Here is a 241,363-nt window from a genome sequence, read left to right as displayed (position 1 = left end):
GAGCAAGTAATTTGACATATTCAGAAATTCACAAAAAAAAATTTGTTGTTTTGATTTTTTTTTTTTTTAATTTAAAATTTTTGAATTTTGTTTTGAAAAAATTAAACTTAGCAAACTTATGGTTTCTAAAATTTATAAACAATTATTATTGCTAGTTGTTTTCTTCTCAAAGACATTTTCAAAAATTAACTTGCTAAACGCCTACGTCATAATAGCAAGTAATTTGACATTTCGAAAAACTAATTGACAATTAATATTATACAAACTTGCTTGCAAGTAACTTGTATGTGTAAATGCTGGGTAATTTGAAATAATAAAATGTTTTATTGCTATTATTTGCGTAGAGAGGCGAAAACATAGAACAACCATATTACCTCGAACTACTAATACATATTGCGTAGATGATCTGTTCAGTTACGTTATTTTTTTTCTGATAGATGGTTCGTGTGTTTTCCACAAAAGTTATTTTGGAATTTGAATTATTATATTTGAAATGTTTGTTTTTTTTTATTAAATTGAAACACATGAGCTAAAATAAAAAAAGCTACATGAATAATAATGGTTATACCCCAAAATATTATAGATATGTTTTAAATTAACAAACTACATATTATAAGCTTACGAGTACATTGAACATGTTAATGGAAGGCAAATATTATGTATTTAAATTTGGAGCACAATTTATTGTTTTTTTTACTGTAATTCTTCAAAAATATTTTCGTTCAGGAATAATAATGACCATAATAATGTGCAAAGACTTGAATAAAGTTTTCATATTAAAATAATAAATTTTTATAAACAAATATGTTTTATTCTGTGCAATAAATGTCAATTTTTATAAAAGTGATTAATATTAGAAAAATTTTAGTTAAAACATGAATAGTTTGTCTGAAATTGTTTTTTGTTAAAAGAGATTTTAACTTTTTTTAAATTGTTCATTATTGTTCTGATATAATAAACATTTTTGAAACCTTAACCTAAAAATAAAAACTAAAATAGCTTAACTTAAAAAGGGAAAACGTACGTTAAATTTTATCAATTGGCAACATTAATATTTATAGGAATTTTGTGTTTGCTATTTTATTTAAAATATGTCAAAAATATCTTTGTGACACATGTGGAAAAAATGTCAAAGTACATTCAAAAACAAAAAATAAATAAAGAAAACAAAATGTAAATGTTCATAGTAATTTCAAGTTTAAATTTATACAAAATTTTTAAAAAACAGGGGGAATTATTAAAATTTAAAAAAATAAAAAAAGAAACTTATATTTTAAAATGGCTTCAAAAATTAGAGTACAAGTCGATGATGATATTAAAATATGGAAATTTCTTATAGAACCAGAATGGACAAAAATTAAACATTTAGGAAAATATCTGAAAGGAATCTTTAATTTAGAAAAAATTTTTATTTTGGATGATGATGGCTTTTTGCATCCAAACAGTAATATTAGTTATTTACATTGTATGGCTAAAAATAACGAAATATTGTAAGTAAATTTGGTTAAACAACATATGATTTGATACATTTAACCGGCAAAAGGCCGGTAAATTAATAAATGAACCTGCATTTTAAAATACATATTCCATTTGTTCCATATATTTCAGAACAATTAAAAGTTCCCTTAATTTGAAAAATGAATCTTTCGTTAGAGAAAATTCTCCAAAAAGAAAGAAACCCAAACCATTTAAGTGTCAACAAAACGAAAATAGTGATTTAATTTCTGATACTACACCAATTCTGAAACCTGAACCTGAGAAAATAAAACAAAATGGTTTAAATAAATTGACAGATCGAATGGCAAATTTTTCTCAAATTTTGAATTCGTTTTCAACTGAAGGTGTGTTAAATGGAGACCACCCAAAAAAGACTAATATCTTTAATCATGCAAATGAAATTGGTGAAGCAATGTTCGAAATTCCAAGAAAGCGGAGAGTACGGAAGAAAAAAGAAAGAAAACTTCTTTCACCTGAGAAATCAGAAACTTTAAGATTTCAGAAAACGCCAACACAAATTTTACAGACAAAAAATATAACGAAATCGGAAAATGAAAAAAAACTAAATAATGTTAATCAATCTAAAGAACATGATAAAACACATATTCGTTTTGATGATTCTGGAGAAGCTGTAACTAAGAAATCGGTTGCTAGCATAATTTTTGTTGATTATCTGGACAACCCAGATCTTAAAAAGCCTAGAGATATCAGACCTATTAAAGGTAAGAATTACTCAATAGCTTTTTAACAAGTTGTATTAATATACAATCTTAATATTTTAGTTAATGTAAATAATGATAACTGTGCTGGAAAAGTCCTCGATACCGATACTAATATTTCTCAAGAAACAGAATATAATTCTAATAATTCTGATAATAAAGAATCAACGACTGAAACTATTGAATCAAAAATTTCTGCAGAATTTTTAAATCATAAACTTGAAAAATGGGATGATTTCCCAAATTATGATGCTAATTGTAATTCGGATGCTCTTCAACAAGAAATAGATTCAAACAATCAAGAAAAACCAAAAGTAGTAGTGATTTCTAATGAAATTATTACTAATGGAGTGAATTAGATTGTTTTTCTAATCAGAATAAAAAATTTTGCATTTTTGTTATTAAACTTTTTGAAAAACGGACGCATATGTGAAGAGCTTAATAATTGATTATATTATATTACATATTTATATTTGTTAAAATGTTAAGCGTAAAAACGTTAATAAATAAATTTGTAAATTATGTACGCATATATGTAAAACTAATCAAAATAAGAAAACAATGTCTTGTTCATTCTATATATTAATTTTTCATGTTATAACGCGAGGTATTTTAAGAATTATGTATAACTAAAATTTAACACGATTGATAAAGACTTATTCATAATAAATTTGTATTGATTGAAAACAATGGAATATGCCGATCTAATTGAAATTTCTTAAGGTGTATTTTTTGATTGTAGCAATGGAAAGAAAATTAAATTATCAATCCTTTTTGTATATTGAATATCTTATTTCATATATATAAGACGAATTGCTTAGGCCAAGCATCAATTATAGTGCAAATAAAACCATCACTTAAAATCGTCATGATTTTGGCAAAATCGTCATAATTTGATGAAAAAGGACATGATGGAGATTTAGTAAGGGATAGAGTTTATTATTATGAGAGACACTGAACATTTTTGGATTAAGTTTTACGGAAGAACAAAAGAAATAGCAAAAACAAAAAAGAATTGAGCTACAATACTACAGATATTTAACAAATAGTTAAGCATAATTCAAATCCCTGGAAAGTATAGACCTCAGAACACTTTTATCAGCTCATTCTACCATAATCCGTACTGTGATGGCAATCATCAAAAGCTTCTACCAAAAAGACACCCACTTCAACAAAAAACGGTGAAACAACGTTCCCCAAAATAAATTGATGAACAAAAAACTTGTCAGCGATTATCCTACGAGAATGCAACGTCTGCAAGTATAACAATAATACCCTTAGAGAATTGGACCTTCCTCGAACGGTACCTTTCTATCAGGTTTATCTATTCTTATTTTTGAATTTAAATTAATTAATTTTGTTAACTTTAGTCAACTTTAAATTTATTTTAGTCCCTTTTCTATCAATTTTAATTATCGATTTTAAATCGATATCAATTAATCGATTTAATTAAATTTTCTCCATCATCGCAACATATGATACGTTATTGTTTATTTTTGTGTTTTGAAGTTCAGTAAACTACCGAACAGATGTAATTTGATGTAAACATGAAATTAATCGCAATTTTCAATATTTGATTTTCATTGGAATTTGTAAAACAATTGTTCCACATAATATTAAAATGATAAAATAAAATTAATGATGTCTTCCTACAATGATTTGCCACTGGAGGTAAAATTTGCTTTTTTAAAATAAAATTTATAAAATGAAAATTGTATTCTTATTTACATATGTATGTAGGTACGTATTTAACCTAGGACCTAGGTATTTGTCTGTGTGCAGAAGTTTAATATTTTTCTATGAAAGCAATTTAATTTAATATGAATCAAGTAGAAGGACAGGCTCCCAACTTAATAATTTTACAAGAGTTTGTAAAATGGAAATAACAAAGGCGTATTATGCACCCACTAATAATATGAATTTTTAATATATTTTTCTTATTTTCATTTGTTGGGGCATTTACGTACTAGTTATATTAATACACTATATTTTTATTATTTTTAGGTAATCGCAAATATTTATAAATATTTGGATGTTATCGATATAAAATCAGCTCAACTAACGTGTTCTCAATGGCTATGTGCTTCACTTTTATTGGATGTAGAAAATCGTACAGTTTTAAAGTTAACTTCTGCAAATGCTGAAAATCAACAATTATTCTCAAATAGTTTTAGAAAATTTTCTAATATTCATTTAGTATATAATGAAAACAACAGTGATAAAACTATATTAAATGAAGAAAACTTGTTGAAATTCTTCGAAATTGAAAATATAAATGGTGATATAAAAAACTTAGTTCTAGAAAAATTAGGAAATACGATTTCATTTGAAGGTTTATGTGAAATATTAAAATTATTACCAAAGTTAGAAGAATTAAAATGCATTAAAACTTATTTTAATTTTTCTGAAGAAAATTTATTACAACAATCTCAACTTATTTCAAATATTATTTCGACAAAAATAAAATCTATTATTTTATCTGGCGATTATTATACTCATAGAAATTCAAAAGTATTTTCTCAAGTAAAAAATTTGGAAAAGTTTGGTGTAGAAACATTCGTTTATAAAGATGATTCTAATTTGGATATATTTCATATAATTAAAAATAATGAAAATTGTTTAAAATGTTTAATTTTAGAGTATGATGCTGTAAATGCATTACTAGATTCTCAACAGCTTTTATGTAATTTAAAATTAAGAGAAGTATCATTAAAATTAAATCATGAATATCCGCAGTTTGCTGATTTTATTAAATCTCAAAATTTAATTACAAATTTAAGTTTAATAAATTGCTTTGAGTTAACTGATTGGGAAATGATAACAATTTTAGAAAATTTACCACTTTTGGAAAGAATAAATATTAATCAAAATATTTTATTGACGGATATAACAATGTTTGAAATTTCCAAGTTAAAAAATCTAAAATATTTGAATATAAATGAATGCTGGGAAATAGGAAGGGATGGAATTATAAATGGATTAGCTAAAAATATGAATAATAAACTAATTGAATTAAAATGCGTTGAAATTAATTTGCCAAATGATGCATTTTTGGAGATATCAAATAAATTATCGAATCTTCAGGTACTGCATTGTGGTGGTTTCAGAAAGACAATAAATGATACTGGAATTCAATATATAATAAAAAATTTAAGAAATCTTATTGATTTAAGTATATATTCCTCAGAGGTGATTCTAATTTTTCGTTTTTTTTTTTAATTCGAATATAAAATAAATATTTTTATTGTAGGTAACCGATTACGGTATTACTGGTGTTGATTTACAAACAAAACACAAAACAGGATCATGTTTATCAGAACTTCGTCATTTAAATCATTTAAATTTACAATGTGAAATAACTGATCAAACATTACTTCATGGAATCAAATTCAAAAATTTAAAAACATTGCATTTAAGATTGCATTATCCATTTTCCATATATGATTCAGCATTTGTACTCAATGTATTTACACAAAATTCGCCTTCAATAGAAGAATTATCTTTAGATGGAATACTTTATAATGAAAATGTTCATTTTGATGAAGCTATTGAAATATTAATAACAAACTTAACAAAATTAAAAAGAATATATATTAAAGGACACTGTGAAAAAGATTGTACATCAACGGATTGGACTAGAATAAATATATTTTTAATTAAATTTCGGAAAGATTTATCAACAGTTGAGATTGACTGTGATTGTAAAATATGTATAAATTTAAAATATATATGTGAAAAATTTACCCGAAAATAGTTTCTTTAAATTATTAAAGTTATTAAAAAATGTATATTTTTAAAAAAAAATTAAAGATTTTAAAAAATATGTTGCTTATATTGTTTATACACATATTATATTTCTATTAAAAAAAAATATTGCTAGTTGTAGAAATTATTGTATACACCTACAGAAATTATTAAATTTGTACATTGTATATAATAAAATATACATACTTACATTAAAAACTCATTGTAATTACCATTTATTTTTATTAAACATGTTTTCTGACTAAAGTAGTGGATATAAAGCGATACTAAGTTTTTTTCATGTTCACCAGGAACTCACAGAAATCCCCAATATCTGACAATAAGCCGTAACCAAAAAATTTTTGGAGATGTTTGAATTTCCAAAGTTGCTCTTACACCAACAGTCAAAACTCTAATGAGCAAACTTATAAAATTAACGTACTTCTTTAAAAAGTAAAAGCAAAAGTAATATATTCAGATAGCTGCCATATTTTGCAAATATAAACTAGCCAAAAAATGTTTCCTTTTAATTTTTTTAAAATTATGTTCTCTTTTTAATTAAATTTGAGTCAATAAAGACGTTTTAATTAAAAATGAGCTATAGCCATTTTTGGAAAATATAAAAAAAAATGATTAAATATTGATAAACGATACATACACAATTATGAACAATTGCCAACACTAAAATAAAATTCACAATATTATTTTCTTCATTACGATAAAAAAACACCAGATGGTGTTATGATTTTCTGTTGGTAAAAGTCAGTTGTTCTTGTACGACGTACAATAATAAATTTATTAATATTTTAAAGACGAAGCAGTGAGGGTGGAAATTTGTGCAATTTTAATTTATAAAAAAAAATAATAAGCATATAAAAATAAAGAATATATTTAATTAGTAAATAAACAGGTCAAAAATATAATATTAATTAAAAAGAAAATTATTCACGTAAATATTGAAAATGTTGCGAATCGGTTGTAATGCACTTGTGAAAACTACGAAAAATTTTTCTAAAAATGAAACTGAATTTTATAGGTAAGTTATTGGAATTAGAAATTTTTTGTAATGAATTTCTTTAAAAATTTAAATTCGAAAATTTCGTATTACAAAATTAGGTTTTATAAGTTTGGACTTTGAGCCTAAAAATGAAAAATAAATTTCATTTTATCAATGAACGTCACAATAAAATAAAAAATAGAAAGTCTAAAAATAAAATAAATTTAACATTGATATCTTTGGAAGGCCTTGTGTGTTGGTAAATAATTATATATTAAAATATACACACATCTTTTGGCCTATAATTTTATATTTTAAAATTTAAAATTAGCACGGTTTTCACAATTCAGAAATTTTATTTTCATATTCATAAATGGCTTTGTACTTATTGTTTTGTAGGGTAAGAAAAAACAAAAACTTCATACGTCTGATGAACTAGGGCAAAGTCCAAATGAGCAATATAGGGAAAACATATTTGAATGAATATATACAAGTACCTGTCTATAATTAAGTATGTATAACAAATACTTACCTACATGTTTACAAATTCAAATATAAAAATTTACATTTAATCGCAATTTATAAAAAAAAAAAAACAAAACAAATTGTCATCATGTCTATGCATTTAATATGTGTGTATGCATTCAAGGCCACTAAATAAAATAAACTTGAAAACAAGTAGGTACATAGGTATGGGTTCGTGTTTACTTAGATAGGTCTACACAAATTTGGTATAAAAATAAACACAAATTTAAATGAGAAAAAAAGTGATTTTGAATAAAATGCTGAGCAAAATATTTAAATAAACTTTTCTAAAAGTTCATTGAACTCAAATTTCATTCAATCGCCAAAAATTTTATAAAAAAGAATCTTAACAAATTGTTGGAATTTTAAAAAATTTTTAGGAATGAATTCTAGATCCAATTTTGAAATTGATTATAAATTGATTTTCATATTTCTAATATAATAGATAACATGGGTGCAAAAGTTCACCATAATTCAAACAATTTTCAAGTGATGTAACAAAAATTGATAATAATTAAAATATAATTTAATATTAAATTCAAAAATAACAACTAATGCCTAGAATCTCAATTGAATTTATAATATTTATTAATAATTCATTTCCTTTGTTTTTTTTTTTTTTTTTTTTTAGGTGTCTATCTTCTGCAGTTGCACAACCAAAAGAAGCTGCAAGCAAACCGAAACCATCAACACCTGAAAAGAAAAAAGGGCCAAATATGTCATTTATGGCAAATATATTTCGTGGAGAAATTCAATCAGCACAAATATTTCCATATCCGGATATTTTAAGTGACGAAGAAAAACAATATACATTAAGTATTGTGGATACTTTTGAAAGATTCTTTACTGTAAATAAAATATAAAAAAATTGATTCAATAAAATGATTAATTTAAAATTTCTTTAATATTTTTTTTTTAGGAAACAAATAATGCAGCGAAAAATGATGAAAATGCTGAAGTAGATCCATCAACTTTAGATACTGCTTGGGAGCATGGAGCTTTTGGTTTACAAGTACCTCCAGATTATGGTGGCTTAGGTTTAACGAATACACAATATGGTCGTATGGGAGAGATTATTGGTAAACACGATTTAGGTTTTGGTATTGTTATTGGTGCCCATCAAAGTATTGGATTCAAAGGGATTCTATTATTTGGGACACCAGAGCAAAAAGAAAAATATTTACCAAAAGTATCGACAGAAAAAGTTTATGCTGCATTTTGTTTGACAGAACCAAGTTCTGGTTCAGATGCAGCATCAATTCGTACTCGTGCAGTTAAATCTCCTGACGGAAAACATTACATACTGAATGGTTCAAAAATTTGGATATCTAATGGTGGTATAGCAAATGTAATGACTGTTTTTGCAAAGACTGAAGTTACTGACCCAAAAACTGGAGAAAAAAAAGATAAAGTTACAGCATTTATAGTAGAACGAGAATTTGGTGGTGTCAGCAGTGGTCCACCGGAAAAAAAAATGGGCATCAAATGTTCAAATACAGCTGAAGTATATTATGATAATGTAAAAGTACCAATTGAAAATGTATTAGGTGGTGAAGGTAATGGTTTTAAAGTAGCTATGGAAATTTTAAATAATGGACGTTTTGGTATGGGAGCTACCCTATCTGGAACAATGAAAGAATGTATAAAAAAAGCAACTGAACATGCAAATCAAAGATTACAATTTGGAAAAAAGATCAAAGAATTTGGAACAATTCAAGAAAAGTTAGCTAGAATGTCAATGCTTCAATACATCACAGAATCTATGGCTTTACAGGTACATATGAAATATTCATTATAGTTTTCTTTTTTTAATTAATAAGTTTTCAGATTGCACAAAATATGGATTCTGGCAGTCAAGATTATCATTTAGAAGCTGCAATTTCTAAAGTTTTTGCTTCAGAATCAGCATGGTATGTATGTGATGAAGCTATACAAATTTTGGGTGGTATGGGTTTCATGAAAGAGCCTGGTCTAGAACGTGTAATGCGAGATCTTAGAATTTTCAGAATTTTTGAAGGAACAAATGATATTTTAAGATTATTTGTTGCATTAACTGGTATTCAATATGCTGGATCCCATCTTAAGGAATTGCAAAGTGCATTTAAAAATCCGGCTGCTAACTTAGGACTTATATTCTCAGAAGCATCAAAAAGAGTTGGTCAAAAAATCGGTTTCGGTGGAGTTGATTTAAGTTCTTTTGTTTATCCAGAATTACAGCCATATGCTAAAAGAACTGCAGAATGTATTGATGTTTTTGGGAATACTGTTGAAACTCTATTAATAAAATATGGAAAAAATATTGTACATGAACAATTTATTTTAAATAGATTAGCAGATGCAGCTATTGATATATATGCTATGGCAATAGTATTATCAAGAGCGACAAGAGCCGCTTCTTTAAATTTACCAACAGCTGAACATGAATTATGTTTAGCGAAAGCATGGTGTTTAGAGGTATGTATATCAAAATTTTGGACATAATTTTAGTCAAATATTAAAATTTAATATTTTATATTGAAGGCTTCTGATCGTACACAAAAAAGTTTACGTAAAACAACAAGTTCAACTCATCTTGAAGCATATCGCAAAATGTCTGAAATTGCAAAGACAGTATGTGAAAATGAAGGAGTTAGTACAACACCAATCTTTTCAACAAACTAAAAAGCCAAATCAATTAAGCAGACTAACTTTTTTATATATTTTTTTGTATTGTTGAATCGTAAAAACAAAGCACCTCATATTTGATAGTTATTGCTGTCTATTTTATAAAGATTTAACGAAAAAATATTAAAAAGAATTTTAATAAGATTAAAAGTATGTAGTTGCAGTTTTTATTCGCAATTACAATATGCCGTAATTATATAAAATTTTTAATTTTAATTATCCTAATTTTTAATAGATTAATTTGTATTTTGTCTATTTTTTTTTTTTTCTTAATGAATCAATATTTTCATAAATTGTTTAAAAAAAAGAAATCAAATTCTATTAAAAAAATATATTTTCAAGTGATATTAATTTAAATTTGCCTTTTTATTTTTATTTTATGCAGAATATACGCGAATTGAACCGAAAGCGAAAAAAAACCATGTTATTTTTCTATTAAATTTATAAATTTTTTTATTCAACAGCATTGATATTGCGTTTTATAATTTCGAAAAATGTTTGAATTATAGCTAAAAACATGAATTTTACGATTTTTTCATCTTAACTAGAATCTCTCAAAAATCTCTCAATATCTTTTTCACTAAGGCCAGCATTTACACGTAATAAATCACGGTATTTATTACTGACCTCAAAACCTTTACCGTGACCTGGTATAATGTAATCAACCATTTCAGCTATTTTTGCTCTGTTTTCTCTTTGCATATCTGGTGATTCACTTCCACCGTCATCTAACCAAATTTTTTGATCGATTATATCTTCTTCTTTTTCAAATAAATCACCACATACAGCCACGAGCGGTGCTAAATTTGTATTTTCAACTAACACTGTTACACATGTTAATGTATGACCAGGAGTGGGCATTATTGATATATCATCAGTTAAATGAAAATTACCTAAAAATTAAATGCTACTTGTACATAGTCAAAGAAAAATTTATGATTATATTACATACCGATTCTAAAATCATGTTTCAAATATTTATCTTTACATGATATACATTCTCCAACAATATGATATTCAGCATTTGTAAATAAGTTATTGTTACCACAATGATCTGAATGCCCATGCGTGCTCACAACAATTTTTATATCTTCTGGCTTTATATTATGTTCTGACAAAGCTTTAATTGTTTAAAAATTAATTTCAATGAAAATCAATAAATAGTTTTTAAGATTTAAACCTTGTAAAATTTTATCTTTATCCCATGGAGTCATTGTATCCACAATAATATTATAGTTATTTCTGCCTTTAATTAAAGTACAAGTACAATTAGCTCTTACTGAATTTACTGAATCTTGGGGATCTATATAAGAATATCCTAAAACAAAATTTTCAATCAAACATAAATATTAGCAATTTTAATATTTTAAATATAAATGTAATTTACCTTCATATAAAACATATATTTCATTTACATCTAGAGCAGCAGCTTCATCATCCATATTGTTAACTTGAAGAAAAAGAAATGTCAAAAAAGCCGGAATAATTAGAAACCAAACGTAATTTAAAATTCAAGTGAAAGTAAAAAAAAATAAGAATGCCAATATATTTATGTAAAAACGCGAAATCAGCTGATTTTGACATTTAGTGGTTTAATCGATTCGATTGTCAAAACAAAAGTTTTGTACATAAAATATAATTTCCCTTTATAATTTTCAACATAGCTATTCACAATTTATATATCAAATTTTGTATCGCAGACACATTAATTCACAATGTTTGAAAATAAGATATTCAAAATTACAAAAATAAATATCCTGAAAATATTCTGTTTCCAGAATAAATTCCAAAACAACTTTCTGATTCCAAATTATTTGTTATATTTTTTGACGAATATTTATCTAATGTTATATTATACATACTAAATTACCTAGATGAATTGTTTGACTTGGTTCTTAAAAACTGTATTTTACATAATCTTTTAATGGGTATTTCTATGCTTCGCTGCTCGTTATTGGATCAGTAATATAAATTGTTATATTATACTTTAATAAATTAGCTTGTTGATCGCGATCATAGAAAAATTGACAAGCACTGAGACTTCATTTTATTTCGACGAAAATTTCCCAAATTACCTGTTTGACGTTTCAATATTTATGTACAGGTATTTCATTTTGGTAATTCGTTTCGGTACACTAAATTTTGTAAACTTCGCAAAAAAAAACAATTTTTTCTAAAACTTTTAATTTTGTGATACTTAGTTGTAGAATAAATTGGAGATGTAAAACTCAATTAAAAAAAAACCAGCTCAAATTAGTTTTTAAGATTATAATAACAAATTGAGTTAAAAGATAAAACAACTCAATAAAATTTCAGGTTTCTTTAAATTCCAAAGCACATACATAGAAATATCAGGTATTATTTAAATTAAATTTATAATGTTTATCTAAAAGAACAAATTAAATTAGGAAAATATTAATTAAAATAAAATTTATTTTAAAACGCAGCTGGTTGACCATGGATGGTCTTTTAATTTTTGACGCTTCAAGTGATTTAGTATATAGAAAACTCAATGATGAGCTTAAGAAAAAATTTCAGGAACTAAGCCCAGATCCAAATGATAGTGATACAAATGAAATAGATGATAATGCAATACTACAAATTTTCAGTCCAATAATTAATTCACAAAAAATTATGTTCTGCCAATTCGATAATACATATTCTTCATTTAAGTGTGAATATGGTAATTTTGTATTTGGTGAATATCTAGGATTCATGTTCATAAAAATTGGACAACAAACACTTGAATATATGAATAGATGTGTTTTGGTTTCGATATCATTTGCTAAACGTTTATGTGGAACAAATTTAATAAGTTTAAAGCAAGAAGAAAATAAAAGAGATTTGTTTACAGATCTTATAGATATGTGGGAGAAACTATATCAAGAGGAACAAAGTTTTTTGCTTGATGGAATCGATCGTCTCATCATTAATGCAGATGTAACAAATGTTATTAATCAAACACTTCAAAATGTTATTGAGAAATTACAGCAAGATCCTCATTCACAAAGATGTCATGCTTTTTTGTTTGTTGACAAAAAATTAGCTGGTATTCATTCAAGTCGTTCAGCTCAGAAAACCAATACATCTGATATTATATTTTTATTTATAATAAATAAAGTTTTACAATCTAAATTGGAATCAAAAGCTATCAACATTCAATCACATTTATTTTTTTTAAATGGAAAATATAATAGTAATCAGTCCGGTGGTTCTGGAGGATGTATACCACATATCGTTCATACATCTCTACTCGATAAAATGTCATTAACATTAATTATTGAATATGGTAATTTAAATGTTTCTAATAACATATATGAAACATTTTTTGCTTTACAAAAAATACAAACTCTACAAATGCAAGGAGATTTAGAACATTTAAAAACAGCATTTGATAATTTGGAAAGCTGTTTTAAACAATGTATTGATGCAATTAGAAAAGCAAAATTTAATAGTGTCGAAATTGATAATGCTTTAAAAAAATTTTCGTCTAGATGGGACGTATTACGTAAAAAATATCAAGAATATTTCAAAAATTTTGATAAATCTGTTGTTTTGCAAATTGAATCAAATATGCCAATATTTTTAGAAGAACTGAAAGAACTTTTTAAAACAACTTGTTCAGATTGTGCAATATTAGATCATGGATTTGAAAGAGTTTTAGAAATTTCAACAATGGTCGAAGAAAAACTTTTAGAATTTTCAGAATTTTTAAGTGTTAAAGCTCAAAGGAATTTATCAATTGGTTCATATTTAGAAGATTTTCCAGGTTTAGTTCATTTTATTTTTGTCGATCGTACAAATGGAAGTATTTTTGCACCAGATTTTGTAACAGAAACTTATATAGCAAAAGAAAAAATTTGGAGTATGGTCGAATTATGTAGATATTATTTAGTTAAAGGACATACATCAATTATGTGGAAAGATACATCATATAATTATTCATATTTTTTATGGTTTGAAGATCAAAATGGTATAACAATAAAACCAAAAGATTTAGAAAATAGTTTTAATAATGTTAATTCATTGAAACCTCGATACGAACCTGGAATTTTAGGTGGGAATTTTTTTCAACGTTTATCTGAAGTTTGTTTTCCAAAAATGACAATGTCGAAAATTCGTTGTTATGAATTATTTTGTATTCATTTGGGTCTAGTGACAGCAACATGCGCTTTAGATCATTCAAGAAGATTAATTGCAACTATAAGTGATGTAACAGGACCCTCTGTATTTGATATCTAAAAGAATTTATATATCATATTATATGTGTATAAATTTTATTTTAATGTTATATATTAATTACTAACAATAATTGTCTATGTAATAAGTATTACATGTAATTTAAAAAAAAAAAATAAACTCATTCTAGTCAAAATATGAAAATATAAAAATTTAGAACAAATTTTTTTTTTTTTTACTAACAATATTAAATTTAGTTAAAAGAAAAATAGATAAAATTTAAGTTAAAAAATATGTACCTTTTGTGGCAATTTTAAAATTAATTATGTATTTGTAAATTTGTTCGAAAATTTTTTTATTAAAGAAAATCATATTTTTAGAAAACTTTTTTTAAAGTTCAAATTGTATTATTCTATTTCAATATTTTATGCTATTAAAATTTATTTTTTAAATTTATATTGTAATTCTCTTTTTTTTGGTAGGTATGGCTAATTTTAATGCACGTTTTTAATTAAAAAGAAATTTTTAAAATGATTTTTTAAATAATGAAAATAAATGATGAAAATGAATTTAGAAATTTATTTTAAGCTAAAAATTAAAAAAAAAATCAATAATATTTTAATATAAGCTTATTATTTTATATGTTTTACTATATTTGATTATGTTATTTTTTTTCTTGCTTTATAAATAAATACAAATTTTAAATCGATTTTAATTTTAATATTTTTATTAAAATTATTGTTATTAATTTACTAGCACATTCCTATTGTACTTATTAAGTTTTAATTGTTCATTACTTTAAAAAACAGAAATTTATATTAAACATATTGAAATTATATTTAAATACGATTTATATGTATGAGTATGTATAAAAAAAAAATAAGTTTAAAATAAGATTTTTAACTCAAATAAAATTATTTAAAAAAAAACAAAAGCATATTTCAAATTAATCAATAAATAAAATAATATTGAAAATTAATGTATGTATGTAGTTTTTATAATTTTTATAAAATATTCACGTTAAGAAGACTCTCATGATTACCTTATTGAATGATGAACCTTACGAATGATAAACTTTCAGAAAGTTGATTTGTACTCATTTTCAGTGATTATTCATAATCTAAACAAATTGATCAAAATAAGGCGGTTTTCGCTTATTCATTTCTAGAATAGTTCTAGTTTGTAGCACGCTCGAAAATCGTCACGCTACATACACTAAAAATATAGATCGTTCAGAAATTACTGGCTGTAATAAAATGCGTTCGAAAATTCAATCTTTAATAAATAAATGTTAGAAATTTAGCGCAGACATCTAGTTTAAATTTTGTCGCTGCCTCGTGAAGCTTTTTTTTTTTATGTTCAAATTTAAAATTCGAATCGAAAATTCAAAATGAATTTTAAATTTCAAAACGGCAAATTCAAATATTGATGGATTATTAAAGTAAGTTTTCTTTAAGTTTTCAAATCTTGTTAAAATTTCCATATTTTGCAGTGATTTGGAGGGCGAAAAGTATTGCAGTACTATTTCATAAACAATGTCATTTCTGTTATTTTCGAACGGACTGATTATTTTTATTAGATAAGTTTCAGAATTTGTAGACTGCGTAAACTAAAAAAAACTTAGCTGAAGTTTTTTCATACTGCTTAACACTGCGGCTTAGAAATTTTAGTTCTTTTAATGTAGAACTTTCAGCGTAGCGTGCATAAACGAAAACTCCCTTATTAATTAAAGAAACCAGTATAAGACAAATTTTTCAATCACTATTAAATAATTAGTTAAATAAATTTTGTAATCCGAATTTTTATTATAAATTTTAATAAGAATTTATATATATATGTGATCTGTTGTGAAGAATCGTTTATACTATATACAGGAATTTAGGTAATTAACAGTAACAGTCTTAGTACAACATGGTAGGTGATGTTAGTTTTAGTAAGATATCATTATTATTTTGACTGATCTCTTGCTTTTAAATTTTATATATAAAAAAATAAAACAATAAAATTTTTAAATAATATTTTTATATTATGTATATATACTATATTTATGTATATATATATATATGTATATATAGATTTTATTCATAATTTAAAATTTTCATTACAATTTTTCAAATTAAAACAAATATAAATTTTTTAATTTTATTGCAAATAAAAAGTTAATTTTTATATTTTTTATTCTATATTTTCCTAGAATAATTTTTTAAGTGGGTTTTTATTATAATTATTTACTATATATATTAAATAATATTATTTAATTTGCTTTTTTATTTTTTATTTTTATTTTTTCTAAATTAAAATTAACTAATATTTATATTTTAACAAGTTCAATATACTTAATATTGTAAATCTATTTTTATCAATTAAATTATATTTATATTTAAATAAAATTATAAAATAAAATTTTGATTTAATTTACAATTATTTTAAAATTAAAATTTTTTGTTTATTGTACATTATTATAGGAAAAATTTATATAATATATAAATTTTAATAAGAACAATTTCTAGTTATTTCATACTATGGTCGCCCGCCTACAAAAATGCAGATCTAATGTCAAATCGATTTATTCAGTAATTAAAACAGTATAGCTAAATAAGTCAAATTGGCATAAGATCTGCATTTTGGTAGACGGCCTACGAATTATATTAAATGTTTTTTGTCAATAATCTTCCAAAAATTTTCTGGTCATTGCAAGTTTTTAAAAAATCACTTAAAATTTTCAAAAGCCTCTCGCCCCTGTAATTTATGATAAAATTAGGGAAATATTAAATTACATTTAAAGTGTGATTTTTTTTTTTTAAGTAGCTGCTGCATATTTTTTTTTTTTGTTTTTAGTGTTTTTTATTGCTTTAATTAAAAAAATTCTTTCTTGTAAGCTAAAAACAGAAATTTTTTTATAAAAATGATCGTAATATTTTTTTTTTATATACTTTTATAATTTTTTTTTTAAATTTTATGTAAAGCGGAAGGCATCCTTTTAAACATACATATAGATTTATTTATATTTACAAACATAATATAAACATTTTTTATATTGAATTAAATGGCATGTACCAAAATGCAGATTTAACGTCCAAACTAATTTATTCAATAATTAAAAATGTATTGTTGAATATGTCAAATTAACGTTAGATTTGCATTTTTGTAAACGCCCAAATTATTACAATATTTGATGAATTAAATTTTGTTAAAATGCAGTTTTTTAAGATTTAATTAGTTTTTTTATGTTTTTTTATGTTTTTCATTTTCGAGCAAAGCAACGCTTTAAAATTTTTTGTTAATATTTAAGATATGTATGTAAAATTTAATATACAAATATGTATTAATATAAATTTAGTCATGTTTAACTATAAAATTACAGTAACACGGTATTAATATAAAATTCAGCTGATGCATTGTTATTGCTGAATTTTGTATTATATGTTCATTTAATATATATATATATAATTGAATGTAATATTAAATTTGAAAATGAAAGTAAAATGAGAGATATTTGCTTAAAATTACCATGATAACTGTATTGCTAAATAATTCAGCACATATAAATCGTAAGCTTACATAATTCAGCTTATGAGATATAATTGCTGAATTATACAGGAATACAGTTATTAACCGTTTTACTGCAATTATAAAATCAGAATGCGTTTTCTTAACACGATACACGGTAACACTGATCTTATATACGATTTATTAAAAATTTAAAAAAATTCTTATATAATTTTCAATTAAATGAATTACGTTTTGAAAAAGTATTTGCGTATACGAATTGAGTATGTTATTAAATTTTGTTTATTAAATTAAGCATTCCTTGATTTCAAAATTGCTGTAAAACGATATTACTACACAATTCAGCTTATGAGTTGTATTTGCTGAATTGTGTAGTAATACAACAGTTGTGTAGTAAGACAACAGTTGTCTAGTAAGTAGTGGTGTATTACTTCAATTCTGAAATCATTCAAATAAATCAAGGATTTAGGTATCAAAGTATAATAAAAAATTAACAAAATAATTACAATATAAAATTTTCTATGCAAATACAACAATTTCTTTTATTTATATTTTTTTTATATTTTATCTAATTTACTATATTAAATTTTCTAATAATTTTTTAATTTACAATAAATTTTAGTTAACACACACATTTATATTTCTTTTTGATTTAAATTCATTTCAATCATAATAGGAGTGTAATATTTTTTTTTTATTTATTTTGAAATTAATTTCTTATTTTATAATTAATTAATTTTACTCTTAATATATTAGAAGTGTTTATTTTTATATCCTATATTATGGAATCGTAATGGTGCATTTTATAAAATTTTTCTATTAAAATTTCAAATTTTCAAGTAAAATATTTTTGTGCTTTTTATTATTTTTGAAAAAAAAAAAAGAGAATTTATGACGCGTGGGTGGTTTTATTGAATTGTCATTCTTTTGATTTTTCTGAATTAACATTATAGTTATTTATGGTTTATCTTTTAATATATTAGTAAATTTATTATACTATATGTACAAATATTCTATAATTTTTAAAATATATGCATGTATTTAAAAAAATGTTTGAAATTTAAATGAAAAAAAATTCAAAGTGTAATGCTCATTATTGATCAAATCGGATCATTATCATTTTTGACCAGCATATGTATAACACATGTATAAGCTACTGTTTATTTCTGAAAGTGTTGACATAAAGTTTTTTGTATAATTTTCATTCATTATTTTTGTGGATTGTAATTTATTCCATTTGAAGTGTTTAGTTTATAACAAATACAGTCACAATTAATATTTTTTCGTAACTAAGTACCTACATATACTCTTAAAGTTCCTTATTTCTTTTTATTTTATTTTATTTTCATGGAAAACTTTAAATTGTTATACATTATTTTAAAATATTGTATATTCCTGTGGTTATAGTCCTTTGAAACCGAATTTTTTAAAATGTAATTTTCAAAATAAAAAAATAAAACATATACTTACATATAATATAAACACGGCAACACGCTATTGTTATTAGAAAGTTGACAAAAAAAAAAATTAAAACTAATTTGCTTGTCAAACAAAACTGAGTTTTATTTGTAAAACGAAATAAGGCCCGATCGAAAAGAAAGTTTAAAATAAAGTTAGAGTATGATTTGAAGGAGATCAAATAGGCGATATTAATTAAAATTTAGTATATACTAGAACTATATTAGCTTTCTATTATAAATATCACTAAATTATAGAAAAAATCATAAATGCGTTTATATACAAACAAATATGAGTAAGGGCATTTTCGGTATTTCAGTTTTTAGTTAGTTTTGACATGCAGTATGTTTTCTAACTAAAGAACTATAAATTTGTATTGTTCGATTTTGAAGTATTAAATTGCAGCATTTTCTGTAGCTCATTCTGCAAGTAAATTTTTTAAAAAAGTTTTAGCATATGAGCAGTTTGAAAAAATTTCATTAGAAGTGATTTTTAATATTAAATATGTCGAACATTGAAAATTTACTAAAATAAATTGTTTAAATTTTTAAGTTAATTTTAAAATTACCTTTTTTTGTTATTTATGTCCTGAAATAAATTGCGTTTTCAATAAATTTGAAATAAATTCTCGCTTCAATTTTTAATTCTTTATTTGAAATTGATTAATTTAAAGAACAGCTGATTTTAATTCTGACATATTTGCACATCACACAAAAACTTTCAGATTGCAGTGTTGCAAAGTTGGTATAGTGCTTTTAATTAATTTTTATATTTTTTAGTCATAAAATTTTCGATTTTTTTTCTCGTTAATCTGCATAAACTATAATAGAGTTCATTAATTTTTGAGACAAGTTGTCAAACATTAAAATCATATGCGAATGTCAAAACAGATGATAAAATAAAATTTATTGGTAAAATATTGATTGTAATATTTTTCTATTATTCTTTCAAAATATTGTAAACCTTGATTTATTACGATTTAATGTTTTCTTCATGTGCTTAGAAACCTTTTTTTTTTAAATTATTAAAGATGAATTTTTTTACGTGCATTTCTAATATTCTTTTTTCTTATACAATTATAATAATTTTTTAATAGAATTTTATTGTACGAAAATTAATACTTGTCAGAAAATGTTATACCAATTTTTTTATTTTATTTTTATTTTATTACATGTACATATATATATTTATTTTTTTTTAATTAATTAATTATCTACTACATAATATTATTTAACATTGTGATATTTCTTTTTTTTATAATATAAAATTTCGTATTTGTATGTGAAATAACTCAAATTACAGTAACGGTGCATAAGTTTGTTATAGATTAAGTGTGTTTTTAAATCGTTATGGTTCACCTGCTTATAGGTAATTATGTAATATGCATGTAAGTATTTTTAATAAATTATAATTTTATATAAACTACTATACAATATTATAATATATTTTTTAACTACATAATAGTATATTGTTTCAACTAATTTAATACTATTTTATTATACTAAGTATAATAATGAGTATGTATATATGTATATAGGTGTATCTCTTTTATACATATTCATATGTAATTGTAATATAATATCCGTAACTTCAAAATTGCAATAGTACTGTATTAATGCACAATTCAGCTTATAAGCTGTAATTGCTGAATTGTGTATTAATAATGATTGTTTGTGAAAATACAATTCTTAAGATTAGAACTGCAAAGCTTTAAAAGCTCTACATTTAATTTGTTCATGAAACTTTAAAAGCTTTGCAGTTCTAGTCTTAACTATTGCACTTTCAAAAACCGCCACTATATTGTTGCTTTTTGAAATTCACGGCATTTTATTAAACAATTTAAGTATAGTTAAAATATCTAACTTGAAAAATGCAATAATATGGTATTAATTTATAATTCAGCTTATAAGTTGTAATTGCTGAATTGTGTATTAATATTGTATTGTTGCAATTTTAAAGTGAGAAATAAAAATTCTCATCATTTCCCTCAAAATAAATCATTAACTTTTTTTCATTTTCATTTCTTATATACTTTTCCGATTATGATGTTCTTTTTTAATTACCCCTTACTTAATATGTAATTAAAGTAAGCGAAAATAATTTTTTATTTTATTTTAAAGTTTTTAGTTTAAATTATCACATTTATTTTCATGCTCTTATAATATAATTATGTATTTCTTCTTAAAATAATATTAAATATTTTTTTTTATAAGATAAATAATAAAATCTGAAATTATGAATTAAAAATTTAAAACAAAAAAAAAAATTTAATAAAATAATTAAAATATAAGACAATTATGCTAAGTTAAGCAACTCATACAATGTGTAAAATAAGCACGACATTAAAAAAATATTTAAAATACTGCCAATATTATTAAGTTTTTTTCATTTCCCTTTAAAAAGGGAAATTATTATGATGGCGTAATATAATAAGTCAGTCTTTATTATTTTTTTTAAATATTTAAAGTATAATGCATATTTTCATAATTGTAATAATTCCTGAAATCGGAATTACAATAATACTGTATTAATACAGCGAATTCAGCTTATAAATGTCAACTGCTGAATTGTGTATTAATACGGTATTACTATAATTCTGATGTCAGGGAATATTATAATACTAAACACATACAATTTAGTAATTACTGCTCTTAACAATGTAATTGTATATTGATAGCATATAGCTGAAATTTTGAAGTCAAAAATGCTATTTATTAATATTGAATAAAAAGCATCGAATTAATATTCTAATAAATTTTTTGAGTGAAAATATGAGAAGTCTACTAAAATTTACAGATCTAATGTAAATTTGATTTATTTAGCAATTAAAATAAGCATTGCTGAATAAGTCAATTTGACATTAGATTTGCATTTTGGTAGACGTCCTTGTTGATTTTGACATTTTCTAATTTATCAAATATTTATTTACGTTTTGAACATTTGAGTAAGTCTCATTAGTAATTAATTAGGAAAAATATATTTTCAATAATTAAAAGCATATGCTTGAATTAATTTAATTACCATTTTCAATATTAATTAATTTAATTTAAATTTACAATATTAATAAAAATATCAAATTAATATTAAGAATTTTACCTGTAAACTTAAACATCTAATGCTGCATGAGTAGAATTATTTGTGTTTTTAGTAGTGCTTCAATCGTATTATGTATGTGTGTATATTAAAATTGGTCTTAAATAATGGAAAACAATAATTTGTGCCTTCGTTTTGTCGTACCTTTTGTAATATCTGTTCTTTATCTTAATATTTTTATAAAAATTAAGTTTTAATTATAAACATTTCGATATTAGTTTTCGTAACCATGATGTTGATCTATGATATTAGATTTCGGATTCTACAGTTTTGTTGTTACTCTATAATCTTAGGGATTATTGGAATCAAGTTATAGATATAATCACATAAGAATTATTAATCTTACAGAATATTTAAGGAAATTTTAATTGTAAACATAAAGGAGATTTTTATTGATTTTATTGATTGCTGACTTGAATACTACCCATTTCTTTAAAATTGTCCCTCAAAGGTAGTTGTATCTAGATACATGTTAAGCTCCCAAATGTCCTCTGCAATCAATATAATAATAATTTTTTTTTGTACATTTTGCACCGAATTTAATTCTAATTGAATTCAATTATAAGTGCCCAAATCATCAATAAATTTTATTTATTTCTAATTAAAAATCAAATTTTAAAATTAAAAATTTAATATGAATGAAATATGATTTCCTGTTACATAATTTTAGTCATTTTGGTCCGTCTCTATAAATATTTTTTTTTTATATATAATTAATTCTGTTTTTCTTTTTATAAAATTTTTTACATAATTAACAAAATTCTATAAAATATGAAAATATTTAAGTGAATGTTTTTTTTTCATAAATTTATTTTGTTTTGTATAAAAAAAATTTATAATTTATTGTCAAAATTAAATAGTCGTGTAAATTTTTTAAAATAATCGTGTAAAAAATAATTAAATTTTTATATAAAATATAGTGAAATATGCAAATAATATGCAAATAATATGCATATTTGATATTAATTTACAAAAACAATAATTTATACAAAGTATAATTTTTTAAGAATAAATATAGAATAAAATTGTTGATTTCGAAATTATAAAAATAAAGGAAACCGTGACTACAATAATGCTTTATAAAAAGTTTAAGTATAGTAGTAATACGATTGTACTACCGCCTCAAAGCTTTCAATACCTTTACATTGTAAAAAAAAAAACTGCTAAATCTTTTGATACATTTTACAATACAATTTTTACAACATTAATACATACTTATTTGAAAATTTCAATTTAATGTTCTGTGCAAATGTTAATTTTTAACAATGTTACCACATCATTATAAATATAATACTTTTATTCTGCATTTTAGGAATAAAACTTAATAACTAGCACTTTATTAGTGAAAATATATACTAGTTTATTTGGTTGATTATTTCTGGAAACGTTTGTATGACATGTAATAGAAAAGCGTGCTCGATTTTTTCGGTAACCGATTTACTTTTATTTTACGTGTCTATTGCATATAGAAAGCACTTTAGAAAAGTGTACAATGTCAAGAGCTTTCAGTAAACTTAGCGCATTATTGAAGTCACGAAAAATAAAGAATGATCACTTTTATAAAAATAAATTTATAAATATATTCACTTTTATAAATATTAATAATAATAAAATAAAACAAAAACAACATAATAAAACTTAGTAAAAATTATATATTTATTTAATAATAGTTTTGTTTTTTTTTTCAGTGTAATTAAATTAAAAAAAAAAAAAAGAAAAAAAAAATGCTATACAATTTAAGTCCCTCATTTTTTTTTTTTTTTTCATTTATTTAATTATTAATTTTTTTAAATTTTTGTTTTCATGTAAATAATTACTTAAGTACAATGCATTTTATACAATATAATTTTTTCTTTTATTATTAATATTATTTAAATAATATTTTTACACATTCTTAATACATTCTTCTTATTACATTCGGGTTTCAATTTTTTTTTTCTATAATTTCTAAAATTTTCATTATTAAATTAATATAATATTATAATTATGTACATGTATTATTATATTATATATTTTGTTTATAGAAAAAAAAAAGCTTCATATATACAGAACACACATTTTTTAATATGATTTTAGCTATAAATTTTCATTCTACAATAGTGTTTTTTTATACATCAAAATTTTTAATTTCTTAATTTAAATTCTATTTTATTTTTATTTTTTTTTTCACTTTTTTTTATTAGCAATAATAATAATAATAGTAAATTGCCATTTTAATTTTTATTTTTTTCTATGTTTTTAATATAATCTTAAAAATAGTCAAAAATCGGCTTATTTTTTTGTTTATTTAGTAATAATAATAATAATAATAAGATTTTGGAATAATTTGTATATTTAATTTAATAATTAAGTTCTCTTTTTTTTTATCTATTTAATATTAATAATAATGGTATATAGAGTGTATGAATATGAGGGGGGGGCTATTCTCTATATAAAAGATATATTTTCTATTATCTTACATAATTACAACAATGTTAAATGGAAATAAAAAATTAGTGGTTTAAAAAATATAAAAATTAGATAAATGGAGACTTTCTTTTTTCAAAAACTAATAATTTATTATTATAATATTTGTAAATTAGAGTAGAAAATATGAATAAAATACTATTGTTTTTATTTTTTATGATTTGTTTTAAATATCTATTAAATATCTATTAAGTATTCATATTATAAGTAAATTTATAATGTTATAATTCAATATATTGTTAGAAAAATTTTCATATTTTTTTTAATTATTACAATATAATTTCATATTAATTATTTATATTATGTACAATAATATTAAAATATAAAATTTGTTTTAATAAAACTATACAAAACTATTATTAATAATTACACAGAATGTTGTATATACAAATGGGCCTAATAAATTGGAAAATACATACTGAGATATAATGGGTTAAAGAATGGATAACAAATGTGTGCGCGAATTTTTTTATATAAAATTAATATACATAAAAAATGTTTTTGAATAATAATATAATTAGTTATTGATTAAAGATATTATATTGTACAATTTATTACTTTATTAATTTATCACAATTATAAATTTAAGAATTAAAAATATGCGGTTTTGCCCAAAAATTATAAATATTTTCAATGTTATTTGAAATAAATAAGTGTTGAGGACAAAAAATTTAAATAACAAAATCAAAGAATTCATAATTTTAACTCAAAATTAAATCAAAATTAAATTATTTATTTTGGATAAAGGTAAAATTTTGTAAATTTTTTAATTGAAAATCTAATTGCAAAATTGTAAAAGAAAAATCTAATTTATATTTAATTACCAAAAATATTTGCTATATGCTTCAATTTAATAAATAAATATTCAATTTAAATGTATTTTACATGTAAAGAACATACAAAATAAATATTAAATGTATTTCTGTTTGCATTCAATTTTCATAATTATATTAATTAATTATTTTAATATAATTAATTAATATAAACAAGCTGCCCGTAAAATCGCAATTAATAAATTTTCTTTTATCATGCTGATTCAATATTCAAAAAAAAATATGTTGAAATACATTGAAATACATTGAAATTAAAATATAAAAATTTTAAATATTTTTCATTCTAATTTTTTACTTAGCTTTTTATTTTTTACAATACATAAATATTTTTAAAAACGACATAAAATGTATTTAATTTAATTAAATCGAATTCAATATTATTAATATTTTTAAAATAATTAAATTATGAAAGTATTTAGTTTTTTTTGTTTTTATTTAATTAAAACGCGAGTATTATTGTATTTATATATTATCAATTTTTTTAGAATATTTTGTTTTTCAATAGTTTTTCAATAGATTTTAAATTTTAATTTTATAAACACTATAATTTTTTTGAAAGCAGTTTTGTTTATGTATAGTAAAAATGCTAAAAATTTAAAATTTAATATAAGTATATGAAATATAAATGCAAAATTAATTTGTAAATAAATATTTTTAATTATTGAAATTTATGCAGAAAAAATATTGTACAAAATAGCTATATTTAATTTGCATGTAAATGAGTGGGCTACTATCAAAATGCAAATTGATAGTAACACAATGTTATAGATTTAATATAAATTTAAAATGAATAATATTCAATAATTGAATTGATATTGAATATTTTATAAAATTAAGCAAAAAAAAAAAATTATGTAAGTTGTTCTTGAATTTTCCATTACATGATTTACTTAAATATAAATGAGTTTTTTCATATAAAAATTGTTTTTATTATTTTACTTATAATTTATAATTTACAAAAGTGTACAAAAAGAAGTTTTGTATATATAAAAAAAAAAAAAACATTTTAGTACAAAACAAACCAAAAAAAAAATTGTTATTAAGTAATTAATTGGAATTTTTACAACATTAAGTCCCCAATGTTAACATTAATCTAATAGTTTTATATAATTGTATATTATATACATGTATTTTTTCCATTTGAAAAATAAATAGTGTAAATGGAACCCCCAAAAAATTTAGAGAATCAAAAAATTGTTTGTTTTTTATTATTTAAATTTTTGAATTTTTGTTTCCATAATTATTATTAATATTAATAAAGTTTTTTTTTTAATATAATTAATAGTTGTAGTTTTTAATTTATATAAATATTTTAAATTTATAATTAATTATTTTACAACATTATTATTTTTTATATATTTATAATTTTTATTCTACAAAAAGAGATTTTATTTATAAATTTCTTATAAAAAATAAAAAATAATAGAAAAGATTTAAATACATTTATATATATAAACAGAAAAGAAAAAAAAATTAAATATATTAAATAATAAAATAATATAATACAAGAAAGAAAAAAAAATTAAAAAAAAAAACAATTATTGGAATTAATTGAAAAATTTCAATTTTTTACTTTTTTTTTTTTTTTACTTTCCCTGAAAGTTTCATCACAAATTTTTTGTTTAATTTTTATTTAATTTCATACTTTTTATTTTTATATTTATTTAATTTTGAAAATTTCAACATTCCATTTTTTAACAATTTTATTTCTTTTGTTTTAAATATTGTAATAATTTTTGTTTTTTAATGAAATTTATTAGTTTTCATTTTCAATATTTATTTTAAATAATATTCTGTGTTGTTATTTTGTTCTGTAAATTTTTTTTTTACTTATTATTAATTACTTATTAATTTTATTTTTAAATAATTAAAAAATAGATTACTTAATATTGTTGTGAAATTTTAATTATTTAAAATTACAATTGAACTTGAAATGTTTGAGCCGGTGGTTTTGGTGGAGATATAAATGGATTAGTACTACGTATTTCAGATGTAATTGGTTGTTTATTATTTGTAACATCACCTACCCATTCAGCATCAAATGGATCTGTTGTTGACATTGTTGTTGCACTTATTGTTTTAGCACGACCAGTCATGCCTAAAATAAAAAAAATTTATATAAAATTAAAAATTGTTTAGATAAAATTATGTAAATAGTATAAAAATGAAAATTTTACCTATATTAGGTGCACGTTTTATTGGTGGAGCAGGAGATGTACTTTTAACAACTTGACCAAGCCATTGATCTGGATTAGGTAACGGTGCAACAACTTCTATAGGAACAACTTTAGGCTCTTGTTGTGCATTAATAATAGTCGTTGTAGCAGCTGTACTTGTTTTTGTTATATTATGTATTGGTGACATATTTGAAATTTGTGTATTAGTTGTAATTGTAGTTGTTTGCTGTTGTTGTGTAACATTTGAAATAACACCAACCGGCGGTGAAATATTCATTATTCTAGCTTGTGGAGATATTTGTGCTGTTGGTGGTGTTGTTATAATACGTTCACCAATAATATTTGTACCAGGTGTTGTTATTGTTGATGGAGTTGGAGTAATATTACCACCTAGTATACCACCTAATATACCATTTGGAGAAATTGGTGTTATAGGTGAATATGGACTTGTTGTTGTACCAATTTTATTATTAATAAATGTATTTGATGTTATATTTTGATTAATGCTCAATGCGTTATTAAAATTTAAATCATCATCATCATCATCGTTATGCGTTAATAATGATAAACCTTGACTTAATTCTTGGCATAATTGACTAACTGTATCAATTTGATTTTTTTGTGGTGATACTTCTGGTATAGGTGATACGCTACGTAATGGTGTTGTTAATGTACCACCACCGGCATCTAAAAATGCTTTTTGTCTTTCAGCATTGGACGGAAGATCATTAATACGTAATGACATTTGTCTTTTAAATGGTGATTGACTACCAATTGTGCCTAATACACGAAATGATCCTTGTCGTTCTAACATTGATGGTGTTGCATGCGGACGTTCAATTGCAAATGGATTATATGGTTTTGGTTGTGGTGGTACAGTTGCTGTTTGTATACCATTATTTGGTAATATATCAATACCACGTTCATTTGATGCTAAACGTTCTGTCATCGTTTGTTGACGGAATGAACCACTACGTGTAAATGTTGAATTTTTCATATCGAATGTCATTGTAACACCACATTCTTTATCACGTCGCTGTTTACGTTCTAAACAAACAGCGAATGCACAGCCAACTGCATGAGATAAACGTTCACCAGAATCTTTTATTGCTAAAAATCCATGGCACATCCATCTTCTTGTTGTACCATCACGGCATATATAACTAAAACCGCGTTCATGATTACGATCTGGTGCACAAAAGCTGACTTTTTCAATTGTTTGATCGACTATTAAACCTTTTGTATCATCATCGACAACACGAAGACCATCACCACTGACATGTAGTAGACCGCGAATTGGTCGCCGTCTTGAATTCTAAAAAATAAATAAAAAAAGAAATGAAAATACAAGAAATAAGTTTAATTTTAAATTTCGTATTTATTTCGCTTGTCATCTGATTGTTATTGAATAAGAGTATTAATAAATTTTAGAAAAAACTTCATGCAGTAATCCTTTAATCTATTTAAAAACAAAAAAAATAAATAAATATTTTCGCATTTGTTATTCAAATTTTTTATTTTAAATTCAATATCCTATTTAAAATTCTCATTTTTTGTTAAATGATTCAAAATGGAATTTAAAAAATTTATCAAATACAAATTCTTATAATCCTTTTAACCTATTTAAGCATTTCATATCTCATCTCCTTAATATATGTCGGGTAGTCGAGGTGATATATGTTTGCAAAATCATAAAGAAGCAAAAAACATGTAGAAAAACAATTTAAAAATAAATCGACTGATACCTCAAAGTGCGGATTACTGAAGCTTATCTTAATTTTCTCAGAAAATAGAATCGATATTTTGGTTTTTATCTCATATTGATATAAATGACAATAGCATTGAATACATAATTACCTTGAGAAAGGATAACAATTTTTATGAAAGTCAATAATAAAAAAAATGAGCAAAAAAAAAAAATTTCTTTTATTCTTTATTGTATTCCAAAGTTGACGCACGTGGAAAATTTTATCTGAATATTATTCAGAAAATTCTATGTAAAAGATTTTCAGATTTTAATAATTTGAAAGTAGAATTATTTTATAAATTAAAATTATAATTTATTGTACAATATTGTACAATTCGAAATTTAAAATGAATGTTGCTTTCAAGCCCATAGCATTAATGTCTAACTAAATTCAAACTCAATATGTCAAGTAAATTTAATTAAGAATACAATTTTAGATGACGCTCAGTATTTTGGATGTTAAGGTTCAGTATAAAAACTAAATTTCAATAATATTATGATTTTATATAATATAAACTTACTCGTAATACTTTAAGAGCTTCTTCACATACTTGCATACCCCTAGATTCAAATACCTCAACACATCCTAAATATTTAACTTGAAATGAACATGTTGCAGAACGTACTGCTTGTTCATCAGATTGCCATTGATGTGGTTTCGATGATTCTGGTACATGTTCCTTTCTTCGACGAAATGAATCACGAAATGAACGTCTTAATCGATCCATTTTCTTTGGTGAACGTTTTCCAAATCTAAATGATGCCGCTTTCTAAAATTATATAATATTTAAATAATTTATTAATTAAATTATTTATTAATTAAATTAAAATATATAATTTAATAAAATATTTAATATTTTATTAATAGAAACCATAATCTTTTATTTATTAAATTTGACAAAAAATTCATAGATTGTAAAAAATTTTACTTAAAATTTTAGTTGTCAATTATATTGAGTGAGAATTTTTTTCATATTTAAGTATAATTGAGTGAAAATTATATTAAATTTGCCAAAAATATTAAAATTTTTTTTCTTGTGTTTAATTGAAAAAGTGTAAAATAAATTTGAAATCATATTATTTTTATTATGGCTTCTTATTCTTCGATTATTCCGAATGTAATAATAAAGTCAATGAACTAGAAAATGAAAAAGAAATTATTCAACCAGAACAAAATAAAGGTAAGAAATCATGAAAAAAAAATTTTAAGATTAAAAATTATCAAAACTTTTAAGTAAATACAAAAACAAAATTAACTTTTATTAAATAATTAATTATAAAATAATACCTAAGGTTATGGTTTCAATTAAAAATTCTTTAAAAATAAAGGTATACAAGTATGTATGTATATTTCATATAAGAAAGTAAATATTTTAATAAAATTTTTATTACAACTTAATCATTAAAAAACTCTCTCACACTAATTATATAATTTTAGGCATTAATTATATTTTAATGTGTTTGTTAATTGATTTCTTTTATTATATTTTAATTGCATTTAAAATAGGGTTTTGTCACTCTATATAATTAGTTTTCATTTTCTCATTCTTTAATAGTAGATTGATGATTGGGCCAAAACAAGGCTTGGCTTATTATTATAAACTTTCGGCTAATAATAATAATAGTTCCCGATATTCCATTGAAATGTTGTTGTTCGTATAGAAATTTTAAGAAAATCAAATTCAGAACCATAAAATTTATCATATAAGAAGCAGGAAATACGTTTACGTGATCAAAATATAAACAGAGCTGCGAAGCCAATTATAAATTTTTACAATTTCAAGTCAAAAATTCAAGTAAATAGTACATTTGTTTTTTAATTTAAATTCATTTCCCATATACTCGAGTTCTTATCCCATTCGCGACTTGAGTTTCAAATCTAGTTCCAGTCATTTATGAAATTCCGAATTCGACTCCTAAATTAGGCTCCGATTCCTCGATTATGTCTTCTTAATTCTATACTATGATGTTTTGTCCAGGGTTCTTATTAGCAACTACGTGGCAACAACTTCTTTACTTCTCTCCGATTCCGTGGCTCTTTGTATTAAGCCATATATAATTTTAACCATTTCCGATGATAATCATCTAACTATATACCATATAATAAGCTACTGTGGGGCATAACTAACACGAAATTTATAATAAGTAAATAATTTTCATTACAATTTTAAATTATTTTCCATTTTCAATTTTCTTATTTATAATTTGCAATTAATTGATATTATTTTATATTTAAATATTTAATTTATTAAGTAATTTTACGTTATATAAGCATCCATTATCTACTCTATTTACCTTATATATACGATATGCTTACATTTAAAATGTAAACAAATAAAAATAAAAAAAAAAAAAAAAGAAATACCTACCGGATTTTTAACATCTCCAAATTTTCCACGTGTAAAACCTCTATCAAGAGGTTCATGTGTATGAGACGATGAATTCCCCATTTTTTTATGTTATATTTTTTTTTCGATATTTACTGATTATTAAATAAAATAAGAGTCAAATCCAAAATTTTCCGAAATTTTTTTTGATTTTCCGAATTTTTTTTTTTTTCAATATTGCAATTTTTGGTATTAGAACAAATTGCAATATTCGGAGGAAAGTAGAATTTATTCCTGTTTTTTCTCTTCTTTTATTTTTTATTGATTTAAAAAATATTCCAATATTAAATGAAATTTAATTAAATTAATTTTTCCTTATTTTTTTTTATAATTTACTACTATAGCTCCTACTATCCTATGATTGGATTATAAATGAATGAATTTTTAATGATTCTAGTTTGCTATTTTTTTTTTTTGTTTGGTAAGTGGAAATTTTTCTTTCTTAATCCTTGAATTTTTGTTTTATTTTTTTTATTATAACTATTATTTCTTTATATTTTGTGTTGAATATTATGTGTTTTTTTTTTTTTTGATATGGTAGTACTGCTGCCTCTATATTTCCAATTAATCTAATTGGAAGTATAAGTTTTATATTATGAATATATTATATTTGTTATATACTATAAAAATGTTATAGTACCTAAGTACATATATGTATATACTTATATTATAAGTTCATATTGTGTATAATTTTAAATTAAAAAGGGTTTTGAGGAAATTCCCATGAATTCCCATGTGACAAAATAAATAAACACTTTGATTTTTATTTCTTACTCTTTCTATTGCTCTATATATAGTTTTATTGTAAATTGTGTTGTAAATTTTAAGTAACTTTTAAATGTGTTATATGTGTAAGTATAATTTTATTAATTGTTATAATTTAAATTATATGTATGTATATTGTATATCACTTTTCTATATTTCTTTTTTTTTCTATTAATATTTAATAAATGAGTTTAAATTAATTAAAATATTATATATTGGTTGTTTCGGAATGATTTAATATTTAAATACTATATACAATTTATAAACACAAATATAATTGTTATATAGATATATAAGGAAAGTATTTAAAACTGTTATAAAAAAATTATAAATTGTTAATTAAGCAAGTATATCATAAGAATATTTTTAAAATGGACGGGCGAGAGAGAGGGAAGGAAATATTCTCAATTAATATTTATTATTGATGCTTTTTGTTTTGTTTTTTCTCGTTAAATTAAATTATTAAATAAATTGTATAATGAAACAAAAAAATCACTGTATTTTTATTGTTTATTATTTATAATATAATATTTAGAATTTGATATACTACAATTTTTATTATTGTTATTATTTTAAATTAATTTTTGATATTTTCCCTTTTAATATAACAATATAAGGTAAGTGTAGCTAATACTGACAGTGGCGGTAATACTGACATATATGAGGTTTTTTATAATTATTAAGAGATTTTCTCTATACAACATATATATATATATTTATTTCTAGATTAATTCAAATTATCGCAATACTTCCTTTTATTTAGTTTTGAAATAACTCCAAAATATTGAACATAAATCAGTTTTGTTTCCATAGACATAGCAATGGTGGGTTGAATTGGAGAATTTCTTATACTTTTTGCTTAATTTTTCCGATTTTGTTTTTATTGCTTTTTGACTTATTTGAGGGTTAAAAATATATGTATTTATATTAAATTAAATATTTTGATTATTCTTTATCTTATTTTATAAGTAATTCGGATTAAAAACGTTAAATAAATAAGAATTTTAACAAATAATTTCTGTCAGTATTAGAAACATCTAAAATTCGACCATGCTTCTATTACTGACATATGTGTCAGTAATACGTCAAAAATCCGTATTTTTATAAATTACGTCATTTTTAAAATATTTAAATTTTTATTTTCGTATTTATTTAATTAAAATCGAATTTGAATTTTCTTTCTAATGTCCGAATTCTGACACTAAGAATTTACTACAGGTTCGGAGTATTTTACCTTTAAAAACTGGTGTCAGTAATACGATCTAAAGAGGGTCAATATTTTGTACAAAATTATGTCAGTATAAAGTTTTAATTTTGATATTCATTTTAATTAATTAAAATAATTTCTTTATACTTTAAAATTGTTTAAACTATTTCAGTCAAATGAAAATCGATTACATTTGTGAAAACCTATATCTGACTACGACCTTTTTACCTTTTTAATAGTGATATTCGTCCAATAAATTGTGTATCAATATTGTATACAATACTGTCAATAAAACAGTACAATTCGGTTTCTAAAAAAATGCTTTAAAATTACTGTAAACGTTAACGTCATAACAAATATCACAACGGAAATGGTTCTCTTTAAATAAGAAAAGTAGCCCTTTTTAATAACCCAAAATGTTGTTCTAAAAATTGAGAATGGGTTGCTTTCGTTACGTACTTAATACATAAATAGTCTTTGTTAAAGCAAAAAGCAGCTTTAGAATAGGCTTATTAGCAGCTTTAGAATATATTGATCTGATTTCTTATAATTTCGTGTGATATGGTACATCATATTTTAGGTATTATTTATAAGAATACATTTGTAGCAAAACTTATAATACTTTATAAAACATTATGTAATTTCGAATTAGATTTTCATAAATATCTTTTAAAAATTTTTATTTATTCATTGTTACATATTAAGACTACTAGCAAAAGTACATTCTACAGTAATAATAAATTCAAATCAGCTGAATTTCACATATTTTTACCTTTAATTCAATAAAAAATATGTTTTTATTTTTTGTTTGAATTATATTTTGATTCATTTTTAATTTCTTTTTTAAATAAGATGAAATATCCGTAGAAATCTAAATTATTCCATTTTTATTGAATATTATCACTTTAACCATTTGAACCATTATTCATATATAGAATATAGATACAGCATATGAAATTACATTGTCAGTATTAGGAACACAAACTGTCAGTAATAGACACAAACATTTGCGGTTATGTCAATATTAGGAACATTTTTGCTTTTCATTTTTAATCGAAAAATTATGAATTAAAAAATATTTTGATTAAATAATTTTATAAAAAACATTATTCTCAATTATCCAAATTATTCAAAAAATTGGAAACACGATCATTTATTGTGTCCCACATATAAAATATCTCACGCCAAAGTTGAATTTGTTGCGAAGTATGTCAGTAATAGGGACACTTACCTTATCTAAAAATATATGAGAATATTGCTCCTTTTTAATTCTCTTGTTATATTTTTATGATATACAATTATTGAATGGGAACTCCAGTTGAATATAATATTTTTATATTGTTATACAATTGTATTGTATATTTTATATATTATGACGATCAATAATAAAATAACGTCATTGCGGTATGTGGTAGCGGAATTTACTTGGAATTTACTTCTTTCTAATATTTAAATATTACTGTATTGTACTATTAATTATAATTGATTGATTGATTGATTAAAACACTAGTTATTTTTTTTTATTTTGTTCATTATTTTAATTTTTTTTTTGTTTTTATTATTGCTACTGTTTGTTAATTATTTATGATTAAATTGTGAATTGATTGAAATTGAATAAAAATTTTTTTTTTACTGTTGCTATTTTTGTAATATTCTTGTTAAAGAGTTTTGTTATAATTTTTATTGACTGTTTATGTATAAACGTATAACATAATGTACACACATATATAAAAAAGCATTTATATTTTAACTAGATTGTATGTGTGTACATATTTTGTATATAAAAATGTTCATTTCCTTAATAAATTTGATTCAAACACAGACTGTAAATTTTAAAATAGAAAAAAAAATTTATTTGATTTTTTTTTTTTGTTTTTATATTTTTTATTATTGCTAATAATATAATTATAATTGAATTTGGTTTATTGATATTGTAGTTAATTTGCATTCCATTTTATTTTCATATTGAAGGTGAATATTTCTGAGTGTGGTGAAAATTACTATTATTGTATTATCATTATTATTATTGTACTTTGTAATTGCATTATAATACATACAAGATATACATACATAAATGTTTGACAGTTTGACAGTAATTGAAATTATGCATATGGCATGCATATACATATATACATATATATACATAGATAGCAGAGAATAATTTAATTATTTTTATTAATTAATAATAAATAGATTATTTATACTAGGTATTCGAATATATTTAATAATAATAGCATGAATTTTGTGTCTACTCAATTTTATTATTATATAAATTGTTAATTATTTAATTAGCAACATTGATATATTAATATTTCCGGTAATAGAAACTTCTGTTTTATATACATATATATTTAATACCTATATGTTTACGCATTTATATGAATTTTAATTTTTTAACCACAAGAATTTAATTTATGTATGTATATGCATTTGTATTCATTTTAAGACACGGGTATTAACTTGTAAATAATTAATTGTGTTATACAAACAAATTAGATATTAATATTGAACACAAAAATGATTGAAATAAAATTATTGTAGAATTTTTTAAATTGTATAATAGTTTGTAATACTTATAATATATTACAGTAAATATGCATGCATACATACATAGGTACATATTTTATAAATATATTTCAAGCATGTCATAATAATGTTGCCAAAAAAAATGCAATATTTCAAAATTTTGTTAATTTCCAAATACAACGTTACAAAATCTCTTTAATACCATGAGAACTTTAATGATATCATAATGATTTGAATTTTATAATTTTATAATAAAATTAGAAACTATAACTGTGAACAATAAGAAACTGTGAATTCGTCTTAGCAAGTTATTTCTAATGACAACAGAGGGCAGAATACTTTTTCATTCATTGTTTATGGCATTCACAATAAAAATGTGTGAAATTTATTACGTATTCATTTTAAACGCATAAATCAACATTAAAAATAAACTTTTTTATTAGAAGTTTTTAATTGTCAAAATATTTACTTAATATATTCTCGAAATACTGTCAAAATATTTTGGTAGTTGCACAACGTCTTTTTAAAGATTTTAAATTTTGGTTTTTAAATTAATTTAGCCCAATTTCTTAACTATTATAACTGCACACCTGATGTACAGTTCTATTATAATAATTTTATAAATATTTTTATATAAATAATAATATACAATTTAATTTTCATATTAAATATGTACATATACGTATATATATACAAATATTTTATAACATTTATAAATTAAAAAATCATTTTCTGTATACATACTTAATGCAGATGTGAAATGTAAATAAACTGGCATAATATAACAAGTATAATTATTTACTGTTATAACATTGACTTTAAAATGTAGGTGTACATATATGTATGTACATTATACTGTTGCATATCATTATTATTATTAAAAAAAATGAAGTAAAGAAAAACTTTCCATTTATAATTATAAAGTGCATAAATTAATGAATAGCAGCCACTTTTTTTTTAAATATAAAATTAAAATTTTAAATCACTGTTATTATACGAGTATTAGTATGCACATACATACATATATATGTAATATATTGTATGTATGAAAAGCGAAAGCAATTTAAAAAAAAAATATTTATTAATAAAAACAAGAAGAAGAGAAAATTTTAACGCCTAATCGTTATAGTTACTTAACAAAATATGTAAATGATTACTTTGTATAACAATTTACATAATAAAAATATAACCATATTTTTACATTATTGTGTATAAGATGATTTTCTTTAACATATATACATATATACATATGTATATATATATGTATTAATTATCATTTCGTCTGTTAAGTTTTAATTAAATAAGTAGCAGATAAAATTTTTGAACCAATTTTTTTTTACTATTTTTTATTATACTTATATTTACATATATGTAAGTTTTAGATTACAACATGTCTTATTTACGAGATCTAGGTTACATTTTATTTACTTTCGTTATTCGGCAATTATCCTAAATGTTATAAATATAAGAATACTTAATTTTGAAAAAGATTGTACAAGCATTTTAATCGAGTATTAAGCGCATCTGGCAGCATTGAAGTCAATTAGTAATACAATGAAAGTGTTATACAATTTATTAGTAAGAGAGAACAAATAAGCAATTTATTACTCTCAACTGCTTCAAAGTTTTATAGGTAAGTATACCCTTAAAAAGCTTATAAATAAATAAACTTAAGATTTAAATCGAATATTAAGCACATCTGGCAGCACTGAAGTTCACTACCAATCGAATGAAACTGTTATACTATATAATAGTAATGAAGAACAAATAAATAATTTTAATAAGAATAATTAACAACACCTACTGTGACAACACCTAAAAAATTAATTTATAATTGAAATTTCTAATATAACAATTTTTGTTATATATATTATGTTTTTTATTTTGAAAGAACAAATTTTTTTAAAATTATTAAACTCTTATATTTTCCTGTGGTTTTAATTATAACAATAATGAATTCAATATAATATTGTTTACAATTCGCTATAATTTAATGATGATCAAAAATTTTTTGATATTTTCATTTTCCTATATTATTATATCTGTATAACAGTTAATATAACAATGTGTATAATAAATTAAATTACATTTAAAAAAAGTTTTCTTATTTATAAACCAAAAAATTTATTCTGATTTATATTAAGCTATTCATTTTTCTGTTATAAATTAAAAATATATTTAAAAAAATCAACTGAAAAATAAATGTGTTATACTTATATGGAATTATTGAACGGAAATTATAAATGAGTGTTAATTTAATTCTTGTATGTGTATTATACAATTGTATTTAAGAGGCGTATAAAAGTTAAACATAAATATGAGCATTCTTATAAAATAATTTATTATTAAACATAATTAGATATTTTTATAAAGAGAAAGTTAAAATTATATTAAGTAAGTTTAATTTATTTATAGCAGATTACTTATTTGAGATTGCCTATGTTATTCTTTAACAAAACTTATAAGTAATATTTCAATATTCGTTAATTTTTTTTTTATATTAGACTTTATCAGACAAATTCAATTCATGTTAAAATTTTAAGAAAACTAAAATTATTTATCCATTTAATTGTTATACACATACATAACAATATTGTATAAGAGTAATTATAATTATTTTTTTTTTATTTTAATGTGAAATAAATATTTTCAAGATTTTGATAATTAATTATAATAAATATTATATGAATATATGAGTAATGAGAATTCATTAACTGTTATACAAAATGAAAGAATTAAGTGACTATACATATATAAGTGCTAAGATAATCGTTTTCAAAAATAATTTTTTAGTATTATTAAATTTTTAATCAAAACTTGTGAATTTATAAATGTTCGTCATACAAAATTCATGTTTATACACATATATAACTGTATAACACTTTCTATACTTTATTGAACTTAAGAAATATCAAAAAAATTATTTAAAAATTACATAATTTTAAAATGGTATGCCAGCTATCATTTAAATGTTTAAAAATGTGTAAAAGGGAAAATGTACTTTTCTCATTCATTAATTTGCAATTCTTAAAATTCTTACATACAGAGATTTCAAAAGAAAACAAAAGAATAACACAAAATCTTCTAAAGACTTTTCTCATAGAAGAGTTAAAAAATGTTTTTAAAAATATTTTAGGACAATTTAATTTTTAATATATTTGAATAAGGTCGAAAAAAAGGAGTTGAAAAAAAAGTGTTATACGTACACACGTCATATGTACATGTAGGTTTCACATCCTTACCTGCATATGTGAAATTAGGATTTCTAATTTTCTCAGTACCTTTTGTTTTTTCAAAAATAAATACCAAATATAATTTAACAACTAAAACTTATACATAAATAAAATTTAACGCGAATTTTTCAATATTTACTTCCGCATACATTTTTAATAACCTATATAAAATTAAATATTACTTGTTATATTTGTATAACAATTTATGCATATTTTTTATTTAAAACCCTTTTTCTTCATTAAAATATTGAAATTTCTGCATAAAAATCTGTTATAACCTTTTTTAACCCTCTTAATTATTTTTTTTTTTCAAATAAGTACCTATACCAACATTATAAATATGGGAGATTAATTTTAAAAAAATAAGATAAAAATAAGATTTTGTCCTTTTTTGTAACAAACAAAACATATACGTACATATATGTGAATATTAAAATAAGAAGGACGAGATTTTTCTTATTTTTTTTTTTTTCTTGCTTGAGAACTTTAAAATTTATTTCATCCCAGATTGAGATTTTCCAAATTAAAATAATGAATATCAAAGCATATAATATGCCTATGTGTGTGTATGTACTTACACATGGAAATTAGGAAAATTAAACCGGTATGAAATACGGAACTGAAAAATAAATAAATGAGAAAAGAAAAGGATATTAAATTTTAATTGTTTTTATTCTTTTTCACATTTTTGTCACATCTTCTTTTGTATTGTCCATTTTGATTTCGATCTACCTTTTCGACTCCATAAAATCTTTAAAAAGATTTGGTATCAGATTAATAAAAAGGTCTTATAAGGAAGGTATTTGGGAAACAAAAAGTTCTTAAGAAAAAAAAAAAAATTCATTTAAAAAGAGAAAAGTATAAAAATATTTTCCTTACAAAGGGTATAAAATTAAAAAGTATAACATTTATTTATATCAAAAAAAAACCTCTCTCTCTTTTACTTATATAACAGATTTTACATTCCATTATTCTATTCACTTTATTTTACATGGTCTTTTTTTTTTTGGGTTTACACATTATTACAACAAAATCGCCAATCATATCACACAACAAGCACAACACAAAATATTACAATACTCGTATTATCGAATAAATTGATGCAAGTAAAAAGAGACGCTTATTTTTAATTGAAATTTGAGATTTTAGGAATGAAGAGAAAAAATGAACTAGAGTTGAAGTTTACATGGTCTTTTTTTTTGGTTTACACATCATCACAACAAAATCGGCAATCACATTACATCATAAGCACAGCATAACACAAAACACCATGATATTATTAAAAGATTTAATGCAAGTGCAAAGAGACAAACCAAGCCAATAAGAGAAGCCAATTTTCAATTGAAATTTGAGATTTTAGACTTGAAAAGAGAAAATGTACTAGAGTTGAAGTTGAATCGAGTTTTGTTAAGTTGAATTAAATTGAGTTTGAGCCAAGTTAAGTATTACTGTTATGTCTTATGTGTTATATTTGTATTAAAATTTTATTTTCGGTTCATTTTATTTTCCGAACTGGCAAAATTCGTTTCAAATGGTTAGAAATTCTATAAAAATATAAAAGAATTTCTAATAAACAATTAAAATAATTCTTCTCATCTTAAAAATAAAATAAAAGTTTAGAAAAGAAAATGACAAGAAAATAAATAAAAAAAAAATGTGATCCTTTTTTATTTTGAAAGGAGCAAAGAGATCCTTTTTTTAAATTCTATTTTATTGTATCTTTTATTTTTTTTTTCTTTCATTTTTATATTTTCTTTTGAATATTGAATGAGAGAAAAGTTAAAATAAAAAATTCACACGAAATTCTTATACTTAATACTCGCAATACTTTTAAATTCTTTTACTACTGGTTGAGAATGTTTTCAAAAATTTCAACTCTGCATATACATACATATATAAATACACAAATGTACATAAGATAATATACATAATATGGACGGTACCTTTTAATATTATTATTTGGTTTGTTTTGTTTGTTGTTGTTGTTGTTTGTGCAAAAATATCCTTTCTCAATTAAAATTTTATTATAAAATGAGAAGAAAAGAAAAGAAAAAAGAAATGAAAATTTTTATAGGGAATTAAGTATTTTTATGTATATAGATTAGTGTTGCCATTCACGAAAAATTTCTTATATCATTTCATAGAAAAAATAATTCAAATCGAGTAAGTAATTCATTGTTAAAGCGGTAAACCTTGGGGTTCCTTCATTTATAAAACAACAATTTATAGTCACAGCATCTTATAATCAAAAATTAATCTTATAATACAAAATGAGCATAATATAGACAGTTACGAGCAAAATATTTGACATTTTAATTGTCAATAAACAAAAAACACCATTTTTTTTTGAAAAAGTACTAAAAATTATAGAAGTTCACAATCGTTAATTTTTGCGTCCTGAAAGTAAAAGAAAAACCGTTTGTGAATTATATAAATGTCATATGCTACAGTTTTGAAAGAAATATTCCAAAAACGGCAACTCTGGTATAGTATATGTATTTATTTTGTGTTGGTATTTCTTTAATTTCTTTTTATGTATAAAGGTTTGTATAACAATTTTTATTTTATTATCAAATAAAATTTAAAAACAACACAAACAAACTTACAACTTCTTAAAATAAAATGTTCTACGTGCATTATAATAATATTATATTACATATATGTTTGTATGTATGTATATTTTAATTATTTTATATATATATTATTTTATAAATGTAATAAGAAATTACATTTGTATTATAAATAAATGCGAATTTTTCTTCCTCTTGTTGTTTTTGTAACATTGTATTTTTAGCGAATATAAAAATTTTTATTCCCCATGACCAAGATTTTTTTTGAAGGTTTTCTCTTTTTTTTTTGTTTATTATAGTTAGGGTATTTTGTTTTTATTATTTATGTATGCGACATTTTTATTCCTTATACCTTAATCATACACGTTCATACATATTACATTCTTGTATATTAATGTTAATAGAAGATGAAGTTGGAAGAGGGGAGAAAAATATTTCCTTTTTTTTTTTATTGTCAAGTTTTATTCTTCCGAAATATTGTGTGTAATTATATTGTCAACTTCCTATTTACACGCTATATTGGGTACAAGTAAAAAAAATTTTGTATGTAAGTAAGTACATATGTATATATAAATGTGTATAATTTCAGATATTTACTGCATGTAAATATGTAAATACATGCGATTTAAGTTAATACAAATGTATGTGTATGTATAAAACGGAAATTATATAAAAATATTCAAAATTTCTGAAGTACCTATAATGAAAATTTCAATGCTCATACATAAGCACATGGACATAAACTGTAAGCTTAAAAAGAATTGCCAAATATTGTGAGCTTATGAGAGTTTTAATTTTTTTTTGGGTTTAATTAACGAGTTATTTTTAGTTTTGTTCATTTATGACAGAAAAGTGTTTTCGGAAAAAGGGCGTTCGTGTACGAAAATATTTTATTGAACTTTATTAAAGCAAAAATTATGAACACCGGCTCTTTTTTTTTGCACTGCTGTTTTGCTGCATTTCTAACTGAATCTTTGAAACTTTCAGCATTTGCTTACATTTTACTGCAAATGAGAGAGAATTTCTCATGAATTAAGAATTCTTTGTTTGAATTGTGTTGCAAAGAGAGTAAATAAAATACAGTTGCTCTGTTTCGTCACAAGGCTTTTGATATTGAGTAAATTTGACATAATAAGTACAATAAAGAGAACAATGAAAAGTCCAATTTATTCAAAATACACACAGTACAAAAATTATTTTTTTATATGCAAAATTTGATCAAATTCAATTTTTTCTCAATGAAGAATTCTCAGCAAAGAATTTTCTTACTAATGTAAAATTACGCTCATTAACTAAAACCGGTTTTGCTTGAAATTAAAATTAATTTTTTATGCACCTGATTCAAAAAAAGCATAGCAAAATTGTTCATAATTATGGCAACTCTATAAAATAATTTTTGTTTTGAAAATAATATGTATTATAATAATATTCTTGAGGATATTTTTAACGGTGATGTAAATTAGAGAGAAAATATGAACCAACAAAAAAAAAAGAAGAAAAAAAACAAAAATTCCTTCATTCGTGTTATTTAAATTGTGAATTTTAAAAGTAATTTTGCTCTTGATCCTCTTTTGTTTCTTATGCATTTTAATTCTACAATATTACTCGCAGAATTAAAATGCTTTCATACCATATACATTACATATGTACACACGTTTTAACTTAAAACTATGTGCATCCTTTAAATATAATAATTTTTGTAATTTTTTGTGCAAAAAATTACAATCAAACTCGCATATATACATATGTATGTATGTATGTATATAACATCTACTATATGTACGAATATTAATAAGCACAAGGAAAATATATGTACATATATGAATAGTGTTAAATAAAATTCTGGTAGGGGTATGTAATCTTTATTGTTGATGATTTTATAAAAAGAAAAAAAAATATTTTACGTATAAGGGGGAAAAATTTAAATTTTAACAATTGATCCCTAATTGCTTTGTACGTATATATGTATGTACGTACATTTAACAGTGTATATATGAATAAATAATGTGTGATATATGTTGCATCTAGACATGGGAAAAAAATATATGAAATCGAATATAATACTTGCTACAAAATATACAAGATCCAAAGGCTGGTCAATTTTTGCATTTTCATAAATGTAGTCCAAAAAACGAGAATATTTAATTAAATTTTACTAAATTTTTTTAATTAAGCTTGGTCAGATTATATTTCTTTAAAATATGCCATTGTAATTTTAGATATTGAGGGAAAAATTTACGAACTTCAACTAGAAATTGTGAATTTTAAAATTTTTCTTACCCGTTTGAGCAATTTGAATGGTAATTTTTACATCACATATTATGCTCTCAAAATATCTATATACCTATACTTAAAAAATTGATATCACCCATTTTCTATAATATATTAATATAACAGTAAATAAATTTCAAACATTTTCTCATATTAATCATAATTCTTGCCTAATAGTTTAATAAATAGCTTGAGAAATGATGTTCTCTATAATATTAAGTAAAATACTCAATGCAAAATTTGCAAACTACAAATACACGCATTCACAATTTCATTCAATCAATTTTTTCTCTCTCCGCAAACGAAACATGAAATACTCATTCGGGGAGTAACAACAAACACACTCATAATCTTTATGACTTTTCATTTGTTCAATTGATTAATACTAAATAATTTATTAAAAATATTTGAATCCCTTCAAATTCATAAAACTTCTTTAACATCCCTTAAATATGAAATTAAGTATATGTATGTACATATATGCGTTTTGTATAACAATAAATACCCATGTAATTATAAAGGTATATAAGTAAAGTATAAAATGCAATTTCATTAAACAGAATAAGAAAGGTGATACAATATGAATTTCTCAATTTTAATTAAATAAAAGAAATTTTAAATACACACATATACATACGTGCATATACAATATTTTAGTATGTAACAAGTAGGCACATATTAAGTCTATATATATATATACTTTCGTTCTGCAAATGCACATTTAAGTATGCATAAAAATCTATGTGAAAAATTTGATGAGTTTCTTTTTAAATTTTTTTTTTCTCATAATATGCTTTCCCTAAATACGATTACAAGGAATCAAATTTATTACAGCAACAACAAATTATTGTTTTGAGTGATGGAACCTTTACGAAATTCACCTTTATATACATATATAAAAAATTACAATAAAAACATGTTCACAAGGAAAAGGATCATAATGTAAAATAATAAAAAAAATTTAATTTAATTCGGCATAATTTATTAGAAAAATTCCTTTAAATAAGGAAGTATGTAAGTATAAGGCAAGGTAATTGTACCATCAAAAGAGGACAATATGGAAATTTTTATGTGCGTTTCCCTAAATTTTTTATTATTTTGTGTTTTGAAGTCCCCTCAATTTTCTTGGAAACAAAAAATGTATTATAAACTTTTTAATGTCCTTACTTTTTCCTGGTAACATTTTATTATTCTTATATATTTTTTAACAGTAGAAATAAGTACCTATACGAGTATATAGTGGGCGATTTAAGAAATAGGAAAGGAATTGTTAAAAATTTAAAAAGTGGAAAGAAAGAAAGGAAGAAAAAAATTCCCAGGATAAATTAACTATAAAATTCCGATATACATCCATAATGTAAATGTAAAAAAATTATATTTTTTAAAGGGGTCATTTTAAGGATCAATATACAGGATATCATTTATAAACCATATTGTACAATTGAAATGAAATTAATTATACATGCATTCATTTCAGAAATATTAAATATTCTTTTGTTGTAATACATTAAGTATGTATGTAAGTGTACGTGTAATTTATAACAAAACAAACAAAATTTCATCCTTGCGTTAAAAAAAAAAAAACAAATAAGTAAGTAATAAAAAAATGAAAAAGAAATTGGTTATCAATACGATTATGCGATTAATAAAATTTTGTTTTGTGTTTTGTAAGAAAAATTACTTATGCTTATTTATGAGAAAAATTAACGTGAGAAAATAAAAAAATTTACAAATTTGCAAAATTTCAACTAAAAAATTTTTATGCTATATGGCTACAAATTTTTTTTATTACAAATAGAAAAGGGTAATTCCTACATAACGTGTGTATTGTTCCTTTTTGAATTTTAAAAGAAATTGAGGAAATTTTCAGGAGAATTTCAGTAGAATTTCAAAAAATTTGTAATTTGAGTTTTTAATGTGATTTCTTAGCCTTAGTGATTACTTCTTCTGATTACTAATTTTAATATAAGTAGTAATTACTTCTTAAACTAGGTTTGGTTCGATTCCTTATCCCAAAAATTATCTTAAAAAATTCTAAAAATCTTTCTGATTCACAATAAATTGTATATGTAAAGAGTATAAATTCTATTCGAAAGTTCTTTCTTATTTTTATGGAACTCCGGAGCTAGTCTGGAGAATGGTATAATTTCGAATCAAATTCTGGCTCAAACTTTAATAAATTCGTGCTCTGACTCGAATTGTGTTTTGTTCTCGGAATTAAGGGTCGGACTCATATTTATATTTAAGCTCGTAATCGAACTTGAATTCAAATTCACATTTGTATAGTCGAACTAGAAATTTGACTTTCCACTCATAACATAATACAAATTATATACGAATTCCATTTTATATCCGAAACTTGACATAAAAACATTTTGCTTTTTAAGCTATCTTTTTCGAGTTATAAAACTTCAAAGTTTGCAAACCGTTTATTTTTATATAAAATATATATAACAAATATATACTCGTATAACAAATATATAAAAGTATATATATAACAAACCGAATCAAATCGAATTTTTAGCAATTCTATTGATTTTCTTTTTGAAAATTTCACCTTTATTCACGAAAAAAACTTGATTATTAAAACGGAAATAAAAGAAAATTTTCGTTCTCTATAATTATTTCATTCCATTTTTGACTTCCTTAATGGCGTGGAGAGAGGGTGAAGGGGGTTTTCCCGAAAACTCTGTACTTATATATTAAAATAATGGTTGGGCAAACGGAAATGCATGCAAAAATTTTGTATAAATTAAAATTGAACGAATTTTTGACATATAGAACAACAAATATAACCTTATAAATACCGACTTTAAATAGCAAAAGGTGAAATTATTTTTGTTATATCCAATCAAGAACTATAAAACCATTAAAACTGTATTCAAATGAGAACCATTTATTACTTACTTACGTACTTAAAAATGGGTATTTAATATCAAAAAGAGCTTTTTCCTGGCATGATTTTTTTTGTGTTCTTCTTTATTTTTATTGTAAGTCCTTTTACGTGATTTCAACCAAAAACTAAATCTGCTTATATACCTACATAATATATATAGTAAGTAAGTCTGTATAATATAGAATTCTGAATAAATGTTAAAGTTGAATTTTTGAAAATCAATATTTTTTGTATTTAAGTAAGTATAATAGGTTGCTTTTCATGTATATAAAACCGAACCATATATAAGATTTTTTTTATACTTATACAAATTGGCTTTTTGTTTATGCCTTTCGTTTATCCAATTTTTTTGTTATCCTTTTATATAAATGCTTAAATGTTATTGCTATACCATCATATACAAGACTTTCTGTTCTGAATCAGTGGTTTATTTTTAAAAAGAAAAAATAACATTGTTAACATTGTGTATGATTGTTAAAATACATTGTGTATAACACATTCTGTATAACACATTATGTACAATGTTGTGTAATGCGAACACGACATAAATGCAACTGAACTTCATTAAAATTTTGGGAAAAGCATTTTACTTCTATGTAAAAATATTTAATTTTTAAAATAATCTTAACAAATTAAAATTATAATTCAAAATTTTTCGAACAGTTTTGGATTAAAGTATACTGTGTGTACGTTTATTGATACTCATATGGTTGTTAATATGGTAGTTAATTACAATATGGTTGTTTGAAAATATGGAAAGATTTAAATGGCGAACAACGGCCTTGTATGTTCATCGAATGTATGTAGTTATACTCAATATATACTGTTATACTGTTATACTCAATATTATGTACAATGTATTACTCTTAAAATTACCATTATGTAAAAACTGAATACATTACATGTATAGATGTGCAATTTAAGAAAACATGAATTATTTGCAAAAAAAAATATATAACAAAAACAAACAAAATACGAGGCGAAAAACAAAAATTTATACAAATGGAACTTTTTCGAATTTCATTTTAATTAAATTTTACACATTGAATTCGTAAGCTTTAATTAATTAAAAAGAGCGTTCAAATGCACGTTTTCAATAATATACTCAACTGTTGTTAATATAACAAATTACGTAACACATGTATATAAGTATAACAACATGTATATATTTAGGGCAGTATAGGATATCCTCTATAGATGGCCCTGTATATATACATAAATATATTGTTTACTTATAAAACAAGAGAATTTAAAACGGCAAATTAATGTCACTTTGACAATTATATATATTAATAATTGTTATACAAGTATTTATTGCATTACATGCATAGTAATTAAATTTTGTGTAACATATTATAACAGATTCTCAATTAATGTAAGTCCAATCTTTCAATAAACTTTAATATAAGCAGTATATTTATTAATTTTAAAATGAAAAATTGAGCCCAATACTCTTATAATTTTCGATTTTATACTTAAAAAAAAAGGAAATTAAATTTATTTTAATCATGTTATACATGCTACATGTATGTATATGTTATACGTTGTTTTACCGAAAATTTAATTAAAAAATTCAATGAAAATATTGCAAATATTTATTTAACTAAAAGTATACTCTTGAAGTTTATAAGTGCTAAGGAAATTAAATATTTTTGTATGTAAATTTATATTGTAAGTTTACATTTTAATAGTAAATTAGAAATTTTGTTTACATGCCATAAGACACTACCGACTGCACATACACACAATTATTCTAAACAAGTATGGTAAATAATAGTTTTTTTTAATATATAACTGTTATACATATATCTGTTATAGCATATTTTTACAATCTTAAAGAATTTCTATTATAAAGATTTAGTCTTTTAATATATGTATAACAGTTTGTATATTGTTTTTATTATGCTTATATGTAAAAACAACAAAATTTTATGTAAGTATTATCATTGAGAAAAGTTTTATAAATAATAAAGTTTGTTACATAATTCCAAACAACATTACCATATTGATACTATTATATAACATCTACTATCGTATACTAGTTATATATATATACATACTTTACACTGTATACTATACTAGAGACACTATATATATACACTATAATAGATATATACACTATATTAGATAAAATATGTATAATAGAATTACAAGAGTTTAATGTAATATCAAATTGTTATACTCAAAAATATATATGATAATAGAACAAGTATAATACTTAAGTATAGCATATTTTCCTGTGTAATTGTATATAATAGAAGTTATACAAGTAGAAAACAAAAATGGAGAAATTGAGACAAGTTTTTTTTCCGTATATCTGGATATATAATAATCCTTTTTACATTTTTACAAAATCATATAAAAGTTTTAATGGTTTTGCCTCTTATATTAACCAACCTAACCTATGTAAGTATAAAAGTATAATAAAAAGAATGAAATTACTTACTTTTTAATTAATATTTTGGTCATTTATTTTAATATTAATGGGGATAGAATATTTGTAAAAAAAAAATAATGTATAATTTATTATGTTATTAATATTCGCTAACATATATATGTATAACAGTATAGATACCTATACTGTTATACATAATATAAATGTCAAATAAAATGAAAATGATATTATTTAAAGGATTTTCATTTCTCTGCTTTTCTAGAGTAAATTTGAGGATTCTGAATTCCGTTTACCACAGTCATTTATTTAGATTTACGTATTTTTCAGAATTAAGAGAAATTATAGTAAGAGTTATACATAATTTATATTTTCATTTAAATAAGAATATAAAAATTTGTAAAAATTTTAACTTAGATCGAATTTAATCAATTTTTTTCTTTATAAATTAGAAATTCATGAACTACAACACCATTGGCAATAAGGGAAGGCAGTAATGACAATAATTGATTTGTCACTTTGATTAGCAATGTCATGAGTATTTCAAAATTGAAAATCTCGTGTTGGAATTTGTAATCAAGTAAATTTGGTTCAATACTGCCACGGTAGTATTATATTACATGGTACAATAGTAAGAAAAAAAAAATAAAAATTATTTTTCACTGAAAATTACCAGGTCATTAAAAACCCATCTTAAAATTTTACATTCGTAGTATACGAGTGGCTTACTAACTACGGAGTGGAATACAGAGTGACAAGCAAATGTTGCACAAATACATATCTACCTACATATGTATAAAATACACATTTTTATTTATTTAATTAAAAAAAAAATTTTCACTACTCTCATAAGTAATCCGATATATTACGCGCTTAAATGGTTGTACAAAAAAAATTTTTTTTTCATCATAAACGCATTCACTTGCGTTGTGAACATATTGTGTGCATAACCTTGAGTAATAAAAATAAATGAAAAAGTTTCTTCTACTGTGGGTTAATGGAATAAAAGTTTTGTGAATATTAAGAAAAATGGGATGAAGGGCGATGGCGGAGCTGGAGAATGCATGCAAAATAAACGCATTATAAAATTCACTTTTTTTTATACTTAATTCTTTTGTTTTTAAAATCATAAAAATATTATGTTGAAATTTTTACTTAGCTCTAGTACCAGTATAACTTTACCACTCGTATAATAAAAAGTTTAAATAGCTAGTATAAATTTTATAAAAAAAAAAAAAAACTTTTTTAAAAAATTTTCAAACATTAATAATTGCATTCCATGGAACGAAAACTTTAAAAATGATTTTAGAGAAGAAAAAATGACTTTGTTTTACTGGCAATGTAGAGAATTAAATTTTTTAATATTAAAAATTTTTATATTTAATACTACTCATTAAACAGTATATTTAATACTTTTATAATAGTTATGACATTTCTGACAATATGGTAAAAATGAGTAGATGATGGTAATTTTGTGAACTTAGATCAGGAATGGTGAGCTCTTTAATTGCCCGAACTATTTTTCAAAATTTTAAAATTTTTTGAGTTATTTATGAGTTATTTAGAGTTATTTTTGAATATTTTATGTAATAAATTTTTAGAGTAAATTAAATTTATGCATTTAAAATAATTAGTCGTAAAATGATTGTCAATTTAAGAAATTATCAGTGACTTCAACATACAAGTAAAAATACATTAAGTATACATGCATTTCGTATTGACATAAAAATTCAATATTCCTTTTTGTACTAAATTTTGAGAGAAACAAAAAAAATAAATAAATTCACGATCACAAACTACTGAAAATTGCACAGTTATTAATAACACAAAATGATTTTCGTGTTCTCTTTTAGTTAGTAACGCAAACAACATTCCATTCCAGTATGGTAGAAATTAAAAATGAAAAGCTCATATATTCCCAATTAATTTAATAAACTTTTAACATTAATTAATTTAATAGTTTAAAAAAATAAATAAAAAAAAAATTTAATTCTTAACAAAAGAGAATGGGGTGTGGATCACATGATAAAATCCAAATTTTTATTCTCTGATTTTTTTTTTGATTCATTCAACTTTCATGGCATTAAAATGACATTTTAATGTACGCGAGTATTAAATATGCACCATCAGATATTTGTTTATAATATAAGCACACATTCATAAAGGTTCTTCACATTATAAAGATTATAATATCATAACATAGACGTATACACAAACAGTATTGTTATAACAGTATTGCAATAATAATATGTTTTTAGTTTTTATGTGAGTATGAAAATTCTTTATGTTGTTTAACTTAAAAATCTTTTCACTTTGTTTTACGATTATTTTTGTCATCAGAGAGAGAGAGAGAAAAAAAAATAAACATTGCACTCTTAAATTTTGTTTTTTTTTTTTTTATTATTTTTGCAAAAATTAATAAAAATATTCACAACAGTATTTTATTTATTCTTCGAAAACATTAAAGATGTTTGAAAATCCTCCGCAATTGTTCACAATTTTTATTCACAATATGAAAAATTCATTAAACAAATTATTTTTTTTTTTAAATCCCACACATTTTTGTCAAAACTTTTAATAAGTTTGATTTTTTTTTTGTTTTATGAATAAATTTTATTTAAATTTCAAATTTTTAAAAGAAAGTTTTTAAATTTTTTGAATAATAAAAACAGAAAATAAGAAATAAAAGAAGAAAACACATGCAAGTGACGCAAAATTTTTCAGATTTCTTTGAAATTTTGCTTTTTTATATGGCCAAAATATAAAATGACCTTTTGGTACCAGATTTCAATTGGATAGTAAAGTTTTTTTTTCGTTTTGCTTTTATTATTATTTTGTGTTTTTGGTAATTTATTTTTGAAAAGTAATTTTTATAACCAAATTCTTTTTTTACTCTTTAATTGTGAATTGAAATATTCATTTAATCTTTTGTTTTTTTTTTTTTTTGTTGGTTTTCAGGATGAACAGTTCAATGAAGATTTCATCAATTCTTTTCTTGGTAAGGAATTTTTTAATTTTAAATAATTTTTATTATTTATTTTTAATTTTAAATGTTTATCAGTCTAAAAGAAATATTTTGTGTTAATGACAAATTCTTAATGGATAAATGAAAATTTTAATTTTAATATTCAAATACGAGTGGATAAAATATAAACTTAACTAAGTACGAGTATATAATATTTTCAGCAATTTAATGCAGTAAATTGGAATTTGTAAGTATTACACACTTTGTAAATCATGAATCTTAAATTTAAGTATTTTTGACACTTTTCATTCTATTTGATTGTGAATTTCAAATTGTTCTCAATTTTTTTTACTAATTACATTCTTCTCTTTTATAGTTAATCTTCTTCTGTCTTCCCTGGTTGCTACTCCACAATTAAATCTCTAAAATAGTAAGTAACTACTAGTTTAGTTTTCATTATTTTACTTCGGCTTTTTTCAATAACCGGAATGGAAATTTAAATAATGGCCAGTCAAATGAGTTCTTGTCTTTTATTCATTAAGTACCATAAAATCTAGAGTAATCTAAAAACTTAATCAAAATAAATTTTAAACCAAAGAGAAAAAAAAATATCATTCCGAAAGAAACATTTTTTTATATTTTGATTAATAGTTTTCTATAATAAACCTAAATACCTACTACGAAATTGAAAATTTGATAGATGATTCAAAATATTTCTTTGCAATTTTACATTTAATTGAAATTTATATACCAAAAATTTTAATGGGATTGAGTTTAAGATCTTTTGAGATTATCCATGCATGAGGATAACATCAATTGTAACATTCATTTTATACGTACGCCTATCTATTCAATGTGTGTTTACACTCACTGAAAAAATCTACAGAATTCTAAAAAAAATTTAATTTGTTCAAGTGATTGATAACCTCAATTTAAAAATAAGTAACCATTATAAAATTTTCATTTATTCTAAAAAGTGTATGAAGGCTTCCATTATAATTATAAAAATTATAATTATAATGCCTAGGCTCCTGTTCATAATATTAATCGAGTCCCTATATTAGCAAGGATTTGTAGCACATTAAATAATTTTTTTAAATTATTGTGATTTTTTTCTTTAAGCCGGTATTGACGGGAAATAAGATATTGGGAAGTACCTACAATTTATATGTAAGTATGTATACAATATAACAGTACAATATTTTATACATTTATATGTATTTTAAATAAGTTTTGTGTACATGTATAAAAAATATATTAGTATATACATACGTATTTTTCACATTTATTTTTTATAATTTCCTTCCATTAAAATTGCTCATACGTGCATTCAATGTAAATTTATGTATACGTATATACTTACATATGTATGTGAAAAATACCGTGAGGCGCGAAAAAATTAGTGTATGAATAGAGACTTTTCGTCACTTCTGATCTCGACCCATATGCATGGAAGTTATGTATGTTTAAGTCTAAAAAGATTTTAATATATTGCATTTACACTAAGTCACGAATTTTGACGGCTCAATTTTATTTTAGTAGCTAATACGGCTCAATAAATATTCTACCGTTCGGTCATCCTCTAAATAAGAATTCTAGACGGAGGTTACAAATTCCGTCCTCCACCATGACACATTGAATACAACAATTTGTTATCTGTAATTAAAACAAGCGACCTAATTTAATTAATATTTTCACCGTCATTTTGGAAGGATGCTAATTATAAAGCTTCGGATGCGGTTTGAATTTTAATTAATATAACTGGTATTATTCAGAAAAGCTGCGATATATGACAATAGCTGTTGAGATTGATACATACTTAAAAGTTGGTAAAGTGCGAACATAACAATAAAATGACATTTTGACATCTGTCACATCATTTGGAATAATGTTGACATTAAGTATTCATAAATTTTTTCCTATATAAACAATCTTGAATTTTATTTTATTGCAGTTGTATTTGCAAAATTGAATCTAGGACTCAAAACTTCACTCAATGGAACTCAAAAGAACCATATAGGAACACTTGGACATTGAAGGGCTTATCACGCATTCTAAGTATCTTAAAATTTATTTTCCACTACTGTATTAAAAGTATAAAAAAATTTAACTTGAAATTTCATCTGTTCTTTAGATCAAGATAGATGAATGTTATGATTCAAGAATTATAAAAACAGAATAAAAAAATAAAAATATTTAAACCAGATATATACAAAAAACAACGTACAAACAATGAAGTCTACCTTTAGGTTACCAATTTCAAAAAGGAAGAAATATAAAAAAAAAAAACATCTGCTCTTTTCTATTCCATTCCATATATTAAAGATTATTCATTGATGTGAATGGCATGAGGACAAAAACATTAAAAAAAAATTGGAAGGAAGCCGATTTCATCTCCTCTATATATGTTTGTACGCATGTTACTATTGTACATTAATAATATATAGGACACAAATTTCAAATTATATTAAAAGTAAAGTAAGTATTAAAGTAATATGGCAGTGGCATGATAAATTGTGGTAAGCAAAAAGAAAATGAAGCTACAAACAAGAAGCCAAAAAAAAAAAAAAACATTAAGCTGTGAAAGGAAGTAAAAGAAAACTATTTTCTGTTTTTCATTATATTTTTAATGCCACTTGGATCATACAATTTTTTTTTCATCATTCCATTTTATAAACAAATAAACAAGATAACAACTCAACTTTGCTGGCGCTGTTTAATTTCAAAAATGTAAGTAGGTGTTCTTTTATTTATCATATTGAATGTCAATGGAAATGATAGAAAATGAGGGCGAAAAATATTGGCTGGGAAAGTGCATAACTAGAAATGAGTGAAAACGTTCTCGAATCAAAATTTGTCTGAATTGCGTTTTTAACTTTTAATTTGATGAGTGAGTGCCTGCCCGCTGTAGCTATTTAAATAATTTATTTATGCATGTAAGATTGAAGATTAGTTCATTTTTTCCACATGATGTCATTTATTACGGTTCTGCCCAACCGAATGCCCCATCTGACGGTAATTTATACATATTCTTGATAATTTACAAGTAAGTTTAAATTTGACATTGTGTATATGTAATTAACAGTTGCTGATATTCATTGATTATTTTTTTTAGGGTAATTTTTTTACCAGCCAGGTCGTGACTATTTTCAAAATCTTATTGCGATGTCCAAAACTACATTTAAAGCAATTCAACTATATTTTACAGTATCATTAACTGCATTGTTAATGGGATTATAATTCATACACAAATCACAGCAAAATATCCGACCACCAAATTAATTTGATTGAAAATTTTAAATAATTGTAACGAAATCAAGCAGGAATTCGGAAATAATTAAATTTTTAAAATTCTCCTATCTATAAACTTACTCAATATAATGTTATCTAGTCACGTACACCTTGTATTGGATCATATCAAAACATATCAAAACGTCACATACTATTATAAAGGCATCTGTTTATAAAACTTACGATATAAGTATTTTAAAGAACTTACGATATAAGTATTTTTTTTATTTTCTTTAGTTTAAAAACTCTTGTTTATTACTTTTAGTTAATTCTTTTGAATACATTGAAGAAAAATAAGAATTGCTTACTATTTTATTAGAAAATATTTTGATACAAGTATATACGGAATCGGAAAAGGATATTTTCTTAAAATTTATGACATTGGTATGCGTTTACATTATCAATTTCTATATATTTATATGCCAGAAGCAAGCATTTTAATTTAAGTTCTCTTCTTAAAATTCTCTGTTTAAATCCTTGAAAAAAAATTGTTTAAATTTTTATTAAAAAAAAATGTGAAACATGAAATGTTAAAAAAAATTTTTTTTTTTGAAAAAGACAAATGATTTGTTGTCAGAGTTCTAATTCGAAAAATATCTCATATGGGAAACATACTTTTTTTTATTCCATCCTCCTATCCTCCTAGATAAGAAATATGATTGTAATAAATCCTTTGTAATTTTTTATATTCCTACGTTTTGCAGATACAATAAATTTTTTTTTTGTTAATTTAATTAGGTAATAATGATTATAGAAAGAGATAAAGTAATCTTCATAAGTGAAGTAATAATTCTTTTTCACTCGTGTTATAAACGAGTGCATTTATAATATAAACTGACGCTTTGATTTTTTCAAGTGGAAACAGCAAATTTTAAATTATTTTTAAAAATTTATAAAATTTTAAAAAAAAAATTCATTTAAATTAAGACCTACTTATCACAAATCCCACTTTTAATGTTATGCCGAATGAATTATTTTAAATGAGTGAATTTTTTTCTAATCGCAAATTTCATCCTTCCTACGTTGAGAAAGTTTGCCTTGATAAGTACTTTAAATGTCAAAAAAAAAATTAAACATAGAAAGAAATAGCTGGTTTGCTGGATACACGTGTAAACAAACTTAAAAGTAGCAAGAATTTTTCATAATTACTTCACCTTTTTTCGTAATTACGAATTGACCTTACGAATTTAAGATAAAATTTTTATTCATTTTATTCATTTATTTAACTATGCGTGCATATTTTCTAATAAAATATCTAATTTTTAATTTATATGAGTGATTTTGGGATCTTTTCATAAGAGCACGTGGATAATTTTAAACATAATATTAGAAAATTAATTCATTCTTTTATTCTCATTATTGGGAGAATGAACACCTGAATATAAAATACATATGTAGTACTACTTAGTGTGTCTGAATGAAACACATTTACATACATGAATGTATACGGATATGATTGTATAGTAAAAAAAATTCATTTATACAATTTACAACCACTCATAATGCTTCTATTCATAAAACCAACTGCTTCAACACATCTTTAATTTTTTTTTTGTTCTTAAAAAGCAAACAACATCCTTCAAATTACTTATATATGGTTCTTGTTTTATTAAAATGCTTGACATCTAAAAACAGCAAATTTTCGTACACATATGCTTAAAATTAAAACTAAAATAAAATTTTTTGTTTTTATTTTTTTTTTTTATTTTTCGGAAAGACACACTTGAACTTTTAGTAGTATGTATGTACTTTTTGTTGAAAAGTATCATATCATTCATATTGAAATACTCATATATCCTTTTCTATATACGTACGTACATGTGGCATAACACATACAACATGTTGTCTGCGTTGTATGACATGTTTTTAATGTGTAGTATGAAAATGTCCAAGTATAACAAACTGAATATTGTATGTCTTTTATTATAAATTTTAACATGGCATGTTTTTACAAAAAAACATATGCTACAAATGCAATATTTTCGTAAAGAATTAAATTGAAGACTCTCGAATGGAAGATAGTTTTTATGATATAAATGTAAAATTTTGAGTAAATTAAGATCAAAGTAGAAATAAACAATGAAAATACAACTTTCATGCAACTGCTGCAGAACAGATGAATGACGAAGCCGAAGGAACGAATCAAGGCAAAAAATTTAAAAAAATTCTCTCCTCGAACTGAAGTCGAACTAGGTAAACTCTCTATCAATCGAACTCCAGAGACATGAAGAAATCATCGGCAAATTGTTTCCAACCTTGCTTTCTACAGTAATTGTTATGATTACACGTGTTGTTTACATGCACTGTTTTCGAATCAATTGATCGTCTTTAAAACAAAAATAGAGAATCATCGTGTAGTACGGGTTCATTCCCCTGTTTTTTGAGAAAAGATATACTACCCAACGTGGTGTCCTGGAAACTGTTCTGATTGTTAAAAATCGGATATTTGACACAAAGAAGAACTGGATAGAAGTGAAAAACTCGATTTTGTCATAATGTAACATAATACATATTCTCATTTGAGCCTTTAATTATATTTGGTGTATGATATTATGGTATTATTAATTTTGAAAACACTATATGCCAAAAAAGGACTTTTTCATACCCATACTTAATATGTGTATGTGAAAAGTGAATCTTGTATTTAGAAAATAAAAAAAAAAAATTAAATCAAATTCCATCTGTTTCAGGTGCGTTGCCTTTGAAAATTGAATTCCTTTTTGAAATTTTGAGGTCCTTTTTTGTTTCAAAAAACGAAAAAAAATAAAAATATATTGTAGAGAGTCGGAATTTTTATATTTATTTTTTCAACTACAAACTCATACATTTTAAAGTTGTATATTATGCAATACAATTGTTAAAATGTATAAGTATATAGATACGATATTAAATCATTTTAAAATTATATAAATGAAAGAGCAGCTGTATAATATCACAAAAATTTTTAATGCTCAATTCTAAACAGATGGATGAAAAAGGACGTAAGTATGGCAATTTAAGGAGAAAAAAGTTTATTAATTTTTTTTTTTTTTTTTACTTTCAGTGTATAATTTTTTTAATAATGAAAATTTATTTTCTAAATAGAAGTATATGAACGCAGTTGGCACCCCAAATTATACTTGAATTATGTGTGAAACAAAAGGTATATAATTTTATTATATAAGAATATTATAAAAGTGCCAAATAAATATGATTTAATTAAATAAGTTTTAGAGAACAATGTAAGTTATGTAAATTTTTACAATAAAAACGTTCTTGTAACTATACGTTTTTTATGTAAATGAGAGAATTAATTCAAAAATGTCATATTCTTTTTACTCTTATATTCTCTCATTTTTCTCTTGTAAAATAATTTATGGTTTAATTTGTGTATACAATCAGACCCGTGTATAAGCAACTCCAATAAAAGCAAGAACTCTTTGTTAGCAAAACAAAATTTATTTTATATATTCTACTTTTTGTTCGTAATTTACACGCTCATATAAGAACGTCGGTTACAAGCAAAAGCCTTTTATAATTAATTTTTTGTGTTTACCCCTTTTTTCTTTTCATTGATATTTAAACTAAAATAAACTTTGAGCACAAATTTTTTTTTAGTTATAACTAAAACTCAATTCTGACATTATAGCTGACATATAATAACGTATAATTCTATAAGCAATATTACCTAATCGAAATGTCAGTTCGTTTATATCGGATTTAACTGTATAACAATTTGCATACACATCAAATAATTTTAAATTCAAATTACTCACAACTTTTATGATAAATCACGCAATTTATTTGATAAATTAATAAATTTTAAAAAATTGACAAATTAATTTTAAAATTTTATTAACTTATTCTTGAGATTTTCTTTTCACTTCACTATACCATTTTAAATATACATACATTGTGTATATATGTGCATCTAGTAAATAATGAACTTTCTATTACTCTTTAAACTTCAAAGTTGACATGAATAACTCAATAACTCAATAGTGACAGTAATTAATTCTTAAAACTGTGAAATCTAATAATTTTCTTTTTTTTTTTATTTTGAAAGCAATTTTTCAAAAAGTTCAATTTGCAGTGATCCATTAAAAAAAATAATAAATTTTTTTTTATTTTATAAATCCTATTACTCATCAATTATAATTTAATAATTTAACATACGTATATACATTAAATGTGCATAGGCGTATAATTTATAACAGTAGTGTATTGCATCTGCAATGCAAAATTTTAAGTAATTCAAAGTAAGTCTGCAATTTTTATATTGTTTACATATTTACGAGTATAAATTTGAGTAAAACACATTGCTTTATAACGTAAACTTATAATAATTTTAATATAGTTACAAATTTCGATAATCTAAAAAGTAGTAAATTTAAGAATCGATTAATTAAGTAATTTATTGTAATACTAATTTCTAATCGAAAATTCTATTGAAAAAGTACTACTTATTTAGCTCGTCCACTAATTTCTCCAAAAAATTATATTTAATATACCAAAAACTCTGATTGTCAAAGTAGGATTTTAGAAATTTGGTAATAATGTGTTAACGCTCTCTCTCTCACTCTCTTAAAAAACATAATTGTTTTTCATTCGAAAATAAAGTAATTACTTAAGTACTAAAGAACATTTTAAATACACATAATTATTAAAAAAGCTTTACATATAAGTAATTGAAAATAAAAATTTTTATTTTCATTATAAACTTCGAACAAAATCAATTAAACAGAAACTATTATAATGTGCACTTTTAAAATTTCCTGCCGCTACTGATGTATTCAACTCGTAAAATCGTAAATAGTATGTTATCATTTGAGAAAATTGAGATCACAAGTCTATTTAACCTCAAATTAATTTTAATTGAAAATAACAATAAAATTAATAAAAAATTAATAATTAATAATTATTATCACAATTTATATTTGTTAATAGTAATAGATGTATATAAACGTATGCCGTATAGTCGTCATACAAACAAATACTATTTGTATACATACGTTAATAACAGTAATATAATTACAAACACACATAAATATGTACATATGTATATTGAGCCGGAATTGAATAATATTTAATTGATTTAATTGTAGTTTTATAAATTAAAAAATCGACATTTTTTCTTTCAAATTACAAGATAACAATAGAAACTTATATACGATTACGAAATCAAAATATTTTTATGCATATGTACGTATGTAGTTTTGAATTTTATTTATTATTGAAATAATAAAATTTATAAAAATCAATTATGTACAGTATATTGTATTTATGTATATGTATATATGTATATTGATTATTTGTGTAGAATAAAAAGACATAAAGTCTAGTACCTAATAAAAATATGCAATATTACGATTTACGTTTACGTGTAGAATAATAGACGTGTACGCGTATTACAAAATGAATAAGAGATAAAAATTTCTCTTACGAGTATAACAAATTTTAGAATAGAATAAAATGGGAATATGAATAAAATAAAATGAATGGGCGTATGATAAATAAATATTATAAAATTTTGTATTCATAATATCACGATTATATTATACAAAAAATTATTTTAAAAACAATATTAAAGGCGTATGAGTGAGTTGTTTTTATACACAATTATCTCTTTTTACTTATACAATGTATCTCTATATCAAATTATCAATATAAAATATTATAATTATTTTGAAGCAATAATATTCCGGGCCATCTGCTTATTTTATAAATATAGAAAAATATTTTATAATACATAATTATTATTGATTAATAAATGATTCATAGAAAATTTTGACATCTGTTTTTCTCTCAAAATATATAAATTCGATTTAGTATAAAGACTTTATTCTCTATATGCATATAAAACCTTACGATATTGCTATATATTTATTTCACTAAAATAGTGTCCGATACGATAACAATAAGTTCATAAATCTTTTATTGTTCATATAAGGTTGAAATTGCAGATTCAAATATTGTAAATTTTGTTTCTATAAATTCAATATCTGTTCGTTGACGTCAAACATTGATACAGAAGTCGTTGTCTGAACACAACTTATTCATATAATTATAAATTTATTATGATTGGATTGAATTTGGGTTTGAAAGCAGTGTGGACGTTATGTTGTTAGACTTAAATCTGGTTTTGATGCAATTACATAATGCTCTGATGCCTCTTAATGTCGATAATTCAGTATTATTAAATATTCCAGGTCATAAACAATAATTGCTGGATTGAAATTAAAACTTACAAAGAAAACATTAATTTAGCAATACTTTGTTTCTGCAATTTATCAATGCTAAAGTAAAATTATGGATTGACATGTCTTTGTTAATACTATATTATATAAATTGTACCACTTTACAAACTTTGAGATTTGAGACGTAGGTGTATTAAACAAAATTGCTTCTACAAAATAATCTTTGAAAATATGTATTGCTATTTAAAATTCATTTATCGTAAATTCAAGGGAAATTATTTTGTAATAAGTACATAATATAATAATATAAATGTATGACAAACTAAGAATATATCGTGCAAACTATGTACTTATGTAAGCATACACAATGCACAATATAAATTTTTGTTAATATGCGTGTGTAAATAATTAAATGTATTTGTGTATCCTCCAATTATCGATTGTTTTTTCTTGATTAATCTTTAAAATACAGAGAATAATAAAAGAAAATATATAATTAAATTACATATTACTTGAGTGTGTATGCATGTGTACACGTTTTGAAATTTTGTTTTTCAGAAAAATCCTCTTGAAATATTGCAAAATTTGTTGAAAATGACGTAAAATAATCTTTTTGTTGGGGAAAATTTTCTTTTATTGTGTTTCACAATTTAAATACCATATTTTACTTATATAATATTCTATTTATAATTTATATTAATAATGTATCACATTTTTTTTTTTGAATTGAAATTCAAGTTTTATTTTGGTTTTTACGTCATGCACTTTAATTGTTTTAATTTTTATTCAAAATTTTTTAAATTTAATACACGTTCCATTAAATCTTTTGTATAATTATTTATGGTTATCTGATATTGAAATTCCAGAATTCATTTAACAATTATCAATAATATGGTTAATATTTTTTTTAAATTTAATATTGAAAATTTTAATTTTGCTTTTTTGGAAAATGAGGTTAGTTGTTTTGTGATATTTCCGTCAAATAAATGTCTTATTGCCTATACTAAACTTTATTCACCACATGGAAGCAAATTTCATTAATTGGAAAAAAAATGTAATTTTTAATATCTTACATTCCTTTCTCTCAATAAATTCAATTCAGCTTTGACATAAAAAATTCCAGAAAAATTTTTGAATTGAATTCAAAACAACTTACCTATAACCTACTTGATTTTAAATTAATTAACATATAAATTAATTAACTCTCTTTAACATATACTACATATTCCAAAATTAGCTCCGTTTTGTTTAGAAAAGTTGCTATAGATATGTTGCTACACAAGCATATTATAAGTACAATGTATACAAACTTTAAATTAATAAAATTGTACAAAAAAAATTGTTTTAATTATCAAAGTTTAAATAAAACTCGATATTTTCTAAGATTACAAACGTACATATGTACATATATATTTATACCATTTGAAGAAATTCAAAAATTTTCCATTTTTATAAAAACTAAGGTACTAAATAATTTAAAAACAAAAAAAAATTTAATTTCAAATATGATTACAAACTTTAAAACTTCAACTCAAGCACACTGACAACTTTTTATAAAAATTTCTAAAAATGTGTCAGAAATGTGCTTTTTACTCCAAATTTTGTTTTTTTTTTGTCTATATAAAAAAATAAATAAACACCTGACACTTTGCGTCGTCATACTTAAAAGTTGACAAGATTACGCATTTGTCATAATAATTTTATATGGCTAATCTTATCCCTCTCTTCATTTCAATGTTTTTGTTTTTTTGTTCTCTTTCAGTTAGGTCAATAGTAAATATGTCAAAAATTTTAAATGACATTTTAATTTTATTTTGTAGGTACAAGAAAAAAAATAATAATAAAAAATTTTGTAAGCACTATTTTAATAAATTATATTTTAAGAAGGTTTTAATCAAAATTAATTAAATTTATAATTATTATTATTTTATAAATTAACTGTTATACTCATTAAAATATAATATATGAATTTAAAGAGTTTTCAAATAAGTGAATACAAGATAAATATTTGCGCATTAAGATAATCGTTTTATGCAAAATTATAACCTAAAAAATGTAAGCAAACAAGTTGGGATAATAAATTAATGAAAGTCTACTTATGTACATATGAGATGCGTGGAGGCTTCTAATGAATGTACATAAAGTAACCAGGTACATATGTAATTTAAGTGATGTAAATATATATTATGTATTCATAATACAAATTCTATAACATATTTTATAGACTGTGCAGAAAATCGAGACAAATCTTTGGATGCGTGTACATTTAATTACATAATATGGCTCCAATATTTTAACAAATATTTACCAGGTTTGTTTTTCTCTAATCCTATATACTTATTTAACTATTGTGGATTCGTAAATGAGAAAATAATGACCTTAAAAAGTCATAATCAATGGAATTATTTAAAAAAAAAGGTAAAATTTAATTTAATTACAATTATAATTAAGTATTTAGAGGCTAAAATATAAAATTTATGAATTTTTTATGCAATTAAACTAATTATATTTTTAGAGTTATGAGAATGTTACAATGAAATATTAAATGTTGTACATAAAGCAAATACGTATGTTGGTTTTTGAACAACAAAAAGCACCTATCTAACAACTATTCAAACAAAAAAATGGTATTATCCAATGTGATTGTAAACAGGGTAACTTTTATGCAGTATTTTTTTTTCAAAATCATTATTAAAGTTAACCCAATGAATCAGAATACGTATTCCCATTGAATCACAATACTATACAACAATAGCACCTAAAAATAATTGTATTTATTGATAGATTTAGAATTTCAGGTATATTTAAAAAAGAATTTCGTATTCATTCCCTTTAATGTACCTATCTACATAACCCTGGATCAATTTAAGAATTCTTTATCTCTCATGATAAATATGCTAGCAATTTGAATAATTATAAGAAATAAAATGTTAATTTTTAACAAACTTTTTATGTATTAACACGATGTTAAAATAATATACAAAACTGTTCCCTTAATTAATAATTCATATTTCTATTAGTACGTACATATTATATACCTTAATGTTTAACATAGAAATAAGTATGTATATATATACATATAAATAGATGTTATAAAAGATTAATATGTTATTCTTTTGAAATTCAAGAAATAATTTCATTCATCTCACTTTTATATTTAAGAAGTTTAAAGATATTTTTTCTTTATGAATTTATTTTTTTTATAATTATAACGTGAAAAGATTCTGGGTCTAATATACTTTTTCTATACAAGTATTTTATAAAAATTCTTTCAATAGGGAAATGGGAAAAGAATTTTAAAATTTACGTTTATATGGGTTTTATTTTACTGTTTCACATCGTTTACCACTTTATAAAGATGAAAATAGAGAAATTCTTTTTTCTCACAAAACGATTTCATTGGAATCTATAAAATAATATTATAAAAATGAGTAAAATCAAGAAAAGAAGAAAGAAGAATTATAAATAAATTTAAGGTAAGCCAAAAGCAAGAAATTTTTCTTCAGGAATTCCCTTTTTAACCATTTTTATACCATGTGGTGTGGTAGCAAAAACAATGTTTTAGATGTACAAATTAAGAGGAGAATGAGTTTTATTTTCAACCTTAAATTATATACGTACACTTTAAGTTATGGTTTGTCTTCCAATCTCAAAAGAAAAATTTAATTATTTTATGTACTTTAGATCGGCAATATTTTCTAACCTAACGTGCCTTGTTTGTGATTTCTCATATTCTATTTATGTTTTTGGTTTCTGTACAGCTTTTTCAAGTTTTTAGATTTCTATTTTCATCCCATTTTGCAACCTTTACTTGTATTTGACATGTACGTTATACTTATAGTAAATTATTCTCTTACACAGAAAAAATCTTCAAATTAAACTTGAGAATATTATTTCGAAATCTTACTATATTTAAAAATCTAAATTTAAAAAAAAATTTAATTTGAATCCATTTATAAAGCTTGAATTAAATACAAAGTTATATAATTATTCTTTTATAATTTTAGACACTATTTCTGACGAATGCATCACAATTTGAATTAAGAAAATTCATGCTTTTAAGAAACCGAAAATAAATTTGTACTACATTTATAAATAAATAGCTTCCAAATCACTTGCTGTGAATAAAGACAGCCATTTGTCATCTAAGAGTCGTTAATTATCAGAAAAGTACTTATATGGGCAATAATAGTAATGTGAAAAGATGTCAATCGATGTTTTTCAAATGAAAAAGCTATATGAACCATTTTGACTTATTTCAAAAGCTGATTCGTATCCATGTTTTGATGTTTTTCAGTAGTAAATTATACTTTTACTTGTAAATACTTATATATATAACAAACTTAAATATACTTATTACAGATTTGATGCAATTTGAAGAAAGAAAAAAAAAAGAAAAATCGTAACAATCCAAAAATGTTGCAGAGACAAACAAAATTCTACCTTTATTGATTGTCTTCTTATTCTTCTCTGTTGTTACCTTGTAAATTTAACCAAAATAAGTACCTATATACATATTTTCAAGTCTTTTTAATAAAAACAAGAAAACCAATTTAATATGAATTTCTATTGAAAGCCTGATTTTCATTGGAATAAGAAATTTAATATTAAAAGAATATACAAGTTATGTATAAGAAACTGAAAATATTTTTTTACACAATATTTATATTGAATTTTTACATTTCAGTTCTTTATTTCGGAAGATAGAGCAAAGAAGTATGTACGTGCATAAGTATATGTACATATGGGATAGAGCGATATAGAAAAAAATCAGTTGAAACAACAAGTATGTATATCAAATATGTAACACAGTTAAGAAGACACAGTTAAAATAACTATAAATAATTCGTATAGAAGTATAAACAGTTGTAAGGAAAAAGCTTTTCCAGCTCTTTTTTTTTTTAATATAAAAAATTCGAACAGCTATATTATATTGTTTGTATTTGTAGTTTCTCATACTTGCTTACATACAACATGTACAAGATACCAGATGTAAAAATAAATAGTTAAATGTATCCAGAGTTCTATATAACATTTAAGTTTGTGTGCAAAAATTCACAACATGAGATAAACAAAATATAATTTATGAACCTACATATATGATTCAATAGTATATTTACTTTATATACAAACTAGATACTTATATCTAGATACTAATATTCTGTTACAGTCAGAATTTTATTTATATGAGAAAACAAGTAAAAGTAAACAGGTAAAATAAAAATAAAAATTTTATATTAAGAACCTGTTTTATTTTGTAGATACGTATATACTAAAATTTAATATTTATTATTTTCACTATTTCAATGGAAAAAAACAAGAATAATATTATATATACACTTAAAAATAGCATCAAAATAATGTTGTTACATTTATTTGATTGAATTTTTATTTTAACAAAAAAAAAAAGTACTTGCTCATTCAAAATATAAAATAAGGTTATTTATTAATACTATAAATTATTTATTTGCATTAATTAATTAAATTTTAATTTATAAACAAAATTAATTTGTATTAAATGATTACGTTTTTTCAATTTTCAATAAATTTGTGCATAAAAATATATTTTTAGATTCAATTTGTTCTATATTTAGTCAAAAATGTAATCAGTTAAAGTAATCGCATTTTCAAATACATCTTAAAATCAATTACACTTAACAAATAATTGATTGTTTATGTAGGTACTAAAAAAAGATTTTGAAATAGATAGATTTTAATGAAATTTTTCTTATAAGTATTAATAAGATATTGTAATTGTAATCATCTAAAATTTATTCTTTCATATTTGTACAATTTCATAATTACTTATTTGTGATAATTTAAAGTTCCTGTAATACAAGAAATTAAATTAGGTATTTACTTAAGGAAATATTTATCGAGTACATTTAATTATATTTCCTCTTTTAAATAATTATTTTTTATAATTAAATAATTAGTTTTATGTACATAAGTTCTAATTACATTTACTTTTTAAATAAATAAAATGTAAAAATTAATTATATTGTAAATATTTTTAATGATTCTTTTGTTTAAAACTACAAATTAATTGAAGAAATTTGTAATTAATTGTTATTTGATTTTTATTTTCTTGAAAAAATATTATTACTTTGTACCTACATAAACAATTACAAAAGTATTAAATACATAATTCATTGAAATGTACAATAATTATTTTAAAATAACCTCAATTATACTTAAGTACAATAGTTTTTTTTATAATTACTATGTTTTGGAAAAATTTTATGGTGACAATATTTACAAGAACTTTTTATAATCATTTATTTGTTAATGATATTTTAATTATATTTTTATTTAGAAAATTAAATTAAGGAAATAAAAGACATTTTAATTGTACTCGTGTATAAGATTTTAATTTCCAAGTACTTGTAAATAACTATAATTAAAAAGATTTGTATGATATAAAAAAAATAAATGCCAAGATTTTGTGTATTTATATTTAATTTGTGTTTAAATACAAAATTTTGTATTTTATTCTTAAATAATTGATTTCTTAAATAATTGAATGAAAAACATATAAGTAAATAGATAAAAACGATTTATCTTGCAGAGTGTACTTGTAATAACCGGAAAGATAATCTTTTAGTTCATTCTTGAATCACTAAGGTTTCTAAAGAAATGAATATGTATTATTAAATTGGTTAAATATTTTTTAAAAGACAGAAGTAATTAATAAATTTTTATAAAAAATACAAAAAAATAAGCATTTTTGAGTAATAGTCCTTTAAACAGATACTTCTAGCTAAAGATATTAGAGAAAATTTGTAATATTTAGTAATTTTGTAGTATTTAGTATTTTTATGGTATATTTAGTAATTCTGTAGTATATAGTAATTCTGAAGTACATATATTTATGAAAAGTTATCAATATTTATTGAATTATAAAAATTTCTTAAATCATTTAAATTTTTTAATATTATGCAACCTCGCAATATTCACTCTTTTTTTGAATAATTCAATTGAGTACTTAATTTTTTAAGTTGCATAACAAAACTATTATGCCACTTATTAGCACTTATACTTAGTGTGAAAATCAACTATTACAAACACTTTAAACACTATTTAAAATTAAAAACGAAAACAAAATTATGCTTCCATAATAAATAAAAAAAAAAAAAATAAATTCAATTTTTTTTTATTAACGATATTCGGTTTTTCAATGACATCAACCTAAAATTTAATGTGCACTTTAGACATTGTTAAACATTTAAAGTGATTAAAAAGGTGAGTCTGTATATAGGCATACAGGGTGTCTATGACTTCATAGACTTCTTAATCAAGTTAGTAAATTAGACTCAGACGAGCAAAAAACCGGTTCTTTTTAACTTTCTTATTGAGTAATCAAAGTAAATCTTACTGAAAATCATAGGTTTTTTTATATTTAAACTTAGGAAAAGTGCATTTTTAAACGAAATAGCACTGATATTAATATATTTTTTTTTTACCAAATATTTAAATAAGAGTAAATTAAAAAATTTTAAAATACTTTAATTATTGTTAGAGAAAAGAGCTATTAACATTATATCATTATTCAAATAATTATTCCAAGATTTCCGAAATGTTAATGGGACACCTTTTATACAAGAATGAATTAATATTATATTATAGCGGTGTCTTTTTCATTAAAGAATGTAAAAATAACAATACAATTTCTTTATTTTTCTTTGTGTTAAAAGAAAACAAATAATAATAACTGATTTTCCAGAATTATTTACTTATGTAGAAAAGTAATTATTAAAAAGCAAAAACATAACATTACCATATTTAATAATACAATAAAGTGAATGTACTATAAAAAAAATTATTTTTTCTAATAAATATGTATGTGTAGGCACTTCTATAGTGTACAATACATAATATCGAAATTGTTGAATGAAATTTGACTCTAAAAGAAAAAAATAAAATTATTAGAATTCCTCTGTTTATAATGTATAATATTCATATTATATTTCCATTCATTTAATACAATATAAATAATTATATTTATTATAATAAATAATTATAAAATTACAATATACCAACCAGTCAGAATATATGGTATTAAAAACTAGTTATGCGGAAACATTCTTTACATAGTTACACATAAGTATTAATTTTACTATTAATTATAAGTTTTTTTTGTTTTATGGGTGGGTTAAAATATTAGACTATAATATTATGCTCATAGGTTAAATGTCAGTATAATATATGTATATACAATTGATTAAACACAAATATATTTCTGTCAGCCATATAGATTCACAATATTTTTGTTGTCAAGATGTAAAACTCATATCTAACATATGTATGTACACATATATTATGAATTTCGATAATATTGTAGTAATTCAAATTCATACTGATGTTACTTAAACTTATAATGGTAATGCTATGGCAATAATAACAAATAAAATTACTTACATACATATGTACGTATACGTATATGTATAATATTATTTTATCACGTTATTTGTGTTATGTAAATAGCTACAATTTCGTAAATGAAATTAAGTGTTCAGAATAAACTTGTAAATCATTTTGATTTACTGTGATAAAATTTGAAATCCAGAAGTGTTTTTTTTTTAATAGCACATTTTTGTGTTTATGGCAATATTGACGGTTTCACCTTTGTACCTATGCTTGTAAGTATACAAACAAGTAAGTTGTGTTGTAATTCATTCCATTCATTAAAATCGATTTATTTGTATTAAACTACTTTGTGTCACGAATAAAATTTAATTTAATATAGGCAACACTTACTATGTCATATTCAATTAATACTTTGCTTTAATATATTTAACTTAGTTATTGTTTTACTTATACATAAGTTTCCGAAATTTACTAACTGGGAAGTATAATTATATCTTATTGTATCTTCTAACAGGGAAGTATCTAAATTTTGAAATTCAAAAATTATTTTAAGGTTCCTTTGTTATTTAAAATTGAATAACCTAAAAATTTAATAATTCGAATTAATCGTCCTTTGTTTTACTCGGAAAATTGTGACCTACTTAAATATAATTAAAAATATTTTGTAATTACCAATGTCTCCAAAATATTTACAAAATCCATATATGACATTTTATACTCATTATTGATAAATTCATCCAATTATAAATGGGACACGAATTTTATTTAATTAATTTATTCTTAATACATAAACTTTATTTGAAAAAAAAAAAAATTACAAAATAGCTACATAATGTGAATTTTCTAAATGGTGCTTTGTAAAATTCAATAAATAATTGAAATTTTTAAAAGAACTTGATAACCAAATTATATTTTGTGATATGAGAACAGTCACGGCAAACTTTCATATTTCCTAATATCAACATTTATGTACTAAAAAAAAATTTACATAAAATAGATAAATAAAACGTGAATTTTACATAATACTCGTGGTATGAATGCAGAATTCTGACCGCGTGCCTAAAAACTTTATACCATTAAATTTTAAAACAATTAAGCACGATCTGGATTATACTAATTTATGAAAAAAAAAACAAAAAATCAAATAAATAAATTATAATTATAATTCAGATTAAAATTTGAACTTTTCATCATGTCTGCTGAACTCAAGAATCATAAAACAATAGAGCAACATTTTACAAAATCAACCTACGAAGAAAAAATTTCTGTTGATTGATCCCTTAATATTTTATTAAAAGAAAATATTTTTTAAAATTTTCTAATTTTTTTTTTTTAATTTTTAAAAGAGACAACCCCCCTCTCTCTCTCCTGGTCCCTACGTCTTCTGTTTCCTTTCAAAATTTTGAACAAAATTCATATTTAAGAATTTAATTGGCTTGATCACGTTTCCAACAAATATTTTAATAAACTTTCTCGAGAGGAAGAAAACACCAAAAAAAAAGTCGAAATACTCGTATTAACAAAAATTTTTGTTCTTTTTTCCGAAATTTTTCTCTGAGTGAATGTTTTTGTAAGCGGAACGGAACGAAATTTTATTCTTGTTCTTTTTCATTTTAGCCTAAATTAAATTTCATTTTTTATTTTTTTTTTATTTTTCTTCTTCAATTATTGAATTTTGAAATAATAGAAAGAAATATTTAATTAATTGGTATGTAAGTTTGTACTTTGACCTCCATAATAATTTTTTTATGAAATAATGAGAAACTTTAATAGAAACATAAAAAGCATAATAAAAATTTTCTCTAAAAAACAAAGAACAAAGAATGTTTAAAGTTTTCCGATAAGTAATAAATTTTTTTTTCTACTTTTGAGTTTATTAAAAAGTTATTAAATTTGAAACAGGTGTAAAGAAAAATTTAAATTTAAGGGAAGGCATCATAAGTACAAAGTAAAATAAAAATTTTATTAAGCAAAACTGTAGGATACTTAATATTTATGGCGTTTAAGGAAATTTAGATTTTGTTGAAAATTGACAAATTGGAGAGATGATAACAGTCAATATTTAAAATGAATTTGTAAGAATGTGCTTGAAAAAATATAAGTTTGTCATCAACTGGAAAAAATGTAAAAAACTACACCTCTTAACTTCATGTTTGAATTTACATAATTGGGATCTTCAGCATGACAGATTCGTTATGACAGGCTTCATAGCCTTATTGAAGGTAAACAACATTTTATGAACGTTAACAACGTAAAATTTGAGTAACAGTTTAAATTCTTTTTTCATTTATTAAAAAAAAAATGACACGTGAGATATAATGCAAATCGATCGTACATATTTGTGTTTTACCAAACGTAATGCTCTCTCGTTCAACTCATAGATTACATTACAAACGAAAAGGAACATAATATTTTGGGAAGGAAAATTTTATTAACATTAAAATGAAATTTATATTACAGCGAAAAATCAGGTGTTTTTCCAATACATACATACATATACACATTATACATATATATGTATTTAAGCGCTAACTGACTAGAGGTAGAATTTTTGCTCAATAACTTTCCTAGTACTTACTTTGTTCATACACACATGCAATTATTTCAATACTTTAATTCCTTAATATTGTAATTATAGTGTACGAGTACATGTGCATAAGTAAGTAGCGTACATATTTATGTATGGACATAAAAAAAGTAAAAAAACATAATTTCTATCGCTTTTCCTTTTCTTAATATTTATTTGCCAACATTATTAAAATCACTTGCGATACCTTTAAGATTTTTTTTTCACTTATTCTTCGTCACCATATTATTATATTTGGTATAGATTGGCACAGAGAAAATTATTGTATGTTGTACTTACATATATGTATGTATGTATAAAAAGAAAAAGAAAAAATAATTGTACTAAACGATAAATAGCACGTAAAAAAAAGGTTATTGAACGCTTTCCACAAGTTTACACAAGTTTCTTATGCTTTAAGATTTAAGAAGAGGAAAAAACAAAGGCGAGCGACTAAGTAAATCTATTTTCAATTAAAAACTATTGATTTGTATCCGTTTTCTTTATTCTATATTTGTACTTATTTTTTACGTATATTAGTTACATTTTGACAGACATAAGTACTAAGATTTTATACTTATGTAGTTACAATGAAAAGAAAAGAAAGTTCCACAACACTATTAAATTTTATTATTATTAACTTTTTTATGTTTTTTTTTTTTCTTAAATTTTTAGTTTTTAAATGATATTTTAAGAAATAAAATACAATTACACACTTACATATTTTAAATATAACGAGTACATACACCTGTGATTTAGTTCAGGTTATTTAATAAATCATAGAAAATAAAAAAAAAACTAAATCGAATGTAACTATACAGAATTCAAAAGCAATTGAAGAATTTTTTTTTGTTTCCCAACATTTTTTACAGTATCTAGTACTTAGGTAGCTTGTAATTCCAATTTCCGAAAGTAGAATGTAAAAAACATATTTTCCAATTTTGATTACTTTGTTGTCATGGCATAGTAAGTGTTGAGTATATGGCAATGCACTGTCAAATTACGTGTCAAATTTAATTAAGATATTTTTTGGTCTACGATTCTATTATGTGAATCGAAAATCAAGCTGAACACTTTTTGACAAAATTATTATAATATACACACGTACACATATGCTTATATAATATGTATATCACAACTCAAAATCTCTTTTATTCATAACTATGTTTGTTTTTTATTTCAAATTCAATGAATATGACTACATATTTACAAAATTAAGAAAAATTCAAGTTAAATCTGTGACACATTCGAGTATCTATGTAATATATACATAAATATGTATAACTATAATATGTCAACATACTAGCACAATGTACTAAACACAAAAAAGAAAATAATTTCATTTCATTAATAATTAATTCATATTTCATTCTACCGCCTACAAAGAATAATGATACAATTTTATTATTTTTTATTTTTACTGCATATTTGAATTACTAAACGACAATATTTCTTCCCCTCTTTCTCTATCTCGTATAAATATGATGGATTTCTTATGATTCTCATTCCCACTGTTCGTATGAGTTATTTATTTATTAGGAAAAACAAAAAATAAAAGCAAAAAGAAATTTATTTATAATAATTAGATCCTCACGATCTGTTGACCATCATGTTAAACATAATATTTACCGACACTCAATGAGGAGTAAATAAAAATAGTAATAATATATATACATATGTATATGCATGTGTACTAACGTACTGAATCATAAAGGAAAATCGTCTAGAAATGTGATTTTCCACGTTATAATGAAAAGAGGAAAAAAACACTGATGAAATAATGTGTGTATAATGTGTACGATATTGTACATTATTGAGTATGCATATTTAAAAGTGTTGCCATATTTTGATCTTTTTTATATAATTTTCAAGTAAATATTAAAGGACATAAATAAGTATTGGTGCCAAATAAAATCAAAAAATACTCTTATGTGAACGACCTAGTATGAAACTTAATTTACAAAAAAAAAAATGACTGTAATGTTGACAAGTTTAACTAAATATCAAGTTGTTATTAATATGAAAGAAATGTCAAAACCAATTTATAAATGTATGAACGAGCAAGTATTTTAATTAATCACTAGATCGATTATATTCTAGTCTAGGAAATAATGTTTATTCATTTTATACATGAAACAACAACAGTAACTGTCAATAATTTGCAAAAATAACCTGATTCTCTGACCCTAAACTAATTTACACTGTAACGTAAAGATCATTATTAAATTAAAAATCTAAGAACTGTTGAGACCTAAGAATCATAGAATTTTAGAAAGTAATTATCAAAGCGGCAACTCTAGACACATACGTCAAATACAATATTCCAATATTTTTATGATAGAGTTGATAAACATAGTTACGAATATTGTACAAGTAGGTAGGTAGGTAAGTAATTGATTTTTATATTCCTTTTATTTTCAATCATTTACATACATATGTTATATTATGAAATACACATACTTTAATATGTATAACTATGAAATTTGTTGCCATTTAGTTTTTACATTTCTTTTGTAATTAAATTTGATGGTAAGAATTTATGAAGAGTTGCATTCAAACAATTATTATGAACAAACATAAATACATATTTTGTATTTACACAATGTATATATGTAAACATACATATACATATATATTTAAATACTACTTTTATTATACTGTATAAAACATTTTTTTTTATATTGCATATGTCATTATTTATTTCTGACGAAAGTAACAACATTATGCTTTGTCTCTTTGAATTCTCGTTAAAAAAAAAATTTCATACGTACATATATATGTACATATATGTATGAATGTACATACTGTGTAATGACATTTAATTATTTGCTGTCATATAGTTCACCTGGCGTTTCCGAATTAAGAAAAAAATATAATAAACAAAAAAAAAACAAGTTTTTATTTTTCATTTTTCAACAAAATATTTTAAACGTGTTTAAAATACATATTGACGATAATTTTGAAAAGGGAGCTAATAAAATTAATTGCATTATGTTATGTAAGAGCAATTGTATGTATATATGCGTTTCAATACAATAAACATAAGATTTTCTAACAGAACATACTATTGTAGTTGATAGGGTTTATGTATAACAAAATGGTATGTATGATTACTTGAAATGCTCTCATACAATCAGAGGTAGCAAAGTAATGTAGTATAGGAATTAGAAATAGGAATATGAAATTAATATTTTTGTTGCATTTTTTATACTCTCTTCTTACTTGTACTGCACTATATGCTCATTGACGTATGAATAATGACATTTGTTTTTTTTTTTTGGAGAATTACACGCTTAATTTATATGTAGTACTAGTACGTATCAAATTCTAATAGATTTATACTTCAGCTTGGGCTATTTTAGTCTCTTTGAGTCTCTTTAAATATTACCATTTATTATGCATATGAACATTGTTTATATGTTTGCATATAAGTATATGACATTTTTATTTTAACACTGAGAAAATATTTATGTATGTATATCATAATTTTTTTCCTTCATATTATTAATATTATGTATTGATATTTCCATAAAATGAAATTGAAAGGTAAATATAAGTGTACAAGATTTAGTAAACAAATATGTGTGTATACCGGATTTATTATTTGAAAAAAAATAACATTATATTATATTAAACTTAAGTATGTATACAAACAATATATATGTATGTAAATAATGAATGTTATAATAAGGAAGAATGAACGATAGTGTTATACTTAGTTCATTTACCTATAATAATCATTATTTTGTTCCCCTGTTCTATATAGCATACAATATCCACATATCTTTCATAGACACATGTGTACACACATGTGTGAATTCTTACTAGGAAAATAGTAATTTTTGTAATTTATGAGAAAATCAACATGCTCGTACATATACATATGTAAATAAATATGTGGGCAATAGTTTTCAATAATGTTTTTTAATGTTAGAAATTAAAGATTTATGGGTTCATATTTATTTAGTTTTTATATACAAACCTACTTTGATACATACATAATATGAATATAATACTTAGAAATAAAAAAAATAAAATAAATAAATCAAGGAAATTATAAAGTAAGTGGCTTGATGATATCACCTTAAGAATTATTCTCACCTACTTGTATAAGTACATGTACATATGAAGAAATTGTTAATTAACATTTTATCAATAAGTTAATAATATAAAATAATAAAGTAGAATGATGATTTGTGGTGTAGAATAATATGGAAACTGTAACTATATTAAGACTACATACTTATTTCTCGTAAATTAAATTTTAGGCTCTTTGTATACTTGTGTAAAGTACGTAAAATCATAATAAAACTGAAAAAAATTAGTGGTCATTATTAAATCAATCTGTCAGACACCGCGTAATATAAAATTCCATTGAAATTTATGATAAAAAAATATGACAATTATAGGTAAAATTGTTATGCACGGATATGAAAAATAAAAATTAATTGATGTTTTTGTGAATAAAGAAAGTAATTTTCTATATAATTTTTGTTGTCACCATTGTCTGTACATAAAACTATAATTAAGTTTGTATATATATACAAGTATGTATTAAGCTTTTGAAGTAAATACAATGTACATAGTTGTGTACATACTTATTTGTTCTACGTGTATTAAAATATTTCGATAAATTTACGTACAACATTAATTTTTAAAGTCTTTTCTGTACTTACCTACTTATTGTATGAAAGTGTGAACACTTGATTTGTTTTGTATTGAACACTTTTATATACAAAAAGTAGAATCACGTCATCGAAAATCAATTCATTTAATTAGCAATATAATAATAAAAAAATTAATTTCATAAAAGTGGTGAGTTTCTTTCTATAAATTTAAAAACAGATTTTATTTGACTGATTTACGTTAATTACATTTTTTTTAATTAAATAAATATACTTATGTGAAATTGTAAATACACATTAATTACCTATATTTGTTATATTATTATTATTTAAAATTTAAAAAACTCTTTAAACTTAAATTCTAATAATGATATTATTCAACATTAAATGGTGAGAATAGGCAAAAATTTGACATTGTGCTAAATATGCCATATTCATACAGCAAACTGTTTTTTTGCTGAGTTAAGTGGTAAATGACATACATATTTAATAACATTTAACTTTATTATAGAAAGTATATGGCGTTTACTACATACTTGAATTCAACAGTTTGGACTTATTGTTTTTCGAGTATATTGACCATAACATACTAAAGTCACTTACTTATCTTTTTAGCACTTTTCCAAAAAATTTTTGAAAAAAAGTGCTTATTAGTTTCACTCTGTCCGTTCGTCCGTCCGTCCGTCCGTCCGTCCGTCCGTCCGTCCGTCCGTCCGTCCGTCCGTCCGTCTGTCCGTGTGTCTGTTTACAAAACTTCTACACCCTTGAAGATAGAAAGCTGAAATTTTGTATGTATATAGATCTTTACTAGAAACTTATTTCCGTAGAACAAAATTTTTACCTATCTCACCCCCTTTAAAAGTTATACCCCCCCAAAACCTTAAAAATGGCCTTTTTTAACTATTTGCTGCAATGAAACCATAAGCATTTTTGAAATTTTGCAAACGCATAAAGGCAGCGGCTTGCTTCCCCTAGCGCGATATACTATAGTGAAACTTTAGAAAAACAAAATGGCCGTTCAAATTTACCGTTATCTAAAGTCTTTTTTTTTTCCAAATTTTTGATTTCGTTTTTCTTCTAGACCCCAGCCTGTAGAAGCTTGAAATTTTAGGGGCTTATAGACATTAATAAATAGTTCATTTCGTTAGAAGAAATTTTTTTTCCATCTCCGCCCCCTCTCAAGTTATCGCCTCTTGAAATTTGTAAAATTTGAATTTTTGGCGCCTTATATTTCCAAAACCGCAAACGCTTTCAAATTTCTATAAACATAAAAAGTTAGCGGTAAATTCCGTGACATTAAAAAATATAATTATTGTTCTTAACTCACACAATTAACCCTTAAAATCGAGCATTATGTTAACTCCTCTTTATATTAATTTTTGCTTTATTTCAAAGACTGCATGAATGCATCATCCTAAATATATGCAATCCTAGAAATAGTTAAATATGAATGAAAATAATTTTAATAGCGTGATAGGTATGCATAGACTGTATTTAAAAGCAGAATTTTCACTTGTTGAAGGGAAAAGTGCTACAATACAAACCATTGGTTTGACCCAACTTTATTTTTTGTACATATACTTAAGTAATATAATTAATTTCAAATACTTATATTGTAATATTTTTAAAATTTATACTTATATTATAAATAAAACTTAATTAAAATTCCTTCAGTTAATTGATTTAATGATATATTATAATATAACAGAAGACTGTAAATATGAAATGTTTATATTTTTCATTCATTAATTTGCTTTTTAATTAAATTAGACAAAGCTTTTAATTAAAAAAGTTTTGATTATTTAATTAAGAGAATTTTTTATTTCAACGCTCTTCTGCCATCTAGTATATAAATATTTGAGAATTTAATATCCCATAAGTGTCACAACACAACATGTGTTCATACACATAAGTAACAGCTTTAAATGTTTTAAGATTTTTTAAATAATCAAAATATGAAATCATCACTTTTCAAAGAAAAATTTTTAAAATCACAACATTTCTTTTTTCTTTAAATAAGTAAGTATGTATACAAGAAAAATCAAGAAAAGCAGTAGGGGGGAGTAGAGAACAAAATCAAAAAACAAACTAAAATGAAAGTAAATACTTAAGTAATTCAAAAAAAAAAAACCTACGATACAACAAATCCACCACCTCAAAATGCAATCCAAAGTGTTATAAAAAAAAAAGAGAAGACAATTTTATAATATGAAATGCCGGTGTCATTTAAATATTTTATTTAACGAAAAAAAAATTCCCCTGTAATAAAAAAAAAAATCATGATTTCAAGTTTCTTTTTTATACTCGTCGTGTAGAACGTCACCAACGCAGAAATAAAATACTTATTTTTTTAATGTTGTTGTGGTTTTTAATAATGACCAGTAAATGAAGCTTGAATTAAAGTTGAAATAAAAAAAACATGTTATTTTTTTTCCTTTTTTATATTAATTTCATTAAAAAACGTAGAAACCAAAAAAAAAAAGAGATGATAATTTTTTTCTTGAGAGAAAAAATGGAAATTCCATTTAGATTACTCATCAACAATTCAAGCTTGCAATTCAGGCTTCTATACATAATCTAGACCGGACTTTAGAAAATCTTAATTCAACTGGATAATATTTTAAGATATAAAATTCGAAGAAATGAAAATTTGAAGATGAAAATTTGTAAGATTCTTGGTATTTTATTCCTACAAAATTGTGTTTTTAAAAGGTTCTTCTGTTTAAGTCTGCTGTGGGTAGACCATACATGATATATGGCATACACGAAGATATTTTAAAATTATTAAATTAATTTTATTTAATCTCATTGATTTGTTAAAAAAACACTAAATTTTTAAATTTATCGGAAATGCATGATGTCATCATGATGCTATTCTTTTTTTTGTCTTTGAATTTTTGAATTTTAAAACAAAAACTTTTAATAATTTTTAATATTAAAATTAATTCTGAATCGTGATCAAGTGAAAAAATTTTAGTTTGCTTTTAAATATAATAGGCGTTCAATATAAATCACCTTAGTTAGAATAGAGATCAAAAGGAAATTTTTGAGAAAAAGAAACAAATGAATCATATGAGATCAGGAAGTAATAAATTTTATGATTGTACATAAGTAAGTTGAAAATGTCGGTGTAAACATTGTCTTATATAAATTTCTTCTTTAATAAAATTAAACAAAAAATATTCTTGCCTACATTGAACTAGATAGTTAAGTTAATTTACTCAAAAATGTAGGAGCTTAAATCTAAATTTATTGATTTATAAAAATTTTTTTTATCATACATATAAAATATTGTTTTTGATATTATTAATGATTTTAGTAGTGTTGTAGGTAACTCATAAGTAGACGGCGCTACTCTAAACAAATGGAGTATTTGTAACATACTAGTACCACACACGTTGTTGTATCAAGTCAATTAACATTTTAATTTTTAAATAAATACGATTATTGTTAGTCACATCACTAAAAATATAAATAAGAAAGAAATGAGTAAAAAAAATAATAAATTAATGAGATTAGATTTATGAGTGAGAGTAGATTTTGAGACATAGTAACTTAATATTGCAAATTATATTTAATAAATCAATTCAAGTTTTCACTAAGCATTTAATTCATTTAACTCAGTGTTACCATTGTTTGAAAGATAGCACCGCAAAAAATTTCTTTTGTATGCTGTATTCAACTTGAACTGGAAAATTGCTAAATTTTAGAATCATTTATGCATTAAAGTTGATTAAACCACACACTTGTTAATATTTCAAATGCTTATATTTATACACTTTAATCATTAATACTTTCTTAATGGAAGTAATATTAGACATTATTATTAAATGACATTTGATGTTAAAACAATTCTAATTTTAAAGGTAAAAGTTATACAAACTATGCAATTTTGAAAAATGTAAAATATCAGATTTTTATTTAGCTTAAACTTTATGAATCTTTTTTAAACATATTGAAATTTTTTTATAAAAATGTTGTTTCTGAATGAAATTTGATTATAACCATTAAATGTATTTAAACAACGACTTTTGCATCAACCAAGCTTTGGACCTTTAAACTTCTATTAAGAAATCACTAATTTTAAAATATTTTATGTAGATTTTATAGTTTTGTATTGTAATTATTATCTTCTTTACAGATTAAGACATTACTAAATTTTTTTTAATTCAAATATTTTAATCTTATACATTATGTAATATGTATGTGTATGTAAGTAAATATACACTTAAGTCACAATTCGCTTTAGTTAGGTATTGAAAGTGTTACAATCGTGAACAAAATTATAATGTTAACCTTTACTAAAATATAAAAATTTTTGTAATACAAAAAAAAATGTTGACAATGAAAATCTTACATAATTTTTTTTATTTAAAAACAAAAATTAAATAAAAAATTAGTATGATTACAATATATATATATATATATTTTTTTCTTATATTGTTTAATGTTCAGTGATTACGAAAACAAAAAAGATGAACATGTAAATTAATGATTTTAACATCATCTAGCATGATTCTTATATTAAATTTATTCATAATGCCAAGTATTATAAACAATATTTTACACGATTTTCTTTTTTGTTTTCTTAATTTACACAATACTAGCTTTATAATTTAATTATATACAAGTATATTACCTACATCTTATTATTGTATATAATACACACGGAGTATACTCGGATCAATTAAGATTTTGAAATATCACTTCAATGATTTGAAAAGTGGAAAATACTATAATGAATAACTTAAAAGTTTTATATAAGTGTCTATTATAAAAAATTTTTTTTAGAAACCTCTTATATTGTTAAAATTTTTAAAATTATTTTTTTTCTCTTTCATAAAAATTAAAAATAAAAAAATTTAAAGACTAAATTAATCGATAATTTTTTTCAGATATTTGGTAATTCTTGATGGTATAAACCTATTTCATATATAATTCTATGGTAAGTAAGAAAAAAACTTGTCAATCAAATTGAATTCAGAGTTTACGTTTAATTTTTAAAGTTTATGATGACATTTTGACTTTTCGGAAATAATTTAAATGTATAAACGAGCTTGTCCCTAATAAATACATATGTGTAAATACAGCCAAATACATAATAAGTATGGAGATTTAAAATTTAAAATAAACGTAATTGGCGAGAATTTATTAAGCGATTTTCCATTGCAATTACATAATTAGTTCCAAAACGCTAAATTTAGGTTACATAACTACAATAATAGAAAAAAATTTTTAAATCTCTTCTAAAATAAAAAAAATTTTAATGAAGTTTCCTTATTCCCTAAAATCTATTTTAAGAGTGTGACAATGATTTATTTAATATCTGACATAGCCACCAGTGAAAACATTTTATGAATTCGTGATTAATAATAATCTTAATAATTTATTGACAATATTGCCCCTTCTCGTTAAAAATAGGTAATAAAACATTCAACGAACTAATTTTATATTCCCAATTCACAATATTGCATAAAATGTGCGTAATATTACATTTGAATTTTGCTTTTATATACTACTTGATCTCTAGATTCTGAAACTCTTTTAAATTCAAAATTATTTTATATAAACTAGGAATCAAGGAAAATTTCATTGATGCACAGAAAATCTTCTTTATCTTATAGTCATTACTAACTAATTTATTTCAGTTCCCATTTCGAAAGAATTAAAGTGGTTTTCTTTATTCCCTACTTTAATGTACTTAATGTTTAAATACCAATTTTTTTTAATTGATTTTAATTTTAACGTTAATTTTTGTTTTCTTAATTGAATTTCTGTAGATTAATAAGTTAAAATATTCTACAAAAAAAAAATTCTGAAGATTATTGCAATTCTCATCTTTTGATTTTTCATTTCGAAACCATTTTTTCAACATCCAATTATGAAAATGCAACTATAAGTAATGAAAACCCTTTTGCAATAAAACTCAAATCTTATGATTATTATCTTAAATTATAACAACTTTACTCTTGCATTTCAAAAACAAATATTGGACTAGGTATTTACTACAATTTTTAATTATACAATTGAATAATTTTTGTAATAAAAACTATTTTCAATTTTATTGTATCCTTTGGCCCTTAAAATATAAATTTAATTACACATATGAATTTAATAATCAACGTAACTCGACAACAATTTACGATAAAATTTTTTTTACTTATCAAGTACTTAGATACCTACATATTTTCTATTTTAATTACTTTTCAAGATAAAGTGGTAAAATACCTGTACAAAATACTCGGAGAATGGAAAAAAAATTTTAGCATCATTCTTGAAAATATAATTAAAAGCAACTTAATAATAAGTATGATATATGTGTATATATGTATATGTGTATTGAGCAAACAAATTCAATCTTTCGTATACTTATTTATTACTTATCGTTTTAGAAAGTGAAAAATTGAATTTCATTAGATACATGTATCTATGTACATAGTCATAATGATAAAGATATTCCAAGTTTTGTTTAATAATCTCGTAAAATTTTATTGTTATATTGAATAAAATTTAATTAATACAATTATGAATTAAATTTTATAATTGTAAAAATGATTTTATATTAATGACCGTAGATTATATGTTCAAGCACCAAGTATACATAAATATATGAGTCCAAGAAATTGAAAAGCTATCGGAAATTTAAAGAAAACACGTCAAGTAATTTAATTTTTTTGGTCACCCATATTCTGTTAGTCGGATTACTTGGTATGATGGGCTGTTTTTCAATACAGCATTTCGAATATCGAAATTTATTTTCGTTCAGATAATTACCAGATTTTTGATTAACAATCCGTTGAGTTATTTGCGTTAAGAGAATATGGATGAGTATGTTCGAAAATTCGAATTTCGATTTTTTACTGTAAACTGAGATTTCAATAAAATTGTATACATATGTATTAAACGTAAGTTTTGCAAATAAATTTCTTTGATCAACTTATTTGCAATTGGCGCCACCTAGTAAAAATATATTGAAATTCTTTAATGCTCGCTATTTACAATTTTATTCTATACAAATTAAAAGATTTTTGACGTTTTTCCTTTCACTAATTTAATTGTTCATTCACAATATTTTGACTTCAAGCAAATTTTATATATGTAGGTGAGTTGAAAATAATAAAATTTTGCTTACTTATTTGTTTTTTAAATAAAAATAAAATTTACGTAAGTTTTTTTTCTTTAAAATTTACATTTTTTCCATTTTGATTTTATAGAAAATTACATAACGTATATTTTTTTAATTTATTCTTAACTAATTTGCTCAAGGTGTACAGATTTACATACATGTATACATATATATACCAGATTTATACTTATAAATTATAAGTAAATAATGATAATTAAGTACTTTTTTTTTAATTAGAATGTAATCATGAATTATTAATTATTTGACTTGTTTATTGAATTTTTAAAACTTTAAATGGAAAAATTTCATTATTTATACATATAAATACTCGTATATGTGTGATTTAGTATGTTCATATATTGATATATTGTGAAAATTTATTTAAGTAGGAATAACATCTAGGAATAATTTTCTATTTGCAAAATCTGAGTTTTGCCACATACATATGTATATCATTTCAATATACATATATTACATGTGTGCATGTGTAGATTATTGACTTAGGAGTAATGAAAAAAAAAATAAGTTTTCAATTTTAAATTTCATATATTTTTTTTTCAAGCAGATATATTTTTATGCAAAAATATTTATGTAGTAATATCAGGGAACATATACAACGTTTAAAACTGTATAAAAAATTATTTAAAATTCTTAATTAAGATTTAGTATAAATACTAATTACTCAATTACAATTTGTACTGATTTCAGTATAAGAAGTACATTTTGCGTTTACTACAAACAATAATAATATATACGCAAATAATAAAATATGAAAGTGGTACAATCATAAATGACATTCGAGACACCTACCTATTATAATTTTTATTATTTACTATTGTGAATTTGAAATTAATGTCATTTGGTACCACATATTTCAAAATAAAATTCAAGTTTTAAAATACCAGCATTATAAAAAATTTATTAAAATAAAATTTAAATAATTCTTTTCTTTTGTAATATAAACTGAATTTATAAAATTCTAATAAATTATAAAATACTTAAAATTCATTTTGAATATTTAAATTTATTCTTTTTTTTTGTTTTAGCTTTTTTCACCTACTGCCGCCAGCCGATTACCAAATCAACTGGGATTGCAAATTTTTGGAATTTTAAACAGTAACTTTTGTTTTCTTTTATGGTGATCTTTTAATTTAAATGTGTAAAAAATAAATTCTTGCTTCTGTTATAAACATACATATTTAATTTCGGAAATAGATAAAAAAAATTAAAAACCTGTTATATATCCGTCATCATCACTTTTATCATTGTTAACCTATGAAGATTAAGCGGTTGATAAGTATATAATCATTTTATCGTAAATTTTCTTTTATATCTGTATAATATATTTAATAATATATATTTTTAGATTTTCCTGATATGACAACAAGAAACTATCAAATTTTTTAACAGACAGTTTTATAATACATGATAAAAATGTACATAAATATCTATGTATAAGAGTAATTTATGAATTATTGTGATATATGATTTGCTGTTATATAACCAACTCATGCAGATACAGTACCTAAAATATGTATACTTACATATACTCATAATATTTATTTTAGAATAAGAATATCAAAAAATAGGTAAATATAGTTTTTGGTATTCCAATAATTACTTAATTAGGTACCATATTCATATATTAGGAAGCATTTTATATAAGTAGATAATTATTAACATTGAATATAAGATGAAACTATACACAAGATTTAAAAATTTTTTGAACTTTGAACCAAAAATTTATGGAAAATTACATGTAAAGAAAATTAATTTAATATTCCTTACAATTTGGAATATTGAACAAAATTTCTTATATTAAGACACACATATTTCATTAATCTCATAATTGGAAAATATCAATTACACTGAAATCTGAAACTTAAAATATAAGTATAATATTGTAATATTTTACTTGTAAAATAAATTAGTTCCTATTTAAACACCTGCACTAGCAACAAAATTGTAATTTATTTTCTGTTCTTATGAAAAATTTTTTATGTTCTTGATCTTTGATTATATTGTAATATAATCAAATTTATGATAAGAGAATATTTAATATGCAATTTAAATTTTAAATTGTTATATTTGAATTAGAAATTATTATTTAACATACTTATGTCCATGTATAATATATTAACAAAATTGTGACAGAGTGTAAAATAAAATATGAACAATCTAAATTTAACAAATTTTTATTACCAGGTACTTATTACCAGGTAGTATTACCAGTATTGTTCTGATAAGTAAAAAATATAAATTTTTCTTTTGCTCGTGCACTTTACATACAATTTGTAAAAGCCATTTTTTAAATTTATTTTTTAAATGTGTTAAACAATAATAAAAAAAATTTATATGCACTTGTAATGCATCTCAAAATTTTAGAAGAACTTGTAAAGGATCTCAAACTTTTAGAAGATATAAGAACTTTATATATAAGTAGTATAATAGTTTTTATATTTATTGCAAAAAAAATATTTGTAGAAAATTGTCATGAGATGTCATTGAACCAAAACTATACATATACGTACATACATACAAACATCTATGCTTTTATTGAAAGGATTGTTGATATAGATTTAAATAAATAAAATTTATCGGTGCATAACTTTTATATTCTTAGTACAATTTTGAGTACTTTTAAAATTAAAAAACAAAAACTTTTCTAAAAAAATAAACTTTTTTTTTCCCATTTTCATTCGAAAATTTTAAAATTTAAATAAGAATAATAGAAGTTTTTTTTTTAATTTTAAATTTTAAAACTTAATTATTAGTTTTATAAATTCACATTGTTACTATAATATAGTGTGAACTACTTATAAATCATAATGAAGAAAACAACAATTGGTTCTTAAAGAAACAAAGAACTCATTCGTTTTAATATTAAAATTTTTTTCAAAAAAAACTTTTCGATAGCAATAAAATTTATAGAGAATCTAGTAGTTAGTTCTATACCAAGTTCTCAATACTCGTAAAAAAACATACCATTATAGAATGCAAAAAAAAAAAACAAAGAATTAAAAATACCTTCTTCTACCTTTTTATTAAGTAGGTACACCGAGATTTTCTTTTCAAATGGTTTTTAAATCGTTTGCACCTTAAAACAAAGAATAAAAATTAATACAGCAAAAACATAAAGAATCTTTTATTTAATTTTTTTTCTCATGAAACGATTTCACTGGAATCTATAAAAATTATAAATGGGCAAAAAATAAAAAAACGAGAGACAACAAAAGCTATGGAAACAAGAAATTGAAACAAGAAGACAAGCCAAGAGCAACAAATTTTCAAGAATTTTTCCTCTTTTTTTTCCATTTTTATACCATGTGGTAGCAAAAATAAATTTTTATTCCAACTCCAAGCTAAAATTATAAAATGATTTTTTTTTTTCAGAAGAATATTTTTATGTACATATATGTATGTATGAATATATACCTGATCTAAAATTCTTTTAACCTTGTAAGTCTTGTGAGATTTTTCTATTTTTTATTCAATTCTTTTATAGCTTTTTTGAACTAAATTTTTGTTTTCATTCTATTTAGGAGGAGATGCAAAAATGGCACAAACATAATTATATGTACGTATATAATATGTATATACATATGTGTGTGAAAATTATATGAAAAATATGTATGTTTGTATCTGTGTATTAATTTATATAATAAAGCAAGTTAAAGTTTTGACCTCGAGATCTTGGCATTTATAACATAAATAATTTTAAGTTATATGGCAATATTCTTACCACAGCAACATTGCAATAATATATGTACATACATATATATGTATGTATAGAAAAACTAACTTTGAAAATTATATATGTATGGATGTACGTATATGTATATATTTTAGGAATTTTAAGAAAAAGAAAATTTTGAAAAATTTGTTACATTTTTATTTTTAATAAAAAATACTCGTAAAAATGTTCGATACTCAAATAGGAAAACAAATTGTTAAAGTTTTTGTTCCTTGAAAAAGTTCCTAAATTCCTGTTTTTATACCGAATTAAAATATATGTATGTATGTGTATATTATGTAGTTATATAGTCGAAATTTGAATCATAATTTAAGGATCTATTATCATAATCCACAAACTTTATAGCTAAACAAATCGAATAACTTAGCGACGAATTCAGGAATATTTCAACAAATCATGACCAATACCAGATTTTATCGCCAATTACATTTTCGCAAGCCAAATTTCTTTTTATTTTTATTCACTCACTTAATTTATCACAGAATTTTTATTTAGCAGTTTCGACTTCCGATTATTTATTCGCCTGAAAAATTTAGGCGAATTCGCCGAACATAGTATATACATGGTATATATATATGGTATATATATGGTATATATACATGGTATAGTATATACATAGTATATGCTAAAAATTCATATTCGCCATAGATGTAATATTCGCCTCTCTTATGATAAGAAGTACATAACACATAATTTAGTAATATTAAGGCATAGGTAGCCAATGTGTACCTAACTACATATATGCATAATTAAAACTAAAAAGAATTAAATATATATATCAGATTCTATTAGCTATTCGACTAGCTCTTTTTAAATAATGTAATATTTTTGTATATGTATATATAAGTAGGTATGCAATCATGTTATAAATAAAAGCTTTAAAATTTACAGAACAGTAATACAAAAATTATTTAAGTTTAACATACATACATATACGTATGTACACTAGATATAAGTAGGACTGGTTCAATAGTTTTAATCATAATGAAAAATACATAATATATTATATGTACATACTTATATACATAATAATAGAGAGGTATTTCTTTATAACCTAAAAATGCAATAGTATCAGCAACTTACTAACTATGCATAATGTACTATGAAAACGTATATAATATTCAAGAAATCTTATTATGACTCAATAGAATACATTCATATGTACATATGTATGTATGTATGTAAAAAACAAGTCTGATTTTTGCCATTTTTATTATCTACATTTATATACTTTTATAATTCTTTCTTTAAAAAATAAGCACATATTATTTATTTGAGAAAAGAAACAGGTAACAAAAATCCATTAAGAACCTGTTTTATATTTTAATGTGAAAGAAGCAAAAAAAAATAAATTTTTTAATTCTTCTACTTCTTTTTAGCGGGAATCAATATACCATTATATTTATATTGCTGTATAGAGCTACTTACACATACAAGTCTGAAGTCATAATAATATACAAAAAGAAAAGTTATGATGTGATTAAGAGAGAAAAAAATTTTTGCAAAGCGGTTATAAATTTTTATTTTGTTATTAATTTTACAACAAATGAACAAAATATCAAATTTCCTTTCCTTATAATTTATTTAATTATTATTTTTGTATTAAAAAAATAAAATTAATTTAACTTATGATCAAGTATAAATATTAAAAAAATTATGAATAATCTTCTTTAAGCTTGCAAAATACTCGTACTTAAATTATTATAATTTTATGAAAATTTCCCAAGAAAATTTAAGTAATGAAAATTTCTTTTGAAATATTATTAGACATATTATTGTGAATAGTTTTTTGAATTAAAACTTCAATTAAAACAGAGAGCGTTATTAAAACAAAAATCATCTCTTGTCTAATACTAATGTCTCTCTGTCGCAGAAATGGAATCATGTGGTACATTATACATATGCAAGTACAACATGAATGTGTGATCATGCAATATTTGACAGTTATAGTATTACATTCATCTTAAAATTTCAATTGAATGAGTAACAAAAAATACATACCTATAAGTAAATAAAAAACCATCAACTTTTTTTTTTGAGAATATTTATGAATAATGAGAAAATTTAATAGAAAATAATTATATGATTGTTTTTAAATGTTGGAAAACAAAATCTCTAAATTATTTGAACTTGCATATGTTTGCATGCATGTGAAAGGAAAAATGATTTTTTTTTTTCGCCGGATAAATTAATCTTGACATATTACTTATTGTAAATTAAAAAAAAAAATTTGATGTTCGACAGTAAAATCCGGAAAATAATAATTTGAGCTATAATGATGCATAAATAGAGGAAATAATTTGAAGTTTAAATTGAATTTTCTTTTTCTTGTATAAAACAGTTTTGTTTGAATGTTGCATGGATACATTCACGGCATTAAATATTTATCAAACAGTGTTGACTTTCTTTTATTAAAAATCAATAAGTACTTCAACAGTTATAATTAGTACTATATACAATAGTAAAATAAAATATTATGAAATATGACGTGCTGTCATAAAGCATATTATGTACTCAATTTGAAATCTAAATTACTTTTTAAATGTTTATTAAGTACACATTATAATTAACGTAAACATTTTCCCTACGAATATATTTCGTGTTGTCGCATTTGTATTGTAATGCACCATTTTAAGTTAACACGAAATTTTTAAAACAGAATAAAACATAAAAACTTTAAATTAAAACATAGTTACATACTAATTATTTTATTTAATTATTATTTAATTGCAATATATTAAAAAAATTGCTGTATGTCAACATAATAATTATTAAAATTGTAAAATTTAAGTTTTAAATCTATTTTTAAAAATAGATTTCAATGGAAAAATTTATGTATTTTTAGATGGAAAAATTTTATTAATTATCAATTCCGTTTTAATAAACTTTTCGATTTACTCATACATAGAACAATAATTAGTGTTTTGTATGAAGTATGTACGAGTACAACATGTTCGAAAGGTATTTCCGTATGAATCGTTCAATTAACTCATTTTAATAATATTAGTTGAGTTGAATGTGAGTTATTTATTGATTTATTTTTAGAATTAAAAAAAAAAATATTATTTTCTATCTTTTTAAATATAGAAATAAATTTAAACACGAAATTATTATTTTTACGCACGCTAACAATAATAGTATCGTAAAAAAATTTATAATTTTATACAACAGCTAGTTACACTAGAAAGCAGTTTGGGTTTTGAGCATATTTCGGGAATTATTCAAAAAATACCTAAAAATAGTTAAGATTTTTTAAAATTACCTCACTTTTTCATTATTTCTACAACCACTAATACTACAATTACTAATTAAAATTATTTGAGGAGAAAATTTATCAGTTACTTTACTACTCCTATTAAGCAAGTACTATAAAGTAAAGTTGCCATTCGGTTTAAGTTTTTACATAAGAAAATCTTGGCGGTGAAAATGTGTAGAATATCGCTATGAGGTTTATTAAATATTTTTTATTAAACTACCCCCCATGGTTAAAATTTTTGTTATAAACTATGGCGTATCTTACGATTGTAAGCAAAAAAAAAAATTATTTTTCTACATTATTATTATGTGATTGTTAAGTCACTGAAAAACATTTGTCTATTAATTTCACCTATACATATACATAAGTTTTTAATTCAAATCCGAATTGAAATTTAGCAATATAAAATATCTTATAATAATTAATTTTTTAAAATAATTATAAAAATTGGCAATAAAAATCCCATATGAGATTATTTTTGATTTGCTAGATATAAACACAAAATGTACTGCAATTTAGTAATGATAAATTTATCAGAAATAATTTTTTCAATGTTAATATTATTGTTAATGAAACCCGACTTTCTATATACTTTTTATTTATTTAATGAAAAATTAAAAAATAATTATAAAAAGGAATTAAATTTTCTTATATGATTTCAAATATAATTGATTATGGAAATTTTAATTAAAAGTGATTATGTAACTTTGCTATTGGAGTAAAAGTAATTATTAATATACAGGATTTAGTTTTACTTACATGTATTTTAAAGCAGTGATCGTGGAATGAACGCACTTTATGAGTATGCCGCATATTTATAAAGGTACTTTGCTTAAATTATTGTTAAAATATTATATACTGCAATATATAAAATTAAACAATAATAAATTTTCACAAATTACTCATTTAAATTTCATTTTGTAATTTTGTAATCCAATTACACATATAAATATTTTACTTATCCAAGAGAAAACATTTTTGCTGATGAAAGAAACTGCAATGCGTTTAACCTAAATTTTAATGACATATTACATACATCTACTTATGACAATATACATACACTTATACGTCATATTTTCATTTCATTTTTAAAATTTTACAATAATGTCCTTGCTAAATATATGCAAAATAGTGGCAACCCTGATTTATAAACGTCAGAAACACATCAAAAAAAAAAATCTGTCTCTCACCTTTTTATTATTCATTTTTTCTATATAAAATATTTAAATGGGTAACTATACTGTATGCGGTATAAACTTATTATGTAAATTATTATTATTTAGAGATTATAAATAAAAATAAGAATGAGACCACGCAACGTAAATAATAATAATAATAATAATAATAATAATAATAATAAAAAAAAAATTAATTTAATATTTATTAAAAATTGTTCGTTTGCTACAACAGTGGCATATCTCAAAAATATTCGATTTCTGAGTTTTTTATACAAAAATAAGTTCTTAAAAGATTTCTTTTTTTGCAAAAAAAAAAACTTTGCTCTAGTTTGATAATTGCCGTTTATACTACATTATAAAATAATGCTAAGTATAGTAAGAAGAATATATTAACCACAGAACTTTAAAATTCGGTTTTCTCAAATATACAAATTTTGAGTTATGTCAGAGTTGCAGCAAACAAGCGAAATGTGTATGCCTACTACCTCTTATGTCCCAATACATAACTACATATTATGCTTGTAAATAACTTGTCGTATAGTCGTGTAGTATAAGAGTCCTTGTGTTATAAGTTTTTTTTTCAAAATCAAGGTGTTAGAAAATAACTTAATGTTATACTTATTGTAGGAGCAAAATTAAAATCTTTCCAAAATGAATACAATATAAAAATTTTATATAAATTATATTTATGTACAAGTATATATATATTATGTACATATATGCCATATACAAAGTTGAAATATATAAATTTTTATTATAAAAAAAGCTAATACAATACAATAAAAATACAATAAATAAGAATATTGTTCAAATAATATTAAATTGGGAAAGTGTATGTGTGTTGTATTTGTAAAATATAAACATGAAGTTTTATAAAAAAAAAACTAAAATAAAAGGAAAAAAACAGAGAATAATAATATTTTAATCTAAAAATAAAAAAAATGTACAGGTGAGAGAGAGGTAAACTTATAAACTAAAAAAAAAAATAAAAACGATTTTCAATCAAAAATAAAACCCACACAAATTTAATATTATTATAATTTATAATGTCCGGATATTTAATTAAAATGTTTCTCAATCTTTAGGTTACCATTTAATGCAGTACTGAGTCGTACTATGCATGTATGTTTATTGTTTAATGACATAATAAGTATGACATTCACTTAGCCTTTGAATGAAATATGCGACATTTGTTAAATCTATCTAATTCACATTCCACTCACTTGCATGCGCATGACAGCATACCAGCATTAATTTACTAAAATTTAAAAAAAAAATACCAGTGAGCTAGAGAAAATAACAGCATATTAGAATATTTTCATTTTTTGCATTAGAATAGATTCTGATCTGTCAAAAAATTAGTTTCATGTTCGTTTTTTAGCTCAGAATCTTTTTGACGATATTGAATTCTCAATTTATTTTATGACGATCTCGGAAATATCCACAGGGTTAAAATAAACTACAATCCGATTTCAAAAAAAAGTTATCATGTATGGATTACCACACTTATAGAAGGGCCTAATATGTGACATATAGTAAGTTAACCTTACTTTGGATTATCTTATCTCTTAATTTCATAATAATTAATATTGATTTTTAAATCTTGGATAATTATCATTTAGTTAGTAGCTTTTTTACCAATACTTTTAGAATCGTCAAAAATAATAATGACGTAAGTACAATACATACAAGACAATAATATTATTGACGAACAAAACTATAAGATAGTATCTTTCCCATACAATCGTATAAATTTTTATTTGATGCCAATAACTTTTAAAAATTATACATAGAAATTTTATTTATATACAGCGTACCTATTTTACAATATTACGTTCATAATCTACATTGTCATTTTTTTAACTGATGTCGTTCTAATGTCAAAATAAATTTTTCATAAAATCAAAATATGACTGATATTTTTAAGTAAGTATTTTATGTAGAATTTTTCCACTATTTTAACATTTTAATGGCTATGTATTTCGTTTATAAATATATTTATATAAATTATGTACATAAGCGAATATTTGTTACTCGTATGTAAATACATAAGCACACGATACAGAATATAATTACCAATAAATTAAAAAAAAATTAAGCAAAAAAACTCAAATGTTTTTTTGCTGTAATGTAGAGTGAATGTTAGGATTAACCCGAGTTTTTTTGCTTCTCTTTGTTGAATTTTTTTTTTTTTTTAAATATCTTTAGCATGACCGATTTCATTATAACTACTATTGTACTTAACCCATCTATGTATGTATGTATAATGTTTGTACTTGTTCATAAAAGTATTAATGTCAAATTTAATATTTTGTATATTAAATTAGTTGTAAAATGAGATGTAGTAATTATAATGTTTATATTAACTAATATTCAAATATTGTATAAGCATGTACATATATATGTGGATCCGTAAACAATATACGGAATTTGTTATTTATTCCAATTTAGTATTAATAATTTAATTTAACATGCGATAAAAATTTTTACAGGTAAGGTAATAATTAATTTTATTTTTAATAAAATTTTTAAATAGAGATTATAGGAAATGATTGAATGAACATTTTTTTTTTTTTAATTCTTCTTGTTAAGTGCATATTCGTCTGAGCGTATGTTCAACTATTTATACGGATTTAATAGAGATGACACGATCCTATATTCGATTAATGGAATAAATCATATTATAAAAGAAATTGTAATTTTTACTCTACAATTACAATATAACTCTCAACTCGAAATACCGTATCTCGAGAACTTGCGCATAGTAAATTAGTGTAAGAGTATATAATTATAACAGAGTTATTTTTTTTGTTAATTGTTCTTGGTAATATTTTGGATGAAAGTTATTTAAACAATGAAATATACTTATACAATGTAATTCAAATTTAATTTTCATGTTATTGTTGGTCTTATAACAAATTGTTCGAAACTCTATAAGTGAATGTAGCATTATGATTGAAAACAGGTCTGTCCAAATGAATCATATATATATTATGTAAATTTAATTATATTCGACTCAGGTCCAGCTTATATACGTTCAATACTTAATTTGTTGACAGAGGATTTCAGTTTTAGAATATAAGTATACATTAATAATCAATATGATTTATAGAAACGGCAGCTTTCAATTGAAAAACACAAAACTATAAAATATAAATAATTAAACAATATAATTAAATAGAATTTTTTGATTAATAATTTATTTTAATAATCCAAATAAATTGTATACATATATATATATTTAATATTTATTTTGGTTTTAATATTTGTTCTATATTATTCTTTTTATAATATTTAAAGCATAAAAGAAATGCAGTTACTAGTGCGTCAAAATATTTTCATCTTAATTCTTCATTATCATGTCATTAATTATTATTATTTTTAATACTTTTATTTCTATTTATTATTAAATAGAAAATGACTGACTGAATATTTTTAATATTCTATATTCTACAACTGGGTTTTAAATCTGCTCTTTTTGTTTTACAAGAACAAATTATAATAATAATTGCCTTTCATATACAAAAGTATATATAATATAAATTATTTAGATGATAAGATATAATTATTTCTTTTTTTTATTAAATAAATTTATGTGCAAAATTATAAAGCTAATACACTTATTAATTAATTATTAGTATATGAATATCAATTTTGTTTTAAAATATTGCATTTAAAATTATTTTAGAGCTTTCAGAAATACTTTTAAATTATCAATATTAAATTAATCACACCATATTCTCTAAGACGTCAAATTTGAAGTACCATAAACATATACCAAATAATATTCAAAAAATTCCTGATTTTCATATTGTAAAAATTGCGTTAACTTAGGCAAGTTTAAGAGTTTCTGAAAAATAGAAAATTTTTGAATAATATTGAAAATTTAGGATCACTTCAAGTGATGCGCCTAAGAGAACATGTTTGATTGCTCCTTTTTTCTTCTAAATTATTATGAATTCAATATGAAATTTTTAACTTAAAAAACTAAAAATAAAAAAAAATAATCACATTTAATGAAAAATTTTATACTTTAAATGAAAATACTAATTATTGTATAATAATAATAAAAAAAATAGTTTTTGAGTTCTTTAATTGCATATTTGGCAGCGAATATAACAAAAAAAAACGGCAAAGAATATAATAATTAATTGAAACTAAAAAAAAGATAATAATTATAAAACAGAAAGTTTTTCATTAGTTAACTATGTTATAAATCTAATTTTACTGACTTTAATTAATTTTTTTTCTTAAAAATATAATAATAATTTCATAAAATAATTGTTCTTTTAAAAACTTATAATTAATTGAAAATTATATAGTGTCCATTAAATATTCAACACATTTTTCTTTTGTCATAATATTTAAAATAGTTTTTTGAACCTTTTTGTAAAAAAAATACAAAAATTTATTTCATAATTCAAATTTTTTATATTACAAGAAAAGCACAAAAAATAAAATTGTTATAATTATTGCATTATTATAAAATAAATTTAAATATAAGTAATATGAAATATAAGAGTTTAAATTTTAATTAATATATAAATTTAACCCTCTTTTTCGCCCATAATGTACCATTTTAATTATGCAAGATTTTATGGATGCATCAAATAAATTTACACTTTAAATATCAATTTAAAAAATAATTTTACAATAAAGGTGTATATCCAGTATACACAGGTACACAGGGGGAAAAATGAGTTGATTAAGAAAATAAATTTTGTAATTTTTGATTTTTAAATAAGTTTTGATTAATAAACTAGATTGCTACAAATTGCACACCATTATAATTATGATTAAACCTATATTTTTTGTTTTGAATAATTTTATAATATGAATTATGTATGTATTTCTTGTCGAGTATTACATTAAGAATATAAATTCTAATTCTAAATACGAAATCGGCTAATTTTCAAAAGTAACTTTTTTCTATGTTTGTTACATTACCTATTGATTTATCATTTAGTTAACAGGCCAAAATTCATTGTGAAAATCTAAAATTTCCAATTTTATTATTAACTATTAAAGTTACTTAAATAGTAAACCATAATTTGTTAATCGCATCACTTTAAGTGATTAATTGTTATTCAGAAAATTTGACTTAAATTCTATACTGAAAATTAAAATACTTTTCAATAAGATTCAATACACAATATCAAATTTAAATTTAAACTGATTTTAAAGTTTAAAGGTTTACAACATACTCGATTACACACTACAATTACTTATATATTAATATAAGCCTGAAATTTTGATAATATTATACAAAATTGCATCTAAATTTTTATACTAAGTTGTACATACATAAATTATTGTGAATATTTTATATAGCACATCAAATTTTAATTTTTATGCAAAATTTTTTCAAATTTTTAAATTTAATTTTTCTGCCTAATTTGCAGTTTATTTTAATTTCAAATTAATTCTTTTCATTTTATTGCAATTTCCAATTACATACTTTTCTTTTTCATTCTTATATAATAATGATATAATTTATTTTTTAACTAAACCACGTGATTTTGGATAAGCTGAAACTGGTTTTTTAATATTATTATTTGATCTGCCTTCTGGTGTTGATGAATTAATATTACGTGAATTAATTGTATTACTATTATTACCATATTGTTGGGAATTTGTATTTAAAATACGATCAAGTTTTGTTTGATTACCACCAGATGCATCAATAATATCAATATCATCATCTGTTTGCATTGCTTCAGCTAATACAGCTTGTAATGATGCAGAAATTTTTGGTCTACGATATTCATATGTTGTTCGGCATGGCATATCTAATTCATAATTAACTATATTTTCACCAAGATGACGATATGAATTTGAATTACTGCGTTTTGATTCTTGTAAACTATATTCGGACATTGGACGACGACGTGTTGAACATGATATTGGTCTTTTTAATGTAATATCATTTAATATTGTTGGTGAAATTTTCCATTCTTCTTCTTCTTCATCATATCTGGCTTGTGTGTATAAACGACTTTTAATTTCAACTGGTACAAAATTATCAATAATTAATAATAAACGTTTTAATTCTTTAACTAATTCATTTTGTGTTACTTCTAATTCTCTTAAATCATAATTATGTTCATTTTTGGTATCATTTAATTCTTGTTGTAATGCCAAATATTTAGCATAACATTTTGATAATTTTTTTGTTTTAATATCAACTTCTTGTTCTAATGTTGTTACAGTATCACGTATTTCTAATGTTGTTTCTTCTTGTAATTCAAGCTGTTGTTGTATTTCAACTTCACGTTTCTTACGTTCAGCAATTTCAACTAATTTCTTTTCTAATTCAATTTGACGTTCAGTATATGTATCCAATATATTTTTACCACCTTTAACTAATTGACTTTCTAATTCTTGTAATTGTACAGCCAATTGTGATGTTATATCACGTTCACGTTCTAATGCTTCAGTATCAATTGAAACAGTATTTTCAATATTATTATCATCTGGTTCAATATTTTCACAATTTTCAATTTCAATTTCATTTTTAACTTTATTACTTTTAACACGTTTAATACTATAGGTTTTTTCAGTTTTTTGTCTTTCAGATATTAATTTTCTTAAACGTTCAATCTCTTCCTGATATTCACGTAATTGAGCATCTTGTGGATCTTCATTTTTAATTGGTTTATTTTGTATGGTTTTAGCTCTTGATGCATAACGTAATGTTGTTAATGTTTCATTATAATTAAAACTTGATGGTCCAATATTTGCAATCATTATTGTTTTTGAATTACCACCCAATGAATCTTGTAATAGACGTGTTAATTTTGAATCACGATATGGTATGTGTGGTGAATTCTCACTTAATGCTGATATTACATTACCCAATGATGATAATGCTAAATTAATTTTTGATGCTTCCTTTAAACGTTCAGCTGTTGCACCAGTTTTATGTTGTCTTTCACTACCAGCCAAATCAATTAAATTTAATTTACCAACTTTAATTGTATTCGATTCTTCTTCACACATTTCAATTTTAATCATAAAGATTGCATGTGAACGTGAACTATGTTCATTCATATTTGTATAACCGACAGTACGATTTTTATTACCTTGATTCATAACATTTTTCATATCTTCAACACTTTGACATGAAACTGAATGTAAATTTGGTACATAGATTCCACCTTTTTCCTTTTCTCTTAATTCTAAATTTTTTTTCTTTGGTCTTAACAAATCTCTTAATTCTTCCATATAAATTTCTAAATATGATACAGCAACCAAAAAATTAGTATTTTGTGTACGATTTATATGTGACCAGATTTGTTCAAATGTTCTTGGTATTATACCAATATTTTCTGAACTATTAGCAATACCTTCCATTGTATGAGTTTTACCTGTACCAGTTTGACCATATGCAAATATACAACAATTAAAACCTTCCAAAACACTTGATACCAATGGTAACACAACTTCATCATAAATTTGTTTTTGTGTCGAATTAATGTCATAGACAGCATCATATGTAAATAATTTACGATTCTCTTTATTTGGATCAGTATTTATATTTGTTAGTTCAACAGCGCCACGCATCGGATATACACTAACAACATTATGATTTTCAATTTTTTCCTTTTCGTTCATAGGCCGACATCTTACAACCACCTGAACGCATTCGTTTGGTGTTTTTTGTAAACGATTTTTTGAAGGTTTTTCCATATTCGAATTTTTATGAACAACAGCTTTGGGATTCATTCCTAGAAAAACGTAAATAAAAATACGTTATCAAAAAAATTTTGCTTTCATTTCAAAACTAAAAATTTTAGAATTGTAAAAAAAAGATACAAGAGAAAAAAAAACCAAAATGCAACGCTTTTTTTTAATAAAAAACCAAAAAATAATGGAAAAATGTAAAAGAAATAAATTATTAAAATTAAATAGAAAATTAAATGAATAAAATGATAAATTTTAATTTTTTTTCTTTAAAATCAATTTTAATAATAAGCGTTTATTTAAATATACAATTTGTCCATAAAAAATTAGGTTTACTACCATTTTTTTAAAAAAATTTTCTTTTTAAAAATATTTAAGGAAATAAAAGCAAAATTTTTCATTTAACCAACACAATTTCTGTCTATGTTTAATTAACAGCATTTTATTTACGTATTCTTTTAAATTAATTTTAATAATTAAATTAAATCTTAACTATTGCAATAATGAATGTTTCCCATATAAGTATGATCAGCGCAAACTGCCCGATTTCTATTGTAAGTATGTAATATGCAATTATAGTGATTGTGCCAGATATTCAGCCGCCTTTAACGTTTTAAAATCAGTTTTTGTATTTAAGCTTTAATTATTTTATTGTATGTACATATTATATTTGTTATTATTGTATATCCTGTTTAAAAATTAATTTAAAATTAAAACTATTTCTGTATTTCTTATGTTTGTGTAAATATTTATGCTTTTCTTGTAATTAAGATTAAAAAAATTATTTAAGGACACATTTTTTTTTATACTGGACCATAGTATATTTAAATATACAATTATTTTATATAATTATTATTATTAATGTGAAATTATTTAGTTAATTTTGATAAAAATATATAAATACATTATATATATAAAATGAGTAAGTAAGTATTAGGTATATCTTTATTTTAAATATTGACATTCCAAAAAAAACAACACTCTTCAATCACTCTTCATCATTGTCACTGAGTAATCATTCAATCATTGTCACTGTGTGAAAAATGAGTTTGTTTGAAGTTCCGATTTACAATTGTTGCGATATTTCTCACAAAATAAACTAAATTTCTCAAAACAATTTAAAAATTCCTAAAATTATTCTCATTTTCAATAAACGTCAAAAACATACAACAAAATTCAGCAATTAGCGAATATTTTGTACTATTTCTAAACATACAGGAGTATTTAATTGGTATCGTTCACCTATTCTACTTTTGTTTACTAATTTATTGCCAAATCAATTTTAAATAAAAATACGGCATGTGCCTCCCATTACATACTTAGTAATTACAATTTTACAAATTTAACTGAAATTTTCAAATTCTTTAAAAAAAAAAATACCTGAATAAAATATCAAAATACCAATAAAAAATTTCAAACTTAAATACTATAAGATCCTTCAAAATTTTTTTAAATAACTTATTTTTAAATAAATTGCTTAATCTCTATATATATAAATTTTGGACTAAGCAGCATCTCTATATTTAAATTTAAATATCATAGCGTATTTTACGTCTATAATTTCGCAGAGAATTGTCACTTATACATATTGTAAATTGACAATGAAAGAAAATTCTCAGTTTAAGTGTGATAATTAAAATGTTAATTTGTTAGCGTTTCTGTCATGGTCATTGTGTACAAATTCAATAATCATGTTGAATTTTAAATAATAAAGTATATAAAAATATTTACAAATAAGCAGATTATATGAGAAAAATCAGAAAATTTCAAATAAAGGTGTAATAAAAAAAATACAGATACTTATATGGATTTGCAAATATGGCAGAAATTAATGAGAAAAATTGATTAAATAGAAATACTCTGCGAAATTTATTTATTTTTTAAAAAAATAATTCTATTTATGTATACTTGTATAATATTAACTGAAGATTATTAATTTGTGTTTACATCCTTTGTTTATTGTTAAATTAATAATATTCTTAGACATTAATTGTCAAAAACCATTTAAATGCAATGCAGTTTCTCAAACTGTTTTTGACAAGTGTTCGAGAATTTTAGTGTGGCAAATTCAAAAGATTTATTACGAGATTTATTTTGATATTATTAACTCATTAAAATCTTTCGCTATGTCTTTGCGTTTACTTGTAAGAAAGATGACACATTTGAAACAGTCTAATGTAGCACGACGTACTAAAATCAATTTTAAAAACAAAATGTATGAAATAGCACGTTTATTAAACAATCTTAAAAAAGAAGAAATCTTCAACAAAAAAAAAATACACTATAATACCATAAAAATTTAATTATGTCATAAAGATACAAAAATGACTCAATATTCTGTTAAATCATTCTAATAAAACAAAATTTATTTTAACATACAAAATTCTTAATAAATTAAGTACAAGTGTTTAATTTATAAAATCAAGAGAGCAATCACATATGATATCATTTTCTAATAAGTCAAATTCAATACTCATTGAATTCTGTTATCATTCAATGTCGTTATCGTAATTCTCTTTATATGAACATGAAAAGAAAATATTGCTAATAAACGTATCTATAATAATTTAAAAGGTAAAGAAACTCGTATTTTAAGCTTTATATTGTAACGTAATACTAAAAAAAACAATATTATCAAGGTAAGTTTATTAGTATATCTAACGTACAATTTGAGTGTATGTACACTATCATTTGTTAATAAGTTGTCTGTCAAAATTTAAGAGATAATTATTTACTTCTGATAAAGTATGGTAACACTTATTTATATTCATAAATTCTAGTAAACATACAGTTAATTCCTAAAATTAGGGAATTTAATTGTGACATTTAATAATATGTATTGATTATTTTGCAAATCATATTCATATTTGTGTTAAGTAGGGACGCATGAAAATTTTCATGTCGGACTTTCAATATAAGCACTTATCAGACTTTTAATTTGTGCATAATTATTCTATCTACTACATATAACTATTTTACATAACAGCCTTCAAATTTTCTGCTCTTTCTATTTATATTTTGCTGCTCTCTTTAGTCTTAAATTTTAATTCTACTCTCGTTTTTAATTAAATCTGGAATTAAATATTTTTCATTTACAATAAAAAAAAAAACAGAAACCAAATATTTTAAATTCATAATTAAAAATAGAAATTTTGTTTGTTCAAAAATAAAATTAACTGGTCTGGTATGTAAGTGAAAAGAAAACCGGTTAAATCTCACCAGTTACCACTGTGTATACCAGCTGAGTTCACCACTGCAAGCAAATTTTAATTTTTTTTTTTTGGCGATATAAGTGATCACTTATATTTATATGTATGCATATCTTTATATATGACATGTATAAAAATTATTGTTATATTAAATTAAAATTCCCATACACTTAACATTTACATATATTTTTTCATTTTTATAATATAAAAATATGCAGAATAAAGTAATTTTTACAAAATTTATAAAAAATAACAAAAACACACAAAGATTTGAAGCTGAACAGTAACAAAAAAAAAAAAATTAAACCTGATATTACTTATTATAAGTAGACATGAACGTTTGTATATACTTATACTGTTATACTATGTAAAAATGTACGAGTAATTAAGTCAGTCATACATACATAATATATGTATGTATGCATATATGTTTTTGCTATATTTTAACAACAGGTAATCACACTATGTGTAATTTATTTATTATAATTATGTATGGCAAAAGTAAGGTATATCGTATACGATATTGTGTTTATAATATGTATATATATATAATTTTGTTTTTGTATATTTTTATTTCATTATCTCATATTATGTATGTACATTTATTCCTTTATATATGTATGTTATACATATTGACATACAATATAACTATATTTATGCTGATTTTAAAAATCTTTGTAAAATGAGAAAACGTGAAAATAAAGTTTTTGTGTAAAAAAAAAAAGACCAAACGAGAAAAAAAAAATATTTTATATACACAGAAGAAATATAACCTTGATGGAATGCAAATTAAATATCAAACTTTAATTAATTATTATTATATTATTATAATATAATATTACATATTTATTTATATGTATGTAATATTATAAATATTCATACATATATTTTATTTCACATTACCTATACTCGTATATTTTATTTCAGATTTTCTTGAAAAATTATAATAAAAATGTCTTGAATATTTTAACTGCTTTTTCGTCACAATATTAGTAATTATGATTATTATAATATTATGTATTAGGTATAAGTATATAATAAATATGTATATAAGTATTTATTACACTTTTATATATATTAAAATACGTATTATTATTTTAGATTTGATTTTATAAATAACACGAATGAATTTATTAAGTTCAATTTTATTTAGAAAATTGTGAATTGTAATTATTTTGAATTGTGATTAATTTTATTTAATTTCAATTAATTTTAATTATTAATTTTATTTTACTTTCTCAATTTTATTAATTTTTAAAAATTTAATTTATTTTATTGATTTTATAAATTTCTTTTAATTTATATTAAACAATAATTTGTAATCCCGCGAATTTGTATTTTGGTATTTTTTATTCAATATTTATGAAATTATTATTTAAAAATTTTCGATTATTTATTTTTTTGAAATATTTAAGTAAAGATTTTATTTGTTTCTTTTTTTTTTTTTAAATTTTAAAAATTATTGGATAAGTAATTTCGATATTAATTAATGTTATAAATATTTAACTATTACGAGTACTTGTGTTACATTACATATTGTGAATGGTTTTGATGTGGTAATTTATTTATTTACATATTTTGTAATTAGCTAATACTCAATTTATTTTATTTATTTTGTGCTAAAATAAAAATTTTATTTAATTTATATTTAATGATTTTAGAAAAAATTCCACTAGAATTTGGTAAAACGTGTTTTATTTTTATGACAAATTTTTATTTTAAATTTTGCGATTTAGATTTATGGTAAGTGTAGAAAAGCAAAAAAACAAAATTATTTATTTTATTTAAATTATGCAAAAAACTTAAGTATAAATAAAATTTTTACATACTTATAGTTACTTATATATGTATGTATGTGTATAACAAGTAATCTAACTACATATATTTAAATTATTAATATTTTCCACCCACTTTTTTTTTTTAATTCATAGATCACTTCTTATGAATTTCAGATTTGAAATTTTTTTCTCAATAAAAATTTATAAAAGAAAAAAAAAACACAGAGAAAAAAAATTGAACTGATTTTTACGCATACGACAACGGAATTTTTTTTTATAACCAAAAAATTATTCGTCTGTCAAAATTTGATCGAATTTTTTTTTTTACTAAATTTGTACGTATATACACGTATTTCTATTCCATACAAATATATGTATATTTGTATGCCTGAATAAGTAGTACAATTTAGAATTAAAATCGCGATTTTATCCCGTTAAAAAAATATTTTTAAATTTTTTAGTAATAAAGTGTCAATATTATTTTCCCTTAATAAAATTTAGAAATTGTGATTTTTTTTTCAATAAAAAAAACGGACGGACAACGCACGGTTATATTTTATTTTTAAGTCACTTTCATTAAATAAACGAACGGTATACACGAGATATACGAAAAAAAAAAAACACTTTAATTACTTCTTGACGACGACAAAAAAAAAATTTTTAATTCCCTTTATAAAAAGCGACGACTCTTAAAACACGTATGACGCGAAAGTAACATTTCAACGTCTCAAACTACTCTAATCAAATTTCAATTGTCTTATAATAAAGCAACCTTATAGTAAAAAATTTTTTTTTCTTTTACATACATATATCGTAAGAGTGTATAATAAATGAATAAAATTATATAAAAATAGCATGGGGAAATTAACGACTACTCATACTATTCTACCTCTTTTTTTTTTTTAATAACACCTCAAACCTCACACAAATAAATATTTTTTACTTAAAATATATTTAGGGTTATGTTGTAAAGTATATATATAATATCGTTCTTAAAATATAATGTATTCATATAAATAAAAGAAAATTATATTTTTGTTTGTTCATATGCGATATATTTCCAAGATATTTTTACCACATATGCACTGATATTTATTGGAATGGATATATGAATAGGAAAATATACAAGAACAAAAAAAAAAAACTAATACACTAAAAATCAAAGAAAACATAAAAAAAAACAAGAATAATAAACATAATAAATTTAAAATTTTATACAGTTATATTGGCTATTTTATATTGTTGTATGACCCATACATATACACTTAATAATAATGCATAAAATATTGAAGATTTGGTAACCTTTAAACTATATTTCTTATAAATGAATATTTTAATTTGTTTTATGGCTTCCTTCTGTATGCATACATACATACAAACGTGTTTTACAATACTATTTAAATTGTCTTTTCTTCATACTACATTTTTTTCTTTTCATAAAAATTATTTTAAGAAAAGTAAATATATAAATAAATGAAATGAAATGAAACAAATAATTTATTATTTTGTTAAACGTCAATGAAATTCTCTGTTGTATGTCAAAATTTTTTTTTTTTTTGGTACAATTTACACATTTTTGTATGAGTAGAGTACTAAAAACAAGAAGCGTATTTTATATTTTTAGTTTATTCTTGTTTTTCTCTTTCTTTTAGCTTTTGATCGAGTTGGTATTTATTATTTCGTGTGTTCGTTTTTCACTCTCTATTTTGATTATGAAAAAAATTATATTAATTGCCTGAATATTGTGAGGTATATTTCTAAAAATATCTTTTGTAGTTAATCAATGTAACTATGTATGTACGTATACATGTTTATTAATATTTTATGATTGTGTATAAAAATACAAGATACATTTTATAAAAATATTAAAAATGTTAATAATTATTTAGTAAAAACATAAAAGAAAACAAAAAAAAATATATTAAGACAACAAAATAACATGCAATCATTATGTATAAAATAATTTTTTTCATGAAATAACATTAAAAGGTTGTCAAATGTTCAAAAATTTAACATTCAAAATTTGTAATTATGTATACAAACAAACTAGTGTCGCTAGTGAAATAATAAGTTTTTGTTTATACCAGCCGTCGGAAAGGCGTAGTTTGCGGTATACCCATCATTCTGCTTGCTAATATTCAATTGTGACTATTAAAATTTGAAAAATTTTTTTAAAAAAAAATTTTTAAGAACTCTATAATAGGTACACAAAATTCCATAGAAATTTTTTATTTGTCAAAACAAAACCATTAATAATGTCAGTTAAAAATATCATTTCTTCTTGTAAGTAGGTAATGTAAGAAATTCGAATGGTCCATACTCATACTTACATAGTATATATTTGCCCATAACCCACAAAAATTTGATGACGGTTAAATTTTATATAATAACGCCACTCAAAATAAGTACTTTGTTTGTATGATTACAAAAATTGTCTTCTGTATAAATATTACACTTTAAACTATTATATACTAAATGATATCACTGATCAATTTCGAGCACTGTTGAATAACGGTACTAAGTTTTTATTATTATCTAAATAAAAATTGTTATGAATATGGTAACCCTAAATTTTTTTTATCGGTTCTATATCAATTTCATTTTTTGTTTTTCTTATATTTTTTATATTTTATTTTCGATTGTACAAAATTTAACACTTCACAAACACACACAGTTTGATAGTTCTTTAATAATTTAAATTGTTCGAAGTAAAAATGAAAATAAAATTAAAAAAAAAAATTAGAAATTGGAAATAAAAAGAAAAACAAAAAAAAAACAAATGATATTTTTATCATTTTATTAATTGGACTCATTCAATAATGGTGAATGGGTGAATAGTGATATGTGGCATGGGAATTTTTGTCTCTTCAATATTATTTTGTTCTATTATTATGATAAACCACCGCCATGAAAGTCACTTAAAAATTTAAACATTTTTATTTACAAATGTATACAATGTTTATGCGCTCGAATTAATAAAGTATTCAATGATATCACAAATTTGGTTTTATTTGATCGCAAAGTATTTTATTATTTAAAATGAATATCACAGTATTGTTCTATCAAGTATGAGCCTACTATATTTTTAATAATTAATGAAATTGCTTCAAAAATTACATATGGAAGTGCTTTTTTCTACACACGAGAGTCCACATACATACGTATGTATGTAAATAAATATAATGTTTTTCGACCTATTAGGTAGTGGAGTGTTATTTAAATATTTATGTGTGAAATAGGTTCATACAAGAATTATGGGTACTCTATGCACGGCGTACAGCACGTATTTTAATACAATTCCCTTATTATTATTATTGTTATTATTTATTTATTGTGAATGAAATTTTTAACATGAAGGTGTGTGATAATTTTTTACTTTAAAATATAATGGACAATTCTTAAATTGGGTTAACAATAATTATAAATTGAATAAAATATAATAATAATAATTAAAAACAATAGATGATTTTTATAACCCAGTTACTTTTTGAAATAATGACAATTTTATTTAGAAAAATTTTATACCTAATAAAATAATAATAAAAAAAAATTAATAATTATTTTTGTTATGAGTATAACAGTTAACAGCTTTCTCATTAGGAATGTGTTATATACATAATTAATTTATAAGCTATTTTTTTAAAATACTCAAATACGGGGTCAAAATATTTATGAAAAAGAGAGATAGGGGGTGAAAGTGAAAGACAATATTTTACAAAACTGTATTTCTTTTTCTTCTCTCATTGCAACAAGACTTTTGATATTGAATTAGAAAAAAAAGCAATACATTTTGTTTATTAAAGTAAAATTTATATGTAGGTACTGAATGGAACATCTAAAGCGCCAAAGAGCTAAATTGAGAAAATCTGAGATCTAATGTAGTGAACTTGTTCAATAGAATGAATATTCCGTGTTTTAATTGTGTTCACTGGAGCAGATTTCTACTGTATACATATGTATATATTAACATAAATATTTGCTAGTTTGACACAAAAGCTTAAGATTTTTTAAATTTTCTAAAAGTTTCTCACGGTGATTGAATTCAAAACCAATTCGGCATTATATCACAATGATTAATCTAAATTACAGATGATATTTAGTTATTTACTTAGTTTTTATCAAATTTCTTTGACAAACATACATGCATGCACAATATTTTCATATCAATATTAAATAAAGAATGTACTGCAGTTTGGTATGTTTGACGATTGATTAACAATATTATTTTAATTTTAAAATTCTTTAAAAAACTTAAAATGAATTCTTCACTGTATGTGTAATTCGAGGTTTAAATGTAGAATTTTAATTTTTGATGCTTTTAGACATACTTTAGTAAATTTTGGAATTTTTAAGCTTTTCTGTTCTTGATTTCAATTGAAAAAATTGTGTTTCAATTAAAGAGATTATATAGAATAGTTCATGGTCGTTCAATTACTTTTAATTATTTCAAATTTAGAAATTTAGAATACACAACAATAATGTAATTAATTAAAATTTTAATTTTATTTAGTTATAGATAACCTAATTTAAAATAAAAAAAAAAATATTAGAAAAAAATTTGATTAAGTATGGAATGTGTATTAAGAAAATATGCTGTTGTTAATCACCTGAAAATTTTGTGAATCAATTTAAAATTTGTCATTTTTACAGATGTATATACATACATTTTATGTATGTATTAGTTAATATATATAGTCATAATTTACAATTCCAAGCATTCGTACGTAGAAAATAGAATTTTTTTACTCGTATAGGTCAAGAACTATTTTCGAAATATGTAGTATATGGAACCGAATCTGCTTCTTCTCATAAATAATTTACGTTAATATACTTATATGAAAGTAACATGACAGTATTCCTGTTTTAAACACAAATAAAATGTTTTTTGAAAAGAAAAGTTACTCCACCGAAAATTCTAAATACATATGTATGTATGTTCCAAAAAGAATAATTTGACAGTTTGCATTATTTGACAGTGACATAAGATTACCTCATTGGAGGTTACTGTCAAACATTGCAAACTATTTTATGCAAAACTGTGTATTCTACATTTTATTTCAAACATACTCTACATGCATGCGTACACAAGTATTTGCGACTTTACGTTACTAAACATTTTTTTTGCAGGAATTTACACTCTCCTCTCTTTATTTTTAATATTTTACGCATACAAGGCGTAAACATTCATTACCATATGCACATATTATGTATGAATAATTTTATTTCAAAAAAGTGATATTTTTCTTTTGTTTTATTTTTTAAATTGATATTGCAGTAAAATTGCTTAACTATTTGACATACTTACATACATATTACATTAACCTACATAAAGCATGTACATATTATGTTGTATATACATGCGTAAATATGTACATAAGTACATGTACGCATGTGCTTCAGTTTAACTTTAGTTGCCTAACAAATAGGCAAATGCGTGTATGTAAAGTATGTATCTATGGCCGTAAAAATATATGTACATATGTACACATAATTGTAATTTTTTCCTAAAAATCTATTAAAATTTCATGAATGACACATTTACAATATTTGTTTTTTCGTATTCTCATATTTTTTTAATTAAAAACATTTTATCTTGTTAAAACAAACATACATACATTTGAATAAACGAGTACTCGAATAAACCTACATATGTATGTACATATATACAAAATCAAATCATAAAATAAATTTTCACCTTTTAAACAATCGTCATATTTTTCGATAAGTATAATTTAAAATCGTTTAAATACCGCTATGCAGTTGTTATTTCAAAAATATACATATGTACAAAATTAGCACGAGACAATTACATTTTCAATGTATATGTAAGTGAAAAAGACAACATCAGGGGGCATAATACCAAAAAAATTACTCAGGTATGGCAAGTATCATAGCTATACTCACACATATACACAATAATGTAAACATGGAATTTAAATAATGTAAAAATATAAAATTTACTGGTAAAATTTTCAAAAATTTTTTAAGCATTTTTACGCACACGTAAACATGTTGTATTTTTAAAAGTTGACACAAATGCAAAGTAAAATAGATCAATGGCAATTTATGAGAATTTTACATTTTTACTGGTGTTTACATGAGTATAGAAAATAATTTTCAATGTAGTGAAATGGAAGATCGCAATTTTATATACAATCATACATGTGTTTACTGTAAAAATTTTTTGTATGGGTAAATTATTTGCTAAAAGAGGGTATGTGTGTGTAAAACAAAATCCAATCCAGCTTATAATGGAAAGAAAATAGAATAAATGAGTGTTGCCAGATCAATTTTATTTTTATTATAAATTTTATAATATTTAAAGATATGAAAATTTTTCATGTTAATTATTTAAAAAAAAAACAAACCAAAATGAATGCAACCGAACAACCGAATTTGCTTGTTTGCATAGACTAGTAGCTATAGTTTTAGCCACGTTTATTTACTTATTGAAAAAAATTAAGCAAAAATTAAATATTTTCTAATATAAATGCAGATAAATTACTAATTTAATCCTAATCTTAAAATTTTAAATTGAGAAATCGTCAAATATATTTGATTAAAATTATACATAATTCTTATTGTGTCTCATTTGCAAATAATTAATAGCATTATCGTTAGTCTGATATATTCCGAAAAAAATAGAATAAGCCATCAATAATCTCATTATTTTGACAAAACAAAAAAATAGCTATATATAAAATCTAAATAAATTAAAATATTTTAAAGAATAACTTTTAACAATACTATAAAGAACGTGATAATTTTGAATTACAAATTTTCATATTCTTCTATAATTCCTTTTATATACTGTTATTTATATATATATATATTTATATTTGTAACATAAAATATATCAAAATTAATTAAACCTCATCCTCAATTTTCCATGACATCGAAAAAATATTTTCTCAAAATTAGAACATTTTCAAAAATTATTTGGTTGAATACAAAAAAAAAAAAATGGAAAAATAAGGATATTGTCACTCATTTTCAATTACCGTTTCTTTAAAAGTATTTTTTGTTCTTTATTCTGCTATTTCGTCTTTTTTTACGTTTCTATTATAAAAATATCGGGTATATCACTATAAATGTATTTAAATAAAGATATAATAATAAAATAAAAGGAAATTGCTTTTATTTTAACAATTTTTTGCTTTTATATTTTTAATATTTTCCGAAAACATTATTATTTCATTTTCCATTTTCTTCACTATAAACAAAAAAAAAAAAATTTTATTTATTTAATGATGTTTTTGCTTTTTCCTCTTCTCAAACCCTGATTATCCTAGATTTTCCTTATTTTTTCATTATTATTTATACTTACATTTCATTTGAAATTCACGCACATTTCATATATACTTCAATAGTAGAATAAAATTACACTAGATATATATATAATTTTACAAAGATGGTAGGTAAGATGTATCAAGGAATTCTCTATTTATATAAGGTGATTGAATTTACAAAGTGTCAGAGAGAAAATTGAATCAAATAAAAAATTTCTGAGAGCGAAGTGATTGTAACAACTCGCTTTATAAAACATTTGCCTGCCTACAAGGATAGAAAGTGGAATATCGATATTCCATAAATTCAATTCGAAGAGTTTAATTGGTAGATTTTTTAAGTTTCGGACAACTCACGCCTGTGGCGGCTTTTATTTTAATTATTCTGTAGCTTAATATTCTTTTTAATACAATCAATCCATTTGTTCTGCGGTTGATATATGACTTAGTTAGTCTTAGTTGTTACGAGTATAATAAATAAGTGTGCACAACTGATATTAAATTAATTTGTTAGGAAACAAAGATATGACAAGATTAGTGATGTCCGCCGTAATATTGTACAAAGATCTTTGGCTATTTCAAGATTTAACTTTCAATATGGAAATGGATGGCATGTCCTGTAAGCTTTACATACATATATACCTTTTAACACTAATATCAAATATGATATAATAATTTTTTTTTGTTTTTTAAATTTTAATTTTAACTTACAAAATATCCTGAAGAATTTCTCTTAATATATATACGAGTATATAACGGGAACAGATGTGATTTCTTTAAAAGAATTTCGTCTTATGATGTCTCGTTCCTAAAAGTATAGAGAAAAGAGAGGAAAAAAATTAGAAGAATTTTAAAATAAAAAAAAAATTAAATTATAAAAATTTTTTTTCCTCTTTTTTTTTCATTTTATAGAAGAAAAATGTAGAAAATAAAGAAAAATGATGCTGAAAAATATTTTTTACTAAGTTTGAAGTTTTATGAAAAAAATCTATAAATATTTTTTATGAAATTATTTTCATCCTTAGATTTTTAATGTTCCCACACTTTCAAAAAATAAAAAAATTTTGTGTGATTTTTTTTTCATTAAAAAAGTTCTTAATTTTTATTGCTTTCTCTTACCTATTATATTGTAATTTATATTTATGCAGTAGTGGGAGAGAGAGTGTGGGTTGGGGGGGGGGGGGGGGACCGGTATAGGTTCGGCATAATGTAAATACAAAAAATTTTTTTAATTAACTTCAAACAATTAAAATGAATTTATTTGTACAACTAACACAGCATTTAAGAATTTTTTAGAAAATTTTCTATAAATGTTTGCTATTTTATCAAGCATTTGTCGAATGACGTATCCGTGAATTTTACGTAAGTGTTTTGTGAGTTGTGATATTTAATGCAAATAAAATATCGAAAGAGCATCTATGAAAGATATAAATAAGAATAGTTGTAGAGAAAAATTTATTATAAAAGTAGAGAGAAATTTATTATAATTAATTTAGTGCTTCCATATCGACAGTTTAAATGTTGCGTTGCGACAAATCCATCAGAATAGCAAAAATATCGCAGTCATTGAGAAAATGCAGGACTCAGGAAATTACTGCTGGATTAAGGATTTATATAGCTTTCAAGTCTACTTCTCCTATTACAATTAATTGTCATAATTTATTAGGTTAGATTATCGAATTTGACGTTTAAATGATAATTATGTGATATTATTTGAAAATTTGAAAATTTCATAATTTCATAATTAAACAAAATTTTTTGGAAAATCATTTTAATAATTTTTAGTTTTTCAAGTCAAAATTTAAAATGAAAAGAACTCTGGCATCACTTTTCAAATAATTTTCATTGGAAAATTGCTCAAATAAAATGCAAAACACATGCATACATACACAAAATACAATACAAAAAAAAAAAATTGAATCAAATTCTTCCAATATTTCAATTTTATTGATAAAAATTACTAACACTATTACACTTCTTACCCCTCATTTTCATAATAATGTCAATAAACTGAATTAATCAGCTGATTTTGACATTTTGTATGATTCCATCGGGAAATGTCAGAATGCATATGTAAACAAAAAAAAATTTCCGTTACAATGCCATTCAACTAAACAAAAAATTCAAAATTAATTTGGTTTAAAAAGTATAACAGAAACGAAAAGAAAGAAAAAAAAATTAATGAAAAGAACAAAATTTATTTTACACCAAAGTTATTTTGTAACCGTAATTCCCACAGTCACTGACTGCATGTGAATTTTTTTTTCTATTTTAACCATTTTTCTTCTGCTTCTTGCTTTTTCCAGTGTGCATACGAGTATACGACGATTTTTCAATTGTTTTCGGTTACCAATTTTTATGATCCTTTTAAGAATGGAAGCGTTTTAACGCTGTTGATTGAGTTTTTTTTTTGTTCTTTAAATAAAATTATGTATGTAGCAACTATATACAAGAAGACCAGAAAAAAATAAGGGGGTTTTCGAAAAAATGTGAATAGAAAATTTAAAAGAGAGAAAAAACAAAAGAAGAAAAATTAAAAAAATGTTTTTATTAATGATTTGATCTGATACCGAAATTAAGAGAGGAAGGAAGGAAGGATTGTTTTTTTTTTTTTAAATAAAAGTGTTATACAGTTTATAGTGTGTTTGTTTGAATGTTTTATATAAATTAAATATTAAACTCATGCTCTTTTTAAAAACGCAGACCAAAAATATTTCATTAGTTCGTGTCTATAATTTTGTATAATTATTATTGTACTCAGGAAATTTAGTCAACCACGAAATCTTCTTGCATTTTACTTGTGTTTCTTTTACTCTACTCTAAAATTTATTCATTTGGTTTCTTTAAAACAGTTACATTGTGTTAATTATATTTGGCTTTCCATGTTAAGTTGGTATGTATGTATATATAGGGATATTGAAGGGTTAACATAAAAAGATTCAAAAAAATTTTTTTAGATTCAAGAGATATACCAATAATATAATTAAAATGCAATGTTCTGTGGCTTGTTCTATTTATTTTGTTTTTAATTGTTATATTGTATATAAAAACATATTTTTCTTTTGGAAAATTTCACTTTTATTCATATGAAGAAACAGATTGTGCATCATTTGATGCTAAGTGAGCATAAATGAGATTTTGTTTTTTTTTCAAATTAAATGGATCAATAAATTTAGAATGAATTGAGCTGTATATAAATTTTTTAACCCTGAATATATATGAAGGTCATTTATAATGTGATATTTATTTTAGATTTTAGTTTATTTTAGTATGGTTGTACTCTTAATTTTTACTTTTGATATTTTCTATTTATAATTGCATATTTGTATGTACGTATTGATGCGGTTCTGTTTTATAAAAAAAAATATTCGATTGGAGCGAATTATTTGAAGTATAAATTATAAGGTAATAAGATATAGGAAATTTAAATAAACCCGAACCAGACAAGTTTGCAATTTTTACTCGGAACTTTTTGAAGAAAGCTTATTTAGAAAATGTACTTTTCGTTTTATGAAAAATCTATAAGCACGATTTGATTTAATAAAAATTTTTTCCATAGGAGACAGAGGATGTTTTGTGATTCCCATCCCTACCCACATTAGCAATACATCTAGGCCTCTGACAAATTGCAGTATAGTAGTGAAATTTCCATTAGGATCTCAAAGCCCCACAGTAGTAGGCGAGTCTCCGCCTTGCATTTTCATACAATAAGTGTTCCACTATTTCGTCCTTTTCCAAGCAGAGACGGCAGATTTCGCCTTCCGCCTTGCTCATTCTTTTCGAATAAACAATTGAAAATCAGTTTCCAGTGAGTATACACACTAATAGCCAAAATGAACATAATTTTATATGAATAAAAAAAAAATACTGGAAATCGAATATGAAGGCTGACATTATGAAAACAGGAGAAATTATTTATGCAATACAATCGTGGGTATATAAAAATTTTTAATTTATAGTACAAACATATGTATATGTATATATATATATATATGTATACATATTTATTTAGACCTCTAATTAACAAACTAATCATAATTATATTTTATATCTTTCGATTATTTTTAGAACTCCGATTCAAAGGTGAAAAAATTAGACCTATTATGTTAGAAAAATATAATTTTTTTACTAAATTATTAATAGCTCTTAAATCTTTTAGAACAAATGAATTTTACAATAAAAATTTTAATTGAAATGGAAATTTATATATATATATATACATATATATATATATAATAATTACGACATAAAATTTTTATTTGAATAAAGTCGTCAACAATATTGTGTTATACTAAAATAAATTTTTTTGCATTATGCAGAAAAAAAAATTATATGAAAGTTTTACCTTGCCTTCCATTTTTTTTAACTAGAATTTATTTATTGATATCTTTTATATTAAAATTCTCAGAATATTATTATTATCTTTTATACTATGTATGTACATTAAATATAGATAAAAATAAAAAATAATTATAAATCATTTTTGGTTATAATTTTATTGCTCTACCGATTACGTCACACACAGTACTTACACGTTATTTAATATTTAATTAAGATAATAAAATAATTTTTTTAATTAAATTTTTTATATTTTTTTCTAAGTGGATGAATTCTGCATTCTATTATAATTGTTCGCAAATTGATTTTGATTTTTTACACTAAGAATATTAAAATTTTAATAAAAATCAATTTCGTACCCAAAATTACTTTTCAGGGAAATGTGATACTATTGTACCAAATTTGACGTTTTCAAAAGCACATTGGTGTGGTGATACAACTTAAATGTGATACTTCCTCCTTGTGTAAATTCATTATATAAAAATATTCTTTTTATAAGGAATAAAATCCAAAATCCTTCTTGCATTATGTGGAATGAAAAAAAAAATTATTTTTTTTTTGTCAACTTTGCTACTATTATTTTATCGAACACGTAAACCAACTACATATTTTTGTTTGAAATTAATACGCTGTGTCTTTTACTACCTAAAAGTCAGAGTTTCTTTTTTTTGTTTATGACTTCAGAACAATTCGCTAAAGGAGGTTTGCACATATTTGAATTTTGAAAATACGTATAAATTTTTTTTAATTGGTTAGATTACAAGTCTCCAGTTGGGATGTTGCTAGTTTTTAAAAATTGATAATTTTACCATAACCTAAAATCCAAATCATAAAAAAATATTAAAGGTATGGTACAAAATGCTACATTAGATTATAAGAGAGCTGATGCTAGATGACATCGTAAATTGTGCCCAAAAAACATCCAGCAATCTTAAGAAGTTATAAGAAGCTTAATGTAAGTAGTATTCCGGTTGATGGCAACGTTTATCAGATTGATAAAAAGGTACTCTCAGTTCTGATCTGCTATTTTCATGAAATTTGCGGTGGTACTTTAAAATTTTTTGAATTTTCGCCACTGGTACAGGAATTGAAACGGTCAGGAATTGTTAAAAAAAAATTATCCGGAACGAATATTTTTTACTGTTCATTGAAGCTTTGTGGTTAAAAGGAAATAGCTTACAACACACTTGTTTACACGAAAACTTTTGTATTAATGGTTGATATACTAGAAAAATCGTCATGTAAACAGAAATAATCACGTTATATTCAACATTTTCTTCATCGCAGCAAACACCCTGAGCCTGAGTGTTTAAAATTACTTTTTAATTATTATATAGCAAAAGGCATTTAAAGATTTTATTACATTCACACACACACATTTTTTTTTTAATATAAAAGCGAACAAAACAATACAAAAAAATATTAATGTAAATCAAAAATGAAAATCTAAATTTTGCTTCTCCTAAATGTATGCAATTATTTTTAAAAATAAAAATTAATTAGATAGTTGTGAATGTTATTTTTCAACTTCATAATATGCGACAAAAACATGTATAAATTAAATACAATAAATTTTAACGTGCCTGTATGTTTGTGATTAAATTTTATACCTTGTAATTTTTAAATAAAATAAATTTCTCTATATATTACATATATTAAATCAGTATATAATATGATCAGTATCAGTATGTATATCAGTATATACATGTATAACATTATTAACTTTACTAGCCTTACTCTTTATTAAAGTATGTATGTCTGTATATATTATACTTTTAAAAAGTGTTAATTGTTATACTATTGAGGTAATTTTTAAAAATAATTTTGACCTTTACAATTTTCTATTTTAGAACTTCCACCATAAGGTTGAATTTTGTTTTAATGAGAGTAATAATACAAAAAAAAGCAATACAAATAAGATTGCAACTATATATTATAACAATTAAATTAAAAATTTTAAGTTGTTATGCAAAATTATTATTATTATTCGAATACATAAAATGTCTCGGATTTTAGTTGCATTTTTCATTTAATATTTCTTTTTTGGAGATTAATCAACAAAAATTATAATAAAAAGTGTTCTTAATTCATATAATGTATAACAGTTATTGTAATAATATTGATATAACATTTACTCAGGGGATTTTTTATATAACAGCCTTTAAATTTCAACTATTTAATGTTATACGAATTAAATTATTAAGACCTATTTGACGATGTTTATTCAACTACTATAAACTGTTAAAACAAACCATAAAACAATTAAATTTTTAATAATGAGTACATTTTATTTTATATTAAATTATTTTTAGTACTAAAAAAATATTTATTCAGGTATTTTTATATAACATAGCTACACTAAATGCTGTATAAAATTTACGTATATTAACAATTTTTCAAGGATAAAACAATGCTAAATATGCACGTATAACAAAAACTTTGCATTCATATAACATTATATTTATAATATATGTATAAAAATATATATTGTTATATGTTTTTAAAAAACATATAACAATATTTTCATTTCTTCTATAGTATAACAAAATATTTAGCTACTCTATAAAATAACTATAAAATGGAAAAAAATTTACTTATTATTTTATAAGGGTATAACATTAATATGTTTAATTTTAGATATCGTATATACAGGGTAAACAGCAGAAAAGTGTACGCAAATAAAATTATCGAAAGTAATTTGGATTTCAAAATATTTAAAAAAATTTTAATGTGATTTTTAAGGGAATAATTTCACTGAACACAATTAAATTCATATGAAGTTTGACACTAAAATTAGATTCTGGTTCGTTTGTTTTGCGACCAGTACATGTATTTTCTATGAAATTGACGTTCTCTTAATTTTTATTGTATGTAGTTCATCTTAATCTCTCTGATTTACTCTATAAAAAAGTTGAATTAAATTCAACTTTAAGATGAAAACAGAAAAAGAGTGATTTTATGGGGGGAAATGTTTTTTGACATCTATTGTTTTCATATGTGTGCGATATAGCATATATGCATAACACTGAATAGTTGATTTTGCTTTCCAATGTTGTTCTGCGTTAGCAATGGAAATCGTTCATCTTTTTCGTTTTCCGCTTTCAATCCACGGTACCGTATGAAGTATCGTGCTAGAATTGACATTTAAATATTTTTTTACTCTCTAAGTCAATTGTTAATTTTACACGAAACATCATGTACCTGTACATACATATATATTTTAACTTTTTGTTTATTTAATGACATTAATAAAATATAATATGTAAATAAGAATGAAAAGGGAAAAAAAAAAAACAAACCTTAAAAGAAAATTAATATTTTTCTTGACTTTTAATATTTTTACTTCGAAATAGAGAGTCGAACTTGGTTGGGCATACGTACATACATATTGAATATTAAATTTAATGTTATTATTATTCTTTTCAAAAATGGAAACTTCAAAATTCATTCTGTCAAAGTTTATCAATTACGTATACATACATATATATACATACATAAGAAAAATATAAGGAAAATAAAGTTCCTGACTGACTGTCAGTAAGGAATATTTTTTCTTTCACAATATACACAGAGAAAATAAAATTAAAAGTTAAAAGTTTCAAAGTAAAGTTTTTAAATTATGGCATTATTTAAATTATTATGCAAATATGTTCATATTTTTTTGCATGAATAGTTATTATGTATGTATGTAGAAGTATATGTGAGTTTGCATTAGAAAGTCAATAATTTCTGGTATATAAGTACAAAGTTCTTTAAAAAATAGTATAGCATTTTGTTAAGAATTTAAAGTTTTTCCTCCTGTATAAAACAAAAGCAAAATTTATTCTTTCGTTCTTTGAATAAGAATATTCAAAACATTATGAAGTTTATGAGAAAAAAAGTCAATTTTAACTTTCAAAATTATTTCGAATTTACTTTTCGAATAATAATCTATTTTAAGAAATCATAAAATTTCCAAAAGTACTTACGATAATTACGTGCAGTAAACTTTAAGAGAATTGTCGTGATTTTATAAAATTTATCGACATTTGAAACGTTATATTTAACTGTTATATGTTTAGGTATGTTAAACTTGAATAAATTTATTTTATATAACAATACCCTGAATTATTCAAATGGCACCGAAAATTGGGTAAAAACCATATAAAATTTTATACTAAAATATATTAAATTTCAAATATACTTAAATGTGGGTATTTGCTTACATAATATTGTGGCGAGATATCTACATATAAAAGTGAGTGTGTGGTTTGTATATTTGTTTAAATAAATATACCATATAGATTTTAGAAAACTTAACAAGTTAAAGAGGAAAATTGCTTGGATAATAAATAAATAAAAAGGATGTTAAAATAGAAAGCATTATTGAATAGAAAAAGGATTGAACAACAAAATTAGGAAATTTCTATAATAATAGACGAATAATGTGAATATACAAATACAAGAGTAATGTGAAAAAGTGGCTTAAATAAAGTTGTTAATGACTTTTTAAAATTGTTGTGGGAAATTTTTTTTTTTCCCGAGATGGGCATAGAGTTGATTTTTGGTTGAACTAATTAAAACTATATTAATTAAATAATGTCTAATGCATATTATGTATATACTTATGATGTTTTATTAGTATATGTATGAGTTATTCGAGTATATAGGTTAGGTTAGGTTAAGTTGATTCGGCCCCCATAGATGAGTACACTTGGACCATTTAGACTCGTTGTGGTACCACCAGATCTCTTCCTTTCCACTCCATTATAATTTGCCCGAGCTCCTCAGAAACCCCCTACGGCCTTTAGCATTCATATTCGCTTAATTCGTAGGACGCTAAAAGAAACGAGACAAGCAATGTATATCTGGAGTTCCCCAGCGGAAGACAAGATGACAGAAGATGGGTTACCGTTTCCTCCCCCTCTTCGTTACAGCAGCTCTTACAGTAATTGTTTGGGGGGTGTTAGGGTATGTACAGCTTTACTAAAAAATTCAATTTCGAAGTATTAATTCTAGTATTAATTAAGAAGTGTTAATTCTATACAGAATTATTCAAAAATGAAGAAAATGTTATAATTTGATACTAATTCCTATATACGAAAATTTTTGTAATAATTTTCTACACGATACTAGATGGCTCTGTATTTATTTTCAAATCAGAATTTAAATACATTATGAAATAAATGAGATAAAAATTTATTCACAATAAAACTTTAAAAATTAATTTGTTTTTGATTATTATAACAGTTAATAAATTTTAATTAACTCTCATTTATACCTAGTATTATTACACTTACGAGTAAGAGCAGAAATGAATCTCTTTTAATAAATTTATTTATACACGAATTATACAAAATGCGTTGCATATACTTTAGGCGCAAATCTGAATATAATGTGAGTAATATTTTCTCTGAAAGCTACTCTTTGCATACTCAAAATTTTCCCAATGATAAAAAAAAAATATTAAGCGATATTTTCCAAAAGAATACCCACAAAAATTTTTTTTGATGCCGATCAGGATAAAGATAAACAAAAAAAAATATAAAAAATATCCTTGATAAAATTTATTTGTTTTCTCTTTCTTTTTCATATACGATTTCTCAGAATTACCGTGAATTTTTTTTTTTTTTTTGAGATTCTTTTGAAAATTTCAAATATAAATAAACTTTAAAATTCTACGAAAAGGCAAAAATAATTTTATAATAAAAAAAAAAATAGAAGAGAAGATGAAATAAAAATAAAAATTTCTTGAAAATAAAATAAAAAGAAAAAAAACTCATTTATTTTTTTATTAAATAAAAAAATATTTAAAAAAAAAAATAGCAATTCTTTTGTTTTGAAAAAAAATTCTGAAAAAAAAAATTCTCTCTTTATGGTTTTTGTTTTTCTTCTAAGAAAATTTTAATTTAATGGAATCACAATAAAGGATCTCTAATGCATCCTCTTAGTACTACTATTTTAGAATTTCACTCCAAATTTATTGGTTCAAAACCTAATTTTAAAAATGTGCGGGTTTCTAAATTGGTTTTTTATCATTTTGAAATTTTTTTAATCGAATGCATCTCTAAAAATTTAATTCGGTATTTTATCTAGGTTGAGATTCGGTAGTTTTTCAAATTAATTGTAAACTCAAAATTTGGAAAAAATCCGGCACGAATATCTAAGATATCATGGATTAACCCTACATCTCCCCCCTAGGGGGAGAAAGGGGAAAAAACTCGATTAGTTTCCAAATAATAGGAGGAATGAGAAAAAATACGGGTTTTTTTTTGTCAGAAATTCTATAATTAGAGCTTGAAATTAAATTTGAATTTCAATTTTTTTCAGTTGCTTGAAGTAAAAGTTGTTTATGGATTTCTGATAGAGAAATCATATTATTTGCCATATTATTAGATTTCGAACGAACTGGATGAAGGCCAGGAGAACAGGCCTGAGTTGGATTTCTTACAATGCTTTAACTGATATTCTTCGTTAACAATTTAACACGAATTTGAGCATTCCTCGTCATAATATTGTGCACAAATTTCATGATATTTTGGAAAAACAGAGTGAACGTAAAATAATCTTGAAAATGTTATTTTTTTTTTTAAATTTTATTACTGTAAAAACGTAAACACATCTATTATTAATTCGTTTCCAAAAATGGTATAAATGTTTAAGTCCTGTGTATCTCGAATTCAAATAAAGTACATACTTTGTTTTTATACATAGACATACATATGTACATATCATCATTCACTTGATTACTTTTTCCGTATATTTATTTTATTTATTTCAAAAAAAATAATCTACATAATATAAATATACACATCTATGTAACTACATAAATAATTTATAAAAAAAAATTTAATTTCATTTCAATTTCAATTTAACATGTACGACATACCAACCAATGTGTATATATAAGCTTACCTATACATACATGCATATAGTAGTATAATTTAATATGCATTTTAAATTTGAATTAAAATGTTTATTTGTATTATGAGCATATATGTAACGGGTGTAGGCTTTATTTCCTGTTATTCAAAGTCACCTTCATTAACCGCCTGTTACTTAGCCAGAGCTCTTATATTTTTCGGCCAGATTATTCTAATATATTATGTAATAATTTACTGCGACATGTGTTCATAAAGACTTGCTAATTCTCATGTCGGAATTTTCGGGTTCGATTTTAATTAAGCTATCCTTGGAGTAATCAATTTTGTTTTATCCAATTGACAATACCCTCCTTATCACCCACTCTTCTAGAAGAGTAAACGTTTCTATTATTCAAAGCACATTCAACATCCAAGAAACATACTCCATTAATGTTTCCTTAGCGTCATCACAGCCCTTACCACTGTTTCCCCATTGCAACATAAAAATAAATAACAGCGATTGATTCTCGAGTTAATTAAAATTAAAATGCAAGTTTACAATTTCGCTGTATTTTTTCTTAAATTTAAAAACTACACGTCCCTAACAAAAATCACCCCTTATTTAGAGATTGATGTACTTATTATTCTGATAAAATATATATATAATGAAAAATTGTCATGATATGGACGATAAAAAGAAAAAAAAGTACGATGAGTTTTTTTTTATTTCAATCATTTATCTACACACACACACATTTACTTTTTTAATAAGAATTTGCATGGTAATAAAAATAAAAATAAACATCAATAAAACAAAATAAATTTTATTACCAATATTAATACAAAAAGAAAAAGAGCAGATTAAAGCACGTAGTATGGAAAAATTTTAAGGAAAAACTTTTCCTTTTCAAAAGAATTTTCATTCCATGTCAATTTAATGTTTGAAATTTGACATTTCATATAAGTATATGTATGTATATCGAATATTTGCATTAAGAATTGGAGAATTTTTTTTTAAAATTAAAATGTTTTTAATTTTACGCATCACTTGTAAAATAAATTCTAAATTTTGATGTGAGGTTCTTTTTTTAAAATGAATTTTCATAAGAATTACATTAATTGTAGAAATTTGAGCTTCATCCCAAATAATTTCAAACTGGGTTTATTCATAGCAAAACAATTTAATATTATTGGCTGTCTTTAATAAACTGAAATTATTAAAAAACAAAAGTAAAAACGAATAGAAATTATACTAAAGCTCTAAGTAAAAATCATTTTCGAAAGAACGAGGAAAAACTGTTTCTCAGGGCTTTCTTGTGGCAAAACATCTGAAGAAGTTAAACAGTTAGTTCTAGAGGCGGGGCTATTTTTAGGTTTTATAAGGAACCGGACGAGACTTCACTACTATGCATATTTTGAAGCATTGCGACACCTTAATTCGAAAAAAAAACCGAAGTCTTTGGATAGCTTCATCTTTATGGTGGAAAAGTTGAGAATTTGCATCAAAAAAGGAAACTGACCTCGAAGAAATATATTGAAGCTTCAACGCACTTTCTAGGCGAATCTAAATCAATGATTCGAAAGGGAAGATAATATCTGGGATTTTTTTTTTTCGAGGCAGAGGATTTGTGAAAAATTATCACCCACAAGATAGGGGAATTTATCGGAAAACTAGGAAGATAGTCTCGCTTCTCTACCTAATCCTTCATCAAAACGTACACTAAATTCTATTTTATTTCTTGCCTCCCACTGTTATGGCAATAACTACCGCAATCAATATTATATTTGAAAATACAAATCTTGTTGTCTTATATATCATTTACAATGCAATAGAAATAATGTCATTTTGCATGTTGTTGCATTCTGCTATTGTTCTAAAGTCGTAAACTTTAGCATTATTTTAATAATAATAAAAGAAATTACTTGCTAGTTGTTCTTTTAATCAAAAGAATTTACTAGTTCTGTACAATCATAAAAGCAAAGAGCAAAGAAAAATTCATTGATTATTATTTTATATGCTTTTGAATTATAAAATGCAAAATTGCATTTTCTCATATAGTGTGTATTCTAAATTTTATAATTCTAACTAAAACATGCTTATATAAGACTATTATATATAAATATGTATGTAAGAATACAATAGCAATGACAAAAATTTCGTTTTCACATTTATAAAATTTAAAATTTCTTAATTTACACTTGACTGCTCATTTATAACAACCATAAAGCACCCGATTTTATGTAAATACATACTAAAATTTTAATCTTTTTTCACCCACAATATTTCTTTATGTAGAAGAATGAGGTTATATAACATTTAATTCTACACATACACTAAGTGTGCAGACTTCTTTTTGTAATACGGTTACTGCGAATATTAAATTTTATTCATAATTTTTAAAAGCATATGTGCACAAACAAATTGTTCTTAAACATACACAGCCATATGTAATGTAATATGCACATATGGTAAAGGTCGATAAAATAAGTACGTACTCGCTTATTTTTATAAATGCTATTTAAACACAGGAACCTCCTTAGACTGGGTTAGTTTTTTTTTTTTGTTGTTAAAGACAAGAACAAAAAAATTATAATTTTCTACAAAATTACCTCTCCCAAGCTTGAATATTTTTGTATACAATGTACTTTTGCCAAGTTGTCTTTTTCAATTCTTTTAAGCTTTCCAGATGGGTACCCTCAAGGGTTTATTCACTTTTTTCCTGGTTTTTTGTTTTATTTCAATAAATTTTTGTGTTTTAATTCTTTTTTTGTTTCAAAGCATTTATAATGAGAATATAAAAGTAAAAAAAATATATGGAATTTTTTATTTCACAGTCTTTTCAGAGTTTTCTTTGATTTGAAAATAATTTTTTAAAAAGAAAGCCAAAAGTTGGGTTGACTTTCACACACAGTAAAGAAAATGTAATTATAATTTTTATGATTTTATTTTTTGAAATGAACATTCAAAAATTTTTGCAACAAAATTCTATTTATAAAAATATGACACCTACGTAGACGTTCGAATAGCATGGATATATAAAAGTTGAAATGAAAACGGACTGATAACATCCGAATTCAACTATGTCGTAACATGCGCCAGGTACTATCTTCGACTGGATGGTGATAATGTTTGGTACTTGCCTATGCATAGGTTACATGTCTAGTAACCCCTTGTATAGACAGTGTCTTCTACCCACCAAAGACGGTAGTCATATTAATATCGAGCATTTTAGACAAGGTAGTTTGTTGTACTTCGTATATTAAGGACAGAATAAAAAGAATGCCAGAAAGTATATAAAAACGAGGTGAAGTACGACAAAATTCATATAAGAGAGATAGTTATAACGAGACAACACTACACGTGATGAGGTACATGTAATATCTACATTGTATGTACAAAAAATATAAGTTGGTCGGATGTTGGGTTGAGTGCGTTTTCAGCAATATGAAGGTTTTCTCTCTTGAACGTGGGTGTTAAAAAAGCGATACAGCGATTATAACGGTTTTCAAGTTTTTCGATACCCTTCCGGTAGTAATCCTTGGGCTTGTCCTCAAAATAGGCTTCAGTTTCGGCGATGATTTCTTCGTTGGTGTGAAATTTTTTTCCAGCGAGCATTCTCTTAAAGTCACTTGGGGCAAGGTCCGGAGAATACGGTGGATGGGGGAGCAAATCGAAGCCCAATTCGTGCAATTTCGACATCGTTTTCATAGACTTGTGGCACGGCGCATTGTTCTGGTGAAACAAGATTTTTTTCTTCTTCATTTGTGGCCGTTTCTTGGCGATTTCGGCCTTCAAACGCTCCAGTAACACTATATAGTAGTCGGCTATGTCGATCAACCGTATTTTGCGGTCTCCCAAAATTATTTTGTGGATTTTTTTTACGTTTTCGTCCGTAACTGCCTCTTTTGGGCGTCCACTGCGTGCGTCGTCTTCGGTTGACATATGACCGGTACGAAATTTAGCAAACAACTTGCTTCGCCCGGGGCAGAGTCCGGATAACATTCATCAAGCCATTTCTTGCATTCAACGGCACTTTTTTTCATCAAAAAATAATGTTTCATTAACACACGAAACTCTTGACTTTCCATGGTTTTCAAAAATAACAAAAGTAACGTCACTCTCGATACGATAACTCACAAACTAATGATCCGATAGCTGTCAAATTTTGACAGGCATCTTTTGAAGGTTGGTTTTACATAAGAAGGGTATGAATTTTTTTTGATGGCGCCATCTCATAGAAACGATACGGACCTTTCATATATACGACTCCGATAAACTTTATATTAAATAATAAAAAATATATGTTTGCATAGCTTTTACTTCTAAAATAATAATAATGATTTTGAAAGAAATCTGTCAAATATCCCTTATCAAGTTGATTATCCCATATTACAACAAAAATTCAAATGAAATTGAAGTATTTTCAATTAAAAGTTTATGGATTTTAATTAAAAATCTAAATTATATAAACGCCCACTAATTTTATTTCAATAAAAGTTTATCATCAAAAAAATATTATTGAAATTAAATGTAAATTCATTATAATTTCCAAACAAATCCTTTTTTCCATTTCTATCATAAATATATGAAAAATCTTTTCTAAAAATCAAAGAGTTTTAATTAAACAATCAAAGTGATTTATACTAAAATTTTGTAAGAATCAAATAAAGAATTCCCACGAAATTTTGAAATGACTCCCTCCACCTCACTCCCCTTTTATTTTAAGATGAAAAGTAAATTAAAGAGTTTATCAATAGTATAAAGATTAAGGACGAACTTCAAAAAGGAAATTGATTCTATAAAAATATCAGTTAAAATTTTTTAATTCTAAAAAATTCCTGAATTTTACTTCAAATCTTTACGTTTCTATTCTTCTATATATATATATATATGTATATAAGATGGATGGTCGGTCTTCTTTCTACATATAATAATCTCTTACAAAATTAAAATGAACATATCATATCCATACAATAAAAACGTGCAATGTACATTAAAATAGAACAGAAAAGAAAATTTACATTATTTTTACTTTATACTCAAACGTGTATGTACGACGTCAATATGTACTTAAAACCTATGTTATAGTGTACGTGTATATAATTATAATATAACATTAAAAGATATTAACACGCCTGCCTGTTTTATAAAAGCCACACGTTTAACAAAATAATAAATGATAATAATAATAATAATCCTTTATTTAAAAATAAAAAGGATCTCATGGAGAGGATTTTGTTATACATAATATATGCTATGTACTCACTAGTTATATTGTTGTATAGAGAATGAATTGCGCCGTGTATGCATGTGTTTATAGGTATATTTTATTTAACATGATGAATTAACTGTGTACAGGATAATTCTGTAAAGAGTATACAATATAATAGGCTGGCAGTTTGCGAAATGCAAGGGTATTAAAAAAATTTTGTGAAATATACAATTGTTTAAGATATAACTAGAAATTCTTTTCGGAACTTATAACGCTAGACATCCCAAAAGTATATAAGACACATTAAATTAAAGGAAAGACGCAGTTTTAAGCCCTTTAAGTGAGTGTTTTCAAACAACTTTCATTTCAAGCTGTTATTTTGCTTGGGTCGGAGATTATAGCTTCTGCTTGGGAGTAGCTACATAAAAGTTAGGAATATAGATAGTTATTAATATATATAATAGAGGAAAGGTAAGGATTTCGCAAAATTTTTGTTAAAGTACTTGTATCTCGGAAACTGTTGAGTTTTGACACCTAGTTCTAAGTAAAAGTTTTGCTAATTTTTATCAATTATCTCAACTCTATAAGTAGTTGTGTCATGTAATATTGTACTTTTTATTTAGAAACACTCTGTCTATGCCTATTGTATGTATGCGTTTATGTGCTATTTTGGAATGCTTTATGTACGCGTATTTACATAATTTATAATTAGAATTTTTTTCTCATACATAATATTCATTTAATATTAAAATAAATGTTATGTACATTTTTTATGTACATATATATTAAACAAAGAGCATAAAATTTTCTTTTATAACACAATACTATGTACACCAAATCTATTTAAAATTCAAATTAACATCATTATTATTACAAAATATGTTTATGTTTATGTGTAATTAACATATGATGCACTAAAAATTAAAAGAAATTACTTTTTATAAAATTTCCATAAAATTGTGTTATATTGTGCACAAAATATAACAAATAATTAAATTGTATTTAGATTTTAAGGTTTTGTAATCACACATAGTTGATATCTACATAATGTAAAATTTAACACCTTTGTTTTAATGTTTGGTTAACAGAGATAAATGCAGTGTACATGTTATGAATGAAAAAATTATAATAAAATTATAAAATTATTTCTAAATAATGTAATTCAATTTGGAAATTTATAACTAAAATTTGAAAATAATTTTTGGGTTGTAGGTACTTCCACTTTGTGCGTCCCTTAATTTTGAATTATAGAATGTGTTTTGTGAAAATTAACAAAGTAATATCTAACGCACAGATACTATACTTTTTTGGATTATCTTTTGGAATTTTTAATTCAGCAACCCTGGATTTTTTTATTTTACAAAATTAAATTACACAAATGTGACAAGTTGTTCATAATTTATAAAAAATTTTTTTAAAAATTCTAGATTCTTTATTTTAATTAATTTACAATATAAAAGCCTCGATTATTACGTTTTTTTTTGAGCCGAATTTGCCATATCAAAGGCACATAAATCTATTAGTGGAAGTTTTACTCAAAGCAAATTTGCAGACCCATTCTATGACTATTAAAAAGAATAGGGTTTACGACTTGGATATTATATAGCAAAATGTCAGAACTTTACTGATATCATAAAACTATAAATTTAAAGCAAAGAAATATCAATTTTATGATGCCCACCATATTCACCAGACCATAGGATATAATTACCACGAATTTTGAAAGTGGGTTCCTAGAAAGAAACGTTTTTGAAAGAGAATGTAAGTATCCAATGTCTGTTTGTTAGAATAAGTAGTATTTTTGCGCTGATCTAACACGAAATAATATATTTTATAAAACCGCAAATAAGGTAAATCATTCCAATTTTGGGGCGGTCTTAATTATGCCGTATAGACTAGATTTATTTGCAGTTTAAATGAATGCTAAGATTTGTTAAGAAATTAGATATGTAAACTCAATTTACAGGGTCGTATTTTTTTCGGAAACATTCAATTCTTATTAAGTTTGTGGTGAAATATTTGAAGTTTAAAAACTCCTTTAAATCTAGCGAACAAAGTAGAAAAATGACATTTTAAAAGTATATATATGGAGTCAGTTTCAATAAGCTTTTAAGATTTAAGCTTTCCAACGTCAAAAAATAAATTGTTTCATTTTCGTTTGTTTATGTCCTCTTCAGCTCCTACAATACAATGTAATCCTCCAGCTATTACAATATATCCCAGCAGTTACACCCTCATTTACGTGCAGAAAAGTTTGTATCCAATTTTTCTATATTGTTGCTTTTTGTTTTTAAAGTTGCGTTTTTTTTTTTTTGTATTTTGCCGAATATGCTGAAATAAAGCACATAATATATACTGTGACATAAGCATTTTAAATATTTTTTTCTCACTATATACCATATATGGGAGTGTCATCATAGGTGAATATAAAATGAACAATTAAAGAAAAAAAAAAATTAACTGTTTCATCACCATTTTTATTGTAATTTTTCTTTTATTTCCTAAAATTATTAAAAGCTATGGAATATACACGCTCATCCACACAAATTTTTGTATAGGTACACCTTAGCACACAATAGAAGAATTTTTTTTTTGTTTTTTTTGCATGTAAAATAACTTTTGACAAAATTTTATACAATAAGTTTTTTCTTATCTAGGTCATTTCCTTTCATATTTTCTCCGTACATTGTATAACGAATATAATATATAGGAAAAAGTTAAAAATGTTAGTTATATAATTATTTTTTAAGTAAAAATGTGTAATTTAAATAATTTTTTTTACTTTTAATAAAATATTTTGTAGAATTTTGTACGGTAATTTTAAGTTTTTTTTTAAAAATTGAAAGAAGTAACTCAATTAGATACAACGTGTAACTTTTGATGAACTTCTTTTCTAAATTTTTATATTAAGGAAACAAAAAGCTCCATATTGCTTGTTTATTTTAGAATTCCAGAATATTTCAAATTTGTTAAAATTTTTAAACTACAATTACATGTAATTTTTACAAATTAAAACTTTATATTTTTATAAATTCTATATAGTTCATGTAGTCGTATATTATACAGGCTCTACACAGTGTCTACAAAACACAACACTACAATAGAAGTATGAATTTACAAAATGCGCCCCTGTAATATACAAGCGTCTCTGTTTTCAATAAAAATATAAAATTATTGTAAATTCCAAATTATTTGTACGCTTAAATATGTAAATTGTTAAGTGCTTGAAGTTGTTAATTGTCTTATAAAACTCTGAGAAATTGAATCTTTTGTACCTCGTCGGCATGCGTGGGCACCTAAATGTTCTAAAATATGTTATGAAAATGAAATTTATAATCTTCTGTTCTGTATATGATTAAGGCTGTTAACAATAGTTCTATTATATTTTGTGTTCTTGAAGCAAATGAATGTCGTAATAAATGTCGTAATAAAACAAGATGTCATAAAAATTATTAAAGTTCGTAAGTTATTCCATATTTTCAAGATAATGTTCTTCAAATAAATAATTTTCAAATCAGTACATGCAAGTAAATGTAAATGTTGATAATTAATTTGCATAATTAATTAAAATAAATTCACATTCAATATTGTAGCAAACTTCTTATTACGCAGACAAAGATTACCTTAGCAGTACTTAAATTGGATGTGTATAAATTATGAATAAATCTATGAAATTATGATCATTCAACAAAATATAAATATACATACGTAGCTCAACAATATTATAAAAATTTAAAGCAATAATTATAGAAAGATTGAAGATTTCGTCTTATTTACGTGTTATTTAAGTATACCTTATTAACCCTATTGTCCCACCAATATATATGTATTCGTATAGATACTCAAAATGTTATAATTATCGTTCTCATTGCACCCTTAAAATTGATTTGTAAAATTAGTTATTATTTTATTTAACAGTAACTATACTATGACAGTGACTATCTAATATTTCAAGTGCCTCTAATACACAATTCAGCAAATATGAAAAAAAAATTTAAAATCCTCTTAAATTTCTTTCCGTTCCTGTTTTCAAAAAATTGGTCTAATGCGCTTAATGTGGTTAATTCACTTTGTTGTGTTTAGGTTTAATAAGAAAAGTAAAAATAGTACGTCAAACTTATACCTTATACATATGTATGTATAAGTAAAATAAAATTTTTAACCACGCGCTGCCACATACAATTTTTAATTTATGGGAATTTTCTTTTTTAAAAAAACTAAAATTAAAAAAAACCGCAATTATAAATATTTATTGTTGTGATTTCTAAAAATAAACAAAATTTTTTTAATGATAAAGGAAGTAACCAAAAAAAAAAAATACAAAACCAAATAGATAAAAAATCCGAAACCGGGAAAATACTTGAAACGAAAAAAGGGAAAAACCGTATACAAAAATAACACGGGGAAAATATTATGTTTGTTTAGTCAACTTTATATATGCGATACCCATGCACATAATATTGTAAATGACAAAATAATAAAGCCGTTATACTAAAAAAATGTTTAGTTAACATAGGACAAGGCTATTATTAGGGTTATTATTAGAATAATTTGGTAAAAATTTGAGTATTTTCTTATAAAATGGTAACACTTTTAAACCATAATTGTGATGTATTCCTTAGATTTGTTATGCGAGTATTAATTTTTTACAACAATTTGGCGTTCTGAACGAAATCCTGTACGTCACGTGGTTTAAAGTCATAAATTCGTTTTCCCGGTCGAATTATGTTTACGCACAACGCAGTGGCGTTTTATTCTCCGTACGGACATAAAACAACATGGAGTTTTTCTTTAGGCATAATTAAATTTCCTCGTCCATCTTTGAAGTTCTTGAGTCAATCGTTTGTGGCGTTAATAGTTTATCGATTAATTCAGCTATATATTTCTTTTGAGAAAAGTGAAGCATTAAATATCTTGAGAAAGTTATTTATTGGTGCAAGCTCACTCGAAGGCGTTTTCAATGCTACAAACTAATTCATTTCTCCTTTTCCAGAACTGCCGACTGACATCATGTCATACAATAAGTTTTCTTTCAACCTTGAATCATGACATATACATGTAAGACTTCTTTCAGAACACTCGTCTCAACCTCTTTTATCTTGAATTGAGCCTCTCCTCGAAAGGGCCTAAAATTATATTTAGTTTTTTTAAATAAAAATTTCAATAAACTTGAAAACACCTTTATTCTTTAATATTAGTTATAAACGAGTCAACAAATTCACTTATATTCTTAAAAAATTATATATAAATTGCTTACATAGGTTAACCCATAAAAAAAAAATTATTCAAATTCAGTAAGCTGCTCATCCAGTCTTCCGTAATTAAATACATATGTGTGTATGTACCGGTTAACAAGAACTTTTATATATCATTTAATTGGAATACATGGTTCTATCCTTATGCATTGCATAATTTAAAAAAAGAAATGTACTAGGTACACGTGCTGAACAATTTAAATTTTTAGTGTGAAATCATCATATTTTTTTGTAAATATAATATCAAGTAGGTATGTGCTCTAGTCAACGGCGCAATCACTGGTATAATAAAAAAAATTTCAAAAGTACTTTCATATACATACATAACAATGTATGTGTATACGCTGTTATAAGGCGGAAGATTAAGCGAAAAAAAATTTCGTTTTTTAATAAAAATGGAAATGAAGAAAAAAAAAAGAACTGATTTATCCTTTTTTTGCTCTCTTATCCTTTGGGAAATTTCAAATTGTTATTATGTACTTAGTCCTTTTCTATTGTAGCGTGCAGTTACTGTATTATGCATAAAGATTATATATAAATATAGTTGGCACGCTGATGATTATGGTATACATATGCAATAAGAGAACGCAATCATTGTATAATATTCAAAAATAATTGATAAGTGAACAATTTTTCTCTATCCGTGCACTTTTTCTTAACGTTTCTTTTAATACACGCCCTTCTACTCCCTCAATATTCCTTCATAGTAATTAACCCTTAATTGATAGCGTATTCATCATTTTGTGTTCTAATATTCCTTTTTAATAGAAGAAGGATAAAAAATTGTTACTCACTTTTTTTTGAACGAGTTCTTAAATAATTAAGACTGTTTTGGTATTTGAAAATAAAATATGAGCGTTTTTATGTTAACAGTCGAGGGTTAATAAAAAAATAGGAAAGTTGGTAAAAATGGAATTAAATATAATTTTTTATTAGCATTATTTTTATTACTTTTTTTTTATTTTTTCAGTACTTTCAAGGACCATTTTTAATTGTTGTCAATTAAAAATTATATTTCAACCATTAAAGCGTATAGTAGCGAAAAAATACTTGAAGAATATGAAAAAAATATTACAGTAGGGTAGGTTTCTCGTTTATTTTTTAAGTTGTTTTTTTTTTTTTTTAAATATATATGGAAAAACAGAAAAAATCTCTGGTCAAATGCCGATATAAATATAAATGAATACTTAATAAGATTATAATTTAGTTTAATTACTTATAGATTTTATTTTATGTTTTAGGATTATTATGCGAATATAAGTTAATGTGAAGTTGGCAACAATAGATAACTTCAGTACGTAATGTCAGTAAATGCTGGGTGATGCATTTATTAGAGGCAGAATGACATCATAAGCGGTCACTAAAAAAGTGAAAAAAAGCAATTGAACAAAATCACAAAAGTGAATAAGTATATGCTTACATTTTTAATATATATAGGTCTGCATTTATAACAAATATTCAAGTTATTAGCTATGACTAAACTTTAATCGCTATATTTTTTTTTATTTTTATTTATTTTATTTATGTTTAGCTCAAACATTTTACATAACTTAAAATTAAGGAATGAATATACAGATACATATTTTTTCGACAGAACAAATTTTTGACTTAAAAATTAAATTGAAAAATTATACAAAATAAAACTTATTAGTAATAGTATTCCATTAAATATGAATGTAGACAATGGAAAGCTAAAACAAGAATTTGTTAAAATAAAGTAAAGGGTTATACTTAACTATAAGTAAATAGAAGCTTTTTCATCGTGTCTTTCTTCAGTGAAAAGTCAAGTCTGTGTTTGTGTTTGTTGCATAAACGCAGCATTCTGCTGACAGGTTCATGTTTCCCATAATTAGTCCTATGAAAAGGAACCATGAAAAGATCCGGGGAACGAGACCTAGGGTTGGAGTTAAACACAATTTTATTTAAAATGTCGGGGGAGATTAAGTCAGTTTTCATAAGCTGAAAAATGAATAACAAATCCGCGACGTCACGTCTTTTACCCAGTGTGGGTAGGTCAATTAATTTGAGTCTGTGCTCGTAAGGTGGAAGAATGATGGGGTCCTCCCAAGGAAGAAGGCGCAGTGCGAACCTCAAAAAATTTTTTTGAATAGACTCAATCCTATTAATATGTATATCATAATAGGGTGACCATACTTGTGAAGCATATTCAAGATGAGGACGGACCAGGCATGTGTAGAGTTATTTTAAGACATAAGGATCATTAAACTCCTTTGACCAGCGTTTAATGAAACCTAACATCGAGCTTGATCTGCATATGATATGATTATAGTGGTTTATAAATGATAACTTGCTATCGAAGCAAACACCCAGGTCCATTATTGAATCAACTCGACTAAGAGCTTGGCCATTCAAAGTATAGTTTGAAAAAAATCGCCGTTTTTGCCTAGAGTAACATTTGTGCACATTTACTTACATTGATTTTTAGGTTGTTACTTGAGCACCAGCCGTAGAAGCGGTTAAGATCATTCTGAAGACACAACGCATCATTTGTAGAGCTTATTTTTTTAAAAATTTTCATGTCATCAGCATATATTAATACCTCACTGTGCGTTAGCATAGAAACAACATCATTAATTGAAATTATGAACAGCAATGCACCTAAGTGACTACCCTGGGGTACACCAGAATTAGACGAAAGAGGCGAGGAAATTGCTGAACGAAAGAGGACACTGTAAGTCCTGCCAGAGAGATATGACTTTATCCATGCTAAGAAGTTGTCAGGGAATCCTAAGAGTTTCAATTTTAAAATAATAATTTCATGTGGTAGTATGTCAAAGGCTTTGCTAAAGTCTGTGTAAATCACGTCCGTCTGATACCCATTTTCCATATTATTTGAGAAAACTGTCGTGGCTTCCACTAAATTAGTCACTAAATTAGTCTTTTTCAAGAAGCCATGCTGACGCGCACTAATGAATGGCATACAATGAAAATAAATATTGTCATATACCATCAACTCAAAAACCTTAGGAATTGCCGACAGTTTGGCTATAGGACGATAGTTTGACACGCCATTTTTATTATTTTTTTTATGGATTGGCCTAATGAAAGCTTCCTTCCACACGGACGGGAAAATACCCGAAGAATAAGACTTATTAAAAATTAAGGTTAAGATGGGCGCCAAAGAAGAGCAGCACCTGCTCAAAATAATCTCAGGAACTCCATCTGGTCCAGGAAAAGGACTAGAACCCAAATTAGAAAGATATTTTTCAACCGCAAAAGAGTTCGTGACAAAATTTGTAAAGGTAGTTTTAGGATAGTTCTCAATGTGCCGAAAGTTGTCGACATTTAATTGATAAGATGAAAAAGAGTAAGATTCGGCGAAAAAGTTACGAAAAAATTCAGAAATAATATGGGAATTATAACTTGTATTCCCGTCAAATTTCAAGAAATATGTACATATTTAGTTCTTTTGTTGTTGTAGCGATTCGAGATCTGTAGTCGTGTTGCCGATTTTTGGTCTAGATCTCAATAGTAGTTGATTTAGTTGAGTCTCACCGGTACCGATCGCCGTGGGAGGAATTTATGAATTGATATTGTTACATTCCAATTAGGTATTGTTTCCGCATCATGATTAATTGCTATATCAAAGTTTATTATACACAATTGCTAGATCATTTTTTAACTGTTATATTCTATAAGACATAAGTTATCATGTATTACTGCATGTTTTTACTGTTATACTGCATATTCTTACTGTTATACTCTATAATGTTATACTGAATATTCTTACCGTTATACTCTATTACTGTTATATGCTATTAGACAGAAGCTATCTTGTTCTTTATTGGAAAAATAATTGTAAACCAATTATCCTCTAGTCAATCCCACTATTTTTAAGTCTTATGAACGATTCTTAGTGGTTCTTTTCCGTTAACACGGTTAAAAGGGTACAATAAATTTTGTTTTTGCAGAGAATTTACTAAATGTTTTATTAAGTAAATAAATATTAAAATATTTAACAAAGTGCTATGTTTTCCCTAATTACAAGATGTTAAAATCATAAAAATCGTAAATTTTTATATAAATTTAGAATCCGGAATCTGTACAAGGAATTAATTTTTAATATAATAAGTTTAATTAACTTAAAACTATATATGAATACAATTAGGAACTTTATATACAACTAAGAACACTTAAGTGTAGTTCTTATTTTATTACGTAATTTCTCTATACTTTCTATAATATACATTATAAATATTATAATATTCTATGAGATTATGAAAATATTATTAATGAAATTCATTTATAGTAAAAAATTTAAATCGGATCCATTAAATTAAATTGTTAAAATTAAGATTATCAAGACCCTAGAGAGAGAACAATCTTATAAAGTATGAGAACAATAAATGCGAATATTAGATTCAATATGATTTTATATGAGATTAAATGGAAATTTTGAAAGATATTCGTATAGAAGTATTTAAAAATATTATGCATAATGAAAATTTATTATTGGAAATGTGAGTTGCAATTTTATTTAAAATGCAAATCAGTTATGTTATTTCCAAGGATATTATATTAAAATATTGTTATTAATAAAATTATGGCATTATTCAAATTAATTTTATGTGATTTGAGAAGGAAAATTTGAATCTTATATAAATAGTAATAAATTTGAAATAATACTCTTAAGTACTGCTCGCACATATTTTTTATTTTCTCGAACATAAATTACTTTCATAATTATATTTATGAGAATAATTTCATCAGATAAAAATTAAAATATAATTAAATATTTTTAAATTCTTATATTTTAGATTGCCAAGCAAAATCGTCATCATTTATCCTCAACATGAATGAGAAGAACTGATTGGCTCATTCTTTCCATTATCCGTATGAAGAATTTTAAAAAGTTCTACTGGAAAGCCGTAACAAAATTTCCCGTAACAATTTGATGAATAAAAACTATATCAGAAAATCTTGTGAGCCCCCATATATTCAATATCAATATCAATAGCACAGAAAGGCACGTAAACATGACAAGTGTACTCCGATGTTTGCCTAACATATAATAAATAAGCACGTTTCCCAACATAGGGGAAATCATTTGGTAGTAATCGTCCATAGACGTGGATAATATTACGAAATATGTGCTTATTTAGGCCTTTAAGAAGATGTTGTAAGGTATATATAATTAAATTTCTGTTATATTGACATAAATTTTAAAATTCCGCTAAAAATATAGAAATTATGTTCTTTTATACCCACATATTCTGAGCAGATTTGCCAGCTAAAGTGATTGCTTAAGATTCGAAATTTTAACTAACTATTACTGCAAGAAATCTCAATCTTCTACAAAGAGTATTATGCATTAAATAAATTAAATGAAATCAGCAATTTGTAAAAAAAAAAAAAACGTAAAGTGTATTTATTCATTCATTCGGATTTAAGACACAAAAAACGAGTGAGGGTGAATAGCATATTTAATTTAAAATAAAACTGCATTATATAATTATTTTATTTATTTAAAAGATTAATATTTAATCCAAATATTAAATACTATTGAGATTTTAATCTGAAATTATCGGCAGATTTTCATATATTCAACAGATTGTCTTTATTGCTTGTGCTATACTCATTTGTTGTTCTCAATAATTACAATAGTGTATGGCATATATTTAGTATGTTTGGCACTATTATTCCATTAATACCTTAATGTTCTCAATAATATATACCTAATATTTTACATACTTTATAAATAATATTTTTTTCTTATTAATATTACATATTAATAGTCTGATATTTAACACACACATTGAACACATACAATTATTTATTTGTGGTAAATGTTGAGTATAATTTTAGAATAAATTTTTTATATTTAAATTTTCCTTTCATAAAATAATATAGATTTTATGATAGCAAAAATATGCAAAACTGCGCTTTATCTTTTTGAATCGAATTTTTGAATACACACATATATATTATATATATATTACGTACATACAGTCGAACCCGATTATAAACACATCGAAAATTGCATGATTTTTGTTTACTAATTCTTGGTTTTTCTTATAAACAAGTTCAGCTACAAGCACAAAGTTTGCTTCTAAAGCGAGTTTTCGGCCCAGGTGCATAACATGACAAAAATTTTTAATATACAAATGACATTTCGTGTAGACAGTTAAAAGCTTGTTAATGAAAAATTTTTTGTGTTAAAGTTTGTTTTTACATATAAAAGGGGTTCAATATAAAGTATAGGAATACGTGACTAACGACAAGTTTATTTGCATAAACTGTTTTTGTTCCTAATCGGTGTGTTTATATGGCGGCTTCGGGTGACTACCATCTGCGTCTTTATTGTTTCTCTCAAAGTACTTATGTATATCACAAAATTTATAAGAGTTATAACACAATATTCTCTTATATAATATTAGCAGCGGTGCGATGTACTATACTACAAAAAGAATATTATAAGTGTGTAAATTAGGAACAAAAGAAAAATTCAAACCAATTTTGATTTGCTAATAAAAGTGTTTTGCTTTTATGAGAGGTGCTTATTTACGGGACCGACTGTAGGTAACTACATATTGCAAAAAATCTATCGAAGTATGAATTTCAATTATATAGGTTATGCATATTTAATATATTTTCACATTTTTATGAATTATAAAATTGTATAGAACTAGACGTGGTTATTATACAAAATTCATTGATTTGTGAAATTGGTTCATATATACGAGTATGTAAGTACTTAATACTTATGTACGAGTATAAAAATTATAATTTTAATCCATATAATATTACGGTACACGCATGTATGAACTGTTTGTGGATGCAATCATACAAGTATAATAGATTTTAAATTTTATATGACAATATTTTATCAGCTACATCGCATACAATAATGTAGGTATTGTGTTGATATCAAAGTTAGAATTTCTGAAAGCCGTCTAATTTTTTATATGTTTATTATTAGCTCGGTAAATGTGTTTGGGAGTACTGTCGAGAGTCAGACATCCTATATAGAGAACGATACTATATTTTTGATCATATTTAAGGAACTAATTCACGTATTTGCTTGAAATTTTTGTTCTGTTATATTGTGCGGAAAATACAACTATGGAATCGGTTGTTGATTGATGCCAATCCACTTTTTTATGGTTTTAATTAAAATATTCTACTTATTAAATTTATTTGAATGAAAAAATTAATCACCATGAAATTAAATATTTTTATGTATTTATAATATGAGCTATTATGAAAATATTTTATTAAAAAATGAAAGGAAAAGGAGTTTCAATTATATTTTAATTTTTTTTTATTTTAATAATAAATTGTTGATCATGTAAATTAATATTATTTCATGCGGTAAATTTATAAAATATTTTTATATTTATAAATAAATAAATAGTTTCAGATGATTGATTATGATGATAAGCATTTCGTATGGATAAAACAAAATAATGCCATTCAGCCACGAACGTCAAACATCTAATAGCCTCTGTCGCAATTGTAATAATTCATGAATAGGATGCGAAAAGAGAGACGGGTTTAGTTATAAATTACTAGACGACCAGATGTATAAATTACTTGAAAAAAATATTACAATTATTAGAACAATAAAAAGGCAGAGTTCAATGTTTGCAATTGCAAGTATTTACCGGAACACGTTTTGGAAGTATATAAAACCCTGCTTTCGGAATAATTATAATGATCGACATTTGATAGTTATCAAGAATTAGGCGTTTCAATTGACACATGTCAATCGTTCGGCAACTTTTTTTTTATAATAAGATTTTAATTTTGTGATATTTGAGGTCAGTTTTTAGTAGGTCTTTGAAATTCAATGATGATGGTAGAATATTCCGAAGACAGTAATATTTCGTAAGTATTATTTTAGAAAAAAAAATTTTACGCCTACAAAAATAAAAAATTTAATAAAAAAATATTTTAGGTGGAGCCGTTCTTTTACTTTAATTAGTTATTATCAGGAAAATTAGTTGATTAGTGCAGCGGAAAAACCAAAAATAACTTTATGGAGAAACGTTCACAAAATAATTACTGATGGTTCTCTAAATATTTAAAATTTCGTTCGCAAAAATCAAATGACAATCAACAATTATATGAAAATTGTAACTATCAAATGGATTGTTATCGACATTTGAGGTCTCGGATGACGTTCACTTTAACTATGCTGACATAGTTAGTCTTATTCCTTTAAACGATTTTAACATATTAACCATCATAATTAAATATCATTTACGAAGAAGCAGCCGAATCTAATTTAACATGCATAATATCCGAAAACGGCCGAAAAATTTGTAGAGTTTTAACGTCACTTTACAAATTTAGTTGGAAATTACTAGTTTTATGACGTATTTTGGATTATCTCCATCTTGACTCAATAATTTACTTTCTTTAATTAATTTATTATTATTGTTCATTAAATTTATTTACATCCTTCCTACGGGTACCAAGATTTTTGGTATTCTAATATGAAATTATAAAAACAAATTTATTTTTTTTTCTCAAATAAAATTTCCACGAAATATTTTTCAAAAAAAATTCCTTAATAAATTTAAATTTTCAATTCAATAAAAAAATATGTATGTAAATATGCGTATATCTTTGGGCACTCGTGTATACATATTAAGTTAATCTGAATTTATATTATAAGTTTACAATCATAAATTAAATCCTTATTTAAAATAATATTATCCTTTTTTTCCATTCGTTCATAATTTAAATAAATAAGGGAAAAACAACAATTTTTTTTTCTCCTTAACCTCAAATTCTTAAGAATTTATTTAAATAATTTAATTCTCAGACGCGGGGTTTAGGGTTTTGATGGTATTCGATGCTTCATTCGATGCACAGAGTGATAGAATGAGTCCAAAAACAATTTTTTTATTCTGAAACCATTTGTCATTTTTATTATTTTTTATAATTTACGCGGTTTGGCTCAGGTTTTCAGCTCTTTCGTCCTATAATATTTATGGCATTATAATTAATCTTATAGAATATCAGTTTTCAGTTACCATCAAGTAAACTATGCTTAAAGAGAAAATTTGTTTTGAAAAAGATTTGATATTACACGAATACCTTTTAAGAAATCCACCATGTAGCCTCACAACTCGAGAAAAAGTTGATTCCCCAGACTATATTTTTTGTTTATCTGGATCTATTCTATCATTCTACATAATCATTCCAGATTATCATTGAATCTCGCATACCCTGTATTCATATGACCCTATAGACCTACTTAAATATACAATTTTTTCTATAATATCAATTTGAGTTATGAACACAATAACAATTTTAGTCTATGCACGTATATATGTGTATTCTATGCCTTAAATAATATCCTTTAAATCCATAAGAGTAACCAAATCCCAAAATTGGAGAAAAAAAGATAAAAATGAACATGAAATAGAAATCAGTAACCAAGATATAGAAAATTAAATTGTCAATACTAATACTTATTGTATAAACAACAAAAACAAGAAAAAAAGGATCCAAAATGAACCTTCGGGATAGTATAAAAAAAATAAATTGATAAAAAATATGGATGGAGTAAAAAAAAATATTAAAAATTTTTATAGAATTTGTGCTCAAAGTTTTTCTATGCCGACCTTGAATTTGTTTAAATTTTAAAACTTTTTTTTTTAGTAAGGATATTTAGGATAATGTAATTTTTATTCCAGATGCTCTTTTCGAAGAAAAAAAAAAGTGTTATACAAGCTGACAGCAGTATAAGCTATAAGACAGTTGTGGTCTACCAAATCCGCAGGGTTTTTAAAGTAGCACGTTATTCTTGGAAGAGTGTAATAATTACAGTCTGCTTGTGTTTATATAACTTTGCTTTCATGTTTATATGGTAGCTATCCAGACCAGTGCAGTCATTCCATTAAAATTTTTCAAAATATATGTATTAGATACACGTTTACAAAATTTCATATATACGAGTATATTTATTAGTTTTTGATATATTTAAAATAATTTCCTTGAGTTGTATGGCAGCTAGCCGAAAATGTTATCAATGAAGAAGTCTTACCTGGCAGAAGAGAAACAATTTGTGAAAGCTTGGTATGACGGACAGCAAGAATACATGTTCATACTACAGACGACTCCTTCAAGTGGTTACAAACTCAATTCCGAAGTTAATATAGCCTTTACGTGCAGGATATTAACACGATCCGTTGAAATAATTTAGTTACCACGTAATTTTTTAATTTAGTATAAACCTTAAAATAATAAGTTAGTCGACTTATATACTAAATTAAAGTTTATGAAACGGGGGATACGAAAAAATTTTATTCTAGAAAAATCATACTGAGAACTGTGCGAAATTTTTATTGCTGTACAAGTTTCCTAAATACATGTATAGGAGATAAAATAGATTGACGGACAGAGTGATTGACGGAGAGAGTTTTTGTCAAAATTTTTCGGAAATGTACTAAAAATGAAATGTTCTATATATTTCCCTTAAGTATATTTTTCCCATATACTATGGATAGAAAACTTTTTTTTTAATTCTGAGCACATCAATATTGGAGTGAAAAATTTCTAGGAATAAATTTGTTTTTCAAAATCAAAAAAAAAATTTCATAGAAAACTTGTTAATTAATTTTTTATTAATTCTTTATTTATTTTTAAATCCCTTGGATGTTGACTGCCTAATTTGTTACCCCTAAAAATTTTTTGCCTATATTTTTCTTTTATGTTTTTCTAGAATTAAAATATGAAAATTTCAGCAAAATAAAATGATGAGTGAAGATTTAAATATTATGAATTATTATCTCCACCCTCCCCCCTCCTGAAGTGTTCGGCAATTTTCGACTATATACATATTAGCCATGAGAGAGAAAATTAATGAAAGTAAATCAATTTTCAAGTCTATGTGAGTTTAATAAATTTAATTTATTAAAAAAATTATTCTTTTATATATTTTTTTTTTGTTTACACATACGTCAAATTAATTATTTAATATGGTGCAGGCTAGTTTAACCATAGAAAAGTGGGATGAAGGGTATTTGTTTGTATTCAGTTATAAGAGAAGTTCGGAATAAAACTTTCAGTTCTCATTTGTGCTACAGTCGAAAGTTTTAATTTTACAGATAAATATCGGGAGTAATTTTGAAAATGGGAAACTTGTAGAAAATCGGAAATGTAGAAAATGGAAATTTAGAAAATCGGAATCCCAGATGTCGAAAACATTTCGAGAAACATTGAAAAAAAGAATAAGTGGCGAATTATATGGTAATAAAGCTTTGTATTAATTTTTCGGAAACATTCCCAAATTCGGAAAAATATTTCTCAAACGTGTAAGCAGAAATACTATACAGTATAACTTAATATTATTTTTCACAAGTTATTAACAACCTTTCTGTCCAACAAAAGGTTGTACTGTTCTTGTTATTTAAAAATTGGGTCAAGTTTGGGTCCCCTTGATATTCTCATATACGCACAGAAGGTTTTAACGTATTTTACCATATGGTAGCATCGTAGTCTGAGCAGGTTTCGAAATGTTTTTAGGCTTAATTTTTTGAACATTAGATAAGAAAATCATCTCGACTATCTTTATCACGCAACACGTTGAACCAGGAATGAGCTTATTGCAAGAATACTGTGTAGTTCTGGTTCTCACTTATTTTGCTCTAACACTAATAGGACTGTTCCTACGATTAAACTATTTACAAATAAATTTTCTATTTCGTTTATAATACAAAACTTTTCTTAATTTCATTATTAAAATTTACTTATTTTATAATTTCACTTCTTCCTATGGTGATTAAGTTTTTCCTAATGAATTATTGAGTTTTTCCTAACATATATTTATTGATGTAAATATGGGGTTATGTAACAAATAATATTCGAACAAATTGCTAATTGAATAAGAAAATAAAATTTTTGAAAGATGAAAAAGTTACAAATAAAGTTTTTTTTTTCTTATATATTTTGTGTAAAATTAACTATGTTTTCATATTATTATCACGTTTTATTTGAAACGAAAGTTTTTTTTGTTACTTAACACAAAGAATTTTCATAATATTACAATTGTATATATATGTACATATATTACACATGTATACATGCACATCATTAATTTATTATTAATGTTATACATGATTTTTCCGTGACTTACAATTTATATAAATTTATATATATAAATATATATGTGAAAATTTTGTTATTATTTTAACATTGAATATCTTATAAATTTCATTATTGTTATACAATATATAATTATTATATAATATATAGCATTAAATAAAATATACAATGTATATGATATTGAATTATTGTGGCTAGAATGTTGAATTATGAATTCAACATTCTAGCCACAATAATTTTGGATTTTATAATTTTGGATATCACTTTGACCTTCTAAAAGATTTCGGATTTATTCTGTACATGTATACATAAATCTGTATGCACAATGATAATAATAACAATAATAATGTATTATGAATGAATATTCTTTAGTAGAACATTAATATAACAAAAGAATCTATATTTAAAATATGCTCTTGATTGGATAATTTTGTAAATTTAATATTTGTATGTATTTTTCGCAATAACTGCCGAAGCATAGTGGTAAGAAAACGGCTCATATACTAAATTAAAACTCAAGATTAATTAAGGTAAAAATGCTGCCAACTGTGGCAGCTAACTGCGTGTTAGAATTATACAGAAGGCTATACAATGCTATGCATCACCTTAAAAATTCGTATTTTATAAAGTCATATGATTCCGAAATCTGAGTAGATTATAATTAATGTAAATATTCTTGAGAAAGTCACCTCTCTCTATGACACAGAACTGGAATTATACTTACAATTTCAAGAAGTATACAAAAAACAGTCGAGATTGATTTTAAGTGTAAATAACTCCGAACAGTCTCAGCTATTAAAATTATTTCTATACAATCGCATATAGCAGTGCAGTTCGATACGTGACACCCTGTATATAAAAGTAAGTTTAAATACAAGTAAGGTAAGTGTCCCTATTACTGACATACTTCGCAACAAATTCAACTTTGGCGTGAGATATTTTATATGTGGGATACAATAAATGATCGTGTTTCCGATTTTTTGAATAATTTGGATAATTGAGAATAATGTTTTTTATAAAATTATTTAATCAAAATATTTTTTAATTCATAATTTTTCGATTAAAAATGAAAAGCAAAAATGTTCCTAATATTGACATAACCGCAAATGTTTGTGTCTATTACTGACAGTTTGTGTTCCTAATACTGACAATGTAATTTCATATGCTGTAATCTATATTCTATATATGAATAATGGTTAAAATGGTTAAAATGATAATATTAAATAAAAATGGAATAATAATTTAGATTTCTACGGATATTTCATCTTATTTAAAAAAAAATTAAAAATGAATAAAAATATAATTCAAACAAAAATAAAAAACATATTTTTTATTGAATTAAAGGTAAAAATATGTGAAATTCAGCTGATTTGAATTTATTATTACTGTAGAATGTACTTTTACTAGTAGTCTTAATATGCAACAATGAATAAATAAAAATTTTTAAAAGAAATTTATGAAAATCTAATTCGAAATGACATAATGTTTTATAAAGTATTATAAGTAATATTTGCTACAAATGTATTCTTATAAATAATACCTAAAATATGATGTACCATATCACACGAAATTATAAGAAATCAGATCAATATATTCTAAAGCTGCTAATAAGCCTTTTCTAAAGCTGCTTTTTGCTTTAACAAAAACTATTTATGTATTCAGTACGTAACGAAAGCAACCCATTCTCAATTTTTAGAACAACATTTTGGTTATTAAAAAGGACTACTTTTCTTATTTAAAGAGAACCATTTCCGTTGTGATATTTGCTATGACGTTAACGTTTACTGTAATTTTAAAGCTTTTTTTTAGAAACCGAATTGTACTGTTTTATTGACAGTATTGAATACAATATTGATACACAATTTATTAGACGAATATCACTAGAAACATGGTCGAATTTTAAATGTTTCTAATACTGACAGAAATTATTTGTTAAAATTCTTATTTATTTAATGTTTTTACTCCGAATTACTTATAAAATAAGATAAAAAATAATCAAAATATTTAATTTAATATAAATACATATATTTTTAACCCTCAAATAAGTCAAAAATCAATAAAAACAAAATCGGAAAAATTAAGCAAAAAGTATAAGAAATTCTCCAATTCAACCCACCATTGCTATGTCTATGGAAACAAAACTGATTTATGCTCAATATTTTGGAGTTATTTCAAAACTAAATAAAAGGAAGTATTGTGATAATTTGAATTAATCTAGAAATAAAAATATATATATATGCTGTATAGAGAAAATCTCTTAATAATTATAAAAAACCTCATATATGTCAGTATTACCGCCACTGTCAGTATTAGCTACACTTACCTTATATAATATTTAAATGTTACCCAAAAAATTTTACAAGTGTACATTATTTAGTAACCAAATATATATAAGTACATACAAGGTCAAATTTCTATTTTTTTTAAATTCTTATATGAGTTCAAAAGGACTAAAATTACACCAATTTCAGAGGGTTATTTTTTTTTTTGCTATTATTTGTATACTTAACCTCATAATATACAAAAAATATAAAGAGAAACATTTAAATTTTTTTTTTGGTATTAAACAAATTCTGAACACGTATTTTATGTGTTCTTTTTTTCTGTTTTATTCCCAACGAAAGTATAATCGAACATTTTCGTGTTTTTTATAAAAATTTTCTTGGTTTATCCATTAACAGCAATAATATACTTATATACATAATTATTTGTATGTATAAGTATCTAGAATTTAAATACGTTCGATATAGTACAAATAACAATATCGTATTCAGAAGAGAAATTCCAAGTTTTATTGCACCTAATTGTTATATGCTAAAATTTTTAAATTTTTCATCAGTAAAAATAATAGAAGAACGCCGCAATATTTGCTCGAAATGTCAGAGAATTTGTATGAGTACATTATAGTTATTGCTTGTTCAATTCAAAAGATCAATGATTTGATAAATTACGGTTTTGAAGAAAAACGCTATATCAAATATTTGAAAAAAGAATACGAGTTTTAGATAACAGTTAATTTTAACCGCCATTTGTTATTTCAATGTTCAACTATGCTGTGTACCGGCTGAAAAAGCATCTGCCTACCTTTTTGTGTTTGCAGAATTTAAAAAGTGTTTATATGATTTCAATACAATAAATAATCAAAAAATGTCATTTATGGGGTTCTAGGGTGTTATATATTTTAAAGGGGATGGGGGAGGGGGGCTTCTCAAAGGACTTTATTCAGATTTCTATCTAAAAGTGTGTAGAAAATTTCAATACTGACCGATGGGCGAACAAATCAGTTACAACCACCACAACTCAAAATTATTTAGTATAGTGACTTAAGGTACAATAACAATTTAAAAAAATTGTACTCATACACACGAAATTTCAGTTTTTAACCATGCTTTACTATAATTTGTTTATTTTACTAATTACACCATAATGTTGACTTGTTTGTCAAAAAAAAAAATGAAAAATAAATTTAAACTTAATACAGACAAGGTGATAGAAAAAGTAAAAACATTTATAAAATTTCACACTTCTTATTTCCTATACTTTAATTAGATTTTAATTAAATTTGCTTTTCAGTATACCGACTGAGTAACAATTTGGATTAAAAGAGCGAAGAACATGCGGTTAAAAAATTATTCATGTTGCATAAGAGGCACAAATACGTATACATACTTCAATATCAAATGACGAATTTCCAATAAAAATTATCGTATTTATCGAACCATTACAAATTGGAATCAAGAATATACGAGTAATACTCGTATTATCAAGTAAGTATAATTTTAAGAAAATGAGTAATATTTAACTATGTGATATAAAGTTGAAAAAAATTAGGCAAGTCGGAATAATTAAATACACTTACTGTCACAACATTAAAATTTGATAAAAATGAGACAACAATAGTAATGTGAAATGTATGTCGAAATGGCTTTGTATTAGTAAAAATAGATGTTAGGTGTATAACACAATCTTAACTAAAGTACTCTACACAAAAGAGGAGTAGCTGGGAGGATTAGTTGTGTATATTTATTCCGATAGGTGGCATAATTTTTTTTTGCATGGTAAATGAATGTACGCTAAATTTTATATTTAAATTTCACTCTTTTATTACAGGAATTTCAAATTAAATAGCTAGTAAGCAACTAGCAAATTCTGTAAATTATAAAAATTTAAATTTTATTTAAAATAATTAATTTTTCTATTTACTCAACAATAGTACTACATATTTTAAATAAATAGAAGAAATGAACGCAATATTGAAAAATATTTGGAAAATAAATAAAAATTTTTTCTCTTTATTTTCACCAAAACAGATGAAACAATAATAATTAAAAAAAAATTTTAAATTAAAATTATTGCTAGAACAAAAAAAAACTAAATTCACAGAGAATAGAGAAAAAAAAAGTAATCATTTTTTTAATTTTCTTTGAAAATAAATAAAAATTATTTGTACGCTATAGAATGTAGAATAAATTAAAACAAACTAAATAGTAAATTATCCGAAGCTTAGTTTTTAAAACGCGTGCTTTTGAATTTATTAAGTGTTAGAAATTTATTATTAAATATTTTCAAAATTTAAAGATTAAAGAGAATTTGTCATGTGTATGGTAATTAAATTTTGATTAGACAACTTAAATATTTCCCGTAGCAGTTAGAAAGATTTCAATCTAAATAATCAACCAAAATGGCGACGTACATACGACGTATACATTTCCTGTCAATAAATTTTAAAACAGTATAATATTTAAATGAGAGCCACCGAAATACTCGATGCGATGACATACTGTAACTTTAAACTTTTAAAATTTTTGTTTCTCCTTGTTTTTTTTGTCTCTCCTTGTCAAAAGAGTACTTTTGATTTTGATTTGAGTATCAATTTCGGTATACGTTGATGTATCAAGATATTGGCGTATAATACGCGTACGTCGTAGTTCGTCATTAAAAGTTGGGTACTTAAATAAACATATACTGTATATAAGTATTTTAAAAATGAATGTGTCTACATAATTTTTATGAACCGCATGTTCAATACCCCGGTTGTGGTTAATTTTTCATTAAATTCAATAAAATTTCTTCAATGCGATTGGAATTATATCAGGAAAAAATAATATAAAAATAATTTTATGAAATTTCCTCTATATTTTACGTATACAATCATATCTGATATACATATTTGTGGTTAAAATTATATAATAGGTTTTTAATACCATTTATATACAGGAATTTGCTAATTTATTAATTTATTATTATATTTCTTGTATTAATTTATTATTATTTAAAACTATTTTCAAGGGTAGCATTTGCCTACATATATACATATTAAACAAATTCTGCTTTATTGCATAATCAGAGATATTATTATACAAAAAATTTAAGTGTTATATAAAAATTATGGATATAAAATTTGGTTTTAGAATTTTAAATTATAAAAATTAAACAAAATTTTCCTTAAAATATTCGATTATATTTTCTTATAGAGAATTGTTAATATTGCATATACTGAGGCGCAATAAAATTTAAATCTGTTGTTATTTTAAATAATTTAATTTCGAAAAAAAAAAAAACTAATTAAAGATTAATTAATTTCAATGGCCATTTGTTAAAAATTGAAAACTTGTTTAATTAGTTTCAATTGTTTTCTTTGAATTGAAATTATAATTGATTGAAATGGAACTGTTAATGACTTAATTTAAACAACAAAAGATTATTTCAATTATTATTTCTAAAAACAGTTTCCCATAATTTAGTAGTACCAGTATAGAAACTGTTCAATTATTCTAATTATTATGCTTTTCTGTTTCTTTATTTCATAATTAAAATATCTGGAAATTTACAATAATTTTTCTTAGTATAATTATTAAAATCGCCTTACACTCCCTTATCGTTGTTTAATCTTCTTAAAAATTAATTAAATTGCTTGTATACCTACTTAATTTCTAATTTTCAACAAAATAAATTAATATTCTATATAGTCATAATGACTAAACCTATTTTTATTATATAAAAGGACTAGCTATATAATTTTATTGTAATTAAGTACTAGTAGGAGTGTAGTTGTAGTATATAGTAGTAGGTAATGGTAAAATTTTAATAATAATAAAAAAAGCGACTCAAGGACATTCAAAATTGATTTTATTACAATCACTTTAATTTCGTAATTTCTTTTGATTTTTTTTTTTTATCAATTTTTGATTTATTTTCTTTCTTTGTTTTATTTGATTTTATTCTTATATACAAATTTCATAATAATCCTGTAGTTGACATGGTAATTAAGTAAGTATAGGTTGCTATGATAAAAATTCATATGACATTGAATATTTTTTAAGAGATTTTTTGTTTTGGGAGAATAAATTTTATGTCTTTGATTTTTTTTTTATTTTTTAGAAAATTTTGAAGGAGTAAAAGATATATTTAATTTGAATAGATGAGAAAAAGCTCATACACAAATTGGACGTTTATTCTGGATGGTTTCAAAAATATCAATTTATATATGCACACATGCTGAGCCGAATTTAATGTAAAACTAATTGGATTTCAGAGGTGCCACACACCAAAAATTAATTCACCTAGAACAGTTGAATATACTGAAGTAAATGGCAATGTTATATAAGATAATTTTGCATTTGTTTGAATTAGAAGTGAATTTTTTTAGTATTCTTCATTTTTTGAATGAAAATCATTCACATAAATGAGAATCGCTTTGATTTTTTTTTCTGGAAATACTCTTTTTTTCTAAATAAAGAATATTTTAGTATATATTAAGTGCTAAAGATTATGCCAATATAAATTTTTTGGTATACGTTCTCCATTACCGTAATTATGATAGTTATCGTAATTACTATAGATGTGTATCGTATGAATGTATGTCACAACTGCACATAAATGAATTCTAATTTGTTTTTCGTCAGCATCTACCACAAATATACCACGTTATATTAAATAAGTTCCAAAGTTTTTTCATTCATGGGGAAGAATATTACGTTAATTTAGTCATTTGGCTTCGTATACAACAAATTTTGAATTTCGACTTAATTTTAGGTTCTATCTTATCATTGTACCTATATTTTAACACAATTCTATTTTTTTATTCAAATTTTCCAAATTGATTATTTTCTTAAGCTTTAAATTTCGGAATTATTTCATATGATTTTACGTTTTACGTACTCAACTTTTACGATATACGCATATTTAATTAACTGTAAAATTAGTTTTCTAAAAAAAACAAAAATAGAAGAAAAACTGAAAAAAATTTCATTATACAAACATTTAAGGAAATTTCATGAAAATGGAAAAAAAAAAAAGTTTAAATAAAATTAAATAAAACCAAAAAAGTGGCAAACGCCTGCACAAATAATCTTTTTTCTAATGTCAATCAATCAGTATTAATAAGAAAACTAAAAAAAAAAAAAAAATAATTGAGAAACCAAACTACCTTTTTCTATTTACCTTATGCTTACCTTTACATTGTACCTTTTCTTCTCTTCTTAAACCAATACACACACGCAGCAATTCAATTTTCGAAATTACAAAAATTTTTTTTTTTATTTATTTTCAAATTAAAATCATTAATCAAAAAATAATAAAAATGAAAAGAAGAGTAGAAGAAAAAATCAATAAAATAATTAACTTTTATTTTCGATTCTTACAAGAGCAAAAAATACAATAAAATAATGGGGCACAATGTGCGCCGCACTCCTCATATTTACGACAATCAATTGCAGAAATTAATAATTTCAAAAATATATAGGTAATTATGCTGTTTATAAGCAAATTTCCATTTCCGACCAAAAAAAAAATTTTTTTTTTTTAAAATTGGCACTATTTTAATTATTATAAAAATAAAAAATTAAAATGTAGGTAGCATATAGAGGTGTGAAATTATTAAAAAATTTCTGAATTAATAATAAATTTTATTCAGACGTCATACAAATATTATGTGTGCCTGACTGCCTGCCTGCATATTATAATATAAAATACCATAAACCACCTAAATGATTTCATTTCTATATTTGTGTACAATTGAGAGGAAAGTGTTTGTACAATTTACTAAACGAAATTTTGTTTTATAGCCCTTCCTTGAATCCGCCTGTTCAAAAAACAAAAAGTTATAGTGTGCCTTGAGTTTTATATGCATATTATAATATATGCTACATATTATGCTAAAAATTAATAAACATTATTGCATCTGCATTGTCACATGAAACTCAAAGTAATTATTCTCCGATATTTGTATAAATATATGCGATGCTATTAATATGCTAATATAATTATTACATTTCCATGTCATTGCATATGGGTATATGTATGTATTTACAAAAGTCAAATAAATATACATATTGTGTACATGTATACAGTCATCCTATAATGTATGAACCATGCTTAAATGCATTTTCTGTTTTAATGCTACGAACAGCAGCCAAATTTTTATTATATCGTATTTAAACTATACATTTAAGATTTTTGGGTTCGCCTTCTTCACTTTATTACGTCAAAATTTTAGTATTCTGAATTATAAATATTTGTAAATTTTCCCAGTTGCTGATAAATTAAAAAAATCGTATTTTTGTATAATTGTGAATTATTTTTCTTTATTTTAATCGAAACACTTATTGTGAATTATTTCATTTCTATTGGATGTTTGAATTTAATTTATACACTTGCAGGAGTGCTTGAAAACAGAATTTAGTTGCATTACAGAGTTTAGTTCTCTAAAATCAGCAAAATTATTTTTTCTGTTTTATTGCATTAATCGTGCACTTAAACGGGACTCTTATCTATATATGCGTTTCGCCAGTGTAAATTACTTTAAAATTTTTAAAAAACGAGGCGAAGCGATTTATTCGGGGATGACTGTAACATGTATGTAAGTATAACATAATTTCCGTGGGTTTTTTTTCTCCACATAGTTTTTTTTTTAAATAATTTTCGCAACTTCTTTTGTGGTTTTCCATAAATAGAAATATATTTATGTATGTGCATATTGTATAGGTTAAGAATATGTAAAAATCTCAGTCTTGCTCCAGCTCACTTCCCCCTTTATATGTAAATTAAGATACGCTTAACGTATAAGTATGTATATGTAAATAAATACGACTATATAGAATATTGGAAAACAAAAAAATAAAACTCGGTTCGATTGAGAATTTCAAAATCTGTATGCGTTTAAAAAGTGTGACAAATCAGAAAAAAAAGCAATTCAAATATTTAAAAATAAAATTTACAATTACAATTTATTTTATTATTTCCGTATAAATTCAAACACAAGGAAAATTTTCAATTTTAGCAATTTAAACAATTAGTAAATACAATAGGTATACGTACATATGAGAATGAAATCTAAAATCAGAAAGATTTTCAATTTGTGGAATAAAAAATCTTAAGTATTTTTAAGATTTTATTTATGATTTTACAATTTCTTAAGAAATAAGTAAAATGTAAGATTGTTTACTATACATAATCGGTTTTAATATAAAACGTAGACGATATTTATTGATCTTTTATACCCCCATACAATTATAATATGGTTGTTTTAATAATTTCAAAAGAAAAAAATCAATTTAATTGCAATTATAAATTATTTGAACTTTTTGCTATTTTAATACATAACCTCAAAATTGCTTTAAAATTATAAAATATGCTCGAATATCGTGCTATTGCATAGATCCTATCTATATACTTCTGTATAAATGGCTATAAATTACTGTACATACTGTATGTATTCTATAGCATAATTTAATTCTATATGTAAATGCTCTTTTTATTCATTTAATCAAAAAATATTCAAAGTTTAATCAATAATCTTTATTTTTTTATTTTGAAAATTTTATGTACGTAAATGAAACATAAATTGTAATATATATACATAGGTATGTAACATAAAATTTTATTTTTAATGTTTGATCTAGATATTAAATTCCAATACACTTGGTAATACTACAGGAAATTAGTGTAATATTGGTAATATTAAAGGATAATCCAGTTGGTAACACTATAGTGATGTCTCATTATGGATTTCAGCATAATATTTTGTTAAGAATGTAATTAATATTTGAAGTTACAAATCAATTGAAATTGTGAAAATTACGGAAATTTATCGAAAATATCAGATAATTTACGAAAAATCTTTGAAATTCTCATTTTTATTTACATACATATTATGGTAAATAAATTTTGTAAATGTCATTTGAATTAACTACAATATTTCCATTCACAATAGGATTTTAAAAATTTAAGCCGCACAGAACATATTTAAAAAAGTGAGTTAACAAAATAATCATTTTAAAATTTGTTTTGATTTTAAAAGAAGACAGTTGGAAGAGTATAGAAGTAGAAGAATAAAATGAGAAATAGGGGGGAACTTGTTTCAAATACTTGCGTTTGAAAGTAGTTGCTTTAAGGATTGTATCAAATTATATAGATATTATGTGATTTACTTAAGTATTATGGGAGACTTATAAGAAGTAAAAAACAAATTCGTCGACTTTTTCAAAGTACAACCTCTACACCTTCATTGTTTTATGCAAATTCCAGTTTTATTTTGCTTTTAAATTGCACTTAAAAATTTATTATTTTTTATTTACTTTGCAATTATTTTTTCCTTTACATTTAAATTAAAATAATTTCAATATCTTTTTTTTCATTTTTTTCTTGCATAATTTTTCTAAAAGTTTTCAATAAAATTTATGAAAAATTTTACAAAATTTTGAAAATTTCTGTCAAAAATAAAACCTACATACATAAATGTTGCCATAATGTAATTAAAAATTTCTCATACAATTTTTTTTTTCATGAAAATTTATAAGTAGGAATATTGTTATGTAATACGGCCGTATTACTATCATATGCAAGTTATTTTTTTTTAAGGTTAACTTATATTATGTATATATATATATACATATTTATATTATATACGGTATATAATATTGTAAAATAATAACCAAAAATGTGGTTAAATCTAAATAATTATAGCTATTGTATATTAACTAAAAATATTTAATTTCATTGAGAGAACAATATAATATGGTGCCGATTCACCGCTACAACCATTTTAAGACATAAAAGTTGTATTTAAAAAAAAAATTTTCATTTAAACAATATAATATGTTTGAGCTACATACGTATAGATGTATTACAATAGTTTATAACAGTTAGTAATAATAATATGACTAACAATTTTATGATATTACTTTAAAGTTATAATATCACCATAGTTACTTGCAATAATATTATATGTTATTGTTTTAAACTTCAAGCCCTATATACAATCAAATCTTACTTATGTATATATATTATATTTTGTATATTAAAATATATATGTACTTAATTTATTGTAGATTGGAAACCTACAGTAATTATTATAATATTAATTAATATTCATACACAAAAATTTCATTTAATATACCAGTAACTATGTATAATAAATTTATGACCATTTTATGATTTTATTTTCACTTTTTTTTTTAAGAGTTTCAGTAGAATGAAAATTGCCGAATCATAAAAAAAATTAAGTTAAATGAATTAAAACGGAAATATGAACGAAAAATAATTATTATTACATATTTTAGATAAGAAATACAAGTAAGTGTTATACTGTATGTAGTGTAATAAAAAAAAATTAAGTTAAATAAAGAGCACTTACATAATGCAATTATTTAAATATTGCATTATGTAAGTGCTCTTTAATAATTATACTAAAATTTTTACCTTACTGAACTATATATATGTGACTCACAATGTGTTATACTAAATTTCGTTATGTGTTATACTAAAATAAAATAAATTTTTTTATTGGCAAATTTTATATATATAATATGTATATATATAAAGGGCTATAAGGGGCCAGATACGAAAAAAATTACTACTTCAATAAGAACACAAATTCAATATCGTCATTTATAATCTCTAACAGTCTAACAATTTCTTCTTTTTTTACACAAATTCCCACAATTACTATAAAAAACGAACTTGATAATCTTGTATATGTAAGTTATACATTAAAATAAATTATTTATGTTAATAACATTATTGTTATACATAAATATTTCACCGGTTTTTCATAGTAAAAATACTTATAATAATAATTTAGAAATTCACCTTAAAATCTAATGAAACTACTTATAATATAAAATATAAACAAAATTTTATATAATAAATTTTCGCAAAAAATAAGCGAAAAGAAAAAAAAACGCGAAAAGTAATAATGATGTAAAAAGTGTGTGTGTATATTATGACATGCTCAAAATATCAAAAAAAAATTATATATATATATATATTTTCCTTACTTATTTCAAAATTTAATTCATTTACTTCTATTTTCCTTTTATTATTTATATATATACATATATGTAGGTATATGAAAAGGAAAAATCGATTTCAATTTTCTACACGTTATAATATTATAAATATATGTATCTGTATAATAGTATATATAGAATTGGTATATATTATGTATATGCTATATAAATTCAGTGGTGGACTACAATAAATAAATCCAGTAATTTTAATTTTCATTTAATATTGAATTTGAACGTCATACTTATGCCAGTATGAGTATTTATAAGTATACAGTTATGTATACTTATAACTGTATATGTATATGCTTATATATTTAAAGTAAAATAAAATTTTTTAATAAATTGATAGCTAGAGATTTTTATTATCAAATATATTATTCATGGATTCTTATTTGATTTGATTAAAATTTAACGTACCTAAATTTAATTATCTGAATGCCTGTGAATTTTATTCAAAAAAGAAAAAAAAAATATAGGGGAACGCTATACAATTCTTATATATCGCACAATATGTCCACAAAAACACAAAATGTTTAATATTTAACCACTGTGTAAAATTTGACAAGAAAATTTTTATAGAATTTCCTATCAATAAAATTTTTAAAATTAAGAATTATATACACAATATATATACATATGTAAATTTAAATAAATGACACAAATTATTAACTATTATACAGTATATATAAAAATTTTTAAAATTTCATTAATATATATCTAAATAAATTTTGTAATACAATATTTCGTACAGATCCATTTAAGAACCGGTTTGAATTTCATCACTGTATATACATATATACTATCTCTAATTTAGTCACTTTATACCGATTATATATCTATATATATATATATAAATGAAGTTATACATCATTTTACCTATATTGTAAATACCCTATATATATAACCGTATAACACAATATATAAATTGTTAATAATACAAAAAATTCATTTTGAAAATTTTAACATTAATAAAAGTAATTAATATAATATAATAAAAATAAATAAAATTTATTAAAATATTTTATATTTGCATACTATAATGACATTATTATTTGAAAAACTTTTATACAAACCTTTTTTTTTTAATTTTATGGAAATTTCTGTTCAAAATTTCTTTAATTTCCTCTTCCTATTTTTCTCTTTGGATAAATAGTCTTAATTTTAATATTAATCAATTTTTAATTCTGATTTTGTAGGACTAAATCTGATTTCGAAAATTATTTTTATAATTTTTAATTTTTAAACACCGTATAATAAAATGCTTAGCCAATATTTCAACAAAAAAAAAATGATTTCATAGGTAAATATATTGATATATTTTAATATAACACTTTTCTATTTTATATTATATAAAATTTAATTTATTTTATATATTTATTTGTAATAAATATAAGAAAAATATTAAAAATTATAAAGAATTAAAAAATTGCACACTTTTATTGGGAAATTTTCTATTTTTTACAAATAATTTAGTATAGGAAAAAATAAAACAATAAAATAAAATTACACAACAACGTTTCCAGGATATTTTCGGTAAAAGAAAATCCTTTTTAAGAAATAATACCGCTGTTTTTTGTTTTTTGTTTTTATTCTATTTTGTTTTTCTTTTTTGGCGTTTTAAATGCGCATGCACGCTATTAGTCTTCTGTGTTTTCTTCTGTTTTTTTTTTTTTGTGGATTTTCTTTTATATATTAAAAATGGATTACTTTCTTATATAGATTAAAAATTGTAATGAAAAAGAGAATTTTTATTTAATTCTTATATCGTAAATTAAAATAATTGCAAAAAAATTTTATAAATACAAAAAAATTACAATGATAATAAAATTTTAATTTTAAAATTATTAAACAATTATTAATATTTTACAATATTACAAATATATTTTTGAGAAAAAAATTGGAATTATAATTTTAAAGCGCGGAAAATTTCTTAAAATAATTCGGTTTTACTCTTTTTTTTTTTTTTCTTAATTTCTTATTTTCAACAAACAGTTTAAGTCAAAATTCAAATTACGACTGAAATATTTTTCTCTTAACTTTTTATTTAAGCTTTATCTGAATATTCTGAATGTCATATTATAAAATAGAGATTGAATAGAAATTATGCTATAGAAAATTTATGATAGTAACTGTTATGTAGGAATAGGAACAAGTAAAATGTTTATATAAGAAGAAATTCAGAAGAGCACACACATAACTATACACACATTAAAATTTGTTTTTTGTTTTTATTAGAGGAACAATTGAGATTTTATTTTGTTTCAATATTTTGTTATACATTAAGTACAATTTAAATGTTTGCTTGTATGAATCTACTTGTCATGTCAATTTATGAAAATGAATTACATATAAAAATTTTTTTTTCAATTGTTTCAACACCGTTAAAATATTATGTTTCAGTTTCTCTAATGTCAGCAATTACCAGTTTGTAATTCATTTTTATTAAATGAATTTTTGAATTTTAATTTTTCTTAATTCCAATAATAATATTATAGATAATTAATAAGAATTTTATAAAATTTAATGAATTGTAACAAACGCTGATTAATATTGTAATATAAAAAAAAGTTTGAAGCTAACTTTAGAAAAGTGATAGACAATTTCCAATTTATATAACTAATCCGTATCAAATTTAAATTGTGTAAAATATTAAAGTGGTGATATTTTTTAAATTAAAATTTCCAAAACTGTAAATTTTATTTTGGGTTAATTGTAATAGGAATAATAGAAAGTCAATACCTCGAGAGGCTAGCTAGAAATTTTCAAATGAAAAAATCAAAATTTGAAGGTAATTTAAAAATTTTGATGACAATTAAGAGTAATCATAAATTAAAATTTAATATTAATTATTGATTTGCAATAAATACCTACATACTTAGAATACACTATGAATTAGAGCATAAGAATTTTTTCATATTTGACTACTATTAAATCACATTTCACAATGCAAATATATTATAATAAAACTATGCTGTCAAAAAATGAACAAGAAAAATATAGGCTCATTGTTCAGAAAATATCTTGTTCTAAAGTTTAAATTAGCTCTATTACTATTCATTCACTCTACCATTCACTACCATTCAAATAATTTATATTTTCTAATCTTAGAATGGGCCACTTATTATATGAGTACTGAAAATTATTTATTTAGGTGTTTTTTTATAATTTTTTTTTTATAGAATATGAAAACTTAATAATTTTTATTTGTTTTTCAGTTATTAATTTTTAAAAATTTCGTTTATTATTGGATGGTCTTACCTCAAAGTACCTTTTATTCGAGAAAATGATTATTTATTTCAATACTCTCGAAGATGATAGTTATCCTTTTTAACAAAAATAACTACATATTAAAAAAATATATTTATTATAAATAATGTTTTAAGTTCTATTAAGATTCTTCTGATTATTTTAATGTAAATGCAAAATAGAAACAATTTTATTATTTTGTCTTAAAAATTTTTTTTTTATTTAATTTAATTTTCTACCTTATAAATATTTCAACAAAAATATTTCAAATAATTTTTTTACTCCTTCATTTGCTTTTAAATATTTAATTTGAATTTTTTTTTGGGTTTAATCTATAGTAAATAAGTTAATAAACAAACAAAAATTTACCAAATGGGAAACAAAAAAAAAACATTTTTCAGAAAATAATTACTAAAAGAATGAAACGAAAATGCTTTATAAATAAGTGATATCACATAATTCTAAATAAACAAAAACTTTTTTCTTTAAATAAAAATAGGAAAACGGTCACTAAAACTTTAAAGAATTTCATGATTTTTAAAAATTAATCTTAACTTGTTACACAGTACATATACTATAAAAAAAAATATATATTCTTTAAAAAAATTTTACATATTTTACAAAATAACATTTTAGTTTTTTTTTTTTTATCCATTTTAAGTTTTTTATTTTAACCAAATATCATCTAAAGTATTATCATTCATTTCATCTGTTGGCAAGGCCTTTAAAGTTTTTAATGTTTCCATATAAAATATTAATTCTGATGTTACAACACCATGTTGAGGTCCACCATTATTAACAATGTTATACTTGAGCAATTGTTCTCTTAATTTATCTTTAAAATTTTTATGTATAACACGATATATTGAATGTATTTGTTGTTCGGGCAATATGGTGGCTATTGCTTCATGTAATTTTACAAAATGTTTTGATATATTACGAAATGATTGTGATGGTACTGGTGGTCTTGCATCCCATGATTGTAATTGATTTATAACTAAATTCGAAACAATTGATAAAACTTTTTGTTCAATTTCTTTGATATGACTAACAAAATCTTTTTCTACAATATCATAGCCGCCAATTGATGTAGAATCAAGTTTTTGGAAATGTAATTTTACTTTTGGCAAAAGCCATAGTATTATTTGTAATGCTCGCGATACCAGCGCTAAATTACCACTTGTAATTGTTTTTAAACCTGCAACATGTAGGGCACCAGCACCCAAAACTAACTGACATGAACGTGAATTAAATGTTCGTAACAAATCAACAACATGTCTTGACATTTGCCCAGCTACTATTGGAATTTGTTCTGCACATTTACAATATTCCGTTATTAAATGTACTAAAAGAATAATTGATGAAACTAATGTATATGGTTTTCCATCAACTAATAAAACTGGACTTGATGGGCTTGATGACGAAGTATTTTTGCTACTTAAATTAGAGTCCTGAGATTCCTTTGCTTCCGTTGATAAATGTAACGATAAAATCTCTTTACTAGATTTTTGAAAGCCAGAAAAATCATTTTTGGATATCCTATCAATTATCTTTTGGAATTCATTTGGTATATCAACTTGCTTCCAGCGTTCTGAGTCCAATAACAATGCTAATTTGGATTTTCTTTCGGAATGAAAATTATTTGAAAAACGTGTAGCTTGCGCTTTAACAGCCGCCCTTAGAGGAACACTCTGGATACCTGATATCTTCTCACAACCTAGAATTTTAAAATATTTATTTTTAATTCAAGATTATATTTTACAAAAATTTATATGTACCCTGACTAAATTCCTCAACTATTTGAGATAATTTTTCGATTTCTTCTTGGGTGGCTACACTTTTTTCCAGACTTTGGCTTGATACCAAATTAGCACATCTTTCGTGACAATAATTACAAACGCTTCGTAACAAATCCTCTAATTTTTCTATAACAATCTTATAATCATTTTCTGAAAGAAAAACTTCAGAATCTATGAATTGTAAGGTTTCTCCACATTTTCCAGCACTTGCATCAGCCGTTTCTTTTATTACGGTATAAACCTTTTGTACTCTTTTTAATAATTTCAATAAAGTTATTGTAGCTTTATCAAGTAATTGAATCCAATCCGGAATTGATAAACTTTGTGCTTCTTCTCCAGCTCCAGTTAAACATACTTCAGCATCAGATGATGCAATAATTTCAATTACCATTTGTTTAATATTTGCTTTAATGGCTGTTATTGCTTCTTCTTTATAGCCATCAATAAAAGAATAATTATTCTCCCTTAATAAACCCATTATAATACAAACTAATTTATCCTCTTCAATAAGGCCTTCATCATCACTATTTAAATATGGTCGATTTAAATCAGCAGTTGAATATCTTTCAAATTCAGTTGATAACATTTTATCAATTAATTTTTCAATTTCTTTCAATTGCATTGGTAAATGTCGAAAACAGTGTATACCAATTAAAGCTTGAGCACAAATTTCTTGTGTAGTACTAATTAAGTCAAGAGCTGCCACATAGTCCTGTGTTCCTAGTAATAACTGTATCATAGGCTGAGTTTGTTGAACAGTCTGCATTAATTTTAATTTGTCTAAAACTGAAAAGTAATTCTGTCTAGAGCGTGATAATAATAAAATTTTTAAAGAATCTTTGACTAAAGTTGTGTCTATATATTGTAAACGTTTTCTTAAAAATTTAACATTAGATGTAGCAGCATTCATTTGCTCCATTATGGTATCCTGCGAGGTCATTGCATGAAAAAATGCAGATGATTTTTGCGAAACCTAAAAAGTAATTAATTAAAAATTGTTTTGGGGTTTTAGGTTTAATTTAAACGTTAATTACTTGTTTTGCAATATGAACTTCGACAATATCTAAATAATGACTAAGCTTTTCCTGCAATAGTCTTCCTGATTGTTTACTTTCCTCATTTGATTTACCTATACCGGGAAAAACTTGAGCAAAAGTTTCTGGATTATTTAATTCTAAACTGGCTTTCATAAATATTTGTGGTATATCATCTAAATTTCCAATATTACTAGTGGTAAAATTTTCTACTTCACCATTAATAATATCAATATCTGATTTTAAATACATTGTCCGACTACTCTGACTAGATGCATTTGAGTCTTTTCTAAATGCTTCAATTTTATCATTTTCAAATTTATTTTGTTGAACATTGTCAGTTGTGTATCTTAAATGCCTTCTAAAACGTCTTCCTATTCGTTTTTGATATGAATCAAAATCATCCCATGTTATTGGGTCTAAATATTGTGATGGTGGAATATGCGATTTTTCAACAAAAGAATCTCCCCATTTTTTTGTAAAAAGATTTGTTTGTTTCCCCTTACTGGGATCATTAAGTACAGCAGGAAGATTTTGTGCTGCTGAAAAAACAGACCATTCCGGTTCTCTTTGAATTAAATTAATATGATATTTGGCTACATGAGTTTCATAATCTTGATCACTAACACCATCCAAAACCGATGACTGGCAAACACCATTAAAACCATATCTGCATACATATGAACCACCTTCCTTAGTACAATGTCTTTCCCTTAAATGTCTATTATATAAATTAACAAAAATTATATATATATTAGACTAGTAAGCTTATCATTTAATCAAATGAAATTAGGTCAGATATACAAACTTTATAAATTCCGATCTTAATTTAAATGGTTGCTGCATAGGACAATAATAACACTTCTCCCATGGATTTTTGTTAACTTCTTTAGATGTTGTTGCCGTCATTGATATAAAATCATCATGATATGTGGCCATTACATCTCTCAAGGATTTTTTATTTTGTATTATTAAAAACCAAAAAAAAATTTTTTGCTTTCGTCAAATCAAATGTAAAATTCACAATTTTCGGATGTCAGACGATAATGACGTCTTATTTGTCAATTTAATTACGAAAATTTCAATTCGATTTTCGATATTGTAAACAATATTAGAGTTACCGCAAATGAAAAATTTTTTCAATTGCTTGAAATAAATGGAATTGAAATGAAAATAACAAAGTCAAATAGATATTTAGCTAAGGAATACAATTTTATAGTAAAAATTTTTAAATTTATCTTTTAAATAGTAATTTTCTTAATTATGTCAAATAAAGAATTAAAGTATTAATCACATTTTGTAAACATACGAAGCAAAACTTGTAAATTTCCCTTACTCAATGACGTTTTTGAGGTACAGGTTCCATAATTACTTCCCTCCATAATTAGTTAATACTCACTTTCTTCCTTAGAAAGTGAAGTAGTTATTTTAAAATTTTATAAAAATATAGATTTTAGTGCATGCAAAAATTAATTTAAACAAAGTTTATTTTTTTTATTCAATAAAACTTTTATTTGCCTACTTTTAATATAATAAAATTCGTTTTTCTTTAAGCTCTAACATGAAAATTACTTGAATTCATTTTGTTTTTTTTTTTGGGTACAACTAAGTTTTATGTTAATAGAATTTATACATATTTATTTTTAATTAAATTTTTAAATTTAATTGGTTTTTCTTGTGTAAATAATACTATATAAGAATATATAATTGTTATTTAGATTAAATATTTGTTATTAATACACAATAATAAAATAAATATCCGCTCACTTTTAATATTTAATTATAAAGGTGTAATACTTTTTATATTCATTTACAATTTAATATGCATATTGGAATATTAAATTTTTTTAAAAAAATTATTTTCTTTTTTCTTTTTATATTTTTCAATTATTTTTTATATTCAAGATCATCAGAATCAGGACTTCTCAATGCTAATATTTTTATACCAGGTTTTTCTTCTAAAGCACCACCAACATTAGCTATTGTTGGACCTTCACAACTAACATTATCTGTTGAAGAACATGTATGACAATGGCAACTTTTTGCTTCCAAATATTCATAACGATTTGTTTCTGGTTCAACATCGGGATGACAATGTCTATATTGTAAAATTTAATAACAGAATGGAAAAATTGATGATAATTAATGAAAAAAAAATTTGAATTAGGTATAAAATATATGAATTAATGAAAACATTTTTTAATTTCAGTTTAACATAATTAAACTATATAGGTGGGTTAGTTATATAACTGTTTTGAATTTGATAAAATCAAATTATAAGATGTTGTTGTCAATCATTCTTAAAATATTTTTATTTCCTACTTTAGTATATAAAATTAATTTACCTTAGTATAGCAAATGCTTTAGTTCTATGTGCATGTACGCATACTGGATGAAATGATTTTTTATAAGGAAATTTCCTGCAAATAACAATATTAATAAAAAAACAAAAATGTACTTCTCGACTAATTAACATATAATAATATTCACATACCAATCTGAAATTTCACTTGAATCACAACGTCCCCAACATGACATTACACTAACATAATCCCAACATTCTCTACCCTGTGAATCTGTTTGACTTACTCTAAGAAAAAAAAATATTAAAAAATTAAAATTTTTTATTATTTAAGATTTAAGATTTTAAGACTTTGATTTTAAGATTTTAGACCTTAACAATTTTTTAATATTCTTCATAATTATTTTACCTATACGTATATAAACGTGTATGACATCCAAGAGCTGATTTTGTTGGAGCGCTATCTATAATTGTTTGTTGTACTTCAATACTAAAAACTTTCGTCGTAATTAATAATAGTAAAATTGAAAAAAATGTTGTTCCACTAAAATAAAAAAAGAATTTAAAATAAATTTTTAAATAATTTTTAAATTAATTTTTGAAATTTTCATTTTTTTAAATAATTAATTTTTCATACATTTCACTGCAGGTCAGCATTTTATTTCAATTTTTAAATTCACTTTATTTGACTGTCCTTTGTTTAATTCTTATTTTGTTTTTTATAGAAATATTTAAAAAATAAAATGTTTAAAAATAAAAAAAATCTTGTTATATTGTTAATTAATTAAATTGTATAACAGTTTTTTTTTCTTGATTTTTTTTTTGTTAAAATTTAATTATCCTCGTTGCTTCAAAAGGAAGCAACAATAGGTTCGAATACTTTAATTCGTATGTTTATTTTGTAATCCTTGTACAAGAATTTATATTAAAAAAATTTTCTTAAATTTTAAAAAAAATTTAAATTTAAATTTTATAAATGTGTTAGTGGTAGTGTTAGTTGATCATGCGTAGTATTTTTGTTACGTAAAATAATAATTTTGTTTTTTTTTTTTCATAACTCACTTGCACGCATTTGTTTCTACCCCTATTTTATGGTTCTTTTGTTTTTGTAAAAGTTACACATGTAATTAACATGTTAATTATTCAGAGAGACGCTAAAAATTATTTTAAAAAATGAATAATAAAATAATTATAATTAAATTTTATTAAAGACTATAAAATTTAAATTTGAATTGAAATGTTTTTTTTTTTTTTGAAATTACAAAAAAAGCAAAAAAAAACTTCAATATTTACGCAGATTATGAATGACGTTTATCATTACTCATTACATATGTCATTTTTTGCAAAATTTTTTAAAATTTATAACAAGTAGTTACGAAAAATTGGCTAATTTTCTTTATTTAATAATGGAAATTAAATTTTGGAGTACTGCGTTCCATAAATATTTGGTAATATTGTGTAAATTGACTGCCAGAGTATGTGTGACTTCATATCTGGCATTTGCGACTGCATAATCTTTTCGGAACATATAATTTATGGTACAGATATTATATTGTAAAGATCATTCTGTTATAATTCTATTTTGCTCATTTAAAAAGAAATTAAGAAATTCAAGATAATTCATTCGAGAGAATTAAGAAATTCGAAAAATTCGAGAATATGGTCGAATAACAAATGTCTCATTATTAAAATAAATTGTTCTTCTATTCGATTTTCAAATTTTTTGTTCAATTCGAATGGATTTTATGTGTCATAAAATTAATTTTGAGTTTATGTAAAAAAAATAAAAATCCATTAATTATTGCTGTCTGCTTTTGAATTTATTCAATTTTTTTTCAATTTTTCGTTTCTTACAAATTTTGATAAATAAATTTTGAAAAAAATAAATTTTGGATATACTTTTCTAACTAAAATTAATACGTAAATTTGAGTTATAGCATATTAGTTTTACACGCATTTATTTTTAGAAAATTTCGATCTCATAAAAATATTTCAAAATCAGAATGTCTTGCATTTGTCAATCGGATCACATGTCTTATATTCATTTGATCATTAAGTTCTTCTTCTATTCCTAAGAATATGTTGACTAAAATTTCCTCTATGAGTTCGAGGTGCTGGTACTGGAATCTGTCTTTGATTATCTCTATTATTTGTATTTGACATATTAATAATTCCTGGTACACGATTATCATTGTAATTACGATTATTTATTTCATTTTGAGCGGATGCAACATTATTATTATTGTCATCATTATCGTTAACATTATTATTAGAATTATTACTATTATCATTATTTTGAAAATTCATTGGAAACATTCTTTGCCTTCTCTCTTCTATTAAATGTTCTCGATCTTTATGTATATAATCACGTATATTCGGAAGTTCTTTGACAACATTAACAGTTAATGCTGATCTTACCATACCCATATCGGTTGCTTCCAACCTATATATAATATGTATATAATTTTATCAATATTATTGTGTAAGAAATTCTATTATTATAATATAACAGATATACCATTCATCATGTTCAACGACATAACATTCTGCATGAGATATTGTAGCAACACCATTAAAACCACCAACAGCAATTATCATATCATCAATAATTTCTAAACCGAAATTACTACGTGGATGATACATTTCTTTAATTGGACTCCATCTTTGTGCAATTGGATCAAATTTTTCACCAGTATTCATTCGTGATAGACCATTAAAACCGCCCATTACATAAATGTAACCTTTATATGAGACACAAGAAACACCAGAACGTCTTGATATCATATTTGGTATTAGAAACCATTCATTTCTATTTGGATCATAATATTCAGCTGAATTCATACATTCTTGACCATTGAATCCGCCTTCAAATTATCAAATAAAATGGAAAATAATTTACATTTTAATATTAAACACTAGGTATGTACGTATATTTAATTTAACCTGTAATATAAATTTTTTCATTTAGTGTACAAGCACTTGCATCAGATCTTTGAATATTCATTGAAGCAATCATAGTCCATTGATTACTTCTATAATCATATTTTTCAGCTGAACTTTGTCTTGTTTGACCGTCAAAACCGCCCATAGCATAAATATAATCATTTAGTGTTGCAACACTTACATAACATCTTTTATTATGCATTGGTGAGATCTAATTTAAAATTTAACCAAAATTTTATGGAGAATTTTTTTATGTAAATTACAAAATGTAGAGATTAATGTACGTTGTTTAATGTAACAAAAACATTTTTTTATTTTTAGACTAACCTCTCTCCATGTCTTTTCAACAGCATCGAATACCCGGCATGTATTATAATATTCAACACCATCAAAACCACCTATACAATAAATTTTATGACCGATAACTGCTGTACCATGATATGCTCTAGGACTTGATGTATCTTCAGCTGATATTCTAATCCAACGATCAGCTCTTGTATCATATGTTTCAATACATTTTTGAGGTAAACCTTCACTCCAACCGCCAATTGCAAATAATACTTCATGCGGTAGTCTTGGTAAAGCTAATGCTGGAGTACTCATCTATAGTGTGTGTGATATTTAAATATACTTTCTACAAAATTTATTTTAAAAATAATTTATATTTAAAACTTACTTTATCATTTCTAGATGCAATCATATCTAAATCATATAAAAATGTTAATGTTTCAATTATAAGTGGTTTAGCTTCATCACAATTAACAACTAAATAATGATCTTTAACTTTTTCCATGAAAAACTGCAAAGAAACAAGCAAACAAATGTGTTACCAACATCGTAAAAAAATGTTGTAGAATTAGGACCTTCAGTTACTAATGAAATATTCGACAAAATAATGGAAAGGCTGCACAAATTAACGGGAGGTCAGCTTATTACTTATTACTGAAAACGGAAAATACAGAATTTTTGAACGTATGAAAAACTTAAAAGAAAAAAAATTAAGGTTAAATCAGGAGTCCTAGAAATTTGACTACTAATTTGCAGCATTTAAAGAAATTTTTGTAAGTATAATTTCATTTTTATTGTATTCAATGCTCATCTGTATATTTTTTAGTGACGTTTTCAATGAACAAGGAATTGGTTTTAAGCACACACATGAGCAGTAATTTTCATATCCTTGGGAAAATGTGAATATAGAAATGAGGAAATATAATATAAATATAATTGATCGTAATAACTATGTGATACGCGAACAAATTTTATGAAGAATTGTTGGCCCTTTCTGCCAAAATTTAAATGTGACTTTGATATAGAACTTGGTGGCATGAATATATCTAATAGCTTTAATAGTTTCTAGATTGTGATTGTATTTTATATATATACGCATGGGAACTACTCAAATTGAGGCTTTATTTAGATCAAAATTAATTAAACAAAATTGGAGTGAACGCTACTTTAACAAAACTATTTGTATATTTTAGGGTAGTCTTATTGAGTATTTGAATTTCTATTTCAATCTTATTTAGTATTTAAATTTCTATTTCAACACTTCAATTCAGTCAGCGTTAGAAACAAAATAGTAAATTAATAATACCGTATAATATGCATATTCGAGTAATATATACGATTATATTGTTAATTTATGAAAGAACGAAAAATATTTTTTAATCTTCTTCTTTGTTAATCTTCACTTTATGTAGAAACTATAAGTATATACAAACATATAATATATAAATAATTAGTCAACTTACTCTTGTATTCAATAATCCTAATCTTACTGCATGCATTAATTGTGGTACATATTTTGTTCGATTTTTTGAATCATATTCAATCCAACGTATACAACAATCCCAAACAGTTTCTTCACGTTGTGTATTAAGCATATCATCATTAATAATATCATAAAAATCATCTAATCCGATTTTATAAATTTCATTGCTTTTCCGATAAATTTCAATAAAATTTTTTAAAATATAATTACGTGCAATATTTGCTAAATCAAAACAAAATCTTGATCTATTTAAATAGAAAAGATAGAAAGAGAAAGAAAACAACAAGTGAAATTTATAATTATTAAGGAGGGATAATAATAAATTTATTCAGAGTTTTTATTTTTCCTTTATGTACGTGTATGCAAAAAATTTAAAGAAAAAATTTTAATTTCTTTTTAAATTGACGTCAAATTTTAAAAATAGAAAATTCATTTAACTCAAACTATTTAAAAAAATATTAATTAAACTTCATGTAATTAATTTCAGTAAATTTGCAATATGGATTATGATATTTGTAATGGGATCCCATTTAATATATACGGTAGTTAACACTAAACCATCAAACCTGTGGCAATAAAGTAAAATTGCCACTAATCAAATATTGTATAATTTTCAAGGAATTCCAGTATATAGCTACTCAGAATTGTGATCAATAATGTAAGGTCCCCTTTACATATCCAACAAAATCTAAAACTAAATCTGCGACAAAATAATGCTTGATACAGTTCCGACTCAGTTCCAACAAAAAAACTAATTATCGCCATTTTACTTTTAAAAAATCTGACAGTAAATTTGATTAGAATAGATTAAATTTTATAATTTTTCATCAGATAATGTTTAATGTTGAATAGTGTTTGAACATATAAGAATTTCATTAAACTCAAGAAATTCATAAACAGTACCTAAAATCGGCCCATATATAGAGTGAAAATATATAGAGAAAGTATGGATTTACGACTACCCTGATGTTTTCTAAAAAATTTGCTATAGTTCATTATTTTAACAATTAATTTATTTATTAATTTATTTTATAGATATTAAATTAAATGGAAAATGGACTGTAATTTCCTTATATACATACATATATGAGCAAAAATGTTATCTCGCCCCATTGTATAAAATTCTATTTGCTTGCATCTAATTTCGTTGATAATCTATAAGATGTTCATCGTATTATCAGTCTGAGGTTATTTGATAATAAACACGTTATTTAAAATAATTAACCCCAATAAAAATATTATTAACTTAAAATTATAAAATGAGATTTCATAATAATACCTACATACATTTGTACACATACATAATAATTATTTTTTCTACTAATTAAAATAATAAAAATGCATTTAGCAAAGATTAGAAAATTACTAACGTACATTTTCTTAGAATTGATCCCTTCTATATACAAATAATTTTCAAGTTCATTCATATAAGTGGCGGTAATTGTAATATGATCCTTAATGTTTTTTAATTAGTATTTAGATTGTTAATAAAATTATGTAATATATGTTTCCAATAATTGAGAACATTATGAAATTCAAATAACGAATGTGAATCATTCTACATAGCAATTTTTAACATTAATTGTAAAATAATAATATAAATACCAATAATTTTTCTGTTTTAAAAATTGAATTCCAAAGAAATGTAATTTTTAGAAATATTTCGATGAATAAGCAAATTGATTTTAAAGAAATTCATCTCCAGTCAAGGTTGATAACACAGGATAATTGAATTAGTATTAAAAGCCTACCGAAATTTGTAAAACTTTCTAATCTAACTTATTATATATTGAACATTAGTAACCAGTTGAATGGCGTAGATTTAAGTATATTCTAAGATTCGAATTAAAATGGTTGAAAATATAAAAACGGCATTCAGTAAATTTGTAGTCGTTTAGGCATGGTATATCCTTTGAAAAATTATTAATTTTCATTAATCATATGACTAATCGAGATACTCAAATGTAAATACACGATTTTACATGAAAACAGGCACCGAAAATCTGAAATTTCACTAAAAATTAGGTTTTAACCTACATTATATAATAAAAAAAAAAATTAATATTGAATCACGTACATAGAATGAAATTTTAAAAGAAAAGCATCGACACAGATTTCTTAAAATCTAGTTTCAAATAGTAAAATCAAATAAATTTCCAAAACAAAATTGAAAAAAAAAAATTAGGCCATAAAATAAAAAATAATAATAATTGCTAATCACATAAGATTGACGAAATTATTCAATCTGTTAAGTAAACAAGAGTTTCAATCTGTTAAGAGAAACAAGAGCAACCAAATTTTATATAATTAAATGACCCAATTATTTTGTTATAGAAAAAAAAAAACAAACAAAAATACACCAAATAAAATTCTTATTATTGAATTTACAACTTAAATAAATTAATTAATAATATTTGTGCATTCATTTCTAGAATTCTAGATTTTGTAAACATCAAAAAATTTGAATTTAGAATTTAAAATTGATAAGAAAAGATCTGATAAGAAAAAATACTATAACTTTCTATTAGAAGCTTTTAGAAATTTCATTTAATTCACGAATTTCAAGGCGATTAGGCGAGCTTTTTTTTTAAATTTTAAAATAATTTGAATTGTGATTTTTATAAAAAGGATTTTTTTTTTTTTTTTAAAAAGGATTAAATATTTATATTATAAATTTCTTTTTTAAATATTAATTAAAATATGGTTTTAAAAATAGCAATAATTGGTGCTGGTGTTAATGGTATTGCATGTGGTGTACAAATATCAGAATATTTTAAAGATAAAGCAGAAGTAACAATTTATGCTGAAAAATTTACACCACATACAACTGGTGATGGTGCTGCTGGTTTTTGGTGTCCATATCTATTAGGTTCAACAGATCATGAAAAAATTAGGCTAGTATATATAGTATTGGAAAATTCAAATTAATTTAAAAAATTTAAATTATTAAAATCTTATCTTTAATATTTTTTTTTTATGTAATATACAGGCAATGGTCAAAAGGAACTCATGATTTTTTAGAAAAATTATGGTTATCTGAAGATGCTGGTATTGCTGGTGTTTGTTTATTACCAACATTACGTGTTACAACATCATCTGATCCAGATATGAATGATTATTGGAAAAATAGTGTTTATGGTTGGAGAAAACTTAATTCAATTGAATTGAGTAGAATGACAGAGGATTCTGGTAAAAAACATACGTAAGTAATTTTATAATTATATTTACATATAATTTACTTATGTTTACTTAGGAATGGAATGCATTTTGCAACATATACTGTTGAACCAAGAAAATTATTACCATATTTAATGGATAAATTTCGTAAAAATAAAGGAAAATTTATAGAGAAACGTATTGAAAATTTTGATGATTTTGTAAAAAATTCAAATTATGATGTTTTTATCAATTGTACAGGTATGAAATGTGTTTTTTTTTTAAATTAAAATTAATAAAATAAGTGTTAAGAATTAGAAGTAGTACTCAGTATTAGACATGTAGGTGCATGTTAGAAAATATTACTTAAAAAATTTATAAGCTAAGATGCTCTTTTATCTGCAATAAATGTAAAATACTAGAAATAAATAACGTAAGGGTTTCAATCAGGTAAATAGTTAGGGTCCTGGACAAATTGGCCAAAGCGAATCGACGTGTACTAAATGCAAATGTTCTGTAATTTCAGAAAATTTTGTAAGTACAAAAGTAGCTCTGTTATAACTTGAAATATTAGTTTTCAGATTAAAAAAATTCAAATTCAAATTTGATAATTAAATTTTAATAAAAATTAAATTCAAATCACCATATTGTATAAAAGAAATTTAAAAATCAAAATTTAAAATTTATTTTTCGAAAATTTGCGAATTTATTTAATTTCGCGGCAAATTAAAATTTCCTGATAATTACCCAAAATTTTCGTATACATTATTAATTTATTAAAATCATAAATCCACTAATAAAATTGCATACATTTAGGCTAAACAAAAAAATATTCTATTTTTATTCCAATTCAATAGTTTTGTTTTCGTAATTAAAACTTAATTAAATAAAAAGATAAAGCGATTTTTTTTAATAAAAATATCCAAAATTAGGGGGAAAAATATTTTTTTGCCAAATTATTATTTAGATAATAAATGATTTATGATAATTAAATAAAATATATTGATTTTAATGAGTAAATAAAATGTGGGTAAAATTTTTGGTATTAATGAAATGAGATTGTGAAGAAGAAAACGTAAATGGAATCGATTTATTGTTAAAAGACCGAAGAATTTGTAAAAATTTATTCAAAAAAAAAAACGTAATTTAAATTTAGTGTAGTAGAAGCTAGAAGTAGCTTTAAATTTAATTCTGTGCTCTATTAAAATTTGAATTCTAATTGTATAATTTAGCACACAAAAATAAAAAACTTGCAGTAAGCAAAATATATTTTTTTGATTGCTTGTTAATTTCGAGACTCGAATTAGAGGTCATGTAGTTAAGAATTAATATTCGCAAAACAATTGAAACAAACAAGATTATGAGCTGCAGTTTTTAAGTAATAATGCTTTATTGAAATTAATTAAGACTTTAATTTTTAATTCTAACATATCAGTACCTACTCCGACCCGCAAAAATTAAAATAAAACCGGATTTCTTAGAATATATTTGCCATTATAATCTTATTATTTATGGTCTTTGGAAAAATAATTTTTTGAATTTATTAATAAAATTTTTACTAAAATTACATTCTATATTCTTGGGTTTAAATTCAAATCACCCAATTCTTATATTGTATACTCATAGCTATATATTATTAAGTAGTCAATTATTATTATGGTATCAGTTTTAATGATAAGAAAATTTTCAAACTAATTTACTTATAAACAAAATATATTTAATTCTGTATTTAATATTGTAAAATATTATATATTCGAATTCATAGTAAGAACATTTTAAGATTTATATTAAAAGAGATCAGGTGGTTGCACGCGGTCGATTTTTATATAATTATCGCTTACGAATTAAATACAAAAATTGTAAAAATATGGTTTTAAAAATTGCAATAATTGGTGCTGGTGTTAATGGTTTAAGTTGTGGTGTACAATTAGCTAAATATTATAAAAATTTAGCTGAAATAACAATAATATCAGAAGTATTTTCACCTCATACGACCGGTGATGGTTCAGCTGGTCTATGGGGTCCATATTTAATTGGTTCAACAAAATCTGAAAAAATTATGTAAGTCTATTTTAATTCAAAATCAATCATTGAGACCAAATCAATCAGTATAATTATGTAGAAAAATTATTTTCTTTTTTGCTGGCATAGTGAATGGTCTAAAATTACACATGATTTTTTTGAAGAATTATGGTTATCTGATGATTCTGGTATTGCTGGTATTTGTTTAATACCAGCAATACGTGTTTCATCATCAAATGATGATATAATGGAAGATTTTTGGAAAGATATCGTTTATGGTTGGAGACGATTAACAAAATATGAATTAGAAAAATTAAGTAATGAAACTGGAAATAAATTCGTGTAATGAGATGAGATTATTTTTTTTGTTTTTATTTTAAATGAATTTCAAATGAATTTTTGTTTTTTTTTTTTTGTTAGACAAGGAATGCAATTTATGACATTTACTGCTGAACCAATTAAATTATTACCATATTTAACAGAAATATTTAAAAAATTCAATGGAAAATTAATTGAAGGAAAAATTGAAAATTTTAATGATTTTGTTAAAAATTCTAATTATGATGTTATAATTAATTGTACTGGTAAGAAGAGTAAAAAATATTAATTTTAAGAATAATTATAAGGTAAACGATTTTTTAAAATATTAAAGGTATCGTGATTTTAAAATTAGTTTATAATGTAAGATGTTTTTAAATTAAGTGATTTTTAATTCATAAGAAGTAATTTAAGTAGACTTAAGTTGGGTTTTTGTGCATGCTATACTCAAAATTTCAATATTTTGAAATTATGGGGAAGTGGGAACCATTTTCGTTTAATTTAAGTCGAATTTGTTATACAAAATAACGTTGTTTCCCTCGAAAATATTTATTTTTTTGTATTAGAATCTTAAATTTAAATTCATATGAATTTTGAGATCTAATAATAATGTTAAGGAATAATAAAGGCCTTGAAATATGTATTTTTAGTAGCACATTTTGTTATTTTTGTTATCAAATTCAAATGATAAGAAAACAAAAATTTTTAATGTCTTCTAAATTCAGAAGTGTTAGGCAAAAATAAATATTAGAATATGTAAGGAAAGAGCATTAAAATTAAAGATTTTAATTTAAAAATCAAATCAATTAAGAAATTAGAGTTTGTAGCTGGAAATTAGTTATAAGTTAAGTACCATTTTTGTTTTTTTTTCGAACAAACTAGGGATTTTGAATTTTTAATAAGATCGCGGCTTTATACATTAAAAATTCTATTTTACTTATTCTGCGTTTAAAAAAGCGGATTTTGCCAAAAATCTGAATTTTGACAAAAATGTCACTTAGCTCCTTAATTTTTTTGCCATTTCCAATTTGTCACATTCATTTACGTAAGCAATTAAACTCTTAAATTCTTTCTTAAGTAAATGATTTTCAGATTTCTAAGCTTAAATTAATTGAATAATTTAAAGTAACAGTTTCAAATCATCGGGGCATGTGGTCTGTGGAGCATTAATTAAGAAATTGAATTTGCATTTAATTGTTAAAACGAAAATTTTAATTAAATACTCTGAATTTATAGGTAGTTCTTAAACAGGCAAAATTAATATTAAAAAAATAACTATTATAATTAAATTATAAAATATTTTAATAAAAATATTAACTAATTCTCAAATTATATTTTTTATTTTTAGGTCTTGGATCAAAAACTTTAATTGGTGATAAAAATGTTCATGCAATTCGTGGACAAGTAGCACGTGTACAAGCTCCATGGATGTATTATACATATTTAGATGAAGCTAGTAATGGAAATTATATTATACCAAAGTATACAAAAATCTTAAATCTTAAAATATTTTACAAAACAACTTAATTGAAATTTTCTAATAAACATTTTTTTAATAATTTTTTTTTTTTAGCACTGAATCTGTTGTTATTGGTGGTACACATCAAATGGAAGATTATAATACAATACCAGATGAAGGTGATAAAAAATTTATATTAAATGGATGTAAACAAATTGTACCAGCATTAGAAAATGCATCATTTTTATTTGATTGGGTTGGTTTAAGACCAGGTAGAACAGAAGTTCGTATTGAAAAAGTTATTACAGATGGTTAGTAGAATTTAGTTTTTAAATCATAGTTGGACCACGAATAATGAATATAATATTATAGGGTTTGATTGGAAATATTGAATCAATTTTCATTTACATAAATACATAATATACGTTATTCATGGTCCATTCTGATTTAATTCCTGTTTATATAATATTATTAATATTTTTCAATTTTATATTTTAGATGGTAAAATTATAATACATAATTATGGTCATGGTGGTAGCGGTGTTACAATATGTTGGGGTTGTGCAACAAATGTTCTTGAATTATTAAAACCAAAATCAAATCTTTAAATGGATTCAACACATATTATACATATATGGAATCTTTAAAATCATAACGATTCTAAGCTTAATATTTTCAAATTATTTTATATGTCTAATAATTGTGTTTATTCAATATCTATAAAATTTATAAAATTTTTAAATTAAATTTAATGTCTATATTTAAATATGTATTTGGTTGGGCACAATTAATTTTTAGATAAAAAAATATGTATTTAAATATTTAAATTTTTACCTTGCAAAACACCATATATTAATACAATTTTCTGGTTTTAAATTTTTTTTTAAAAAACGTACACATTGTTTTACTAGACCCATTATTCCAACATAATCAGCAATTGTTAAAATTTCATAAATATTATTTTCATTAATTGAACATTTTCTTAAATATGCATAATCAATAATTTTATTCATTATTTCGGAACGAATTTCTGGTATAAAAACATTTTTCTTTTCTTCAGTTAAAGATGTTGTAAATAGAGCTCTATTTTAACAATTAATAATATTATATTATTGTATATAGAATTATAGGTATAATATAATAGTTTATATTTAAATGTATATAGATAAAATTATTATAATTAATTCAATTTTTAATAAACAACATAAATGATTTCTATAAATTAAATGTTATAGATTTGAGCTAAAGGTACTAGATTTGGATTGAAATACAGGAATGTTTAGGGTCTTTCCAAGCTTTTTTTTTTTATTAAATAAATTAAATTTAAGTAAAATATGCTTTTGTACTGAATTTAATATCTAATTATATGATTTATTCTTAAAACAATTAAAAATTTAATTATATTTTTCTAATTCAAGTTCAACTTGGAATATTGTTTAAAATTTTAATTTTTCTAAAAGACGAAATACAAAAGTAATATTAATATTTACTTATTTTGTAACAAAATCCTTTAACCTTTAAAAAAATAAATTGTTAAAGGTCTATAGTTATACTTTTCACCTTTTGCTTGATATTAAAGCAAAACATTTTTTAAAAAAAAAAACAAATTTAATTTATAGGAAACCTCAAATGTATAAATAAAATAATTTCTATTTCCAAAAAATTTAATTGAATCGCAAAAAAAAATTTCTTAGGGTCCCATTGGGAATACTATTCTTGCGCTTGGCTTATGTTTTGAAAATAATTGTTTCCGATACTAAAATCATGTATTATAGTTAGTTGTATATACATATGTTATTTTGTTTTAAATGAAAAGTATATGAAAAATAAGAATTCATTTTAAATTTACTTAAAAAAAATTTAATTAAATATATATTTTACCTAAAATAATTACTACAAGAGCATAATACAACTCTATGAACATTAAATATACCATCATCTAGGGTTATTGTTGCATCACATAACATATTATCAGAACGCATTTCATATAATGTATTCATTGCTTGTTGACTCATACAAGTTTTAGGATCATGTTGTTCACATTCCTCTTCATCTTCAGGAAGCATATTATTCTTTACATAAACGGAATGCAATATAGAATAATATTAATGTTTCAAAAATTTCAAATGAATTTCTTAAATTAAAATTTTGTTTCAGATATACATAAATTATTAAAATTGTAAATAAAAATTCAATTTTTCAAATTTACCTTTAAATATAGTTACGTATTTGTTGTTTTTTCTTAAATTTTAGAAAGTATAAAGTAAAATTTCCCAAATAATATAAAATATTTGAATAATATTCCAAATAAAAACTTAATATTCCAATAAATTGCTTTAACAAAAATATATGTAAATAAAAAAATAGAAATTCCCGAATATAATATTGGATAATAATAACATGTATAAAAAAGACATTAAAAACAAATGTTTGACAAAATCAATTTAATAAAATTTTGTCATTTTAGTTTATAAGTAATTGATTTTTTTTTTGTTTTTAGTTACTAGAAGGTTAGAATATTTCTGCAGTTCATAAGATTAGAACTGAAAAGCTTTCAAACCTGTATGTACCTATATAAATTATGCAGAGCTTCTGAAGCTTTGTAGTTCTAACTCTCAGAACTGCATTTTCAGTACTACTCATATTTTGGTAAAAGTGATTTAAAATTTTATTTTGTATTTTAAAATTGCTACTAGTTATATGAAAATTGTAAATTATACACCGAATATCTGCTCAAAATTTACTCTTATTATGACAAAACTTTTCTCATTTCCGGAATCCGAACAAATACAAACCATTTATTGAGAGAATTGCAGAACAACAATATTGTAAAATTGAAAAATTTTTAAATTATTCAAAAATTAGGAACAAATATCTGGAAAAATTTCGAGTTTTTATTAAATATTTAGATTTTTTTAAATAAAACAATAATCTAATAATGATTTACATATATATTTTCCAAAATAAAAAATTAATTCAGTCGGCAAGATTTGCTAGCATAAAATACCATGTTTCACTAACCAACGAAATTAGGATTGCAAATTATACATTTTATTAAAGATTTATTTTAGTAAGAAAATAAAAATATAATAAAATTTGTGATTTGATTAGAGCAGTCTATCAATTTTTGTCACAATTTTAATGATTTAATAAAATATTATTACAATTTATAGTTCCCTAATGAAATTTCCCTCATAACTATTAAAACTCTGTAATTAATTGCTAATGTAACAGCCTTCCAATTTTAAATAGAAAGTCACACTAACAAAATTACACGATTTGAAGAAATTCAAAATTTACATTTTAATATTTCTTGTATTTATAAATTTAAAATGTTCTGAAAATGCAAAAGGAACAGAAAATTCTATTAATAATCTAAATTTTCATATTAAAACAATTATTTTAAAAATGAAAGAAAAAATACAATTAGAAAAAAACAAATAAAATAAATTTAAATTTTTTAATCATTATTAACGCTTGATAACAAATAATCAAGTAAAAAGTACATATAAGAAAGAAATTAAAAATTTTCACGAAAATTAAATAAAGGAAATTTATGCTGAAGGAAAAAATTTATCCTGTTAAAAATATTTTTTGAAATGTGCGCATGTTTCTCACCCCTTCCGGTATAATCACTATCCAATAAAATAATAACCAAGTTTTAATTAAAATACTTACAATGCACACTCTCTATACTTGTATAATATAAAAAAGATTTTTAAATTAAAAAAATCAACAGTTTTTAAGTTCATTTCAAAGGATCATCATCCATTCATTCATTCTTCCATTCTTATAAACTGGATTTAATTTAAAAAAGAAAAACAAAACTTTTAATTTTTTCAATTCCAAAAAAAATTCAATTATTTTTTTTTAAAATGTTGTGGCTGCGTTTAGGCAGTTTATTATCTTTAATAGTTATAATATTGGGTAATGATGTATGGCAAAGACCCGGATGCCATAAAGTTGGTAATACAAGAAAAATAACAATACCTGATTGTGTATCATTTACGATAACAACAAATGCTTGCCGTGGATTTTGTGAAAGTTATTCGGTACCATCATTACCATTTGTAGCATTAAATTCACTTAAATCAATTAAACCAATTATTTCAATTGGACAATGTTGTAATATGATGGAATCAGAGCAGGTAAAATAGAGATTAAGAATATAATTTATTTGAAATTAAAAAATAAAATTTATTTTAACATTTATTTTCTTTTTAAAAAAAAAAAACACAAAAAATTAAATTAGATTGAAAAACGTGTATATTGTGTTGATGGTGAAAGAACATTAACATTTAAATCAGCTGTAAGTTGTAGTTGTTATCATTGTAAGAAGAATTGATTTCATGAGATTTCAAGAGAATTAAGCATAAAATAGAAAGCATTTGTTTTTAAATTATGAGCTCTAACACAACATCTATTGTAAGAAGTTCTAAAACTTTCGTTTTTTTATCTTTCTAAGCCATACTTTTAAATAAGCAAAATTATTTGATTAAAAAAAAAAAAAGAGTTATAATCCGATTTATAGTATGTATATGAATATTATAAGAAAAAAAAAATTTCTTTATTGATGTATTTAGGTAAGAAATAAAAAAAAAACTGATAATTAAAACCAAATATGAAGTATTTAAATTAATTAATTTTTGTATTTGGAATCGAATTGTGTGTTGGATATTCGATCTAATTATTAATTAAATATCATTACTTCCGAGGGCATATACGAAGCACGAAGATACAACAGGATTAAAAAAAAAATGAAAAAAATATATAAATTTTTTATAAATATATATACGTTGTTTGTTTATTCGTATGTTGTACAAACAAAATATGAAAATAAGTTATTTTGATAAAAAAATCATTTTAATTCCAAAATATGTAAGTAGATAAAATAAGATTTTTTTCAGTCATATTTAATAATCGTAATAATTTTCTTTTTTAAAGTTTACTCTTCGGTGGGGGTACTCCTTGTTTTTCTAAACAATCTCTCATATCATCAAGGCATTTCGATAAATTAACAGCCATTTTATCTGAATCAGTTTCAGAGGCACTTTCCCATGATGAAATCGCAAAAACCATATCATTTTCACGAGGATTATAACAAATGCCATAACCATCTGATACTAATGGACCATAGCACATAAAAGATACATGTTTTGAAGGTACTTGACCTAAAAATAATTGAATAAAATAAAATACATACATGTATTGATTTGGATAAAATTTTGTTAAGAATATAATTCGTACTTGTAGATAAACGGAAATTAGCACTACGTTTAACTGCTTCAATATTAAAAAAGTCAGGAATCGGTAGGTTATGTTCTCTAGCCATTAATTTTAATCCAAGAAGATGTCTATCAACACCTTTACCAGCAAGAGCTTCATTTGTATAAGTTCGGTGTGCGTTAACAGCATTTCTAAGTAATTCACATTTTTTATCGTTACTAGCTGTACCATGTGAAAATTCTTTTGCAAAATCTATAGATTCATTTGAACAGGATCTGATAGTTTCAGTACGTCCATTTTTAAAAATTCGAAGATGAGCTGATTCATAATGTCCGCCGGGTACATTGTGCATTCTAAAAGGAAAAAAAAATGTATAAGTTGTTTGAAGTTCAAAATATTTAAAATTTTCCATACCGATAGAAAGCATATTGCATTGCCATTTGAATAAAGCTGTCAGGACTCAATTTGTATTGTTTCATGAAACCCTTTCCATATGTTTTGTAATGCAAAACTTTCAAATGAAGATCATTTGCTAATTTAGTAACATTTTGTTTAGCAATTTCAACATGTTTAAGTAATTCATTTGATGTTTGGAAGTTTAATCTCTCTGGTTTGAAAGAACTATCTGGAACACCACCTTTTTCATATTGTCCACTTTTCCTGCAAGTAAAATATGATTTAAACTAGATAATTTTTTGATATTCAAAATTTTTCTTACGCAAAATCTATTATGTTGTCAGACATTTGTGCGATAGCTACACCTTCAGCAGGTGAGTGCTCATAACAAAATCCACCAACACCATTTCTGTTTATGATAACCTATATAATTTTTTTTTAAATATTTACGTACATATATTAATTTTAACAAACATACTTGGATACATTTGTCAAACCATCTATTACCGGAGTTTTGGCTTGAACCGCCACCATGTATTAATTGTTTACTTAAAACTTCATAAACATTGTTATCACTAACTGGCACAAGATCATCTAAACATACAACAAATAATGCCGATTGAACTTTTTTCACCAGATCATGATTTCCTTTTATAGCTACTAATTTCTCATAAGCAGAAGCCCAATTATCACGATTCTAAAACACAATATGCATTTGATTTAAATATTTAAAGAAACAGTTTAAAGAAATTTACATCTGATGTTAAAACTCCGATAGGTACAGCATTTCCCAATTTTGCTGCTTCCTGCCAAGCTTGTGTCAATGCTTTTGCAAGATAATCACCATGTATAATTTCCCCATTGTTTGTATAAACAGGTAAATAGAAAAACTGAAAGAAAGAATGTTTGCTTAATATGGAAATCTAAATTTTAATTTTTCTTTTGAGTCTCATTAAACGCTTACGTGATTCTTAGCCATAACAATTATATGCTTCGAAGTTGCATGATGAAATTCTATTCCATCACAATTTTTTTGTGGTAAACGACATGTTCCGAAAATTCGATAGAATTGTGAGTTATCTAACTCAAATTTTCCCATTTTTACTACAGGTAGTTTCGAATCATCAATTTGTTTCTTATATTGTAAGTTTGCGTAAATTGCTTTTGCTACAATATTAATTATAATTAAATTCAATAAATATTTAACATTATTTAGTCAATATACCAGCAAATTGAAGCATATCATCATCAGTTTTAAAATTTTGTGGTGTAAATGTCATTCCTGGACTTGAAAAGACACAAACGGGATCTCGATATTCTAAATAAGCACATCTTAACCAACGTTCAGCCAGCCAATTTGATTCAGATCCAGCTGCATCTTCTAGTAATTTTTGAAGTTTTTTACCATCACCTCTTTGAAAATGTTTTATATGATTTTCTGTTTCATCTAATTCAGCTTTTGTTAAAAATGGTTGGGCAGTTTTAATAAATTTATTTAATGTATCTTCAAGAGATAAAGCTGGATATGTTAATAGTTTTTGTCCAGTTATATTTGCTGCTGAATTATTTAATACCACAGAACTTGAGTAAATAGAACGATATAGACTTTCACTTAAGGCTGGATTCTTAAACTTATATAAAAATAAAATTAAATTGAAATATAAGTAGGTAAGTATACAACTTTATTTATGAAGGTAATAAAGTTATGGTTGTATGTATTTGGAAAATTTTATCTAAACAAAATGTTGTGTCATTTTATTGAGATAAAAATTTTTTTGAAAATGTGATAAGACAATACTAGTTACCTTCATTAGAAATGTGTATTAGGATGTTTGTGAAATTTTAATTTAAGACTTACCAAAGAAAATAAAATTTTTCTTGTTAAAATTTGCATCTTTTCTTCTTCTAAATTACGCAAATTTCTGAAAAATAACAAAAACAAGAAGATTTCTATTAGACAGGTAGATATTCTGTTTTTAAACTTTAAACCTTCTTTATCATAGATTAAAAATAAGTAAACCTCATTAATTGAATTAGTAACTTAAACTAAATAGATGAGATACCTTTGATTCTGCATTTAAACGATGATTGATTTAATAAGAAATTATTTACTAAACAAAAGTAAATTATGTCCACGTTTCAAAGCCAAATGCAAATTTCAACTTTCACTTTTCAAAAATAACAAAAATTTATAATAAATCAGAATAGTTTGTGTTTTATTAATAGACAAAAACGTTGTGAATCGAGCTAAATAACATTCGCTTTTAATGTTATCAAAAGCTTTTTCTACAAAATATACGCTTGAAAAGAATAATAATAGTAGGTAATATCATATGAGTTGAAAATTTCTGTATATTATCCACTTATGATTGTGTGTACGTATCTACATACATTAATTCAATTTAGCATACTATTCCTGTTTTATAATTCACTATTAAGACTAGCGTAGCGATTTTTATAAACTAAATATACTTGTTCTACAATAGAAAGAGAACTAATTTTAATTATTTTTTTGAATCTAGTTGTAAGCTTAAAAATATTAAAACCTGTTGCTTCTATTTATTTATTATTCAACTAAAATGTCATAAGCATATTTTTACAATCAACGCATAAACAAACGCGAGTATGTAGAGGATTAATATACTTACCCACTATGAAATTAGATAACAAATTAATATTAATAAATAAATTTGTTCGTTTAAATAATTTTCTTCTTATTATAAGTAATTATTTCTTATAATAATTTTTCACTGAAAATGACCATTGACCCTTGCACTTAATTTTGGAAGAAAATTATTATTATAGCTACCTAGTTAATTAAAGAACATTTTGTCCTCTAAATTGGTTTTTATTGTTTATTTCGAAATTAGTTCGAATTCGAATTAATAAAAAAAATGACACATTACTATTAATTCACAATATTAAATTGATGATAACAAATAATTCACAATTGTTTTTTAAAAAAATATTTTTATGAGCTATGAAAATATGAATAAGAAATTTTATGACATAATGAGTGTGTTCGTTTCAACGAAAAACGTCAATTTTAAGTTTCAGGAACAAAAAGAGACTGATAAGCTAAATAAATATCGAGTACTTAGTTGCAGTTTTCTATAAAAAAATGTAAAGCCATCTACCGGAAAATAATATTTGTAATTACTCTTATCATATACAGCCTATCCACAGTCTGGTGTACTTGGGTGTAAAAAGGCAACAGGTGTAAACGTAAAAGGAACGCTATTAATTCCGTTTTTCAGTTTCAATTTTTTTCTTAAGCGAGCATCAAAAAAATTTTTATTAAATAAATAATCAAACAAGTAGGTTTAATATTTTTAGTTTCAATTGAAATTTTTAATGTCTAATATTATTACATATAAAATAATTTTTGTTTAGCTATTTTTTGAAGAAGATTCTTTGGCTTCTTTTTGAAGTTGGAAAAAATTTAATAAAATCATTTTTTTAAGTAATCGGTAAGGTTTTGATTGGATTCATGGCAAGTTGAAGATAACAGAAATTTATTGATAAAATCTCTAAAGAGATTTTAAAGAAAAATTGGAAATAAATTTATGAACGAACTCGCTTTATATTTAAAATGGATTGAGGTGCTTGGCAAAAATAATTATTGTTTAAGTTGGATTTACAGCTTTCTAATATTGAAGATGTATGCTATAAATTATTAGAATGTTAATTTTCGGGTTGGATTCAAATACAATGCAATGTAATACAGTCCAATTAAGTACAGTGCAAATATGACGTGATTACTAAGTATACATTTGCATATTATAACCTATGGAACAATAAAAAACATATGGACAACATAAAGCAATAAATTAACCTATAAAGGAAGATTTATTTTCAATAATTTGAGAGGTATAGAATGCCACTTTCTTTTCAGATAAGTCATTGGATCGATTCGTATAAATGCCACTTTCTTTTAAATTAAGTGATTAGATCACTATTCGCTCAATATTAATATCAAAATTTCAAATTAAATTTTAAAATGAAAACACAATTTTTTTAACATCCTTTGGCATTTTTATTTTAAAATATACACGTATAATTTTATAATAACATTATGTACATACACAATACATATATTATTACAATTGTTTTTAGTATAAATATATATTGTATATATCAATAATACAATTTATGAATAATTTTTGTTACAAAAAAAATTATTAAGAAGAAAAAACATAAAAGTTTTATTTAAAATATTTTTGTAATTTAATTTCTATTTAAAATATTTAATTATTTTTTGTTATAAATTTAAAATTTTCATTTATGTCTTATACAATTACATAATATTTAATTAATATTATTATAAAGAAGTCTTATTGAAAAAATTCATTAATTTTACAATATGCAATTTTAATTTTTGATTTTGAACGTTTTTCATAATTTTATAATTAAAAAAAAAAATGTGCTTTCTTTATATATTTTTTCATCAATTTCTTTATTTCAACTTTCAATAAAATTGCGTTTTGTAAACTATTTTTTATATATAACAATTTTATATAACTTTAATATTTTTATAATCTAATTTTCCATTTTTTGTTTTTTGTATTTTTTGATTTATTTTTTATTTAACATTTAATATATAATATAATAATATAATAATAATGTATATTTATATAAAATTTTTGGAATATAAAGTATAATAGTAAATTTTTTTTTTTTCATTTTCTTGGCAAAACAATTAATTAATACCATAATTCGTTATTTTTTTTTACATATATTATTTTTTTAAATTATCATTTTGGTCTAAAAATTTTAACACTTATATAATTTCTAAACAATTAAAATATTAAACAATATTATTATTGTTTAATATTTTTTATTATTCTAATGGTTTAAATTTTATGCGAGTCTATAATAATAATTTTACGTTTTGTTTTTTTTTTTTTAAACATTTATAGTGAATTAATTGAAAATACTTTATATGGAAAAATTTTGGATATTTTTTCAGATTTATTTTGTTATTTCTTTTTTATATATAAAAATTTTGATTTTTATGTAATTAAATTTGAAATGAATAATATAATTATTAATATTACAATTTCAAAATTTTATATTTGAGTGGTACCGTACCTATTTATTGTAAATATTTTGGCAGATTTTTGTTTTTTTTTTTTTGACAAAATTATGTTCTTACTTATATAAAATATTTTAGTAGCTACCATTAGGGTTTTTATGGCTTTAAGAAAAGCTTCAATTTCTTTACATTTTCTATATAATATTAAAAGATTAAAAATTTACAAATAATTCCAAAATATTATGTTAAATAAAATATATAATGTTACATTATATTGTATAATATTTATTGCAAATGACAAATTATTGGTTATATATAAGACATACGTAGGAGGATGCAGTACTTTCCTTTTTCTCCTGAAATCTAGATTTTGCTAATTTTACATAAATTTGGTAAGTGTAAATGAATTCAGTTAATTGATTTGAATATCAAAATTAAATTAAATTAAATTTATTTTAGGTATACAAACAACAGGTTGGCACAGTCTGACAACAGTATCAAACTTAATTGTGGATTGTGTATATTGTAAATTAATTTTTTTTTCTCTTCTTTGTATTAAGATAAGGAATCATTATTACAATTTAAAGTTAAATTGAAGGAGAAAATAATTTACAAATTAAGCTTCTAAGATTTATATTCCGCAGTCATTTAATTTTAAAGATGTCATTTTAAAAAATGATATGAGGTAATCATGTCTTATTTCACGGGTAAATGAGCATAATGTTCTTTTAATTCGAAATGCTTCAATATCCACATAGTAGAAATGTAGGCTTTAAGCAATTAGTTTTGTAGTTATTATAATTAAGAATTTTTGTTTATTTAAAGTAAATTTTTGACAGAGAGAACATAGATAAAATTATAAAAATAAAATCATATTTTTATTTTGATTTGGGACAGGAAATAAAAATGTGATAATCTTGCGGACGGTCCTTATTGCAAGATACGATGATTGTCTTATAACTCATACGTACCATGTTATACAGCTTGCAAACTTTGTTATTTGATATTAACTTTATACTATATGCAAAAATATGCTAATTAAATTGTAATAATGACTCTATTAAAATATGTATGTAATAGGATCAATAATATATTTTACTTCAGCTTTAGCTATACCATATTTTTAAATTGTTAAAAAAAATTTTTGTTACGAGTATACAAATTTTTAGTATATTTTTAGTATATTATTTTAAGTAATTCGACCTTATTTTTGACACATTATATGACACAAAGTTAGAAGAATTTTTATATTATTTAGTTTTATTTTATTTTCTTGTAAGTTTAGACTGTTGTTTTTTTTTTTTTTTTTTTAATTTTTTGATTATATACGGAAAATTAATGCGTGTATGTAAAATATTGTGCTTTTCGAATTTTGTGACTTATTAATTTTAGTACATATTGCAATAATATTGTCATTATGTCGTTTAATGTAACAAATTTTTACTTTTATTAATACGCAATTATATATTTCGTTTGTTTCCATAACTTTTTTGTGTGCATTATAATGTCTATATAGGATAAATTTGCAATTTTATTATTTATTCGTATTTCTCAATTTGTTCTTGTTTTTTTTTTTTTTTTGGGTAGTAGCTAGGTATAACAATAATAATTGTATTTTATTTATTATTTTTTTTTTGTGAGATCGTATATAAAATTGTTAATTATTTTTAAAAATATAAAATGTTTACGAATTTTTTGATATTATGTAATCTATATTTTATAAATTCATTTAATTTACAAATAATTTTAATTTGAATAATCGAAAATGAAATTTTTCCAGAACTAAATGAAAATCTAATTGTTTAATTTATTTTTTTTGAATAAAATTTCAAAATTAAAAAATTTAATTTTTAATTTTTTGCCTTGACTAATGTCTATAATGTGTTTAGAGTAAAGAAACATAGCAATTCTAATAAATAAAAAATTAATATTTTTAATTTGATAATAGCAAAATTGATTTGAAATTAAAATTTCTTGAGTAAAAATTTAAAAATAAAAATTTCTTATTATACAAAATAAAATTTTTTATGTACTTTATTATTTATTTAAAATGACATTATAATGTGGTATAGTAATTATTGTTATTTGTAATTAAATTTTAAAAATATTTTTATTTTATATATTTTTTTTTATAAAATCTACAAAAATTTTTTAATTAATATTTCAATAAATTTTTTCTGTGTTATTTTTCTTTTTTATGAATTTAATTTTTACTATGAATTTAAATTTCATTAATTGTTTTTCTTTATTTTTTTTAAATATCACAATATCACATTATACAAATTGACAATTAAAATAAAAAAAGAAAAAGAGTTAAATATATATATAAGAATAATAATAATTAGGTATTACATTTAAAAATTGATAAAATAATTTTAAAAATGTAATAATAAAATTTAAAATTTTCATAATATTTAAATATGTATGCATGTAATATAGTTATACATTCAAAGTTTTTGTGTTAAAGAATGCATAAAATGTTGAAATTTTATAATTTTTATTAATTTCTTCAGAGAATTTATTAATTTTTGTAAATATTATAATATACAATAATAATAATGATAATTTTGATTTATTATAAAAATTTTTTAACCAATAATTGGCTCGTATTTACTCTTTTTAATATTTGCTGCCAAATAACATGATATACAAGTTCCAAATAATGGAAAAAATGCTAAGGCTGATAAAATATTACCAATTGTTGACATATTTGAATTGAGGAAATACATTAATTTTGAAAGACAACCCTGAAAATTTAAAAAAAAAAAATATGAATAATGTATTAAGATATTTAATTTTAAAATTTCTAATATAAAATAAAAATTTATGATTTTAGTAATAATTAAGAATATTTTTGTTATGTTAGTATAAACTAAGAATTTATGCAATAAACTTCAGTGTAGCATTATTTTTATTGAATTAGAATAAAATGATTTCCATTCTTCGGAATAGAATTGCTTTGTGAATTGCTCAGCAGCATATTGTAGGAAATTTGAATAAGGGTTTTGTAATTTTAAATAAATTAATTAAATAATGTCCTTAATTTTATAATATTGCTATAAATAGATTGAAATTTCAATTGAAATATGCTTGTTAAAAGTTGAAATTTCATTTAAATTAAAGATTTTTCAAAAACCTATTTATTTATTTATAAAAGGAATAATTCTATGAAAAATAATTTTGAATATTAAGTAAATTTTATTGTAAAAATTTTACTATAAAATTTAAATTTTTATTTAAAACAAAATCAAGTATATAATCTCAATTTTTATATAAAATGATAAAAATACTCAATTTTATTATAATTATATTAGATTATATAAAAGAAATATACTTACTTCGGTATATAAAAATTTTCGATTACTTGGATCACAATTCTCCTTTGAAGCGATACAACATGATAAAGGAACATTCATATTAAAATTTTTATCTTTCCAATCTTTATAACTAATTACCCCACAGCATTGTAACTAAAACAAAAAAAAAAGAAGAAAAAAAATTTTTATTTTTCATTGTATTCAATTAAACAAAAAAGAAAAAAAGAAATCCTTTTGGATATTTTAACAATTATAGAATTTTCAATTTTATTTTTTTTATGAAAAAACTTACTTTTTGTTGAGCATTACTTAATAATTTTTCACTTTCTTTTGATAATCTATAATTTTCTATATCATATCTTAATCCTTCTTCAAAACCTTTACCTAAACGATCTTTGTATGAATACATTGATGCTGCCAATGCTAATTCAATGAATAATATTGCTACAAGAAGACCAGCATACTGTTAAAATTAAAAGAAATATTAAAAACAAAAAATAAATTAATCTATTATAGAATATTTATTTATGTATATTTATAATATAATTATGTGTATAATGTTATATATTAGATTTTTATAATATAGTTCATATAATTATAGAAGATAATTTAAGAACTTTGCTCTCCTATGGATGGGACAATCTAGGCAATTTAAAGTTAATGTGTACATACAATTGTATTTTTAGAGTTATGGAGCGAATTATAATTTCAATTCTAGATTTTAAGTTTTCCTTATCAAGGCACTAGCCAAATCATGGATTAAAAAATTTGCTAAGTGATTTGGTTTTAATTTAATTTAACTGAAATTATAATTATTTTAACGAATTAAGGCTAACAAAATTTTTTAGATTTTTTTTGTTTTGTACACGAATGAGTACCATATAGAATGTATATTTAATATATGAAGCGAACGAAAATAATTGAATTTTAATTTAGTAATTTCAGTTTTCAATATACAAAATTAATTAGGTCGAAAAGAAAATTATATATAAGATTATAAGAAATTATACGTAATTACAAATATATAATTATATATAACATTATAATATTACGTATATAATATAACGTAATATAGAAAATTCCACAATTTTTTCTATCTCAAAAAATAAAAAAAAATATGATTTGTTTTTACAGATGAACTATTTCCGAGACCAGTTTTATCTTACCATTGAATTCTATAAATTTAATATGATATTTTAAACCGTACAGGTACCTTTAAAAAGTACTTTAAACATACACACATTCAATGTAATCTGGGCAGATAGTTTATGTAATTAAATATATCAGTGGAAAAATAAAATATAAAATTGGGTATTTTATATAACTAATCTATTACATATATGTATATGTAAGAACCTATATCAGGTATATGTTCAAGATTTACAGGACAATGGGTTAGATAGAAAAATTGGAAGATAGAAAAATTGCCTATGGGCCGGAGTATTTCAGGATAATAAAGTCATTAAGTATTTTTCTTTGTTTTTGTTAATAAGAAGCGAAATTAAATTTACCGGCATTGAAATTAATAAAATTTTTGTTTTAGATAAAGAAGTTTATGTAATATTTTGGAAATGTTATTGGAGAGGATATTGTCAATTGTTAATGCATTCAAAAGCATTCATTCTTAATGAATAAAAATTTTATACTTAATGGATTTGGGAGCTGATTTTGAGCACCATCTCGATATCTTTACTGGAAAATATTTTTAGTGCCTGAGATTTTCCAGATTTGAAACATTGCTAATGCCTGATCTGTACATAATGTAACTAGAAGGTGAAATCTTGTTAAATTCTTATTTATTATATTATTTTTCATTTGTTTTTATAGTATACTGCTAATTAGTAAGCGACACACATGAACACATAAGGTATTCATTCTTGATGCAACTATCATATTATATATGATAGAGTCCAAAGAATAAATCATAATGATAAGTTATATGAGAGTTTTTCATTTTTTTTTTACTTTGATAAATTCTTTAAAAAAAATTTCCCTCTTATATGACCTTACATACATATAAAGTTATCTAAAAAATATAATATACATACTACAAATAGTTTTATTTACTTAAATCCATACATACATATATAAATTATTTATAAAAGGTGTTTGACCCAATTTTATCATCTTTATTTTATTTTTTTTTAATATTGAGATAAACTGAAAAAATTTTTTTTTTATTTTTTTAGGTATCTACCAAGGTAATGTAAGAAGTAAGATTTTATACAATAAAAAAAAGGAGACTTATAAAAGATAAAGGGCAGCTGTAAGAGAGGAAGGAAGGAAGGAAATGGTAAAAATCATATCCTATTACTTTTATTTTATGTATTTTTCTTTATTATATATTTATTTATATAATTTTATTTCTATGTATAAAAAGTACACATAAAATTTCTCAAGAGTTGTTATAGGAATATAAGAATAGAAAAACCCATCTACTTATCTACCTACCTATGTACATGTTATATATATGTAAGTAAATAATCTTAAGTGAGAATTAATTTTTTTTTACAAAATATTTTTAGAGAGAAAAATAATTTTTGTTTTCTATTTTTTATTGGATCATCTTTCTGTTTAAATGGTCGATTTAATTAAAACGTAAATGTAATATAGGTACACACTTATTATAAGAGTGTTAAATCACTCTTATAATAAGTATAACTTTAAAATTGGAAAAATTATATGAGAAATTAGTTTGTATTTGAGAAGGAAATGTAGAGAAGAAGATGAAGAATTAATTTTCAGAAAATTGAAATTAGATACCTGAAGGGAAGTGAAGTCTGACTGTTTATAATCTTCGAATTATAATAATACTTTAAATTATCCTCTTATCTCTAAACTCTGTGAGCACAACATTAAAGATAAAGAGAATACAAAACAGTTTATGTTTATACTCAGAAGTAGAACACGAAAATAAAATTTATAAGAGTTGAAGAGCTTGTGAGTTAAAATTTTGTGAGTTTTACTGTCGGGAGTAAATTTAATAATAGACGGTGACAATGAATAAACTATAATAACAATATAAAAATATATTAATTTCTTAAGAAACAATATTCAAATATTAAGTAAAATAAAAAAAAAAAATATATATTCTTACCATTAATAATAATGGAGGATTTCCTTTAACAATACATGTACATGCTAATGTTGCTGTTAATAATATTAATATTCCTGTTATAACAAGTATATATGGTACTAGTCTTGAATATGCTATACTAATTTTAAAAAATTGTTGTAAATCTGTTTGCATCCATATTCCAATCCATATTATTGATAAACCAGAAAACTGAAAAAAAAAATTAAAATTAAATTATAACATTAAAAATTAATACTAATTAATAATCAATATTAATAAAATATTAATATAAATTAAATTAAATAATATATATTATTGAAATTTATATATCATTGCTTGTTATACTAGAGTTGTCGCATATAAGAAGTGTCATACTCTCATTATATGGCATGCAAATAAATGCTCAAAATTTCGAATCTGCTACAAATGTGTGGAGAGAGCGAAATATTTTTGTTGAGTTTTTGTTGACCAATAATTGTTATACAATATTAATGTATATACAAAAGGTATATAACAATTAAATATAAATTGTGCTAATACCCAATATTTGAAATTTACTTTATGTTGAATTTAAATTATTAAATTAAAATTACAACGACTATTTTTATAGGACCTCATGAATTCATTCTAAGGAAACTATTTTATAGTTATACAATATTCGCAGACAAATTAATACATTTATAGATAGCATTTTATTTAAATCAAAATTCTTTTTTTTTTTTTAATTTTACCAATATTTATGCTCAGAATTTTCTCTCTTTTTTTTTATTCAAATGCATAATAATCTATTTATCTAAATACTCAAGGAAAAATAAAACAAAAACAAACAAGGAAAAAGAAATTAAATGAAAATCAAAAACTGTTATAATTTGTCCTAGTTTCTAAAGTGATTCTATATATATAAAAGAAGATTCATCATTGATTTTAAATCGATTCAAATAATAAATAATTATAATTATAATTTTTAAAGTATCATTGAATAAAGAAAAAGTTATTTATTTGTAATTTTTGAGAGAAATTTTCTGTTATATAAAATCTATTTCGCATTTGAGTAAATGTGTGTTTGTATAATAATTTAAATTAAATTCATACATATAAAATATTTAATTGTTATATAGGCTTTCATTTGTTTAAATTTATATTTATATAATAGATATTTTATGTAATAGAACCACATAATATACATACATTTATGTGTTTATGTATATTGTTATATGTATAATATATTCTCATTATTTTGTTCTTGACCTACAACAAATTTCATCTTATTATCTTAAATTTAAAATTTTTTTTTTAATATTCTATTCTAATAACAAATTTTACTAGAATAACTGTAATAACTATATACATATGTATATGTAGATATATATATATATATGATAATACTTGGATTGTTATACATATTATTATATACCATCAATTCTAAAACTTAGAATTCTATTTTTATACACCGAACTAAAAATTTCTTTAAATAAAAGTTTGAATCTGATTAAATATTTTGTAATCTGTCAGCTTTAATTTGGAAAAACGGATACGATATGGCTTAGACTGTCATTATAAAAACTTTTCGAATTTGAAATGTCAAAATATTTTTGGATCACTTGAAATGCTATCAGTTGTGCATGCTTTTAGCTCAGATTTAAAAAATAAATAATTTTTTTTCTAATTGCTCTAAAGTAAAAAAACGAAATCGACGATAATAAAATTTCATTTACTCGGATAGCTAGTCAATGCCAAAAACGAAAAAATGTTGCTTAATAATGTCAAAATCAAATTCGAAATAAGAAAATCCTGAAATTAAGAAATAAAGTTGAAAATTTGAGATTTTAAAGTGAATAAAAGTAGAAAGGTTGGGTTCTACTAGGCGACTTTATATAATTATTTTTATTTGATTTCGTAGGGAAATTAAAGTAATAGAAAATTCGTATAATGACAATTTCTCGTATATTATACAGTTCCTTCTAAATTAATAAAAAAATAATAATTTTTTTTCCAAATTTTACAAAATATTTATTATAACTAAATTATTTCAATTAATTTCAAGGAAATTTTCTCTGCATTTATTATAAGATGACATTATTGTACATGACATTGCAAAATAAGATGACATTTTATATTATGTAGGTTATCGATTTTAATATTTTCGAGGTTGTTTATTAATTAAAATTTTTGATTAAAGAGAAGAAATTTATCAAAACTGTGTACAATTCAAAGCATAATTATATTAAATAAATTATTACAATGTAAAAAGAAAATAAAATTGATTATTGGTATTTTTAAAATAAACTCAGACAATGGAAAAAGTATAATTGTTTAAAAAAATAAAATCTTACGAGAAATGCTCAATAAAAGGATCAAAAGTTCATGAATAATAAATTTAAATAATTTTAATTAAATTTTATTTTCTATATAAGAATGAAAATATTATAGAAGAATCTAAAATTTAATAATATGTGAGTTATATTTTATGAAATATTTTGAGTGTAAAAAAATTACTCATACAAGAATTTGCGATTGAGAATTTTCGGTTATGCACTCATACGAAGAGAGCAAGTTTGAGAATCTCTTTCTAATTCCATTTTGTTTTTTTTGTGCTATTTAGAAAAGATAAGGAATTCTTTATGTCTGGTTATGTGTTATACAATTTATATAACACATAAATGTATTTGTATATATAATTCATATTCACATTATTATATGTAAATATTTGTGTTTATTATTATAATGAAAAAAAAAAATTTAATATTGTACAAATAATAATATTTAGTTTTCGGAAATCCCTATAGAATGCGGTATAGTACCAATGTTATTGAAATTTTTAGTCTTAATATTATAAAAGATTTTGATTATTAATATAGAATAAGAAAGAGATAAGAAAGTTTTATTAATAAAATAAACTTAAAATATTTTTTTTTTTGTTTTGTTCTGGATTTAATTTAATATACTGTTATTATTTTAATTATATATATATATATGTATAGTGTTATACACAACTTTGTATATGCATGATTGACTTATGGTTGATTAAATAAATTTTTTACTTGTCATCGAAGGTATTATATGAAGAATAGAAAATTTATTTCGATTTAGAAATTGAACCCTTATCAAATGGGGGTATGTTCATAAGAATTCGTATACATATATTATACATATATATATTGTTTTGTTATACATCTAGTTTATAGACCCCCGAGGCGTATGTTCTCTTTTGTGATTTCCTTTTTTTGGTTTTTGTTTTAACAAAATTGATAAATTAATTTGGGATTTTTATACTACTTTTATATTTTTATAATATTTGTTATACATATAAACATATTTAAAATATTGTTTACAAATTTATTGTATATGCATATGTATGTTATGTGTTATACTCGCACATACATGTATTATTTTGATTATTGAACAATTTTTCATTGTAAATTATTTTTTCTTATTCAATTATTTTTGTATAAATGTAATTTGTATAATAATTTTTTCCAATTTATTATATTGTGCCTGTCGGGTATACAATATAATATATGCATAGAAAGGAAAATACACAATATTACTCAATAATAATTAATTTATATGTATGTAAATAACTTGTATACATAATGTGCTGATTATATACATTCATATATAACTATATATGTATAATAATTTATTTATGTTTCAATAAATTATTATAAAGGAATATTGTATAAAATAGTAAATAGTTGGCATTACTCTGTATTGTAATTAAAAACATATGCAAAATTGACGATGCATAACGTTCCGTATTGTATTATAACAAAATTTCCGTATAACATGCGTTTTTGAAATACGCAGTGAAAACCAAATTTTGCTTTCAAATGAAACTCGAGTTGTTTTTTGTAAAAGTTTTTTGGGAAATGACGTCGTACTAATATATAAATGCCTTAGTTAAGAATTAAATTGACATAACGGTTAAATTGACATAAATTTGACATAAATTTGGTAATTCATGGTTGAAAAAGAAATCTCAAATTCAGTATTTCTAAGTTTCACTCATGGTTGAAAGAGAAATTTGCAGTGCTTACAGTAAATAATTAGTTTTGGACAATGCAGTAATCACAGCACTTGTATTTGGTTTTGAATTTAAATGAGCAGTTTAAAGACAATTTCAAAATTTAATTTTTGACAATATGGAATACTCACAACGTATAATGTATGTATATACATACATCTATAATGTAGATTTAATACGTATATCGTAATATGCAATTTATTAATTGTAAAACATTATGGGCTATAATTTTTATGCTTTATTTCAATTAATCATAAAATATATCGTATATACATAGTTGAGTATGTATAATGATAATGGAGAGTATAATGGAGAGTAAATACATGCAATGTAGAGTAAATCTTATCAGGCGTAAAATAAAAAAGAAATTGTAAATATAATTAATAAATTTTAATAATTAATAGAATTTCTTTATATGAATAAATGACCATTAACAGTGGAAATTATTTAATTTTTTTTTTTACAATAACAAGTAAAACTTATATCATAAATTTATGCTTTACATATGCAAGTATATGTACATAAGTAAATTGAATTTGTTATATTGTGCCTGCCTGTAAATATAACGAGTATTCAATAACATTATGTTCTATTTTCATTTTTAAGAAATATTGAAGTTTACGTTCTCTAAGTAGATTGTAGATTGCACAGATAGGACGACAGATACATATATAGTATATGTCCGTACAACAGTCGCTGTAGACCCAATCCCCTGATGAATTCGAGTAATTTGATAGATACGGTAGACCGCGCACCTCCGCTTCAGTTAATACACTGAAGCCACCTCATCCTGTCAACAAAATATGCAAGTGCTTTCACAAGACATATAAACTAGAAATCAGGGTTATCTGGAAATTTTAAATTTACTTCATTTACTATAAAAATTCTTTATTACCGTATATATTTTTAAATATTTGATTTGGTTTCAAATCATGATCCTATATACACATAAAATAAAAAATTTATTTATTTTTAAATTTTATGAATTTCACGTTATTATGGTAGAAAATTTATCCTTTTCGTATAAATTATGATTTATTATTAAAAATTATATCAAAGTACAATAACATTTTCGAAAAAAAAAAAAAAAAAACTATTTCACACGTATAACGAATTAATATTCTCATATATCGTATACATAACAGCCTTTAATACGTTCTTATTTACGTCCTTATAGATAGTAAGTACCTATACCTATAAGTATAATTCACCTATACATAAATAGGACATGGAACTTTGCCTGAGCCCTGAACATTATGCAGTCATGTACGGTCTTACATACATATATATATTTATATGTATACTATTGTATATTTTAAGAAAAATTTAAGAAAACGAAAAATGTTAGAAAAAATTTTCCACTTGATAAAACGCTAAAAATAAAGAAAACTATAAATACAAAAAAAAGGAGAGCAGAAACACAAAAAAACAAAAAATTGTTGGTATTTTGTGTCTTTAAGTTATGTGATCGGAAATTTTTTTTCTCATTTTAGGTAAATCTTAAAAATAGGTTTTTCTTATCGTATTTTATAATATAGTAAATGTAGTTGCATTGCATTATGTATTGTTTTTGTAATTTTTACGCTATAATACTCTATAATTTTCTTAATAATTTTGGAAATTTTGTATTTACATATACAGGGTGATTCAGTCACTAGTTTAGGAGCCATATACTATTGATTAAAATGACATGTCAGCACCATTTTGGAGCTACAAGGATTTTAAGAAAATTTGTTTTATATTCTTTAAATATTTCTCTCGGCAATTTCTCACGAAAATAAATTCTTGAATTCTTGAATCAAATGCGGCTCCTAACTTGTTGCTGAATCACTCTGTATATGTATATGTATACAAATATTCATATATGAAAATATACAAAATGCCTTGCATTACAATATTGATTTTAGTTTAATTTCTTTAGAAAATTTTTAAATTATATTTTATAATCAATTTTAAGATTCTACTAGCTTCTTTCAAATATAAAAATGAAAGAGTTTCTATAATGCAAATGTATGTGTGTGTGTCAATTTAAATATGTATATATATATTGAGTTGTATTATTTTGAATTTCTTTAAGAAAATATTAATTAATTTTCAATTACTTTACTTTAATATATTTTTAATATATTAAAGTAAATACTCTTATAGCCTCTGTGACGAAAATAAATTATAAAAAAGTAGAAAATTTTTTTTTAATATAATTAAAAGTTCATAATAATACTTTTTAATGTAGTATATCAGTTACCATATTTTTGATTTTTTATTTAAATAAAGTTTATGAATTGAAGACGGGTCTGATATGTATGTTAATATCGTAAATTGAAAAGTTAAAATTATTAGAAATTCTGATAATGTGTTATACATGCTTAAGTATATAAATGCAGTCTTATTGTATATAGGAAAAAAAAAACTGTTATAATAAGAGAAAATATTTTATAATTTAGGACAAGTTAAAAATATGTACCTCTTCCATTTCAGTAATGCGTTATTAAAGTTATTGTAGACTTATTGAAGATCAATTATACTATTGTGAATTTAATATTTTATTTATAGCAACATAAATACGTTTAATGAATGTTATTAATTGAAAATTGTATTATTGAGCTGCGACATCTACTTAACGTTACAAACCCACAGCCACACTATTACGACAAGCATCATATTATATTTAAGGATCAAATAATAAAATAAAAAAGCTTTGTTTATTAAATTGGAAGAAAAATAATTTTGTCTCATCTCAACATATTGTGAGAGAAATTTTTTTTTTTTTAATGAGAGAATTAGTAGAATATTTTGATTCTCATCATATTTTTTATGCATTGAATTGGAAGAGAGTGCATGTATTGAATTGGAATAAAATGTCATTGGAGCAGTTTGGCTTTTAAAATTCGAAAATTTTACAGAAATAACAGAAAATAAATATTTTTGAGATTGGTTCTTAATTCAAAAAAATTTTTTTTATTAATAATATTTTATTTTACTGCTATTGCATGTAGAACAAAATTGCTGTACATATTATAAAATTCAAAATATGGTGTACATGTTATATTTGCTGCTGACACAAAACCGTAGTGTCTTATAAATGGTTTTGAATAATGCCTATAAAATATAATATCAGCTGTACAAAATAAAGTAAAACGAAAGCGCTCACTTTAATTTTGACACTTAAAAGCGCTCATTTGATAATTCGTGTTATGTGTAAGCAGTTTGCATGCGATGCAGACAATACGAAATTGGCCTCCAATTCAAATAAAATTTTAATATGTAAATTTTTTAATTTTGAGACATTTAAAAGACTTTACGATATTAAATGGATTTTTTATATATAAAATTTAAATTTTGAGCCATAAACTCCCAACTTTATAATTAAATAATTTAAAATTTTGCTTTTGTTTTTTTGAGAATTATTTAGCGAATAATTGTATTTTTTTTTTTTGTAATTTTAAAATTTTTAATTAAATAATTTTTTTTTCACATTATCATTTTAATAAATATTTAAATTTTAATTAATTAATAGCACATATACACATTCGTACACAGATTATATCGCCATTATTATCATATAGCAAAAATATTTTCAAAATAATAAAAACAAAAAATACGATTGTAAATTATAAAAATTAAAATGTCATATTATGTAATTGTTATCATATGTAATTACGTTATCGTAACAAATTCATTAAAAAAAAAAATAAATAAATAATTTAATTTTGATATCCGGTTTCAATGTTTAAAATATGATTACAAATTGTACAAAAATGATTTTATTTAAAAAATGCTTTTGAAAATAAATTATTTTGCATACGATCATAATGTAAATTATATAATAACATAAATTCGAATATATGATTTTCTTCAAACATACACACACACACACACAAATAGGTGCTATTGATGAGAATGTGTTTCTAATTACCGAATCAAATTAATATTTTCAGTTTCGAACTTTAGAATTCGAATAACAAAGTGATCGGGAGATGTGAGAGAGAATGTAATCTACTCTCTTCATTTTATAATATTATACGTCAAATTTTAAAGAACAGTACGACTCCAATTTATAAAACAACGTGTTTTTAAAATGAACATATGCGTTGCTATCTAGACTAAATATTTTTGAATGATATTTCTGTCATGTTGACAATTGTCTGTTTGGCTGAATTTTTCTTTACAAATAATTAGAACGTATAATAAATTTTTACCGCTTATTTATTCTTTGATTGCTTAACAAATTTTTAGTTGTTTCGCACCCACAACAATTTTAAATATTTTTCTTAATATTTTATATCTGAGTAATTATTACAAATAATTGAATATTAAATTGTTTAGAATATTAAATTTAATTCTTTTATTCAGAATGTATAAGAAAATTCAAATGGAATTTTTTTTAAATAATTTGCCATTTAATTTATTTTTAAGCAGAAATACTTCTCCGTGATGAAACATTCCCTATACTCTATATCTTAAAATTTAATTTGAAAGAAAACAGAAAAAAAAAATTCTTATTAAAAACAAATAAAAGTCATTATTATTATTTTAGACTATAATTTAATTAAAATTTAAATGAAAAGAATTTACAAGAATCTTAAAAATACAATTTTCATTTTGAATAGCTACTTTTGAATTATTTTTTTTTATTAAAATAAAACACAAATAATTTTTTTGTTTTTTCTTTCATTCCGCCCTTTAGGTATACAGAAAGAAAAAAAAAAATTTCCTAAAATGATTTATTCTTAGAATTTTTTTTTCTTTTAAATATTAAAAGGACATTTAATTTTATGTACTGTATATAAAGTAGCAATCAGCCAAAAATTATATTGTATTGTATAAAAAATTGAATTATATACAAACTAATGTGCGAATCAAGTTTATAGTTAACAGTACATTATCGTAATAATTTTGGTATTTAATAATTTCCATACGCTATGTGATAATAAGAACATTTTAATCTGAATAGTGGCAAAATTTTCATCTCAGAAATTTGAAAAGTTGATCAAAGAAATAAATTAAATACAAAATTAAATCAATTTTTTTCTCAGTGTATCAATTATTTGACATTTATGTACATAATTTATAAGTTGTATGTCATATAAATTTTTAAGTTGCATACAACAATTATTATTCCATATGGAATTACTTTGACATTTAATTTGAAGTGTATACCTTATAAAATCTGTAATAATATTAGTAGGTATACACTGAGAAAAATTATACGTTAATATACTTATTAAATATTTCTGGATCTTTCATTGTTCAAACAATAATTGTTGTACATGTTTTTCATGTTGTACATGTGAGAAAATTGCACAAGATACACACAATTAATTACGATATTTCAAATATGGAGCGAATTATGTCTTTAATATTTATTCCGATAGAGGGTCTTAATAATTTTATAATTCAAATATAAATTTCAGAGTATAATAGAATTAATATTCTATTCCCAAATTATTCTTGTGCTGTACGTTTTGTGTGTATTTGGAGCATATATTGTTATTATGTTGATTTTCAAAATATTTTAGGAGTATAGTAATTAATAAACGAAAATATAAAGCACCCAACCACTTAGTTGACTCGTTGTAATTCGTGAATTTTGAGCGTTTAAATTTGGTTAATTAACAAAAGTGAGCAATTCAAATATTCACAAATTTTTTGTTTGAATTATCGAGACTGTACTGTGTCGTATATATATGTAGATTATTATTTTCAAATAAATATTTTCAGCAGGTATATATTATAAGGCTCATATTATATTGTTCTTTTCTACGTGATTTTACTATAATTTAATAAAATAAATTTTCCATTCTACACATATATACATATACAAAAGAAAATTTAAAATTTTCCGTTTCGCTCACTTCCAGTGAAAGTGAACAAAAAAAAAAAATAATAATAAAATCCTTAAATTTATTTTTCATTATAATCCGGATTTTAGAGAAGAGGTAAATAAATCTTCTTTTGATATAAATACTGATCCTTCTTAATTTCGATGAAAAAAACAAAAAAAATAAATTCGCTATTAAATTAAAAAAACAAAAAAAAAATTTTCGCTAAATTTTTGTTTTTTTCGAAATTCTTTAGACTTTTTCGCTGTTTTGCCTTCAAAATTTTTGTTTCTTTCTTCTTTCTGTACTATACTCGTACCTACCAATAGAGCTATAATTTAAAGTACTTAATGTATTGTATTCGTATATATGCGTAAATATAACGATGGTGAGTACTTTTGTGAGTACTTTGAATTCCAAAAAGTTATTATACAAGAATAAAGTCGTCGTACAGAAAAGTTGTAATTAAAAATTTAATTAAATGTTGACTTTGATAAAAAAATAAAGTAGGTACTGACTGTACTTTACAACCCAAGATAATAAAAACCAAAAAAAATAAAGAGAGAAAATAAAATAAAAAAAAAAAGTTTCTCTTTTACACTTCTTGTTAATGTTTTAATAAAAGTTATGATTTTTGGGCCTACTTTTTTAATAATTATCCAACATTTTTTTTTTTATGGTGGAATATTGTATAAAAAGTATACGCTACTCAAAATTAAAAGCATTTTCCTGTTTGGTGGTTGGTACTTCATGTTTTACGATGTTTTATTTTTTTATACACCTTTATTTTAATAATAAGTGTACTTATAGCACTAATAATAACTTTAAGGGAACAAACAAAGCAAGAAAAATTGAGAAAGATCCGTTTTTAATTCATTATTTTTAATTCAGTCTTTTATTATACTGTGGGGTATACAAGCACTATATTAATAGCTTTAGAAATTTAAATTGTGTATAAAACATAATTGGTCGTGCATTTTTGAAAATTATATTCATTATTTTATGTACAATAAATTTAAATATTTAAAACGTATAATTATGTAAATTACGTTTACGAAATTATATTCAAAATTTTGTTGAATGACAGTTGTGTAAGAATGACAGCAATGACAGACAGAGAAACGCAGTCGTTTGACATTTGTCTAAAAGTTGAGTGAGAATAACAGCAATGATAAATAGAGAAAAAGAAATTTGTGTGACAATTGTCTAACAGTTGTACGAGAATGACAGCAATGACAGACAGAGAAACGGTAGTCGTTTGACATTTGTCTAAAAGTTGTGCGAGAATGACAGCAATGATAGATGGAGAAAAAGAGATTTGTGTGACAATTGTCTAACAGTTGTGTGAGAATGACAGCAATGACAGACAGAGAAACGGCAGTCATTTGACATTTATTTAATAGTTTTGTGAGAATAACGGCGATGACTGGAAGGAGAAATGACAATAGAAACATTATACTCCATACAATGAAACGTGTATAGATTTCAATTTGAGGAGAGAGTATTCTCTTTGAGATAGTTCTCACTGCGGAGAAAGAGAAAGAATAAATATAATTTGTAATAATTTTTTGTAATGAAAAGCATTTGTATACAATAGCGCTGATATAAACAATTAATTTTAGTAAAATTACTACTTTGGTTTGTTAATTTACATTGTCAGCGCAAGAAATCGGTAACATACCAATTAACAACATTAAATTGTTTTGCTACCACCATTTCGCTACGCAAAACACCCAGTATTTATTGAATGTTCAATTATAGATTACTTATATTACTATATTCAATCTTTAAAGCCAATCTTAAATTTTATTGTACATTTATTACGCATAATATAAACATTATATATAATTCTGTAGAACAGTTATCAAAGCTCAATATCGATTTAAAAATTTTGTATACAATTTAAAAATTTTTGAAATATAATTTATAAAATAATATTGTAGAATTCTTTTCTTTACTTTCGCTTCAAGATAAAGTTTTTAAGGTACGTGAACACAAGATTTGACACGAACTGTTTCCACTATTATCAAAAACTGAGCGAAAATAAAGTTGTTGTATTTTAATTAATTTCGTCAGAACTAAATGTTCTTTAATATTTTGTACTCATTTTGTATGGACATAATAAAGTTAAAAAATTTAAAATTATACAAAATATTAAATTCCTGATATTATAAATTAAATCGGTGTAAACATAAATTTTGTGAAAAATAATGTGAAATAACGTGTAGGTGTGAATAAAGTGTGTAGTCGATCCAAATTTAAATATCAACACACTCTACATTGTGATCGTAAATGTAATTTAAAAATTGTTAATATAACCGCAGCCTCACATTTACAATTTATTTAAATTGTATTCCTACACACACATATTGTACACAGCTACAATGAAAATGTCAAAGATAATGAATTTTCAAGTACCCTAAAAATATGCAATTTTTTATGTTTTACACTATTTAATTTTCATGTTGAACAATTACAATTTTAATTATGTTAAGTGAATCATTATAACATTATACATTACAAAAAAAAATTTTTTTTTTGTTATAATTTGTATTTATTAATTTAAGTTTTAGTATAACACTTTAAAATGAAAATTACTTATATTTATTTAGCTAAAATTACAATAATAACAATGACTGCATATAAAGAACAAGGAGTGTATGTATTCTGTTAATCGTGTGTACGGTATAATATAATAGTAAGATTAATTATTTATAAAATTATATTTGTACTCAAAATAGTTTCTGTTATACAATATAATTTATAAATAAATATATTGAATCAACTTTAGAATATTTATGAATTTAATTATGATTTTTTTTTTAATTTAGAAACAATATATATTATGTAGATATTTATGAATATCGTAAATACGTAATGTGGTATATATAGATCGTAAATACGTAATTGGGAAATATATAGAGAATGGTAATATAATTATAGTTTAAAATAGAGTGGGCGAATATATTATAGGTTTTGCTATTTACTTTAAAGTACGTAATATAAATAGAGGATGATTGTGGGATTATTTTTAAAAAATTTTTAATACCATTATTATAACAGTTATTTACGTCATTTCTTTTTGTTTATTTTTTTAATATACGATTTCCATTTGGTTTATTATTAAACATTTTATTCAACTATATATTTTCAATATTCATCATAAATTTTTTAAGTTTAAGTGTAGATATTTTTAGTATAAAAGATTTCTCATATATAACTATATTACTTTAAAAATATCACTTACTATAGGATTCGATATTCTTACTATATACACATATACATATACATATATAACATTGTTTAACATTTAAAATTTTTTTTTATAGAAAAGAGGGGGAAATACGATATAATAATAAGATAAAAGTCATTTTTTTTTTTTTAAAAGTCATTGGAACTTTTGTAGGAAGGAAAAGATTAAGTAAAAAGCGGAATAAAATTTTTATATTTTTTTTTTTTTTTTTAAATCTTTTATACATTATTTATGTATATATATAACAGAATCCTATTTAAAACTACATATACATACATAAAATATATATAAAACTTTTAAAAAAGTTTAAGAGTTTAATTGGTTCAAATGAATTTTTAAAATTCTCTTATACATAAACTTAAAATATAATGAAAGAGAGGAAAAAAAAATAAATAATTTAAGAATTCAATTTAATAAAACAAAAAAAAAAAGTCAAGAAATAAAAATTAATTCAGGAAAATTAGCATGATTTTTTTTTCTTTCTTATTCAATTGAAAAAAAATTTAAAAAATTTAAATAAAAATGAGCTTGAAAATGGATTTACAAAAAAAATGAAAAGGAAAAGGCTTTATATAAGTTAAATGGAAAATAAGTAGTTAGTATATCATTTTAAAAGCCGAGAGAGAGAGAGAGAGACAGAGTAAGAGAGAAAAAAGGATATGAATTAATATTAAATTTTAAATAAATCTTAAAAATCTTCTTATTAAATAAATATTCAATACAGTAGAATCTAGTTATAAATTTATTTATTTTGACTTTAGAATTTTACAACAGGGGTTTTGGTTTCCATTCTAAAGTGAAAAAATTCTGTAAATTTCTGCATAATTTTAAATTTTAAAATTAATTGATCGACTTTCAATTTGACAAAACTTGTTAAAATTATCGGTAACTATAATCCGCAACATTAGTAAACCTGTGGTTTATACGACAATTTTTGCGCTAACTGTTGACATAGGTTTCATTCCCCTTATCAACAAAGTTTTTCGACAATTGAGAAACGAAACGTCAACAATTGATGCGAAAATGATCATCATGTTATCATAGATAATGCCCGATAAGAGACATCTATAGTGAGAAATTAACAAAGAAAACGGAATATATATATAAAATGAATTTAATATGAAAATAAGAAAGAATAAAAAAAAATGTGCTACATATATAAAAATTTTTAAGAGAAATTAGTTTTAGAATTTTGTGATATTGTTCGCAAAAAGTGAAATATATGATAATATCATTTGAAAAATTTGTTGGAAATTCTGTATAACAGTTTAAAATTCCGTATAACAGTTTGAAATTTTGTATAACAGTTTGAAATTTTTGTATTCCAGTTTGAAATTTGGTTTTTATTTCTGATAATTCATGACTCTGATTCGGAAAAACGGATGGAATATTTTTAAGGAGCATAAGCACATATGTATTGAAGTGAATTAGAGTTTAGAATTGATGCCAAAACATAAGAAATTGAAGAGACCACATTCTTTATTGTTGTACAAGTTAATATTAAAAATATATAAGGTAAAATGTTTTTCTGGGGAAAGTTTTAAAGTTTTTGATAATATTTATTTTTTGCAGAATAGAGAGAATTTTTAATAGCAAGTAGAAATAATTTCGTGATACCGTAGGTTCATTTGTCATAAATGAAATGAGTTTTCTTTTTTTTTTTTAAAATTAAGGCTACACCATTACTTCCATTATCATTATTTCCATTAATTTTTTAAAACACTATATATTTTAAACATTTAAAATAAAAAAATATAAAATTTTTTATAGTGCAAAGTCCTCTAGCATCCACACAATTAAATTGTATAACAAATGTCAGAAGAATTTAATGGATTTTTAAAGTGTTAAAGTATCTTCTACCTACGTTAGTCGATTAAATTTTGTATAGAACAAAAAAAAAAAATTCATGCTTATATAATTTTTCTTTATGCATTTTATATTTTACATCCCGGCAATAAAACTTTTATAATTAAAAAAAGAACATTAAAAAAAAATTTAATTTTTCTTTGCACTTGTTGGTTTAAACACTCATTTCTTATCTATATACGAGTACAAATAAAATGTATACATAAAATATAAAGCCATCTATCGGAAAAAATTAAAGAGAGGTACTTGTGCACTTCTTTCTAATCCACTTTTATCATAAATATTAGGTTGTAGTTTAGAGTGTTATATGTGTTATTAAAACTGTTATATGAAAATAGTTTTTTATTAATATTGTTATTATTATTAGACGAATTGCTTCGACCAAACTAACACTTGTATGAAAGAGCAAAACAATCATCGTTAAGATGGCCAAAATGCGGCTTTCATATGGTTAAACAAAATCGTCGTCATTTAATGAGGAAGAAAAAGGAAGATGACGAAAATGTTAGTAGAATTAGAATTGACAGCACATAATATCATATAGTCGTTAGCTCATACCTATACCGTAATCCGTATTGCGGTGACAAATATTGATTATATCATATAACTAGTCTGAAATTCTAGAAAATTCTAAAAAGTCTGACATTCTTGAAATTTTCTTAATTCCCAGAATATATTTATTTCGATTTTATTCCAGGGGTTTGTATATTCTCATCAAAAAAATTTTCCACATGCAAATATCCAAATAGAGCAAAAAAAAAAACATTTTCATAAACCCTTTTTGAAATGTCTATTAAAGTTGAATTTAATTAATTATGATTGATAAATTCCAATGTATCCTTTTAGTTCATGGACCATGTTTTCATACAACAAAAATTCATTTTAATTTTAAAGCAAATTTTTCCATTTTTTTTTTTTTATTGTTGGCAACACAATTACAGATTTTAAGTCAACAAACCTTATACCAAATTTTAACGAAACGTAAATATTTTTTTATTAAATTTTATTCTGAAAAAAAATAACCCGTTTGTTTAAATATGGGTTGACTATAAATATACTTTTCAAGAAAAAAGTGGGAGAAAATTTATTTTCAATCCATGGTAAATATTCTACTTTATTACTGTTATATACAATAAAATTGTAACGAAAAATTTATTTGCAAGTCAATTGAAATGTAAATTTAAGGGAAATTTTTTTTTCCCAAAAAAAAAAAAGAAAATGGAGAAAAAGAAATAAAATTAAAAATGTTTATGTTTACAAATAATATAATTTGAGTATATTTGTTATAACAGTGTTGAAAATTTAAATATAGATGGCGCATGATAAATTAAGATTCATTCAATTATGTATAGGCATTGTATTCCAAATCCTCATTAAAAATTGACAATAATTTGATTTGTGAACGTGGCGTGGCCAATATCTTTCTATGTACGTAGCGTAAATATTTGTGTTTGTATAAAATTACGTAGTGTCATTGTTATTTGTTTCAAAATAATGTCATTGTAATTTTAATTTGTATTAAATGTCATTGTCATTTTAATTTGTAATAAATGTCAGTGTCATTGTAAAGCATATATGTAATTAAAAGACAATTACTTTTTAAATTTTTAAATTAATATTGTTATTCTTGAAATGGAATTTTATTAACATTTGCCATATTAAATTCTTTAAACGATTTATTATTAGCAATTCAAATATTTATTATTTTACTCGAAAGTCACGGCATTCATATGTATATGGTAAGTGTGAAATCTCTTGTATTATAAATTATGGGAACTACTTATGTCGCTATATTTAATATAAAATTATTTTTTTATGTGTTACTCGTACCTTTGATATTTTTGAATTTTGATTTGGTTTTTTACCCAATTGGGCGGAAATATTAATTGCATTTTTGTGTTTTATTTTAATAGTCTTAACCAAACTCTCACTCAATTGATTTTTTCATTTGAATTGAAAATGATTTGTTTTTGACATAAATTGAAGGTTGAAATTTGGTACTTTTCTAAGAAGTGCCTTAATTGTTTCTAAGAACTCTCTTTCAATTGAAAATTTTGTTTATTTTGACATTTGAGGTTAAATTTCATTTAGGGTAATTATTATAATTTAATATTCAGTAACAATTATTATTGAATATATTTGTTGTGTATTCATTTTAAAACAACGTTCACACTTTAATTTTATAAGTACAATGGTGGTTTCACATACTAATTAAATAATTTACTCAAAATATGTTGCTGTATTTTAGAAATTTGCTTCCAGCTTGAACATCTCACTGAGATGTTTGCTTCCAGCACATAAGAGCTAAAAATCGTGATAATATTTTATGTCACATAATATTTTCCAACTGTTCAGAAAAGCGCAATTACAATTTTCTTGCAAATTCACTTTTACTATACATAGATATTTGACATAATAAATTTATATTATGTATAAAAGGAGGTAAGTCACAATGTTGCAGATATACCACAATTGAGCAGATATATCAAGTTTAGAATTTGACAGTTTATATACCGAAATATTTGCAAAATCCAGAGTTCAATGTACAGCGTGTTATGCGTTTAAAATGTGTAAATAGAGAAAAATTTATGCACTCTCAATTTTTATATGTCACAGCTGATGCAGCAGACAATAACGCAAATATATTAAAATACAAAATTAATACAAATTTGGCAGTAATATCAAAATATCAGTTTGACATTTGTTGCGTTTGCACCTCTCGAACTTAAAATATCAAATGTCATTAAATGCAATACATGTCACAGTGTTATATTGCAGTTATATTGCAGTCAAGTATGTAGTTTGTAGCGTTGCAGTTATACAACATTATATCTACGCATACTTTTAAAAATTCCCGTTTACATACATTAGCAATCACATAATAATAAATGGTTGTTGTCTTAAATATGCGGTTAGGGGTAGATGTGGCCGTGCTGTAATATTTTCTTGAATTATTAAATTTTAATCGAAATTTTGTCATTCGGAATTCCTTCATATAAACTTATAATTTCGAACATTAAATTTTACATGAAAATTTATTGAATACTTTTAAGATCTTTAAAATGAAAAACAAAATTTTATTTTAAGGTCATCGAAATTTTAAAGCTTCTTATAATATAGAAAAAGGAAAAAACCATTAAATTTGACCTTTGTTGTAAAATAATAAAAATTAAATATATACGAATTATACCGTTATACGGAATGGCGTTCAATATTTACGATAAAAATCATACATTGAACTAGAACCAATAAAAAAATAAAAATAAATATTTTTTAAATACAAGATAATTTTCGTATAAAAAAAAAATGGTAATGTAATCAAAATAATTTTAAATAATTAAATATCAATTTAGAAAATTGAAATTTTAAAGATTAAATTTAATTAAGAAAAAAAAAAAGAAATTCATTGGTCTTTGGCTTTCTGATGCTTATTTTTGTTTTCTTGCTCAACAAAATTCAAAGGGACGATAATGTGAGTAATTAAATCATTAACATGACTTTATCTCAAAAAAATAAAGAAAAAAATTAATTATATTCTATTTTCCTTTTCTATATTTTTTTGCTTACTTTAATTATTTTTTCTTTCTTTCTTTCTTTTGTTTGTGTATAATATAAAAATGTTATACACATGCGGATTTACATAACTTGTCTTATTATTATGTACATATAATGATAATGTATTGAAAATTGTAATATCATGTTAATGCGTTACGGTATAAGTATATTGAATTACTCTCAATAATTATAGAGAAATTTAATTGGAATATAAAAATGGTGTGAAAACCATACAAGAACGATTTGCTCCGACAAAATGTCAAAGTCTACGTATAATACCGACCAGAATAAAACAAAATTAACGCCACGAATTTAACCGACGGTGGTTAAATACGCTAAAGTTTTATGTTATCGTTGACAATTCTTTTTGATATCGTCCGTTTCGATGCGTGTATGACATTATGTACAGAATAGTGAACAGCTGATTTTTCTGCTCCATTGCTGTTTTGCTTTAACATCGGAAAACGTTTGTTCTTTTCGTTCTCCGGTTTGGTTCGGTTTTTACAGTTATATGGCAGTAACTGTAAAATTGACACTTGATTTTGACTATTCAAAAACTTGAGAAACACTTCAACGAATAACAGAAACATTGCTACATACGAAGAAATTTTTACATCTCGCTTTTATATATTTTCTAATTGTTTCTGTGTCTATGAGTTTAGAATTATAAAAATCATAGGAGGTTTGTTATAAAAAAAATTAAAAAATTCTCAAAATGTTTCAAAAATTATTTTCAATATTTTTCAATATTCTTATTAGGCAATATAAAAATAATTTATGGTTTAAGAATAATTAAATGAAATTTCTGAAATTAATTTTAAAAAAGAATTTCAAATGGCCTAATTTATTTTTTATTGAAGTTTGGGGCAAAAAAATCTAATGGAAGTTCATACTATATGGGAAAATTATTCAACAATTTATTTCCTGGACTGAGGCGAAACTTTTGGGAATGAAATGCAATTAATTAATATGATCGGAGGAAAGTTTAACGTCATCAATTTGAGAATAAGGAGTTGGTGATTCGAAGGCAGATTCATTCAGAAAATTAGAAACAAAAGATTTTAAATTGGATTATGTAAAGTTTAATTTCAACTTTACAAACGTAAGTAATTTTTTGATTTTAAAATAACAATTGCCTCATTTGTATGTGATCTATACCGCATTGGGTCTATATTTAAGAACAAATGACTGGCCGTTTTCAATAATTTTATAAACAATATACATACATGGGTAGAATCACAATGTTGTTACAAGACCAAGCGAATGCCATCGCAAGGGTGTTATGGCGTCCCCTTTTGGAGACTTTTTTTGACATCTTTGGTGTCCAACGGTGACGTGTGAATCTTTGTTATAAATCATTTAATTTTGCAGAAATTCAGAAATGAATATTTAGAAATTTCTCAAAATTTTATGGAATTTTTTTCAATTTTTACAAGTTTTTCTTAATTTTTTAGAAACATTATAATATATAAGGTTATGTATGTAAATATTTAATTTGACATTTTAACATAAACACCTTAGCGTAATGAAATTAACCACATTCATCGTAACAAAATAATTATAATTTATTATAATGTAACGGTATACAACTTCATTTAATTATGATGGAAATTAAACAAAAGGATATTCTATATATACACACATATACATATACACATAATAAAGTATATACCCTATGGATTTGTCATAGTTACGTTTTTGTATTCTACTTTTGAAAGAAGATATACAATCCATACATACATATATACGTACAAGTGTTAGTATTATTTTTTAAATCCTCTTAAATCCAGCTACAGGCAGAGCTTTCTAAATGATAATATTAAATAAGTATATTTACATACATACATATATTCACATGTTGACTATATTTTATACATATTTACCTTCCTTGTCTTTATAAAAAAAAAATTTTTTTTTTTTTTAAATGTGAACGCATAATTATCAAGAATATATACGATTTATTTAATAAAATTTACAACACCATGTACCTACATAGTAAGTTATGGCAACCAGTTTTAGCTGCTATAAGAAACAAGGAAATAAAATTGTGAATAAAGAAATTTCTAGCAAAAGTTAAAGATCTATATTATTGCATTGTATGCCAGTCATTTTGATAAATAAAATTTATTTATAAATTATTAATGAATTCGACAAAATATTTTCAAAAAAATATTGATTAATGATTGACATTAATTACCGAGAAGCAGTAAAAACAAAAAAACATTTTATAATAATTTTTATTTTTCTTCTTAGACCGGGGTTTTGACATTGAAAGCGTGTTGCTCATGAATTTTGTTTGATGAGAATTTAATGATATTCTCTATAGTCTATGGGATGATACAGCACAAAATCGATAAATATTTATATATCGAACATGTTCGATAAGGTTTGATTCTGATTTAAATTATTTTGTTGTATCAATTCAGTTTTAGATTTAAACTCTCATAAACTCTTATACGATAAATAATGTGTTGCTTATGGATGGTACTGCACAAAATCGATAAATTTTTATCTATAGAACATGTCCGATAAGGTTTGATTCAGATTTAAATTCTTTTGTTATATCAATCCAAATTTACATTTAAACTCTTATGAACTCTTATACGATGAATAACATGTTGCTTATGAATTGTGTTTGATGAGAATTTAGTGGTATTCTTTCTAGTCTATGGAATGATACAGCATAAAATCGATAAATATTTATATATCGAACATGTTCGATAAGGTTTGATTCTGATTTAAATTCTTTTGTTGTATCAATTCAGTTTTAGATTTAAACTGTCATAAACTTGTACACGCTGAATAAAATAAATCTCTAAATAATCTTATACAGCAAGAACCTCATACCTCAAACATTTTGTTTAATTACGTTTTAATTTGAAATAATTTGAAAATAACCATGAAGGCAACCGCATTCTAAGAGAATTTTTATGGTTAGTAATCTCTTATTTAAAATATCCTTAACATAAAATTATCCGGAATTTGTGGATGAACTTTAGAAATTAAAAAAAGTCCCTTAAATTATACATTCATACAACATGTATGTTATACAAATAATATGTTTTTTTTTTTTTGTATTCATGTATGTAACATGTAGGTAGAAGTTTTAAAACAAAAAAAAAAATTTCTTCTTTTTCCTTTTTTTTGTTTTATCCACAATTTTTAACAAATTTTCAACAAAAAACAAGAAAAAAAAAGTGTTCTAGTTTCTTCCCTATATTAAAAAAAAAAATGGAAACTTTTCAATATAAATTTTTCAATTATATTCATTACATTACAAACACATGATACATACATATGTATGTAGGTGCTTACGCTTATGCACCTATTCGGGCCGAGGATGTGGCGGGGGGGAACTCTATTTTTTTTTAACTTAAATAAATTATAAGGTTTTCTCATTCTATTTGTTTTCTTTCACTTTTTGTTGCAATTATTATTATAGAACATGTATTATTAAAAAAATATGTTTGAACATATGCATGAATAATAAAAGTTGTAAATTTGTTTGAACATAATTTACAAATTGTGTTGTGTATGTAACTCATATATAGAGAGAAAAAAAACAAATGTTAGTATTTAGGTTAAAAACTGGTTTAAGTAGACACTTTGTTATATTTTTTTCATCATATCGGATATATGATGGAGAAGTGCAAGTTTATTGTAATAATTGGTGTTATATTATATGTAGGATAGGATATTAATTGAAAATGCGGTTAGTTGTGTATAGTATATATACAAATAATTGTAATAAATAAAAATGTATGATGACTGTGTAGTAGAAAATTGATAAGAACTATGTATGTTTTGTTGAGGGGTAAAAAGGAAATAAATTTTAGGATTATTTTTTTTTTGTTTTTTGGTTTTCAAAAAAAACATTAATATTCATATGGGTGATGATAAGTTGGGACAACTAACAATGTAAAAAAAAACAAATTTTTTTTATGGGTGAATTTTTAAAAATAATTTGTTAGAATGGTTTTTGTCCTAGAATATTTGAATGATATGCAAGGGGAAAATTGTAATAAGAACTTGTATGAACATTTTCACTATTGACTGTGCTGTAGTGGGAGGGAGAGGGGGGGGGGGGCAGAGAACGATATTTTCCCGATGTAATAACAAGAAAAAACAAATTCCGATTCAACAAAGGGTGTATGTACCTTCGTATATTTTTGCTCAGAATAAAATTTTAAGTTTTTTTGTTAGGGTCCCCTACTGTAAATTTACTGCTGAACGAAAACGGGAAGATCTAAAAAATTGGCCCAAGATATAAATGCTAATTATTAACTTTATACACAAATCAGGTTTATAACAGAGTAGAATTAGTTTACTGAAACGCGTTCAGTAGTGTTTTTTCGCATGCGGAAGCCTTTATTTATAAATTTAATACTACCGCACGCGGTAAATCAATGAAATTCATAATTTTCTTAATGTTTTCGGGGAATTAATAATTTTTTTTATGAGGTTTTTTTTCAAAATCAGTTGTTGAAAATCAGTCTCACAAGTTTTCAGAAACCGAAATTTGAAAAATGAATTAAATTAGTATTGTGTATGCGGTTTATATACGTAAATTGAACGGTCTAGAATGAGTGTTGCCAATATAAGATCAAAATTTACTTTCTGATTTTAAAACTCATTTTGATAGTCCATAAATACGAAACGGCCATCCCGTAATGCCGATTTTTTACATGAATTCCAAACCCCTACTCTCACATTTTAGTTTTTTTTTTAATTTCCACTTTCCAGAATTAAGATCTTTAAACTAATAACTTAAACGGAAGTTTTATAACATTGGTACTTCAATAAACAGAACATATATCTTATGGTTCTTTGTTATAAAAAGGTTCTTCATTTTACACATACATATACTTTAAGTAAATACTTCACATATTATAAGGATCTACCTCTGCACACTTTAAGAAAATAGAATTTTTGCTTTAACAAATTACAAAAAAAAAATAAATTGTGTGGAGTGCGCCTGTTTGTTTATTATTTTCAAAGAAATAAAAAAATTTTACAATAAACAAAAATTTATTTGTATTTTCAAAAAAAAATTTTAGAATGCAAGCCTAAACGAGGACTTTTAGGAAAAAAAACTGGAGGATTTTTAGTTTTTTTTTTTAAAGAAAAATGCAGCCCAATCCCATCCTACACAAATTCTATTAAAGCTCACTCAATTTGCAATTTTAATTAATGTTGTACTATTAGAGTCTATTGATTTGTGGATCTCAACCCACTGGTTTCTAATTTTGTTGGGAAATTAGAGCAATCGAATATCGTAAATAATTCAATACAAAAAACTCATCATTCTTGATTTCTAAAATTATTTAGCAAAAATTTTGTTTCTTTGCTTGTTTCTTTGCCACAGAAAAAAAAAAATTATTTTACACATTATTTTAAAAAAAAAAATCCTTTTTTAAGGATGTGGTCTACATAAACGTAGGTTTTTAGTTTCGAAATTTTTCATTCATTTTCAAAAAAGCTTAAATTTAAATATTTTAAAATATTTTAAATTATTCATAGAAATGGCCTTAATCTTAAAATAATTATTCTTGTATATAAAATTTTTTTTTGTTTTATTCTAAATTAAAATTTCATTTTTTCAGACCAAGTTATTCTGTACTTGTACAATATTTTTTGGGTTTTTGTTTTTCTTTTTTTTTGAATAAATATTCCAAAATTCTATTGTTTTCTTTTTTATAAATTCCCAATTGCTTTACCATGGTTTTACCTTTATATTCACAATTTTATTTTATTTTAAAAATATTTTTTACCCATGTGAGTAAAAATGAGTAAAAAAAATTAATATTGGTGTACTAAATCGGTTTTATTTCATTTTGATTAAATTTTTAATTTCACTCATAAAATTCTGATTATATACTCATAAACATTGACTCTCCGGAGTATAAATTATAAATATATTGTGTATTTAATATTTAGTATGAAAATTTGGTGCTCTTGTTCAAAAGAACGAAAAATAATATTGTGAACTGAATTTTGCAACCCTCTACGGGTAATATTATTGGAATTCAACTTGATCGCATTACATACAGGAAATTTGTTTGCTTACGCATTTGCTCATACTCGTAGTCGCTCAAAGTTATTTTGCTCATTTACTCATTTTTGGAAATATGAGTAACTCAATTTTTTTTTCAAAATAGGCTGAGATTTGAAGCATTTATTTCGAATTTTATGTGAATTATCGTTTTCATCTTCATTTCATTCATTTTCAGGAATATACTCGGTAATCATTTTCATATACCAAAGTTGTTGTAAATATCCGTGACACAGAGTTTGGACAAATGAAGCGCCAACAAGTAATGCTTGTAGTACATTAAAACATTCTTGTTGCTTTGCAAAAATATTGCACACAATTTGCGGTTTGGAACATAATTGTGACCATTTGTTAGACGTCATCAATTATATTGACACATAAGTTGTTTTTGACATTAAATAAACGATATAGGCTGACTTGCATAAAATTATCGAAGTCTTTGACATCTTGACTTGCATAAAATTGTGGAAGTCTTTGACATCTTGTCTTTGGCAGTTCAGATTAGCAGTTGAGTGCATTTACAAAACGTAAGCTTATAACTTGAATCATATTATGGCATTATCAAAAAATTTTTGGTTTGCAACTTGGATCATGTGACATTGATATATTTTTATGTTTTATTTGCAAAATGGATGTTACGGTATATGTATTTGTGGTATAGAACTTTTAAAAATGAATGTATGTCAAATGGTATTTCCAGTGTTTTTCTTTCACATGCAGGTTTCTTTTAAACTCATTAAAAGAAATAAATTTTTTTACATAAATTTATTTTTTTTTCGTATTGCATAGAAAAAAAAAAAATTTAATTTTTAAAGTTTTTCTAATTCAATTCTAAAATTTTTGTAGTTTTTCACTTTTTTTTTTTAAGATTTATTTATACATGAATTAAAGAAAATATTTTTGAATAAATTCATGCAAATTTTTGGTTTATGAGCAGAAAAAAACATAACCTGTATTATATTTAGAATTTTAGAATTTTAAAAAATGTAAGTAATTTATGTGAAAAGATTACAATTTGTTTTAAAAAGTGAAAGTATGTGTATTTGTGATATGCATGGTATATAAATATTTTATGGGACTTAAGTAGATTTGCTGATTCTATTTGAGAACAAATGTTACGGGATCTTAAATGCATACACTTCCTGTTCCTGATCTAAATGTAAAGTGATTCCCTATGGTGACAAGTTGTAAATTTTTTTTCTTGTATATAAGATCTAAGTATAGAATCTGAATTATAATGTTGTGGTGCGAGATGTAGCAATTATACTTAAGTTGATTTTGTTATATAGTTCTTTATATATTTAACATAAATTTTAATTCTCAATAGTTCATACTTGTATGTACTATAAATTATAATATATTTGGGGAATATAATTTTTATCAGTATATGATAATTGAACACGATATTATTATGTCATATGAAAATTGCGGTTGGAAATTAAATTAATATAATGTAAGTAATTAAAACAATTTTAATTTTTCGATCATTTAAATTAAAATTTTTATAACCCTTCATATAATTACAACAACGTACTTGCAATATAATACTACAGTACCCCTTAATATATGCAAAATATTTTAATATTAAAATTTAAAAACCTTAACATAATAGTAACAGAAATAGTAACAATAAATAAATTTTCTATTACTAATAACTTTGGACCCTTCCCTTATCGAATACTTTTTGTTATATCCTTGTTCAACAGTTCAGTATATATATAAATATCATATATAATCCTCGTTATATATATGTTATATATATATATATATCACAGTTATAGCACGGAATAGCGTTATTCATTCTTCTCTATATTAAATAAAAATTTAATTAATAACAAATTTCATTCAATTTTCATAATTTTTCTTACTCAATTTCTTTTATTGCATATATACACTAAGAATTTCTTATATATATATTTCTCATATATATCATAATTTCAATATTAAATTTTTTACAAATTTTCTATATATATTTTATTTATACAATATAATATAGTATACAATTTTTATATACTTATACTTATAATATATATAAGTACATATATTTTGAAATCCCAAAATGTTTAAAATGCAAGTATAAATAAAATTTAAGAATTGAAAAATCCATTAAAGAATTAAAAAATAACAAAATTACAAAAAAAAAAAAAAAATTTTTTTTTTAAAGAAAAACAATAACAATTAACTTATTATAATAAAATATAAAATATATGTTTATAACAAGATATATATATATAAAATATATATATATATATGTGATATATATAAAATATATATATAAAACTTACCCAGAAAATGACATTGAAGAGCAATAATAGAGCTTTAGCACAATGCATTGTTAAACATTAAATTTAGCACAAAAATTCACGATATATATAAAGTATATATGGTTGTATATATTAAAAATTTTTAGTATATATAGTAGCTATATAATTATATGAGTTTATAGTAAACAATAAAATATATAGCCCATATATAGTATGTAGGTAGAATGTAGTAAACGATAAAAATAATGTGGAAAATAAAATTAATAATTAAAATTTATTCTCGACATTTAATTTAATTAATTTTTTAAATAATTTTCACTTTTTTCTTTAATTTTTTTAATTCTTTTAAATTAAATTTTTGTTTTTGAAATACACAATTGTTTACAAAATTAATTTGAGTTTCAATTATTAAATTTAATTGATACAAAAATTTTAATTTCAGTACTGTTATAGTTGTATAATAAAAAAAATGGGCAGTAGGCAAGCACAAATAGTCAAAATGACAAATTAAATTTCTTGTTCTTCTTCCACCAATTTCAATTCCTCAAAAAATATTTTTTTTTTTAACAATCGAATATTTGAATTGAAAAATTTTACATTTATTTCAACAATTTTGATATTAAATTTTAAAATCACACAATTTTAATTTTTTTTTTTTTGTTATTTTAACAATTTTTTCTATTGTATTTAATAACAATTCTATTTCTTTAAAAGTTACTCAATTATTTTAAAATTTCAATAATTAAAAATTAAAAATTTTTTATTAAAAATTTTTTAATTCTTTTCTACTTTAAAGAAAAATTATGATGAGCAAACAAACAAACAAACAAAATTAATAGAAAACATCAAATTTTCAAGTGCAACTAGTTGATTTTAATTGTATACAATATTATTATATGCACACAGTCACGAGTACAATATAATATACGTGTATATATGCGTGTAGTTATATAGCAAATATAATAAAAAATTAATAAAAAAAAACTGATACGCGCGTCCTTATTATATTTTTTTTTCTTATTTAATTTTATATCCTTGTCATCGGTCCGAACTCGAAATTCTCGTTTATTATGGTGTTTATAATTCAATGTCTTTTTGGGAATTGAAAGAAAGTGTAGAAATCAAATGCATTTTATACGTATGTAAAAATCAATTCTGGACCAAAGAAAAAACAAAATAAAGCATAATTTGATTTTGTTTTTGTTCTTGTTATTATTTTTGAAAGAAAAGCTCTTAATTATATATACATTTAAATAAATAAGAGAAAGCTTACCTTTATCACTCTCTCTCTCTCTCTCTCCCTCTCTTATATATAAGAGAAAGATATGAAATTTTAAATGTGTGTAGTGGTATTGTACTCGTTTACATATGATTGTTTTTGTTTTTATATAAGAAAATAATTTTCGTAAAGAGAGGAGGGGAGTTAGCGGTATAATGTATATAATGACGTCATAATAGCAACAAAATGTCAATATATAAACTCTCAGTTTTAATTAAAATTTTATTTTTTTTTGTTTTTGGTTGTTCTTATTGTTTAATTTTACTATTTTATTTATATATAACACATTTTACGTTTATATATCGAATATTTTATATTTGTGATATATGTAATGTATATGTTTATATTTAAAATATAAAAAGGATTTTGTTTGTTATATTTTATTATAATATTTGTTTAATATATTTACAGTAGAATACGTTTAAGTGCAACTGGGATAATACAAAATTCGCCTGAGCGTAAACAATTTTTGTATGATACGTACGATATATTTATTTACATATATATACTATAGTATGTGTGTGTTATATATGTGTATATTTATACTACAATATGACGTGAATCACAAATTTTTATAATTTACAAATAAAATTTATGTGCAAATGCAATTACATATTTATTTTACCCGTAAATTTAAATTACATGTAAATGCACAAATTATAAGTCCCTAAGAGTGTTACATTTGCCCGTCCTCTACTGTATATATATAAAAATTTAAATACATATATACATATTTGTAAATAGTAAAAATAATGAAAATAATACGTTTTTGTTTTACTATAAAAATTTCACATAAATTTTGTTATACAATATTATTTTTGTGAGTATACCATAATTTTTGACGTGTATAGGTTATGTTTTTTGCTAATATTTTATATACGACATGTGGTCTATATAATATGCAATTATAATTTAATATGCATACGTACATACATATATGATATAAGGTTGTAAATAATAAGGTAATAAGGTAACAAATTGTAAATATTATATTAGGATTTCTAAGGAAAGCACATGTTTTATAAATTTTATTATTTTTGATTTTTACGTTTTCAAAAATCAAAATATTTTTGTTAGGTACCTACTTAAATTTTAGGATATGTGTATATATATACATATATACATATATATATATATAGTATATGAAAATATATTAAAATTGAATTTTTAATTATAAGTGGGTGTGTTAGAATATTTAATATAGATTTGGAATGCTATTATATTTATATATATTGGCTGTATGTATTTTGATCGTAAAATTTTTGGTTTTATTACGTCATAATTTAATGTATATATTATGAATTAATAATTAGAAAATTATAGATTAATAAATTTGGAAAGATCTTGTGCATGGTATTTATTTTAGAGAAAACGTGTGTATAAATATAAAAACATCTATTCACGGTACGGGAATGCATTATAAGTGACATTATTATACGATATTATACGAGATTTTGTAATAAAAGATCTAAATATTGTATTTTTAAAATTCCGATGCCTAAATTTCGAAAATATTTCAATTCCCAATAAAATCTCTCTTAATTTAATAAAACAAAATTTTTAATTCTATCCCTTACTCGTATCCGAATCTGTATGACAATTTAGCTTCAATAACAAAACGAAAAAGCAAAAAAAAATATAGATCTTTTGTATACCTTAATCATTGGTTTTTCCTTAGCCTCCATAAAGATTCAAGCAATGAATTAAAATTCAAGTAAAATTTTTAAGCTAAATTTAGCAGCAAACGTATCACAATAACAATGTCACTTGTTTTAGTTCGAATGTCAGTTAAATCTCAAATCTGATGCTAATTAATTTTGATATCCATAATTATTGTAATTTGAACTTCATATGATGAGTTAGTAGTTAGTGGTATGGGTTAGTAGTTAGATAGTACTGTTACTGCCTTGTGGTAAATTGTATTTTTTTTTTTTAAACATAGTTCAGATTCAAAGTAATGTTTTCAATATTTGAGAATTGTCAATTTCGATTAATTTCGAAATAATTTTGTTTATATTCCAAAACACAGTAAAATCTCGATTAAAACCACCTAGATATATATGAAGAAAAATTCGATATAAGCCTCTCATAAAATTATTTATATACCATTTCCTCACTGGAAAATTATTTCGTTTAAAATCGTAAATTTTCGTTCACAAAAACGATTTTAAACCAGACCATTACTGTATTTTTCTCGATTACAATGAAAATATATAACACAATTGTTTTAAATAAAATTTATGCCGAACATTTTGTGATTGAGCCGAAAATTTAACCGAATCCCAATTATTTCTTATGAAATAAATGAGTTGCCTACATATCTTACTTGATATGATTTTGCATTAAAATTTCTTATCTAAATATATTTGTAATCTTCTTGAATACCTTTTTGTTGCATTCAGAACGAATTTTTGATATTTTATCTATCTATTTGACAAATTACTTTATTTTATGATTTGTGTTTTCGATTACAGTATTAAAACAATAGTAATAAATATAAAATTTGTTAAATAAAAATGTTATAAAGGTCCTCAATGTTATTGACACATTTACAGGTATAGTTACATACATAAATACATACATACATGTATTTAAGATTTAAGATAATTTCTTTAGGCATTTTCTAATAAATTGGTGTGTACCTTAAACAAATATTTTTATATGAAGGTTTTTCTGATCTGTTATTCAAATATTATCAACGTTATTTAACAAATACGAAACGATATTAGTTAGAAAATTTAATTATTATTGAAAAAAATTAAGGCAAATACATTCAATATGTATAAATATATAGAAATATATGATTAAGAAGGAGATATCTTTATCTAGGGACTTTCTTGTGAACTCATGAGTTTCTTTGAATTACTGAGTTGTTTGTTAAATTATTTCTGGTGTGATAAAAATGATAACGTATTTAATATGAAAATTTAAGAATATTTTTTTCCTAAATTTGTGAATACAATAATAATAAAATAATAAATGCAAAATATTCTATTATCTTGTTAGTCTCAAAGCTTCTCATAACATTGTACACACATACTACTATGAATTTTAGCGTATTTAACAAAAAAAACTCTGCGGGATGAAAATTACTATGCGACAAGTATACGGAAATTTGTCAAAAGTGTAAAAAATTACATTATGACACTTTACTTTAAAACATGTATTTTCAGCGAATAATTCAGCGAATAAATTAGTTATACATAATATTAAAATACAAAATGCTAGCAAATTCGCCAGTTCAAGTGTGTTCGAGTATTTGTCATATAGATTTTGAACCTATTAATTTCTAGTGAAGAATTTCTATAATTCCTTAGCGAAATCTTATATACATTTGTTATAAATTTCACAAATATGTTTGGCAATTAGAACTTTTATAATTTAAATAGCCAGTAATTATATAACAGCGGACCAAATATATTACAAATTATATTCGAATATTAATACAATAATCTGATTTATATAATTTTGATATAAGAACTATGCCATGATTCTAATAATGTTGGTCTAATTTAGTATTGTGTTGGCAGTAAATAAACTTCTTTCAAGGTATGAAAAAAAGTGTGTTTAAAAGAGGAGCATGTTTTTGCCAGCATATATCAATTGAGTATAAGAATTTATTAGCGGTACTATCGGAAATTCAAGTCAAAAATATAACAATTTTATTTTCGCTAATTCTGACTGGGTTAACATAAAAAGTATTTTACGACTTTTACGACTTTTAACTTTTTTTTTTTTCAACCCCTATTATCTTCTATTTTAGTTTGAATTAAAAAATTTTACCAAAATAATTATGAATTTTCAAAAAAAAAATAAAAATCCCACATGTGCACAAATATCATATACTTATACTTTGTATCATATGTCACAACAAATTTTATATTCTTATATATATATATATATATATATAGCTTGTTAATTTTAATTTGATTATTTGGCAAAAACTTTTATGTATGGGCATTTATAAGTTTAGGTAGAAAAAATAATTTTCTCTCTAACGTTTTTATAAACAACAGCTGTTTTTTTTTCTCTGTTATAATATTTAGGTATAGTATCCCGAAATTTTTTGATTTAATTTAATAATTTAAACATGATCATACTTGCAGTTTTCAATTATATACATATAAACAAAAAATTATTGTATAATACCAGGTATACTTATAAAATTGGTACTAGCCAAAGTCTGTTGTTTGTAGATTCTCTCTTTATTCTCAATATTTCTTTATTCATAGTATATTTCTCAATATTTCTTCCCTATTTCTCTTCTTCTCTATTTTATGGTATTTCTAAAAATAAATAAAAAATAAAAAATTATAATTAAAAATAAAACAACATTTTTATTTATTTATTTTTTTTTTACTTATTTTTTTTTATTATTTTTGAAACGTTTTTCTCTTTTTGTATGTATATTTCTTATTTTATGTATATTTTTTCATTTTTATTTTTTGTATTTTACTTTTTTTTTTATTTGTTTTATAACCCCTTATGTAATTTCAATTTTAATGTTAATTTTTTTTAAATTTTTAATAAATTTATTTTGATATTTTTTAATTTTAATATTTTTTTGTTTTTTTTTTATTGTGATTTTATTTTCTTCATTCTTCATTTTGATTTTTTTAACTTTTATTTGTTTGTTTGTTTATTTTTTTTTTCGTATATAATATTCATGTAGGTATTTATGTTTTTTCAGTTGTTTTTCTTTAATTGTTATACTTGTTTATTTTATTTATTATTTTATATTGTATTGTTTATTTTAAATATTTTAATTTTTGATAAGTTTTTTTTTTTTGTTAATTATTATTATGCATTTTCAGTTAATTTTCTTGTTGTCTTCTTTTAATTAATTTAATTGCTTCCTCTTTCTTTTCTTTTTTTTTTCATCTTCATGTTCTTGAATTAATCATTTTCTTTCATCTTTGAATTAATAATGTTTGTTATGTAATTTTTCAATTTAATTTTATATAATGATGGTTTCTATATATTTTTTGTATGTATATAATATGTGTGTGTATGTATATTTTATTTAAAAATTATTAATAATTTTGTTTTTTAATAATATTTTTATATTTTATAACGATTATATAACTTTTCATTATTTATTTTGTCATTATTTGTTTTTTTTTTTTTAATATTTTTAATTTTTTTTCTTGTAATTTTTTCTTGTTATATTTTGATTATATAATTATATAAGATCTGCAAAAATGGAATTTTTTTTTTTTAATTCTTGAATATTTATTTTTTTTTGAATTTTTTTCTTGTTTTGTTTGATTAAAGCATTAAAGAGAAAAAAATTTTTTAAATTGGAAAAAAATTAATAAAATTTTAATTAAATTTTTTTTTGATATTTTTTGTTTTTTTGTTCTTAAAAACATTATTCAATTTTTTACGTTTTTTTTTTTTTTTTTGAATTCTTATTACATTTTTTTTATTTATTAATTTTTTCGGAAAATTTGAAAACTACAGTCAAATAATTAAGGTTAATATATTATATATAGAAAAAAATTTAAGATTATACATAATATTTTATATAAAAGTATATATTTTTATTATGTTATATATTTGTTATATATATCAAGATTTTTAAAAGGAATTTTTCTTTTGATTTTTGATTATATTTTTTAATATAGAGATATATATATGGATATTAATAATTTAATTAAGAATAATTGCTAATTTCAAAATTTCAAACTCATTTTTTAATTTATAATTCAATTAAAAACACTGCATATATATAGTATAATATATTAGTAGGTATTTTAATAAAAGAGTATAAAATCAAACATAGATAGGAGGCATAAGAAACAAGAAATCAAGTTTGTATAATAAAAATATTTGATATTTTTTTTTTTGTTATATTCATTTTTATTAATATTTATTTAATTTTTTTTTTTTGGTTATATTTGAAATTTTTATAAAATATTTTTAATTTGAAATTTTATTTTTCTATATTTTCGTTTCTCATTTCATTTTTTTTTTTTCTATATTTTTGTTTTTTTTTTAATTTAATTTATTTTTAATATTTTCAATAATATTTTGTGATAAAGTTTATTTAAATTAGTTAAAAAGAGAAATTCTGAAATTTCATTTCATTACTCTAGTACAATTTTTAATTTTTATGCATTCTATTACAATATTACTAATACAGTAATAGTTCATCCTAAATATATGCAATTTTATGAATTAAAAATGATACTCATTTTTGATTTTATGATTTTTGGTATTTATTTACTAAATATTGCATAGATTTAGGCGAAACAATTTTCAATTCATTTTAATTATTTTTTAACTTCGAATTATTTTTTTGATTAGGAATCGAATATTGAATTTTAATTACTCGTAACATTATTTAATTAATTATTAAATACATTTTGTTTGTTTTTCAAATTGTATTGTATATAATAATATTTTTATATAAATATTATAAAATTTGAAATTTTTTGAATTAAAAGTGGCGTAAAATTGAATAAATGTCTTTTAAGTGAAAGTAATTTTAAATTAGAAATTTGATAGTATAAATGTAAGCATAAAATTTTTGCAGGTTAGACAATCAAGTCATATCATGAATTTCGTTCAATTCCAAATTACTAAAATCCTACTACAAATATTCGTAATAGTATAGTAATCATAAATTCATTGAATTTTTGATCATTTAAAACTCTACATCGTAGCTTCGTCTATGTTCGTAACTCATACGATGAGTTCTACGATGAGAATTCACGATAGGGTTGAATATTTTGTAATTATAATTAAATGATTTTATTATTTTTACAATAAAATTACAACCTAATTTAAATTATGATAACAAATTTATTTACATTTTATATTACATTTAATAATTATGTAAAAGAAAGAAATTAAAAAAAAAAATTAATTTGAGAATAGATTAAATCTTTATTTTCAAATTTAAAAATTGGATTGGGATGCATATTTAATTTTAAAGAGGTTTTGAGAGCACAAGTGTCATTGGAAATTCTTCTGAGTTCAATTGATTTAATCGAATGAAAAGATTTTGGTATTCTGCATTAAACAAAAACGGGGTATATAGGAAGTTTATTAACCTTAACCTGTTAATGATTGTTAACCATCAAAAGGGCACACAAATTGTTATACTCTTCTTCTGTTTTAATATTTCGCCCTTAACAGATTTTTTATTCGTCATTAAATATTTTTTTTCAAAAATATTTTCGATAATTAATTCTTTTTTTAAATTGTGAGATGTTAAATTTATGTTTTTTGCACAAAGTGTTCTAACAACATGATATGGCTTGTAAAATTTTGATATTTATATATATATATATAAAGAAATTTTCATTTTTTTAACAATTAAGTAAAAAAAAATGGGGGAATTTGAATTATTATTCTCATTTCATCTTAAATAATACTTAAAATATTTCGGTAACATATTAATTATACAAAATATATACGATATTTAAATATAATATTAATAATTATATTATTTTATTAATATTATATTTAATTATTTTTATTATATTTATTGTTCATTTTGTTCTGCGACTCTACTATAAATGTGAAATTATTATAATCAGATTAAATAACAATGTTATTTTTTTTTCAAATTTAATTTTCAAATATAAATAAAATATTATTGTATATGATTTTTATATATTATGTACTCTTGTAAATTCAAAAAATTTTTTCAAAATTTTTTAAATATTTTATTTTTTATTTGTAATAATCGCGGGCATAAATCTCACCTCAAATATTTTTATAATAATAATATTTTTTTCATTTTCTAAAACTCTATCTAAAAGTGTATAATTTTATTTTTTTATATTAATAATAATGTTAATTTATTTTATTATAAATATTTATTGGTTTTGTTTTTTTCGGATTTATTTTCTGTTTTATTTATTTTTAGTTATTTATTGTATTATTTTCATAAATATTTGTATTTGTTGTATGTATGGTTGTTTATATATTACGGGTTTATTTAAATTTTTCTTCTTGTATATTCTTTAATTAAAAATAAAATTTTATTTAATTAATTAATTTGTTTTATTATTAAATTTAAATGAAACAACATTTTAATTATTATTTTTATATTATTTATTTTTTAATTTAAATAATTTTTTTTTAATTCATTTCATATTACTATGCATGTATTTTGTGAATATATTAAAATATTTAATATTTACATTGAAAAATTAAATTAAATAATAATAATAATAATGTATGTAAATTTAATAGAGGTATATGTATATTATAGAGGTATATGTATATTAATTAACAAAAATTAATATAAAATAAAAATAATAATGCCAAACCTTATTTAAAAAAAAATATAGTTTTTAAAAAAGTAAAATTAAAATTTTGAGAAAAATAATAAGTGAATAAATTTAAATATAATTTTAAAGTAAAAGTAAAATAAATGTTCATAATATAAAATAATTTAAAAATAAAAATTTTTATAATATAAAATGTTTAGAAAATTCAATGTAATATAGTAAATTATATTGGACAAGTAAAATCAGTTATTGAGTTTATATAATAAAAATTTTGTTTTTTGAGTTTTTGTTAATTGAAAATTAAATTTGTTTATTACAAATATCTTACAAAATTTAATTAACAAAACGGATTTCAGAATTAGAATTATATTTACTTTCTCAATTACTTATTATTACAATTCAAGTTCTTGGAAGAGACTCTAATGTTATCCCTTAATTTCTGATGTTTTATATTGTATAATAATTTTTATACCATTTGACAATACTGTACAAATAAATATTACATAAAACATTATTAAAGGATTTATCATAGAATGTTCTAGAAAATGTAAATGTAATGCTAAAGCAGAATGTTATAAGATTTCTGATTTTTCTAATTTAATCATTCAATGTGGAGAACGCTCTAGAATTTATGATTAAAGTATAAATATAACCGAGTTTATGATGATATAACAATAATTTAAAATAAGATATAGTGAAATGAAGATCTGTTAATTAATTAAAAATTTTGTAAGAGTTATTGAATTAAAAACAATTTCATTATATTAAAAATTATAATGTTTTTAAATTATTGTAAAATATGTACATTGGAGTTTATTAAGAAAACTATACAGTGAAAGGTAAATTATATAAAAATTTAAATAATATTTTACAAAATTACAGATTTTAGTATCAAATTAACCATTAAAATTTTTGAGTTTGATTGAATTTTGTTATTAGAAATTATTAAACTATTTAATTGTAATTTTATTTTTTGAAAATTAGTATTTGTATTGCGAATACAATTTCAATTAAATTAAACGTTCAAAATTGAAAAAATTCGAATTTGAACTATACACAAATTAAAGAATTTTAAACAAATTTAATAGAGATTTTTATGAATGCAATATTTTAAAACTGCAAAAACATAACAATATTTTTGACTATTATATAAAAGCAAAATATTTCATATATTTATACTGCGCTACTTATAATAGTTTTACAATATTTCCTAATCATTTTGCTATATTATGTTTATGAAAACTAAATTAACAATATTTTTGTTAATTAACATAATATAGCGCAGATTTCGCTATACATCACGCAGTATGCGTTTATGAAAATGCCTAATATACTTAAAATTAAATTTTACTTGTCTCTTATAATATAATTTTCATTTTTAAAACATATAGAGAAAAAAAGAAATAAAAAAATAATTTTGTAATAACCATAATTTTTATAAAAACAAAATATTCTATTTAGTTTTAAAATAATTTTAAAATAAAATAAAAACAAAATTTTCTGATTTTAAGTGTTAAAATTTTGAGTATCATTTACGTATTCTTCGATCCTTTAAATATATATAAATATAATTTATTTTTTGTGTTATATTAATATGTTTTTTTTTTTTTCAAATTTTCTTTAAATATTCTTTTTAATTTATTAATATAAATTTATATTTACATAATATTATTTTTATATGTATATGTACCTATAATATTTTTCATATTTTTAACATTTATTCTGACATATATATTTTACATAATATTCGAAATATACATAAAATATAATATAGAAATTCTATTATTTTATTAATTTATGAACAAATATATGTTATATATATGTATATGGTATGTGTAATAATAATAATTAATATTTTAATTTATTATTTTTTGTCTTAAAAATTTAATTTTTGATTTTAACTCACAAATTTTTTTAAATTTTTCAAAATTCAATTTTTTTTTTTTTTAAATATTTTTCTGTAATTTTGAAGTTCGAATGTTTTTACATGTAACCGCGTGCGTTTTAAAATTTATTCATTACAATTTTTTTCTTTTTTAATTTTTTTAAATATTTTTAAGCTTTATGTTTTTTGTTGATGTTTTTCATATTTTTAATTTTAATACAATTATAACTAGTATATTTTTTTATTTATTTAGTTTTAACATTTTTATTTAATAAATTTTAACATAATTGTAATTTTTATTTTTTTTTTGGTTTTCAATTATTTTTCATTTTATTTTTTGACTAGACTTGCTATCCTTTGGAATTTACTTTGCATTTGTGGTGTATCATGATTATTTTTGATTCCATTTGAATTATTATTGGATAATTGTTGTTGTTGTTTTTCTAGTTCTGTTGAATTTTTTCTATCTGATTTTTCATTTAATATTGTTTGTTCTTTAGCACTCCTAAAATATAGAAAAAAAAATTAAAACATTAAAATTATAATTATAAAAAAAAATCTTATTAATTTTTATTTGTAATTTGAAATTTATGTAAAATGAAAAATTATTTATTAAAAATTCCGGCACATTCCTGTATTAACAAGACAAAGGCTAAGATGCAAATGTCTAATAAACTAGTAAATGAGAATTTTGTTACCACTGTCGTAGAATTCAATTTGTCGTTCTAATTTGACATTTTAGTTGAATTCAAAATCTTCTCAGATTTTTTTTTGGGGAAATATTCTCAAAATTTTTTTTAAACAATAAAATAGAGTTAAAGTGTGAGAGAATAGGAGAAGGAAAATATGCAAAATATTGATCATGTAGTATTGTAGTAATATGTAGTGTAAAAACTGACAAACGTGTATTATTTAAGATAAATTTATTACGATTTGTGTTGCTTGCAAATTTCAATGCCCCACTGTAGTTTACAAGCGCGTTATTATAATAATATTTTATTTACAAGTCCAAAATTTTAATAGCACATACATACATAAATAATACGAAATCGATTAATTATTTTGATTTCATATAATAAATAATTCCAATTGTAGTTATAATTCACAATTTTAAAATTAAAAACCACAATAATCACCATAAATTTTGAAAAAGCAATGATTATCAATTCACCACTTTTATATTGAAATGCAATTATGTACGCCTAGGTACTTCTTATTCTCACCCATATAAAGCATAATTTCGTAATAAAAAAAAAACAACAAATCAAAAATTTTGAATAGCACGTGATATTTACGAAACCCTAAAAAAAAAACGAATATCATAATAATTAAAATAATTTCCTCTTACTATAAGGTTATTGAACTTAAAAATTTGTTTCAATCAATCCTCTTAATTCAATTCATACATGAAGTTATGTACATATATGGTATGTGTGAATTGAATATAAAATAATATTATTATTATAATATAAATTTACGATATCATACACATTATCTACATACGAACATGTGTATACATACTTTCTATACAAATTTACATAGCAAAAATAGTGACTTTATATGAAAATATAAAGTCACCTATATAAGTATGCACTTATGCTAAAATTGCCCACTATACGTTCAGAGGTAAAAATATAAAAAATTTTTTTTTGGGGAAAAAATGTATGATTATATTTTATTAACCAACAGACAATTAATTGGTTCCGACTAACTTTTACACTTAAATACGCGTACTCCGGCGTACACGTATAAAATAAAAATTCACCTGCTTTAGCAGCAGAGAGAAAAAAAAAAAACAAAAACAACACACTATACACTCATTTAAAAAATCTTTTGATCCAGCTGCAAAAATATCAGAGATTTTTAAAGGATAATTTTCGATGGTCGAGGAATTAAAAATGATTGCAGTACAATAATAATTGAGGAAAAATTTAATTGAATGCCAACTTGTAATTTAACAGATGGAATTTTATCAATTAAAAAAAAATTTTATATAATTTTTTTTTATTTGCTTTTTGTAAAGTTTTACTTCCTAATATTTTTTTTTTGGTGAAAATCACAAGAAATTTGTGTACAGAAGGTGATTATTATGTATGAATGTGGGTATGGATGAAAAAAGGAATTGGATTTGAAGTAATGATTTTTGGTTTTATTTTTATTGAAATTGCAATATTTCTTATTGTATGGTCGTGTGTAAATTTGATTATGATATTTAAATTGTGAATCTCATAAAAATAAAAACCTGTTTTACTGAGTGTTTAAACTTTTAAAACATATGTCAATTTTAATAAAGTTAATAATATTTTGATTGATAACAGGAATAGAGGCAGATGAAATAAATGTTGGCTAAAGGGTTAAAACATAAAATACAGAAAACCAGAAAATGGACCTGTTTTATTACATTTGAAGAAGAATATTTTAAATTACGTTATAATTTGTGGCATTATTTAAAATTTTTTTTGTATTAATTCGTAGAATATTTTCAACATACGAGTTAGAATATTTACAACCTGATCGTGTATCTCGCTTTTTTACTCACCTTTTATTCATTTTCAAATCAGTTTCAATTTTCACTTTTCGAATTACTCATTTTTTCAAATTATCGATTGAACGTCTCATTCTCAAAAAAAAGCGAATATATTTTGTATGTATTTTACAAAAAATGAGATTCGCAATACCAAATAATTCTCACTTGAAAATTACATTATACAAGTGTATGATAATTACTCACTTTTCGAGGAAAATAGCGAGATAGACGATCAGGATGTTTGAATTATTCCAAATTGTTGAGATTTATAGTAAATTTTATCTAATATGAGTGAGAGATTTCAATCATTCACTCATCGGTAATTGATAGGCGGAATATTATGTCAAAAAATATACATAAAAAAAATAGATTTTTTGATTTTAGAGTGAGAAAAAATTGAGTAAGTGAGTTGAGCATTCATTATTCATTTAAATAGTATGCAATTAATTTTTAAAGATGAGAATTAAGAAGAGCATTTCTCATATTATTGCATTTCGAAATTCGAAATTCGAGTAAGATAAAGAAAAATTCACTTAATTATTTTTTCCTTTTTAAATTTGTGTCGATATTTTTAGATTTATATATTAGTAGAGAAAGAGGATTTTCTAGTAATTTTTCTACATTGAGGGGAATAAAAATCCTATTGAAAACGTAAGACATTCAATTTCTAAATAGGAATTGAGAGAATGACAATTTGACAACTGTAATATATTTTTCGAATATTTCATGAGGAAAAAATGTGATTTATTTTTTGTTATGAGTGTTATAACGTATTATAACTGTAACGAAATGCGGCAATGTGTTTTAATGTGTACAACAGTCGTATTAAATGATAAGGTTGCCGACGACTCGCTTTTATTTGAGAATTGTCCATAAAAAATTAATTTTTTTGGCCGATAAATTTAAAATTTTTTTTCACAGTTTTAATTTAAAATTCTAAATAATTTCGAATTTTTCTCAACAAATTTAAATGATATAAGAAAATTAGCTTCGAAATTCAATTTGGAAATTTTAGCATAATTTTACCCTCCCTTTTTTATTTAATTTTTAAGAAGCTAATCTAATATTTTGCTGTAATTCTTTTAAGTACATTATTTTCTTTAATATTTCAAGAGCTTCACTTAAAAAAATTTTACTTCCTTTGAAAACTACCGTATAATAAGCGTAAAGTAGTTGCAAAATAATTGCCTTCAATTAAAATTTTCAAATTTCCCCCACTTTTAATTTAATTTGACCGCATAAAATTATCACATATTTAGTTATAAATTATACAAATATTATGCGGGTTCCTTCTTAACGCCCTCACCACAACAATTTTTTTTTATAACAAAGAAGTATATACTCGTATCACTTTCAACTCATATTTCATTTGAAAAAAAAAATATAAAAAATAACACTTACAAATATCTTGTTAAATCTTCAATATCAACCAGCATTGAATCCTGGCTCATATGTAATTCATCACGTTCCATTAAATATTGTACCAAATTATCATTTAATCTTTCAATTTGTGTATGTAAATCATTAACAATAATTTGTAATTGGGCAATATTCATATCGGTGCACATTTGTCTTGAGACACGACGTTTTTCAATTGGAAAATTAACACCAACTTTTTCCATTGCATTACGTATAACTTCTGTTATTGGTGATTCTTTTTGTTTTTGACGTTCAATCTGGAAAATATGGCAAAAATTTTTTACAATAAAATTTTTATAAAATTTTTTTTTTTAAATTTCTCACCTCCATTTGCATATGAGCCATATCTTTTGCTTGTGCTAAGGCCATTCTTGCTTCAATTTGTAAACGTGCTTGCTTTGTAAAGAAATCAGATTCTGAATTTTCTTCAGATATTGGTGGTCCCAATGACAATGTTGATGGTCTTTGAGATAATGTTCTTCGACTATTATTATTATTTGTTGTTGTTGTTATTGTTGTCAAATTATTATTATTATTATTTGTAATATTAACAGATAAAGGACGTGAATTATATGGATTTGATGTTGATATTGATGACATTGAACTATATCTTGATGATGCATTCGATGTCGATTTTGATAATTTTGGGCATGTTTCTGAATCAGAACTAATACTTTCAGTATCTGATGATGCTTCATTCATAAAACATATTTGTAAATTATTACCTACATATATAAATAAAAAATGTTAGTATATTAGGATTTAATAAAACTGTTAATAGAACTAAAAGGTAAAATAAGTGAAAACAAAACCCCTAAATCAAAGGCATTGGGGATATAGAAGAAATTTGTTCGGTTCTCATAATTTATTTTCAACATTTAATTAGAATTTTTAAATATATTCAATTTCCGGTATATTGAAATTCAATATATCGGAAGTGAGATAAAATCCACGTGGGTGTTCAAAATTCTTCGTACTCTAGTTGTAAAATTATAACAATTTGTTAATTTTATGCTCTCACTTATATTGTCCAAATTCAGAAACCTTTGATATTTTACAAGAATTTAAAATATTAATGACAATGACATTTGAAGGACAAATGACATTCTATTGAAATTTTCGGGAAACGTGTTCAATTAAAATTTTCGAAGAATTGCTATGGACCTATTTATATATATGTATATTTTTTTATGAAAGCATATTGTTTTTGTGTTCAAAGGCAATTTTAAATTGTTATTCTTGATAGAATTGAAAATTTGAAGATTTATTTTGTCATTATTTGCAAAAGTACAAAATTTATTTTTAAATTAATTAAGAAATCCGATCGGAAATTTATTAACATTATGAGCATATCTCAGAATAAGTCGGAGAGTTTGTTTTCGTTAAGTACAAATTTCTCACTTGGAGAGATTATTGGTATGAATACTGCCATCTACATCAGTTATACAATACTCTTGAGTAAGAAAACCCTAAAACCTTCTCAAACACATTCCGATAGAGGCGTACACCCATAAGTCCCTTACAATAATTATAAAAGATTTCTTACCATTTTGTAATCTTGATTGTAAACTTGGTTTACGTCCTGGTCTATCATTTGATGTATTATTAACCATTCTACTAAAATAGTCATCTTCTGCACCCATTGCTAAACGTCGTCGAATTTCTTCACGATCATTACGTCTCTGTAAAAATAAAAGAAAAGAAAAAAAATTAAATTAAAATTCAAGAATTTTTTTTTTTATATAAATTAAAATTTGTAAAATATAATGGTATTATCGTTACATTTCTTGAAATTCTGGAATATAAGTTGGTGTGTATGTTTGTATATTATAATTTATGTAATGAAAATATTGTTATATTTATATATCATAAATTGCGTCAACTTGAAAAATTCTATATGATGGCAAGCAACTATTGCAGCGTAACTGACTTTTAATTTATTTTTATTTTAATTTTATTTACGATTCATTGGTTATTCATTATATTATAATAGATATATAAAAAATTAAATGAGTAAGAAGAGGGTTGCTCCTATAGTATAACAGGAATTGTACATTTTAACAATAACGTTATATAGGTAAACAAAAAATATATCATATATAAAATTATGTATGTGAACTTTTTATACAGGAAATAATATTTTTTACAAATAAAAACGGATAGAGTTGATCGTGCCAACTCCATGTTTGCTCTCTATTGTGATTGTAATATTTAAGAACTGAGGCCTTATTCCAAATTGTTTCTAATACGATATTCATATCTCCTATTTTTATTGACCAGCAATCGAAATTCTAATTTTCACAGTTGTGTCTCTCATTTTTCTTCAACTAAAGTATTACAAATAAACTCTCCCCTGCCTCTTTAAAATAAAGGCCTTAACAATTAATATTATCTAAACTTCTGTCTTCTTGTGGTAGCGTAGCTTTAGCTTACAGCTTTTGGCTTAATTTCACTCACATTTCTTGAAATTACACCAAATTTGATATTAAGTACATTGGATGGAGTATCATTTACTCAATTACTCTCTTTTCACCTAATGATTAAAAAATAGAGAGGAACATAATTTTTCTCATAATGAATTAGTGTATATACCAGTTTGTATGTCAATCTTTTATCACGCAATAATTATTATAAACGGAATAGTAAATTTAAAATATAGCAAGGAAATTAGTAGATCAATTATGGGTTTTAATTTATTTTAAAAATTCTTGCTAGCTATTGTGTGTGAATATATTTATTAAAGGAGCGTTTTGATCTACATACTATTGATGGATACGTTTATATATGTATATAGACACATACTTGGAAAAACAAAAAATTTTAAAACAAAACTACAATTAAAGTACTTAAGTAAAAGGAAATTATTTTTTTGCAGATTTTCAGATTTATATAGTGTTATTTTGGGAAATTTTTGAAAGTTTGGCTAATTTTTGTGAAAA

General features: G+C 23.0%; 15 protein-coding genes and 1 long non-coding RNA gene across 21 annotated transcripts; 7 read left to right on the top strand and 9 right to left on the bottom strand.

The window, feature by feature from the left end:
• Positions 1-1,165: 1,165 nt before the first annotated feature.
• Positions 1,166-2,796, top strand: LOC129610685 (tubulin-specific chaperone C-like). Its single transcript, XM_055523333.1, has 3 exons — positions 1,166-1,490; positions 1,609-2,219; positions 2,280-2,796. The coding sequence occupies exons 1-3, from the start codon at positions 1,279-1,281 to the stop codon at positions 2,573-2,575; spliced, it is 1,119 nt and encodes a 372-aa protein (XP_055379308.1). The 5' UTR covers positions 1,166-1,278; the 3' UTR covers positions 2,576-2,796.
• A 285-nt stretch (positions 2,797-3,081) lies between these two features.
• On the top strand, positions 3,082-6,072 carry LOC129610682 (uncharacterized). Of its 2 annotated transcripts, none has more exons than XM_055523328.1 (4): positions 3,082-3,534; positions 3,608-3,887; positions 4,221-5,405; positions 5,467-6,072. In XM_055523328.1, the coding sequence occupies exons 2-4, from the start codon at positions 3,855-3,857 to the stop codon at positions 5,968-5,970; spliced, it is 1,722 nt and encodes a 573-aa protein (XP_055379303.1). In that variant the 5' UTR covers positions 3,082-3,534; positions 3,608-3,854; the 3' UTR covers positions 5,971-6,072. The 2 variants fall into 2 exon arrangements, with proteins under 2 accessions (XP_055379303.1, XP_055379304.1); XM_055523329.1 differs by having other exon boundaries at positions 3,587-3,887.
• Positions 6,073-6,747: 675 nt separating this feature from the next.
• Positions 6,748-10,481, top strand: LOC129610657 (very long-chain specific acyl-CoA dehydrogenase, mitochondrial). The gene is made up of 5 exons (XM_055523294.1): positions 6,748-6,996; positions 8,114-8,330; positions 8,402-9,256; positions 9,310-9,936; positions 10,003-10,481. Exons 1-5 carry the CDS (start codon positions 6,923-6,925, stop codon positions 10,141-10,143), a joined length of 1,914 nt encoding a protein of 637 aa, XP_055379269.1. The 5' UTR covers positions 6,748-6,922; the 3' UTR covers positions 10,144-10,481.
• A 79-nt stretch (positions 10,482-10,560) lies between these two features.
• On the bottom strand, positions 10,561-11,690 carry LOC129610684 (metallo-beta-lactamase domain-containing protein 1). The gene is made up of 4 exons (XM_055523332.1): positions 11,534-11,690; positions 11,327-11,464; positions 11,099-11,266; positions 10,561-11,039 (listed from the first exon to the last, which is right to left on the bottom strand). The coding sequence occupies exons 1-4, from the start codon at positions 11,586-11,588 to the stop codon at positions 10,687-10,689; spliced, it is 714 nt and encodes a 237-aa protein (XP_055379307.1). The 5' UTR covers positions 11,589-11,690; the 3' UTR covers positions 10,561-10,686.
• A 906-nt stretch (positions 11,691-12,596) lies between these two features.
• Positions 12,597-14,610, top strand: LOC129610667 (BLOC-3 complex member HPS1). The gene has a single exon (XM_055523310.1). It carries the CDS (start codon positions 12,604-12,606, stop codon positions 14,386-14,388), a length of 1,785 nt encoding a protein of 594 aa, XP_055379285.1. The 5' UTR covers positions 12,597-12,603; the 3' UTR covers positions 14,389-14,610.
• A 12,827-nt stretch (positions 14,611-27,437) lies between these two features.
• On the bottom strand, positions 27,438-106,548 carry LOC129610697 (protein numb). 2 transcript variants are annotated; one of them, XM_055523350.1, is made up of 5 exons: positions 105,964-106,548; positions 31,979-33,072; positions 30,131-30,379; positions 27,863-29,177; positions 27,438-27,783 (listed from the first exon to the last, which is right to left on the bottom strand). In XM_055523350.1, exons 2-5 carry the CDS (start codon positions 32,057-32,059, stop codon positions 27,602-27,604), a joined length of 1,827 nt encoding a protein of 608 aa, XP_055379325.1. In that variant the 5' UTR covers positions 32,060-33,072; positions 105,964-106,548; the 3' UTR covers positions 27,438-27,601. The 2 variants fall into 2 exon arrangements, with proteins under 2 accessions (XP_055379325.1, XP_055379326.1); XM_055523351.1 differs by lacking the exon at positions 105,964-106,548 and adding an exon at positions 104,956-104,974 and having other exon boundaries at positions 31,979-32,565.
• On the top strand, positions 66,323-67,371 carry LOC129610698 (uncharacterized). The gene is made up of 3 exons (XR_008697104.1): positions 66,323-66,587; positions 66,651-67,156; positions 67,238-67,371. It is a non-coding gene; the product is annotated as an uncharacterized LOC129610698 (long non-coding RNA).
• On the bottom strand, positions 98,387-161,063 carry LOC129610696 (kinesin-like protein Klp68D). Of its 3 annotated transcripts, XM_055523346.1 has the most exons (5): positions 161,008-161,063; positions 160,640-160,842; positions 160,206-160,467; positions 113,828-113,924; positions 98,387-100,887 (listed from the first exon to the last, which is right to left on the bottom strand). In XM_055523346.1, the coding sequence occupies exon 5, from the start codon at positions 100,883-100,885 to the stop codon at positions 98,654-98,656; it is 2,232 nt and encodes a 743-aa protein (XP_055379321.1). In that variant the 5' UTR covers positions 100,886-100,887; positions 113,828-113,924; positions 160,206-160,467; positions 160,640-160,842; positions 161,008-161,063; the 3' UTR covers positions 98,387-98,653. The 3 variants fall into 3 exon arrangements, with proteins under 3 accessions (XP_055379321.1, XP_055379322.1, XP_055379323.1); XM_055523347.1 differs by lacking the exon at positions 161,008-161,063 and having other exon boundaries at positions 160,206-160,336; positions 160,640-160,990; XM_055523348.1 differs by lacking the exons at positions 113,828-113,924; positions 160,206-160,467; positions 160,640-160,842; positions 161,008-161,063 and adding an exon at positions 104,956-105,075.
• A 1,771-nt stretch (positions 161,064-162,834) lies between these two features.
• Positions 162,835-166,223, bottom strand: LOC129610655 (vacuolar protein sorting-associated protein 54). The gene is made up of 4 exons (XM_055523290.1): positions 166,020-166,223; positions 165,212-165,932; positions 164,157-165,150; positions 162,835-164,095 (listed from the first exon to the last, which is right to left on the bottom strand). The coding sequence occupies exons 1-4, from the start codon at positions 166,148-166,150 to the stop codon at positions 163,044-163,046; spliced, it is 2,898 nt and encodes a 965-aa protein (XP_055379265.1). The 5' UTR covers positions 166,151-166,223; the 3' UTR covers positions 162,835-163,043.
• A 752-nt stretch (positions 166,224-166,975) lies between these two features.
• On the bottom strand, positions 166,976-168,290 carry LOC129610650 (thyrostimulin beta-5 subunit). Its single transcript, XM_055523285.1, has 5 exons — positions 168,151-168,290; positions 167,923-168,057; positions 167,706-167,801; positions 167,557-167,631; positions 166,976-167,309 (listed from the first exon to the last, which is right to left on the bottom strand). Exons 1-5 carry the CDS (start codon positions 168,168-168,170, stop codon positions 167,099-167,101), a joined length of 537 nt encoding a protein of 178 aa, XP_055379260.1. The 5' UTR covers positions 168,171-168,290; the 3' UTR covers positions 166,976-167,098.
• A 1,173-nt stretch (positions 168,291-169,463) lies between these two features.
• Positions 169,464-181,532, bottom strand: LOC129610648 (kelch-like protein 10). Its single transcript, XM_055523283.1, has 7 exons — positions 181,064-181,532; positions 172,208-172,472; positions 171,133-171,255; positions 170,784-171,059; positions 170,457-170,667; positions 170,032-170,377; positions 169,464-169,956 (listed from the first exon to the last, which is right to left on the bottom strand). Exons 1-7 carry the CDS (start codon positions 181,246-181,248, stop codon positions 169,566-169,568), a joined length of 1,797 nt encoding a protein of 598 aa, XP_055379258.1. The 5' UTR covers positions 181,249-181,532; the 3' UTR covers positions 169,464-169,565.
• LOC129610649 (D-aspartate oxidase) lies at positions 177,190-180,585 on the top strand. The gene is made up of 6 exons (XM_055523284.1): positions 177,190-177,444; positions 177,535-177,747; positions 177,826-177,989; positions 179,072-179,204; positions 179,297-179,493; positions 179,681-180,585. The coding sequence occupies exons 1-6, from the start codon at positions 177,251-177,253 to the stop codon at positions 179,788-179,790; spliced, it is 1,011 nt and encodes a 336-aa protein (XP_055379259.1). The 5' UTR covers positions 177,190-177,250; the 3' UTR covers positions 179,791-180,585.
• A 1,090-nt stretch (positions 181,533-182,622) lies between the features above and the next one.
• Positions 182,623-183,686, top strand: LOC129610681 (thyrostimulin alpha-2 subunit). Its single transcript, XM_055523327.1, has 2 exons — positions 182,623-183,330; positions 183,435-183,686. Exons 1-2 carry the CDS (start codon positions 183,058-183,060, stop codon positions 183,525-183,527), a joined length of 366 nt encoding a protein of 121 aa, XP_055379302.1. The 5' UTR covers positions 182,623-183,057; the 3' UTR covers positions 183,528-183,686.
• Positions 183,687-183,953: 267 nt separating this feature from the next.
• Positions 183,954-187,638, bottom strand: LOC129610666 (carnitine O-acetyltransferase). 2 transcript variants are annotated; one of them, XM_055523309.1, is made up of 10 exons: positions 187,453-187,638; positions 186,663-186,726; positions 186,030-186,435; positions 185,769-185,971; positions 185,560-185,694; positions 185,283-185,501; positions 185,127-185,227; positions 184,823-185,068; positions 184,430-184,761; positions 183,954-184,353 (listed from the first exon to the last, which is right to left on the bottom strand). In XM_055523309.1, exons 2-10 carry the CDS (start codon positions 186,696-186,698, stop codon positions 184,121-184,123), a joined length of 1,911 nt encoding a protein of 636 aa, XP_055379284.1. In that variant the 5' UTR covers positions 186,699-186,726; positions 187,453-187,638; the 3' UTR covers positions 183,954-184,120. The 2 variants fall into 2 exon arrangements, with proteins under 2 accessions (XP_055379284.1, XP_055379283.1); XM_055523308.1 differs by lacking the exon at positions 187,453-187,638 and adding an exon at positions 186,868-187,269.
• Positions 187,639-192,287: 4,649 nt separating this feature from the next.
• On the bottom strand, positions 192,288-223,199 carry LOC129610693 (tetraspanin-6-like). The gene is made up of 5 exons (XM_055523343.1): positions 223,090-223,199; positions 196,254-196,442; positions 193,449-193,619; positions 193,178-193,309; positions 192,288-192,586 (listed from the first exon to the last, which is right to left on the bottom strand). Exons 1-5 carry the CDS (start codon positions 223,135-223,137, stop codon positions 192,428-192,430), a joined length of 699 nt encoding a protein of 232 aa, XP_055379318.1. The 5' UTR covers positions 223,138-223,199; the 3' UTR covers positions 192,288-192,427.
• An 11,572-nt stretch (positions 223,200-234,771) lies between these two features.
• On the bottom strand, positions 234,772-240,125 carry LOC129610665 (schwannomin-interacting protein 1). Its single transcript, XM_055523307.1, has 4 exons — positions 239,971-240,125; positions 238,749-239,149; positions 238,407-238,681; positions 234,772-234,983 (listed from the first exon to the last, which is right to left on the bottom strand). Exons 1-4 carry the CDS (start codon positions 240,065-240,067, stop codon positions 234,809-234,811), a joined length of 948 nt encoding a protein of 315 aa, XP_055379282.1. The 5' UTR covers positions 240,068-240,125; the 3' UTR covers positions 234,772-234,808.
• Between the last annotated feature and the right edge of the window lie 1,238 nt (positions 240,126-241,363).

Source organism: Condylostylus longicornis, unplaced genomic scaffold (assembly GCF_029603195.1).
Source record: "Condylostylus longicornis isolate FDR11 unplaced genomic scaffold, ASM2960319v2 ptg000046l, whole genome shotgun sequence".
NCBI classification, from domain to species: domain Eukaryota; kingdom Metazoa; phylum Arthropoda; class Insecta; order Diptera; family Dolichopodidae; genus Condylostylus; species Condylostylus longicornis.
Note: the sequence above shows the minus strand (reverse complement) of the source record. Positions and strands in the feature narration are given on the sequence as shown.

Coding starts and splice junctions, on each gene's coding strand:
- LOC129610685 (XM_055523333.1), top strand. CDS start 1,279: ATGGCTTCAAAAATTAGAGTACAAGTCGATGATGATATTAAAATATGG. Junction 1,491..1,608: donor GCTAAAAATAACGAAATATT/GTAAGTAAATTT, acceptor CATATATTTCAG/AACAATTAAAAGTTCCCTTA. Junction 2,220..2,279: donor AGATATCAGACCTATTAAAG/GTAAGAATTACT, acceptor TTAATATTTTAG/TTAATGTAAATAATGATAAC.
- LOC129610682 (XM_055523328.1), top strand. CDS start 3,855: ATGATGTCTTCCTACAATGATTTGCCACTGGAG. Junction 3,888..4,220: donor ACAATGATTTGCCACTGGAG/GTAAAATTTGCT, acceptor TATTATTTTTAG/GTAATCGCAAATATTTATAA. Junction 5,406..5,466: donor TAAGTATATATTCCTCAGAG/GTGATTCTAATT, acceptor TTTTTATTGTAG/GTAACCGATTACGGTATTAC.
- LOC129610657 (XM_055523294.1), top strand. CDS start 6,923: ATGTTGCGAATCGGTTGTAATGCACTTGTGAAAACTACGAAAAATTTT. Junction 9,257..9,309: donor CAGAATCTATGGCTTTACAG/GTACATATGAAA, acceptor ATAAGTTTTCAG/ATTGCACAAAATATGGATTC. Junction 9,937..10,002: donor CGAAAGCATGGTGTTTAGAG/GTATGTATATCA, acceptor TTTATATTGAAG/GCTTCTGATCGTACACAAAA.
- LOC129610684 (XM_055523332.1), bottom strand. CDS start 11,588: ATGGATGATGAAGCTGCTGCTCTAGATGTAAATGAAATATATGTTTTA. Junction 11,267..11,326: donor TAAAGATAAAATTTTACAAG/GTTTAAATCTTA, acceptor AAACAATTAAAG/CTTTGTCAGAACATAATATA. Junction 11,040..11,098: donor GAAACATGATTTTAGAATCG/GTATGTAATATA, acceptor TTTAATTTTTAG/GTAATTTTCATTTAACTGAT.
- LOC129610667 (XM_055523310.1), top strand. CDS start 12,604: ATGGATGGTCTTTTAATTTTTGACGCTTCAAGTGATTTAGTATATAGA.
- LOC129610697 (XM_055523350.1), bottom strand. CDS start 32,059: ATGGGGAATTCATCGTCTCATACACATGAACCTCTTGATAGAGGTTTT. Junction 30,380..31,978: donor TTGGAGATGTTAAAAATCCG/GTAGGTATTTCT, acceptor ATATAATTTTAG/AAAGCGGCATCATTTAGATT. Junction 29,178..30,130: donor AAGCTCTTAAAGTATTACGA/GTAAGTTTATAT, acceptor TTTATTTTTTAG/AATTCAAGACGGCGACCAAT.
- LOC129610696 (XM_055523346.1), bottom strand. CDS start 100,885: ATGAATCCCAAAGCTGTTGTTCATAAAAATTCGAATATGGAAAAACCT.
- LOC129610655 (XM_055523290.1), bottom strand. CDS start 166,150: ATGGCCACATATCATGATGATTTTATATCAATGACGGCAACAACATCT. Junction 165,933..166,019: donor TTAAGATCGGAATTTATAAA/GTTTGTATATCT, acceptor TTTATATAATAG/ACATTTAAGGGAAAGACATT. Junction 164,096..164,156: donor AGTTGAGGAATTTAGTCAGG/GTACATATAAAT, acceptor TTAAAATTCTAG/GTTGTGAGAAGATATCAGGT.
- LOC129610650 (XM_055523285.1), bottom strand. CDS start 168,170: ATGCTGACCTGCAGTGAAAT. Junction 168,058..168,150: donor ATGCTGACCTGCAGTGAAAT/GTATGAAAAATT, acceptor TTTTTATTTTAG/TGGAACAACATTTTTTTCAA. Junction 167,632..167,705: donor TCAAGTGAAATTTCAGATTG/GTATGTGAATAT, acceptor TGTTATTTGCAG/GAAATTTCCTTATAAAAAAT.
- LOC129610649 (XM_055523284.1), top strand. CDS start 177,251: ATGGTTTTAAAAATTGCAATAATTGGTGCTGGTGTTAATGGTTTAAGT. Junction 179,205..179,296: donor GGAAATTATATTATACCAAA/GTATACAAAAAT, acceptor TTTTTTTTTTAG/CACTGAATCTGTTGTTATTG. Junction 179,494..179,680: donor TGAAAAAGTTATTACAGATG/GTTAGTAGAATT, acceptor TTTATATTTTAG/ATGGTAAAATTATAATACAT.
- LOC129610648 (XM_055523283.1), bottom strand. CDS start 181,248: ATGCTTCCTGAAGATGAAGAGGAATGTGAACAACATGATCCTAAAACT. Junction 171,256..172,207: donor TAGGATTATTGAATACAAGA/GTAAGTTGACTA, acceptor GTTTCTTTGCAG/TTTTTCATGGAAAAAGTTAA. Junction 169,957..170,031: donor GTCGTTGAACATGATGAATG/GTATATCTGTTA, acceptor TATTATATATAG/GTTGGAAGCAACCGATATGG.
- LOC129610681 (XM_055523327.1), top strand. CDS start 183,058: ATGTTGTGGCTGCGTTTAGGCAGTTTATTATCTTTAATAGTTATAATA. Junction 183,331..183,434: donor ATATGATGGAATCAGAGCAG/GTAAAATAGAGA, acceptor AAATTAAATTAG/ATTGAAAAACGTGTATATTG.
- LOC129610666 (XM_055523308.1), bottom strand. Junction 185,972..186,029: donor TGATATGCTTCAATTTGCTG/GTATATTGACTA, acceptor TTAATATTGTAG/CAAAAGCAATTTACGCAAAC. Junction 184,354..184,429: donor TAATTTCCGTTTATCTACAA/GTACGAATTATA, acceptor AATTATTTTTAG/GTCAAGTACCTTCAAAACAT.
- LOC129610693 (XM_055523343.1), bottom strand. CDS start 223,137: ATGCATTGTGCTAAAGCTCTATTATTGCTCTTCAATGTCATTTTCTGG. Junction 193,620..196,253: donor ATCCTCCATTATTATTAATG/GTAAGAATATAT, acceptor TAATTTTAACAG/TATGCTGGTCTTCTTGTAGC. Junction 192,587..193,177: donor GAAAATTTTTATATACCGAA/GTAAGTATATTT, acceptor TTAAATTTTCAG/GGTTGTCTTTCAAAATTAAT.
- LOC129610665 (XM_055523307.1), bottom strand. CDS start 240,067: ATGGGTGCAGAAGATGACTATTTTAGTAGAATGGTTAATAATACATCA. Junction 238,682..238,748: donor TGGCTCATATGCAAATGGAG/GTGAGAAATTTA, acceptor CATATTTTCCAG/ATTGAACGTCAAAAACAAAA. Junction 234,984..238,406: donor GAAGATTTAACAAGATATTT/GTAAGTGTTATT, acceptor TCTATATTTTAG/GAGTGCTAAAGAACAAACAA.